The sequence below is a fragment of the Myotis myotis genome, unplaced genomic scaffold (assembly GCF_014108235.1).
Source record: "Myotis myotis isolate mMyoMyo1 unplaced genomic scaffold, mMyoMyo1.p scaffold_m19_p_15, whole genome shotgun sequence".
In the NCBI taxonomy this organism is placed as follows: domain Eukaryota; kingdom Metazoa; phylum Chordata; class Mammalia; order Chiroptera; family Vespertilionidae; genus Myotis; species Myotis myotis.
The window spans coordinates 17,392,231-17,639,634 of NW_023416319.1; the positions used below are offsets into that span (position 1 = coordinate 17,392,231).

General features: G+C 48.7%; 9 protein-coding genes and 1 long non-coding RNA gene across 26 annotated transcripts; 3 read left to right on the top strand and 7 right to left on the bottom strand.

The window, feature by feature from the left end:
* Positions 1 to 11,707: 11,707 nt before the first annotated feature.
* Positions 11,708 to 12,628, bottom strand: LOC118670239 (serine/arginine-rich splicing factor 7-like). The gene has a single exon (XM_036337329.1). It carries the CDS (start codon positions 12,503 to 12,505, stop codon positions 11,795 to 11,797), a length of 711 nt encoding a protein of 236 aa, XP_036193222.1. The 5' UTR covers positions 12,506 to 12,628; the 3' UTR covers positions 11,708 to 11,794.
* A 44,352-nt stretch (positions 12,629 to 56,980) lies between these two features.
* On the bottom strand, positions 56,981 to 61,675 carry KAZALD1 (Kazal type serine peptidase inhibitor domain 1). 2 transcript variants are annotated; one of them, XM_036336275.1, is made up of 5 exons: positions 61,585 to 61,675; positions 59,385 to 59,934; positions 58,214 to 58,374; positions 57,984 to 58,131; positions 56,981 to 57,793 (listed from the first exon to the last, which is right to left on the bottom strand). In XM_036336275.1, exons 2-5 carry the CDS (start codon positions 59,881 to 59,883, stop codon positions 57,699 to 57,701), a joined length of 903 nt encoding a protein of 300 aa, XP_036192168.1. In that variant the 5' UTR covers positions 59,884 to 59,934; positions 61,585 to 61,675; the 3' UTR covers positions 56,981 to 57,698. The 2 variants fall into 2 exon arrangements, with proteins under 2 accessions (XP_036192168.1, XP_036192167.1); XM_036336274.1 differs by lacking the exon at positions 61,585 to 61,675 and adding an exon at positions 60,352 to 61,578.
* An 18,934-nt stretch (positions 61,676 to 80,609) lies between these two features.
* Positions 80,610 to 88,840, bottom strand: SFXN3 (sideroflexin 3). Of its 2 annotated transcripts, none has more exons than XM_036336286.1 (11): positions 88,705 to 88,840; positions 86,233 to 86,396; positions 85,494 to 85,664; positions 85,050 to 85,148; positions 84,621 to 84,696; positions 84,376 to 84,461; positions 83,983 to 84,110; positions 83,753 to 83,802; positions 82,825 to 82,874; positions 82,315 to 82,362; positions 80,610 to 82,040 (listed from the first exon to the last, which is right to left on the bottom strand). In XM_036336286.1, exons 2-11 carry the CDS (start codon positions 86,391 to 86,393, stop codon positions 81,944 to 81,946), a joined length of 966 nt encoding a protein of 321 aa, XP_036192179.1. In that variant the 5' UTR covers positions 86,394 to 86,396; positions 88,705 to 88,840; the 3' UTR covers positions 80,610 to 81,943. The 2 variants fall into 2 exon arrangements, with proteins under 2 accessions (XP_036192179.1, XP_036192178.1); XM_036336285.1 differs by lacking the exon at positions 88,705 to 88,840 and adding an exon at positions 87,663 to 88,077.
* A 99-nt stretch (positions 88,841 to 88,939) lies between these two features.
* PDZD7 (PDZ domain containing 7) lies at positions 88,940 to 106,472 on the top strand. 2 transcript variants are annotated; one of them, XM_036336276.1, is made up of 17 exons: positions 88,940 to 89,074; positions 89,742 to 90,114; positions 92,762 to 92,902; positions 93,208 to 93,382; positions 93,869 to 94,045; positions 94,328 to 94,475; positions 95,685 to 95,745; positions 96,147 to 96,554; positions 97,030 to 97,224; positions 98,722 to 98,772; positions 99,360 to 99,535; positions 102,796 to 102,887; positions 103,026 to 103,117; positions 103,271 to 103,342; positions 104,056 to 104,679; positions 104,969 to 105,069; positions 105,461 to 106,472. In XM_036336276.1, the coding sequence occupies exons 2-17, from the start codon at positions 89,892 to 89,894 to the stop codon at positions 105,674 to 105,676; spliced, it is 2,952 nt and encodes a 983-aa protein (XP_036192169.1). In that variant the 5' UTR covers positions 88,940 to 89,074; positions 89,742 to 89,891; the 3' UTR covers positions 105,677 to 106,472. The 2 variants fall into 2 exon arrangements, 1 of the variants encoding a protein (XP_036192169.1); XR_004972149.1 differs by lacking the exons at positions 102,796 to 102,887; positions 103,026 to 103,117; positions 103,271 to 103,342; ... (1 more) ...; positions 104,969 to 105,069; positions 105,461 to 106,472 and adding an exon at positions 98,325 to 98,421 and having other exon boundaries at positions 99,360 to 99,445.
* On the bottom strand, positions 106,466 to 116,549 carry LZTS2 (leucine zipper tumor suppressor 2). 7 transcript variants are annotated; one of them, XM_036336279.1, is made up of 5 exons: positions 116,068 to 116,549; positions 110,343 to 110,792; positions 109,083 to 109,730; positions 108,314 to 108,571; positions 106,466 to 107,776 (listed from the first exon to the last, which is right to left on the bottom strand). In XM_036336279.1, exons 2-5 carry the CDS (start codon positions 110,748 to 110,750, stop codon positions 107,093 to 107,095), a joined length of 1,998 nt encoding a protein of 665 aa, XP_036192172.1. In that variant the 5' UTR covers positions 110,751 to 110,792; positions 116,068 to 116,549; the 3' UTR covers positions 106,466 to 107,092. The 7 variants fall into 7 exon arrangements, with proteins under 7 accessions (XP_036192172.1, XP_036192174.1, XP_036192173.1 ...); XM_036336281.1 differs by lacking the exon at positions 116,068 to 116,549 and adding an exon at positions 115,338 to 115,719; XM_036336280.1 differs by lacking the exon at positions 116,068 to 116,549 and adding an exon at positions 115,172 to 115,306.
* Positions 116,550 to 118,719: 2,170 nt separating this feature from the next.
* On the bottom strand, positions 118,720 to 123,852 carry TWNK (twinkle mtDNA helicase). Of its 3 annotated transcripts, XM_036336289.1 has the most exons (6): positions 121,988 to 123,852; positions 121,777 to 121,809; positions 121,569 to 121,656; positions 121,315 to 121,422; positions 120,867 to 121,008; positions 118,720 to 119,946 (listed from the first exon to the last, which is right to left on the bottom strand). In XM_036336289.1, the coding sequence occupies exons 1-6, from the start codon at positions 123,228 to 123,230 to the stop codon at positions 119,632 to 119,634; spliced, it is 1,929 nt and encodes a 642-aa protein (XP_036192182.1). In that variant the 5' UTR covers positions 123,231 to 123,852; the 3' UTR covers positions 118,720 to 119,631. The 3 variants fall into 3 exon arrangements, with proteins under 3 accessions (XP_036192182.1, XP_036192181.1, XP_036192184.1); XM_036336288.1 differs by having other exon boundaries at positions 121,569 to 121,809; positions 121,988 to 123,849; XM_036336291.1 differs by having other exon boundaries at positions 121,569 to 121,809; positions 123,376 to 123,836.
* Positions 123,853 to 123,894: 42 nt separating this feature from the next.
* MRPL43 (mitochondrial ribosomal protein L43) lies at positions 123,895 to 125,114 on the top strand. Its single transcript, XM_036336292.1, has 3 exons — positions 123,895 to 124,077; positions 124,166 to 124,272; positions 124,417 to 125,114. Exons 1-3 carry the CDS (start codon positions 123,947 to 123,949, stop codon positions 124,656 to 124,658), a joined length of 480 nt encoding a protein of 159 aa, XP_036192185.1. The 5' UTR covers positions 123,895 to 123,946; the 3' UTR covers positions 124,659 to 125,114.
* Positions 125,115 to 125,793: 679 nt separating this feature from the next.
* SEMA4G (semaphorin 4G) lies at positions 125,794 to 139,482 on the bottom strand. Of its 4 annotated transcripts, none has more exons than XR_004972150.1 (16): positions 139,380 to 139,482; positions 136,011 to 136,478; positions 135,756 to 135,904; positions 135,417 to 135,479; positions 132,447 to 132,545; positions 132,242 to 132,335; positions 131,984 to 132,097; positions 131,612 to 131,781; positions 131,359 to 131,528; positions 130,920 to 131,064; positions 130,535 to 130,757; positions 130,027 to 130,142; positions 129,740 to 129,900; positions 129,477 to 129,538; positions 127,033 to 128,089; positions 125,794 to 126,907 (listed from the first exon to the last, which is right to left on the bottom strand). XR_004972150.1 is itself a non-coding variant. In XM_036336287.1 (15 exons), exons 2-15 carry the CDS (start codon positions 136,132 to 136,134, stop codon positions 127,257 to 127,259), a joined length of 2,523 nt encoding a protein of 840 aa, XP_036192180.1. In that variant the 5' UTR covers positions 136,135 to 136,478; positions 139,380 to 139,482; the 3' UTR covers positions 125,794 to 127,256. The 4 variants fall into 4 exon arrangements, 1 of the variants encoding a protein (XP_036192180.1); XR_004972151.1 differs by having other exon boundaries at positions 136,011 to 136,275; positions 139,380 to 139,444; XM_036336287.1 differs by having other exon boundaries at positions 125,794 to 128,089.
* A 4,515-nt stretch (positions 139,483 to 143,997) lies between these two features.
* On the bottom strand, positions 143,998 to 185,563 carry SLF2 (SMC5-SMC6 complex localization factor 2). Of its 3 annotated transcripts, none has more exons than XM_036336295.1 (20): positions 185,393 to 185,563; positions 182,562 to 182,605; positions 181,353 to 181,795; positions 180,034 to 180,091; positions 174,307 to 175,262; positions 173,261 to 173,331; positions 170,234 to 170,356; positions 169,699 to 169,866; positions 166,501 to 166,603; positions 162,813 to 162,888; positions 161,905 to 162,046; positions 160,773 to 160,875; positions 159,558 to 159,734; positions 158,124 to 158,221; positions 157,455 to 157,542; positions 155,682 to 155,813; positions 155,196 to 155,273; positions 152,175 to 152,261; positions 149,476 to 149,544; positions 143,998 to 147,296 (listed from the first exon to the last, which is right to left on the bottom strand). In XM_036336295.1, the coding sequence occupies exons 1-20, from the start codon at positions 185,530 to 185,532 to the stop codon at positions 147,261 to 147,263; spliced, it is 3,192 nt and encodes a 1,063-aa protein (XP_036192188.1). In that variant the 5' UTR covers positions 185,533 to 185,563; the 3' UTR covers positions 143,998 to 147,260. The 3 variants fall into 3 exon arrangements, with proteins under 3 accessions (XP_036192188.1, XP_036192187.1, XP_036192186.1); XM_036336294.1 differs by having other exon boundaries at positions 174,307 to 175,259; positions 181,353 to 182,083; XM_036336293.1 differs by having other exon boundaries at positions 181,353 to 182,083.
* On the top strand, positions 185,501 to 187,297 carry LOC118669842. The gene is made up of 3 exons (XR_004972153.1): positions 185,501 to 185,632; positions 186,307 to 186,374; positions 186,922 to 187,297. It is a non-coding gene; the product is annotated as an uncharacterized LOC118669842 (long non-coding RNA).
* The last annotated feature ends 60,107 nt before the right edge of the window (positions 187,298 to 247,404 follow it).

Sequence of the window (247,404 nt, forward strand, 5' to 3'; positions counted from 1 at the left end):
CCTGCCTGATCCAACCCTTTGGGCATCTGCTTCACTCACCTCTTAAACGCCTCACTTCTGTCACCGGTTGTCCAGGGTAGCTGGGAGGAGACCTCATCCTTTCTGGCCTAGTCTAAGTTTGGCAGAAGTCCCCGCTGCCTAGGGGTCCACTAAGACTGTCAGGATGCTCTTCTCACCAAATTCAACAGCCCAGGGACATCCTGCCTTTCCCTGCCTCACCGCTACCTGGCTGACTGATTTCTTTGGAATTTCCCACCCACCTCTCCTGCTATTCAGAGTCAACTTTTCTCCCAACCTAGTTCTGAGCTGCTGGCCTCCCCCCAGCTGGGGTTCTTTGAGTCCAGCTTGACCTCGGCCTTTGTCTTCCAATGGGATAATGGCTGAGGGCAGGGTGACCCTCTCTGTCCCTTCTCTGCTAGGAAGATGAAACAAGAGTGCCAGGATTTGTTGGCTTCTGGCCCCTGCCATTCCCTGAAGCAGTTTCTTGAGCACAGTGGTGCAGGTTAGGAAGTTTTCTGAAATGGAGGAGGAGACTCAGCGCTTATCTTCTTCGGTGTGGCTTGCGGCTTGCAGTAGCCCTGCTAGGAAAGAGGAGGGAGGAAAAGGAGGCAGCACTGACAAAGAACCGGTGGTGTCCTCGGTTCCTTCTCATCCCATCCTCCAGATGTCCTGTGATGCGGCTTTTGTTGTCTCCATTTTACAGATGAAAAGACCAAGGCACTGAAAACTGAACAGGGACAGAATTGGGCTCAAATGCTGTTTTTCTGATTCCATTCATTACAAGCTGCTTCCTTAGCACCAAACCTGGCGGATGTGGGCCTTGCCTTGCAGGAGTATTGTTGCACACATCTAGGTGAGTTCCAGCCCTGAGGCCACCTGGTAACAACCCCCCTTCCAGCACCAACCCTCCCAGGCGCCCCCACCCCCTCGCCTGCAGAATAAAGAAGTGCTTCCAATTAAAAGAGGAGCAGCTGAGGCTGAGGCTGGAGAGTGGGGGTGGGGGGAGAAAAGGGAGGGCTCAGCCACAGGGGAAGCCCCTTTGGATCCCTCATTGCTTCCTTCCCCCTCTGGGAGAGACCCCTGAGCCAGGGGTTGTCCTATAGCTTAAGGGTGTGTATGGTAACTTAATTACTTTGTGTGTGGGGGACTGTGTGTCCATGAAGGGAAGCTGGATGTGCATGACAGTGAGGGTAGTGTGTTTGTCTTTAAGGAATAACTTTAAAAATTTACCCAAATATGTACCAAGTGTCCATTATGTAATTGTGTTAGGCTGTTGGGACACAACTGCAAACAAGAGGCATGTCTATTGGTAAGATTGGGAGTGGGGGGAATCTGTTTTACAACTGGATTTGCTTGTGTGAAGGATGTGTGTGTGTCAGCGAGAATGTGAGTGGATGTGTGTTTTCTGTAACGGGATGATTGTGTGTCTCTACAGCTATTCCTCTGTAATGGGCCCATACATGATGGTGTGAGGCTGTCCCTTGGCCTGTGTGTGAAAGTGTGAATGTAATAATAATGTGTGTTGCTGGTGGTATGTGTGTATCTGGGGGGAGGGGCGTCCTATTTTCTAGTGCAGTTGTCAGGGAAATGGCCATATGTGGACGTGTGGGTGTGGGAAGAGAGTGACAGGGTATGCCCAATAGGCATTTAGCAGGAAAGGCATAGAACAGGCTGAGAAATATGTAAGGGGATGTGTAAAATGAAGCAGTCCATGGTGGGACCATTGAGGTCTGGATTCTCAGTACCAAACATGCCCCTTCTGCCTTGCTCACCTGCCTCCATAAAGAGGTAGGAAATTTCTCCTTCCACGAAAGAGGCATGCACAGCTGTGACTTAGGGCCTTAGAGACCCAGTAAAGGGGACCCTACCTACCCAGAGCCCTGGGGTGGGAGTGCTTGCCTCTAGGAGCCTATGTTGGTGAAGGAGAAGTGAGCAGGCTGGTTCCAGGCACACAACTAAATGATTCTTCAGCCCCAGGTGCCCCCACTCAATTCATACAGTAACAGGAGCCAGGGACCCCTCCAACAGCAAGACAGGCACATAGGTCCCATCAGTGCAGCGACCCTGAGTGCGTAGAAGATGGAGAGACAGGGGACAGAGCCAATCTGATGTAGGATATACCTAAGTGTCACCTGGTGTAGGGGCCAGCACCTTTCTCCTCCTCCCACCCCCACCCCAAAGCCTGCTAGGGCAACGGGGTCCTTATGGCTGTTCCTCCCTCACTAAGGCTTCCCCTCTTAGCTTCTGTTGGCCCGCCACCCCTGGGCACCCAGCTAGGGCCACAGGCCTTTCTTTCTCTGACCAACTCCCTCCCATGGGAAGACCAGAGGCCCCCAGTTCCTCCATCCAGCATGGGTGCCCCTGACCCAGCATGTCTCCCATGCTGGTCTCTGCTCAGGTTTCCAAAACCAGGAAAGGGTAGGACATGGGGTGAGCGGAGAGAAGGTTCAGGCAGGACAGACCTCCAAGTCCTGCCATTCCTGACAGCTCCTGGAGGGCTCCCTGGGCACCACCCAGGAGACACTAAGTGAGCCTCCCACCAGTGGGCCCAGGGAGCCGCTCTGCTTAGGACCCAGAACATGGCAGGGCCCAGCCTCCCAGCCTCAGCCTCTACCCTTGGCCCTACTCAGCTGCTGGGCAGGTCTATGTCCAACCCAAGGAATTTCAGGTGTCAGGGGGCATCCAGGTAGCAGGGCCCTGAGCAGGGCACAGGGGAGGGAACAGAGAGCGCTAGCCAGGCCTCCGAGGGCCACCGCAGTCTTTTAGGAACCACCTTCGGCCAGGCTGACAATGGGACTCCCTTCCTGCTCAGAGGGCTGAACCTACCAAGCTGTGCGGATTCTCCCACTCCACCCATCCCCGCAGTAAAGACAGAATGAGCGAGATTTCTGGTCATGAGCCTGCAGTGCTCATATCTACCCAGACTTCCCACCTCAATTCCTCGCCCTCAGGGAGCACAGACTTGGCCTTAGGGGAGGCAGCTGAAGGCCTTCCGGCCCCCAAACCCAGACTCCCAGTGGGCTTCAGTCCGGCTGTGGCTGTGGCGGAGGCTGAGCTGGAGGTCCTGCGGGTGTCCCTAAGAGCTCGGGCCACCTTGGCACGGATAGGTCTGGTGATTTCAGGGGTGCAAGGCGAGCGTCAGAAGCAGCTGGCCTCCGCTGAGCCGCGGTGCCGGGCTGTTCTGGGAACAGATAACCTGGCTCGCCCTGACCCCGGACCCGACCGGACCCCCACGCCAGGGGAGAGGCCTGGCTGCCCCGCCAGCCTGGTGGATTGGGGAGTGCTGGGTTTGAAATACTCTCTCCAAGCTCCTCCTCCTTCAGAAAAGCCTGGGAGCTGCAGCTGCTGCTGGGCTGCTGGTGGGGTTGGGGGGGTGGGGGTGGGGGTGGAGGTGGGGTGGGGTAACGTGTTCCACACCGCAGCCGGATGGCACAGGGACCCGCTTGTATACAAAAGGTCGCGCACAGACACACGGAACACCACGGCTTTCCAGGGACAGCGTCGGAGCAGCCACTGCTCCTTCTCTCACCCTCCCAGGCCCACACTCATCCTCAGCACAAAACGCAGACACACCTGCGTGCAGCCCCGCGGATGCTCACACAGCCGTCGCGCACCCGCACCCGGGTGCCCACAGACACGCCCAGCCACACCCCTCTCCGCGCAGATGCAAAGCGAAACAAAACCCTCTCCCTTCACAACACAACCTGCAGGTCACACGTGCACAGGAACGCAAACCGCAGGTGCACCCCTTGCCACACGCCCTTCCTGCTCCCTCCGCCACACTGACTGGGCTCACCAGCAGCCACAGTTTCCTAACTTTTCCAGGGAGACCAGGGTCGCCTTCTCTCCTGAGGGGGTGGGGAGCAGAGCCGCAGGTGCCAGAAGTGGGGGGCGTGCCAAAGGGGAGGAACTGTATCCATATGCATGGGATCGTCGCACAAAGAGCAGCTGCCCAAGCTCAGCCCCGCGGGCGCGGAGTTGCGCCGAGGCTGCGGCCGCCCAGCTAATTGAATTAGGCCGGTCAGACCCTGCCACCCGCGCGCCACCCGCGGCCGCTTCGCCACCGGTCCCCGGGCGCCGCAGGCGCTTGTTGGGGGCCGAGGGAACGGATGGAGGGAAGGAGGCACTGCCGCCTGAGCCCCTGCCCGAGGCGGCCTCTCCCTCCAAAAACAATCGCATTGTCCCGAGGGCTGCGTGTGGCCCTGGGCGCCCGGTATCCCCAACTGGACTACGACGCTGTGATTAATGGGACAGCGGAGAGGGAGCTGGCATGCCCTCCTTCGCCCACCCTCTCCCTGGTTCTCAGCTGCCTCCGATTAGGGTGCCCCTTCCCCACCTGGGAAGTGAGGGCGGGAGGAATAGGGAGGCAACCGACAGGCCGCTGGAAATTAGAGGGGGTGGATGCCCTAGTGAGGGAGGTGTGGCCCGGGACGGGCAGGCACAGCGAGGCCTATGTGAGCGCGGAGGGAATGAGTGCGTCAGGGCATGCGGCTAACTTCATGACTGTGCGAGAGCATTGAGAGCGGTTAGCAGCTGCACAGTGAGTGAGGCGGGGTGTGTGTGTGTGTGTGTGTGTGTGTAAGGGGGTGTCCTAGAATGAATCATGTGATCTCAGAAGGGTGGAAGAGGGCCACCACCCTGGGAACCTAAGGCTACAGTGGGCTTTGGGGGATCTGAGACCTTGCTCCAGCCAAAGCCCCTGGTCCCAGGCCCACCTGCTGCTGCCCACTGAGCTTCGTCAAGCCACTGAAGTTGCACAGTGAAGATGAAGTCTCCTAGAAATCCAACTAGGGGTGGGAGTGATCCAAAGCAGGAAGCCTTGTGCCCTCCAGAGGGTTCAGTGCATCCGGCAGGGACCAAGACCTTCAGGAGTAGTAATGCCAAGGGGAGCAGTAGCTGTCACTTCTAAACCCCCTTGCCCCACAGCCCCAGGCTCCTAAGGGGGATGGGAGCGAGGGGTGGGTGGCAATGGCCTGGGGGCCCACTCCCTCAGGCCAGGGGCCCGGCCTCTGCAGCCTGCACTGTATTTCCCGGGATTCTTACTGCATCACCAAGATGAGCAGTGACATTCCCCTCTCCCCTTTCATAAATATTGCATCTTCCCAATGCAATTACAGGAGACGGAGCGGCATGAGCATTTACTAAATAAGATTATGGGGTAATGCTAATGCAGTTTATGTCTTCGCTCTGACACCAGACAAACTCCCTATTAATAACCTCTCAATGAGGCAGGCGGCTCGGAAGGCAGAGCCTGGGGCTGCCCACACTGCACACTCAGTGAGAATGGCCACAGCATGGCCACCCTGGGTCCTGGGGCTCCAGTCGCCTTGGTTCTCTCCCTGGGCTGCCAGGGCCACCCTCCCCTCTGCGCCTCTCAGCTTGGAGCTCCCTTTTTCCAGAGGCAGCCTCACTATCTGCCCCAAGCTGGGGAGCTTCACTGACACCCTCACTTTGCCACTTCTTTGGGGGCAACAGTTTGGTCCCAGCTGGTGCTCTGCTCCTCTCTTCAGAATCCACACTGCTGGAGGGCCCAAATCTCCCCCCTAAAGGGTGTACAGGACACACTCTTCCCTGGCTCAGAAAGTGCTCACCTTGTCGATGGGAAAATCAAACCCCTTTATCCCGCCATTCAAGGCCCTCAACTTACTTTGTGCTTCACCTGTAGTCCCCTCCCCCAACCACTGGCCATTCTGTATCAACTGAGATAAACACTCTTCTCACACCTTCCCACTTGCGCCCAACTTTTAAGTGCTGATGCTCTGGCAAAAAGAGAAAGAAGAAGAAAGAAAGAAAGAAAGAAAGAAAGAAAGAAAGAAAGAAAGAAAGAAAGAAGAAAGAAAGAAAGAAAGAAAGAAAGAAAGAAAGAAAGAAAGAAAGAAAGAAAGAAAGAAGAAAGAAAAGAAAGAAAGAAAGAAGGAAGAAAGAAAGAGGAAAGGAAGGGAAAGGAAAGGAAAGAAAAGAAAAGGAAAGGAAAGGAAAGGAAAGGGAAGAGGAAGGGAAGGGAAGGGAAGGGAAGGGAAGGGAAGGGAAGGGAAAGGAAAGGAAAGGAAAGGAAAGGAAAGGAAAGGAAAGGAAAGGAAAGGAAAGGAAAGGAAGGGAAAGAGAGAAAGATCCTACACTTCAAAACCCAGTTCAAATTTCTGCCTCCCCAACATTCTCCAGGCATAATTTATGAGTCCTTCAAGTGGCCAATAACACACTGTTTTAAAAATTGCATTTTTTTTGGTGGTGTTGTAGATTTGGAGTCACAGAGACATGGATTGGAGTCCAAGCCACACTACTTCACAGGTGTAAATCAGAGCAGATCAGTTAACTTCTCTGGCCCTTGCTTTTTTATTTTTTTAATAAAACAGGCATTGTGAATTCTGCCTTCTATTTCATCAAACCATTGTCAGAATCAACATAAAGATGAAACAACGTAAAAGTTTCCTAATTTGCCCTAACCGGTTTAGCTCAATGGATAGAGCATTGACCTTTGGACTCAGGGGTCCAGGGTTCGATTCCGGTCAAGGGCATGTACCTTGGTTGCGATGTGCGATCGATGTTTCTAACCCTCTATCCCTCTTCCTTCCTCTCTGTAAAAAAATCAATGAAATATATATAAAAAAAGTTTCCTAATTCATTGGGTGTATCTCTGCTTTAAGTTATATATATAATTGATTTCAGAGAGGAAGGAAGAGGGAGAGAGATATAAAAACACCAATGATGAGAGAGAATCATTCATCAACTGCCTCCTGCATGCCCCTTACTGGGGACTGAGCCAGGGCATGTGCCCTAAGCAGGAATCGAACTGTGACTTCCTGATTCATAGGTTGACACTCAACCACTGAACCACACCAGCTCAGCATACAGTCTTTTATTTATTATTATTATTATTATTATTATTATTATTCCATTAGCATTTATGTAAAATGTTTGTTATCCCTACTGGTCTGGGAGTCCTTGAAACTGAATGTTGTCCAGTCCTGCTCAGGTCCCAGATCCAGTTGATGAACTCTTCAGACATACTAGATGCCCGTGTCCGGGCTGCCCTCACTTGCCTCCTCTTGAGGGCCCATTGAGAGGACAGGGCTACGGCAGGAGAGACAAGTTCTAGAAAAATAGAATGTCAGCGCAACAGAAAAAGTTCAGACAGGATTTCAAGGTCAAGAGAGCCAGCCAGCCCCACCCCCCACCCCACTCCCACCTCAGGCCGCACTCTGTGCTAGGAGGTCATTAACACAGCCCTGGGTTCTTCTTGGCCTTCAAATAAAAAGACATTTCATGCCCAAGGACCACAGTAATGAGGAACCAGGGAGGGGCTGGGTAGCCTGCAGGCTCAGCAAAAGCTTCGCCACCTCAGAGGCCTCTCCTCCTTCCTCCCTCCGCCATCCCTCTGAAGTCAGCGAAACCTTTGAGCAGCTTCTAAGCTAGAAGGAGGTTCCTTTGCCTTTGGAGCAGGCTGAGAGGTAGGGGGCACAGGCTGTGGGGTAGGAGGCACAGGCTGAGAGGTAGGGGGCACAGGCTGTGGGGTAGGAGGCACAGGCTGAGAGGTAGGGGGCACAGGCTGTGGGGTAGGAGGCACAGGCTGAGAGGTAGGGGGCACAGGCTGTGGGGTAGGAGGCACAGGCTGAGGGGTAGGGGGCACAGGCTGTGGGGTAGGAGGCACAGGCTGAGAGGTAGGGGGCACAGGCTGTGGGGTAGGAGGCACAGGCTGAGAGGTAGGGGGCACAGGCTGTGGGGTAGGAGGCACAGGCTGAGGGGTAGGGGGCACAGGCTGTGGGGTAGGAGGCACAGGCTGAGGGGTAGGGGGTACAGGCTGAGGGGTAGGAGGCACAGGCTGAGGGGTAGGGGGCACAGGCTGAGGGGTAGGGGCCACTGGCTGAGGGGTAGGGGGCACTGGCAAGTCCTCTTTATAGGCCCCACAGAGCTTCTCTCCTCTGCCCCCAGATCTCTACAAAGGCTAAACCGTCTTTACCCCAGAGAGGCCATCAGGTCTGTGGGGACAGATCGGAGCCTAGGGCTTAGAAGATTGGGGGGGGGGGCGTGCAATGCTCTACCATATCCTCCAGTCCCTTGTTCCTCAAACCTGGGCTATGCCTGGTCAGGCCAGCACATACTACCAACTTCCAACCTGCCATTCCTGCCCTGGGCTACAAGTGACGCTGAATGCTGCAAACCTGTCTGAATCTGTCTGGGGCCTTTTGGACTTACCACAGCTTCCCTCCACTTATTTACGAAGACTTGACTCTCTTTTCCCTTTCTCTCCTGTCCAGTCTCCCTCCTGAGTGCTGTTGGAAACCCTCCTAACCAGCCCTTTTACCCAAATTGTACAGTGCATGCATGCAAACACACATACCAACTCCAGGTACATGCAGGCCCTTACACACACACACACACACACACACACACACACACACACACACACACGAAAAAAACACCCAACATGTATAAACTCCTGAGCACATCAGCCCATCCTTGAAGTCCCGGGCCCACGAGACATGCAGCTGTGTTCTCTCCCACTGAAAAGCATGCACACAGGGAAGTACACAAGCACAGTTTCTGAAGTTGATGCTGCCATCGAATCTTCCAGAGCCTGTCAGGGATCAGTGCCTTCTTTTATCCTCGGTAGGAGTGCATAACGTGTGCTCAGGGTGTTTGGGACCTGTACAAATTGTATGACAGGACTGGGGAAAACCACTCCCTGGAAGGTAGCTGAGCTCTGAGTCATCCCAGAGAACCTGGAGTAGGAGCACAAATCTGAGCTGGGGGTGTGGTCTGTTCACTGGCACCAGAACCTGCCCATCATCTGTACTCAGTAAATCAGCTGAAGATCCTAAAGCAGGAAGTGGGAATCAGTGGGCAGGCTCCAGAGGGGTGTGGACTTTGAAACAGGAAAGGAAGGAGCTACTTGGGCCTCTCTCAGGGAGTGACCCTCACTTCCAAAAAGCATAAGGTAATGATGGCACTTTCCTTGGGGCTGGCTACTTGGGCCCCGGTGAAGCCAGGCCCAACCGTGGCCAGGAAGAGCAGAGAACTGCACCCACAGGGTCTCTTTCCACCTAAGTAAACTTCAAGAAAACCATCAGAGAAAGAGAAATGAACGACGGTAAAGTGGAGTCTCAGGGGGGCAGAGAGGAGCCAAGTATAAGAGAAAGACCAAAGGCTCTAATGTTTGAACAGGATTCACATTCTCCCTCCGCCACCCAACGGCTGTGTGATCTTGGGCTACACACTTACTCTGTTCTTCAGTTGCCTCTTCTATAAAATGAAGATACACTACCTACTTTGTCTGATATTGGTAAAGATGAAGAGATGGAAAGATGTAAAAGCGCTTCGCCCAATGGCTGGCACATGGCAGGATCCAACAGATGGTGGCTGAATATGAGAAGGAGGTAACAAGAAGGCCTGAAACCCAGGACAGGAAGTTTTAGGGTCTTCCTTCCCTGGAGGGGATTGGGGCTGCTGGGGCCAAGGCAGGACCCAGAAAAAGAAGGGCAGCTATAAGCAGAAGTGACTGTTCCCAGTCAAGAGAGCAGTGTACAGTGGTTTAGTAAACTATTGCCAGGTTGCCTGAGTTCAAGTCCCACCAGCTATGTGACCTACAGCAATTTTCTCTGACTCAGTTTCTTCATCTGTCAAATGCTCACGGTAATAATAGGATCTATTTTTATGCACTAACTATGAGAAGTAAATGAGTTAATATTTGTAGTGTTTAGAATCGTACTTGACACATAATAATTGCTATACAAACATATGCTAAGTAAATAAAAATAAATGAGGCTCACATGCTGATGGGGAATATGGCTCTGAGGACTCAGGAGGCAGGGCAGCCGCAGGCCAGGGGCAGCCTACCTCTGCAGTAGCAGCAGCAGCGCTCTTCAGAGCCCCGCACTCTCTCACTTCCTCTTTTTCCCCCCAGTGGCTGGGGTTTGTTTCCCTGAGGAACAAGTTACCCCTTTAAGTCTTCAGGCTGCTCAAGAGTTTAAGGAAAACGTAGATTTTTTTTTTATCTGTTGCTGGTGGTGCTGTAAATTGGTCCCATTCTCCCTGGGTTATATAACAAAAACCATGATACTGTTCATATCCTTTGATCAGATAATCCCACTTTGGGGACCATATCCCAAGGAAATAAAAAAGCAATTTGTACACAGCTGTTTATAGTAGCATTATTCATAATAGCTCAACCTTGGAAGCAGCCCAAATACCCAGTACCGGGGAAATGGGTAAGCCAGCTAGGGAACAGCAGCACAAGGAGTAGTACGTAGCCATTCAAATAGCTAGATGTGACGCAGATGAAGTAGTGAACATACCAAGATGCCAAGCATTGTAAAAATGTCAATATTCTCTGGAAAATTTATAGACTTAATGTCCTAACAATCTAAATCACACTAGATGTTCTTTTTAGAACTCAGAGAAAAAAAAAGATTCTGAGTTTCACATGAAAAGTAAATAAGTGAACAATTATATCAAATAAATTTCTAAAGAAGAGCAAGTTTGATCAGATGTTAAAACATGTCGTTGCCTTATCCAGTTTGGCTCAATGGACAGAGTGTCAGCTTGCGGACTGAAGGGTCCTGGGTTCAATTTCGGTCAAGGACACATGCCTGGGTTGCAGGTTTGATCCCCAGTAGGGGGCATGCAGAAGGTAACCAATCAATGATTTTCTCTCCTCATTGATGTTTCAATCTCCCTCTCCCTTCCTTTCTCTGAAATTAATAAAAAAATATTTTTTAAAAAAACATTTTGTTACAGGGAAACAAAATGAAAGCAGTGTGGTGTAGGCACCAAAACAGACATTTAAATCAGTGGGACAGAAAGAGGCCAGAAATAGACCCAGTCACCTAAGAATTTCATATAGATATTAGAAAACAGGGAGAAGGAAACAACTCAATAAATAGTGCTGAGAAAAGCTTTGTCACTTGAAAAATGTTATTTCATATTATATAAAATTGAATGTAAGATGGATTAAATAATTAAAATGATGAAGAGAATATGTAGATGCAGGAAAATATAGGTACAATGCAATGTTAATTTTTTAAAATTCAAAGAAGATTGCACGTTCTTACTGACTACAACTCCAAAAAGGTACAGGTCTTAACCTTGATAAGGATCAAGGGATGAAACATTATGATTGATGTAAAGAGTTGGTGTTTCAAATTGATGGAATTTTTTGTTGTTGAGGAGGTAGGAGTTGAATGAAATGGGGAAAGGAGAGGGATGTAAATGCTTCCACCTTTCCATCAAGGCAGACAAGAAGTCAGTGCTGCTTGTGGGAGGGCTGGGACTGCATTGGCTCCAGGTCAGATGGGGGACTCAGCAATAGAGAGCCAGGACAGCTGCCTGGGAATACTCACTACCTTCTAATTTGACTTTTATTTTCTTTTAATAATATCATCTTTATTTTTCATATTGTGAAATAGAGCTGGTGCACATCTTAGAAATGTTTCCTTAATAAATTCTCCATCACTGAGGGCTTTTCCATGCTGAGCTATGGAGTGAGCAATACAGTAACTTGCTGATGTTAAATTTGTAGAGCATCTTACAAATTTAATGATGGAATTTGATTGACTTTTATAGAGGTGTAGCTGCCTAGAAATGTATTCCTTCCTTTCATCAATACTTTTTTTCAAGAGCTGACAATAATTAGTTTCAAAATGTCTCATTACATTCCACGTTCTGCTTACTACCGTTTCATTACACAGTATGCACAATGATCTGCTTTCTGTCTACAATCCCATACATCTCGGTCCTTATGTCTTGAAAGGGTCGCCTACTGCTACTTCCACTTCCTTTATCATTCAATCTTGCTTTTTTATTTTTTTGATTCTCCATCACAAGGCTTCTTTTTTGGAGATGGAGATCTGGACTTTGATTGGCTGCTTCTTGGTCGTGAAATAGACCTGGATCTTGATCTTGACCTTGACCGTGATTGGAAATACCTCGATCCTTTTATAGAACCAGATCCAGATCGCCGGAGTGAAGCAGAGCGTGATCTACGAAGGGATACAGATCTTGATCGTCGGGGAGATGCTGATCTCGACCTCCTTCCCCTGCTCCTGCTCCTGCTCCTGCTCCTGCTCCGTGAGCAAGAATATCGTCTACCTCTGGATCTCGAATGTGACCTAGACCGTGACCTATTTCTGCTTCTTCTTCGTGGGCTATAGCGATGACAATAAGCACAATATCCCTTTGCACCACACTCATAGCATCTATCATTTGGATCAAAGGGATGTCGGGCAGGTGGTCTATCCAAATAAGATCTCCGCGGCTTGCCTGTTGATAGTTCAACCCTCACTTGGGAATCACAAATCACCTTGCCATGCAGGCCTCGAACTGCATCTCCTGCATCTCTGGGGTCTTCAAATCCCACAAAGGCAAATCCCGGAGGATTTCTTGCAATCCACACAGTTGTTAAGGGGCCATAGTAACTGAAAGCCCTTTCTAACTCTCCTTTGCCAGCACCAGTTGCCAGGTTACCAACATGCACCTTGGTTTCTTCTCGGTACCGCCCGTAGCGCGACATGATGACTGGCCCGCGAGCGGGCTCGGCTCGTGCAGCTCGCGGAGCCCAGGATCCGAGTGACGCGAGCAGCTGCAAAGACCACGCGCACCAACGGCGCCAGCGGCATCTACCTCTAATTTGACTCTTGAACCTTACCCTGAGCCTGGGCTTTCCTGCCCCCAAACCAGACTCAGACACCTACCAGTTCCCTAGAGGCCAGACTGCCTAAATTCCAATTTCAGTCATCCACTTAAAAACTGGCTGGCCTTGGACCAGTAACTTAACCTCTCCGAATCTGTCTTCTCATCTATGAAATGAAGATCATGCCCTCGCAGGTTTGGCTCAGTGGATAGAGCATCATCTGGTGGACCAAAGGGTCTTGGGTTCAATTGCAGTCAAGGGCACGTACCTGTACCTCGGTTGCAGGCTCCTTCCCGGCCTGGGCCCTGCTGGAGGCTCGTGCAGGAAGTAACCAATCCATGTTTTTCTCTCAAATCAATATTTCTCTCTGTCTTTCCCTCTCTCTTCCACTCTCCCTAAAAATAAATGGAAAAATATCCTTGACTGAAGATTAAAAATCCTATATAATAAAAGCCTAATATGTAAGTGACCAACTTTTGACTGCTTGACCAGTTGCTATGATGCACACTGACCACCAGGGGGCAGATGCACTGACCAGTAGGTTAGCTTGCTGCTGGGGTCCAGCCAATCCGGACAGGGCTAGTCGGGCTGGACACACCCTGGAGCCCTCCCACGGTCCCTCCCTGGCGCCAGGCCTCTAGTAATAATAATTAAAAAATAAAATAAAATGGAGATCATAATAGCACCTATTCATAGAATTGTTGTGAGGATTAAATCAGTTAATTCACGTAAACCCACCGACCAGTGTGTGACCCAGAGTAATTTCCCAGTGAAAATTGGTAATGATTTGGGTTGGGGTTGAATGAAAACAGTGTTTGATTTCCATGATACCGAAGGCTTCTAGGTGTCCAGTTGGTTTTGAAGCTGAGCCCGTCTGGCTTTCTCCATCATCTCAGCTGACAAGAAAAGAGAGACTTGGCCAAGAGAGGGTCTTTGGTGCAGACCAAGAACCCAGAGCTGACACGCAGGGCTCAGCTGCCTCAGATGCCTCCTCCCTCATGGGGATTCAGCTTTCCCCTCCCCCCAGGGAAGAAGACCAAGGCAAGTATTCATCAAGGATTTGGTAAAAACAGGCTTTGTGCCTGAGGGATAAAGAGAAGAGTGGCCAGGTTCTGGGCACTTGACAGCAGGCCTTGTCTCACTGGGCAGAGGACTGGCCCCAGGCACACTCTGTCCTGCTTGGAGGTTCTTACACTCAGCCTCCTCCAGCAATCACTCCCTCCAATTTACTTCCTCCAATTCCCTCCCTCCAATTAGACTGCAGCTCCAGCAGCGAGGCTCCAGGCTTACAGGAAAATGGGGTTGTTTTTCTTGAATTGCATTTCTCTAGTCTTCTTGCTAAGTCGGGCACAGATAGGGCAACAGGAGTGGGAGGCGTAGTGAGTGGTCTGTTTCCTGTCATCTTCCCTATATGTCCCTCACACATAAAGCTGGGAGTGTCCTTATCTTTTGGTGAAAGCATTTGTGCTGATTGCTATATTTTATTGTTATTATCAGTCTCATTGTAATTAGCCAAGGTCAGACTTCCAAGAACCTACTTAATGGCCCCTTAGTGGCCCCCAGGAGGAGCAAAGGGAGTGACCACTGGGTGCATGCAGGATGGAGGGACATGCAGGGCATGGCTGTTTGGGAGCCAGATTGCAAAGTGATTTATTCTCCTGGGGATGGGACCAGGTAAGAGCCACGATGGGTACAGAACAAAGTGCCAGCCCTAGGGAGAGGGGGGCCCAGCAGGGCTGCAGAGAAAAGAGAAGGGGGGGCCTGGAAAGAGGTGAGAAGCCTTTCTGACTCCACAGTGAAGCCAACCCCACATTTGTGTGTTCAAAGAGTTTTAAACCCAAACAGTTGGGGAGATTGATTACCAAGAAACCTTTCATTCGCCCACCCATTTATTTATGTATTTATCTATGCAGCTAACTTTGTTGAGCTTTGCTCTGAGCCAGGGACTGTGCCTGCTGAATGCTGAGCTGGGCAGGCCCCCTGGGAAAGGGGTTCAGGAGGGGCCCACGGTGGAGGTAGGGGGAGGACAGGCAAGCCCAGCAACACTCATTTCTATCAAAGCCCGAACCAACCACTTTTCAATCTTTCTGGAATTCCTGTGACTTTGTACTTTGCCTGTGTTTGTTATTTTTGCTAACCCCTGTTTGCCTGTAGTTCCTGGTGATTAGAAAAACAAGCAAACCAAGCCTTAAACATGAGAAGGGGGCATATGCTTGTTTCAGAGACCAGGAGCAGAGGAGACCTGGAGAGGTGCCGAGAGAATGAGAGACAGAGAGACAGACACAAAGAGAGAAGTGCAGGGCGGGAGAGCCAGAAGTCAGAGTTCTTCTCCCTGTCCTCACTCCTCCCCCAGGACCCTCACCCTCTCCACAATGTCCCCAACCTCCTTCATTATTCGCTACTCCTTTCCCCTCCTCCTCCTCCTCCTCCTTTTACATGTCCCCTCGCATCATACAGGTTCTCGAATCCCTTTTCCCTTGGAGCCTGGCCTTGAGCCTGGGGTGCTGGAGAACTTGGGCTGGGCTGAACATCCCCCTCCCCAATGAGCATTCATTCAGCCCTGGCCTCCAAAGGTCAAAGGTGGCAGCTTTATTTACTCACAGACATGCTCTCCCTGCACCGCTCCTTTCATCATTTTTTATAATGGAAACAGCCCAATGGCCACAGGCGCCCTGGGAGACCACTCCACACCTCCCTTCTCCCCGGCCTTCAGACACAGACACTTGTATCCCTCCAATAAAGGCTCCGGTTTCTCAACAAAGTACAGCTTTACTCTCAGGACAGTTCTCAGCTGTCGATTTGATCACATTCCTCTGTCTGCTTAGAGCCTGAGCCTGAGAGACCGAGGGCTGACCAGTGTGTGAGAGTGGGCACGTGTGTGTGTGTGTGTGAGAGAGAGAGAGAGAGAGAGAGAGAGAGAGAGAGAGAGAGAGAGAGAGAGAGAAAGAGCGGGAAATGGGAACCATGTGAGGTTGAGGGTGCATAGGTATGAGAGTGTGCATTTGAGTGAAAACTGGGGTCCTGTCCTGACTGGTTTGGCTCAGTGGATAGAGCGTCGGCCTGCGGACTGAAGGGTCCCAGGTTCGATTCCAGTCAAGGGCATGTACCTTGGTTGCAGGCACATCCCCAATAGGGGGTGTGCAGGAGGCAGCAGATCGATGTTTCTCTCTCATTGATGTTTCTAACTCTCTATCCCTCTCCCTTCCTCTCTGTAAAAAATCAATAAAATATATATTTCAAAAAAAAGAAAACTGAGGTCCATTTAACGTGTTTGTCTTGAGAATGTGTGTGTGAGAGAACCTGCGTGTGTGTATAGCATGAGTTTTGGGATGTATTTATATATACATATATGTGTGCATAATAGTCACATGTGTCAGTGCAATGAGAATGTGCATATGTGCACAAGAACCTGGGTGTGTGTTGTGATTGTGTGAGCAGTGTAGGTGTGCAGACTTGACACACCACATACCCAGGACTCTGCCTGAGTGTGAGCGTTTATTTGTGTGCATCTCCAGGTGTGAACAGTGTTTAAAAAATGTGTCTGCACAACAGGGATAGATCTCAGAACTATAATGTTAAGAGCCAGACCCAGAAGTTAGCATACTCTATGATTCTGATTATAAAAAGTATAAAAATAGGCAAAATTAACCTATGGCATAAGAAGTCAGAATAGGGTATTGTGCCTGAAAAAGTGGGTACCAATAACGGTCTACTTTTTGATCAGGATGCTGCTTACTTGGTGTGTGTCTATTTTGCGGAAATTCACAGAGCAATACATTCATATAATAATAAACCATAAAATACATATATAATTTATGTACTGTCTGGATTTATGTTAGAATCCAATAAACATTTACCACCAAAAATTCAGCATGAAGACTGTCCCTATGCCTTCTCCCATGTTCCTCACATATGCCCACATGGCCCCCCTTCTTCAGTGGCCCTGGACTCCCTTCCTTTTCCCTCCTCATGCCCCTAAAGGTGAGTGTGTAAGCGGCATAGGGATCTGAGCAATCTGAGCCACTGAGTCTGGAGAAGTGCTTGCCTGAATCACAGCTCACCTCCAGGTTCCTCCCAGCCCCACAGCCCCCCTCCCCACCCTGTCTCGCCTTTCGTGGCCTCCTCTGGCCTCCTCTGGGAACTCAGTGACCCCTTCTGGGGCAGTGCCCCTGGGCTAGAGCTCAGATGGGAGAGGACTTGGTCCCCAGCTAAAGTTCTGAAGTGGGTCAGACCTCAGTGCGCACACAGTGTGGCAATACTGGAAGGCCGGCCAGTCTACAGTGAGACAAAATGCAGGAGGGAGAGGGTGGCTGGAGGGTATTGGTTGAGGATGGATTTTTAAGGGGCTAAAAGGTCTCTTTTTGGAGACCCCCTCCAAAGGTGGACTGTGGCCTCAGTATTTAAGCTCCCAGAATCCGGTTGCTTAATCCGTAAAGTGACAGAAAGCACTGTGGTTCCAGGACTGTCGCTGTGATTGTCGGCCTGTGTGTGTCTGTGTGGACTGGATTGTGTGCCCATGCCCGTGGGAGACGCATGTGCACACTGTGGGATGGGATATGCATGTGAACCCCAGGCTGTGACTTCATGGCTCTGCTCCATGGAGGAGGTAGAGCAAGTTTATCCCATTCCGAATTATTCCACCTGTGATTTCCACAAACACTTGCCTCCCACGTGTCCCAGTTTGGGGTTCAGAACCTCTGATTTCTTCAGGTCTCCAGGACATAGGGTCTACACTGGGAAGGTCAGCCTGGTTCAGCTCCCCTATCTTCCTACAGGGGGTGCTCATTCACTCACTCCTCTCCTCAGGCTGTCAGTCCATCCCAGGGCCAGGTTGCTCCCCCCAGATAAGGCCCCTCCCACCCCTTCCCAAACCTGCTCAACCCGCCTGGCAACCCAGCATCTCCCAGAGGTGGCTCCAGTGCCCCTCTTCAGGGTAGCAGCCATCCCCCCCAACCAGGAGAGGCGGCCAGAGCTGGGAGAGGGTAGGTGGGAGGGCAGGCTGACGTCTGCAGAAGGGGTTGGGGACATTAGCCTTGCCGCTGCCAGAGGCTGCCTTCACTCAGTGAGCTTGTCTCTGACCTCAGTTTGCAGAGCCCCCTTCTCCAGGGCCTGGTCTCTCTTTCCTGCCGGCCCACAGTGGAGAATGACCTCGTTCTCCCAGCCTCCGCCCTCAATGAGTCAGTCCCAGTTCAGCTGACATTTTATCTGAGTGACTCAGGGGGCAACTGGGGCATGCCACCCCCAAAGAGTGTTCCAGAAGCACGAAAGGGATGAGAGTTAGAGGTGAGTCACCACTCTTGTCCCCAGGTGTCCCTCTGAGGATGGGGCCCTGACTCTGGACTCTTGAAAAAGAGTGACTCCAGTCTCTCACGCACGCTAGGTCTTCACAGTAGGTGTCTATAAACAGACCAAAGGGGCAGCCAGGACGCCCCCTGACCCTGCCACCTCCCCTCCTAGATGGAAGATGGGCTGAGACAGCATTCCTTCTTCAACGGGGATGAGAAACACTAACGTGCATACACAGATACACAAATAAAAAACATTTATTAAACACTATGTGCCAGGGGCTGTTCCAAGAGTTTTAGATAACTTAGCTCATTTAATCTTCATAACAACCCTATGGAGAAGGTATATTTACCATGCCCCACTTTAAAGACAGGAAGACTGGACACAAAAAGGTTAACTAACTTGGTCAAGATCATATCTCCAGCAAAGAGTGGGTTCAGGATTCAAACCCAGGCAATATGGCTACTGAGTTTGTGCTCTTAACCACCACCTATAATATATGCATAATTACCCTTAAAGATATATATATTCGCACACCTACTCATGCTTAAGATAAACCACCTCACATAAGTAATTGTGCATAGAAATATATCATTACCCAGATGTTAATCATACCTAGCATTTATACAGCAGTTTATTTACAAATCACTTTCACGCCCAGGCACAGAGCCCACAGAAAGAGGGATTGCTACCCGTTAACAGACAGCAATTAAGGCTGCCGTTCACTGACTCAACCGAGGCTCAGCTACTTGGCTGGAAATGGCTTGTCTCTCTTACCTTTCTGTAACTTTAGTAGTAAAATTAAAACAGGCACTCGGGGATTAAGTGGGGAGGTTCAGTTGCCAATGCAAGTCTTCCTAACCTGCAGCCTGTGTCCTCCACCCGCTCTGCCCCAGGGCCCATTGCCTCCTCCATCCCCTGCTGGCGCCATGATGGCCCAACTGAGGCCAGAGGCTCCCCCACCGCCATGAGCAGTCCAGGACTCTACTGCTCTGTGCTTTTAGGCCAGGGCGAGGGGCCATGCTGGAAAAGGACACCCCTTCTGGCAACTCAATCTAGGGGAGAACTTGCTGGGCTGAGCCCTGCTGAGGAGGAGGCAGGGAGAGGCCTAGGAACTTGATGGAGACTATATCAGGGCCCACATCAGCCAGGGGATGGGTCCCAGTGTGCCCCTCTTGAGTCCATATCAGGTTTCACTGAGGCCTTGAGGTTATGGAGAGCTGCAGACAGACAGGCCTCAGTTTTCATGGTACCTACGGGCCAGGGACACAGATCAGGGAGGGGGGTCTGTGGCTCCCAGGGAGAAGAGGGACCTTTACCTAAGAACTCCCACTCTTCCATCCCTGCCTCTGGGAGAGGGGCTGAGCAGGGGCAAGGAGAGTACAATTGCCAGTTCCTGGATGTGAGGGGGGCTGTGGAAGCCCTTTGGGTGAGCTTCCTGTGACCGGCCCCCTTAAGCTTTCAGAAGGACCCCCGACTGTCTTTAACTCCTCTTTCATCAAAGCCTGCGGGGTTGGGACCTTAGGAGATGTGAATTGTCAAGGCTCAGCCATAATTCCAGCTGCCGAGGCTTTCCCAAGGTGCCCAGCACCGCAGTGCCAGGGCATTCTGACCCAGGCAGCTCAGCTATCCCTGTGGGACCCTGCATGCCTCAGGCCTGTGACCCACTTCCCCACAATCCTCATCCAATGATATGTTCATTGATTTCAGAGAGAGAGAGAGAGAGAGAGAGAGAGAGAGAGAGAGAGAGAGAGAGGCGTGGAGGGAGGGGGAAGAGAAGGAGGAGGGAGAAAGGGGGGCAGAGAGGGAGAGGGAGAGAGAGAGAGAGAGAGAGAGAGAGAGAGAGAGAGAGAGAGAGAGAGGCGAGAGGCGTGGAGGAGGGGGAAGAGAAGGAGGAGGGAGAAAGGGAGAGGAGAGAGAGAGATGAGAGAGGAGAGAGAGAGAGAGATGAGGCGAGAGGCGTGGTGCGAGGGAGGGGGAAGCGAAGGAGGAGGAAGAGGGGAAAAAAAGAGAAGGAGGGGGAGAACGGGGGGCAGAGAGGGGAGAGGAGAGAGAGAGAAAGAAGATGGAGATAGAAAGAGAGACGGCTGGAGGGAGGGGGAAAAAAAAAGAGGAAAGGCGGAGGAGGCGGAAGGAGGAAGGAGGTGAAGAAAGAGGACGGGGGGTGGGTGGAGAGAGGTGAGAGAGGAGGATGAGCGAGGAGAGGGTGGAGGGAGCGAGAGCGAGAGGAGGAGCGGCCCGTGGCGGAGATGAGAGAGACGAGAGAGAGGCGGAGAGGCGTTGTATGGGGGGGGGCAAAGGAGAAGAAGATACAGAAGAGAGAGAGAAGGAGGAGGGAGGAAAGAAGGGGGGCAGTCAGTGGCGTGGGAGGGAGAGGGGAAGAGACAGAGAGAGAGAGAGAGAGAGAGAGAGAGAGAGAGAGATGAGAGAGAAACATCGATCAGCTGCCTCCTGTGGGTGCCCCAACCTGGGATCAAACCTGCAACCTAGACATGTGCTCTGACCAGGAATCGAACCTGCAACCTTTTTGGTGTACAATATGACTCTCCAACCCATTAAGCCACCCAGCTGGGCAAAGGTGCCCCCTTCTTGTCTGATCAAGAAAGAGCTTGCATCAGGGACCCCTGAGGTCAGTGCTCTGTGGAGGAAGAGAAAGCCAAGATGAGGCTTGTGAGCGTCAGAGGAGGGACTGAGGTTGGACCCATCTGTCCACAATTTCTAGGCCAAGTGGACTCTGCGGGACAAGCAGGCCTCCCTGAGAGCTCACCCTCTCCCTCCTTTGCACACGGCAGAGCCTGCCCAGCTCCGCATCACCACCATGGTCCTGTCCCCTCGCTTTAATGTGAACTTACTCCTTTAGAACCCCACAGCTCTGCTGAGGACGGGGCAGGCCTTTGCTGGAACCCCATTTCTATCTGTTGATAGCAACAGTCTGAGGACATGAAACCATTCCCAGCTTGGCTTCTAATTGACTGAAGGACCTTGGACAAGTCACTTCCCACTCCGAGCCTCAGTTTACCCATCTGTAAAACATGAAAGCTGGACTCAATTTAGAATCATGGGTATCTGGGAATGAACTGGGGTGAGTAGGCTTGGCAGTGGGTGTTCTGCTTGTTGATTTAACAGGCTGTCTCTCTAGGCACCTGGGGAACACTGTGGAAAGTAGGGACCCCTAAGAGGATATTATTGGTCAAGAAGAAAGGATGCATGTGTTTGTTATGAGTGCATATGTGATGTGTACATGTGTATCCAGGGGCATGAATACACATGTAGGAGTGTGTATGTGTGGGTGTACAGAGGCTAATTGACCCCACCCTCCCAACTGGGTGGGGGGAGGGGCCAAGAAGGCAGTCACTCATTAGAAAGCAGCTAATGGGCCCAAATGGCCATGTCAGCAAAGGCTGAGCTCAGATGAGCTTCCTCCCGGAGGGAGGAGGGGAGAGATGTGAAATAGGAAGGGGCGGGGAGAAGAGAGCACAGAAGAGGGAGTAGGAGGGAGAAAGCAAGACGCTTTCCTGGGAGAAACTATAGGATTTGCCATGTCTTGACTTTGTCCCCATTAATAACACCTCCCACCTGCGAGGAGAAAAATCTCTGTGACCAGAGACGTAGAGGGTGGAGAAGCTGATGCGGGAGGGAAGGAAGCACACGTGTGTTTTCACACCCACAGACACAGCTATGCCAGCCTGCACTCAGGCCCACACGGTCGGAGACACAAGAACACACACTGCCCATTGTGCTTTCAACATGCACAGAGGATGAGTGTGTGCTCACCCAGGGACATGCCCCTTGCACATGCCTCTCACACGCAGATGTGTGGGCACATGCAAATGAGAATGTATATGTGCATCCACCCAAAGATGCCAGCTCTGTGTTAGGTGTGGGGGAGATGAAAATGAAGAGGACACAGTCCCTGCCCCCCAGGGGCTGACATTTTAGTGGGGGCCAGTGCTGGGAAAACAGACCATGCATGTGGTGTGACATGTGCTGTTCACCAAGTGCACACAGAGATGCACCTTTCAGGATCCTCTGGGAATCACCTGCTGTTCTCTTTGCCTGGAGCCATTTTTATACTGAGGGGTGGGAAAGGGTTGATCCAAGGCCAGTGTTCTATACTTATCTTCACTCAGCTGAGCCCTGTGAGGGGACCCCTCATGTCACACACACCTCCTCCCCAACCGTCCTTCACCACACCAGATACCTGCCATTGCTTCCAAAGTCTCTCACTTCCAAACTGTGAAACCACTAATGGCATTTGTTAATATTAGCAAATCAGATTCATAGTCCTGATACTCGGTGATGTGGGGGAGGTCTCCAAACTACTTTACAAAAGGATTATTTCTATTGTGCACAGAGGAAATAAACACCTGACTCTAAAAATGTTAGAAGACAATATAAGTTAAAATTAAATAATTTTGGATTAGAGAAGGTTGTTTAAAATAAGACACAAACTATAAAAGCCATCAAGGAAAATATTGATAAGTATACTACACCTAAATTTGAAACTGCTGATAATAGATTGAAAATGACAAAAAGACAAGCAACTAAAGCATAACATACATTAGCATCCAGAAAAAAGAATTCTAACACATCGATAAGAAAAAGAATGTTAAAATCCCATTAGAAAAATGGGCAAAGTATGTGAATAGACAATTTATACAAATAGAACTACAAAATGTCCAGTAAACATAAAGAAATAAAGAAATGCAATCATAATTAGTAAAATGCAAATTAAAACAAACATAAGATTTATTTTTGCTTGATCCATGAAAGTAGCAAAAATTTAAAAAGATTGCTAATACTAATATTGGAGAGAACGTACAAAAAGTGCGTTGTTCAAAGTCATAGACACAGAGGACAATCGGTGGCCGCCAGGTTGGGGTGTGGGCTGGGGAGATGAGTGAAAAAGGTGAAGGGATTAAGAAGTACAAATTGGCCCGAACCGGTTTGGCTCAGTGGATAGAGCGTCGGACTGCGGACTGAAGGGTCCCGGGTTCGATTCCTGTCAAGGGCATGTACCTGGGTTGCGGGCACATCCCCAGTAGGAGATGTGCAGGAGGCAGCTGATCGATGTTTCTCTCTCATCGATGTTTCTAACTCTCTATCTCTCTCCTTTCCTCTCTGTAAAAAATCAATAAAATATATTTAAAAAAAAAAAAAAAAAAAGAAGTACAAATTGGCCCGAACCGGTTTGGCTCAGTGGATAGAGCGTCGGACTGCGGACTGAAGGGTCCCGGGTTCGATTCCTGTCAAGGGCATGTACCTGGGTTGCGGGCACATCCCCAGTAGGGAGTGTGCAGGAGGAAGCTGAATCGATGTTTCTAACTCTCTCTCTCTCTCTCTTTCTCTCTCTCTCTTTCTCTCCCTTCCTCTCTGTAAAAAATCAATAAAAATTTTTTTATAAAAAAAGAAGTACAAATTGGCAGTTATAAAAATGTAAAGTACAGCATAGGGAATATAGTCAATATTATAACTGTATGGTGTCAGATGGGCACTAAACTTATTGGGGTGATAACCTCGTAAGTTATGTAAATGTTTAATCACTATGTTGTACACCTGAAGCTAATGTATTATTGTATGTCAACTGTAATTGAAAAATTAAAAAAATTTAAAGAAAAGTGGATTGTCTCATCAACAATTGGAGGTACATAAATTGACCCAGTCTTCTTGGAGGTACCTTGGCAGTTTCTATAAAAATTAATAATGCCCATATTTGTCTTAGCAACTCTGTTTCTAGCGATCCATGATGCTAACGAAAATATTCAAGTCTGCCCACAGAACCAATACCAGGGTGTTCACTGAGCATTATTATAAAACAGTGACAAGGTAGAAGCAACCTCACAGTCCACTGGTGGAGGGTGGCTAAATAAACAGTGGCACACTGTGCTACGGAGTACTTAATATGTAGCAGTTAAAAATAATGAGCTAGATCTGTATATATATTCATCCAGGAGAATCTCCACACCAGGTGTTTTTCCACACCATATTTTTTATTAGAAAAGCAAATTGCAGAAAACTAACACATGTGCAAAGATAGAAATATACCCCCCCAAACAGTATATTTGTTTATGTATGATATGTACATATATTTAAATGCAGAGGAAATTATCAAGAACTGATAAACTGACCATAGCAGTGACCTCTGGGGAGAATTCTGGTATTGGAAAGAGTGTGGTTCATCTATATTTTTTACCGCAAAAACGTATTCATAGCTAACTTTTGAAATTTAAAATAAATGTTAATAAAGGATGTTGAAAGAATTAATAAAGGCATCAGCAATGAGAGCACACATGAGACACCAAGAGTCTCATCCATGGAATGAAGAGAGGGGCCCCTCTTTGGCAATAATTCTGCTTTGGCAAATGTCACAAGGATTTGCCTTCCATTCCACCCCTGGAATGTTAACATTGGGGAGCTGTCCAGACTGAGTCGTTGGAGTCCTTCTTTTTACAGAGAGAAGGAAAGATGGCCATGGCCCAAGCCATAGCTGCCATAGAGAGATCACAAAGGGTTCATGGAAAGCAGAGAGTGGCAAGTTGACTGTATTCTTGCTCGAGTTGTAATTTGTGGTCTTAGAGACAAGTCCAGGCCCAGGAGGTCCTGCCTGTCCCTACAACCCCTGGGTTCGGTCTCAGCAACCATGACAAACACTAAGTGACGTTTGGTGCTAGTAGTCACTTCAGGCAGCCCGCTGCAGCTGATAGAGTCCTGCCTTGCACGTTGCCTCATCTGTTCCTCATTGTAACTCTGAAAGGTAGCTTCTGCTCTTATCCCCATGTCACATTGGACCTTCATGATGACCCTCTGAGGGCTTTGCTCCCCATTTCAGGCATGGAAACCTAGAGAAGGAACATGCCCAAAGCCACATAACTGGTTAAAAGCAGAGCAGAGATTGAACTCTGGATCTTCTGGAATGTTTCCTCTAAGACACACAGAGAGTAACTGCCTTTGCCACTCATGTTTGTGCCCTCACATCCATGGACAATCATGTATACTTGGGAGCACTCATACCCCACATGGTTACAGTAGCACACTTACCTAGTCACACTTGCTCTTTCAAAGACCCACACATTCACACCCACACTGGTGCATACCCTCAGCCTCGACCTCACTGAAAGTGTTTTTGGGGAATGAGTCTGGGCCTCTGAGGAGTGGCTGGGAAGCAGATTTCTGACCCCCACAGCCCACCTTCCATCCCTCCACCTGCCACATTGTGGCTCCAGCCCAGGGGCAGAGGCTGCCTCTGTTTGGGCAGCAGCCAGGGTTGAATGAGTAAGAGAGGCCAGAACCGAGATCAGAATAGAAACCCACTGTCACCCAGACTCTCCTCGTGCCGTCCTGAGCCTGGTGCAAAAACCTTGGGCCCAGAGGTCAGGCCTTTTGGGTTTGAATCCAATTCTACCACCTCCTAGTGGGGTGATTTGGACAATTTACTTCACGTCTCTAAAGCTGGGTTGCTGTATCTCAGCTTCCTCACCTATAAAACTGGGCCTGGCAGGACTAATAGGAAGATCCAATTGCAGAAGCATCTGGCGCAAGCATGGAAAGTGTTCAATAAATGGGGGCTGTTTTGGTTACCCTTGTTATTATCAATTATTAACAATGTTCCTGGGTGTGGCTCATTGCAGAGATTGGCCAGTGGACAGATGGGCTGAGCTGGCCTTTCCAGGGCACAGCAGAAGGGCAAGGGTAGGGGTAAAGCAGGCACTGGGGTGAGAAGCCAGAGAGGACAGCAGTGAGTGAGCGGGTTCCTCCCAGAGGGGGGCAGACCCAGCTGGAAGTGAATGCTGAGCATGGCTTCTGCTGGGTGCCCTGGTGCTGAGGGCAATTGTTGCCCTGCCACAGAGGCAGATGGGAGCTGGAGGCCTACACTTGGATGCCTGACATCCATCCTTCTGAAACCCTAGATAGAAACCAGGGCCCACCCATCAGCACTGCACCCCTTTTTCTTCCTTAACCCTGTCACTGGGGCCCCATGTCCTACTTGCTCCCTGAGAAGCCACCCCAGGGAGGTTTGGAATTTTTCTGCCTCCTGGGCAGTCAGACTGGGAAGTCAATTTTCTACTAATTGACCTTGAGATGGGAAACTGAGGCACAGGACCCCAATCCAAGTCACAGGGTGAGCCCAGCAGAGTTGGGGCTGTGATCCCTGACTTTTACTTCCAACACTAGACCACCAGGTCTCAGAGGCCATAAAAAAGTCTCCAGGGCCTGGGTTGAGGAGTCGAGATCTGCATCTTCTGGAGGTGAGGCCAGACTTAGCCAGTAGCAGAGGGGAGACAAGGCTTTTCCAAGGCAGCCCCAGGCCTCTGTTAGATGAGACCACAGGGAAGAGGGAGATGGAGCAGACACTGAGGCCAAGACTGCTCTCTCTGTGGCCTCAGTCTCGCTGAGGAGGCCAATTACCCAGAGCCCCTGATCCCCAGGGCCCCATCACTAGGAGCAGTTCTCATCACCCCCAGGCCCAAGCGGATCCCCCTTTATCAGCCCCCCTGGCACCAGCCTGTCTGAGCCTCCCCCACCTCTGACGCCCAGGACGTTTGTTTTGGTATCTGTGGTGACTGTGGTCAGAGCATAATTGGGGTTGAAACACCCATTCGGACCCCCTGAAGGATAAACAAGCTGGGCTGGGCAGCCCTGGGACTGACGTGAAGACAGACATGAAGACAGCGGGTCCAGGGAAGCCAGGCAAGCTGGGTGTGGAAGGGCTGGCGGGAAAGGAAGGGGAACCAGGTCGATGGAAAGGGAGGAGGCCAACAAGGTATGCCCGCTTCCAGCACAGCTGCCGCCAGGAAGTCAGCACTCTGATGCCAACTAGGAAGCCTTCCCATCCAGCCACCCTGCGGCTGCCCTCAGCAAGCTTACGTCTCACAGGACATTCCCCTGGCTCTGGGGAAGCCTCCTGCGCTCACTTTAAGAAGCTTATTAACAGTTCCATTCCCTGAACCCAATCTCCACCGCCTGCAATGCAGTAGGTCTCCAGGCCCAAGTGTCACACTTAGAGAAATACTGGTCTTCATTGAGCCTGAGAGAAGGAGATAGGGCCCTGCTTGGGATTGGGGGCTCCCAGCAGGTCACAAAGGTCCTGGAGCCAGGAGGGACACGCCAGGATTGCAGCTGATTAATACCTGCAGAAGGCTGGGGGGAGGGGATTACAGTAAGGACACCTAGGCAAGAACTGCCAAGGAGACGGATGTTCCCGTTGTTTTCCTAGGATTCCAGTCGAGGCAGCTGGGACTAAAGGAGGCTTGGCTGTCCTTCAGAGCCCGGTTCTGCCAACTCCACCCTTGGGACTCAGGACATTTAAAGGGCCAGAATCCTGCATCTATGGTGGAAGCTTAGATGCAGGTGGTAACACAATGGCATGCAGTGCTCTGCCCAGCCTTAGTAGATGGCATAAGACCATACCCTCAAGATGTATGTGGTGGCTGAGAGGCTCGGAGAAGGGTCCAGCTGGAGATCTCTGGCAAGCCCAGTGTTGAAGCCACAGGTCTCGTGAATCTTAGGACCCATTTGTGTCTCTGAGCAGCTCTAGGTGGAGGAGGGAAGGGATGGGTGTGCTGGGGAGACAGAGGTCTTTGAGTAAAATTGGTCCAAGCAACTCACAGGCCTGTAGGTCTGAATGATCAGATTCCAGGATCAGTGAGCGCTCCAGATGCTGACAGCTGGGCTTTGCTGGACCCCCCCTGACCACGTTACACCAGTAGCTCTTGTCTTTGCTGCTTCTGAGGGTCTCCCAGCCAAGAGACAGGGGTTGGGAAGCGATGGCCTTGTGCCTGGGAAGGAGAGCCTTGGCCAGCCAGAAAAGTTGGGACTGACTGCATCCTCCAGAGTCCCTCTGCCCACATACACTTCCGGGGCCCCAGCTCTTCTCCCGAGACCATCCCTTTTGAGGTTGGTACTATGTGTGATAGGTCCTGTCTTTTAGTTCCACTAAGGCTAAGGGCTCTTTCCCTCAGCAAGACTCCCCCATCTTCACCTAGTCCCCATCACTTTCCCCCTTTCCAAAGACACTTACCCAAGTGCGGTCTCCGCCTCTTGGAGCTGCTGTGCTGGGTTTTAGGTCTGCCATCTGGTGGACGTTGTCATAACTACTGCCACCACCTTCTCCCCAGGACCTGGCCATCTCAGAGGTGTGGCCAGAGAGAGCAGCACAGACCCCAGAGTAGGACAGAGCCCAGGGCAAGGCAGGTCTCCAAGCCCCATGGACACGCCCACATCCTGCTTCCTGGGATGAGGAACTCCCTAAAGCTGGGCTTGATTGGCTGGGGAAGCTCTCAGGTGTTGGTCAGGAACCTCCAGTTAAAGACTCCTTCTGCTCTACTCCCCTCCCCACCCCCCACTCCCCCACCCCCACCTTAGGAAGCCCAGGGACCACCCAATAGCCCCCATTCTGCTCTGTTTCTCCTGTCCACAATAGAGAGATCTCCATGGCCAAAGTCCTGTTTTCTTGAGCTGAAGAGTTCCTGCATGTGCTCCAGGGAGGCACAGATACTCGGGAATGGGGTCCCTCTCCCTACCATCCCTCAATCTCCCTGTCTGGGGCTCCATGCCTGGGCCAGACCAGTGAACACCCACAGGCCAGCAGGGACCCAGAGGTCCGAGGATCCACCTCAGAGGTGGAAGAACGGACGCCTCATTACAAGATTCCTCCACGCGCAGGCAATGGTGAATAATTTATGTACGAGGCGGAGAAGACAATAAATCAGCAGCAATGATTAACATGAGCTGTTTTACGTGTGAGAAAGATCTATGGCAGGAGGCTGCCAGGTTGCTGGTGATTAATGCTGCTGTTTGCACTGGCTTCTGCGCCTTTATATTCAATTACGGGCCTGGAGTATGTGTGGGGTCCTGGGGATGGCATGGGGAGACAGGGAGCCCAGGAAGGGAACAGTTGATGCCTATGAGGTTGAGGTGAAACAGGTGGCAGCCTCTCCCTGTGGGCACCTTTACTGATGAGAAGGTTAAGTTAGTGGGATGGAGCAGTGGCTATTTCTGTCATGGGAGTCACTTTGTGTCTGGAGTCATGTCTAAATACTAGCCAAGGGGGTGTGCTGGGAAGGGGGCACCGATGAAAGGAGGTGTCCTTGAGTCAAATGTTGGGTTTCTAACCCCCTGCCCCATGTGCCCCCAGCCCCATGTTGCCACCACGAGCGAAGTAACACCAACCAGCCAGCTAGGGTGTGGGCGGTGGTTAATGCTGTGAAAAGTTACTTGTCAGCAACAGAGCCAGGGAGCTAGGTCCTGCCTCCACATCCTCGTCAGGGATGATAGCAGCGGGGCAGGCTGGGAAGGCATGCTCTGGGTGCCCGCCTCCCCGCTGACCTAGGAAGCCCTGGAAGGCGCCCTCCCTGGATTCCCACACTTCGGCCTCTCGTCCTCAGCCAGCTCCAGCTGGCCCCCATCAGTGCCGGGGTTTCCAAAGACCAGTGGCGGCTTTGGGGTTAAGCGATTTCCCCTTGCCCAGCCCCTCCCAATCCTGGCTCCTATTAGCTCCTTCCTCCTCCTCCTCCTCCTCCTTCTCTTCTTCCTCCTCCTCCTCCTCCTCTTCTTCAGTGACCTCTGTACAATGTGGCCCTGCATCCCCTCAGGACCCAAGGGTTATTAGGTGGCTCAGGGCGGGTATGGGTTCTTCTGGGAGCTGGGCTGGCAGCACCCCCAACCCACCCCCCCATCCCCCCACCATCCCCCCCGCCTGCTGGGAGCCTGCTCTAAGTCCTTCTACCCACACAGGCCAAGGCTTCAGAATTCCAGTCCCAGGGTGGGAGGAGGTGCTGAGAGAAAAGGAGAAGGAGCATCACCCCCTTGGAGGGGTGGGTGGGATGGGGCACCAGAGGAGGCTGGCAGGGACAGGCCAGAGTTTCTGGCTGCAGAGTCTCTGGTTCATCTCCCCCAAGCCCCCACTGCGGGCACACCCACAGCTTTGTGGGAAGGAGCTCTGTGTGTCCCTGTATGTGAGCCTGTGTGGGTATGAGATTCTGCGTCTGCCGCTATGAGTCTCTGGTGAGTACCTGGGTCTGGGCTGTGTGTGGCTGTATGTGTCTGTGTGTCTGAGCACCTGCTGTGTCTCTGTATGAGCCTGTGTGGTGAGCATGTGAACACACACACGTGAAGCTGCCTCACTCAGAGCCTGTCTAACCATCACTCCCCGACAACAGTCTCCCTCAGCCCCTAATCCCCTGATGGCCTGGCTCATCCCCTGGACTCCTTAGGACTCCATTAATGAGCCCCAAATTAACCCCACTGCTGACCCTGACATGGGCACCTGTAATTAGGCCCAAAGTGGCTGAGGCAGAAAAGGCCCTGGGGCTCAGTGGGGCGAGGGCCAGGCTGGGCTGGGACAGGGCGCCTAATGCCCAGGAATGCTCTCAAATCTGTGCCTGGCTCCAGGGCCCCCCGCCTGGCTCACCTCTAATACCTCTCAAAGCCTCCCAGACGGGGCTCCAGGGAGATTACCCTGTGGAGGGGCCCTGGGGGCGGGCAGGGCTGCTCACAGGCCCACCCTGCTGGCTCTGGGCTGGGGAGGCTCAATGGAAGGGGAAAGCTGCCCCTGCGGCCTCAGAGCCCAGCAGCCAACCACAAGGCTCTTAGCCATCCAGAACCTATGCGCAGGACAGCAGCTGCCCAGGGGAGAGCCAGATCTGGGCTGGTGCACCCCCCTCCAAGCCAGCCCCTCTCCCCTCAACTTGTTTTGTTTGCTTTGTGCAGCGTGTCCGGTAGCTCCATCCGCATTAACCCCTGACCCTGACTGTAACTCTTCCTCCCTGCTGACAACTGTGTTTACCCAGTGGCTTTCTCAGTCACAGAGCAGAGGGCCTGGCCCTCGCCCCTCCTGCCTGGGCACTCCCAGGGAAAGCTGCAAAGTGCTTGGGACTCCCAGATCCCAGGAGCCTCCAGAAGAACCTGTGAGTGTGCTGGCACAACCCATGTGGCTGCGGCTAAGGGCCTGGGAGGCAGCAGCTGTCCCTCTTTGGGAATGGGGTTAGATTAGTGCCATCATCTCGAGGTGTAATCTGGCAAGAGCTAGCAAAACTTTTCAATGAAAATATATCATTTGACCCAGTGAATCCACTTCTAGGAATTAGTCTATGTATGCCCTGCAACTGTGCTCACGTGAATACATCCAGAGTATTTATTGTGGCACTGTAAGAGCTAAAGAATAGAAACATTCCAGGTGTCCACCTAGAGTCCTAGCTAAATAATAAGACCATGGCCATACATTGGAACCTTATGCACCCATTCAAAAGAACAGTCTGCATGTTCCCATCGAGAATGATCTTCAAGGTATAAGGATAGCAAAGTGCAGATAAAACGAAGGTACAGGACAGTCTAGAATATGCCACCATTTGGGGAGGAAGAAGGGAAATATGCAAACAAGCATTCACATATCTTTGAAAATATCTTTTTTAAATTTTCAAGAAGTAAAATGATGGCCTATGAAGAGGAACTGAGGGCAGGAGTGGAAGGGAGACAGTCTTACTGTCATACTCTTTATGACTTCTCTCTTTTTTTGGTTAATCCTCAACAAAGGATATTTTTCCATTGATTTTTAGAGGGAGTGGAAGGAAGGAAGAGAGACAGAGAGAGAGAAACATCGATGTGAGAGAAACACATCGACGGGTTGCTTCCCACACAGGCCCTGACCAGGGCTGGGGATCAAGCCTGCAACTAAAGTACATGTCCTTGACTGGAATCAAACCAGGGACCCTTCAGTCTGCAGGCCGACACTCTATCCACTGAGCCAAACTGGCTAGGGCTTTATGGCTTGTTTTGAACTTTGTACATACTTTACTTTTCAAAATAAACAAAATTATTATACATACAAACGTAAGTAAAATGCACATATCCTAGATTTCCAGAAATCTAGCCTATAGAAATACACAAGTAAACCAAGATTATACAAGGACTAGTGGCCCAGTGCACGGATTCATGCACATTGAAAGGAAGTTAATTAGAAGGAATATTTTAATATCGCTATTTGCCCTTTCTCTATAATAGAAGTGTCAACCAAATTCACGATCAACAATGACATATCGAAACACACGTGTGAAATTGGCAACAGCGCGAGCTTTATATGTATCATGCATGCGCGAGTCAACATTTATTTTTAAATTGCCAGTGCACATCATATGTACCGGCAGGTCAGTGGGCTGGATGGTCGGACAGACGTATGGTCAGTCACTTTTATATATATAAACTAGAGGCCTGATGCACGAAATTCATGCAAGAGTAGGCCTTCCTTCCTTGGCTACCGGCACCAGCTTCCCTCTGGCACCTGGGACCCTGGCTTCCCTCCCTCCAGCCACCAGCAGGCACACGGGACCTGGGCTTCCCTCACAGCCTGGGCTTCTTCAGGAAGGACAGAAGGACACCCAGAAGGATGTCTGGTCTAATTAGCATATTATGCTTTTATTATTATAGAGTAGAGCCCTGATGCACAAAATTCATGCAAGGGGCTCAGCCCTCACCGCCACCCTGGCCACCTCCTCTGCCTTGGCCCCCACCTGCCGTGGCAGCCACCTTGGCCCTCGCAGCCCCAGCTTCGTCCGGAAGAACATCCGGAAGGATGTCTGATCTAATTAGCATATTACACTTTTATTATTATAGATGGTCTATTGTTTAAATGTCATACATTGGAAACAAATGTTCATCAGTAGATAATTGTTTAAGTAAACGATGGTGTATTCAGGCTAAAGAATACCGAGTGGCCATACAAATATAGATCTACATGTACTGGCATAGAAACACTACAAAGGCAAATGTAAGAGAAAAAGCCAGCTGCAAAACAGTACAAAAATATCATTCCATTTGTAAAAAAAAGGAAGGAAGAAAGAAAACACTATGTTTCTTTGTGTACATACACAAGTATATTTCATAAATGTAACCCCCAGACTGGAAAAAAACACAAAACATTAAATTGATGACAGAGGGGAAAATGGGATGTGTGTCTATATGTGTCTAGATATAGAAGACTTCCAGCATTTTTTGTAAAATTACAAAATAAAATAAATTAAAGGTTGAAAAACAACAATGGCACCATAGTCACCCATCTACTTTCCTCCCAGCACATTAGCTTCTGGAACCGGCATGACCACACTGTTATTATCCTCATCTTACAGAAGGGGAAACTGAGGCTGAGAGAGGCTACTTTCCCAGGGTCACACAGCAAACCCATCCAGAGACAGAACCCAAAAACTCATAACTTGTTCATGCCATCTCTCCTTGGAAGTGCCATATCTTCTGGAGGTGTTCTGGGCCCCTTCAAGGGTGTGGACATCTGGACTGGGGTTAATAAATTCCCCCCTGGACTCCTACATACAGCACATAGTGCACCTCCTTCCATTTCTGTCCACCTCACCCCCTCCAGCCCCCAGAGGACCTGCTGGCGAGCCCAGCCAGGGGTGGGCTCTAGAAACTGGTGCAGCTCCCAGGCTTGGCATAGCTGCCAGCTTCCCTATCACCTGCTCCTGTTCTGGCTCCTTCTACCAGTGAGTGCTCAGTACCCATTCCCTGCCAACACCCACCCCCCCACACCACAGAGCACCCCCTTAATTACACTTAATGGCAAAGACCATAAGAGCTTTATTAACTTTATTATGGACCCAATTAGCAGCTAATGCCCCATGACTACTGTCCCCTCCCAATAATCCCATTAAACATAATTAAACAGCCTTTCCCCCTCCCCTGCTGGATAGGGGCCGAGGGGACAAGGAAATCCATCTTCCTGGGCCTTAGTCTGCCCCCTCAGGCCCATTGGACACCAGCTCAGGCCTGGAGGTTCCAGGGGACCAGGGCGGAGTGTGCAAAGACAGAGATTAATCAGCCAGTGTTTTGATGCCAGCTATTGAGCCTACACACACATTACATACAAGTGCACAGACACATGCCCTCAGATACATACACAGCTTGGTCTGTGTCCAAATACTCCTTTCTTGAAACAGATGTGGAAACACACAGCCTGGAGCACAACCTGGTCCTGCATGCAGACGCTCTCCCAGCCTGTTCAAGAGCTCCTCAGAGCCGGGATGTCCGAGTCCAGGGCCTCTGCCCTGGCTTCTCACAGAGTGAGGGATGGGGAGTTGGGGGGCAAGGAGACTGAAGGCAAGGAGGGAGTGTCTCCCCTGAATCCTGTACCTTCACCACACGCCAGGCTCCTCCCCTGCTTTGGCTGATATTTCAAATATTTATTCAGCACCCACAATGTACAGTGCCACGTACAGGCACAGTGCAAGGCCCTCTGCCATCTCACACAAGCATCATCGCGCCCCAAGAAAGCAGGCATTATTTTCCCAGATGAAGAAACTGAGGCACAGAAAGATGGCCAGTTTCTGAAACAGGTGTTCTACATGGTTTGCCTTTGGAAAATCTCTCCAAAGCACCTTCCCTCTCCTAAGGCAGAATCAGCAGGAATCATGGAGGTAGTTTTCTGTTGCCTACAGGTGGAAAACAATGGCATAGAGAAGATTTGAGGGACCGCTGTGGCGATCACAATAAGACAGTCCCTGGGGTCTGAGTCCATGTCGACCTTGATGGGGTAAAAGGACTAGAGACCAGAGAACACCCCCATCCCGACAGCCACAGGAAGGCCCTTGAGTTATTCAATACCAGTCCCCAGATCCAGGATCTGGCGTGAATGAGAAGACTGGTGGGAGGGGACGAAGAGTGTGTGAGAGCAGCCACAACAGCAAAGTCCTCAACTACCTCAGTGATTGCACCTTAAGATTCTGGTCCTTGAGGGTCTGCTAGGGGTCTCTGTCCATCCTCATTCCAAGCCAAGAACTGCTTCAAGATGGGGTGGGGGAGACACATGAATTCTTCAGGGACTTAGATCCCTCCGCTGGGCCCTGGCTCTGGATAAGGAGTAAGGAGTAAACTTGAGACTGACAGGATAGAATCAATGACTGCCCTGACCAAGAGGGCAGGGGCTCAGGAAGAGAGACCCTTGAACCTTTGCCTGGAAACAGGCTCCCTGTTCCTGCTCCCCCTCCCCTGGGCTGACCCAGCCTGGAAGCAGCCACTTGAAATGGGTCCCAGGGAGCCTGGGAGAGGGGCTGGCCTGGCTCCAGACTCCAACTCCTGACACCCCAGCCAGGCCCACTTCCCCAACCCACCCTGGGCCCAGCCCCAGCTGGGATCAGGAGGTGAGAGGGAGAGCTGTCTCTCTAGACTCATCCAGCCAGGATCCCTTCTTCCCCCGACACACACCCAGCAGGGCAGCCCTCCAATTGTTCCACAGGCGGGGCTGAGGCCGGGGAGGGGGGGGGGGGGCGGCGGGGATGTGTGTAAGTCAGCATCCTCTTCTTTCCCAAGAGGCCATGGGACTTGAGGAGGTGGCAAATCCTACTCCCTGGGGTTACTCCAGGGCAGGGCACTGGGGAACCTCCGGGGGGGCGGGGGGCAGCTATTCTTCCTTTTGCCCTGGATGAGAGTGCCCTGACACCAAGCCCCCCACCCCACCCTCTGAACAAACAGTACCACCCTCCCCACCCTCCTCACACCCAGCAGGATCTGGTGCCCAGGTACCCTCAGCTAGAGATTTCCAGAATGAGCCAATCAGGAACACAGGGAAAACTTGGTGGGAATGGCGTCAGGGTGGAGGGCAAGTAAAATTGGGGGACTGTGGGGGAAAGTTGCCTGTGCTGAGGCTCTGGGTAAGAGGCTGGTGTTGGCTTTACTGTTTCCTGGCTGTGTGAGCTTAAGCAAGTCCCCCAACCTCTCTGAACTTCCATTTTTCACCTGTAAAATGGGGCTAAAAAAAGAACCTATTACCTAGGGCTTTTTGTGAACATTAAAGTTGAAACATATGTAAAATGCTTAGCAAGTTTCTGAAGATACTTAGAACACAATAAATGAGAGCTGTTTCGTTGTCTGCAGGGATGGGGTTGTCCCTAGATTGGTAATAATAACTAATAATAGATAACATTCTTAGGGCGTTATAGGGACCAAGGCACCCTCAACTAACCTATGCCTGGTTCTTACTGAGAAAGAAGGAGTGGATTCAAGTCTCCTCACCTCGGCCCTCCAAGGCCTCCACTACCTACAGCTCACCCTGGCTTGACGAGTCACAGGGCTGATTCAGTCCTGGCTCACTACCACAGCCCCCATCACATCTTCTTACATTCCCTCCCACCCCCCAACACACACTGTTCCTTCTTCCCCCTTCCTTTCCCTGGAGCAAGGAGGAAAAAAGAGATATCAGAGTTTGAAGGATGTGAAAATTAGCTGGAGCCAGAGAGGTGTCAACTTCAAGGTACTGCCCCATCTCCATTCCTTCCCTGCCCAAGGGGTGATGTTTCCACAAGTCTCTGCAAGGAGACCCCCACCCCACCCCCAGGTGTGGACTGACACTGTCAGGCGAGGAGGAGAGTGAGCAGGAGAGGAGATGGTTTGCCAGGAAGAGCAGCTGCCCCAGCCCAGGGGCCTAGGCCAGGGGTGGGGCCCTCACCAATCCACCCAACAGTCAGATTCAAGGCCAGGGCAGGAAGAGGCCAGAAGAGGGGTCAGCTTAACCTTCCCAGCTTCCCCAGCCAGAGCTGAAGGTGTCAGGGGCTAAGCCAACTGGTTGGGGAACAACTCTTTTCCCAGGAGGCAAGAGGACATTGCTCTTTATCTCAAAAGACCTTCTCAGTTCTCTGGCCTGTCTGGAGTCTTGTTGGACTCCCTGCCTCAATGTCCCCGCCTCTCAAAGAGGCCAATCAAACACTGTCGGTTGCTCTGCTTTCTGGGAGTGGTCAAACTGAGCGCTGGGTGGGAATCAGGGGGAAGGCCCTGGCAGAGAAGCCAGTCCCCTCGTCCTGTCTCTGTCGTCGTTAACAGACACAATTATTATTATTTGGAGAGATGGGCCAGAGGTGGTCAGGGACATGGTTGGGGTGAATGAAATGAAAAACTCCTCGGTATGTGCCGTCTCGCCAGGTTAATACTCCTGCCTGTCGGACTGACAGCTGCAAGATTGATTACCCAGGCCTCCCGCTCTTTATAACTCGATCAGTCGAATTAATCTCTGGCTGTCGGCCCATCTGATGCCTGAATCACAAATTTAATTTGGAAGTGTACAGCTCCTCCCCCATCCTGTCTCCTCCTTTCTCCAGCCCACCTTCCTCCCAGTCCATCCCGTCTCCTCCTTCCTTGTCCTCCCCTTTCTCCCCACTTCTCTGGCTTCCTGGTTTCCTGTGCCTCCAGCTCCCGCTTCCCACTCCACCTCTCAAGCCCCTCAAGGGGGCAGCGTGTGGAGGAGGAGGGAGAGGGGAGTCAGCAGCCCCTCTGCCCAGGCCAGGAGAGGGTCATGTTTACCCCCGCTGGGCAGGGTGCCCACTCCGCCATGCTCCACCCCAAATGAAGAAGGAGGCTTAGTGACACTAAGTAAGACATATTAATGTACTAAAGACTTAATGAAGTTGGGGGGGGGGCGAGGGGTGGAAAGTGCTTGCTTTATTAGTTTATGGCCGATTAATGGGGACGCCATTACTGTGATGGAGATGGATTGCTGCTGTCAGCAGCCTGGGCCGAGGGCCGGCGGCTGCTCCTTTCCCCGGGAGGTGGGTGCCGGAACAGAGTCGGAGAGAACTTTATTAGAAGCGCCTATAGGATCCCGCCTGGGGAGCCCAGAGGCCAGGCTGGAGGGTTGGGGGCTGGGGCTCAAGTCTGTGCTTTGGGAGGGAATTCCAAGGGGTCAGGGTCTGGGTACACATATCAGTTGAGAACTCACCCAAAGGCACTGGGGCAGGGAGGTGGCCTGGCGCACAGCGGGGGCTCCGTAAGGTCCCTGGGGAAAGGGGAAGGAGGAAGTCAATAGGACCGAATGACCAGGATCCACTGGACCTGCCTGAGACCCGTCCCAGGAAAAGGAGTGAAAAGCAAGGGAAGTGAGCCCTACTCCTTCCACGCTTCCTCAGAGGGGGACGGTGCACAGAGATCCCAGGTCCACTAGCAGAGGACGGGAGCATCCATCACACGCAATAGTCTGCCCTAACGAGCCACACACTTCACCCCATACTCTCCTGATGGAATGGAGGGGAAAGCCACGTGCCTCAACTACCTACCAAGCAGCCAGTGGAAAGCAATGAAATGGAGAACTGGGTGGGTGACTTAGGGGTGGGCAATGGGGAGCGGGGGAAGATACTACCCAACCTCTAGGCTTTCTTAGGCCTGGGGAACAGGGCCAGTTATCAGACACGCTGACCCAGGCACACCCTCAGTGGCGACCCCTCACCTCAGCTCCTCAGCTCCACGACCCCAGACCTATCTTGCTTCCGATGAAGAGGGAGAACTAAGGTCTGGATCTAACACAGCTCTGCTCCAGGGGGGCCACTTTCTATTTGGAAGGTTCCAGATACCCAGGGTCTCCTATGAGCTCACATCGCTTATGAATATATGACATTTAATATGGCCGTTTGGGTGCAGGAACATTAAACTTTCAGAATTTTTAAATTATTTATCAAGTGGTGTTCAAAATAAGTACTTCCAGCCTCTCTCCAACCCCTCCCCAGCCCCTCTGTCCTGAGCCCCCCCGCCCCCTCCTCTGTCCCCCACAACCCCAACCAGTCCCTGAGAAGAATCAGGATCAGGGGTGAAAAGAGATTTTCAGGATGGGCTCAGAATCAGACTGTTGACCAAAGTACATGGTACTAAAAATACATTTTTGTATTTTGACACAAGTTAGGCCAAATAATTGGCAAAATGACTGAGTCAAAATGCCCTATTCAGTCCCCATGTCCTCCTTCCCACCGCATATGTGATTCCATGTTGGCGCATGTGCCCAGCTCCATAGGCCACACCCCATGTCCGAGCACCGGCCCTGGGGGAGGGCGCCGGGTGTCCGTGTGCTCCTCCGGGACCTGCGTCTGCGTGTGTTGGGCGTCGGTCTGCATCACAGTGCGGACACTCCTTCCTGGGGCACCGAGGCTGCCGCTGCGTGCCTGCTCAGGCCGAGGGCCAGCCATTAGTTCAGGGGTCACCAGCCAGGCTCACTCCCCCAGGTCGGAGCTACCTGCTCAGCCTAACTGGGAAATAAATACCCTGTTTCTTAGAGTAATTTAATTATTGGCTCCTGCGGACTGGTGGGTAATTAAATTCTGTAGCTCCCAAAGTAATTAATTGCTATGCAAATAGTAATGCCCTCTGCTTTAGAGAGGAGGATCCCGGCCTGGGTTTGCCCTGCAATTAGAAGCTAATAATTACCCTGTCAGTTCCCAGCTTCTGCCAGGTAATTACCTGCTGAAGCCCCACGGGTCACCGAGGGCCGTTCCCATCACCTGCTGCTGTGGCTCTGGGTCTGGTGGCCCCAACAGCCAGAGCAGGGCATCCCTGGAGCTGGTTGATCTTGAGATCTTCCCCATCCTGCACCACATCCACAAGCCTCAGTAGCCCCATAGAGACACCCTTACTTCCAACCAAGAACTAAGGATGGGCCCTCCCAGCCTCCCTTTGCTAAGGGAAACAGCCCCGGTGTGTAAATTCCTGTTAAGCAAGCTTAACTAACCTACACCGAGAGATTCCTAGCTGGTGGGAACTTTCCTAACGACTACCTAACAGCTAATCTTCATAAAAATCATTTTCACCATGTGATTTTTTTTGATGTGTCAACTAATGGAAGCAATGAGAACGAAAGAGAGGGCAGCAGCCACTTAGAAGCAAACACACACCTTCTCCCAGTTGTTCCAGCAAACGCTAGGTCCTGCTGTAAAGGGATTGTGAAGATGTAATTCAAGTCCCTAATCTGTTGAGTTTAAATGAGGGAGATTATCCTCGTGGGCCTGACCTAACCAGGGGAGCCCTTAACAGGGACTGAGTTCTTCCTGATGATGGAGCCTGCAAACAGCAGCTGGGTCTACAATTGCTCTTCCTTCCTTAGATCTTCGCTTCCCGGCTGCCTGTGGACTACAGCTTTGCCAGTGGCCAGGGGTCCAGCGTGGTCCTGATCTTCCCTCTGGGTGGCCTGACCTACAGAGTTTGGACTTGCTTAGCCAACCTCCACAACTGCATGAGCCAGTTCCTTAGAATAAACCTCTATCCTGGGTTCTCTGCCCGACTTATACGCCCCTTTTTAGAGACAAGGAAACTGGAATCAGATAGAAAACAGTAGCTGACCACTATAAGTGAGAAAACGAGGTTTGAATCGGGCCCCCGATGATGTTGCCACCTCCCATTCAGCAGCAGGATGTGGCTTCAGGTGCCAAGCCCCTGGTAGGTCAGACCTGTCTCTAAGTGGGAAGGTTAGTATGGATTCCCACACCTTAGGACTCCCAAATATCACTGTGGGTCAGCTGCTTTTTCATATCTTATCTGGATCTTGTCCCCTCCATCAGCTCCCAGCCCTCTGTCCCAGGATCTGGATGCTCTCTCTGATTCCTTCCTGAGGATGTGGGGCTGAGAATGGCAGCCCCTATGTGCTTCTGGGCACTGGTCTTTCCCCCACCACCACTGCCAGGATGGACGAGAGAAAGATGACATCAGGAAAACCAGAGGTAACAGACAAGTTTCCCAAACTTCACATGGGGATTTGGGCAGGAACTGCAGGGAAATGTTCAAGATTCTCAATACCAGGAGATAAAGGTCACTTGATATCAGTGAGGTCTTATCCACTTGGGAGAAGCCAACCTGGAGATGTCCCTTAACTCCTCTCCTTGGCTGTACCCAGCCCAGTACCCCCACTGTAGAAGGAAGCAACGGTGTCCCTTCGTCTAGAGTCTGAACCCTGCCCTCTGTTCCCAACTTCTGCTTCTCATTTGCTGCACGAAGTGATAGGAGGCATGCTCCTAGGCGCCTGCACCCTCATGAGGAGGCAATTTCCTACCTCTTGCTAGAGATCTAGAACAAAGCTGTCTGATTACTTACAAGTTAGCGCTCTTCAGAGAGCAGTCTAGCGGGTAGGAGCCATGTCTTCCCCATTAGACTGAGGGTTCCTAAAAGCAGGGGCCATGTATCTCCTCTCTAAACATGGACCCCCTCAGTGCCTGGCCCCAAGGTCTGTAAACATGATTCAGAAAGGAAGGAAGGAAGGAAGGAAGGAAGGAAGGAAGGAAGGAAGGAAGGAAGGGAGGAAGAAAGAAAGAAAGAAAGAAAGAAAGAAAGAAAGAAAGAAAGAAAGAAAGAAAGAAAGAAAGAAAGAAAGAAAGAAAGAAAAAGGTACCTATGAATAGCTTAGTAGGACCAGTGGTCTCAGAGCATGGCCAGGTGCTGCCAGGCACCCGCCACATAATCTGGCTTCCTGTCTCGGCTGGTACAGTTACTACTCCACTGACAGCTCTTTAGAATCCATTCAGAGTTTTGGCCCTGCTATAATCTCTGGGTGATGAATATTTCCCCTAATGAACTGATGGGAATTGGATTAGGCTGGAATGCCGTGTGCTTAGATTCTAGCTGATTAAACCCCCATCTGTGCAAGGCCTGCGTGTGAATGACTCATTACATGTAACATTTTGAAGGAGAGGGGAAATGAAGTTGGTATTCAAGTTGTGCAAAGGATCAGGAGGAAAAGTGGAAGCAAAATGTCTGTCCATACTTTTATCAGGGTCTATTTGCTTTAAATCTGACCAGGCCAGCACTCTCCACCGTAGGGCACCCTCACTTCCCCCTACTCAGGCCAAGTTTACCCCAGGGCTCAGGTGCCTGCACCTTTACTCAGCAGCCCTGCCCAGGTTCTCAGAGCCCACACCCACCTGTCCCCTCAAGGAGCATCGATTGGACAGGAATTTGCTTTGGGGAAAGGCAGGAGGGAGATGAGCTAATAGTGGGAGAAGTCAGGCCTGTGGATTCAGTTCTCACTATACGAGGCTCCAGTTCTTTGCTTTATTCTAAAATCATCCCATCTCCTTCAAAGGAAATTACAAGGAGTTTGGAGCCCCATCCAGGGCACAGACTCTGGGTTACTCCAGGGTCCTTTGTTGGTCAGGACCAAGGATAGCACCTTCCCCATTGCAAGGATCTCCAAATTCCAGGCCCCTCCATCCATTTGTTTTTCTTTCCTGCCAAACATGTTTCTCCATTCTTTAACACCCGTTTTCTTTTCTTTCTTATCCCCTTTCTCTTATTCCTCCCTCTCTTCTTATCTTCCTCCTTTTAACTCCTCCTTTTATTTTGTTTGTTTTTTTAATTGATTTTTTTAGAGAGAGGAAGGGAGAGAGAAACATCAATGTGAGAGAAACATCAAATGGTTGCCTCCTGTATATGACCTGACCAGAGATCAAACCTGCAACCTAGTACATGCCCTGATGGGGAATCAGACTTGAAACCGTTGGGTGTATGAGACAACACTCCAACCAACTGAGCCACCTGGCCAGGGCCCTTCTCCTTCTTAATCCTAGAAACTGGGTCTTCACTACCAAGTACTGAACCGCAGGAATCCCTCAAGAAGAGGCATTGCTGCACCTCAAGAAGCCTAGCTCACCTAACTTCTGCTAAAGACCTTATCGTCGCGATTGACTCTCACCCACGCCACCCAAGAACACACGCATGCTGAAACCTGGTGTCTAGCAAGAAGGAAGATCAGAGTAATTGCATTTGAAAGACTAGCCAAGTGTCCTCCTCTCCAGTGGGGCCAGGGGCCCGCCCACCTGATTTAAGTACTCCCAGCATGACTATAGCTCTAACTCCACAGCCCTCCCCTCATCTCTCTTCTCTTCCTACCCTCTCCCCCCTCCTCCCTACCCCTTTGCTCCTCTCCTCTCTGTCTCTATGAAAAGTGGCAGCAGCTGCTGGAGAAGGCATACCCTTCAATGAACATCAGCAATTGTAGTGACTGAGTGTCCCAGCCTTCTTTCCCAGTTAATCTAACTTGGGAAGAGTTGAGGTGTGCTCTGGCTCTGCTGCCCATGAAAGGCAGAGAATAAATAACAAGCCAGAGGCATAAACAGATGTGCAGATATATGCAGCTGGTGCTTTCCTGCCAAATTACCGTGGACAGAACGCTGGCAAGGGGCCAGGATGCCTCCCCTCTTTTTGGAGTTTGGCCACCAGGACCCATCCAAGCTCACCATTCATTTGGCAGCATGTGAGTGAGGGGAGGGGATGCTGGAGAAGGGAGTGGAGAGGCTGCAGGTGCCCTTAGGTTTGGTGAAGAGCTCCAGAGATTTATTCTAAAGATTCAGGTGTGTGTTGGGGTGACAGATAATATGGTGGGGAGGAACAGGGAATTCTGACCAGGGCCCCCTGAAGGTTCCCTAGAATAGTCCCCTGAGGGTATGACTTGAAATGGCTTGAGGGTCAACTCTAACAACACGCTCCGTTGCCACCCTCACTCAAAGGCTGGGTGTTCCTGTGATCTTTGATCATCTGTGACACTGTTCAGAGCTGGAATGGAGTGCGGTGAGCAGGCAGTAGCTGGATGAGAGCCAATCAGAAACCACCAAACATGAAAAGATGTCACTGAAGACTCCAGCCCTGGAACAAGAGAAGGGGGGAAACTGATTGGGGTTTGTGTGGCACCAGGAGACTAAGCAGGGGAGCATGGAGAGAAAGCATGAGCAGGAGGAGCGTTCCCCAAGGGTGCCTCTTTCTATGGACACAGATCTGAATTCAAAGAGACAGCAAATCGTCTTCCAGGCTTTGTTCAGATAATACAGTCTTTGTCTTCATAAGTTATTAATTTGCGTCTCTCACCCCAGGCTAATCCATGCAGAGTTGGGGGGCCTGGAACAGTTTTCCCAGCACTTGATTCCTGCCTCTTCTCCAGATAAGGTGATACAGATCCCTGACCCTTGGGGATGGGAGACATGTGCTCTGGGAACAATGGCATTATGGCGGATCTTGAGTGGACTCATTCTTGTAGCCAATGGGGAACAAGAGGGTTATATGATAAAAGTAGGGACTTCAAAAGATAAGACTGGCAGTAGAGTGGAAGGAATGAAGAAAGGAGAGATGCAGAGCAGGAAAACTAGTTAGGAACCTGTTGTCATTCAAGCCTGATGATGGGCTTCAGAGTCATGCAATGTAAAAGGAACAGAGGGAAGAATGAAGGGAGAGTTGGTGGGACTTGGTGATGGGCTGAACAGGAATCATAGGTGAAGAGGGACAGCATGGCCGTTTAACTTACTATCAATCCAGAGCAGTTTTGAGCATGAAAGGAATCCTGTCAGTTATTTTACCAGGACAATAGGCACATGCTGAGTAGTCCTGAGCAAATCTGGACACACAGACACCTTGGTAAAGGTGACCCAGGTGTGGTGCTTGGGTGACAGCATGTATAGGGTGATGCTGACCAAACCAAAGAGGCTGGGAGGCGGAGTGGCCAGATGAAAGACGAGGGGATAAGCTTCGCTTTGGACTTGTTGACTTTAAGGTGTTTGGAGATATTCACCTGGGGAAAAAAAAAGCAGGCCACCCTCTTCCAAACACCCAGGGGTACTTGCCTGGAATGTGGGTTTCAAGCTTGAAAGAGAAATCAGAGTCAGCTGTACAGTGCATATCTGTTGACCCAGTAACGCCAGTTTGGGAAATCTGAAATTCAGAAATACTTATTCTTGTGCAAAATGTGATATGTGACAGAACCTAGACACAGAACCTACACAGAACCTAGAGACAGAAGAACTTCGTTGGAGAGAACATGGCAAAAGATCCTGGACAGAAACTGGAGACAGAACCTAGAGAGAGAACATGGCAAAAGATCCTGGACAGAAACTGGCCACAGAACCTAGAGAGAGAACCTAGCGAGAGAACCTGGCTGAAGAACCTAGAGACAGAATCTGGCTACAGAACCTGGATAGAACATGGCAAGAGAACCTGACTAGAACCTGGTGACTGAACCTGGCTGGAGAACCTAGCGAGGGAACATGGCTACAGAACCTGGCTGGAGAACCTGGAAACCTGGCTGGAGAACCTAGCAAGAGAACATGGACACAGAACCTGGCTGGAGATCCTAACCAGAACTTCGCTGGAGATCCTGACCAGAACTTGGCTAGAGATCCTGGCTAGGCTGCTGATCAACTGAACGCTGTCTCCGTGTCATTCCTTCTTCACCGACTCCGTCCACACCTTTGGGGACCCCTGGACCTGCTGGGGTTGGACCCCAGCACTGTTGCATTAATGTCTTTTTTTTAAAAATAGGTTTTTATTGATTTTAGAGAGAGAAGAAGGGAGAGGAAGAGAGAGATAGAAACTATAGAAATCTATGAGAGAGAAACATTGATCAACTGCCTCCTGCATGTCCCCTACTGGGGATTGAGCCCGCAACACAAGCATGTGCCCTGACTGAGAATCAAACCAGAGACCTCCTGGTATATAGGTCGACACTCAACCACTGAGCCACACAGGCTTGGAAAGAGGTTTTCTGATAATCATTTGGTATATAATCTTTCAGGTATATATAGCTATAAACTGTTATATATATTTTTTAACAAAATGATATAATATTCTATAATTTGCTTTTTTATTTTAAATTTAGTCAGTTTCCTTTTGATGAATAATAGAATAATTCTAGGTTTCTTCTATTATAACAATTATATATCCATAGCCTCATAAACTGATCTCAGGCACTTATGCATATATTTATCAAAAAAATTATGGAATTTTAATTGACTTAAATTTAAAGAAGCCATGAAGGTATCTTGATTATGTAGTCATTTACATTGTCCACCCTAAAGTGTTCTAGCTTTAGGCTAATAGTTATAAGCTAAAATAGGAAGCATTCATATTTTCAACTTTTTAAAATGAAAACATTCTATTAAAAAGTTAAACATAAAAAAACATTTAACAATAAAATGAGTGGTTTCTTCTGAAAAAAAAAATGTGCCCTGACCGGTTTGGCTCAGTGGATAGAGCGTTGGCCTGTGGACTGAAGGGTCCCAGGTTCGATTCCGGTCAAGGGCATGTACCTTGGTTGCGGGCACATCCCCAGTAGGGGGTGTACAGGAGGCAGCTGATCGATGTTTCTCTCTCATTGATGTTTCTGACTCTCTATCCCTCTCCTTCTCACTTCCTCTCTGTAAAAAAATCAATAAAATATATTTAAAAAAAAAATGTGATATGTGTAAGGAAGCTCACTGTGGCATTGTTAGCACAAGCCAAAAATTTTAAAACAATATAAAGGCCCACCAATAAGGAATTGGTTAAATCTATTGGGGAGGGCCATGTGAAATATCTGTATGTATTGAGGTATATCCTTATGTACTGACCTGGAAAATATCTCTGATATTTTTTTAAGTGAAAAGAGCAAATAGTAAAATAGTAGTATGACATGATAAAGCTATACAATAATTGTTTTAAAACCTAATTTGTATGTATGTCTGTGTGTGCGGTGTGTCTGTCTCTGTGTGTCTGGTGAACACATAAAAGACCTAGAAGAATACACACCATATTATTAACAGCAGCAACATAGAGAAGAGAGTAGGATTCATGAAGAGGAAAGAGGGGCTTTTACTTCTGACTCCACACATTTCTGGATTGTTTGAAACTGAACTTTTTACAAGCATATATTCATGTACTATATTTTTATTTATTTTTTAAATATATTTTGTTGATTTTCTACAGAGAGGAAGGGAGAGGGATAGAGAGAAACATCGGATGAGAGAGAAACATCGATCAGCTGCCTCCTGCACACCCTCTACTGGGGATGTGCCTGCAACCAAGGTACATGCCCTTGACCGGAATAGAACCTGGGACCCTTCAGTCCACAGGCCGACGCTCTATCCACTGAGCCAAACGGGTTAGGGCCATGTACTATATTTTTAAGTAAAGAACAATAAGAAGGATTTTTTAAAGACAAAGAAGTTGCCTTGGGAAGGTGGTGGGTGAAGCTCTAGGAGGGAGTGAGAGCTGGGGTTGGGGCTGGCACTTGAGACCTCTTCCCACAGAAAGGGGGCAGGGATAAAGGAGGAAAGCCCCAAGAAGAAACCCCAGAGGGTGCCCAGTGAGAGCGGAACTCACTTTCAACCTCCAGGGCTAAGAGAGAAACTCTCCCCTTTACTAATGAGGCTGCCCAAACCGTTGTCTCTGAACTCCAAGCCCTCCTTCAGCAGAACTGCGCCTATACACAGCTCAGCCTTGTTCCAGGGCCCGTGATATGTCCCAGGCGACCCGCCGCTGTTCCAGGCTCCGTGCTGCTAAGGAAAGCCCACGTCTACAGCGTGGCTCGGTGGCTGAGTGTCGACCTATGAATCAGGAGGTCACGGTCCGATTCCTGGTCAGGGCACCTAGGGTTGCGGGCCAATCAACTATTCTCTCTCATCATGGATGTTTCTATCTCCCTCTCCCTCTCGCTTCCTCTCTGAAATCAATAAAAATATGTGTGTTTTTTAAAAAGAAAGCCCACTTCTTTCTTAAGTGCCACGCTGCCTGGAAGACCAGCTGGGTCCTCGGCAGCACATTGCTCGGGGTGACTCAGCACAACCCCAGGTGGCCCAGCCCAGGCAGGGCCAACTTCTTTTGGCTTCTCTCTCTCCCCTGATGCTGAGCCCTGATATGCCCAGCACTTCTCCAGGTGAAGAAAACCATCGCCAGAAATTAATTTCCTCTTCTGGAGCAGGGCTGTGTGTTGGGGTTTGGGGGGTGGAATCAAGAGGACAGACAGCAGCCGTGACTCACAGGGGCTCCTCCCCTGGGGAGATGGGACCTGACAGATGAGGGTGTGGGAGCCTTGCGGTGATTTCCTGAAAGGCTGTCAGCGCTTCACTCCTCACTCTCAGCGCGAGTCCCCTGCAGCTGAGCTGAGGCCTCTCTCTCTCTCTCTCCCCCCCCCCCCCCCCCCCCCCTCTCTAGGGCTGTCTTCCCCTCCCCAGCGCCCCACTCCCCATTTGGCAAGCCCTTTCTGGTGCTGACTCTCTGCCCGATGCTCCGCTCTCCGACTCTGCTAGGTATTTTTCTTTCTGGAGAAATACAGAGTCAGCTTTTCTGTTGGGGTGCCCTGGCCCCGGGCTCCTTCCCAACCACAGCAAATTTTACAGATGACTGGGAGCCCAGGGATGCACAGTACATGGGGCAAGGAGGCTGTGTGTGTGTGTGTGTGTGTGTGTGTGTGTGTGAGAGAGAGAGAGAGAGAGAGAGAGAGTCTTGTGGGCTGTGTATATGTTTCCAGGGGAGTGGGGGGCAGAGAATGTGTAAGGGGAGTTGGGGGGCACAGCTGGTTATGGTTCCTCTGGTCTTAAAAGATTATAGGACAAGGGGGGGTGGAGGTGGCCAATAGGGCAAAAATATGTAATATTTTCAACAATAAAGATGCATTTTTTAAAAGATTACAGGACATCAGTATCAGCAGTGTCTATGGTTTGTCTCCTCAGTCCCTCACCCCACCTTTTATAAATGAGGACGCTGAGGTCCAGAGAGGTGGAATGGCTTACCTTCCACCACACAGCCAGCTGGTGGCAGAGGCAGGGTGAGAACCAGGGACCCTGACTGTGGACAGAGCTTGTCCACAACTCTGTCAGAGGCCTCAGAGAAAGGTCCTGTTTCTGAGGCTGTAGGTGACCATTTTGAGTAACAGCTTCTCAAAGAGATGGAAAAAGCTGGAGTCCCTGGCCTTCAGGACGCCCTGGGGACAGGCAGGGCCCAGCTCTGCGCCCCCAGCAGCCCCAGCAGTGACAGCAACACCTCTCCTTACCCCCTTGGCTGCCTCCCTCCTCCTTCCTGGGCACACCCCAGCATGTGCCCGTCGGCAGGAACTGCCTACATCCAAGTTCACCTCCCTGGCTGCAGATCACTCTTGCCTGGCCCTGAGTCCCACCTGCCTCATCCAAAGATCTAACTCAAGACAAATTTATCTAAGCTCTGATTCCAGCCCACCCCCAAGGAATTCCTTTACTTTTTATTTTATTTTTTTAAATATATTTTATTGATTTTTTACAGAGAGGAAGGGAGAGGCATAGAGAGTTAGAAACATCGATGAGAGAGAAACATCGATCAGCTGCCTCCTGCACACCTCCTACTGGGGATGTGCCTGCAACCAAAGTACATGCCCTTGGCCGGAATCGAACCTGGGACCTTTCAGTCCGCAGGCCGATGCTCTATCCACTGAACCAAACTGGTGAGGGCTTTATTTTATTTTATTTTTTAATGTTTTTATTGATTTCAGAGAGAAAGGGAGAGGGAGAGGGAGAGAGAAACATCAATGATGAGAGAGAATCACTGATTGGCTGCCTCCTACACAGACACCCCCGCCCCTCAATGAAGATCAAGCCCACAACCCAGGCATATGCCCCTGACCGGAATCGAACCCGGAACCTTTCAGTCCATAGGCCAACGCTCTATCCACGAGCCAAACTGGCTAGGGCCCTTTACTTTTTAGACATGTCCTCCATCTCCCACCCCAATTCCGGAGTCCTTTTGATCCCACAATCCCTTGGCACTGGAGTCACTTGCCTTCTCCAGGAATAACACAAGGCACCACTCCCCCTTTATTGATCAGAAGAAAATCAATCCTTAACACAAGCTCTAGTCATTTGCCATAAATGTGAAACACCAGCATGGTGTCCCCCACATCTATGCCAGCCAACACACTCTTCTAGTCCAATGTGTCCCTGTGCAAAGCTCACCACACGGCTATTGCCCCAAATCCACCCCTTTCCCACCCCACCCCCCTCCACCCCCAGCCTTCAACAGGGGCCTGGACTCTGGGATGTGAGGGAAAAGATGAGCTTGTGACGGCACTAGGTTTTCTCTAACACCTCTCCCCTCTCCCTGCCCTTCCCCAGGAAGAGAGTGGAAAGAAGGTGCAGAAAAGAGGCTGGCAGGGCAATAAAAACGTCAGGGCCTTTCCTCTCTGCGCCCTCTCCCTGGATCCTCTCAGGCTTTCTCCGTTGCCCCTCTCCCCCTCTCCACTCCTCCTTCTCCCTCCCTCTGTCTTCTCTCCTGCAGACCCTGCTGCAATTGCAGCCAAGGCAGCGGCATTTGGGGGATGAAGCGGGAGAGGTTAATTATTGCTCCCCCGCCCCTCACCCCCCCACACAAGATGTATCTGACTGTCAGAAGGGGTGACAGATGAAGACAAAGTACAGGTATGGCTCCTGTAAACCCGGCCCTCAATGTACCAGCCAGGGGTGGGAGTAGCGAGGGGCGGGCTACCCAAGTTTTAACCCCTCCAAAGCCAGTCCACGCAGCAGGGGAGGGGCGGGAGCTGGGGAAGCCTGAGTTATAAGCCCTGCACTGGCAGGGCCAGGCTGAGCCCTGGAGACCTGTTGGCCTCCGCCCGTCCAGCTCCAGCAATCTGGGTTTTGGGGGAAGAGGGAGGCGGAAGCCACTCTGTCCCAGAGGCTGCAGAATCAAGGTCACAAGCAATCATTCCAAGAACATTATAGGCACAAAGAAAGGGGCTCTGGAATAGCCTAGGGGGGAGGTAAGTTTGGGGGCCAGAAACCCCCGTGAGAAGGAGAGCTCCACCACTCTCCTGCCTTCTCCGTGGCTATGTTTCCACCTCACCCCAGTCTGTCCGCAGGCATCCTTGTCAGGGTGCACTGTGTGTGAGAATGAGAATTGTGTGTCTGACCCTGTGTGTATTTGTGATGATGTAACTCAATGGGCTCGAGGAGGTGAATATGGTGTGAGTGGTGTGAGTGGTGTGTGTGTGTGTGTGTGTGTGTGTGTGTGTGTGTGTGCGCGCGCGCGCTTGAAAGGGGTGTCTATGGGTACCTATGAGAGAGCCTGTACTGTGAGCACAATGTGCCGTGTGTGTGCAGGCGACAGCGTTTGCCTGTAGGTACGGCTGTGGTGAAGGATTGTGTCTTCAGGGGAACGTGGGTGTGTGCGTGCAGGTAGGGAAGTGCCTACATGTGGGAGGGTGTGGACCCAGCATGTCTTTCTGTGGGTACGCAGTGTACGCCAGTGTGAGGGGACTGTGGACATTGATGCCGGCGTAGTGTGAGTGTGTGTGCACGTGCACACGCGAGTGTGCCAGCCGAAGCTGCCGGCCTCTTCCTCTCACTGGCCTCCCTCCCTCCTTTTCCTGACTCCCCTCTCTCCATGAGCAAACAAGGTGAAATAATTACTTTTCCATTTAAATGCCCCATGTTCAAGCCAGAATGAAAACAAAGTGATTTAATAAAATTGTCTTTAAAAGGGAAAAGAGGAAAATAAACGTCTGCTCTGCTCCTCTCCCAGGCGTTCAGGGAGGCCCCAAGCCCTTCAAAGTTAATTAAAACGGGAACTAAAACCGAAGAATCGCTTACCAACCTTTTTCCCATATCTGCCTTAAAGGTAAGGCAGTCCCCAGAAGCTCTGCCTCCAGCCTGGACCTTGAGGTCCCATCCTCAGGCTCAACCTCTCCCTGGGACCAACCTTTATCCCTGACAGCACCCTGGCCTGCGTGCAGCCACGCCTGGGGGATGGAGCGCTGCCCCTTCCCTCCTCCCAGAGTCATTAAAGGCCCGGTCTGGCCATTTGAAGTTCTTGATGGACACCGGTCCCCATCAGAAGCTTCCGGCCGGCCCTTACCTCCTCCCAGGACATAGTCCGCCCTCAGCCCCTGTTGCCCCTCCTCCCAGGTCCCTTGAGCCACCAGCTACTCTGAGCTTTATCTGTCTTCACTGACCCCCTGGCCCGGTCCTCAGCTCCAGCTCAGCACAGTTCCGGCTGCTTCCGCCTGGTCTGTCTCTGTTCCCCATCAGAGGCCCCATCGGAGCTCCAGCCCTTCAGCAGCCCAGATAAAGGAGATGGATGGAGGTGAGTTTAGGGGGCGCCCCTCCCAGCAAGCCCAGAGATAGAGCCCTGGATTCTGACAGGGGCTCCCTGCGGAGGGCTGAAATGCGGGTGAAGACTGCTATGCTCTCTGGAAACCCAGTCCCTTCCCATCCCCACCTTGCCTTGGACCTTACCCTCCTCCTAAGCCCAATTCCTAAGGCCTCCTCCAGGCAGACACCAAGACTATGATTTCCCATCCTTCAGCACACACACTTCAGCAGGAAACTCTGCATTAGGTACCCCACTTCCTTCTCCACACAGCTCTTCCACACAGAAATAGTAATAGCAAACCGACCATTTGTTGAACGCATATTGTGTTCCAGAGACATTATTTATAAGATCTCTAATCTCATCACAACCCCTAAAGAGTAAGTTTTATCACCATTTGCAGAGGAGGACACAGAAGAAGAGAAGCTAAGAAACTTGCCCAAGGTATGCACTTAAAAAGCAGAATGGAGCCCTGGCCGGTGTGGCTCAGTTGGTTGCGCAGCATCCTATGCGCGGAAAGGTCGCCAGTTCAATTCCTGGACAAGGCACATGCCCGGGTTTTGAGCTCAATCCCCAAAAGAGGGCATGCAGGAGGCAGCTGATCAACGCATCGCTTTCATATGTTTCTCTCCCTCTCCCTTCCTCTCTTTCAAAATGAATTAAAAATCTTTTAAAAAAAAAAACAAAAAAAAAAGCAGAACTGAGATTCAAACCCATACTGCAAAACCTCATGTCCCTTGCCTTGACCTGAACTCAGTTCTGCTCCCAAAGACCCATCCCTTCAGAGACCACTGTCCCCAGAGACCCCCAGAATGACTCCTTCTGATACCCATTCACACGGGGGAGCGGGGAGGCAAGGGGAGCAGGAATGGCAGAGTTAGAGCCTGCGTCCTTATGAGGGCCAGCTGAGTCCAGGAAACCTGTAGGGCTTTCCCAGCCCAGCTCCAGTGATCTTCGGTGGGTGGCAAGTGGAAGACAGAAATAATTGCCCCTATAGTCCTTAACTGTCATCCTGGGAGACCCCATCACTTCTCATAGACACCCTGTCTTTTCTCCCAAGGGACTCCAGACCTCACTTCCGTACCCACAAGTCCATCCTGACTTCCAAGGTGCTGCTCACCCAGAGGACAGGGTAAGACTTGATTGTGGGGTAACATTTGTCACCAATACTGACTTTTATAACTGTGTGTCCTGTTCAGAGAGCCTTTAGTTGTCCAGATGGCAGAGAAAATGTCAAAAATAAATCTAGGCCAGGGATCAATCTGTGTCTTCAGTCTCTCAGGCCAGGGATCTAAGATCTCAACCCTGGTGGCGGGAGGGGAGGTAAGAAGGGGAAAAGAAGGAGGGAGGAGAGGCAATAAAGGGACAAAAACCATGGTTTTAGGATGACGTGGTTCAGCATGGAAGGCTGAGAGGGAAGGGAACAGACCAAGAGTGAGGATGGCACCTGGAGACTTCTGGCCTTGACTGTGTCTGAAAGACATCTAGCAAAAGATGGGAAGGAAGGAAAGACAAAAGAAATGATTCGAAAGCACCTTTCCCAATTCAGTCCCAGGAATGGGTGTGTGTGGTGGGGAGGGGGGAGTGTGTTCTGGGACCTTTTCTAGGTCCAGGCCCCACCCTTGTCTGAAACCCCTGAACTGAGCCTATACTAAAAGCTGGAATAGCAGCACGGATGGCAATCACCCAGGTGACTGGGGCCAGGCTTCATGGGACAGTGGTGTTGGCAGTCTTGCCTCACCTTTTCCCTCTTCCCCCATGAGTCATCTAAGCTAGGACAAGCCCTGAAGCCTGAGCTCTTCTCCTCTATCCCCAGTATAACTGGGACCCAGCTGGAGTAGGGAGAGGATTAGAGAAGTTTGGGGGCCCTGGTATGGAGAAGGAAGGGGTGGGAGGAAGGGAGGGATAACTCCACCTGAGCTGGCCTCCAAATTCCACCCCAAAACGGGTATCTCTCTGCCACAGAGCCTCTCTCTGTCCCTCCAACTGCATCCCTGGTCCTGATCTCATTATTCCTCTCAAGCTCCATCTCTATCCACCAACCTATCTCTCCCCCAAGAGTTCGCAAACCACCCTCATTATCTGCAACTGAATCCCAGAGCTCCCTTCACTACCTCCCAGACCTGACCCCTCCCAGTCTCTAAGGTCCTCATCGCTGCCCTCTGAGAACCTATTCCTACCCCCAGCCTCCCAGATCCCTTTCTCACCCATCGCCAGCCCATCGCTCTTCCTCCTGGGGAGCTTTGCATTGAGCGGAGAGGTGAGACTTGATTCTCATTCACATTTCCTTACTCTAAATGGACTTACATAGCTGTTCCCCATTTTAGAAAGAATCTAGTCATTCAGGGAGCTGAGAAAATAACTAAAATATATCCTAGAAGGTAATCAGCCTATGTCCCCAGCCTATTTCCCTCTGTCCTTGTCTGCACACTTACAACAGTCCTAAGTGACAGGACGTGAGCTTTTGAGCAAAACAACAGGGAATCTCCTAGCCCATCAGAGTTTGTAAGCCTGTCTACTCCTAACACATACACCCAGAAACAGAGTTAGACATATACATGCACACAGACTCCTGTAAACATTTATGTACATAACTTATTTACATGCACATCTTAGAATAGAATGTAAGCTCCGTGAGAGCAGGGGCAATGTATTTCTCTGTGATGTATCTCCAGCCCTATACAACAGTGCTGGCACATAAGAAATATTTGCTGAAAGAATGGCACATAATGGAACATGTACTTGCAAATGTATACACACATACAATACATCCATACACATATATAATGCTTACGTACACACAGACATATGTGCACCTATATGGTTATCCACATACATATGCATGCCTTTAGATAATTCACACACATAACATATACTAGTATACGTACATTCATGTATATATCACCTCATATATAGTGCATATAGACACACATACACATCACTACTATGAACATGACATACTGGTATATTACATATATATATCACACAGATACCACATATATACTACACATACATGTACACCTTCACATACATAAATGAATACAAATCGAAACACCTTTTTACCCCAAATTTTCCAGCCGATTTAACTGTCTTAAGACATCGAGCCCAGATCTGGCTGCCATAACCCCAAGTATCCACCAGATAGCACTCTTTCGCCACTTCCTGTACTTCCAAGTGTTGCCAGAGGTGTCGCCAGAGATGTCGACTCTTCATCTGAGGCACAAAACTTTTGGAGCCTGTGTACCCCGCAAGCTTCCCCCTCCCTCCCCTGCCCAGCGTGCTGGGCGTGTCCTTGGTCCCCAAAGTCTGCAATCTCGGCCCTATCCGATATCCAGTTCATACTCTTGGGCCTCCAGGCTTCTGTAGAAGGGGCGGACTTCCCCCTTGGGGCTCCGAATTCTTCTCCACCTGAGCTCAAATCCACCCCTTCACCAGCGAGCCAGAGACTGGGCTGCACCAGGACTCGGCAGGTTCAGACCAGGCTCCGTGGCCCTTCCTCCCCGGCCGCCGAGCCTATCAATGAGCAGCCAGGCTCAGTGACCCAGCCCCACAACCCCGAGGAGGGAGACAGGGTCACTTGCACACACGTGACCCCTCTACACCTGTACACATAGCTCTCTGCGGCTCTCTACACCCTGAACGCCCAGCCTGGGTCAGCCAAAGGCTGGGAGGAGAATGGCCAGGCCCTGGGACTTGGACCCTGGGCTGGGAAGGAGCTGGTCCTGATGAACACTTCCTGCCCGGTCTTGACTCCGGATCTCTGGATCTCTGGTTCGGAGCCCGAAGGCAGCGCATTCGCTCATCTTATGCAAAACTACTTAAAACCCCGGAGGTGGGAGGAGAGGGGTGGGGCACAGGCTCTCCCGCCTGCCTCCGCCCGGACCTCTCGGAGCCAGCTTTCCTGAGCCTCACTCGTCGGTGTGAGCAACCCAGCACGACACAGGCGGGGAGGCTCGGAAACCCGTGGGGAGGCGCCGGGAGTTCTGGCAGCAGCTCAGCTCCCCCTCCTGCTCTCCGCTCGTCCCCCGGGAGCGGCGGGAAATTATTTATTAAAACGCCGCCCGCGCTCTCATTTATTTGCGGTGAATAATCCTCGGCATCGCAGCGCGTTTATTAAACCTTTCCCGTCCCCGCATTACTTTAATAATAAATCGCGTGTCACTTTCCAGCGACGTTATTAAAGCCCGGGCCGCTGAGCAGAGGCGGGGGAAGGAGAGGGGGGAGATGAAGAGGGCGCGGCAGGGGTTCCTCCTATTCCATATTCCAGGCTGCGCAGCCTCAGCCAGCTCGGTCGCGGAGGGAGAAACTGGGGCTGTAGGGGGGCTGCCCCCAAACTTGCTGCAAGAGCAATCGAGGGGGACACGCACCCTCTCGTGGGGGTTCGTGTGACCCTCTAGGGTCGCGGGGGGCGGGGGGGAAGCCTCTGCTCTGCAGGTGGGCGCGACGAGCCCTCCAGGGGGCGCCTTCGAGCCCGGCTAGGTCGGAGTCCCCACCACGAAGCACAAGCCAGGGGGGAATTCCCAGGCAGCGGCCCCTCTTTCAGCGCCCAGCCGACCCCCTTCTCCCCACCACACGGCTCACATCCCTGCTCCTGCTTCCGCGGTCGCCTCGGATCCGCCCCAAGTATGTTGCTGAGCGCAGCTCTGGAGCCGCGGGGCTCCCCGCCAGGCCACGAGAGCTGTCCCGCGGTTTAACTTCGGGAGGAGCCTTGCTGTTCTGAGAGGGGCTGCCAAGCCCTGGGGTTGGGGTTCCGGGCCACGCCCCTCTCGAGCGGCCGGGCTCCTGCGTGGGGCCCCAGAGGACAAGCTCAGACACCGAACTAACTGTGATCCCTCCCGCGGTGGCGCCAAGCTCCGGGCGTAGCCCAGGCGCGCAGGAGGCCGTCGCCATCCTATGTGGCTCCAGAACTTAAGCTTTCATCTTCTTCACTTAGTCCATAAACACCGCCTCGCCAGCGTCCCTCGCCCAGGTAAGGGGAGTGGAGAGAGAGACTTGGGGAGTGAGAAAGTCTGCTTTCAAGGGGGACCCTAGGCCAGAAAGGTCAGATTTGGAGCCGATGCGGAAGTCAGCTTACCATGATTTTGTGTTCAGTGAGGAAAGGGTGGGTTCCTAGGGGAACCCTAGCGTGTGGCCCCTGCATTTAGCCAAACTTCTCCACCCAGTTCTTGCTTTCATATTGGGTACTACTCACATAGACCTGCTTCCCCATTCTGCCTGGGGAGACCAGGGTGAGACAGAGGGGCAGGCAGTCTCTCTCTAGACCAGCCCCAACGGAGTTCAGCCTGGGGAATGCCCTCCTCCACCCAGATGGCTCCAGCCTCCGCCTCCCAGAGGCCAGGGTAGGCCCCAGCTCCAGCATCCTCCCTGTGCATCTGGCAGACATGTGCTTAGAGAGCAGGACCCACAGCTTCGGGAAGCCAGGGTCTTACTACCAGGAAATTCAGTCTTCGTGTGCACATCTGCATAAACCATCTGTGTGTCTCAGCTTGTTCATATGTCTTTATTGTATGCTTACTGTGCCCAGTCCTGTGCTAGGCATTGTCCAATATAAAGTGGTGTAAGACACGGAGTTTTCAGAATGACAGGAGAAATCAGACATGACCAAATGCCCCTCTTTCTGCGCTAAACTAAACCATGCTCCATTGTGCTCTCCTGGGCAGCAGATGGTGAACAGCAGAAGGGACCGCAGTTAGTGAGTGCAATGGGACTTAGGAGAGGGGCAAATTTCTAGGTTAGTTCTGAGAAAGAGCAACCTGAGGAAGGCAGAGATGAGGGACTAGGAAAATAACAGGAGGAGCTGTGCGGAAGGGCAGTTAGGAAGACTGGCTGAGCAGGGCTGCTGGAGAGCAAGGGAGGAACCTGTTGTCTACACCTTTTTGTGACTGCTCCTCTCCCCCCCACCCCCACGCCACCCTCCACCCGCCTAGGGACCAGCAGGCAGCTGTTGCCTTCTCCCTAGTTGGCCCATGTATCTCCTGCATGGGCTTCTTTGCATCCCATCACCCCTATTCCCTAGTCTCTGCCTCTCTCCTTACCCTTCTCCAGTTTTTGTCTACTCTCCACCACTACCATGTCTCCCCCAGTAAAGGCATTAAAGCAATAATGTGAAGGGGCCCTGCTCCCCCTTTCCAGATCTTTTCAAGAGCAGGGATGAACACTATCCCCACTCAACCCACCCCCAAGGGCCAGGGCTTCGGACCTAGTAGTACTCCTCGCCCTCTTCACTCTCAGCCTCTTCCTCGGGAACCAGGTGCTGGGATGGTAGCTGGGGGAGGCCTGTGGAGTTCAGCTGGTCTACAAACACATGTGGACAAAGGAGAGAGAACAGGAAAGAGGGGCTGTCAGTGTCCACATATCCCAGTCTGTGAGAAAGCCATGCTTACATGTGTACTTACATGCACATACACACATGGATACACACTCGAGGGCCCGAATCCACCACCATCCCCTCCTGCCTCCAGAACCCAGGGCTCCTCCCCCTTACCAGGTGTGAGTACAGTCAGGCTAGCTGGGGCCTCCACCTGGCCCAGGGCATTGCGGGCCAGGCAGCGGTAGGTGCCCTCATCACTGGGACGAACAGCCTGAATCTGCAGCCAGCTTGTCACCTCAAACCTCTGGGGTCCACCCCTAAACTGTAACCAGAGGAGGAGTCAGCAGGGTCCTTCTAGGTGGGCCCTGGGCTGCCCCTGGGGAAGCTCTGCTCCCTAGCCCTACCTGCACAGAGATGTGGGGGTCATCTCCTGGCAGCTGAATGTCCAAGCCGTCCTTTCTCCACTCGATGGAGGCCATGGGGTAGGCAAACACCTCACAGCCAAAGATCACATCCTTCCCCGTCACATTCCAAATGTCGTAGGGGTGCAACACGATCTGGGGCTCTGGGGATGGAGGTGGGAGGCCTGAGAACAGGGTGGCACACCCAGCCCAGCAAGGATCCCATTACAAACCATGGTGAACACGTTCGTGGGGGACACAATGTGTGCAGAGGTAAATACACCTCCATGAACACAACATGACACACACACTAATGTGGATGCAGGTCCACAAAGAGTGCAAACACAGAGATGGGGATGTACCTGCAAACAAGATGCACAAACAAGCACGCACACGCACACACACAAGCGCACACACACACACACACACACACATACAAACCTCAGCTTGGCAGCCACACTCTGTCCCTGATTGCTCCCCTGTCCTCATTCCACCCTCTAGGCCCCCATCCCAGTGTTTGTAACCAACACTTCCCTCTTCCACCCCCACCCCTTTTTCTATCCAGGTCTGGTTGCCAAAGGCCCCAAAAGCTACCCTTCCCCCACCTCACCCTGGCGGGGTGGGAGAGGCATCCTGACGGCTAAGCAGAGAACCTGAAACCATCCTGGCGGCAGGCAGAAAGCCTGGAGCTGGAGAAAGTGTTGGGACCCCCACAGGGTGTTTGTTTTCCTGGCAGCCTCAGCCAGTCAGACCCATCAAAGGGGCTCCGGAAGTGAAAGTTACTAAAGCCGCCAAATAAAACTTGATACTTGAATGGCCCTGAGCTCCCCAGGATGGGGGGCGGGTTAGAAGTGCCCCCTCCTCCACTAATCCCTCAGCACAGAGGGGGCTGGGATGGGGAGGTGAGGAGCTTGCTATACTAGCGCAAATGAAACCTGATTTCATCACAGGATCCTGTCTCCCCGCCCGGCTCCAGTGGTCTAGGGGGAATTCTAGGAGTCACTTCATTTTCTGTTTTGAGGCCAACAGTTGGCTATGTGTCTGCTCCCTCAGGCTTGGTCCCTGCAGGTGGGTCTGGAACCTTCAGGCGTGTCGTCCTCAGCGGACCCGCAGGCCAAGAACAAATGCCGTCGGGGGTCAGGGAGAACTGCCCCCAGTGAGTAGGAGACCCTACCCGATTCGCAGGGCCCTGGATGCACCACAGTGAGGTTGGCGTCGGGCCGAGCGAGGGCCGCCTCCTGCAGACGGCAGATCTGCGAGTAGGTGCGGCCATCGGAGCCGCAGAGCGGGTGCTGGGAGCGGCAGACGCACAGCGGCTCCGGCACCTCCCCGCGGCTCAGGTCACCGCCTGTGTCCAGCCGGCACTCGAGCTGCTCGCCGCAGCGCCCGTAGAAGTGGGCGCTGGGGTCCAGGTCGCAGAGCTGGCCCTCGAGGTTGGCGCATTCCCAGCAGCAGCCGCAAGCGTCGAGCACCCGGCCGGCCAGACAGCCCCGCGGCGCGGCACACTCCTCGGACCGGCAGGGAGCGCAGCCCTCGCCCTCCGCCAGCAGCCGCAGCCAGCCGCGGCGCAAGTAATCCGGGCCTGGCGACGGCCTCGCACCAGTCGGGAGCGGCGTCCGCGCCGCCAGCAGCAGCAGGGGCAGCGCCAAGGCAGCGGCGAGCGGCTGTGGCATGGTTAGCTGGAAGCCCTGCGAGCACTTGGGGCATCAGCGGGCTCGTGCACCCTGCCGGGGAGGGAAGCCAGGTCAGGAGGTCAGACGCAACCTCACTGTTCCTCGTACCAAAGTTTGACTCTAGCACTGCCCCCTCCACTGCTACCCTGGAGTCAAGTAGACCCTCAACGCCGGGGCACATGGGTCATCCAGTTACAGTGCGTGGTAAATGATTGGGCTGTTCTTGGGGTGGGGGGATTAGGGAGAGGTGAGAGGATGGGGTGATAAAGCTCAGGCGTGCACGTGCACGCATGTACACACCCACACACACACACCCCCCACACACACACCAGCACTACCAATACACACCATCCAACTCTGAAGCTTCCTGCCCTAGAACTGGATGGGAATGGATGGCCCCAACATGAAATGAGTTATTAATAAGGGGAGGGGAGGGGGAGGGGGTGTCCTGGGGCCCAGAGCGCTCACCTACTGTCCGGGACTAAGTCCTTCAGCGCGGCCAGTGCTTCCAAAGGAGCAGACAGTGGAAATAAAGCGGTGGAGACTCTGCTCCGGCTTAAGGATCTCTGAGAGCCCACGGACTTGGGCTCGGAGAGCAGCTCCTCCGCCTCTCTCCCCGCCCCTAGACGTCGCACCCCACCTCCCCACCCGCAAGCTACCCCCTCCTTCTGAAGCGGCCAAGTTTATGCGGCTGCACGGGATCCTCCTGGGCCACTTCCCTCGGCCTGGACCAAAGTCACAGTGAAAACAGAGGAGCCGTAACCAGACACCAAAGCTGGGCGACGGCCAGAGACCGGGGTGGGGGGCGGTATAGGGGTAGCTGCGAAGCTCGCAGAGTTGGCTGGCCGGCCAGGCCCTGTCCCATCTGACTTTACAGTCCTTGGGGCAGAGGTTCTGGTGCCTGTCGGGGCTCCTGTATAGAGCGGGGCCTCGCAAAGTCGTCTCCCCGCAGCCCAACACCGGCCTCCCGGGGGTGATTGAAGGCTTGTCCGTCCAGCTTCCTCACCCAGGCGCCGACCAGAGACGGGGCGCTTACATCAGCCTCCCCACATCTGGCCTCCTCCTCCCTCCCTACATCCGGCAGGTGTTTTGATCGCGGATGAGCATGGTGATTAGAGGTTCCAGCCGACTAGCGGCCGCAGGAAGAGGTGGGCGGGGCGCCTCCCCGTCGGGATTACAGGTTACGGAGGCGAAGCTAGCAGGGCCGGAGCATACGGTCTCTAGCCGCCACCGGCGCCGCCACCGTGGCACTTGGGGCGAGGGACAGGGAGGAGAGCATTTCTGGAGGCCCGCCCGCCTGACCGGGGGTCTGCCAGGCCCCGCCCCGCCCCGCCGGCCCCAGGCGGTTCACAGAAGCCAGGCTCAAGTTCTGTTTCCCGGGACCAACGCGGAGGTCTGCAGGGGAGGGGACTGCATTTAGTCAGGCTCCGCCCAGAAGGGCCTGGCCGGGGCGGAGCGACCGGAGCGGCGGCCTCCAGACCCACCCCGAAGTCCGAGCGGGTCCGCGGCCTCGAGACCGCCCGGGGGGTCGGCCCCGCATGCGCACTAGCGGCCCCGAGAGTCAAGTTCCGAGGGAGGCGGGGGTCTCCCGCCCGGCCCGCGCTGGTCCCAGCCCTTCCCCTTCGGGGCTCCCCAGCAGCGCACAGGCCAGTCCCGGCCGGAAGGGGCTGATCAGGTGCGCGAAGACAGGTGCCCTGTTACCTGGTCTCCAACTCAGAGGAGGGACGGGAAGCGAACTTCACGTGTTGTCTCGAAACTGTCGCGAGAACTAGAACAGGAAGTCTAGGAATTCAAAACAGGAAAAGCCCGCGGGTTTTAAACCGGAAAAAGAATGGGCGGGGCCAGCTTTGGTTGGTACTTGTGGGTAATTCCTTATTTTGGGCCTTCGGGCAGCTCAAGTGTGGAGCTGGGGCAGAAGTGAATTGTAGAACTGCGGGAGCCCCTCTGAGGGGGAGGGGGGTAGAGATTGAAATTGCGGCGGCGGCTAATGGAGCCATTCACCCAAGGAGACGCCTCTGGCTCTGACTTACACAAAATACCTTGAGACGGAGATCGTTGCCCGGAATATCGAGCGGAAGCAGTCCGGTCGCTTAAGGAATTGTGACCCGCTTCTAAGGCTTGGCGCCAATATTTAAACAACAAACTTTACAGACCTTGAACCTCTTCTCTTACCGCACTTTATGGTAGGCGGTTGTTTACGTTCCGTCTTTGCTATGCTCCAAGCGTCTGGTATTAGGAATCGTGTCTAACTCACCACTGTATCTTGAGAACCTAGCTCCGCGCCTGACAGCCCAGAAAGTTCTTGGTAAATATTTGTGGATTAAATGTGAACGACTTCCGGCGTGTGGAAGTCAAGGTTAACCTGGATTTTCTGTGTCGCGGATGAAGACTGGATAGACAGGGACCGAGCGCCCTCTGGTGGGCTTGCGGTTAGTGAGGAGAACATCGTGCATACAGTAGACACCAAAGATGTTGAGTAAATAGGAAATGTGTTTTTCTTAAGTAGAGATTTTGTTCCAGGAAAACACCACATGTTGTGGAAATACTTTTAGAAGGGAATTATTTGCCCAAGACACAATTCGAAAACGTTTAGATACGTTCTCAGATCCTCATTATCTGACACTATCCATTAAGGCTCCAAAACACATTCAGGAACATCTATTTGCATCATAAAGTTACTAAACATCTTGCATATTTATAGTTTGAGAATGTTGAATCAGTTTGACCGGGTCGTGAAAAATTGTTGGGCCACAGAGAAAGGATTCTCTAATCTAGACGATGTAAGTACTACAAGGAGGGAAGCCAGGTGGCAGTATTCTTTGAGTGTCTACATGAGGGAGACTAGATTCAGATTTAAACTAGAGGGTGAAGTTAGAATTTGTTGAAGAACAGATGGTCCTGCCTCTGTCCCCCACCCTTTCCTGTAGATGTTTGTACTGAAAAAGGAGTGTGGTATAGACTGTAGTTTGCTTTCCACTGTGAATCATAACCTGGAGTTTACAGGTTTTCATACCTGCACTTTCTTTCAGCAACAACCCATGAGATAACTGAAATATGACAGGTTGAAATGGGTCCTGTACAAATGAACAATCCTATATAATAAAGAAGTAATATGCAAATTGACCCTCACAAGATGGCTGCCTACAACCAGGCTGGCAGGGGGATTAGTGAGGGATGACCAAACGACTGAACAAGCAGTCTGCATGGGGTGACCAGGCCGGCAGGGAGGGTTAGTGAGGGACGACCAAATGACTGAACAGCAGGCTGCATGGAGCGACCAGGGCAGCAGGGGGGCCATGAGGGGCAGCCAGGCTGTCAGGGAGAGCAGTTGGGGGTGACCAGGCCAGTAGGGGGGCAGTTGGGGGCGACCAGGACAGCGGGGGGGGGGCAGTTAGGGACGACCAGGCTGGCAAGGGGGGCAGTTAGGGGTAACCAGGCCAGCAGGGGCAGGCAGTTGGGGGTGACCAGGCTGGGGGGGGGCAGTTAGCGGAGACCAGGCCGGCAGGGGGGGCCAGTTAGGGGCGATCAGGCTGGCACACAGAGGCAGTGAGGGGCGATCAGGCCAGTGGGGGGAGGGGTCAGTTAGGGGTGACCAGGCAGGCAGGCAGGCAAGTGATTAGGAGCCAGCAGTCCATGGTTATGAGAGCGATATCCGACTGCCCAGGATCAGGCCTAAACCAGCAGTTGGACATCCCCTGAGGGGTCCTGGATTGGAGAGGGTGCAGGCTGGGCTGAAGGAACACCCCTCTGCACGAATTTCATGCACCGGGCCTCTAGTATAAGATGAAACATAAAGAATCAGTGTGTAAGTTGATAAGAAATTACTTGGAAGGATCCACACATTCTAACCTGTCACTTCATGAGCCCTGTTTTGATACAGCTGGTGAAAATAGTGGGATTGCAACTTTGAGGAAGAAGCAGTGAAACAAATAGTCTACATTGGCCCATTAGAAATGGATACAGAGGAATTGGGCTTCCTCTGAACATAAGAATCAGTTAAGTAAAAAAACAAAAAGGCTCAACTAGGTAATTAAGACAGAATACCTTGTAGCTACCTACTATGACAAATAGTTGAACTCAGTCAAAGTGAAAAATATGTATAGGAAAAGAAGGTTAAGTGAAAAGGAGAAGTATATGGATACTGATCACAACCATGTAAATATTTATCATATATATCATCAATAAACACCCTAAGAGAATTTGGAATGAGGCATATGGTTGAGTATAATATTCACTATTATTTTGTAAAATTATTTTTCATAATAAAGTAGATGATGTTTTATAGGTAAATTAGGATGTTGAGATAAATGTAGAAAGTTGGAACAGCCAGGTAAGAAAATAAGCATTATAATTCAGCTATATGTTACTAAATGAAAGCTGGAATACCCAGGAGACTAACTCTCTGGAATACCTAGGCATTAAGGCAAGTTGAACAAGCTTTAAAACATGCAGAAAGAAATCAGGTGAAAATTTCTTCAGTTTACTTTTCTTATATCCCAGGAGGCAGCTTCCCCCTTCACCCCCAGTTTCCCATTCACCTTTGAGATGGAGACTTGTAGCTCCATCTGACCTAATTACTTGGCCACATTTTGTATTGATAAACTTAAAAAGGATGTTTACATCATTTAGACTCTTTCTACATTTATTTTTGTTTTGATCTATAACAGACAAGCAGAAAAGTACACAAAATTGCTTTATAGCTCAATTAATCATTACAAATGAACACTCATCTGATCATCACCCACGTCAAGAAACAGAACATGGCTAACACCTCCAAAAGTTCCCATCATGCCTCCTCCCAATTATTAATCCTTTCTCTTTATTAATTATTCACTTATAATTCTATAATTTTACTTTCTTTTAACTTTTATATAAATTGGGATACACCTAGGAGTAGAATTACCGCTTCATGTAATATGTGTACCTTCAACATTAGTAATTAGTATATCATAGATACAGAGAACATATAAACAAACGTAGGGGTACAGCCAAAATGCAGAGACAAAAAAACAGGTCCCAAATGACATAACAGAAGAAATCTCCAGAAAAGAACTAAATGAAATGGAGTCAAACAAACTGCCAGATACAGAGTTCAAAACAATGGTTATAAGGATGCTCAAGAACTTAGTAAGAACTTCAACAGCATGAAAAAAGACATAGAAACCAGTCAGAAATGAAGGATACATATAACTGAAACGATGAATAATTTACAGGGAATCAAGGGTAGAATAGAGGATGCTGAGAATCAAAGCAGTGATTTGGAATATAAGGAAGAAAAAACACCCAATCAGCACAGCAAAAAGAAAAAAAAATCCAAAAAATAAAGATAGTGTAAGGGGCCTTTGGGACAACTTCAAGTATACCAACATTTGCATCATGTGGGTACCAACTGGAGAAGAGAGCAAGAAATTGAAAACCTATTTGAAAAAATAATGACAGAAAACTTTCCTAACCTGGTGAAGGACATAAACATACAAGTCCAGGAAGCACAGAGAGTCCCAAACAAGATGAACCAAAAGAGGCCCACACAAAGACACATCATAATTAAAATGCAAAAAGTTAAAGGAAGAATCTTAAAAGCAGCAAGAGAAAAGCAGTTCATTATCCACAAGGAAGCCCCTATAAAACTGTTAGCTGATTTCTCAACAGAAACTTTGCAGGACAGATGGAAGTGGCAAGAAATATTCAAAGTGATGAAAAGTAAGGACTTACAACCAAGATTACTCTACCCAGCAAAGCTATTGTTTAGAATTGAAAGATGTATAAGGAGTTCCCCAGACAAGAAATAAAGTTCATCACCATCAAAGAAGAAATAATGAATAAAATGGCAATTAATACATATCTGTCAACAATTGAATATAAAATATAAAATAAACAAGCAGAACAGAAATAGACTCATAGATACAGAGAACATTTTGATGGTTGCTAGATGGAAGGGGGTTTAAGGGGATGGGTGCAAAAGGTGTGAAGGGATTAAGAACTACAAATTGGTTGTTACAGAATAGTCATGTGGATGTAAAGAACAGCATAGGGTCCTAGCTGGTTTGGCTCGGTGGGTAGAGTGTTGGCCTGCAGACTGGGTTCAATGCCAGTCAAGGGCACATGCAGAGGTTGCGGGCTTGATCCCCAGTGGGGGACATGCAGGAGGCAGCCAATCGATGATTCTCATCATTGATGTTCTATCTCTCCCTGTCCCTTCCTCTCTGAAATCAATAAATACATATATATAAAATATTGTTTTAAACTCGGAAATATTCTCTTTTAAAAAAAGAACAGCATAGGAAGTATATTCTAATAACTATGTATGGTGTCAGATAGGTATGAGATTTCTCAGGATGATCACTTAGTAAGTTATATAATGTCTAATCACTAGGGTGTACACCTAAAACTAATATAATATTGTATGTCAGCTGTAATTGTTTTTTTAAAATGATTTTTTTAAATGAAAGGAAGGAGAATTATATACTATGTAGTACAAAGGGGGAATAAAAAAAAGAAAATAGATCTTTAAATTAGGAGTTGAGATCTCCAGGGTCCTGGGACTTGATTGGCTATTACAGTGCCCTCTACAACATTTTACAAGAATTTGTATTTGCCCTGGCCAGTTTGGCTCAGTAGATAGAGCATCGGCCTCCGGACTGAAGGGTCCCAGGTTTGATTCCAGTCAAAGGCACGTACGTCCCTTAGTTGCAGGCTCCTTCCCAGCCTGGGCCCTGCTCAGGGCTCCTGCAGGAGGCAACCAATCGATGTGCTTTTCACAAACCAATATTTCTGTCTTTCCCTCTCTCTTCCACTATCTCTAAAAATCAGTGGGAAAATATCCTCGGGTGAGGATTTAAAAAAAATTTTTGGATCTATCAACAGAGAGAAGGCTGCCATCACCCAGGACCTGTGCTTCGGTAGCTGCCAAATACTAACACTGAGCACTGTGGGCAGAGCAAGCAGCATCTGCAGTGGGTGGCAGCTGGAAAAGCCCATGGTCTAGGAAGGGCCTCTTAGGAGAAGTTCTTATTTGAATTTAGAATCCAGGCTTCTAGTTAGTTTTGCCAACAGCCGTGACATACCAGCACCTCAGTTTTCTGAGAAACAAAGGGTGAACTCTGCCTTCAGACCTCTTGTATTTGGCAGTGTTTTAAATTTTTTGCTTAATTGCCAACATTTAAATTGTGTGAAATTTTGTAGAAAAATCCAGAATTTGGGGCCAGAGTTTTCAAGCCAGGATGTTCAGAGAGGCCTTGGAGAGAACCCCCAGCTGCTCCTGATGCTGAGATAGGGAGGTGAGAGGTAGGAAAAGTTAGAGCTAATATCTAAGCTGCCAAATTTTCTTAAGAAAAGTCAGGAATCTGATCTGCCTAGCAACAATTGAAGATGTACTGGCTGCTGTTTTAGGTGGGGCTGGCACTATCCAGCTTACCACAGTCCTGACCTGGCCTGGTTCCCTCATTTAGGATTCCTGCCTGCTCCTGTAGCCTTGGAGTTTATGATCCTTGAATTAGATGATTCCTTCAGCTCTAACATGCAATAACAACAATAATAGCCACTACTTATCAAATGGCTCTAGTGTGCCAAGACTGTGGCATGCAATTTATATACATTATCCTATTTTAGACTTACAAAGGTAAAATTATGAACTTTATTTTTTTAATATATTTATATTGATTTCAGAGAGGAAGGGAGGAGAGAGAGAAACACCAATGATGAGAATCACTGATCAGCTGTCTCCTGCACGCCCCCTACCGGGGATGGAGCCTGAAACCCAGGCATGTGCCCTGGACCAGAATCAATGCCGGGACCCTTCAGTCCGAAGGCCAACACTAAGCCAAATAGGGCGAACCTTATTTTCTTAAATGAGAAAACTGAGGTTCAGGCCTGTAGGTAAGTTTGCCCCCTGTCACACTGGTAAGAAACAGGCAAGATTTAAACCTGGGGCTGCCCAAGTCCAAAGTCTGATTCTAATCAATACACTATTCTAACACTATCACTATGTTTGTCAGCCTAACTTCAGTGCAACTGAAGCCAGAACTGCAGCTGGTATTTTATAAATTTAAATGCCCCAGATTCAGGAGCCAAGCAGGACAGTGGTTTCAATTCCGGTCAAGGGCACGTACCTCAGTTGCAGGCGGGATCCCTGGCCCTGGTCAGGGTGCGGACCGGTAGGGGAGGCAACCAATCGATATGTCTCTCTCACATCAATGTTTCTCTCTGTCTCTCCCCCTCCCACTCTCTAAAAATCAATGGAAAATTATATCCTCGGGTGAGAATTACCAATTTTTTAAAAAGAGAGAGAAGAGGAGAGATGCACTGGGGCCATGGGCGCTGGCAGGTTAGTCCCCTGTGAGGCGAGGACGTTCTGTTCGGGAGGCCTTGTGGGGAACCTCCAGCTGCTCCTAGTGCTGAGGCAGGCAGGGGGGAGGTGAGAGCAGCTGGGGCCAATATCAGCTGCTGGTGTTGGCAGGAACTCCCTGGCCACGGGGGCTTGGGGGACTGGTGAGCTGGAAATCAGGTGGCTGTCTGAGCTGGGGGGCCCAGGTGCCCCACCGCAGCCTTCCTTATCCTTGAGTCTCTCCCCTCCTTGCCTGAGGGTCTGCGGTGGCCAGCCGAGTTCCTTTGCCTTGGCAGCTCAGCTACGGCACAGGAAACCGTATGATCCCAGCTCTTCTTAGGTTCATAACCACAGCAGTTTACCTAAGACCTCGGGGCCGCGTGAGAAGGGAAAGCAGAAAGAGCTTGTGCAGAGGCCCTTCACCTCGGCTAGGAGGCCCGGACAGGTCCCCCTTGCCTGGCTGGCTCGGCTGGATGGAAAGGGGGCTGAGGCGCCATCAGGGGGCGAGGGCACCGCGCGGTTCTGAGGTTCAGTCGGATGGAGGACCCGGAGCCCAGAACCCGGAGCCTTGGCTGGGATCCGGCATCCAAGGCCCGGAGCGTCCCCTGCGGGGCCCGACAACACCTGGGGCACCTGGCAGCGGCCGGGCGAGGAGACGCGGAGGGAGCGCCAGCCGCCGGGCCCAGGAGTGTGGCGAGCCCCCAGCCCACCTGTGTGAGGGCACTCCGCCCAGAGGGGAGGGGCGGGAGTCCGAGGCAGGTCGGATTCCCAGCCAGCTCTCTCCTCACAGGAGGCGGCCCATTATCCGGCGTCGTTAAAGAGCAATTAGATGGAAATTAAGCCGAGAACAAGTATTGATTATCTCATTAAGGCCGGGGGAGCCCTCTCAGTCGGTGAGAGTTTACCAACGCTCACCCCATTATCTGCCAGGTGAAAGCCTGCGGTCATCAAAACCCAGTGAAGTATCGATCTTACCCTCATCCCCAAACCAAGTTCCCCCCCCCCCCCCAGAGTAAGTGGGTTCTAAAGAGGTAACACCAGGGGTGTGAGGAGGTGGAGGGAAGAGCTCGGGCCGCTGTCTCCGTCTCAGCAGTTCCTCTCTAGTTCCCCACATTTTCTGCTCTCAGATCATTATTTTTTTTCCTGATGCTACTGAAAGTGGGGAGGGGGGTTTGTGGAGAGAGATCAGAGACAGTTCACATCCCTCCGGGGCTGGAGAGCTGGGGCTCCCCTGGTTTTACATCCAAGGAAGAGAAACTAGAGTTGAGACTTAATGGAAAGAGTTTACCCCTATTGATACCAAGTATAGGGCACCCCTGGGCCCCAAGTTCCTGGGGGGGAGGAGGTTTAGTTCTGGGTGACCACCATTGATAGATCCTCCCTCCCCCCAACTGGTGGGCGGAGTATGATGTAACCTGCAGCCCGGAAATACCTGAGTGACTAACCATGTACCTTATATGGACTATACATTGGACCACCAATCCACACCTGCCAAATACCCTAAGCCCTTGTCCTATATGGACAATGCAGTAAGCCTTCAATCAGAGTGCACCGAGTACACTAAACCCCCCACCACTTCCCATTCCACCCCTCAAAAGGCGTGCCCACCCCTGCACGTGCTGCTGTGCCCCCTTGCGAGGCAGCCTGCAGGTCCTTCTCCCCTAATAAAGCCTGTAGTCCTGGTTTTCGGCCTCTGTCACCAAAGGAAAAGATACCTGGGACCACCACACACATTTCCCAAGGTTTAGAAACCTCAGAGTTCATCATCTGTTTCCTCGGGGTCTCAGATGATGTGACCTTTGGAGAAAAACCACAGTGTGCTGGAGAGAAAGGTTATTTTCATCCTGGCTTTGCTTCTAGCTGGCTGTGTGACCTCAGGCCAGTCATTTTGCCTCTCCAGGCCACGAAGTCCTCAAAAGAATGGTGCTGAAAGAGCTATACGGCTCCTGAGCCCTCACACACTATCATCTGCTGGACGAAGGGCTGAACTTCCTGATGGCAGTCTGAACGCCGCTGTGTGCCCAGCCCTGGCCTGCCTTCCTGGAGCTTCTGGCCTCAAGGGGGCGAAGACATCAAACTGACAATCAGAGATATAATGTTACCGTTACATTATGAATGCAGGTACTCTGAGGGGGTGGGAGAAGCTAGCACAGGAAGCAGTTGTTGCAATAAAAAACAAAACAGGGAACAAGCCTGTTGCCTACTCATCCATTCAGCTCACAATTGCTGTAGGTGCCGCAGAGCCGTGGTGAGCAAAACGGTGGTCCCTGCCCCTGGAGCCCACAGTCCAGTGGGGGAGACCACACAGATAAAGGTAAAAGCACGTGTATGGTACATATACTGAAAAGATGCAGAAGCGAGGAGCGAGAATAAGAGAAGTGACTTGGAGGAAAGGGGTTAAGGATGCTTCTCCATGGCTTCCATAGTCATTCCCTCAATTAAGATCTGAAGTTTTCAATGGAGCCCGTGGGAGAGCTGGGAGTGCACCTTGGAGAGGGCGTATCTTTCTCCCCCACTCGCCTCGCCTCAGCAGGAAATAGGGCTCCGGTCTCTGACACTCCGGACCCCACTGTGGGGCTCACCTGAGAGACTCGGGTGCGCGGGAGGCCGGAAAAGGAGGCGGAGGGAGGCGTGGCGGCTGCAAATGGTGCGTTCGACCCGCACCAGCTTGGCCTGGGCGGAGTGAGAGACGCTGCAGCGGTATCTGGGCTTCTCTCCCTGCCCCGGAGCCAGGCAACGATTAATCTTGGTTGACGGTTGCTCACGTCCTAATTGGGAGGTGGGGAGAGAGGCCCGGTCCGCCCTAAAGGTAGAAGCGGCTAATGGGCCTCTTCATCACCGCCAGGAGTCAGTCCCTGGCGGGGCGCGGGGGGCGCTGCAGCAGGTGAGCCGCGGAGCAGGCGGCGGCCCTTAATGAAGCTGCGGGGCTGGGGCTGGGGCTGGGGCTGGGGCTGGGGCTGGGGCTGGGGCTGGGGCTGCGGGGCTGGGGTGGGCGGGAGGCGAGCTCTGGGGGGAGACGGTTCCAGGGGCCAGAGGATGGTTCGCCCACCCCCGCGCTGACGGCCCAGTTCGGGGGCTCACCTGGGCGCCCTGTACCTGAGGTCTCCTGGGGTGTGGGGGTGGGGAGGGTGCTGGGTTAGACCTGCAGGGCATGCATTTTTTTCAGAGGTCACCAGAGATAGGGGGAGAGACGGAGTGTCTGAGAGTCCGACTTTATGTCGAGGGCATAAGGTGGGCGCTCCGATGTTTGCTGACCTACAAGGCCTGTGCCCGACGTGTGCAGGGTCGAGATGTGGGGAGCAAACGTGAATTCGTGGGCCCCCGAGACGCCAGTGAAGCCAGAGCGCCCGGTCATTTCAGAGCCGCGCCTCTTCCGCGCCTGGGACTCATTTTCCTCCCGGGGCCGGCCTGTCCAGCTCTGCAGCATCATCCCCTCCAGCAAATGCTAGGCGGGCCTTTCGCTAACCCCCTGGCTTTCAAAGCCTCCCCCCCCACTCCCCATCCTGGCCCTAACTGCCGGGGACGGGGGGAGGGGTGCTGGGCCACCGGGGCGGGGCGGCGCCGCTCCTCCGCCCTCCCCTGGGATCCGCTGCATCCCGGAGCCCCCACTTCCCTGCGGGCTTCGCTGTCTCTCTCTCCCGCCCCCTCCCCCTTGCAGCCGCCTCAGAAATATATTGTATTCTCACCTAATCCTGTTCAATTACAGCATAATAAAACACATAATAAAAACCTAATTCATTTTTCTCCCGCGCCCCCATCTCCCGGCATCTTCTGGCTCGGGATTAAAAATTTGTCTTCATGTTTGTGGCACCACAGTCCCGACGCCTCCGCATCTTTAATGTATGAGCCGGGGAGCTGGGGACCTGCCGCTTCTGCCGTCTTAGCGTCGCGAAGGCGCCCGCCAGTCACCTGAGGATGCGGGTGGGGAAGGAGGGAGAAGCGTGGACCTGCGTGGGGCTGCAGCGGTGGCCACCCCCTCCCTCCCACCCGATGGGATTTCAAAGGCCCCTGGATTTCCAGTGGCGGGGAGAAGGCACTTAGGTCCCGTGCAAAAGACCCCGTGTGGCCTCCAGGGGGCGCAGCGTGGGGCAGTTCTCTGGGGATGGAGTTTACTAAGGAAAGTGGACTACCTACTGCAGCCCAGGCTGAGAGGGAGAGCAGAGCCAGCAGGGAGGGGGCCCACTGTCCTCAGCCTCCATTCTCTCTTTTGCTTCTGATCTTCTGAACAAGGCCAGCCAATGCAGCTCTGGTTTCCAGGTTACCACCACCATTTCCAGTCCCTAGGGACTCTACCGCCCTCTGGTCACTGAAAAACCCGGATCACTGAAACAAAGTTAGAACTTCCCAGAGGGGAATGTTAAGAATTTCGCCCCGCCTCTGTGGTTCAGTGGTTGTGCATGGACCCAGGAACCAGGAGGTCACGGTTTGAATCAGGTCAGAGCACACGCCCAAGTTGTGGGCTCAGTCCCCAGTAGGGGGCACACAAGAGGCAGCTGATCAATGATTCTCTCTCATCATTGATGTTTCTATCTCTCTCTCCCTCTCCCTTCTTCTCTCTGATATCCATAAAAACATTTTTAAAAAAGAGTTTAATCAAAGAGAATTTCCTACAATGGCACAGAACCTGGTGAATTTACAGAGGGCTGGTCTGAGACCCAAATACAACCCAGTGGTATTCCCTCATTCCTTCATTTCTTTCTTCATTCATTTAGGGCAGGGAATCCCAAACTCTCTACATTCACGGAACCCTCAATTTTTCAGTAATTTTGTCACAGTACCCCAGGTCACACTCAAAAAAAATCTAACAGTCCCCTTTAAGTACTTAATAAGTATTTATGTCCTAACTCTGTTGTAGCTGTTTGGAAAACTAATACACATAAACTGGAAGAAAAAAAAGAATATTTTTATATCATTTTTTACCTCAATTATTTACTAACTAGAGGCCTGGTGCACGAATTTGTGCATGGGTGGGTTCCCTTGGCCTGGGCCACAATCAAGGCCTATCAGGGGGCCAGCCAGCAAGGGGGAGGGGCCACGGGAGGTTGGCTGTGGGAGCACACTGACCACCAGGAGGCAGCTCCTGCATGAGTGTCTGCCCCCTGATGGTCAGTGCACATCATAGCAACTGTTTGGTTGTGGTCATTCTGGTCATTTGGTCATAACAGCCACTTAGGCATATATATATGCACCTGTTGGGCTCTGCATAACTTCTCAAAACTAGGAATCAGCCTGGATACTGCCATCCTCATTTCCTGCCCCATATGACTTCTATGTAGCTCTTGCTTTTTTGTCACAGAAAACATAAAAAATAACAGGTTTGCAAAGACATTGAAAGTAATGCATCACAAACTAATTTTGAAACTGTGAGCTCAAGCTAGTAGCTTATGCAGTATCCAACAGATGTCAAGTATTGCTGAGTTGGAATTCCCTCAAAAACTTAAAATGACCTCTCAGTTCACTCTGGGGTGCCTGGGTACATAGTTTGGAAATTGCAGATTTGGAGCGTCTGCCTGTTTTCCTGTAGCAACAACCTTCCTTAGTGGTCTTGGAAAGTTTGGGACAGTTGAATAGAGGTCATCTGATTTGGCCTAAGGAAAATGACTTGAATCTTACCCACAACTCGGGGATCAGATATAAGCAAGGGAGTCTGAGAGCTGGGGTCAGGTGTTAGAGGCCAGCGAGCAGAAAGGAGGCCCTGAAAGAACATCACTAGCAGTGATTAGCAAGTCCAGCAGGATGAACCAGACTCAGCAGAAGTATCATAAAAAGCAAGGCTTCCAGGTATATTATAGGGTGATGCTTAATCTTACATCAGCACCACTTCCCACCTCACTGTGCCTTGGTGCTCTAGAAAGGAGGTCATGCAAATGAAACTATATCACTAGAGGTCCAGGCAACTCTGCTGTGGGACCACTTGATAGGAACTGGATGAGAATAAGGCGAAGGTGTCTCCTTTCTAGCATGCCTTAAATGATTATAGCTCCGGGCCAGCCCCAAGAAGCTGCAGAGAGGGAGGGTAGGTCAGCACCACGGGGAACTAACTGCCAAAGGGAAAAGGTATTGGCATGTGCAGGGAGGCAGACAGACATCAGAGTTAGAGACCGTAGCTCTGATTACATGTGACACTCACCCTCATCCGCCTGCATTTGGGACTCCTAGAGAGACACAGAGAGGAAGGACTGAGCTGCAGGAACATATCTAGGGCCAAGCTTCACTTTGCCTGAGGCACTTGTCAGGCCACACTACCCTAAGATTCTTCTTTTTTTTGTTTTTAATGTCACCGGAGGACACACTTAGAGAGAGTAAGGGAAAAGGAGAGAGAGAGAAGGAGGGAGGGAGAGGAGAGAGAGAGAGAGAAACATTGATTGCTTGCCTTCTGTAGTGCCCTGACTGGGGATGGAACCCACAGCCCAGGTATGTGTCCTGACTGGGAATTAAACCAACAACCTTTCAGTGCACAGGAAGACACTCCATTTACTGAGTTACTCTGGCGGGGCCTATCCCCAAGGTTCGGAAATGCCTTCCTAGGAGGATACGCTCCCCGTCCTCCAGGCTGATTATCACTAAAGCTGTCAGCCATTGTTTTGGTTGTGAATATGTCACAATTTTTTTTGTTTGCTGAGGAGTAAAACAGATTGAGAGCCATTGTGTTAGTGACCTTATATAGGACCAACAAATGAGGGGGGTTTAGGGCACTTGTGGATTCCACATCCATTTATTCAGCAAATATGTATAGAGTACCTACTGTGGATCAGCCACTATTATAGGTGCTGTGGGCATAAAAGTAAAGAGTTCTTGTTTAATGGGTATAGAGTTTCAGGTGTGCACGATGAAAGTTATGGAGATCTGTTTCTCAACAATGTGAATACACTTAATACCACTGAGCTGTGCACTTAACCATTGGTTGAGATGGTGAATTTTATGTTGGGCGGTATGTGTTTTTTATCACAATGAGGAAAAAAGTGAAGAAACGGTGGCTGCCCTCGGGGGTTTTCATTTAAACTGGAGAGAATTATCTGTATAGGACCAATAATAATACACGCAATAAACACCAATCAGGGCGATTCCCAGCTCACAATGATTGCCCTGCTTTGGGAACAGCCCCAACCACAGAGGTGTATCTGAAGTAATGATGTCCCATGTCCTTGTGACTTGACCCTGGCCTCTGGCCACCTCCGAGGGGCAGGCAACTAATCTAAGCTTTACCAATTTTTGAACCTTGAATGGAGAGATCAGGGACTGGAGTTGGTGAAAGCTGTACCTTAGTGGTAGTGCCCATAAACTCCAGTTACTGAGGCCCCCAGAACTGCCCAGTTTTCTGCCCTTCCAAAGGCCACATTGGTTAACTCCATCTTTGGTTCTTAGAGTTATGGACAAATCCTTCCAATACAGCCTCCTATTTACTGAAGCTAGCCACAATTATTGTCTGCTGTTTTCTACAAAATAACTTCAATTAAAACCAAACCAGAAGTACTCCTTCTGGGAAATAAAAGTTGTCAATTTCCACAAAGCAAGTTTAACAGAGTGTGGAGAGAAAGAATAAAGCTATTTTCATTTTTTGCCACCACCCCCATAAAGAAATAAATAAGATTGAGAACTTGCTGGTGTTAGAGGAGGGGAGGTCTTCAGTCACCTGGCTGGGGAGCTCAGTTGGTCATCATCCTGATATGCCAAGATTGCATGTTCGATCCCTGGTCAGGGCACATAATCAATCAATGATGACATAAATCAATGTTTCTCTCTCTCTCTTTTTTATACATTTCATTGATTTTTTACAGAGAGGAAGGGAGAGAGATAGAGAACTAGAAACATCAATGAGAGGGAAACATTGATCAGCTGCCTCCTGCACACCCCCCACTGGGGATGTGCCCAAAACCAAGGTACATGCCCTTGACCGGAACCAAACCTGGGACCTTCAGTCCGCAGGTCGACGCTCTATCCACTGAGCCAAACCGGCCATGGCTGTTTCTCTCTTTCTTTTTTACACACTCTCTCTCAAATCAATAAAAAAAAAAATTCCAACTTTAAAAGAAATAAAAATAAAATCTTTTTCCAGTAATCATTAAAAAAATAATAACATATGTGGTATTGGTTACTTAATAGATTAACATAGCAAACTCTTGCTCCATAAGCAAACATTTCACTCTGAAGCTTGTTGTTTGGGTTATTTTCCTACCGGATGTATGAAGTAGAGGGGAGGAAGGGGTTGTGTGTGTAGCCCAAGTTATGCAGGGTTCCTCCCACAACTCTCCTTGTCCTTAATTCAGTTGCAAAACCTCCCTTGTCTGAGAAGACTGAAAAAAGGAAGCTGAAAGAGGCTGTGGCCAGAGCTGAGGGTGCCATTATCCCTCTGGCAGCCCGTGCTGGGGCTGCCTGCGAGTAAAAAGACATTATGCACATAGGAAGAGAGAAGGAAGCTCCCTTTTGGGAAATGATCCAACTAGATAAAGATCCCGCCACTATTTCTAGCAAAAGGTTGCCCCCGCGTGAGGACCCGAGGTCACTGCAACGTGTGGGGAGATTGACATAGAGGGGAGAGGGAGAGGCGCCCTGAAGGACTAGTGGGTACAGGCTGTGTACCTGCAGACGGGAAGGGAATCCGTTCACCCAGCAGGTCGTTTCTACCCAGCGCCGGGCACGGAGGCCCTCTCTTAACAGAGTTCAGTGAACGTTTCCTGAGCATGGGACGCCAGGGCGAAGAGAAGGAGGCGGGATGGACGACGCAAAAGACGGGGCCAATAGTCCCGGAGGCCGCGGAACAAGTCGGGGCTTGGGACCCAGGAGAGGCCTCGCGAGGTTCCTTGAAAACCTCGAAGATTACGGGAGGGAAATCAAGGGGCGGGCGCTGAGGCGCTTCTGGCAAGAAGAAAGGGGACTTCCGGATTGTCGGTGCAGGACCGAGGTCACCTGGGAAGTTGACCTGAGACGTAGGTTCCAGGCTCAGGTAGAGAAGATGAATTGTATTTGAGGCCTGCGACGCTGAAGCCGTTGCCCGGGAAACGGGAAGAAGGTGGAGTCAAGTCTAACTTTGACTGACGGGCGCCACAGCAGGGGCGGGACTCTGCTCCTGATTGGCTATGTACTAGAGGTGTGGCTTTTACCGATGACTGACAGGCTCCAGGGGCGGGGCTGGCTTGAGATTGACAAGCTTGACTGGGAGGAAATGGGGCCTTGGCTTTAACCCGTTGGGCACCGAATCCCGCGGGTCTAGGCTAGTCTGACCCACATGAGCCCATAGGGCCCGAGCTGAAGCTGGCCCTAACCAGTAGGGACTAATCTTGGGGATTAAACTCCCCCTAAAATGCCGGTCTCATTAGTCCCAGTGACGGGGAAGATAGCAGGATACATGCCCATCCCCGCCTCCCCCCGCCCCCCCCCCCCCCCACACACACACTTCCTATGGCCAGGCTAAACCAGGGCTCCGGAACCACTCCAGTTTTCCCCGTAGACTTTGGGTTGGGAGAGAGAGAGGTTGGTGGACTTTTGTTGTTGTTGTTAATCCTCACCTGAGGATTTTTTTCCATTGATTTTTAGACAGTGGAAGGGAAGGGGGAGAGACACAGAGAGAGAGAGAAACATCAATGTGAGAGAGACATGGATTGGTTGCCTCTTGCACTTGCCCAGACCTGGGGCAGGGTTCGAGCCCGCAACCAAAGTATGAGCTCTTGACTGGAATCGAACCTGGGACCCTTCATTTGGCTCAATGGTTGGAGCAGGCCGACGCTCTAACCATTGAGCAAAACCAGCTAGGGCTGGACTTTCTTTTTTCTTTTTTTTTTCTTTCTTTTTTTTTTTTTGGACTTTCTTTTTTTTTTAAATATATTTTATTGACTTTCCACAGAGAGGAAGGGAGAGAGACAGAGAGCTAGAAACATCGATGAGAGAGAAACATCGATCAGCTGCCTCCTGCACATCTCCCACTGGGGATATGCCCGCAACCCAGGCACATGCCCTTGACCGGAATCGAACCCGGGACCCCTCAGTCCGCAGGCCGACGCTCCATCCACCAAGCCAAACCGGTCTCGGCTGGACTTTCTTAATAATGGGCAGGGTGGGGGCTCTGAAGCAGATGAGGCCAGGCCAGGGAAAGAAGGCAGGGGAGGGAGGCCAAGGACACAGATGTGGGCTCCCATAGAAGGTTCCTGGAGTCTGAGCAAGAGGAAGAGGGGAGGCCCAAGGACGGGGAGATTGCTTTCCGGTGAGAAAAGTGCCTCCTCTGCCCAAATGCTGACTCCCATGGAAAGCCTAAGTAAGCGGAACGGTTTGGAAAATGTACCTGGCTTGGATTTGCCCCTAGGGAGCATGTGAAGTCAGCCTAAAGCTAATTTTTTGCTTTGAGAAGCTGGTGTGGAATTAGGAACGATGCAGGAAAGCATTCCTTCCTAACTGGTCCACTGGTGCCCTGGTCAGTCTTCTCTCTGAGAGGGTTTGGTGTTAACTGCACCAAATAATTCTATCAGAAATGTTCTTAATGATTTTGTTTTACAGATTCCTGCACCTCACTCCCCAAGTGGGTTTATATTACGCAGACTTTCCAATAAAAGTACAAGGCCTCTTTTTTAGGTGATTACCAAAAGCCAACATTGAAACTGCAGAGATTTCAAGAACTGACCCAGGGCTCCAGTAGGCTTGGTGGGAGGTGCTGACAAAACAGGATGGAATGGAAACTGGTTTTCTATTTAATCAGGAATAGGAATCTTGCCCCGGCCAGTGTTCTCCAGTGGTTAGAGCGCCAGCCCGCACACTGAAGTGTCTCGAGTTCGACCCCAGTCAAGGGCACGTACCTGGTTTGCGGGCTCACTCCCTGCCCCAGTCAGGGCACCGGTGGGAGGCAACCAGTCAATATGTCTCTCATATAGATGTTTCTCTCTCCCTCCCTTCTACTCTCTCTGAAAAGCAATGGAAAAAATATCCTCAGATGAGGATTAACAACAAAAAAATTAAAGAATGGGAATCTTTGCTTATGCTACTTCGGGTATAAAACCCTCAAATTTGGAAACCCCTCAGTGGCTTTTCAGTAAAAAGGTCCATGTACACTTGTGGGCCTATCAGTTTTGCTGGCCTGGAATGTCAAAGGGAGGAGGAAAATGACGTCAGGTTTGGCTAGCAGCTGGCAGGTAACGAAGAAGCATAGCACTGTGGGTGCAGTCACACAGCTCGGCTTGCATTCTGCCTCCACCACCTCCTAGTTGTGTAGCTGTAGGCAACTTTCTTAACTTTGCTAAGAATGGGCACAGTATGTCTGGCCTCACAGGAGTGGGAGTGAAGATGGAAAGGGATAATGGACTTTGACTTCATTAAGCCTGTCACCACACAGGACTCAATGAACAGTAAGTAGCTGGTGTCACTCCCACTGCCCATGACAAGTAAACTTCCCAAGAGGAGTGAGAGAGCCCAGGCCAAGATAACAAGTTCACTTCAGGCTGCTATGGGACCATTCGGCCCTAAAGATGTCTCCCCATCACCTAGTTTGAGAGCTTTGGGCTGAAAAAAGGGAGATGAGAGGTATTTCGTAAAGAGAATAGGGAATGGATTTTAATATAGACTCATTCATGTTTATTCTTTTGACTCTACCAAAGCCAAGGCTTAGGGTAAAAGAGGCAACTATAAACTGTTTAATAGTAGCTCTCACCAGCTGCACATTGGCATGAACTTTTAGCCTCAGATATCCCAGGAAAAAAAGGGAGGGGGGTTACAGAAGCAGGGAGGGAGGGAGGGCCCCGGGGTAGGTGGAAGGGGTGTTAAGTGGCTAATGGTCCCTGTCAGATTTGTTTCCCTGTTGTATCCATGGGGCAAGGAGGGGTCTGGAGGGTGTGTCAGTGCACTATTTCTCTCTGATGATGCTGGGCAGTGCTTAGCTCTCTAGTCTTCCTCTAAACAGGGGCCTCCCTGGAGACCAGATGCTACCGCCCCATACCAAACGCCTGAAGGAACCCAGGTGTATCAGCACCCCTAGCAACGAAGAAAACGAAGCCAGGACTCCATCTGCTGAGGGAATAGGAGGGCATCTACTGCCTACTCTAGTATTCCCTCTCCTTCAGTACTCAGGTGCTGATGGAAGACTGATTTTCTAATCTCAGCGCGCCCTCTGCTGGGAGCTGAGGGTCCCTACAGAAGGGGCGGGAAGAGACCAAGACCTGGACTCTGTGGGGAGAGAAGGAAAGGCTCTTCCTAGGTCCTCAGGGCCTAGAATCAAGTGAAGATCAAGAAGCAGAGCCTGGCCAGCGCGCTCATTGGTTGGGCATCGACCTATGAACCAGGAGGTCACAGTTCTATTCCCGGGTTGCGGGCTCCATCCCCAGTGTGGGGCGTGCAGGAGGCAGCCAATCAATGATTCTCTCTCATTGACATTTCCATCTCTCTCTCTCCCTCCCCCTTCCTCTCTGAAATTAATAAAAATATATATTTTTAAAAAGAGGTAACAAATTTTCAATTTATTGCATAACAATGACATCATAGCTTTTGTTATTGGTGGCAGCTGGTTGGGGGAGCAGGAAAATGCTCTTAGGGGATCCTGCTGGGGCCTTTACCCTCCCACTTCAGCCAGAGGTCATGGGAGTGGGAGTCAAGGTCCATCGCTGTACTCTTAGTTTACTAGCACCTAGCACATACTCCACCCCCAAGCCTACCTCACCCTTGGACCAGCCATTGATGCTTGATGCTTGGGCCCCTCCTCCTCTTGGGGGTTAGGGGTGGGAGCAGGGCCAAGCCTCGAGAAAGAAAAGGAGCTTAAGGTGGGGAGTCCTACTGAATGTCTCACAAGGGTCAAAGGAACACAAAATTCCCTGTCTTAAGATCGTACACTTGTGGCCTCAGTTGCCCTTGAGAGTGTACTAGTTACACCCATTCAGATACCTGTGGGGTTTAAGCACTTCCCACAGCTGTGTCTCCCTGTAGGAAGGTGAAATGGGAGGTCTGGAATGCTTCTCTGCCTTGGTGACTTTTTGGTTGAGGGTTTGGGAGAGGGTTGCTGTTGCAGGTTTAGATTTGAGGTGATAATGTAGAGTGGACCAAGAACTCCCAGCATTATGCCCGAAGATGCCCACATTGCAGCGGAGGGGGGATTGGAAGCTGGCAAGAACAGTGCAGGATACTGGCATTCCTTTGTTCTGGTAGAGCAGCAGAGAGGAAATGATCTATTCCAGGATGTGGGGAGAGTATAAGCCCCCTGCCTCCCTGAGCCTGACAGGCCTTCCTCTGCCAGCCCCGTTGCTGAGTCAGCTTTGGGAGCCAGGAAGCAGAAATCTGGAGGATTCAACCCAGTTTGGTTTGCTAGTGTCCCTCAGTCTGTCCTGAGATCCTGGGGCTTCTCTTATGTCCAGAAGGAGTGAGGTGCTGTGAGAAATGGCTTGGCCAGTGGAACTGTCCAAGTCCCATAGCCTGGCTGGCTGGTAGGTGGCAGGAGGCCAAGAGGAGAAGCCAGGTCAGGACATCCCGGGACAGCATGTCTGCTTCTAGCTTCTAGGACAGTGTGTACACACACACATATCACATATGCATATACGAAGACACACTAGTGCAGCAGAAAGGGATTATGTGACCCTGCTCTTTGGAATCAGAGAGGAGAGAAAAAGACTTATTAGGTACCTTTCCCAGCCTAGTGGATTGCTGGTCTCAATGGCTGCTCCCCACCAAGCCCCTTGCTCAATATCAGGCAGAAGAGAAAGTGGCAGGATGACAGGGCTCCAGAAATGCAGCAGCCCAAGGAGATGAGGGAGGGCCAGGGCTGACTCTCCTTCAGAGCCCCTTGTTGTAGTAGACGACTTCGATGCTGGGGTTTTGCTGACGGATCTGAGCTCTCAGCTCTGGCTCCAGCCTGCTCACATGTATGGAGCTGCAACGGAACAGCACAGCCAGGCTGAGTGTCCCCTCAACCCCACCCCCCTCAGGCTAAGGGATCACCATCCCTCCTCTTTCCAAGCTGAAGAATCTCCATCAGAGGGCAGAAGGCCCAGATCACTGCCATTTCCCCTCCCCCAGAATAAGCTGAGTGCCTGCCAGGCCTCTTCCTGGAACACGATGAAGGACCCTAAGGTCAGCTGGTTCCAGAGATATGGAGACCATACAGAGCCCCCAGCCAAGCCCAGGGTGGGGGGGGGAGCACTTACCTCCTCTGGGGGAACAGGGCGCAGCACAGGGGGGTGGCAAATACCAGGCTGGGGAGAAGAGTGTTGGAAAGGTTTGTGAAGCTTTGACCTCAGGGTGTTCCCTCCCTGCACCCCACCCCGTTTCGGGACCCTGCCCCTAGGGGTGGTGACTGATTAAAGCCAACACTGACATTAGGTTCTGGCTGAGGAAAGAACCCTGAGTTCCACAGCCAGAGAGCGAGAATCAGAAATTCGATGGGCATGAAACTCCTGGATGCTACCAACATGTATATTCTCATGGTTTCCTCTCAGAGAGGAAGACTGGAACCCCTTCAACTGAACTCCTGACCTTCAAGGACAGGGATCAACCCCTCACACACACAGGATGCCCTATGGATGTCCAACACCCCTACCTTCTTACTGTATGAATGAATGATGTATATATAAACATCTTAAAAGCAATAAATACCCACCCACATCCACCATGGAAAGGGCACTCCCACACCCCTAGCTAACTCCCTGAGCACTTACCAGAAGCCCACCAGCCCCACCTGCAGGGGCGCCCCCAGCCAGGGGCGGCGCTGTGGGAGAGAGACAATGGAATGACATGAGTCCCCTGCCCGCGCTGCCCCCACCCATTTCACTCACCATGGCTCTACCCCTTCAGCCCTGCCTTTCAGCCACTGATACATGGTCTTTTTCTTTCTCCCAAACGCAACAGGGTTGGGACCTTTAGATCACCACCTTCCACTCCAGCCAGGCCTGTTTGCTGACACCCCTCCTAGTGTCCCCTCACCCACTCTGGCCTCAGAATTAGATCCCATGGTACTCCCAGCCCCTCTTTCTCTTCCCTCACTTCCTCCAGGAGATGCCATCTTTAGGTAGCCTCCTCTGACCCTCCACTCATTTCCTCCCATCTCAGTGGCACGAATTTGTCCCTTTTCAAACATCTCCTCTGCACACTCTTCTCCATTTGCTCCAGCCACATGGACCCCATCCTGTTACGCAAATGTGCATAGTTGGTGTTCAGTAAATATTTGTGAAAGAATGATCCACTGGATGAGCTGGAGCGTGTATTCCTGTGCCTTGCTTCCCTGTCCTGTTTGTGCGTGTGCATGTCCCACTGTTGTCATTATGCGACAGCGTGAGTGTGATAGCAAGTGTGACTATGATAGCCCATCCTTGGTGTGTCAGGCTCTGAGTGACACCAGTTTCCTCCCGGATAGAAACCATTTCCCTCCTTCCCTTATCTTCTCCTCCTGTTCACTCAATGTTCCTTCACTCCAGCCAATCCAATCTGTTCTTGCTGAATGAATGAGGGTGGAGGAGGCAGCACAAGAGTGGGGCAAACAGGTGGCAAGTCTTAGACTCAGGTCAGGCTGGAGAGGGGGTTAGGGATTGGTCACTTCTGCTCCCAGTCACCACTACTTCCAGGACAGGAGAGGTGAGAGTGACCTACCTTCAGGAAGTCTTTCTTCTCCAAAGTGTTCATGATCACAGGGGGAATGGCTGAGGGGAGAGCAGGGCAGGGAGGGAAAGAGTAAGTAAAGCGGCAGAAAGGACCCTAAGAAAGGGGGATCCCCCTTCACAGTTCTTCCCACTACCACCAGGAATCCTCAAAACCCGGGAAGAACTACACCCCCTTTCTCCCAGGGCCTCCCGTGCCCCACCCAGCCACCTCTGCCTCACCCATGGCAGGAATCGCCATGCCGATTCTCGATATCACCACCTGGAATATTCCCTGTTTGGCCGCAGTCGCTGACTGGCCAAGCTTCTGGCCTGCCTCATCAGTCACAGGGATGCCCACCTGCAGCTCCCTGAGAAGAGAAGGGGTGAGGGTCAGATCACAGGCCCCAAGTCCCTCCCACAATGTCCTCATGGGCAGCTATTCCCAGGGCCCCCTCAGACATCCTAGATTGAAAGGCTGGTTCTCTCCTCCCAGATCCTGGGGTCAGACTGAGACTAGGCCCAGCAGCTCATGCTCAGGGAGAGGACAGTCCCCACTCAGGCTGGCGTGCACCACTAGATGGTGTGCCCGTGCCCACGCTGGGCGTGCACAGGCCAGGCGTCGGCGCCACTCACCTCTGCCTCATCAGAGGGATGTTGATGCAATTTGCAGCTGCCACAGCTGCAAAGGGCACAAATCTGCCAATCAGGGGGGGCAGGTGCTGGGGGAGGAAAGATGCCAGTTAGTGGCCCCAAGGGCCATGGGGTGGTAAGGAACTCTGGGAAGAGATACATGAAGCCTGTCAGGTGGTGTAGAAGGGTGACGGGGAAGGAGGTGGATAAAGCATGATTGGGGACCAGTGGAATGGGGGGTCATTTACCTTGGTGAGGGATTTGAGTCCCAGGGCCGTGGCCACAGCCCCGGTGGTGGCACTCACGTAAGCTGTTCCCAGCTGCCTGTGGGTGGAAAAGCCAGGACATAAGAGGGGAGGCGAACAGTCCAGCATGTGGTTTTTCCTTCAGGGACATGCCAAATCCTCAAACCATGAGGCGTGGGAAGGTGGCCTCGTTGCAGAGAAATGCCTCTTGTGCTCCAGTGTCGCCCCAACCCCTCCCCTTGAAGAAGAGTGCCCCCCCCCAAAGCATACACAGGAGGACCTCATGTCCTCAGGCCAGGAAAGTGGGAAGGAGGGCAGGCGGAGAGGAGGCCACGGAGATGCTGGCTGCACAGGCCCTTGGTGAACAGGATCAAACAGGGAACAGCAACGGTGGGCGGGGAGAAGAGTCCCCAGGTACGGACGAGTTCTCACCCCACAGTGATGGGAGCGTCGCCACTGCGGTTGGAGTAGTTAACGATGGCATTGAAGGACTGATTCACCCACTGCCAGAACACCACGGTTGGGGTCTTCCTGAGGGAACAAAGACACTTACTTCTCGCCCCTCTATTGGGTCCCTCCTCCTTGGACCCTGATCATGAAACCCCAAAGGTTATTCCTAAACCTTCAGGAGGGAGCCAGTTGATGAGCCTAAATCCTGCTCTGGTGACCCCTCCCCACTTATACAAACACACCTACTGTCTCTGGGGTGGGAGGGCCCCGGGGCTGAGTTCTGAGGAGTGGAAGGGATTCTAACACAAGCTGTCACCCACCTCCTATTTTCTGCCCACACAGGCCCAGAGAGGAAGCACCTAGTCATGAAGCTACGCTCTAGCTGGGACAGAGTGCTCAGCGGGGAACCCACAGCACAGGACCTACCTATAGAAGGTGAGCATGCAGCCGGTGATGGTCATGTTCATGGGCACCTGGGCTGACATGCGGCCAATCAGGATCACCTTCTCCCCCGTGTCAGGATGGAAGGCAGAGTCGTACACATACTTGGCCCTCCACAGCTGGTCTTCGGTCAGCCCTGGAATCACCACGCCGGCCCTGCAAAGGTTATCAGGGGACATACAGACCACTCTAGGGGGCAGACATGCCCTCCCCAGCCTGCCTGGCTCAGGGGGAGACTTTGGTCCCCAACCTCGGAATAAAGGAGCTCCTGTGTGCAGAAGAGAATCTACTCTTCCTGAAATGGGGAGCTCCTATTCCTTTTTCCCTCCTAGCCACACAAAGAGGGCTGCCCTGTGTTTCTGCCCAAATACTGGTGGTTTCCAATGGGTCAAAAATGGCTAGGGGGATTGCAAGGGCTTTTCCTCCTGGAGACAAAGGGGATCCCTCCTACCTCCTTGGGACTCAACTTTGAGCCCCTCTGTTCTTGCAGAGGGTGGCCCAGCAGTGGGATGGGTCCCTGTAGAGGTTTATGAGACATAAATATCAAGGCCACTTCCTCAACCCAAACACCCTAAAATCTTTTGGGTTAAAGCTCTGTGCCACAGTTGTCCATGATTCCAGCAGATAGGGACAGGGAGTGAGGGCTGGGACAGGTGCAAAGGGTTCTGTATTAGCGGCAGGGAATGAGACCTGGGGTGTAGGATCAGATGGGGAAGGGGGTCACCTGTAGTTCTGCACGATGTTCCGGGAAGCTTCCAGCTGCGCCCCAGACAGCAGCAGATTTCGGGGGTCGGTAACAGTGAAGAAGTGCCGGGCTCTGCCCAGGAAAGTGCTTTGATCCCAGCGAGGTTCCTGGATGTTGATATCTAAGGGCAACTCACCCATTTTCTGCAGGGCAGAGAGCAGGGTCAGAGGACTCCAAGGAGAAGGTCCCAGGGCTCCACCTGGGGGAGCCTTTGGTGGCCCTGCCCTGGTCTCTGGGCCTATCGCCTACCCCTTCTGGAGCTCAAGGTGACTCCAGATCTGTAAGCAACAGTGGGGGGAGGAGCTGTTTTCTAGGCAATGTCCTGGCTCAGGGACCTACCACCACTGGAGGAGGCTGAGGGTGGAGGGAGGTGGGTGGGGACAGAACCAGGAAAACAGATTTTGTGCTCTGGCCTAGTGCAGATTTTCATGAGTGAGAATTTACATGTGTGTGGTTGATGCACGAGCAACAACTAATCCCATGCAGCTACTCTTGTGCTCTGTTTGCGCAAAAGTGCATATTTTATGCATCCCACATTTAAGTTCATGTCAGCTTCAGGCCCCAGCTGCCCTGAGACCTGGATACAAACTCCCAAGGCTACTTGGGAAGATAGCACAAGCCAGCCCACACCCCAGACCCAGATTGGACGAGAGTGGGAGCTCATTGGCCATCCTAGGGCTTATCTATCCTAGATCTCAAACAGGAACTCTGATGCCAGCTGGGTGTGTGTGTGTGTGTGTGTGTGTGTGTGTGTGTAACCCACATTGAATGGCCCAAGGCTCTCCTTCTTCCCCAGCTGGGCAGGGCTGGCACAGAAAGCCACCCCCTCTCTCCCAGAGCCACCTGCCTCCAGAAAGAGGTGAGATTCTGTAAGTGCCCCCTCCACCCAGCACTGAGAGGAAAGCCTGAACCAGCCATCTGGCTGCATTTGGGCAAAATCTTGCGGAATGACTAATCCTCATTAACCACACTTCCTCCCTCACAGGCAGACACACCCTCCCCTCTCACACACTCACACTCACATACCCACACACAAAGACACCATCATACTCGCCCTACGCTGACACACAAACAGGGTGGACACACCCTGCATGCACTGGCCCACAAAGACCGTTAATTGCACGACCTCCCCTTCCCTGACACCCCCCCCCCCGCCACACACACACACACACACACACACACACACACACACACACACCTACAGCCCATATCCATCAGTTGCAGACACTTGAATGTGTGGCCACACAGAGCCCCACCCTGACATTTTCCTCCCAATTAACCTCTCCTCGTGCCCCAGGGGCTTTCCTGCAGACTCATAACCTGAATCCGGAAAGCACAGGCCTTCATCTCCTGCTCCCAGCCTCCAACCCTCTACTCGCCAGACCCCAAAACCCTGCCCGAACACTCACAGTTTCCTGGGCTCCTGGCCTCTGCAGCTCTCCGCGCTTCACCCCCGCCTTCCCACCCATCACGTGTAACGTCACGCGTGACGCTAACCATCAGGAGGGGCGGGGGCTACCCCCAGCGCGTCCGCCCTGCGTGCCCAGGGATTGGCAGAACCTGAGAGCAGTGGGTGTCATTTGGGGCGACGCCCCCAGACTGGGCCACCGGGATCCGGCCCCACGCTACCTCCCAGAGCCAATCCGGGCTCCGGGATCGGTTCTGGCCCCGTCCGCCGCCAGAAAGAGGAGGGGAGGAGCCGTGGGCGCTTGCAATCCCCTGGCTGGCCTCGGGGGGCTCCTGGCCTCGGCCGCAAGGGGTCTAGGCGTCCAGGGCGAACCCTTGCCGGGCGCAGCGGGCGGTGTGGAGGGGCCGTCCTCTGATGGTGCGCCCGGAGGGGCTCGGGTTACCTCCCGGTCTGTTTACTGGTTGGCAGCCTTGGCAGTGGCTTCAGCCTCCTCGGCCTCCTGGGCTGCTCCTTCCTCGCAGCACCTCGGCATCCGCACCCCTCACAGTCCTGTTCCGTTCGTGCCCGTGCCCCTTCTTGGCACCCAGTCCATCCCCATCCCCATCCCCATCCTTGTTCTCCGCTGTGACACCCAGCCTCACTAGGTCCCCGGTTTCCTTATGCCCCCAATCCCTATCCCTTGGCCTTCGCCACAGACCTTAGCCCTGGGTGGGAAGGGACAGAGTCTCAAGGTTCTGATCCGCATCAAGCAAGCGGATCAGAAAGGTTCTTCCTCCCCCTAGAGTCCTGGAACCAGCTGCCGCTCCCTGCGACCTTGCCATAGTGGGTGGCCAGGGAGACACTTCTGGCATAGAAGGAGGATGCGTGTGAAGAAAGCAGCTCTCAGCCACACACACACACACACACACACACACACACACACACACACCTCACCCAGTCACAGTACAGAGCCCCACCCTCAGGCTCCAGTCCACTCCTGCCCACCGCGGCTCACGCCCCGCTCTGCCCAGGTGACGTTCCCTCCCTGAGGCCGCGGGGCTGACCGCAGAGGGCTGGCAATTCCTTGAGCCCTGGTAGCGGGCACGGCCTGGAGAGGTCAAGGTCCTGGGCTCCCCTGTGCTGAACCGTTAGTGGAGCCGACCCACGCCCTGAGTTCGCGGTCGAGGTGGGCATCCGAACTCCAACCCGAGTGGCTGGAGCCCAGCAGCCCAGCCCAGGAGAAAAACGGCTGTCCTGGGTGCCTGAGAGGTGGCGGGTGGAGTGACTGGCGGCCTCCCCAGCCAATGGGAGCGCGGGGCTGCTCAGGCCCGCCCCGCTCCTGCAGCCTCGGCGAGACGTGGGCGGGGTCCCCGGCTGCTGCAGTCGCTCGCGCCCGCGGGCGGGCGAGGCCGGCGGCCGCGCACACACTAGCAGGTGAGGGGCTCCGGGGGCTGAGACCGAGAGGTGGGGGCGCCAGGAGGACCGATCCGGGGGTGGTGCGCTGAGATCTGCTCTGGGGGACTTGGCCCCGGGTTTGCGGGGGATGTTGTGGGGCTCTCGCCAGCAGGTCCTCTACAAAGCCTGGGAGAGGGCCATGCAACTTCTTAAGACGGGAGAGGAGGGGGACAGAGGGGACAGCACTCTGGGCCTGGGGGTCTCTGGGCCGGGAGATCTCTGCCGTCTTTGGCTGCAGCTGTCCCAGGTCCTGAAGCCCAGCCCTTGAGACCTGAGCACCAAATACTGGCTGACCCCCTACTCCCATACACAAGAGAGGTGTGCAGTAAACTGCCCTGGCCCCAATTTCTCTCACACGCGTGAAGGCCCACGGCCTGCCACAACCCCATCTCCTCCACTCTCAACCTCCTATGAGGATAGAGACTGAGTAAGTAGATGACTCAGCTGAGAGCAGGAATGAGGGGTGAAGGAGAGGTTCCCACCCGCCTGGTGTGAATAGCTCCAAAAAGTCCATGGTGGTGCCTGGACTGAGCAGTTCTCTGGCCTAAGGCATGGGAGGGCAGGATGCTCAAACCAGGGGGAGGGGTGGAAATTCTGGGGGGCAGCACTCACACCCCTCCTCCAACCCCTCCCTCTCCCTGTGCAGGCCTAGTGCACACTCCAGAGCGGCAGCGGAGGTGAGGGCTCCGGTTCACTGGGAACCCAGTCCTGCCCAGAAGGCTCATGGAGCCCGGAGCACGCAGAGCCCTCCTCCCAAGGGCCAGCAGGTTCCTTCTGGACCTGTAGTCTAGCCGCCATGGCGCACGGTTTCTCGGTGGGTTTCGACCCACTGGGCCTTGGAGACCTAAGCTCTGGCTCTCTGAGCTCCCTCTCCTCCCGAGGCCACCTGGGCAGCGACACAGGCTCCGCAACGCGATACCTGCTGAGGAAGCAACAGCGGCTGCTGAATGGGCCCTCCCGCGGAATCCGAGCCTCATCTCCCATGGGCCGTGTCATCCTCATCAACTCCCCCATCGAAGGTGGGGGTGGGGCCCAGCAGAGGCCGGAGCAGAGGGTGGGGGGAGAGGACATATGGCGCTAAGTAGAAGGAGGCAGAGCCAATACAGGTGGGGGAACTCAAGAGATGGGAGCCCCAAGGATGGAGGGGGGCTTCTGGGAACCCATACCCTCTTCCTCGCCTACTTTCTTTGCTCCTTTAGGCCAGTCCTTTAGGACTCCAGGATTGCAGAGAGGGCAGAGGTGGGAAATAGGGCATAGCTACCGGGAAAGTGTGGGAATATGTGTGTGTGTGTGTGTGTGGTATGCTAGCCCCAGATGAGCTGGGCAGAGTCTGAAAAGTCCAGTCTCGGGTTCAGCCAGCGCGCTGGCCGAGGGACAGAGAGGAGCTGGAGATATCTAGTCCTGTCTACAGGAAGCCCAGGCCCAGGGAGCCCACTTCCCTGCTGTCATTCACGGCCCGCTTTGCTCATCTGCTGCTTTTGTTTTTGTTTCTATTTTTTCATAGATGCTACCTTTGTCCAAACCCATTTGCGTGTGCCTTGGGGGCACGTGCAGGACGGAGGACATCCTCCATCCACCAGCCTCTTGCGTGTCCAGTTCTGTGTTGAGCTGGGAGGAACCAGGGCCCAGCTGGGCAGACGGAATGAAAGGCTCCACATGCAAAAGGAAGGAAATGAAGATAGAGTAGCGAATGTTTAGGAGAGTGGGGAGAAAAGGAAGGTGGGGGTAAGGGAGGGAGCCCCAGGGCTGGGCCCTGAAGGAGGGGAGACCTAAGCTTATGTAGATGCTTAGTGCCACCTCATTGCACACCAGTTCTGTACCAGCCCTGGTCAGGTTCTGCAGGGAGCCTAGAGAGAAAGAAGGCTCAGTCTTCACTTTCAGAAACTTACAGTGTAGCGGGGCTTAGAGACGGCAACGGGAACAGCTGGTGAGGGGGCGGGGGTATCGCAGACAAAGGATGGACGTAGAAAGCACGAAGCATGATGGGGCGGGCACTGAGGAGACAGCCTGGCTGCAGGGACAGGTGTGAGACAACAAAGAGCAGATGAGCAAAGCAGGACCTTGAATGACAGCAGGGCAGTGGGGCTCTCTGGGCCTGGGCTTTCTGCAGAGAGGACCAGACAACTATCTCCAGCTCCCCTCCTGTCCCTCAGCCAGCAGAGCGCCCTGGCTGAATCCCAGACTGAACTTTTCAGACCCTGATCCTCCCCCTGACCCGTCTGGGCACCCCTGTTCCTCTACCCGGGCCTCTGGGGCAGGGGTGGAGCATGTAACTCAGGGATCAGGCTTTCCTCCACCAGTGGTCCAGCACACCCATCATCCACACCCTCAGCCTCACCCCAGAGTGAGCAGCAGGGCGCTGCTAAGGGCCAGCACTGTCATTCTTGTCATAGAGCAGAAGTCCCCAGAGGAGCTACAAGACATGGGGGCAGGGGACACTGCCCTGGAAGTCCCAGGATCCCCACGTGTCTGTACTGCACCATCCCTGCCCACAGGCTGCCCTTGGGGATTTCTCCCTGAGCTGCTCTGGTTTCTCTTAGATGAAACAGGTGTGTGTGTGTGTGTGTGTGTGTGTGTGTGTGTGTGTGTGTGAGAGAGAGAGAGAGAGAGAGAGAGAGAGAGAGAGAGAGAGAGGTTTAGAGTTCTGAAGTAAGCCCCAAGAAGAAATCTCACCTTCTCACAGCTTCAGTCTTCTCCCTTTTCTCCAACAAAAAGGCCTTCTCAAGGGCGCACCTCTGAGCCTTTGCTCACTCCATCCCTCATCAATGTCTTCCCTTAATTCCACCCATCTGAGTCCTCCAAGATTTCTTCCCTGACAGCTCCAGCCCCTCAGGACCCTCCTCCTCTGACTTCCCCAGCACTGATAGAGAGGCCCGCTCTGGGCTCTGGGCACATGCTGCGCATGGAGCTGTGGGGTTTCTCTCTTCAGAGGGTCAGGTAGCTCTTAGAGCCCTTACTTCCAGAATCACAGAGTGTAAGAGACAGGAGGCACCTCAGGGATCCTTCCACAGCATCCTAGACAGGGATTTACCAAGTGTTCGCATGTATGCCTCCAAAAATGAGGAACTCGCTCTCCCTCCTGGAAAACTCATTCCATGCTGACAGCTGGAAGTATTAGAAAGTTTTCCCTTGCTCAATGGGCCTCCATATAATTCCATTATGTGGGTTTTGTTCTGTCCTCTGGGTTGCACAGTCAAAAACATCTAATACCTTACACAGGATAGTTCTTCAACTATTTAAAGATGGAGCTGACATGCTCATTTCCACTGCAAGCTAAAGGGCCCAGACTCCCTCAGCTGTTCTCCATAGAATGGATTCTTAAACCTCTTTTCTATCTCTCCTACCCTCAGAATACTAATATTTTTAGGCATTTGGCTAAAATGCCTAAGCATCAGCTACACACAAACACACACACACACACACCCCTACATGATGAGAACAGTGTCTTCCCACATGGAGTCCTGTCCTGTCTACTCCCATCCCCTCCCTAGCCCACAGTCTCAAAGTCACCCAGAGGAAACTCAGAAATTGGCTGCCCCCCTCACGTAGGTCCCTGGATGCCTGTGACCAGCAACCCAGCTTTTGCAGGCCCCTAGTTGGGGAACCCAGGGGTCCACTGTGCTCAGAATGGGCATGGGAGTCATGCCTGTGTCCCCATCCCCACAGCCAACAGTGATGAGAGCGACATCATCCATGCAGTCCGGGTGGAGAAGAGTCCAGCAGGGAGGCTGGGTTTCAGCGTGCGCGGCGGCTCTGAGCATGGCCTGGGCATCTTCGTCAGCAAGGTGGAGGAGGGGAGCAGTGCAGGTGAGCAGGGTCCCCGGGGGTGAGGTCCTGGGGATGTATGTGACCCCACCTTATTGTCAGGGGTGGGAGGAAGAATCCTGGGCTTTGGAGGGCCTGATCTAATGGGGAGATGGAGCCCCTCTCAGGGCAGAGTGGACTACTGGACAGGTCCCTAGTCTAACATGGGACACACAGACCCCACCTAGGGATCCCACATCTCAGGGAAGAAGTTTCACCCCAGGGAGCCTGGTCTGATGGGGGCTCAGCCTCATGCTGGAGGCCTTCTCCCAAGTGGCCCACACCAGCCGCCCCTCTCCCCGGTGCAGAGAGGGCTGGCCTGTGTGTGGGGGACAAGATCACGGAGGTGAACGGGCTGAGCCTGGAGAGCACCACCATGGGCAGCGCCGTGAAGGTCCTGACGGGCAGCAGCCGCCTGCACATGATGGTGAGGCGCATGGGCCGTGTGCCCGGCATCAAATTCTCCAAGGAAAAGACCACGTGGTGAGAAGGCCTGCCCTGCCTGCCCCTGCACCCCTACCCAAAGCCAGGGCAGGAGAGGCTGAGGGCAAGGGCTCTGCACAGGCCTGGCTGGTGTGGCTCCTGCTTCTCCCATCCCGTGGGGATGGGTCACGGAAACCCTAAGGCCTGACCCTGAAATGAGAAAAGGCCCCGTCTCTCCCACTCCTCCACTTCCTCCCGCAGCTCTGCTATCCCAGACCCCAGCGGCCCTGCCCCCTGGCTGCTGCTGCTGCTGAGTTTAAGATAATAACAGCACCTCTTCCTCGTGGGCCTATGAGGATTAAAGAAAATTAGGATGATTTCTCAGATTTGATTAATCCTTGTCCCACTGAAGATCTTAAACCTGGGAAGTCCCCCAAAGGCAGCCCCACTTTTCCCCTGCAGTTATGGGGGCTGCTGGGAGGTGGGTGGGGGGGTGGATGGTGGCAGATGGGGGCCCAGGCTGAGGGCTCCTTGCTGCTGGCCCAGGGTGGACGTGGTGAACCGGCGGCTGGTGGTGGAGAAGTGCAGCTCCACGCGGTCAGAGAGCAGCTCAGAGGACGGGGTGCGGCGCATCGTCCACCTCTACACGACCTCCGATGACTTCTGCCTGGGCTTCAACATCCGAGGGGGCAAGGAGTTTGGCCTGGGCATCTACGTGTCCAAGTGAGGAGTGGGCAGGGAATGAAATGGGTAGGGTAGGGAATGGGGCTTGGGGTTTGACCTGGGCTGGGGCCTGGGGATGGGTTAGCAAGGGAGGCCTGGCCAACTACAAGTTCAAATGAGGGCTTAGGTCAGGGGTGGGATCGGCAGAGGGGGGCCAGGTCACCAGGAGGAGGGTCAAGGAGTTTGACTGGGGCATCCCTGTATCCAAGTGAAGAGGGTTTGGATTGCGGTGAGGGAGGGCAGGCCTGGGGGCTTACCGGACTGCTGCCTGTCTGACCCTAGAGTGGATCATGGAGGGCTGGCCGAGGAGAACGGTATCAAGGTGGGAGACCAGGTCCTGGCGGCCAACGGTGTCAGGTTCGATGACATCAGCCACAGCCAGGCCGTGGAGGTGCTGAAGGGCCAAACGCACATCATGTTGACCATCAAGGTGGGCAGAGCTGTGGGAGTCAGGGAGAGGCCAGACAGTAGGGAAGACTTCCTAGAGCACTCTCGTTCTAAATTATGCCCATTGCTCACAACTGGACTTTTTCACAGCCGCATGAGAGGTAGGGCAGGCATTGTCCTCATTTTGCAGAAGAAAGAAGGCTCAGAAAGGCAAAGTAACTGAGGAGCCCCAGGCAATTCCCCGGGGTGGTCAGTAGCATGGCCTGTTCCTGCTCCCCAGGTGTCTAGGGCAGTGCCCCTTTGTATGAGTGGGGGAGGCCTAGGAGTAAAAGGAAAGAAAATGTCCCGCTCAGAAAGGTGGCGGTGGCTGTGGCTTTGGGTAGGACTAGGTGGTGGGCTTCCTCAGGGTTCAGGGCAGGAAGGGCTGGGCTGTACAGAGGTTGGGTTTCAGGGGACGTGGCTGGATGCATTATTCATGTGGGTCTCACACTTGCCTGAGGATCAGGTCCTTCTCACTCTGGCTCCTGGAGGATGTGATGCCTCACTAAGCCGAGTGCCTCGTCCTGGCCCCTGCTCCACCCTTCTCCCTTCTCCAAGCCTCTCACCCATTTCACCATCCTGCGCCTCCTCCACCATTCCCCGCCCCCCCCACCCCACCCCCGCCTTCGTTCCCCACCCCTCCCACATTCCACTTCTCCTTTCCGTCCCAAACGCTCCTCCTTACTCCCACTCAGCCCCTCATTCATTCATTCATCCATCCATCCATCCGTCCATCCATTCAATATTTTTCAGTACCTACTATAGGGTGGCCAGTAGGCAAGGTCCTGAAGCTACAACAACCAACAAGACAAGGTCTTTGCTATTGGCAGAGACAGATAAATAAACTAGATACATGCAGCATGTAACAAGTGCTACAGGAAATTCACAGCGAGGGCGGAGGTGATTTAGGAAGACACTTTTAGTCGGGGGATGTCAGAGCGGGCCTCTCTGAGGAGGTGCCACCTGAAGAGGGGGAAGGAGCTGGCCACCTGATGAGCTGAAGGAAGAGAATCCAATCAGAAGGAGCAGCACGTGCAAAGGCCCTGGAGTATGGAGAAACTTGGCATGCGCAGAAATAAAGTGGCTTGTGTGGCTACAGCATGATGGAGAGCAAGAGGGTTGAGAAGTTTACTCCTGTGCCATCACGCCTCATTGTTTCTCTCCCTTCTGACCCCGTCCCGATGCCCTCCTCTGCCCACCCTGCCCGCCCCAGGAGACTGGCCGGTACCCTGCCTACAAGGAGATGGTTTCTGAGTACTGTTGGCTGGACCGACGTAAGTGGCTCAGGCCTGGAAGGTTGAAGGGAAAGGGCAGCGCCCGAGGTGGGGCCAGAATATCTGAGGACTAAATGGGCAGGGGGACCAGGATCTTACTGGGATTTCCACACTGCCCAGTGCCGTTTGGGGGCCCTCCTCCGAGAAGGTGCAGGTCCTGTTTCAGGCTCTCCTAGGATCTGGAGTCCCAAGGGTGTGGGTGGAGGAGAAGTGACTTCCTCAAGGTCTCATCCTACTGGCAGGATGCTGAGCAGCCGGGAGCCCAGACCCTGAGCTTCCAACCTTGGCTGCTACCGGGTCCTCCTCAAACCCCCCAAGCCCAGGGGAGTCTCCAAACCTGGCAGGGCCCTGAAGCAACCTGCCGGTCCCCCGAAATGCCCCTGCCTTCCCTATGCCCGCAGTGAGCAACGGGGTGCTGCAGCAGCTGTCCCAGGCCTCCGAGAGCAGCTCCAGCGTCTCCTCATACGCCTCCAGCGCCCCCTACAGCTCGGCTGAGGGCTCCAGCTCCCTGCCCTCTGACCGCATGGATGTCTGCCTGGGGCCGGAGGAGCCGAGCAGCCGAGGCCCAGGCTGGGGGCGAGCAGACACAGCCATGCAGACGGACCCCGATGTGGGGGGCCGCCTGGAGACCTGGTGCAGCGTGCGGCCCACAGTCATCCTCAGGGACACAGCCATCCGCTCCGACGGACCCTCAGCCGCCCGCCGCGTTGACTCTGCTCTCTCTGAGTCCCCCAAGACTGCTCTGCTGCTGGCCCTCAGCCGACCCCGGCCCCCCATTACACGCTCCCAGAGCCACCTGACCTTGTGGGGTACGTGGGGGATGGGTGGCTGCTGCTCTCTTTAAAGCCCCCGTTCCAAGACCTCCCTTAGACCCCATCCTGGGCCCCAAACCCCTCTTTGCCCCAAGTCTTGACCCAGCCTCAGCCCCAGAATACACTCAGACCCAGACCCAGACCCAGCTCCAGTCCCTCTGAGCCCCAATAGAGCCCTAACAAGCCCCTCCAGCCTGGAGTGCCCAGACCTGTACACACACACACACACACACACACACACACACACACACACTCCAGTCCTCATGGCTTCCTCACATAGCTGTAGCTGTGGGTAAAGGAGGGGTGAAAAATTCCGCCCCTGGCCCTCCCCCCATCCCCACCTCCCCACATGGCTGCAGACCCTGTCTGTCCCCCTACTCTCCCTTCTCTCTGCCCCTCCCCACACCCCGGCCCCTGGTCCTTCCCTTCTGCCCGCCCCTCCAGCCTCCCGGGTGCTCCCTCGTGTCTGCAGAAGAGAAGAAGCAGCGGAAGAAGGAGAAGTCGGGGTCCTCTGGGGAGAAGGGGGCCCTGCAACGCTCCAAGACACTGATGAACCTCTTCTTCAAGGGAGGGCGGCAGGGGCGGCTGGGGGACGGGCGCAGAGAGGCCTGGACACTGGAGAGAGGGAGCCCGGCCAAGCCCCGTCCTCGCCTGGACATGGAGAAAGGTAAGTGCCGGGCTGGTCAGACAGGGAGGAAAGGTCACCTTGGCATCCAGCCCCACTCTGCCTCTCACTTGCCGTGAGTCTCCACTGCACCCTGTGGGCCCCGGCTTCCTCAGGAGTAAAACTGAAGTAATAATACCTATATCTTCAGGAAGAGTGAGGAATACGTGAGTTAGTGTATGTTCGTCACTTAGGACATTATCTGCCACACAGGTGCCCAGAAAATGTAGTGGTCGTTCTTATACGACCTCGTCTGCCCATTTTACAGAAGGGAAAACTGATAGAGTCACGGCACAGGAGCAAGCGGAGGAGCCGGTTCTGAGGGGAGGGAAGGGCACTCTTTTCCTAGAATATTTGGCATCACCTCCCCTGGCCAGAGCTCCACAGGCCCTACCCGCTTCTAGAACCATCCCTGAGCACGGCCGTTTCTAGATCAGGGCCCCGTGGCAGGGCCGAGGCAGGCTGCACTCACGTCAGGGGCCTCCGAAGTGTCCTCACGGAGGGCCTCTCATCTCCCACGTGAGGCTCAGAGACTGGACCAAGAGTGGGATGGCTTGACTGTTGAGGTTGCCTGTGACAGAAACTCTACTCACAGTAGCTTTAAAAAGCACCTCTTGGCTCAACTACCGATTTAAGCTGGACCTAAAGATGGAACAGTCTCCTCGGACATCTGCCCCTCTCGTCTTTGGTTCCCTCCCCCTGGATTGGCTTATTGTCTGAGGGCTTTGGCCACTCGAGCTAAGATGGCTGCTTAGCAACACAAAGGAAAGAGAGCTTCTCAGAGTCTCCAGGAAAGCCTCAGGCTCTCACTGGTCCCGCTGGGACCACACGCCCTCACATCACTGTGATGTGGGAGAGAGACGCTTTCTCAACTCCCCTGGGGAACATGCACTGAGGATGGGGTCCCTGGGTGAAATCGAAGTGTGGTCCAGAGGGGAGAGTGGATGTTGGCCAGGCAAAAACCACTAGAGGATGAGGAGCTGGGCCCTGCGCCCCCCCCCCCCCCCCCCGGGGGTCTCAAGGTGACAGTCCCATGGGAGAGACAATCCCTTCAAATAAGGGCAGGCCAGCCCCCCTTCCTCAACTCATCTCTCTCTCCACAGCCCCCAGGGCCCTGCTCTCTCCTGGTTCTCCTCCCACCTCTCAGGCCACTCTTCTCTCTCCTTCCAAGGCTGTCCCTTTTCTCTTTGGCCCCTGAAGGTAAGTGCGCCCCCAAACTCTGTCCCTGGGGTTCTTGCCTCCATCCATTTGCTTCCAAATGAATCTCCATAGCAGAGCTCAGACTGTATCCTCTCCTGATCCAAAACCTTCACTGACTCACCACTGCCTGTAAACAAAGTTCTTGGCCTGAGCATGGCCTTCAAGACCCTCATGGCCTCCCCATCCCACCGCCTTCAGCCTGAACTCTCCATACCAACCAGTGATCCATCCAGTCCTGAACCCCCAACCCCCATTTTCAGATTGGGGACAGGGCCTGCTGCTGAGCCTTTTTCTTCTTAGCAGGGGGAGTGGGGCCTGTGCAGAAGTTTGTCACCTGGAGGCTGAGACGTGGTAAGTCATGCATCTCTTTACCAAAAGATTTACAGCAGAGCTGCTGATGGGGTGGGGTGCATGTTGGGGGCAGCTAAGGGTCTTTGGGATAAGCTCAGTTGAGATCAAGCATGAGGGACCAGGCGGATAGGGAGGTACATATTGGGGGCAGCTAAAAGAACTGGACTAGGAAAGATAGGGTTGCAGACAGATACTGCGGAACATTTTTAGGAACCTGGAGTTTGAGTTGGGATTCCCAAATACTGATTTGGGGGATATGAGGAAGCCTGTGAGAACTCCAATGGGAACCAGGCTAGTAGGACAGTGTATGTTCAGGGAATCCAAGGGCCGCTGGGCCAGGACTCCATTAAGGAACAGGCTGGTAGAGGGGTCTGTGTTGGGGGGCAGAGGGGCCTGGGGTAGAGCGCCATTGGCGGGCAGATCACCATGGGAGACTATGTTGGGAAGCATGGCTGGGACTCCATCAGGGGCACCTGGGCCTCTCAGCCAGAAGGTCCTGGGGTTTGACCCCCATTTAGGGAAGCCCCTACCTCCTCTCCTGATGGCTCCAGGCTCCTTCATCATATCCCTTTGCTCCTGCCCTGCAGACCGGGAGCGGGGCCGGGCCCTGCTCTCTGCCAGGTCCGGGAGCCCCTCCAGCCAGCTGCCCAATGTGGATGAGCAGGTGCAGGCCTGGGAGAGCCGTCGGCCCCTTATTCAGGACCTGGCCCGGCGGCTGCTGACAGACGATGAGGTGCTGGCCGTCACCCGCCACTGCTCCCGGGTGAGCCTCCAGCCGGCCCCCAGCCCCAGCACATGGCCACTCAGTCACCCAGGCCCTCATTCATTCAGGCTACTGCCTGCTGGCCAGTATCTGGGCTCAGCACTGTGAGGCCAGTGGTCATTAGAAGTGGCAGTCACCCCTGCCTGTCACATGCACACACCGGCACACATACTGAGCTCACAACCAGAAAGGGGAGCTGGACACTAAACACCCATAGTGACAACTCATGTGAAGTGCTGTGAAGGAAAATGACATGATAAAGGAAGCCAAGAGCACCAATTAGATGTGGCCTTGGAGGGCCTCTCTGAGGAGGTGACATTCAAGCTGGGGAGAGAAGGAGTCAGGCAGGTGATGAATCAGGGTACAGGAGTCCCCGCAGTCACCTGCCTCCGTTCTCTAAACCCCAGCCCATTCCCATGCCTCCTTCTGCTCCTGGGTCAGCCACCAGGCCCGGCACAGGTAAGTAATCCCGTGTCCCTTCCCCCACCTCACAGCCCAAACCTCTCAACACCTGCACTGCTGTTCTCTGTTCCCCTCCACCTCAAACAGACCAGAGGGTCCAGAGTGGTGTAGAGGTTAGAGGCGAGGGATCTTTGTAGCCTGAATGTTGGTGAGACTACAGAAGGGGCATGTCACCCCTCTGGGAGGATTGGAAGGCCCTCCCCAGGATTTAGGCTTCCCGCTGCCTCAAGATCCTTCAGGTTTCTGCGGTGGGTTCCTTGTGATGAATCTGGGAACTCGAGCCCGTGCCCAAGGGCTGCCTGAGGAGTTCCAGGAAATCGTTTGTGGATCCCCCCACACCATCACCTGGGCCAGGGTGGGGCTGTGTTGTATGTCTGGGTGATGTGTGCATTTGTCTGTCTGTGGAGTACCTGGCTGTGTGTTGACTTAGCTGTACGATTGTATCTGTGTGAGTGTGCATGTGTCTAGCTAAGGCATGTGTCACCTGGAGACTGAGGCGTGGTAATTCATGCGTCCCCTTACCAAGCCTGGTTTACAGCAGGGCCCCCTGTGGCTGGGTGCATGTTGGGGGCAGCTAATGGCCTTGGCAAAACTCAAATGTCATGCTAAGTGGGGCTGGCTGTTGAACCAGGATCTGTAAGCATGCAGTTCTGGGCTGTGGCCACTAGGTGGGCCTCTGTTCCTTTATTCCAGTGGTTCTCAACCTTCCTAATGCCGCGACCCTTGAATACAGTTCCTCATGTTGTGGTGACTCCCAACCATAAAATTATTTTCGTTGCTACTTCATAACTGTAATTTTGCTACTGTTATGAATCGTCATGTAAATATCTGATATGCAGGATGTATTTTCATTGTTACAAATTGAACATAATTAAAGCATAGTGATTAATCACAAAAACAATATGTAATTATATGTGTTTTCCGATGGTCTTAGGCGACCCCTGGGAAAGGGTCGTTCGACCCCCAAAGGGATCGCGACCCACAGGTTGAGAACCGCTGCTTTATTCGCTCCTTTTCCCTAATCCCTGGCTTCTCTGTCCCCACCCCAACTAGGATGCCTCTCACTGTGTCCCCACAGCACCTGCAGAGCTCCAAATACTACCCAAACCTGACCCAAGCCCTACCCACACCAAGAGATGGGACGCTATGGGGTGGCCTGAGAGATGAGTAAAGCTCCCCGAGTGATTTTGATGTGTGTCCCTGAACCCCTTCTCTCTCCCCCTCTTAGCCACCTCCTCACAGCCTCCAGGCCAGGCATTGTAAACCACCTTGCTGATCACTTACATTCCCCAAGCCCCTGGTAACCTCTTTGACAGAATGGAGTGCAAGTTCCTTGTTCTCACCTGATTTAACTCCCCAACCCACTAAGCCCAGCTTTCCCATAGCCACCGCATCATCCCTGGTTCCCACAGGGCTTGGTACAGGTAATGAATTGCACAGCTCCAGAGGCACTACTCACACTGTGGTCACAACCTGCGCGGCCTACGTGGAGGGCCTTTATGTAACTCGCGATCAGGTTAAACTTCTACCTACCCATTGGTCTACATCGCCTTTGGAGCACTTTTCTCCCAACACTCATGCTGATCCCTGAATTTATTCTTAAGAGTCGGTGTAAATGCCACCGCTTCCATGAAGCCCACTCTGACCTTCCCACCCTCCTCCGAGACTCCCTCTGTGAATGGTTTGTAGTTCACTGGGGCATGTGGTTCATTCTGCCCCTCAATCCGACTACACTGAGTTCCTGAAGATCTGGAGCAGGATTTTTATTATTGTGCCCCGACTGCCACCCTCCGGTACACAGCCTGGCACGTAGTGGGTGCTGAATGCAGGTGTGCGAACTTGAAGCTTGTGCACATCTGTGACTATCTGGGGTATATTATCCATATGTGTATGCGTAAGTCCCTATAACTTTGTGTGTGGTTTAGAGCCACACACATCGTTTATCTTTTATTTATTTCCGGATATGTATGAATGTCTCGCTCTGACCACCAGGGCATGCTGTTTCTCTGTGTCTATGCCCATACAGGATGCTCTGTGTTTGTGTCCCTGAATCAGTACGTGTCTCCCTTTCACCACCAGGGAGCGGTATGTGTTCGTTAGGGTGGCTGCCAGTGTTCAGTTTGCCAGTTTGTCTGCGTTGGTGGGTGTGGTCGGTGACATCCGGGCAGTGCCAGGCCGAAGGGCCTCCTCCATCCTGAGTACTGACTGGAGAGGCTTTCGGTAGGGCCACCCCGTCCCCAAGGTCCTTATTCCAGCCCTGGACAAAGGCTAATTTGTAGCTCTGTGTGCAGACAAATGATGGGCCAGCCAAGCCCACAGCCTAGTGTTTGGCTCCAATTCCTTCCTTCTGCTTGGAAGAAGGAGGTGGGGAGGAGAGTCTACTCACTGCACATCCTTTTCCCGCACAGTGTAGGCCGGAGCCAGACGTCTCGGGTTTCAGTCCCTCTTCGTACTTCCTCATCTGTGTGGCGCTGGCAAAGCCCTTTTCTCTGAGCCTCAGTTTCTTCACCTGCAAACCAGGAATCAATAATGTCATCTCTCAGGGTGGGCGGTGGCTAAATGAGAGACGTGTAAAAGGCTTGGAAGAGTGCCTGCGCCATAGCTGTCATCGCTGTTACAAGTCTGTTATTGTTGTTGCAGGCTTTCACCTAGTCACCAAGATAAGACATCCTGTGGACAGCCCAGGGATGGGGAGAGCCCTTCCTAACATGGAGGGCCCCCCGACATGCCCAGCCATCGCCCCTGGCCCAGCTGGGGCAGTCCCTGCTGCTCTCTGACCTGGGTGCCTGTCTCCGCAGTACGTGCACGAGGGCGGCGTGGAGGACCTGGTGAGGCCCCTGCTGGCCATCCTGGACAAGCCCGCAAAGCTGCTGCTGCTGCGGGACATCAGGTGGGGAGGGTTGTAGGAAGTAATTCGGGCAGGAGGGGGGCTCCTGATACCTCCCCCCAACCATCCCAGGGCCAAAGCCCCCACCCCCGGCACCTTCAGAACTGGACCCTTGCCCACCCCCGTCTCTTCCTCTCCCAGGAGTGTGGTGGCCCCCACGGACCTGGGCCGCTTCGACAGCATGGTGATGCCTGTGGAGCTGGAGGCGTTTGAGGCCCTCAAGAGCCGGGCAGGTCAGCAGCTGGGGGGCAGGACTTGTGGATCCTGAACCCCAGGTGGGGAGGGGGGTGGCATATCCCAACGGAAAGGGGGAAGAGCCCTTTCAGCTGTGTCCATCGGGGAGCCTGTCAGCCCATCCCTGCCGCTGACCTCTTCTCTCCAACCAGTACGGCCTCCTGCCCTGCGACCAGCCCGGCAAGACACACCACCCAAGCGTCACCTCATCACCCCTGTGCCTGGTCAGTCAGAGTCCCAGGGCCGGGGAGGGGGCACACCCAGGGGGACCGGGGAAGGAGGACAGGCCTTCTTTCGTCCCCGCCCCCAGGGACTGTGGGTGTTGTGGTTTCAGAGGTGTGTGGGGCTCCTGAAGGATAGCCCTCATCCACCAGAACCGTTTCTGCCACATCCGCTCACCACTATGATTTACCTAATAATTGGTTTTAAACCCACTCACTTTTTATTTTTTGAATATTTTTTTAATTGATTTTTTTACAGAGAGGAAGGGAGAGGGATAGAGAGTTAGAAACATCGATGAGAGAGAAACATCGATCAGCTGCCTCCTGCACACTCCCCACTGGGGATGTGCCCGCAACCAAGGTACATGCCCTTGACCGGAATCGAACCCGGGACCCTTGAGTCCACAGGCCAACGCTCTATCCACTGAGCCAAACCGGTCAGGGCACCCACTCACTTTTTAGATCATTCTGTGCAATAACCTCCCAGAAATGACTAGTTTGGTGTGTGTCATATTTTTTCTTAGACACATTAAAAAACCCTGTAACTATTATAATAGAAAGTATTAAAGTGCTCTTACAATGGAACACGGGCAGTGCCTGTAGGTCCTGAGCAAACCCAGGCCTCATCTTCTAGGCCTTAGAAAGGCACGGACTGGGGTCTGGCAAGGTGGTCTGGGCTGATGAGGGGGCAGCCTGACCTTGGCCATCTTCCCCAGACAGCCGTGGAGGCTTCTACCTGCTGCCTGCGAATGGCTTCTCTGAGGAGGAAGATGATGGGGAGCTGAGGGAGCGGCTGGGGGACCTCCGGGTCTCCCTGGGTACCTCTGCCTCCTGCCACCCTCATAAAGGGATCCCCCCTCTCCAAGACGTGCCAGTAGATGCCTTCGCCCCACGCCGAGGCACCTGCACACCCCCTCCCCAGCCACCCCCCGTTGCTCCCCGGCCCCCGAGACCTAACTGGCTGCTGACAGAGCCCCTGACCCAAGAAGGCCCTCGCCAGAGCCAGAGCCAGAGCCAGAGTCAGAGCCAGAGCCAGGGCCCGGCCCAGAGCCGCAGCCGCAGCCGCAGCCGCAGCCGGGGTCGAGGCAAGTCCCCTGGACGCAGGCGGTCCCCATCCCCAGCGCCTATCCTCACCCCCAGCATGGCCAACGGGCGCTACCACAAGCCTCGGAAGGCCAGGCCCCCGCTGCCACGACCTATAGATGGGCAGGTAGCCGGGGCGAGAGGCAGTCAAGGGTCCAGCGAGAATGGACCTGGCAGGACAGCTGAGCAGGCAGCCGCGAAGGCCCCCAGCGGGGAGCTGAGGACAGTCACGCTGTCCAAGATGAAACAGTCGTTGGGTGAGTCCGGGTGGGGATGGGCCTGGCAGGGGCTCTTGGGTTTGGGTAAGGTTGGTGGGTTTGGTTTGGGGATGTGACTAGGGGCCTGGGCCTAGGAAAAGAATCTGGGTATTGGGGCATAGTTGGGGGAATCTATAGATTTGGGGGCTTTGAGATCTAGAGGATTTGGGAGTTGAGGATTGAATAGTAACAGAATTGGAGTTTGGGGATGGGGTCCTGGGCCTATCCTGGGAGCTCTGGGTTGTAGGGGGATGGCACACTTTTATCCTGTGTTTGTCATTCTCTTTAGGCATCAGCATCTCAGGGGGTATCGAGTCCAAGGTGCAGCCCATGGTGAAGATAGAAAAGATCTTCCCTGGGGGGGCCGCCTTCCTCAGTGGGGCCCTGCAGGTGGGTGAAGCCAACCCGGCCCACTCCCTCAGCCCGGAGCTGATTCTGGCCTCTGGCCGGGGCAGGCTGGGTCATGCGCATCTGCCAGCCAGGCATGTTCAGACCAGGTCGTGGGAGGAGAGGGGTCAGTATGAGCTGGCCAAGGAAAAAATCTGTCCCCTCATGCCAGCCTGGGCCTGAGGGCGGCCCATCCTGTTCCACCCCTTGCCCCAAGGGACAAAGGGCCATTGTCTGCGCCCCACCCAGCCCCCAACAGCTCCAGGCACAAAAGTGCCATTGTCCACCCCCTCCACGCAGAAGGAGAGTGTCCTAGCTGGCGGAGGTGGAGGTTGGATGCTGGAGTAGGGGGTGACCTGATGAGCAGGGCGGTGGTCCCCCACTCCCATCCTAGGCTGGCTTCGAGCTGGTGGCAGTGGATGGAGAGAGCCTGGAGCAGGTGACCCACCAGCGCGCAGTGGATACCATCCGCCGGGCGTATCGAAACAAGGCTCGGGAGCCCATGGAGCTCGTGGTCAGGGTCCCCTGGCCCGACCTGCCACCCTTGCCCTCTGACTCATCAGCACCCAGCGATCAGCTCCTTCCTCCGGACCATTCCCCTGCCCGCTGACCCCTGGATGGTACGCCCGTTGGCTGCCAGAACTTCACAGGGCCCTTCCCAACAATATCCAGACCTCTGCCACTGACGCCACAACCCCAGCCCAGTCCCCTCTACAACCTTCCAGACTCTAGATTCTAACCCAGCTCTCCCCAGCGATCTCATGACTCTTCCCACTGACCTCAGACCCTCCCACTGACCCCGGAATCCTCCTGCTCTCCCAGACCTCGCCTACTGACCTTCTGACTCAGGAACCTCCCAGTCCTCTTGCCTTGCCTACTCCCAGAGCTCCACGCTGGCGGCTCAGATGTCCCTGCTTTCTTCCCTCCCCCAAGGCTCTGCCCTTTCCAGACAAACTTGGTGTCAAGGACAAGGTGCTACTGGGCAGCCTGTGTCACCTACTCGCTGCTCCTAACCTCCCAAGACAGGAAGGTCGAGAAGCCCAAGGTCTGGAACTTGGGATCAGAGGGTACTTTCTCATGATGCCCCTTTGATTCTCCCAAGCACTGGGGGACATGGACCCTCCGAGATAGCCCTCAAGCAGTCACTGCATCCACCTCCCAGCCCCAAGCAGTGTTCTATGCAAGGAACAGGATGAAGTCTTTTCTCATTTCTCAAACTCAGAGAGACCATTTCCTGTTGTGGTCCACGAGCTGTAGACTTTCTACTGGATTTGTCCTTTCCCCATCTCCCTTTCTCCCCCAAAGACCTCCATGAGGGGTAGGGGAATAGCCAGCAAATAAAAGAGGGGCTGGGGGAGGGTCAAACAAGTTCCCATAATCTTTATCCAACACACTCACCTTTTTTTAAAAATCAAAAAAATTTTTAATTTTTTTCTTTGGGTTTGTACAAGAAATTTACAGTGTGAAAAATATACAAGTGAAAACGAGGCCATACACCAGGGTGTAGGGAGGGGCAACTTGGTCACAAACACAAATAAACAAGACATTTCTGAGTTCTTCCTTTGGTCTGACTATAGCCCCCTCACCACAGTTGAGAGGCTGCAGAGCTGGAAGCTGGGGACCAGACCCCAGTCCCAGCCCTGTCCCCCAACATGGGCAGGGTAGGGCAGGCACATCTGGAGCAGCTGGCGCTGTCTGGCTCTCTCTGGCTTTGGAGTGTGGAGACGAGGGAGCTCCTTCCTCTCCCCAGCCCCCTGGCTGGTTGAGCTGGTGAGCGTTTGGGGTTGGCAGAGTGGCACTGGCAACAGGTGGGGAGTGAAACAGGCGGAGTGAGCAGGAGCCTCTGGGTGATAGTGAACACAGGGACCTCCAAGGGGTCCGATCCAAGTCATAGGGCAGCCTGGGGTCTTGGCAGAGGCCCAGCGGCCTGGATCCCAGGGGACGAGTGGCTCTGGGGCCCTCAGTGGACCTGAGGCAGCGGTTCCCTTTCAGCAGAGCTCCCTGCGGAGCTGGGACCCCAAGGGCCCTAGATTTCAGTGGCAGTGATCTCCTCCAGGCAGATGCAGGGGGCTGGCTCCGCCAGGCCCAGGTCGGCGAGCTCCCGGGCCTCCAGCTCCAGGCTGAGCTGCTGCAGCTCCTGCTCCAGCTGCCGGTTCCGCCGGTACATCTGGATGTAGTTGTGCTGCAGCTGCTTCTGATAGCGGATCACCTGCTCCTTCTCTGCCTGCCAGGCCAGCCGTTCCCCCTCGAAGCTGTCCCTCTGCTCCTCGCCTCGCCGCCGCTCCTGCTGTAGTTCGGCCCGCAGCCGCTCCACCTGGGCCCGCAGGCTGCCCCCAACCCCGGCTGCCACACGCTGTGCCTTGGCCTCATCACTCTCTGCCAGGAGGAATGGGTCAGCAGTGGCAGGTGGCACAGGGGGTTCCCGGAGCCCAGCCGCCTCGGTGTCCAACTGCCCAGCTTTCTCCCGAAGCCGCTCAGCCTCCTGGCGGTGCCGCTGCAGCTCCTGGGAACAGGCCTCCAGCTCCAGGTCTCGTGCTCGGGCTGCCTCCTGGAGACCCCGCACCCAGCCCTCACTGACCCGCAGGGCTGCCCGTGCCTCCCGCAGGGCCACCCGCAGGGCCACCAGCTCACTGCCCTTCTGCACCAGCTCTGCCTGAGACTCCTTCAGTTGTTGCTTCAGCAGGGAGATCTCGCCCGACTTCTGGCACACCTGGTGGTGGGAGGCAGGCAGGAAGGATGGTGAGAAGGGTCCTCCCGGGGGTCAGGCCCTGACAGCATGCTGGACATTCTGGAGAGGAGGTTTGATCCTTATACCCATTTTACAGATGAAGACACTGAGGCAAGCCTAGCGACATGGTCAAGGTCATACAGTTAGTCAGCGGCTAAATTGGATACAGACCCAGATTTTTTTCCTTCAAAGTATTTACAGGACCCACCTCATAGGCTGTTAATGAAGATTAGATGATAACTGTCTACGTAACATGCTTTGAATAGTGCCTGGTGCATAGCAAGCACTGCATTCTTATTATTGGCTGGAAGGCACTAGACCAGGCTAATGAGGAGGCCAAACATGGAGACACAAGGAGGCCCCCTCCCAGAAAGGGAGGTCGGAAGGGGATCCTCATCTCACAGAGGTGAGGAAGGGGAGGTCCTCTAGGGGTGGCAGGCTGCTGGGGTGTTCCTGGGCCCCTCTTTCTCCGGGTTGTTCCTGCAGGACCCTGCTCCTGTCCCTCCTGGTCTGACCCACCTCCCACTTGGTCTCCTCGAGCCGGGGCCCGAGCTCCCGCTGCTCCCGCTCGAAGGTAGCGCAGCGCCGCTCTAGCTGTTCCCGTTCCTGCAGCAGCTGCGCAAAGTCATCCTGCAGCTGCCGCTTCTCCTGCTGCAGCTGGAACACCTGCAGCTGCAGCAGCTGCTGAGCTCGCTGGGCCCGCTGCGCCTGGGCCGCCCCGTCCTCTCGCTGGGCCTCGCGCTCCCGCTGCCAGTGCCGCTGCCGATCCTCATACACCTGTGGGCGAGAAGGCACGCCTGGGTCCTGGCAGCTCCCCCAAACTTCGAGCCCTAGCTGCCCCCAATCACTGACTGCTCTGGTGGCCTACTGGGGCTTTAGGCGGCTAGATTACACTGAACAATGGTAATAATATGACCACAGTGACAAGTACTTTTATGGTAATAGAAACAGCAATAATAGCAGCAAGCACTTAAGTAGCACTTCCTAAGTGCCGGGCATTATTCTAAACACTTACACCCTTTGCCTTACTCATAACTCAGAGAATAAAAATACCCTCATTCATAGATGAGGAAACTGAGGCTTAGTACTCATAGGTAAATGGCAGTGCTGGGTTTGAATCCTCACCACTCTACAGTTCGGCCAGACAACTGGGTGGGAATGGGGTCACAACTGCCCACCACTTGCCCCCACCCTGAAACCAACGGAAATGCTCCCTGGATTCCCAGCACCTCTGCACGTCCTGCCACGCCACCCCCATGATCACCACGGACACCTGGCACATGGTCACCTCACTCTCCTCCAGACTGTCCCGCAGCTGCTGCAGCTCTGCTTCACGGTCACGGAGCTTCCCTTCCAGGGCACAGTGCAGCAGGGCCTCGTCCGAAGGGGGCGGAGGGGGTGGGGGCGGTGGTGGGGAGCGCTCCCCACAGGAGCTGCTGTCAGGGGAGGCCCGGGGACCGCTGCCCAAGAGGCCTCCAGCCACGCGGCCCCCCAGGGAGCCTGTGCTCTTGCTTGAGGAAGATCGGCCGCTGTCCGAGTGGGAGGGCCCAGTAGGGGCTCCTCGGGCTGGCCCTGGCAGTACGCCCCGCCCAGGGCCATGGGAGGGCAGGTGCCCGCCTGGGGAGTTGGTGGCCGGCTCGGCACCCCCAGTGCTGTAAGTGGGTAGGCTGGACAGTGAGTTTCGGCCGGAGTCGGACAGCGTCCCTGATGGGCAGCCGCTGGCCCAGCCACTCAGTGCCAAAGGTTTGTCAGCAGCTGAGGAGGAGGAGGAAGAGGAGGAGGAGGCAGCGCCCCCAAACAGCTGTGTTAGGCTGCCCTGGCTCCCAGACAGTCCGGTGGCCCGAGGACCCAGGAAGCTGGGGAGAGACGGCGCCCCTCGAGGTTTGGGCAGGACTGGCTTGAAGGCTGTTGGGCGGATCAGGATTTTCTCCATGTTCTGAAATGAGGTGCCATGAGACACTGGGGATGAGCTACTCAATCTTTCAAAGCCCTTGTCACACTTCCTGTCTTCCCATCTGGGGTCCCCCATCCCCATACATTAATAACTGCTACCACTGAGAGCCTCCCGCGTGTCAGCTTTATGTCAAGTAATTTAAAAGGTTCATCTCTAGTCATTACAGAAGCCACACGAGTAAAATATGATCACTATCCCCATATTACAGGTGAGAAAATGGAGGCTGAGCAGAGTTAAAGGTTTGCTCAAAGTCAAACACACTGCTGTTGAATAACAGCAATTTCAAATAGCTAACATTTATTGAGTCCATAGTATATGCCAGGCACTAGGCTAAGCACTTTACATATATTATTTCATTTTCACAACAAACTCATTACAGCTGACCTATCACCTCCATGTCACATATATGGAAACAGGCTCAGGACAGTTAAATGACTTCCTTGAGGTAATATAACCAGAATGAGGCAGAGCTGGGATTAGCACTCAGGTCTGGTGAATCAGGAGCCCACACTGTTACACAGACCTCCAAATTCCTCTAGCTTCTCCAGGGGGCTCCTGATTCCACCCAGGCCCTAAAGGAAGGCTGGTCCTCACCTTCTCCAGCTTTCCGGAGACAGGAATGAGCTTTGGTGGGGGGCCGCGGAGGTGGGCATTGCGTGCCCGCTGCTCCCGGGCATCCTCGATGTCACTGCTGGGGGTGGAGGGTGACTCTGTCCGGAAGTCCTCGTTAATGTAGGTGAAGGTGGTGCCAGGAACGGTCTTCCTGGGGGGCACAGCTGGGCACAGTGGCTCCTGTGCATCACAGCCACCCCGCAGCAGTCCATCCTGCTGGCGGAAGAAGGTGGGCCCAGGGGGGCCGTGGTGGCGGGAAGGAGCTGGCCCCCCAGGGCAGGGCCGGCCTGAGATGAGGCTGCTCACACTGCCCATGGCTGGAGCTTGTGGGGTCGTGGTGGCCTCAGGAGCGGGCTCCAGTGGCACCGGCAGAGTCTGCACAATGGCCATGGCGGCAGAACCTCTGGCCTGGCCGTGGGCCTCCAGGGGAACCTGCAAGCAGGGCAGTGGTGTCAGAGTCCCTCCACCTTGAGCCCCCTCCCTATGAAAGGTTCCAAGTGCCTCTCCTGACCCCCGATCTCAGGTCGAACAGCCCCCTGATATCAATAATGTTAGCTACTGCCCCCAAAGTTCCCCCTCCGAGCACTGGCATGAACCTTGGTTCTCCCTGCACCCCAGACCACGGCCCAGGGCAGAGGACTGAGTCTACTGAGCAGGGATGATGAGGGGAGGGGAGGCCTAGTGGCTCTGCAGGGCCCAGCCCCAAACTGCATCCCCCACAGAGGCCAGGACTCAAGTTAGGAAGGCGGTTGGGCGGATCAAGTCCCCTGGGACAGGTGGCCTCATTAGAGGGCAGTTTGGGCAGAAGTAACCTCAGGGACCAAGTCAGCAACTCAGATGGTAATTAGGGAACAAAGAGCCAAGGCCAGGCAGTGCCCAGCCTCCCCCAGCTGGGCCTCAGTTTCTCCCAGACACAGAGGCGGCAAGGGTGAAGCTGGCCAAACAAGAAACTCAGAGCTCTTAGGGAGCCCACAGGTGCCCTCTGGGGTCTCCTGATTCCATGCAGGTTCATGCTTGTTGCCATGACAACTTCTAGCCTCACCATACCCAATCAGCTGGGCCTACAGGAATCTACACAGGCCTGCTGCCAGCTTCTATGAAACCTTCCAGCTTTAGGTGGTCCCCAGAGTGATCCCAAAGGGATGAGGGTAGAAGCCCTACCATCACCTCTGGCAGCTGCTTCAAGATCTCACTTCCCCGGAGCCCAGGGAAGAGGGCTCCACCTCCCAGGCCCTCCTCCTTCCTGGAAGGGGACAGCGAGTCTCCACCCGGAACTCCCTCCATCCTGAGGCGAGGACGAAGACCAGGACTCAGGCATCTGCTGAAGTCATCATGCAGAGCGGGGGCCAAGAGGTGGACAGAACTGCGTAGGAGCAGGAGCGTGTGCTTTTATTGGTGTGTGTGTGGGGGGGGGGGCTGGATGCACAGCACGAAAACCAGCACTGTGTCTATGAAAAGGTGTGTGAGAGCGTCATGAATGAGTGTATGGGCATAGATACGGGCAGGTAGACACATTCATATATACATGAGTATGTGTGAATTCCTATGGGTGTATTTTATAAGAGTGAGTATGTGTATAAGGAGGGGGGCCACTCTTAGAAAGTACGTGAAAGTTACAAATGCATACATACTAAGTGAATGTGTGGCATATGCGTGTGACTACCTGAGAGAATATGTTTGGACAAATGTCCACTCATATAAACCTGAGTTTATATGTAAACTCACATTATTTTACACAAGTGTGTGCACAGGAAAGTGAATGTGTGTAAGTGTGTACAAAGGAGTGTGCGTGTGAATAGGAGCATGTGTGAGAGACGGTGGGGGCCTGGGTGGCACAGAGGCAGGGCCAACCGGGTGAGTGGGAGTTGATTTTTGCCCCTCACTGGAATGTGGGAGAGAGATTATCTGACTCCTCTGCCTGATCTGCTCCCCATCTTTCTTGTGTTCCATTAAGTCCACCCCCACCTCCCTACTCAAGTCAAAGACCCTGAGACCCTGGAAGATGTCCAGACTAAGGCAGGAGGAGCTGGGAGCTGGGGTGGGGGTGAGCACTGTCTACCACACAAGTGCCAGCCCTGAGCAAAGTGAGTGGACTACCCCCTCCTCTGCCCTGCCCCAGGCGGCTCCAGAGCAGCAGACAACAGCGGGGAAGGGGCTTCTTAGGGGGCTGGCACCTCTGCCTGCATTTCCCCACTTCAGTGAGCACCGAGAAAGTGGAAACAGAGGGGAGGAGACTCAGAGACAGGGACCCAAAAGACCAGAGACAAAGACTCAGAGGCCCCAGGGTGTCAGGTAGACAAGGAGACAGACAGACTCAGTGAGGCCAGGGCCCCTGAACCCCACGGAGCCAGGGGCCCCTAAATCCAGAAGAGACATAAAGTTAGGCCCTGCGAACCAGACACCCACGGAGCCAGAGCTGGAGCCGGAGCCAGAGCCAGAGCCAGAGCCAGAGCCAGGCGTCTGGAAAGCCAGGCCCAGCCAGCCAGGCTCCCGCTCTTGGAGCCTCCGAGAGAAGGAGGGGCAAGGAGAGGCTCCATTTTGAGAAACGCGTCTCCGGCTGTGGAATGGGAACCCCCACTCTCCCCAGCACTCCTGGGGTGACCCCTCTGGCACAGCAGCCCACCTGAGTGGGCTGGGGGGAGCCGAGGGCAGCGTTCGGCCACGGCCCTGGGGAGGTCTAGCCAGGGTCTGAAGGCCCCACGGACCCGCTCTGGGGTGGAGAGTTGGGGAAAGTCTCCCCGCACCGAATCCCCAGGAGCAGTCAAGTGGGAACGCGCCTGGGATCACCAGTTCCCATTCTGCAACAGGAAGCCGGGAGCCCCCATTCCACCCTCCAGAGCCCCCCCACCCCGCCTCCGCTTCCATAAAGTGGGGGCCGCTGTGGAATGCCCCCTTCCCACTGGCCCTCCGCCACGCAGAAGTTGGGGGCGCCCCCAGATCGCCACCCCGCCCCGGCCCCCCTCACCTCCACCGCTCTGCTCCATGCTCAGCCCCGGGCCGCCCCCCGCGCTCCTCCGGCGAGCCGCCCGGCTTCAGCCCGCGCGCGGCCACTCGCAGCCGCCGGGCCCAACCCGCCCCGCCTCCACGGCGCCCCCTGCGGGGCAGCCCCCGCCCGACCGGAGGGGGCGGTGCGGCGCGGGGGAGGGGTCCCAGGGGCGTCCCCGCCCCCGGGGCGCGGCCACGCGCTAGCACCGCGCGTCACGCGTGTCCGGACGCACGCGGGGGCTGCGAAGCCGAGCTCCCTCTCCCCCGGGCCGGGTGGCGGTGCATCTGAGGGCTCGATCGGCTTAAGACCCGGCGGCGGCGGCTCACCCTCTACCTCAACCCCGACCGCGGGGCCAGCGGCAGCTGGTCATTGTTCAAGCACAAAGGGCCCGGAGCCGCGGCGGCCGCCCTGCCCCCTCCGCTCCTCCAGTAGAAGCGTCCCCCTCGCACCCCCTTCCCCCCAGACACACTCTCCGACCTCAGAGGCCAGAGGGGGAGGCTGAGGGTCCGCTGCCGCCCACTCTCTACAGCGGCCGGGGCCCCGCGCCCCAGCGCGAGCCGGGGAGCGAGGCTCGGTGGGTGCCTGCCCCACCCCCAGCGGCCAGGAGGCGGCACACTTGGCTTTGCGGAGGCGGCGCCACCTGGTGGCAGGTTCGGAAAACACAGCCAGTAATCCCGCCCCTGGACCTCGGCGTGGCCCCTAGCCGACTCCACCGCACTGGACCCTCTCCAGCCTTCCCTCAGAGTCATCTGCTAGGTCCTAGCAGCTAGGAGAAAGGTCATTGCTCGCAGAGGTAGCCCCTGGCCCTTCAACAATCACTGGGGTAATCACGGGTCCAAACCCACACCAGCCTCACAACATTCCACGGTCTTGTCGGGGTCACCGATATTCTCAACTTCTGGCAAAGAACAAACACAACCTTCCCCACCTTCGGTTTCACACAGCCACAAATCAGAGCCCATTCATCTCCTGGTGCCAAGTTCCGACTTTCCATAATCTTTCAGGCCGACTCACACAGACTCGGTCGGAGTCACACGGCTACTTGTGCACGGGCTTGCACAACTCGCAGTCCTTGCACCCAGTCACAATCTTAAACGCACTTCCTCTCCTAAGCATCTTTCACACACTGACGGTCTTATTCACAGTCGCAACTTCTTACAGGCACACGTTTCTCAAACATTCTTACGCACATACTTTCCTGTAGGGGTCTCTGTGACCTAGGCAGGTCAGCTGATGCCAGCATCCCTGGGCAAGGACAGCCTCCTGCCCCCAAACCCCCATCCACCACCACCGCCAGGGCCAGGCCTGCCAGAGCTCCTCTGCCCCAGGAAGGAGCATCTTGCCCCCACCCTCCCCTTCCAGGCCACAGACCTGGCCGACGCTCAGCTCTATTTTTAGCTCTATGGAAAGGGTTGTTTTTCTTTCTTTTTCCCTGGAAAGGGAAACATAGCCCAGCCACCCTCGGGCTCACCCCAGATCCTCAGCCTCACAAGAACAGACGGGGGCCCCTCTCTCCAGTGGAGACCCCCTCCTCTGGTCTTGCCCAGATCCCTGCCTCCTGGGGCACCCGGAGCCGCCTCCCCTTTCTGGCAGCAGGCCCAGAAGTTCCAGCCGCAGCTGGGCTCAGCGTGTGCGTAGGGGTGGGGGGTGGGGCAAGGAGGGAGGCTGGTGGCCTCTGCCCCCTCCCTCATGTTCGCGGAGGACTCGTCCTCCCCCTCCCTGAGGGGCATAGGACCACTCCAGTACTGAGGGGAGGATTATGCTCCCGCATTCTCTGGGGGGGCGGGGACTCCCACTCTTGCGTGCGTGGGTTTTCTGCTCCTACCTTGGGGGGAGGAGCTCCCAGTTCTGCAAGGAGGGGTCTTAGTAGGAAGGGAACCGACGGGTGTTCAGCCAGCTGCTACCCAGGCTGGAGGTATGGGACGGGGAAAGGGGGGCAGGTTGCTGTCCTCTGCCGTCAAGAATAGTGCCCTCTCCCCGCCCCCCCCTACCTTCAGGGATGAGTGCACCACGAATGTGTTCGCGAGAAGGAGGGCAGGAGCCCAGGTAACCCCACCCCAGTCCGTCTCCCGTTCTCCTGCGCTACCCCGACTCCAGGGGGCGTTGTGCTCCCGTTTCTGGAGGAGGGTTTATCACCTCTCTAGGCGGAGAATGGAATAAAGTCCCCGCAAGGGACCCGAAAACTCGCCCTGGACTGGGGAGGGCCGTCCTCGCCCGGTTGCGGGGGTGGGGGGAAGCACAGCCCACTTGTCCGTAACGTGATCACGTGCTCGGTGCCTGTTTACGTCTTAGTCTTCACCTGCAGGCCCCGGGGCAGTAGGAGCCGTGTGAGGTGTCCCACCTGGCCCACCCCGTTCCGTGACCGGTCGGCCCTTTTCGCCCACCCCCGTCAATTGTCAATTACGCGACAGCAGAGGTCCCTGTCCGCTGGGGTCCGCGCGGGCCCGCGACGCTGCTCCAAGGACTGCAAGAGCAACCCACGGGGCGCGTCCTTTCCTGAGTGCACGTGTGTTCGTGCGTCCCAAGTGCGTGCATGGGTCTGAGTGCACGCGTGCGTGGGTTTCCGTGTCGGTTTCCTGTTCAGACACTTCGCCTGCGCCCTGGCGTGGGGAACCCCCCTCCTCATCCCAACCCCCAGCTTCGCCAGACGGGAAAGTTTCCTCTGGTGCCGGGATGTGTGGGAGGCGCGAGTTCCTACGCCCCTGCGGCCCCACCACTCACCCGATGCCACCTGCGTCGCCGCTCCAGCTCCTGCCCGGCTCCGGGTCCGGCTCCAGCGCGGGCACCTTCTCGCCGCAGATCCGCCGGCTCTCAAGCCCGCTCCGGGCTCCGGGCGCCCGCCAGGTCCGGCCTGGTGGAGCGGGGCGGGGCCGCTGAGGCCGCGCCCCCGACCCAAGGAAGGGAGTGGTCTGCCCCGCACCCCCTCAACAGCCGACCCAGAACCCAGCCCCGCAGTAGCTCGGAGGTGGCCCGAGGCTGCCCTCTGGCTTCACAACTTACTGGGTTGATTTGGCTTTAGACCTGGGGACGGGGCGAGTAGCACGTGATTGAGAGCTAAGCTACCTACTTGGCCGTCCTAACCAAGCTGGCTGTAGGGCTTTCCTGCCGCCAATCCCTGCTCTGTCAAACCTGGTCCGCTCTCGGCCCACTCCCCAGACACGGGAAAATCCCTGGGAAGCAGACAAAGAAGGCTCGGGTTACACCAAGACAGACCCGCCTCTCCTCCCCCTCACAGCTTGGGTTGGGGTTGCCTAAGCAGAACCAGCACCTAGCTCGCCCTTGGAGTAGGTGTCTGCCCAGGTGAGCAAGCTGCCAGTTCTGGTTCCTTACAGAGCATAGCCTGGCTTCCCTTAAACTCATAAAGTTCCACCCACGGGCACAAACAGGAAATTGGCCTGTATTTCAGGGAGGCACCTAGAGCTCCCTCCCTCTATGGCACCTAAGGCAGCCTGAGGTGTCTACAGCTATCTGGGCCATATTTATAGCCTTAGTACTTGGACTGCAAGAATCCAGGGCGTTTAGTCCTTCCTCAAACCCATCCACAGTAAAGAAGCTGCTAGAGGACCAAAACAGCCCCCCCACAGCCAAGTCTGACACTGAAGCTGAAGAAGGGGTGCAGGTCCCCCGGGCCCTGCTTGGCCAGGCCCTTCCTGAGCTCTCAGGGAGACGCTTAACATCCACGTGGACATAGGCAGGGCACTTTGCCTCAGTCCACTTTGGCTGGGTACAGGGACAGTGGCTCCCAGGGACCCCTCCCACTGCTTTCGAGGCTCCAAACACGCCTGAACACATGGTGGGCTCACCTTGATGTGAGTTTGACAGTTGTGAAATGCAATGGGTTTGTATAAGGTGTGGGGTTCGGGGAGCATTAGCTCCCCCTCCCCCGCCCCCATCATTCTGGTTTGTGCTATGTGGGGGTGTCTGTTAGGAGAGTGGGGCAAGGCAAACAGACAAGCCTTCTATCCCCAATTCACAGAGATCTCACAAAGATCCCTTAATGGAAATCCCTAATTTCCTGAGAACACGTCAGGCATTCTAGGGAGACCAGAATGTGGAACCCATGTCCTTATAGGTAGGACTGACCTGGTGGCGTACATCTGGAAGGCATGGCTGACACTCAGTGTTAGAGACCTTGGAAGAGGCCTAGACCAGCCAGCGGCTGGGAATGATTACCGCAGGATTAGGAGGCCTGGCTCCAGCCAGTCTGGGAGAGACCCCCAAGAAGGGAGGCCCTGGAGGAGCTCTCTCCTCCCTTCCCCCCCGGTTCTTCCCCCACAGAAAACAGCTTTGCTCTGTGTGTTTCAGGAGACAATTGTAGCTATAGTTCTCACACATAAAAGACCAGAGATCCCAGGCCCTTCTACAGGGTTCCAGAAGCCCTTCTTGGGTTGACAGGGAGACCTTGGTAAGGCAGCACTGCTTCAGAGAGGGAACCAATCTCCCAATCTTACAAAAGGATTCTTTCTCCCCAGGCCCCTCAGAACATCTTGCATTCTCACCACACTTGCTGGCAAATCTAAAGGGAAACTGGAACTTTAGGATATCAAAGGAAATGAGATGCAGGTGTCATCATTTAGGAATATTTCTGACAGGGTCTCTCATATTTTCCCATCTCCTTGTTAAAAATGAGGAGTCCCATACCTCTCCTCGAACTTCTAGAATTAGACATGTCTGTGTGTGTGTACGTGTGTGTGGACTGGGGTGAGAGAGGGCCAAGTTTCTGCTTTTTCAAACAAGAGCCCTATGTATTCCAACACACACACTAACATAAGAGAAACGCTAAGAAGATACAGGAGGCCCTAACCAGTTTGGCTCAGTGGACAGAGCATCGACCTGCCAACTTAAGGTCCCAGGTTCGATTCCGGTCGAGGGCATGTACCTTGGTTGTGGGCACATCCCCAGTAGGGGGTGTGCAGGAGGCAGCTGATCGATGTTTCTAACTCTCTATTCCTCTCCCTTCCTCTCTGTAAAAAATCAATAAAATATATTAAAAAAAGGAAGGTACAGGAGGGTGAAAATGGACGGGGGGCCAGATAAGAATACGTTGAGCCTGAGTCCACACTGAGAGCTCAGTGAGTGGCTCATATCACAGAGAGACAGCAGGTCAGGCAGAGCCTAGGCATGTGGTCTGGTGAGAGGGGTCATATGAAGATCCTCAGGGAAAACAGGATAAAGAGGCACCATCCTGTCTTCCCGAGGCCAGGAAGAGGTGTAAAGGAGTGTGTGTGTGAAGGCCCTTTAATGCTTTTGCTTCCTTGGGAGCACACAGCTCAGGCAGGAGAGGTCCCATCCACTCCCAATTCAAAGTGAGAAAATCCACTTTGACTGGGGAGACACCTAGTGGACAAATAAGAAGCAGCACAGAAACAAAGGCAATGAGAAAAAACATTTTTTTTTTTTTTTTTCAATAAAACTGGGAAAGGCTCTACAAAAAGTTATGCCTGCATCCACTCAAGTGGTCAGAGGCAGCATTCCATACAATCAGTGTCCAGGTGGCAGGCACTCTGTGCTCACAGCTTCCTTCCATGGCTCTCTGGCCAAGCTTCCACCTTCATCACAGGGCCCTGATGTTACAGGGCCAAGGACCTAGGATCCAATGATAGTGCCACCGCACAGCAGGCTCCAGAGTGGGGAGCGGAGGAGCTTGGTACCCACCATGTCACCCTGTGGCTCCGAAAGCCTAGGCTGGAATTTTGGCAAGAAGTCTCCTCTTCTCCAGGTTCAGGGGGCCTGACTTCACTGCTTCGAACTCGACTTGCTCATTCCCACCTCAGGGCCTATTTCCTTTTCCTTCTACCTGGATCCCTCTTTCTCCAGATGTCCACATGGCTCAATACTAGTTCTTAAGGCCCCAGCTCAAAGGTTTTCTGTTCAGAGACACCTTTTCAGACCTTAATCTAAACTAGCCTGTAAGCACTATCGCATTACTATTTTTTTTTTTCAGTTCGAATTTTTCACTACCTGAAATTACGTTTTGTGTTTATTTGTCCATTAACTTATTTTGTACTCTCACCAGACTGCATTTTCAATGGAAGCAGGGACTTCATCTGTCTTGTCAGTGCTGTATTCCCAGATCTAGAACAAAGCCTGGCACACGGTAGTTTCTCAAATATCTGCTAAACTGAATTCTCCCTAGGGGACCCTGCCCTAGGCTAGGCCCTTCACACTGAGAAGGGCCCATCGCTTAGGACCACAGGACAGAGGCAGTCCTAGCAGAGGGCCAAGGAAGAGCCTATGCCCCAACCTGTCCTGTCAGGCTCGTTCCAGTGTCCTCCGCTATCTCCTTCACCTTGAAAGTTGGGAGGGGTCTGGCTGGTTGGGGGCCTCACCCGAGAAAGTCTCAGAGTTCCGGGGCACAGCCCCCTTTTTACCAGAAGAGGACTTTTTGGCCACTAGGCCATTGTCATCCTTGATCTTCTTGAGCCGGGCCTTGCTCTTTGGTGGTATGGAGAAGGTGAGAGAACTCTTGTTGAACTCAAGTGGGAAGACACCTACATCTCCATCAAAACGGTTCTTGGACACCTGCAGGTATCGTTTTCCTGGCCCAGTTACCAGCTTCCTGTCCTGCAGGATCAGAACATTGTCCGCTTCCTGGCTTGCCTGAGGGACAGGGAGCAGAGGATGAAGGAGCAGTGAGAAGACATCTGAGAGAAGCAGGAAGGAAGGTCGAGCGTGTAGGGAGAAGTGGCAAGAATGGGGAAAGGAAAAAGTCCTTTCCCTTTTCATCAAAGCTTTTTGAACTATTGACCATGATGCTGGGGCCACTTGAGTTTTTCAGTTCCTTAGCAATCTTGCTACCATCCCCAGATTTTGTGCCTGCTGTTCCCTCTGCTTGTAACACTTCTCCTATACAGCCCATCAGCCCACTCAACCCCAGTTTCTTATCATTGAGGTCTTAGAGTAAATGTCTCACTTTATCAGAGAGACCATTCTTAATCCCCATAAATAGAGAAGGCACCACCATCTTTCTACTTCAGTGTTATTCTCTTCCCCAGCTCCATGTTTGTTTCATCGTAGCACATGGTCTGTGCTCCTCACCCTGTGTTCCCTGTGCCCAGCCCAGGCCTGGCATGAAATAGGCATTCAGTGTACCTCGGAAGCTCCAGGATTGGGCTGGTCCTGCTGCCCAGAAGGCCCTCCCATTTAGTTATTAAACACCCACTATTGGCCAAAAGTCAACCCAACCTTTACTGACACCTCCTCTAGGAAGTCTCCCCAGATACCCCAGGATGACTCAGATGTCTTTTCTCTTTGTCCCCCAAATACCTGTGCTACCTATCAGAGCTTTTATCACACTGAGTTGTAATCACTGTCTCACTGTTTTCCCCACTAGATGATGTGAGCTCCTGGAGGGGAAGGAGAGGAAAGGACCTACAATTATTCGCCTTTATATTCCTCATGTCATGGCCCCAGCTGCCTCTTCCAGATGAAATCAAGACGAGTTAAGGCTAACGAAGGACTGCCTGGTCACACCTGCCCCTCTACTTTCCAAAGTGTGGGCTCCTCTAAAGGTCACTTACTTTGGCTGAACCAAAAATGGATGCTGTCTGCAGTTCCTTATCATCATCCTCCTTCCGGGGATGAATGACCAGCGTCACATGGCAGTTACTGTCTGTCGCAAACTTCCGAAAAGCCCCAACAATGTAGTCTTGAGCTGCAATCCTACACCCACCCCAACAAAGCAAAGAGGTTATCAGATATCGACAGGACAAGAATATACACATACTCTTGATTCATTCACGTCTCCACAAAGCACCACAACCCACTCTATACTCTTTGCCCAAGGACTCACACTTAGGTCCCTGTCCATACTTCCTGCTGCTACACCCACGCCGCATAAAGACATGGAGTGGGGTATGTCTGGACACGTGTCAGAAAACAAGAGAGTACAGTGTGAGTGCCTAGGGGCCAGCTGCCTGAGAAGACATGTGTGTTCAAGGGGGTTCCAGAGAGACAAAAGGATGTCACCTGTCCGTGGACAGCTGCTCGTGACCCATCATGAACTGCAGATTGTCGATGACTACATGACAAATGTCATAGACATAGACCGCATGCTGCATTGTGTCTATTACAGTCCTGGGAAGAAGAAGAGGCAATGAATTCAAGAGTCAATTACAAGTAGTCTCCCATCCAACCCAGGCAGAAAGCCAGCGTTCTGAAAACCCCAGGGTCTGTTCTCCTGCCCTCCCATTCTTTAAAAACCCCAGGCCTGGGAATCTTACCTGATGTTCTGTTGCCCATGGAAAGTCATAAAATAGAGGGGAAGGTCCTCGAAGCGGTCGGCCCACTCATCGTATTTGTCCAGTTGCTCTTCCAGCCGCCCCAAAGCAAACTGTGTTAGCATGATCCGAGCTAATCTCACGTTGCTGATCTCAAAGCTACCCCATAGCGTGTTCACCCCCTGGGTACATAAATCTAGGGCATACTCACTGATGAATGTCGTCTTTCCACTGCCTGTTGGCCCTGCAGGGGGGTTGAACACAGACCTGGGTGAGGGAGGGAAGTCCTACCCTTGAAACCAAGACATGGAGCAGGGCCTCAAAGTTGGGAGGAAAAGCCCCCTCAACATTTACAGTAGTCCACACCCACATGTCACCTGGTCCTCTGCTACCACCCAAGCAGTGATTTCCCAAAGGGTAACCTGTAAAGACTGTCAGCTCGCCCTTCCGATGTCCCTTCAAGAGACGATTGAGGTCTGGGAAGCGGCTCCAGCGAACGCCAGCTACCTGCTCCACATTTGACAGTTCTCCTAGTACCTCCTCCCGAAGTTGCCGGAAAGACACAATAGACTTGTGCCAAGCGGGCAGGGCAGAGCGCAGAATTCGAGGAAGATTTAAGCCTCGGTTTAGGGCCTCCAGGGGGCGGGGATGCTGATCCCCAGGCCGCACCAAGGAGCATCGCTTGGGGTTCAGTTTGCGGGCAAACAACTTGGCAGCTTCCCAGGACCGAAGGTCATCCCCAAGCCAGAGCACGATACGTCGGAACTGTTCGAGGTAAGGAAGTAAGGCAGGGGGCAAGCAGGTTGTTCCTCGGGGAAGGGCAAGAGTGGGCAGCCCTGTGGATTGGTTTAAGGCCAGGCAGTCCAGCTCACGACTCGTCAGTACCACCTCAACATCTCGACGACCGATCAGCGGTAATCCAAACAGATTGTGGTAGGCTCCAGGCCGAGGAATGGTGGTCTCCACGTAGTGCACTCCATCCCCTTGGCCTTCAGCCCCTAGGAGCTTAAGGCCTCGTAATCCCGAACCTCCAGGGGAGAACCAAGGGAAGACAAGGCTCCGAGCAGGCCGCAGATACCGCACACTGAAAAGCTTGAGTGCGTCGTCTGTCACCTTGGTAAGGCCGAACATCACACGAGCCAGCTGCGCCTCCTCCTGCTCAGGCAGCTCCCAGAGAGGTACCGCGCGGTCCCAGATCCTCCGGACCTCCTCGCTGTCCTCAGCTCCTGGGGCTTCACTCAGCAGGATTCCCTCTCTAGCTCCATCCCCACGCCCTTCCACGCTGGCCTGGAAGTCTTCCCAGCTGCCCTCTGCTAGGCTGGTCATGCAGAGAAAGCGGCCTGTGGTCTTGTTAATGTAGAGGCTGAAGGAAGTGGTAGCACCAGTCTGGTCCTTGAGCTGCGAGGCTCCCAGAAAGGGGCTGGGTGCCCGCAGGCAGCTGTGGCCATCCTGGAAGGGGATCCCGTGTGCCCGCAAATATTGGCGGATTTCCGTTGCAGTTACAGGCAACACTGGCACCTCCAGGGCTGGGAGAGCCTCCTTCCTGTACCGTCTTCGAGGAGGGCCTGGGACCAAGCTTCGAGGCAGGCCCCTCCAGCCCATCCACTTCCCGCGCAGGGACAGCAGGATACGGAGGGGGTACACGCATCGGAGAAGGACCCACATTCCTAGTCAAATGGCGGAAGCCCCTGCTTCCGATCGATGCCTTAGGTGCCTGGTGCAGGTACCTTCCGTAATCAGACCCTAGGGATGCTCCACACGGCACCCGAGGTGGCTTCTCCCTTTCTTCAAACTTCTCCCTCATACACACCTGTCTGAATCCTCTTCGGCCCTTCTACATTGCTACTTGTACCCCAGGCCATCTGCACGATCCTTTCACGCCTCGGTCCCGGTCTGGCCCCTCACAGCTTCTCCCATCGCAGCCCTTCACCGATGACGGCTCCTCCAGATTCTCTCCACCGCTACTGCCCTCCGCGGCGTCTCTGCGTCGTCCTCATCCCTGCAGCCCTCGGCGTCCTCTCCGCGGCCCCCCTGCTCTAGCTCCCCAAGCAGGGGCTCTCTCCGCGGCTCCTGCCCCCAAAGGGCACGACACGACTAGGGCGCCACCGTGCGGCCCCCGCCCCTCTCCGCGCCCCTTCTCCACCCGCGCGCGTGTCTTCCCTCCGGGTCACCCGCGGGGTCTCCGCCGCTCCGAGCCTGGCCCGTGTCACCACTCGCGGCTCATGACTTTCGCTCGCAACGTGGGTCACTCACTCGCACGCGCCACACGCCAGGACCTCGGAATCAAAACTCCCCGGGGCGCGTGCCCCCGGAACCGGAAGCCCAGGTTAGCCCCGCCCCCTCCCCTCGAGCCGGGGCTCGGCAGCCTGGGCGCTGCAGCCATGACGGCGCGCGGGACTCCGAGCCGCTTCCTGACCAGCGTGCTCCACAACGGGCTGGGCCGCTACGTGCAGCAGCTGCAGCGCCTGAGCTTCCGCCTCAGCCGCGACGCGCCCTCGTCCCGCGGCGCCAGGTGAGCCTGCGAGGGGCGCGGGCGGCGACTCCCGGCAGAGGTCGCCCGGGTCAGGGGTCACCGTGCTCACCCTTTTGGGGTTTCCCAGGGAGTTCGTGGAACAGGAGGTGGCCGACTTCGCCCGACAGAACCCGGGGGTCGTCATATACGTGAACGCGCGGCCGTGCCATGTGCCCAGAGTCGTGGCCGAATACCGTGAGTGGGCCGGGAGGGGGCGGGAGCTGGGGGCGGCCTGCGGGGGCCGGGGCGGCGGGGGCCTGCGGGCGGGCGGGCCCGTTTCCATTCCCGCGTCTGAGGTCTGACCGGCCCGCCGCCTCTCACCCACCTCCCTCCTGCCAGTGAACGGGGCGGTGCGGGAGGAGAGCCTCAACAACAAGTCGGTCGAGGAGATCACGGCCCTGGTGAAGAAGCTCGCGACCCAGTCGGGCTTGGACATCATCCGCATCCGCAAGCCCTTCCACACGGACAGCCCGAGCGTCCAGGGCCAGTGGCACCCCTTCACCAACAAGCCGACGGCGCCGGGCGGGCTGCGCCCCCGAGAGGCTCAGGGTCCTGCCCCCGCCCAGGGGCAAGCGCAGTGAAGAGTTGCCCCGACTCCAGCCCCAGCCCCAGTGAAGGCGGTTCCTCCTCTTTTGGTTCCGGGGGTTACAAGCCCAGACGGACAGATGGAGCCCGCGAAAGAGAAAGTTGGTGCCAAAACTTTTGCTCGGGACAGAGAAGGGCTGCCTGTTGCTTTTGGTGCCCCCTGCGAGGGGCAGTGACCTTGTGTCTCAATTAGCCAGTTGGCATGACTGAAACCTGAGAGTCTTCTGGGCTCTTCCTGGGTCCTCCTCTTTGAAATCCAAATTGATGACAGTGGTCTCGGCACAGCGAGGGACTTCCACGCTGGCTTCTGAAGCGTCTCTGAGGTCCCGTTTCTGCAGCCACTGAGCTAGAGAGCGCCAGCACCTTCTCTGCTGTGAACCTGGCGCTGGGCGAGGCTATATGAATGCGTGTACATGACAAAACTGAGATGAATAAATGTGCCCACAGTCACACCTGAGGTCTTACTTCAAAATATTTTAAGCACAACCCCATTTTTCATGATCATAAAACCAGAAGTGGGGCATGTACTAAACCTTTCAAGATGCTTAGTATCAAAGGCTGTGACCCTTGGAGAGAGCGATTCTCAGGGTTACTGGTAAATGGGGAGCATCTTCTAGGGCAGCAGTTCTCAACCTGTGGGTCTTGACCCTTTGGGGGTCGCCTAAGACCATCGGAAAACACATATATAATTACATGTTGTTTTGTAATTAATCACTATGCTTTCATTATGTTCAATTTGTAACAATGAAATTTGGGGTCACCACAACATGAGGAACTGTATTAAAGGGTCGTGGCATTAGGAAGGTTGAGAACCACTGTTCTAGGGGTTTAGCTAAAAAAAAAGAAAAAAGGTGGGGAAGATGGTGAGGAAAAGAGGTAGGAGGTAAAAACCTAGAAACCTTTATATGAGTCCTGAACCACTCTACTTTTGTTGTGCCCTTCATGCCATGATCAGTTACTAGTGAGAGCCTTAACAAAGGGCAGCCAGGATGGAAGCTGAGGATCCCAATTTCCTCTGCAAATGGTTTTGTGGGGAGCAGACCTAACCCTGCAGCACTTTTCCAAAGACTCAGAAGCCTGTCCCCTGGTGAGCAGGGGAAGGCCAGTTTAGACCAAGCAGACTACTCACAGTCATGGGGAAAAGGGTATTTATTAACCAACGGCGTGGAGGAGCGGAGTCCAGGCTCCCCACTGTCACATGTCCGTTCCACCCACCTGGAGGGGGAGGGGGGATTGGAGGCATTCCTAAAGAGTATAACCATCTCACAATAAATACATTCATTGTGGGGGAGAGGTGGGTGAGGAAGGGTGAAGGGCAGTAAAAATCCGTGGGATCCCACGTTCTCAGCTACAAAAATAACAGTCATCCTCACCCAAGGGAATGGGGGAGCTCAGTCAGGATTTGATTGTCCCATTTGGGCCTGGAGACTTCAGAGGCCACTGGACCCTAAAAGTGCCCCGGTGAGGTAGGACAGGGGTGGAGCCAAGCATCCAAACTCCCAGCCTCTGCCCTTTGCATAGTTCCAAGGACGGGCTTCATGTGCCAGGTGAGTTACCAGATCTTCCTCCTGCTCTAATCTAGGGGTAGCAAATGCTTGGTCCCCAAAAGGGAGGCTGGCTCATTGAGTGCAGTGTGGGTTGCCCGTCCTAGGGAAGTGTCTGCAAGGACAGCTACACCAGAGAGGGCTCTCTCTGAAATGTCCATGGACCAAACCTGATAGGCAGGTCTGAGGCAGCAAGAGGAGGCTCATAAGGTGCATGTGAGTGGAAATGTGAGCACATGTATGTGAGGGACATGCCTAGAACTCTGCCTCTGTCACGAGAGTGACCAAGGGCATGGGGGGGTGAGGGTGGGGGGTTGATGCGTAAGGGCTACACATTAAGGGAGAAGAGGAGAATGATACAGTCTTACCTCCCACCGCCGGCCTGTTCCCAAGTTCTTGATAGAGGTCATCATAGGGGGCTGGGACTAGGGAAGAGGACTAGATAGCTAGATAGGATGGGATATGGCAATTGGGAGGGAACCAAAGCCCAGAAAAGGGGATGAAATAAGAATGCACCAGAAGGTGGGGGTGGGGGCCTGCAGCCCAGCTGGTAGACATTCTTCCATGTGTGCATGTGAATGTACGTAGGGCTCAAGTGGCTCTTTTGGCTACAGAGGTCTTGTCTGGTGTCAGGACCATCCAGCACATGGGGCCATGCAGAGGATGGTGACATTGAGGCCATCTGGACCTGCAAGCCCTGCCTGAGAGAAAGAGGGAGGATTTGAGCAGATGAATGGGCAGGAGGATGGGGTCCTCTCCTCCCACGTGCTCAGGTTAAAGGAATAGGAACTGGGGCTGGGGCGGAAGAACCTGAGGGAGCACCTACCTCTGAGGAGAACCAGTTGGCCTGGGCTGCTCACAGATGGGTCTGTGGAGACTGAGGGGACTTTGGCTGGGCCTGACTCTGGCCAGCCCTATAGGGACATCAAAAGTTAGAAGGGCCTGGAGTTGGGGGGGGGGGGGCGGTGAAGGTAGGGCTGTGTTGGGAGGCAGCAGCCCAGCCTGGGCAGACAGGCTGGTTGGAAGAGCATTTGTCCTGGGACGCTGGGCTCAGACAGAGCTCTCATCCAGGTGCTCTACGAGCTGTGTGTGCTTCCTCTTCTCCAGAATGCGGCTGAGCTCCTCAGCGAAGGAGCAGGGCCCTGTGGGCACTCCATTGTTGCTCTGCCTCAGGAGCATGTAGCTGTTGCCATTCATCCTGCGCAGCCGGCTGGGCAATGCCACCAGCCCATTGGTCAGCTCGGCTGGTGGTGGTGGTGGTGGTGGTGGAGGTGGGGCTGGAGCTCCTTCCCCCGGAATGATTTGGAGACAGCCACTCTCTAGGCCTCCAGCCCCCTCGCCATCGTCACCCTCATCTTCCTCTCCTGGACACTGGCCTGAGACTGTCTGCAGCTGCACAGCAGAGCCCCCTGCCCTGCCAGCCCGACCCAGTGAGTATTTCCGTCGGTGCCCTCGTCTGCCGCCCCGAAGACAGGCCACATAGAGGAGGGAGGAAGCCAGGATGAGGCAAAGGCCACCAAGTGCAGCGATGGCTAGCACATAGAGCAGCCGTACATCAGATGCCAATTGTGCCCCAGGCATGGCAGGGGCTTGTGGAGCTGGGGCAGGAGTGGCAGGCCGTACCACGAGGCTGTAGGAGGTCAGCAGGGTGCGGAGGCCATTCTCCTCAGCGTAGCACTCATAGTTGCCGCTGTGCTCAGGCTGTGTGTCTGTCACCAGCAACCCATCCACGCCTACACGGTAGCCGCCCTGCCCGTCACTCAGGCCCATGCTCCCGTTGAGCAGCCACAAGGCCCGGGCCAGATTGGATGGCTGGTCACAGGGCAGGAGGACATCATCACCCCGGAGCACAGTGCGTGTCTTCATTGGTGGTGGTGGCGGCCCTGGAGAAAGTAGGGGACAGGAGGATCAGTCAACGCCTGCCAATCCTAGGGAAGGCACTGGAGATGGCAAGCCAGATGGCTCACTGCTGTGTCCCCAGCATCAAGCATAGAATCTGGAATCAAGGTGACAGCTGGCCAAGCTCTGCATTTTTGCTCACACAGAAGGCTCACATTGGCCCTTCCCTGTGGTTTCAATTCCTGCCATCTGCTGGCGATGCCTAATCTCTACCTCCAGCACAGAGTTCTCTCCTGAGCGTCAGACTTGAATATCTCCCACATGCTGGGCATCAACATGAGTCTCTTGTACATGTCACAGGGACTAAGGCTAAAGCTTCTGTCTCAAACTACACCAAATCTTTTCCTCACATTACTATCACTGTGCATAGCATTACCAGCATTCAGGTGCTTAAGTCAGAAACCTGGGGGTCTCCCTTGCCTCTCACCTGCCCCCACGCCCTCACCTTTGTATGTAACTCTCACCCAAGATCCTGCTTCTGGAATCTACCTCAGACCTGTTCACTTCTCTTCTTCCCCAACTGCTGGCCCACGCTGGTCCCCATCCAACCCATTCATGCAGCAGTGGGGTGACCTTTTAAAAACACTCAGCTGATCATGCTACTCCCCTGTCTTAGCATGGTCCCTGCCCACTTCTCCAGCCTCTTCTCTTGTTGCTCAAACACGCTAAGCTCACTCTGCCCGCTGTTCCCTCTGCTTGGGTGACATCCCTCTCCCGATGGCCCCCACCTGCCTGGTTAACTTGAGGGGGAGAGCCTAGCGGTGATCAAAAGCACAAACTCCAGCCTGACTGCTGGGCACAGGTTCAAATTCTGACCCTGCCGCTTAATACCTGATTGACTTTGGTCAGTTTACTTATTCTCCCTGTGCCTCAGAGAGGTTGTCCCTTGTGGGGATGATAATGGCACCTCTCTCAGGGGAATGCTGAGAGAATGAATGGGGTTGTGTATGTGAATGCCCAGCACACAGTAAGTACTCAGTACATATTAGCTATAATTACTAATTTTTGCTCTTCACATATCACCTCAGTCATCTGATCTTCCTTGGGGAAGTACCCATTATCCTTCAAACCCTTGTCATTGCTGTAATTATTTCTTTTGTAACAAAAACCAGTGGAAATAATTATAATTAATTGTGTGATTGTGTGATTTCCAGCCCCTCCTCCCTCCACTTGGCTGTAAGCTCCGGAAGTAAGCATGTTTCCTCATTTATAATTTTTTTGGGCAACAAATGTTTGTTGAGCACTTACTCTGTGCCAGAATCTGAAAGCACACAGACACAGCCATTCAGATACATACATTTACATACATACAAATTATGTAAATGGTAAGGAGGACAGCCAGACCCACACACAGACATGGATATCACTTACCTGTGTCCCTGTTGCCCTCACAGCCTCGGTTTCCTCTCTCTATATCCTGTATCAGTGCTGTCCTGGAGACAGAAGACCAGGACTCATGAACAAGGGGAACTGGGCTTCAGGTCCCCCAGTGGCGGGGTCATTAGGACTGTTACCAACAACTGGTTCCCACTCCCCCTATAGCTGGCAGGCCTTCCTGTTCCGCTCAGGCTCTGAGTCCCTGGGTACATGGGACCCTCAAATCCCCTACCACTTCCCACCTGCTACCCTGAGACCTGTTTGCTACGATGTTGGTCTCCATGCAGGCACGAGTGCTGGGGTCCCAGCCACAGTAAGGGTCCCGGGCCAGGATGCAGTCGTAGCAGGAGCGATAGCGGGAACAGCTGGAGAGTGGTAGCTGGATGACTCCACTAGCGGCCCCCACATAGAGGCTATGCTGGGAGCCAGAGAGGACAGCTAGTCAGCAACAACCCCACTCCCACTTATAGACACATACACAGCCAATGCCCAGCCTCCCAATCCCCCTATTCTGGCATTTTGAGGGTCACGAGTCAGGGGTTACCTGCATTGGAGAGATGACCAGATTCTCCACAGATTGGGGCTCCTTGAACACTTGTGTCTCTTCAATAATGTGCATGCCAGAGCCCAGGACCACAGCCTTGTGGATCCAGCCATCAGCTGGTATGAAAAGGGCAGAAGGTCAGATCCCAGCAATGGAATCTGCTCTTGGCCCCCTGCAGTATGGGACCAGCTCAGGAGTCATGAGGTCAGGGACAGGATTCAGCCAGTAGCAGTGGGCCCTCAGGACAATGGGAACTCCGGGCATGTCATGGCAGGAATTGAGTTAAGCATTAGTGATCAGGGTCAAATGTCATTGTGGTTGGTGACAGGAGTCAGAAGTCACCAAAACCAAGTGTTCACTGGGGGCCAGTAGTGAGTGTTCATTGAAGAATCAACATCAATGGTTACCAGGGTTTTGTGACCAAGGGTCATCAAGGGACTAGAGGTCAACAGGGATCAAAGGACAGGTCAGCAGTCACCAGAGGGCTTAGGCCAGGGGTCAGAAGCACCTGTGCTCAGAAAGAGCAGGTCATAGGTGGGTCCAGCAGGCGTGGTGACAGGTGTCCCTGTGAGGTGTGTGTAACGCACGCTGCGCTTGAGCAGCAAGGGCCGTCCACGTGTGGGCACCACGGGCCGAGCCATCAGTGGGTGCAACTTCACAAAGTCCAGGACCAGCGATGGCAAGTCCTGGGATGAGTTGTAGCCTTGGCTGCGCAATGAATCTGTGATGCACTGGGGTAGGGGACAGGGGTAGTGAACCTCAGGACTCCCCACAAGGATCCTACTCTCCCACGGGTTTTGTCCTCCTACCTGTGCTCCCCACAGGGCCAGACCCTCCAGTCCCTCCCAGGGGTTCTGTCTACTGAGCACCCTACCCCAGGCCTGCTCCCTCACCGAGCCAGGCCGGGGCTCCGGCACCCCACCCTCATAACGGCCCCAGCGCCGGACACCATCCTGGTATTCCATGTAGGGGCCTGCAAAGACAGCTTGCACCTCCGTCAGGTCATAGCGGCAGATGGCTGAGGCCTCCAGGGTCTTCCTAGGGATAATACATAGGGGAGAGGGCTGAGTCACACTGAATGGAGCCTGCCTATCTGCCACCTGCCCAGCCTGTAGCCCACTTACCCTGGTTAACCCCAGCTCCAGGCCCATAGGGCCTCCTGAGGGTCAGTAGGCCACTGTGGCCTCCAGCCCCAGGCTAGCTAGACATGCTTAAAATTCTCTCTCTGCAGCCAGACCCCCCCACAATGCATCCTATCTTATCCTCAGTGACCTCTGCTCCAGCCCCTGTGCTGTCCCCAGTTTCTTGCCTCCCCATTGTCCCTGCACTGACCACTGTGTGGTCAGCGTGAAGGCCGCATAGAAGTGTGTGTGGGCTGAGGTGTCAGCGTCCAGGCTGCAGACACCACGTAGTGTCTCATACTGTGGAATGTGGCAGATGAGACGCGCCTTTAAGAAGGAGGTCCACTTCTTCTGTAGGATCTTCCTCCCTCCCAGATCTCCCTGGTGAGGCAGGGGCAGGGGGTCAGGGGCCAGGGTCAGTGGTTCAGCCTCTACACCCTTGCCCCGACCTCAGTCCTACTCACTTTGCACACACGGGCCACACGGGCCACACGATGGCTGCTGCGGCTCTGAGCAAAGCTGCCAGAACCCTCCTCAGCCGCACGCTCCGTGAAGAAGTAGTAAACTTTGTCATCGTCACCCACCGCACTGGCCTTGCTCTCCCGCACCAGGATGGAGAACACAAACTCAGCATCTGCGGGTCGGGCAGTTCAAGTGGCTTCAGAGACAGGCTGGGTGTCTCCCCCCTCCCCCCTGGCTCTAACGCCTCACTCAAGAATACCCAGGAATAGGCCGGCTCACCTGGGGATTTGGGGAAAGGGTGGTCAACAGCCCAAGGGAATAAAGATAAAGAAATAGTCCCTGCCCCCCATCATCCTGAGCCTCATTCTCCTAACCATTGAGCCAGTGCATGGGTGCCTCCTCAGTCCTCAGGGAGTGCGGGTGGCGGCTCCGGCGGATGTCAGGAATGCTCCGGAATTCATACCGTGTGGCTGTGTAGAGGCCTCCATCTGGGGTAGGGACATACCAGGCATGAGACATGTCACATACAACAAGGCACATAACGCACATGGTGGCAGTCCTGCCAATGACATCCATGTCCATCACACAGCGTGCTTGTGGGTGAGGGAGGAGTGGGGAGGAGAGGTGCTCACCGATGATGAGGCCTGTGAAGCCACGGGCGGGATCATAAGGACACTTCTCCTTCCCCTCCTCGAAGCTGGTTGGCAAGGTGAAGGCCTCAGCATCCTGGGGGAATGAGAGTTCAAAAGTCAGTGGTTCCAAGGAAAGGCAGGGGCCCAAGGTCAGACCAGTCTGGGGTCAAGGACCAATGATCATGACTGGGACAGGCATACTCACAATGGCTGCACAGAGGGGCTGGAAGGCATGAGTCCCACACGTGTAGAGGTGGGTGGCATTGAGACGCTGTAGAAATCGCACATGGTTGAAGCACTCGGTCTGTGGGATAGGTAGGGGAGGGCCGTGAGCCCTGGGCTTCCTTAGAAGCCTCTTCCATTAGTCCAGCTTGGTAGTCTGGCTCTTCTCCTCACTCACAGGACTCGCAGTTCTTTCCCAGATCCCAGTGCCCAGAACACAGACTAGTCCCTGGAACTCGCTCTCCTTTGGCCTCCCAGGGGAATGACTCCTCTTCTCCCCTCTATCTCTTTTTTTAATTATTTTAAAAAATATATATATAGCCGAAACCGGTTTGGCTCAGTGGATAGAGCGTCGGCCTGCGGACTGAAGGGTCCCAGGTTCGATTCCGGTCGGGGGCATGTACCTGGGTTGCGGGCACATCCCCAGTAGGAGATGTGCAGGAGGCGGCTGATCGATGTTTCTCTCCCATCGATGTTTCTAACTCTCTATCTCTCTCTCCCTTCCTCTCTGTAAAGAATCAATAAAATATATTAAAATATATATGTATATATATATATAGAGTTCAGAGAGGAAGGGAGAGATAGAGATAGAGATAGAAACATCATAGATGAGAGGGAATCATTGATGGGCTGCCTCCTGTATGCGCCCTACTGGGAATCAAGCCCGCAACCTGGCAAGCGCCCTTGACCAGAATCAAACCTGGGACCCTTCAGTCCACAGGCTGACACTCTATCTGCCAAGCCAACCAGCTAGGGCCCCTCTATCTTATATTACATGATATACTCTGCCAGCTTCTCCTGCACCATCAGTTCAGGTACTCTCAGGCTCTCCCCACCCTAACATGCTTCTCTCACATCTCAGCAATGTCTCCCAATCCTGGAGCTCCCATACCTTTTTGGAGTGACCCTATCATATCTATCCTCAGGCTCTGGCCCTCTCTCCACCTGATATTTCCAGACACATCAAACTCACCTTGTCAGAAAGCAAGCTCATCCCCTCCTCCCTAACCTGCATCTTCCCTCCTAAACCTGTTCATCCAGTCTTTCCCTCCTTTCTTCCTCCCTGCATCCTACTCAGTCCAGAGACCAGGAGTTATTGTTGCTGCTTCCCATTCCTTCACCCCCACATTCAGACCTGCTCCCTGATGAAATGTGCCTTTGTCCTAAATGTCTCTTGACTTGGTCCACTTCCCCTCCACTCCCCCTACCTGAGTCCAAATTACCACCATTAACTCTTCCCTGAATTACTGCAGCAACTACCTGACAGCACTCCCAACCATCCATCACTCTTTATAAGAAAATGACTTATTTATTCAATGAGTAGGGAATACATGCACACAGTGTACAATTCAAAAGGTACAAAGGAATATGTTGTAAACAGAGTCTCCTTTTTATCCCTGTTGCTTCAAAAGAGACTGCTGTTACCATTGTCTAGAGTTCCCTTCCAGAGATATTCTACCAATCAACATATTCTTGCAACCCACTTTTCCCAAGGCATTTAAAAAAATCTAAACCAGATCATGTCACTGCTATATTTAAAAAGCCTTCAGTGGCTCACCAGCGTCCTGAACATAGAGTCCGACATGCTCCTGTTTCTGGCCCTTACGCTGGCCTTTCCCTACTCCAGCCACACTGGCCTTCTCTGCCCGTCAAATGCCTTAAGCTACTACCCTCTCGACTTCTTTGCCTTGTTAATGGCTCCTCCTCCTGCCTGTTACCCAGGGTTTGAATCCGTGCAGGCGTCTTTGTCTCATCCGGCTCCCTCCCTGGGTGCAGTATTTTGGCATCCATCCCTCCTCTGACCCACACCATGCCCCCAACCTCCCTAATGCCTTTCCAGCCTTCAGACTCCATTTTAATCCATCTGATGCCTGGGGCTGGATAACTATTCCTATAGTAAGTAATGTTTCCTCAAGATGTTTGCATTAATAAAGGTGGGGCGGAGGAATTCTGTAGTCAAATAAGTTGGAAACCACAGGTTAAAACCTACCTTTACCGGGAACTTCTTAGAGCCTTAAGGGTGTTGCTATGCATTATGGGATTGAGCATGCAGCATTTCCCAAACTCATCTGACTGTTAAATCCCTCTTTTGAAAATTAATGTTCCCCAGCATATGTTTTGGGAAATGTTCTGTAGACTCAAAGTGTGCTCCAGGGACTAGCAGTGTCAGCTTCACCTGGGAGCGTGTTAGAATTGCAGAATCTTGAGCCTTTTGGGTGAGGGTGCCCATTGTCCCAGAATAAAATCCAGACCCCCAGCTGGGTGTTTGCAGCCCTTTGTGGCCTGGGCTCCACCTGCCTCCCAGCCCCATTTTCCATCCACGCTGCACCAGGAGGCAGCCTTTGATGAAAGCTCCAAGAGGCACCTCTTTAAACACAGCTGTCCCAGCATCACTCCTGACTCACTGAATCAGAATCCCTGGGTCAATGGGCCTTGGGAGTGCATATTTTTAAAAGCTCCCCAGATAGATCTGTTACATAGTCAGACAAGGGACCCCTGCAGATGCCCTGTGTCTTTAGTCAGAAAGAACTGACACTTCACCAACACCCCTCCATGGAATACTGGGTACTTGAGCTATTCCTTGACCAAAACATCATTTTTCGCATCTCTAAAATGGAGAACAATACTATTTCACAGGGTTATTTTAGAATTAGGTGAGATAATAGCTGTCAGCACTTACTAGAGATTAATTATTGTTATCATGATTGTTATTTGGGAGCCCAGAGGAAATTAAGATGCCATCACAGACCAAGCTAATAGGTCACCAGATGTTTGAATTAGAAGTGCTGTGCCCGGGGCTTGCCACTCCAGTAGCACTTACAGTGTTTATGGAGGTTGCTGCAACTGACTGGCTGATAGTTACCTCTCCATCTGTGTTCTCAACCCTGATATCCCCAGTTGAGGAGGAGGAGGAGGAGGAGGAAAGGAGCTGGGGACAGGGCAGACCACATACCTGATTGTTTTTCCCTTTTTGATGACATTTGCTCTGCATCTCTGGGGAGGCCTCCCAGTGGATCTGGAGAGGGGGAAAAGGGGAGAAAGGCTGATGCACTGACCCCAATACCCTTGCCTTTCCTATGACCTGTGAGACCAGGGATAGGACCCCAGGAAATGGGGAAATTGGGGTGGGGGTTTCAGGAGGAGCATTGGGCGTAAAAGAGACCTGGCCGGGAAGGGCAGAACTGTCTGACCAGGGAGCTATGTAAGGCTGCAGAGTTTTCAGGAAATTGAGACCCTGGGGAGCTAGATGAAGCTGGAGACCCTCTGGGTGGTCCAGGTTTCAGGGGCTGACCTCTTTGTGAGCCCCGTCTCCTATGTCGTGGGCATTGAGAGAGAACAGGGCGCCCCGGGCTCCCACCAGCAGCCTTGCTGAGGCCTCTTCCAGCAGCAGTGTTGAGTAGTTCTGGGCGGGGCCCTTGAAGTGCCGGGTCCCAGAGAGCTCTGGGGAGAGCAGGAGCTGTGAGCCCAGTTCTTGGCCTGCCCCCAGCCCCAGCCCCAGCCTCAGCCCCAGCCCCTGCTGCCTTTTGAGGTGGGGAGTTGGTCTAACCTTCATAGGGGATAGTCATCCGTGGGGTGGCATCTAGTTCTCTGGATGGTCTTCGTGGCGAGGGTCCGGGGACTGCAGTTGCTGTGAGGACACTCAGGAGAAGGGGCCAGAGCCTCCCCCACATCTTCCTGGGGAAGCCCAGACCAACAAGACCCCCAAGGGGAGCCAGGGCCAGAGTCAATGGGATGATGGGAAGAACAGTCACAGGGGTCAAGGTCCAGGGAGAGCACTTGAAAGGTCAGGGGTCATGGGGCCAGGGAGGGTCCTGGAATTGGGGGGACATGGAATCATAGGGTTGTATGGCCATGAAATCCAAGGTCAGAGCTCAGAGGATCACATGCTGCCTGTCTGCATCAAATACAAACTCCATGGTGAGAGGGAGTCGTTGGGTCAGAGGGGTTGTAGGTCACTGATGAGGTTTCCCTGCCTGGACAGCAGGGCTAGTCCTGGTTCTCTGAGATCTGGTTTCTGAAGGAAAAATAAAAAAACAACACAGGAAAAAAAGCCCTTTGATCTGTGTGTGGGTGGAGGGTAGACGACATTACCCCCAGACTACAGGGAGTACTGAAGGGAGGTGGCGAAGCATCCATAGAACTCCCACGCCAGGGTTGACTCAGTCATTTTGACACAGGAAGTCGGGTGGAACGTGCCCTCCTTACAAGACCCTTGACTCCCCCCAAACCAAACCCAAGGTAATAGTCCTTCTCTGACCAAGTCAGAAGCTTAGCTAGACCTCCATCTTGGTGGAGCTTGGGTTCTCAGGGAGAATGCCTTCTCCTCCCAACAATGAGACCCAGCTGGGCAGCAGCTGCCCTTGCTGCCTGCGGGGGTGCCTTATGCAGGAAGGCCTGGGCAGAGCCGGTTAATGGGTCTTTGTTTATTTTGTCCTGTTTTCTCTTTGTTTTTTCTTTTCCCGGGCCTGAAAGCTCCCTCTGGAATTTCTCTTTAATTAGACACTTCTCCTCAGCATTCCTCTTTGAGGGGGTGTACATCTCTGCCCTGCCCATTCGAGTCTGTACTGCACCCTCTGCCTAGGCATCTACACATGTCCCTACCTGCAAACAGGCACTCACAGGCATTGGGGGTATCTGCCCCTGCTGGCTGCATGAGTGTAATGTCTATGCAGGAGGCCCCATTGTAAAAGGCCAGTTAACAGACATGAGCAACATGGAAAAGGCAAACAATGGGATCCCTGAGCTCTTGGCCACCTCCCCTGGCATATCTTGCAGACTGTTCCCACACCTGGACCCTCCTTCAAGCCAACCAGCTGGGGATGGGATTGGGTAGGTGGCCTCCTCTGAGCCATGTAACAGGCCTGATCTCTGAGGTGGCTTCTGAAGACTTCCTGAGCTGGGCTGGGTGTGGGGGAAGCCTGACCCACCCAATCTCATCAGATGCTCCCAAACAGGGCCAGAGGGTCACTGGCCTCTCCTTTCCCTTCCAGGTCAAATATTAACTATGTGGCCTTGAAGAGAGGGGAGGGACCAGGAGCTGGCCAGAGGAAGAACAGGAGTTTGGAGCGTTTATTTAAGAGGTAAAGGTCAGCACTGTGGTGGGCAGAGCCCAGAGGGGGGAATGGCATATGAGAGAAGAGGGTCCCTGGACCCCAGAAAGAGCATCAATTACTGGTTTAGGGGCTGGGGCAGCAAGAGGCCCCAGGCAAACTGCCCATGCTCCACTCCTCACTGTGGAGGCACACCTATTTACCTTTGGGGCCTCTTATTTGCTTAGTGAGAAAGGAGGGGGGAGCCCTATGGCTAGGAGGAATCAGTCCTTAGGATTGGGCAGGAGGAACACAGCCCAGATCAGAGGAACCACTCAGAGTGTGATGCATGGCATAGTTACACAGGTTTACACAAGAGTCACATGTGTCCAGAGGAGGGTGAGGTGCATGCAAACAGGTACATACACATATACATATGCAGAGGAGGGCTGTGAACACATGTACTCAGGAGAATCATGCACACACACATTCACAGGAAGGTTTGTGCATACATATGTTCACATAAAAGGCCTACCACATGCATTCATATATATTCACATGTAAGGTTATAATTACAGGCCCATTCACTCAGCAGGTCACACAGCCTTAGAGGTTGACAAGGATGCTATAAACCCACATATGTGCATATGAAGAATTGTACACCATTCACAGTGGGTTCTGCACATATACACATATGTGGAGGGACATGCACACAAACTCATTGATATAGTGATTCAGGCACTGTCATGTACACAGAAAGTTCAAGTACATGTATGTTCACAGTCCTCAAACACACAATTACATCTATGCAAATGTACATACAGATGTACAAGCATATGTACATACAGGGGTTCGATGCTCACTGCAGGCTTGGAGGCTGCAAGTGGCACGGAGGGTGAGATTAAGAGCAGAACCCCACCTCGCTCTCCAATGTCCTAATTCTAAGGCCAGACTGTGTGTGTGTGTGTGTGTGTGTGTGTGTGTGTGTGTGATGGGGGGAGGCTTCTGACCTCAGAGGCTCAGATGGGATGGGTTCATGAGTCAAGGCTGCTCTGCAAGGGAGGAAGGAGGCCCCTTGTTTTAGTAAAGGAAAGATGGAATGAAACAGGTAACTTGGCACCCCTCTACTCCCAAGTATACTGCAGTTCTAGATATGGGAGTTGGGCCTACCCTAAACTGTTGGGAGAGAGGGCGGGGTTAAGGGGCAACAAGGCTTCAAGGTCTCCAGTCCACACCCCACACTCCACCCCTGGTTCCAGAGTTTGGGTTGCTCCCCAGGGCCAGCCCCCTGGACTCTGATCGCCTTCCCACTAAGGCAGATCCTAGGGCAGAGGGAACTGAGGAGGGGAGACCCCTCACCGCCCCCCACCCCCCTGCCGCCGCAAGATCGATGTAGGATCAGCAGGCTCTCAATCTTCAATCCAGAGGTCCACCTGCTTAGTGGGGGAGGTCTCTCCCTCTGCCCAATGGGATGGTGGTCTCTCCTGGCCTGAGAGCCCCTCCCCCGCTGCCTCCTTCCTCCACCATCTCCTCCCGGTTCTCTCCTTTCCTCGGGTCTAACCTCAGTCTCTACTGCTGCAGCTCGAGGACAAGCTCTCCTTCTATCCCGCCCGACATCAGGAGATGTGACCCAGATCCCAAACACTGTTCGCCAAGCGGCCCCCGCCCTGCACCGATCCCCGACTCCACGTTCCCAGGTCTGCACCCCGCGCGGCTGGAGGCCTGGCCCGCGCCCCTCTACAGCCTTTATGAGGGACTGGGGGACTTGGCGGTGGGAAAGGCCTCGCCCAGCGTGGAGGGTGGAATGGATGTGGGCAAGGCCTGGCCCGGTCCGCGCCCACCTCAGCCCAAGCACCTCCACCGCCCGCACTCCCTGCCTCTCTCACCTTTGCGCTCGGATCCCGGGCCATAGAGACAGCGACGCACAGCTCCGCGGCCCCAAAGCACCAGCTGCAGGATGAAGGGGCCGCGGTCAGACGCGGGGCGGGGTGGAGGCGGAGCCGGGGGTGGGGCGGGGACCTGGAAGGCGGGGCCGACCGGGTAGGGTGCCGAGTAGGTGCTGTTGTCTTCTTTCACTCCCCCCACCCTACAGTTTCAAGCCACGGCTCACAAACAGCTCTTCGACAACTGGCGCCCCCGCCCCAAGGCCGCAGCCCCAATACTGCCCCCTGGTGGTAGCCTCACCACCCCCAGTGCCGTCAACGGCTGATAGTCCCCCGCTCCCTTCTAGGATTTCCTCCTGCTGGAGACTACCAACCTGTCCTCTGGGGGCTTAAACTCTCCCAGAGCCTGAGAGCCGAGGCCTGTCCTCACTTCTTGCCGCCCCTGCGCTCCCTGCCTTGGGTGCGGAGGGCCACAGTGCGTGGAGACCAAGCATGGGTCAGAGCAGGGTCTTGATTCTTAGCTCCAGGTCCCGGTCGCCTGGCCTGTCAGTCGAACGTCTGGGTGGGTGGAGGTCGGGTCTGGAGGGATGAGTAACAGCTGGACCAGAAGTGCACACAGAAAATGCTGGTTTTGGGGATTATAAGCCACAAGCATTATTTGTACCCGTCCGCTCGACCAAATCTTAACTGGGGTGCAGCTCCTCAGGGACTGGGTCACACCGGCTTCCCTTTCAGCTCACCTTGGGCATCTTTCTCACTCCAGATCTTTCAGTGAAGCCCTCCTAGGCAATGAAATGTCCTGTCCTTCCTAAGCTCAGTCACCTTAATCAGTAGCCCCCCGCAGACTCAACTCCCCACCTCCTTTAATTCAATTAGAATGGCCCTCCCACACCATCTTGGGCCCTTCATTTTGCCCTCAACTGAGGCCATGCCTTCTTCCCACCGCCTATGAAAGACCTCTCTAGGGTTTGACTCAAACCTGAGCTCTAGCCATGACCTGGCCTGATCCTCTCTCTCATCCATGACAGTATTGATATGGGCCCAAGAGCAGGACCAACATGAGGAGGGCCCCAGGGACATAGGTCACTGACTCTTGCATGTGCCTAGGAGTCTGTGCTCTGGAGGGACAGAGGGTGGGGGGACAGGTGAATGAGCACTGGGTTGAGAACTGGTGCAGATTCAAGAGGCTCTGTCATTATTTAACTTAAGGTTGACACAGGGAGACACATCATCCTTCTTTTTCTGAATTCCTCAGAGCTCAATTTGGCACTTCCTCATGTGCAATCTCATAGTTTGGGCTGCTGTGTGTGACTAGACAGCAGGCGCACATCACACTTCCACCTCCCCCAGCACTCTGCCAACAGGATGTGTGTATATGTGGAGGGGGAGGTAGCTGGAGAGAAATGCTTAAAGTGTACATACACATTTACAAAGAGTGCCCAGCTTTTTTTTTTTTTTTTTTTTAAATTGTGCATTCATTCCATTCTGAGGGATTAATAGCTTATTTTAAAGATGGGAAAACAGGGTCTAAGAAGTTAAGTAACTTGCCTTGAAATTATTGTGCTTACAGAAGGAGCAATCAGGATTGGGAAAACCAGAGAAGGGAACAGGGTAGCCTGAATGGGGTATCACCAGAGCAAAGGCAGAAATGCGTAGGTTTGTATTGGGGGAGTAGGCAGAAGAGAAAGAGCATGAGAGAGGAAGATGAGTTTGATTTGACGAGATGTGAGGGCTCCTAGTAGGTAATAGAAGGGAAAAGTCAGCAAGTAGTTTGGAAAAGACCACAGAAGAAAATCCTGAAAGAGCAAAGTAAGGAAGTCCAAGTTGGGAAGACTGGGAAAGACATGGCTAAGAAAAATACATCTGCAGTCCTTGTGGGAAAGTGGGTTGGGGTGACAATGGAGTAGGGGCAGGAAAACTGTGAGCCCCATAGGAGAGAAATTAAACTGCAGGGGTGCCCAGTGGGCTAAGGGCACTCCCCTCGTGGTCTCACAGAACTCAGTGCCGACTTGACCTCAGGAAGTGGCAAGTAGGCCAAAGTGATTTGGTGGTAGGTTCAACATCCCACTCACCTAGGCTATGTGAGGCAAGCCTTTCTCCTCAAAGGTGCTCCGATGGCAGACTCAGCACCTCACCATTTTCATCTGAACAGAGCTATAAATCACAATGCTGAGTTCCAGCATGGCACTTGCTACACTGCAGTTGGGCAGATACTTCAGTACCTCTGATAATATTCAGACCACAATGTATTTCTCTCTGCTGTCCTCCCACTTCAATCTCTGAATCTAATGAAATGATCAGATGTGATGGCGATTAATGAAACTTTCTATAGTAAGCCCCTGTGATTGATAATACTCCTTTTTGCAAATCAAGCTGATGAAATATGAATAAAAAGAAGAGGGACAGCGGAAGAGACTCGAAAGCAAACCAAGAAATTAATCCTAACCTAGCTATGAATTTGTGTCACAGGCAGGGACACAGGAGGTAGGTCGTTCTTTGAGCAGGTTGTTACTCATCCTTAAAGTCACCACCTTGTCTGTTTCAGTGTGGCTGTGAGAGGATCCCATTTGAAAACCAGGTATACTTTCCAAACAGAACGCAAATGTAGGTTTTGTATTTGCATTTGCTAGGCTGTTCTCCCAGCTCTGCTGAAGGAAAGTGGCTGCGGGTAGTGCGGTTGTCCTCAGCCACCTACACCAGCATTTGGCTCCAGGCTTGGCAGAGCAGTTACTCACTGTAGCAGGGACCCTCGGTGTAGGGGGTAGGTATGAACTCCTGAAACTTGAGCAGAGGTTCCCTGAGGCAAAAAACCCCAAGTCTGGCCCGGTCAAGTTGTTCTGCTTGCTGTTCACTGTGGCAGCATTTCTGTTCCTGTTTTGCCGTCTCCACCTCTGGCTTGCCCAGTACTCTCCCTTTAGGTGGTGTGACCTTTACTTTGGCCACATTACAGCTGAGGTGCTGCTTCAGCAGGGACTGTCACCAGTGCAACAATGCTGTCGTCTTACTGATCCACAGTGCCTCAGAAGCCTGTTTTGCCTGTTAAGTTTTCCTCCCAGCCAGTCGTCTTGGAGTCAGACCCAAAGCTGGGCCTTCTGGTTTGACCTCTCTTAACTCCAGCCTGGGGAATGGTTAGCAAGGAAAAGGGAGTGTCAGGACATGTCCACAAAATGCTGGGAAATCACCACCCACCACCCCCCTTTCTCGGCTTTAGCATGCTGAGTTTTAAAAAGTCGCCACCTTCATTTTTTACCAGCAGAGGCAGACCTGGACAGAGAAGCCTCTGGGGCTCACTGGATCAGAAAAAATAGAGCATGCATAGTTTCAAGAGGTATTTGCTCAGATGTCAATGAAGCCCAAGTGCCTTAAGACCAGTTTTGTCATCTGAGAAGAGCCTCAACTTAGAGCTAACTAACAACAGTTAGCATTTATTCAGTTCTTGCTATATGCCAAGACTTTGCTAAATATTTTTCATGCATTTGCTCATTTAGCCCTCACAAACTCATTATTCGTTTTAGCAGATGAAGAAACTAAGACACAGAGAAGTTAAGTAACTTGCCAAGGATCAAACAATTGTCCTGGTGAATCTGGGATTTGAGGTCATGACTAAGTGCAAGGGCAAGGACCTTGTACAAGGCTGTGCTGCCTGTCTCCCAGTTCTTAGGCAATGTCTCTGCTTTTGCCTATGCTGTTACTCCTCCACTGTCAGAAAAATGCTTACAGGCTGTCTCCTTTTAACTAGCCTGTCAGAAGGGAGAAATATCAACATGATACCGAGACCCAAGGCCCCTGGCAATCATGTTTAGCCCTTCTATGACCTCATAACTCCTGTGAGGTGGTGCCAACCAATGTCCCCACAGCTGGTATATCCAGGGTTGTATCTGCCTGGCAGGTTGGAAGTGATCCGGCCCTGCCTCCACATTGTATAGCTTCTCCTGGACTCTAGAACAGGGGTGTCAGGCCAAGAGTATTATTTTCCAGTTCTCTTTGCCCAATAACAGAAAGTATTTTCACCTGGATACCAGAAGGTAAGATTCATGAGAGCTCTGTTTGTTGTTCACCACTGAATCCTAAGAGTGCCTAGCAGGTAGTAGGTAGGGACTCAACAGTTGTTGAACATAGTGAATGAGGTAATGTAAGAATGAGATTACTGAATTCCTAACTGCAAAGTATATAGCAAATTATTAATTGGTTATATAAAAGTGAACTATATACAACTATGGTTTTAAGTATTTATTCCAGAAACAGGAGACATCAAACTAAAGACTGCCTGGAGAATACAAATCAAGAGGAAGAAAGAAGCCCTAGCCAGTTTGGTTCAGTGGATAGAGGGTTGGCCTGAGGACTGAAGGGTCCTGGGTTCGATTCCAGGCAAGGGCACATGCCTGGTTGTGGGCTCAATCCCCAGGGGGGGCGTACAGGAGGCAGCCAATCAGTGATTCTCTCTCATCATTGATGTTTCTATCTCTCTCCCTCTCCCTGCCTCTCTGAAATCAATAATATATATATATTTTAAAAAGAGGAAGAAATCAGTTTAAAAAGCAGGGAGTGGGGCAGGTGAAGAAACAGGACATTCCAGATACTTAATCATCCCCACTCCCGAACAAATATTACTGAACACATGTTCAAACTGAGAAAAAGCCATTTTAATAACGCACACATACATTCATAGGACTTTAAACAAGATGTAGTATAAATCTTTAAAAAAAAAAAAGGAAAGAAAAAAAAGGAAAGAAAAAGAAAACCTGTATCTCCTTGTAAACTGCCTAGGAGCTGGTGGATTAACTGGCTGACAGGACTGCCCAGGGAAAAGAAACACACAGATTAGAGGTGCACCACTGTTAAGAAGTAATAAATAACCACAGATCATGCTCTACATGCCCACCCATCTGCACCCTAATCTTGCCTCCGTGGAGGCGAATCAGGACAGTCCTTCCCTAATTTCAAACTCAGTCACTTGTTAATGGATCAACTCTTAAGTTTTTATTTTAAAATGTAAAAATTATTCTTGGTTTAAAGACTTGACACATTATTACTGGCCAGTCCCCACCAACTATACTTGCTTGACAGAAATAAAAATGCAAATGTTCCAACTGAGCCTGGATGACAACACACCATTTTCTCTCTTTTACATCTGGGGAGATATTTGTGAAGTCAAAAGCAAGCTATTACTTGTATCTCAAAACAAAAACAAAATGCCAACCTTCCAAAAGGTGACAAAGGCACCATTGCCGTCAGGAGATAGACAGAAAATGTACAAATGCTGTTACTTTACTGCTACATAGATGCATTTTGTGCATGGAGAGCATCTTCACTTAACATGATATAACGAATAGAATTGTATTTTCAGATAACAAGAAAAGCAGTTTAGAAAAGGCAAACAGTTACACACAAAAGCATAAACACTTACAAATACCTTAAATTTTAGCTTGCAATAAGGGTAGGAAGTTTGACATACATATCCAGAAAATTAGACAAGGTGATTTTTTGGCACAGTAATAATACTGCCAAACACACCACCACTCAGTGCAAGCTTTGTTTGCCAAGTCCCAAAACTGGCCTGACATTCTCTGTGCAATGAACATTTTCTCCCCCACTACCATCCCATTCACTGGGTGGGCAACAACAGCAGGAGGGAGACAAAGCAAGGGGACTCAAGAGAGAGAAGGGTAGTACTTGATTTGGGAGAAAAACCATGGGCTACTTGTGCTAAAAGAGAATCACACCATTTTTATGAGAACCTGAATGCAAATACTGACTGAAATATGACCTGGAGACTGAAGACGTCTACCAGAGTCACAAGTACAAGAGTCCAAACCGATGTTTGGCCATTTATTTTAAAGGGACACATGAAGCATATTTCTCTAATGGAGAAAGATAATTAAAAATAGAGACTTTTCTTATTGGAACTGCTAAATAAAAATGTATCAAAGTGGTTTTAAATTTGATGGGCAGTTACCTGTTGAAACTGCAATATAAAAGGGTCACTTAAAAAAAAACACACCTGAATAACCCACTTGTCCCCCCCATCAATGTACACATTAGAAAATATTTACACACTGTAATTACAAGCAATATAAGCAGTATTTTATACTTTTGAGATTTTGTACACTTTACACAATGCAAAATGAGAAAAATATGAACACTTATAAAATTACACACAAATAATGTATCTACAAAGTATTAAATTACAGAGTGAAAGCCCCCACTGTTGGGCAGATAGATGCCAGAGTTTCAAGCTTCTGTCAAATATAACTCTTTGTATCTATCTCATTAACCATAAGTGGCATTTTCTAACAATACCCTTAAGAGGTAGTATCAAGTTAATATTCTTACCAGTAAACTCAATACAGAATAAAACTTTTGTTGGTCTGACAGGGTTCTTAGGAACTGAATTTACTTAGTCTTCCCTAGAAAATCTCTAACTGCTCAATGCTTGACATGGGCTCAAAAGTATTTTAAATGATAAATTAAAGATAAAATGTTTTTTACTCCTAAGCCTCAATTCAGAGGTAGAAAGCTAATTTTCCAAAATTTATTTTCTCCTCTATCAAACTACAAACATCAAGTCCAATTCCCTTTCCCATCATCTTTCCCCCCACAATTGGAGACCTCAGAGTGCTCAGGATAGCTAGCAATGTCATCCAAGTTAATACTGAAAGAAAAAAAGAAGTTGGCATTTTCTTTTATGAAAGAAACCCTTCTAAAAGGGACACTCAGTCAACAAAAGAATTTTTCAGAGCTAATAAGAGTCTATTACTACCAAGGGCTTCAAAGGGCCCTTGGGCTAAGACCAGCATATGTATTTCCACTAACCCTCCACCTTTAAACCAAAGGGTGGCTTTCCAGTGTTTAAGAATTTAGAGCAGCTGTGGTTTTTAAGTGCAACAACTTTAAAATACAAGCACAAACACACGTGTATGTGCAAACACATGTGGCAATGTTCTAAAGAATAAACACCATTCAGGTTTCTGCCAAGGTTATATACTCATGAAAATAAGGTTTTGGAAACTTGTCCAGATATTTAAGCTTTTACAATACAGACACTTCTGTAATATGGCTACTAAGGGGCCAGAATTCTAAGATTTAGCCAAGATTCTATGATTTAACTGGTATTTTAAAAAATGCACTGGAAATTAAAACAAACTGCATATGAATGTTTTGGCATGAAAACAGAGTCACTATTTTATAGCTTAACCTTTGCCCCTTAAGGGGATCTGACAATATACCTTCTATTTCTCAACCATTTAAATGTATTTTCAAAAGCCTAACAGATTCATAATCTTGAATAGTGAAGGAAAATGCATGGATTGGAACCTCCTATGGTTTGTAGGAGTTACAAGCGATTTATCCTTTTTGTTACTAAACTCATTTGAAGGTTTTCGATTAAGTTTTAAAATAACCAAAAGGGAAAATTAAACCCAACTAGAACTTGGTCTTGGTTTCCATGTACAACTTCTCACATTGGTCCAAATCTTTTCTTACATATTTCATGTGATTATCCAACTGCCACAAATACAATAAAAACAAAACAAACCCAAACAAACAAACAAAAAAAACAACACCACTGGCTTATCGTTTAACAGAGGAGTTAGTTAATAGGGGCAGATAAGACATGCAACTATAAGCTGCTTCTACTCTTCCAACCTGTTATAGGATTCTACTCTTTCAAAAGGCCAATTGCCTTAATTAAGCAGATTGTGTTTCATATCTGCTTCAGAAATGGCAATTTCTTTTATTACCAGCCTCAAACTAGATATTCCAGTGGCACACTTGCTGCCCATTTTCTTAGCATTCCGCTGGATTTTGTAGTAACCCTTTATACTCCTCTAGGAAAGGTTCTTATTGAATTTCTCTTGGTTCATATATTTGCTGTTGCAACTCCTGTTAAGAATCTGGAACCCAGAAGTCATGAAGTTGCCCCTAGAAAATAGAAGAGGGGAAAAAAACAGAATAAAGAAAAAACAAATTATGAATTAATCTTTATAACACATATTATCATCATCAAGTTTTAATAACAAAAGAAATAAAATCTTTATATTATATAATTCTCTAAAAATTTATGATAATCAGATTTAAGTTTCATATTTTGTGGTCTAACAATTAAAAAGTATAAAGTAAGTACAAGATGATTTCTCTTCACCAACACACACATTTAGAGGGTGATATTTAAAATTAAGTAAAATGTTGAGCAGATTAATACAGCTTAAGATTTCTCAAAGACTTCTCTAATAGGGCATGCATATCTTATGAAGGACACCAACAACAAGGGAGTCAAAATGTCATAAAATAGTGAGATTGCTTCCTAATTAATATTCAGTATTCCTGTTATTTTGATAAAAAATATAAGCAACGCGTAGGCCCTGGACCAGCAGCATTGGCAATACTTGAGAACCTGGTAGAAATGCAGAATATCTGAGGTCTAACTTCAGACAATGAATAAAAATCTGCATTTCAACAAATTCCTTGTTGATGCTTATGCACATTAAAATTTGAGAAGTTCGTTTGTAAACAAGCATGATGGAAAACTTAATAGCAGGTATTTAAACAATACCTCTCTTAAATAAAGTCTCCTTAGATATGACACCGAAAACATGACAAAAGGAAAAAAAAACAGATAAAAGGAAAAAAGAGATAAAACTGGACTTCGTCACAATTAAAAACTTTTGTTCTACAAACCGTACCATCAAGACAATAAAAAGACAACACACAGAATGGGAGAAAATTTTTGCAAATTATACCTACTAAGGGATTTGTATTTAAGAGTATAAAGAACATTCTTACAATTCAATAATAAAGATAAAAACTCAATTAAAAAATGGGCAAAGAAATTGAACAGACATTTCTCCGAAGAAGCTATATGAATGGCTAATAAACACATGAAAAATGCTTATTAGTCATTAGAGAAACACAAATTAAAACCACAGTGAGATTCTACTTCCCACCCCCCATTAAGCTTTTGTAAAAAACAGGTAACAAGTGTTGACAGAATGGGGAGAAATTAGAAACCTCAAATAGACCGGTGGGAATGTAAAATGGTGCAGCCACTTTGGAAAAGTCTGGCAGTTCCTCAAAACACTTAACAGAATTACCATATGACCCAGCAATTCTACTCCTGGGTTTATGCCCAAGATGTTTTCACTTGAGAAGATATGTTCACACAAAAACCTGTACACAAATATGCATGAAAGTATTCTTCTTTTTTTTTTTTTTTAATATATTTTACTGATTTTTTACAGAGAGGAAGGGAGAGGGATAGAGAGTTAGAAACATCGATGAGAGAGAAACATCAATCAGCTGCCTCCTGCACATCCCCCACTGGGGATGTGCCCGCAACCCAGGCACATGCCCCTGACCAGAATCGAACCCGGGACCCTTGAGTCCGCAGGCCGACGCTCTATCCACTGAGCCAAACCGGTTTTGGCAGCATTATTCTTGATAGCCAGAAAATAGAAACAACTCAAATGCCCACCTAATAAGTGGGTAAATAAAATGTGATATATCCGTGCAGTGGAATATTATTTGGCAATAGAAGAACATACATGCTACAACATGAATTCACTTAACATTACGTTATGTGAAAGAAGCCAGTCATAAAATACCATAGTGTATTATTTCATCTATATGAAATATAAAGAACAGGCAAATCTATACAGACAGAAAGTCTGTAGTTGTCTAGGGCTTGGTGCAATGGGAATAGTGGTTGGGGAATGGGAGTGACTGCTAGTGGATATGGGATTTATTTTTTTTAGTAACAGAAATGTTCTAAAGTTTGTTTGTGATGATGGCTGTACAACTCTACATATACTAAAAACCACTGTAAACTTTAAATGTCTGAAATGTATGATATGTGAATTTTACCTCAATTAAGCTGTTAAGAAAAATGCTTCTTGTGAAATATAACCTCCATTTGATGCACGTACACTTCTTGAAATAAATTAATGAATATAAAGCAAACAAAAAAACCCCCAAACTATTATATTGGAGTTTTCAGTTTATCTTAAGATACATAGAAGTGCTGTCATATTTTTTCAAACAATATGAAGAAATACCAGTTAACAAAACTATTAAGAATAAATAAAACTGTTTAATAAAATGACACCTGAGTAGGCCGACAGTTCTGGATAATTTCCTGCCATTTTCCATGTATCCTGGCAACCAAGTCTTTTACCTTAAAAATATCAAATAGGGGAAAAGGATCAGATTAAAACATCCTCACCTAAAATCAATTTAAGGCTTGATACAAAAGATCTGATAACTGTGACAGGCCTACACACAATTCAATTTGATTTTTGTCAAGAAATAAAAAAATAAACTACTCATCTTCTGAAGGTGCTTTAAAATCAGTGATTAATAAGACTCATCCCCATAATCTAAAATAGTGAACACTTAGGACTCCATTTTCCAATTAGATACAAAAGATCATCCACAAAAACATATTCCCTATCTTCAAGACACACATTTTCAACTTGCTGGCTTTTGAACACTCAGAGAAGCTGAAGGGGAGCTTTTGTTATTGGGGCCCTAGGCTTAGGCTGTTACCAGCTTCTATATGAAAGTCTGAAGGCCACAAAGAATGGCTGTCATTTGTTCCTTTCAACATGATGAAGCTTCTTTAAATACGTGGTACAGTCCTACATTTGGAGGTTTAACAAGTTTTTATGTAAAACTTAAATTTTCCTACCACTCTAGAGATTCTCAATTAGGTCTTGAACATAACAGCCTGAGAAAAATGTTTTAAACAAGTCAGGAATTTTATAGCTACTTTAAGTTTATAAAGTAAATTACAAGATCTTTTTTTTTTTAAATATACTTTTGATTTCAGAGAGGAAGGGAGAGGGAGAGAGAGAAACATCAATGAGGGGCAAGAATCACTGATTGGCTGCCTCCTGCACGCCTCCCACTAGAGCCAGCAACCTGGGCATGTGCCCTTGACCGGAATTGAACTCGGGACCCTTCAGTCTGCTGGCCAACGCTCTTATCCACTGAACCAAACCAGCCAGGGCGCAAGGTCTCCCCCCCTACCCCCCCCCTCCACTTAGAGTTCAGTAGATTCAGTTTCTCTAAAACAATTACCACCTAGAGGCTTGTTGAGAGAGGCTCTCAACTATTTCAACTCAACTATTTCAACAGGGCCATCCCCTAAACAATTTCCATAGACCGCTACGTTATTCTCCACTTTAAGAAAGAGGAGCCCTGGCACCAATCTATGTCCTGCCCTTGGCTTTAAAAAAGAAAAACCTTGGGTGGTCTCTTTTTACCATGTCTGTCAGCAGTAGCCACTACCACTGAGTTCTACGGGCCAGTAACTCTAGTTAGTATTCAAAAGAATGTGTGCTTCTGAAACTAGTTTCCACTCTAGGCCAAAGAGCTATCCCCTCCATGTATTTGAAAACCTGCAACCTGATACAGCTTTCTTAGTTGCTTATTATTGTATTTAACTTAAATCTACTAAAATAAATACAGATACTAAATCCAAATGGGCTAACGTTTACAGCCAATTAAAGTAAGATAGTTACAAAGCAGATAGTCAACATTCAATGACTATTCAAACACAGGGACAAAAGGAATCAGTTTTGCATTATAAAAGCTAAAAGATGATTTGGAATAAAAATATTCTTAGAAGAAAAAGTTTTTTTAAAAAGTGTTAAGTTAGTGTTTCAGGAAAAACTGCCAAATAATTTTATTAATACTAAAGTTGTTTTCCTAACTCTATACTCATATACTTAGCTTTTTTACTCTTTGAATATACTAAACCTTTAAGGAAAAAGCTTAGCAAGCTTACTGCTAAATCATTTCCATCCTAGAGCTCAGACTGGCTGATGGGTAGGACTGAGAGACTTGAAGAGTCCTTCTTCCTTTAACACATTCTCAGATGGAATATTCAAAGAATAACACCTACCTTATTTCTTCTCTATGAACAAAACAAACTTTTATAACCACCATTTTAAAACTTTTATATTTACTTAAACAATGCTTTAATCCTTCAAGTCTACTTAACACTAGAAAGACTGAAATTTAGTATATACCTATATTGCCCAGAAGCAGTCAAAATGACTGCATTGTGAAAGAATAATATCGGAGCACTCTTCACTTATGTTCCTTAGCTTTTCCAATAACTCACTTCTATTCGACATTTCTTTCATGAATTTAGGGCGCAAAAGAAATACAATAAACAACTTATTAGAACAAGTATCACTGCATAAAGATTCGAATAACAAGTACTAGTTTAGCTTATTGAGCAACTGCAACTTATCAAGTATCGACAATTTATCATGTACTTGTATGTTATCATGTGACGGTAATCGAAAAAAACTGAAAACTGTTATTTCAATACAGAGCCGAACTGGTCATATAAGAAATTTACTCAATTCAATAATAAGAGTCTAAAATTTCCCAAGCAGTCAAAATGACTGCTTTTGGGCAATATAGGTATAACACCTATATATATATATATATATATATACCGGAAATGAAGGAGGGGGAGGTAACTACAATTATTAATAAACGCATTTATATGTTGTACAAAAAGTCACAAAATTCTAAGACATTGTGTCCTTATATACATAATTGTTTTTCTAATTGAAATTAAAAAGCAGTCAAAATGACTTCCTTGGGCAATCTAGTGTTAAACATAAAGGTCTTAACTTGTACGTAAGTTTCATTAATAGTAGAAGAATTTTCCTCATCTGTCAGGAATTTTAGAATAGAAAGCATAGTAAAATTTCTCTTCCTCAAATATTAATGTAACCAATGTTTAACAAACAAAAAAACATGTGAAAAAATGAAATGTACACTTACCTTAGTTCTATAAAACAGTCTTGCATCTTCCCTAATATCACACTTAACATGCTTTTCCAAAGCCCCACAGAGGTGCACAAAGTGTTTCTGTGCAAAACAAATGCAAGGAATGAAAACAACTCTGAAGCATTACAAATTACTAAAACTCAAAAGCGTTTAAAAATTTATCATTCTCCAGTTAGCAATCTCTGATTTAACCACCCAACACAATAGCAGTCGTATCAGTGAAGTAATAACTGCCACAATGGTTTACTGCTAGTTAATGTAAAAAGATATACACAATAATAGCCTGGCCAGTGTGGCTCAGTAGTTCAGCATTGACCTATGAACCTGGAGGTCATGGTTCAATTCCTGGTCAGGGCACATGCCTGGGTTGCAGGCTCCATCCCTAGTGTGGAGTGTGCAAATGGCAGCTGATCAATGATTCTCTTTCATCATTGATGTTTCTCTCCCTCTCCCTCTCCCTTCTTTTCTGAAATCAATAAAAATATATTAAAAAAAAGATATACACAAAAATAAAAGTTGTTTTTTTGCTACGAATTGAAGCACATTAATGGAAATTAATCCCAGAGCCCAGATTGTGACGTAATGTGTTAAAAGTCCTTCCTTTAACACATTTTTTTTCATAAAATATTCAAGTAACAGCTAACATATTTTTCTCTATAAACTATTTTAATAGTAGTTTCTTGAAAAATTAAATGTCTTACCACAATTAGATATCACCTCACACCTGTCAGAATGGCTTTCATGATTAAAGCAATAAACAAGTGTTGGTGAGGATGTGGAAAAGGGAACCCTTGTGCACTGTTGGTGGGAATAAAGATTGGTGCAGCCACTGTGGAAAGCAGTATGGAATTACCTCAAAAATTAAAAGTGAATCTGCCTATCACCCAGTGATTCAACTTCTGGGAATTTATGTGAAAAAACCAGAAACACTAATTCAAAAAAATATATGCACCCCTATGATCATTGCAACATTTTTTTTTTTTTAAAAAAAATATTTTTATTGATTTTAGAGAGGGAGAGGGAGAGAGAGATAGAAACATCAATGATTAGAGGGAATCATTGGCTGGCTGTCTCCTACATGCCCCCTACTGGGGACCGAGCCCATAATCTGGGCATGTGCCCTTGACCGGAATCGAACCCAGGACCCTTCAGTCCGCAGGCCGACGCTCTATCCACTGAGCCGAACCAGCTAGGGCTCATTGCAGCATTCTTTACAATAGCCAAGATTTGGAAGCAGCCCAAGTGTCCATCAGTAGGTGAGTGGGATAAAACAGCTATGGTACATTTATACAAGGTACCATACTACTGGACCATAAAAAGGAAGAAAATTTTTACCCTTCAGGACAGCCTGGATGGACCTAGAGAACATTATGTTAAGTGAAATAAGCCGGTCAGAGAAAGACAAATACTGTATGATTTCTCTCATATGTGGAAATTAATAAACAAACTAAACTACCAAGCAAAATAAAGACAGAGTCATAGAGAGCAGGCAGGGGTGCTCTGGTGGGCAAGGGTATTGCGGCGGTTGGGGGGGAGAGAGGGAGAAGGATTGAGCAAAAAAGAAAAATTAAATGTCTTTCAAGTTTTAGAAGTATATAGTCCAAAACAGTCACTCTCATACATATACTTAAGTTGAATATACTAAGGTAAGAATGTAAATAGATACTTTAAAAAATATTTTTTTTTTGACTGGCTGGCATGGCTCAGTGGTTGAGAGTCGACCTGTGAACCAGGAGGTTGAGGTTCAATTCCTGGTCGGGGAACATGCAGGGGTTGCAGGCTCGATCCCCAGTGGGGGCATGCAGGAGGCAGCCAATTGATGACTCTCTCTCATCACTGATATTTCTTTCTTTTTTTTTTTTTTAAATATAGTTTATTGATTTTTTACAGAGAGGAAGGGAGAGAGATAGAGAGCTAGAAACATCGATGAGAGAGAAACATCGATCAGCTGCCTCCTGCACATCTCCTACTGGGGATGTGCCCGCAACCCAGGTACATGCCCCTGACCGGAATCGAACCTGGGACCCCTCAGTCCGCAAGCCAACGCTCTATCCACTGAGCCAAACCGGTTTCGGCTCATCACTGATATTTCTATCTCCCTCTCTTTCTCCTTTCTTCTCTGAAATCAATTTGGGACAACATGGATGGATCTTGAGAGAATCATGCCAAGCAAAATAAGTCACACAGAAAAATATAAGAACCACATAATTTCACTCATGGAGATATAAAACAGAAAGCAACAAATGGACAAACAAAACAAACAAAAAACTCATAGACACAGATAACAGTATGGTGGTTACCAGAGGAGAATGGAGGTGGAGTGAGGTAGAAGAAGGTTAAAGGGGTTCAAATATGTGGTGACAGAAGATCTGACTTTGGGTGGTGAACACACAATGCAATATATAGATGATGTATTATAGAACTGTACACTTAAAACTTATATAATCTTTTTAAAAAATGTTTTTATTGATTTGTAGAGGGAGAGGGAGAGATAGGAACACCAATGAGAGAGAAACATCTACCGGCTGCCTCTTTCACGCTCCCTACTAGGGATCGAGCCCAAAACCTGGGCATGTGCCCTGACTGGGGATCGAAACTGTGACCTCTTGGTTCATTGGTTGATGCTCAACCTCTGAGCCACACCAGCTGGGAAAAACTTATCTCATTAACCAATGTCACCCCAATTAGTTTAATATAATTAAAAAGGAATGTTCATTCATTCATTCCATCAATAGTGACATTTATTAAAAACAAAAACCAGCCGAAACCGGTTTGGCTCAGTGGATAGAGCGTCGGCTTGCGGACTGAAAGGTCCCAGGTTCGATTCCGGTCAAGGGCATGTACCTGGGTTGCGGGCACATCCCCAGTAGGAGATGTGCAGGAGGCAGCTGATCGATGTTTCTCTCTCATCGATGTTTCTGACTCTCTATCTCTCTCTCCCTTCCTCTCTTTAAAAAATCAATAAAATATATTTAAAAAAAAAACAAAACCCAAAAACTATTTAAAACTACTTACCCGTTGTCCAGAAGAAAAAGAATGGGAACAACTAACTTCACCAACTAAATGAAGAAGAATGTAGGTCAGGTAATATGCCTATTAGAGAAATGAATAAAATGAACACCCATGAAATTAGCTAGCATAGATATCACTCCAGTTTACACATTGGGAAAGATTAAGGATTTGCTAAAGTAAACTGAGTCAGTAAGTACGAAAAAGCCATGCATTTAACCCAGGCTTTCTGATTTCTAACACAAGTGCATTCATTTTACCTCACAACTGCCCAAGTAAAGGGCTACAAAAAAATATTCCCAGTATTAAATTACCAATAACCATCCTTTTTTAACCTCAAGCTCAACTCTCAAGTTTACTGAAGAATTTTGTGATAGTAACATTCACTTTATAGTACTCTCTAAATGCCTATGCTATATCAGTCTATGGTTAGGAAGGTGGCATCAGTCATACTCATATGTACTCTTTTTGAGATGATCTATTTTCAGATACCTGCTTTTCAAGTTCCAAATGAAGACTGTCATCAATGATGCCATTTGGTTGTTCAGCTCTTTTCTTCAAGACCATTTTCTTCAATAAATCAGAAGGCTTCATTTGTACAAGATATCGATGTAGGACTGATATCTATCAAAAGAAAGACATTGAGTAAATATTGAGCAATACAGTTGTTCTTTCTCAGGCTTTTTATTTTATTTATTTATTTTTTTAGTGTGTCCTCTGTTCATTTTGGCTTCTCTAATTTTGGCCCTTTAACTGATAACAATTTCTCTTCTATTTTAAAGTCCTCAATTGCTTAAAAGGGATTTTAAATTAAAGATTAGTGCTTGTAATTGACGATAAAAGCGTTAAGGAGGAGACCAAATGGCATTATAATAGAGATCAAAGAGTGTATTTTCTGTGAAATTATTTGAAAGTCAGCATAATTGAATCTGTGAGTAGAAGTCACTGAATTTTTAAAAGAATTCCCTTTTGAAGGCAGTAGATATCACTGAAAGGACTGAGAGATATTTGATAATGACCCTGGTGACTCAGAAGTGGTCCCCAAGTATCTGGAATCAAATCTACCGCAACTCCACCAATGCAGCTGTTTCTTTTAATCTCTCTGTCCCATAGCACCTTGTGCACACTTCTATCACTGCTCTTACTACACTGTACCACAATGGTTGTTTTTTGTTTGTTTGTTTCAACGACTTAGGTTGTTTTCAAGGGCAGAGTCTCTAATTCATCCCCCTTCTCCCCCCAGATTATCTTGTACCAAACTGCAATTCAAACAAGAACACTACATCTAAATCCGGTTCTATGTTGAGTTTTCAAATATAACTATGAGTAGTCCCATTAGTACTATTAATGTTTGAAAAAAGCCTTCAGGACTTCTCAGAGTGGAACTTGCCTAGGACATGTTTATACACACTCGTGTATCTATGTGAATATTTACTACTGAATAAGTACTGAAGGGCAACAACACTTAAGCTCTACAATTTAAAGACTAATATTAAAACAGGTATAAGATGCAATTAATGTACAACTAGTGGTTCAGTGCACTAAATTCGTGCACTGAAGGGGAGGGGAGGGTGTTCCCCAGCCTGGCCTGTGCCCTCTCACAGTGCAGGAGCCTCACGATCGATTGCCCAAAAGAGGTAGGCTGGAGCTGGGGGTCCTGCCCCCGCGGCCCCGTGCAGTGCAAGCAGCGTCAAGCACCGCCCACCCTAGTGATGGATCGTGAGGGCATGAGGGCATGATGACCACCTAGGCTTTTATTAGTATAGATAGTTTTGCAATTTCTAATTTTGTGATAAAATTGCTAACCTTGATGCATTAATTTAATAAATGACATCATATATAGCACATTATGATTTTCTCAGCAGATTTTATATACTATTTCATCTAAATTAGTGGTTGCCAACCGGTGGTCCGTGAGTTCCGAAAGGTTAGCAACTGCTGATTTAAGGAAACCTTTGGAGCAGTGGTCGCCAACCAGTGGTCTACAGACCACTGGTGGTCCATGAGGTCCAAAAGGTTGGCGATCGCTGATCTAAATGTCCACAACAGTCCTATGGAGATGGTAGCGGATGTGATACCATCTCCATTTCACAGATGAAGAAACAAAATCTCATTAATTAAGTATCATCCTAAAGATTACATGAATAGTATTATGTCTGAGAGTTGAGATCTAATCCCAGGATTTTTGACTCAGGATCCATCAATTTTCCCTACACTTTACTACTTCTTCCGTTTATTAAAGGAATACAAAAATGTTACCTATACCTGCAGATTATTGGTGTTAGGGATATCTTCACGTTTCTCATCCAAAAGCTTTGAAATAATCACTAGGCTGAGGCACTGTCTCAGTTGCCTGGAATTACAATTTTAGAATGTATTTTAATCAATACTGTTTGAGAAGCAGATGAATGAGCCAAAAGTTCTTCTAGTCCTGCTAATTGAAAATATAGCTAATCAAGGGAAGGCTATATAAGAACATATAAGCTTTAATAGAATAGTAAAAGTTTCATGTAAAATATTTGTACATAAAGTTAGAGTTGCCTTATCAGAATCAGGCTGTGAATACATTTTCCCAGAGCTGAAAATGAAATAAAAGACTCAGATCTAACACTTAAGGTATGATAAAAGGAAATAAAGGTCCCAAAAGCATTATGCTATTAATGTAAACATTATACATTTTAAAATATATTTTTATTGATTTCAGAGAGGAAGGGAGAGGGAGAGAGAGACACACATACACATCAATGATGAGAATCATTGATCGGCTGCCTCCTACACACCCTCAACTGGGGGGCAAGCCCGCAACCAAGGCAATTGCCCTGACTGGGAACGGAACCGTGATCTCTTGGTTCATAGATCGATGCTCAACTGCTGAGCCACATCGGCTAGATAACACTATACATTTTTAAATGTTTAATTCTCACTTTTCAATACCTTCCACGGGATGTCCAGTTAGGGACCAGCTGTACCAACCACAGAAGGTTGTGGGGATGACTGGAGAGTTCATTTATGGCCACACAGAGTTCAGGCACCTGAAAACAAAGAATGAGTAAGATTTTTCAAACAGGACAGTAGAATCAAATATCCAACAGATCATCTACAATGATCTTGCCATAATGGAAGCATTATAATGAAAAGAGCACTCATTTTTAGAAACAGCATGGAGTCTAGTACCTGCTAAAATGTACATAGTACACAGATTCAATTTTATCTTAAACTCTAGAACAGACTGAACAGATACCTATCTATATGTACTTAAATTTCCTTCTTGGAAGAATAAAGTGATTTGAATACAAATATCAGTTCCCAAAGATGGATAATGAGAGTTGTACAAGACTGTACATCTTCCTGGACCTGGGATTTCTTGCATTTTAAGGATCTTTCGCTATTCCAGTATTTAAAGTCTAACAGAATTGCTTCAAAATAATCCCTGAGGAGGGTAAAGAAATATGGGGGGGAAGTATAACAGATGAGACAAGATAATGTCTTGATAATAATGAAGCTGGGTGATAGGTAGTTAGGGGTTCATTACACTTTCTTCTATTTTTACACTTCTTTGAAGTTTTCCACCAAAAAGCTTGAAAAACATAATTTTTAAAAGTCTAACAAAAATTATGCACGTTTAGCCTCAATATGGCTGCAGAAGTTCAACTTATATTTTTGTATGTATAACTTACTCCAGCATTTCTTTTTGGTCTCTGCTCAAAGGTCACTCTAGAAAGGCATTCCTTGACTGCCTTGCTACTCTCTATACTCATGTTTTGCTTTATTTGTAGCCCTATTATAACTTGACATAATATTATAATCTACATTTACTTTTTATTTATTTATTTTTTTTAAAAAAATATATATATATTTTGATTTCAGAGAGGAAGGGAGAGGGATAGATAGAAACATCAATGATGAGAGAGAATCATTGATCGGCTGCTTCCTGCATGTGCCCTTGATTGGAATCCAGCCCACAACCCTTCAGTCTGCAGACTGACGCTCTACCCACTGAGCCAAACCAGTTAGGGCAACTTTATTATATAACCCTCTGACTAGTGTAAAACTGCCATGAGGTCAAGGGCTTTGTCTTTTTTCACAGATGTATCTCTAGCATCTACATTAATGCTTGGCCCACAGTAATTCCCCAATAAAGACATTGGGGTGAGGGGAGGGGGAGATATGTGGAAAAAATAGTTTTAGAGATGATTCAGTTATAATGAATTTAAATAATACAGTCCCAGCAAAGACAGTCCCTTCCTCAGTTTATTTTTCATCTGCCCAAGATCTTAACTGAGCTTAGAAACTATTCTGCATGCACTGTGAAAGTCAAGTTGTGATGTTAACACCAGAAAACCAATACTAAACTTTTAATAATATTACCTTTGTGTTCCAATCTCTGATGTTTTTCATCAGGTTTATCAGGAGACTTTGAAAGTCCACTAGAGGAATCTGCTTCAGCTGTTTTTCCAAACTCATTTTAAATAACATTAAAATCAGCAACATTATTTCGTGATCCTGGTAACCTTCTGGATGTATTGAAGTACATAAGCCTAGAAACTTTGACACAAATGCAGAGACAAAGCTACTTGAGATAAATTTTACTTAAATAGTTTAAAATAAGAACTTTTAAATAAAAAATGCAAGAGAGAATTATGTAGAAAACAAAACATCAGTTGCCTAGGGAAAAAAAATAATCATGCTAGTAGTTGAATTAGGTGATAGGATTAAGTATTTTCTTCCTTGTTTTCTCATTTTCAAGATTTTCCTTTTTCTTTCTTAAAAAAAAATATATTTTTATTGATTTCAGAGAGGAAGGAGAGGAAGCAAGAGATAACAATGACAGAGAATCATTGATCGGCTGCCTCCTGCACGCTCCCTACTGGAGATCAAGCCCGCAACCTGGGCGTGTGCTCTTGACCAGGATTGAACCTGGGACCCTTCAGTCTGCTGAGCCAAACCAGCTAGGGCTCAAGATTTTCTTAATGGCGTAATATCATTGATTTGATCCAGGGGTGGACAAACTTTTTGACTCGAGGGCCACAATGGGTTCTTAAACTAGACCGGAGGGCCGGAACAAAAGCATGGATGGAGTGTTTGTGTGAACTAATATAAATTCAAAGTAAACATCATTACATAAAAGGGTATGGTCTTTTTTTTTTTTTTTAGTTTTATTCATTTCAAACAGGCCGGATCCGGCCCGCGGGCCGTAGTTTGCCCACGGCTGATTTGATCCAGCCACTAAAAATGTTTTAACACTTTCTTAGTCACTGAGTTACATTGTAATATTTTTTCTTCATACATCTGAATTCTAAAAAATTATTGGTTTTAAAGATATTAGTTTCAAAAAGCTTCTTAGTAAAGTATTCCTAGAACTATGTTAAATATATACTCTGATCTAAAGATCCCTTTCACTCCTAATATTAAAAATCAAAATAAAAACAGCAAAAATAATCTTTAAAACAAAGATTATTGCTAAGGAATTTCAGAGACTAGAAATCACCTGGTAAAACACTACTGATTTTGTTTTAAAACTATTAACCACCAAAGTAAATGGTTCCAGCTTTGCGTTAAGACACACATAAGTGTTTTACTTACCTTAACCACATTTAAAATGTTGGTTTCAGGAAGAGTTGAAAAAATCGGCTTACAAGATGAATCTTCACTTCCTTTTCCCCCCAGTGTCATTTGTGTTTCAGAACTATCGAAAGTGAATAAAGCAAAACGAAATTAGGTACAATATAATTATAAGAAATATAACATCAAAAATGTATATTTTATTGAGGCATAATTTACATACAATAAAAGGAATATGCTCATTTTAAATTTTTTAAAAAATATATATTTTATTGATTTTTTACAGAGAGGAAGGGAGAGGGATAGAGAGTTAGAAACATCGATGAGAGAGAAACATCTATCAGCTGCCTCCTGCACACTCCCCACTAGGAATGTGGCTGCAACCAAGGTCCATGCCCTTGACCGGAATCAAACCCGGGACCCCTGAGTCCGCAGGCTGACGCTCTATCCGCTGAGCCAAACTGGTCAGGGCACTTTTTATTTTTTAAATATCTGCTTGGTAGTCCTGTGTCCCTTCCTAATAATACACCTTGGGCAAGTTACTTAATATGTTTCTATGCCTTACTTACCAGCAAAATGGGAATGAAAATACTAGTAGTTGTAGTGATTATTAAATGAAATGCTACATATTAAGACCTTAGAACCATGCTTTGCACATACTAAGCAATATGTTTTAGTAGTTGTGATGATTATTAATAAACCATAATCTGTCCCCAATAAATGGACTGTCTTTTGGTCTTTTAAATAGTGTTTCAACAAATAAGACAGGTAATATTTTGACAGAGAAACACTAAGGATGGAACTGAGGGGTCAGCATGAGGAAGAGCCAATGCAACAATGGCTAATTTAGAGAAAGAACAAGCAGATATTTTGGTTAGAACAAAGGGAGAGCAAAACAGAAAACAGGTAAAATATTATTACTGTGTTTCTGAATTTTAAAAAAAGTTTCTATTTTCCCTTGTTAAACATGATGATGGCTTTAGCTGAAGACAGAGGTTCATGTATTTAATTCAAGATCCATTTCAACTTCGAGAGATTTTTTAAAAAATCAAGAATGGATATTAAAGTTATTAAAAGAATGACTATTAACTATTCTTATATAAAAATTGTTTAAAAGAATGCTTTTGGCATTAATTATGAAAAGAAAACTTACACTAGATTATCTTCATTAAAGTCTGGCTGAAGATTCTCCAGAGGAAACAAAAATCTAAAATCAATTCCCATATTGAAAAACACAGCTGCTATATCAGACAGTGACGGGATCCAAGGCCAAACTGGTGAGTCACTGAAGGTATCTAGTAGAAGAAAATATTTTATCTCAAATCCTGAGTTCACAAACTCACAGTTGCAAGGTGACAGTCTGCATGTGAAATATGGATTATTATAGTGATTCTATATAATGACAACTGGTAATGATATGTTAACAATATAGTTGTTTAGAATGATCATATAAAAACTACAAATTTTCAAATAAATATGAAAGAAATGATATTTATGAACAAAGTATCTGAGAGTGATGGATAAAAGCAACACATCTGAAAAGATGGAAATAACAATGGTAAAATACCACTACTATTAGCACAGGGTGATTTTACCATCACCAATGCCTATGTGTCACAATCCTCAAAACAAGTAAGACAGCTAGATCACAATGCTTGTTTCATTATAAGAGATCTCAAAGGTTTTGAAAAAGCAACTGTCACACTTTTGCAATAGACACTATCAACTGCCTCAGTGCACAATCAGTATAATACTGTTGCTCACCAAGAGCCAATTAAAGTTAATTGACTAAATAAATAAACTTGCAACTATTTCTACTTACCTAGCACAGTAAGCCATGACTTGGTAAATATTAGGTAAGGGCTGCCACTTGCAACATCTTATACAACTAGAAAAATGCAGACACTCATTTTTGATTGGAGTTTCATTTCATTTTTAGATTACAAAAATAATTTTTATTCTATATTCCCAAATATCCTACTAGTAATTTTCAGCAATACGAAAAAGACCAGGTACATATCAACCAATAATTCATACTGCTAATTACCATTATATACTCACCATTTCTAATTGTTATTTCCATCAATGTACTTAAAATCTGCACGGACACAATACAGTCTGTATGAACTGACATCATCTAAGTAGATGAATGATAAGAGTATTAAGGAGAAGAAAGAAAACATAAGCATTTACTATTTGCCAGCCACATATACAACAGGTATTTTATGTGCATTTCATTTAATACTTATAAAAACCTTATGAAGTGGTCATACATCACACATAGGAGCAAACAGGCTCGGAGAGATTAAAATACTCCACCCAACATAATACATGAGCAGCTGGAATTTAAATCCAGGTCTCATTCTGAAGTCAGGGCCTTTTCAATTCCCACATGTTATTTTTAAAAACTTCATTTATAGTAAGACAAATACAACATTTGAAATTATAAAATAATTTTCAAGTTCATATCATGCCACAAAACCCAAAAACCATAAAGGAAAAGGCTGACAGCTTGATCACTTCCCAAGCAAAATAATCAAACCAAGAACTAGTAAAAATACTTGAAAAGATACAAATATGCAAATTAACATACCAACGTACTTTTAAAAAGATGTTCAGTATCACCAATAATCAATGAAATACAAAGAAAAATAACAAGATGTCATTAGTTGACTTCAAGATCGGTGAAGACTGAAAATATTGATAATATTCAGTGTTCAGAAGTATACTAGGAAACAGGTAGTATGGCCAGTGTGAGTATACTTTGGGAAAATTTAAAAAATAATTTAGTAATTTATGCAAAGTTATTGTCTTTGTACTTTTTTTTTCCAATCCTCACCAGAGGTTATGTTTATATTGATATCTTAGAGGGAAAGAGAGAAACATTGATGTGAGGAACATCAATTGGTTGCCTCCTATATGCACCTCGACCAGGGATTGAACCCATAACCTAGGTATGTGCTCTGACAAGGTATAGAACCTATACGGGACCATACTCCAACTAACTGAGCTACCCAGCCACGGCTGTCCTTGCACTTTGACCTAGTTGGTCTTTTTACACAGGAATTTATATGCAGTCATGTAATTAATAAAATTTTACAAGATAATTCTTTGGGAATAAAAGCACAAGTTTAAAACTCCTCCTTCCTCTCTGTCTCTAAAATTAATAAAAACATATTTAAAAAACAAAACAAAAACCCACGTGAATTTCCTCTGAAAACAGTAAAAAAATAAATAAATAGTAAACTGTCTTTCTGGTCTACTACATTTAGATCACAAAGATGTAAAACATTTTCACAATTAAATTTACAAAATATTAATTAGGACTATAGCATTAAAATGAATTCTGAGCCCTGACAGTATGGCTCAGTGGTTGGGTGTCCACCTATGAACCTGGAGGTTACAGTTCGATTCCCAGTCAGGGCACATGCCTGGATTGTGGGCTTGATCCCCCTGGGGGCTTGTGGGAGGCAGCTGATTGACAATTCTAATAATTGATGTTTCTATCTCTCTCTCCCTCTTAAATAACAATAATAATTTTAAAAAAGACATTTAAAATGAATTCTGACATTTATTTTTAAAAACTTGTAAATTGGTCTCTACATCATGAAAAATGAATTTGGAATTGGAAAGGAGAAGTGAGACCAGAAAAAGTGCTTAAAAAATAATTATTAGTTTGGTTTTCAAAGAATAAATACAAAGAATATAAAAAACTGCTTACACACAAAAAAACTGCTTACACAAAGATATGCTTGTATGCTATCATTAGGGTTTTAAAAAGGTCATAATGATGGGCACATATCAAGAAGATTAAAATTAACATAAGCTAAATGCAAATTCTTACTTGTAAGTTTAAGAAAATATGTATTACATAATTAGAGAATAGAGGCCTGGCATGAGAGCAAATAAAATTCTGAATTGTAATAAATAGAAATATGTGGGTAGAGTAGATAGGTAAAAAGCTTGCTAGAAACTGCTGGTAAGAAAGACCTTATCTGAAGCATAGGTCCATTTATATAGGGAGGGGAAAATACTTTATGAGTGACATTGACAAGCTAAAGGTCTATCAGAAAGATGATCAGTAAAGAGACTGGAAATTTAGTGACTGCAGAATGTTTAGTGTGGAGAGAGAGGACAGTCCTGATAGTTATTTAAAAATAACTCAAGGGCCCTGGCTGGGTAGCTCAGCTGGTTGGAGTGTCGTCCCTATACACCAAGGTTGCCAGTTGGACTCGCAGTCAGGGAACATGCAAGAATCAAGCAATGATTGCATAAATAAGTGGAACAACTCATCGATGTTTCTCTCTCTCTCTCTCTCTCTCTCTCTCTCTCTCTCTCTCTCTCTCTCTCTCTCTCTCAAAATCAATAAATAAAAATAACCGAAGTACTGTAAAGATAGTTGAAGCAAATTCTGGGAAGCTGTAGAAAAGATACTTAGTACCACTAGATAAAAACCATAGGAAGACATTTTTTCATTTAATTATGACTGTTAAAAAATTACTGGGGTCTAAGTAGTCAGTTACTGGAAGCAAATGCTTCTGCCCCAAAGTCTGCCCCACCTGTTATTCTCTTTGTCTAGAATGCTCTTCTCTCACATAGTGACAAGGCTCAGTTCACCACCTTCTTCAAGTCTTTACTCAGACCTCACCTTATCAGTAAGGCCTTACTGATACCATATATATAACATACATAGAAAAATCAAACTTTCTTTAGCCTATTTTTTCTTCATAGCACTTACCATTTGATATACCTACAAATGTGCACACACTCATTTATTGCCTGTCTCCTCTATACTAGAATGTGGATTTCATGAGATCAGAAACACCTTTTTCATTGTTATTCTCTCTTCACTACCTATCAGAGCTGGCACTCAAAACTGCCAGCTTTATGAAAAAATGAATAAAAGCCTATACTGGAATATCTAGTTCTTGCCAAATATAAGGTTCTTTCAAATACTATCTTAAAGCCCAGGCTAGAAACTCCATGTTTATCCCACTTCTCACTTCACATATCATAGTTCTCTGATACCACTAAATATTTATAAAGTTACCATATAGATAATCCAAAAATTAAGATAATTGAGGTAGATTTAAGAGTTAGATATGAGCCGAAACCGGTTTGGCTCAGTGGATAGAGCTTCAGCCTACGGACTGAAAGGTTCCAGGTTAGGTTCCGGTCAAGGGCATGTACCTGAGTTGCAGGCACACCCCCAGTAGGAGACGTGCAGGAGGCAGCTGATCGATGTTTCTCTCTCATCAATGTTTCTAACTCTCTATCTCTCTCCCTTCCTCTCTGTAAAAAATCAATAAAATATATATATTAAAAAAAAGAGTTAGATATGAATGAGGAGAAACATTCCATTTGATTTACATTAAAAAGAAATGAATGGGGAAAGATTAGTCAAGTCAAATCCTAAAAATGTATGCAGTCACCTCCATAAAAATGGGGGCAAAAGGGTACCCCCAGGATGTAAGCATTAGAAGATCTTTCTGAAACTAACTATAACAGTGATTTACCAATGTATGTCCCAGGTACATTACTGACTATCCTACACACTAGCTGCATTAGTATTTTCTTTATAATCTTTTTACATTTATTCTTTTGCCTCATTCTAATCCACTGAAATCATGGGTTTGATAAGCTGTATTAGTTTTTTCTCTAGTAATGTTCAAATAAGATTGTATTTTAAAAGCTTACTTTTGACTGGGAAATACAATTGGAAGCAATACCCCTCACACATTTCTCTTACCCGAAACAGCCACTTTAACACAGGTACGGGACACTGGACATAGTGATAAGCAGAGGTAAGGAAGCCTTGCGTCGTCAAAAAAATCTGATCGGTTTTTCCTGATCTGAAAAAATAAAGCAAACTCAATATGACTGTTGACAAGAAACTTCTATCACCATACCTGACATAATCAGGAAAATGAGCAAGGACAACATCCTTAAGTCATTCTTGGGTGGGTTCCACTCCAATGGATGGATTACTTATAAAAGTAATTGAAGTAATTGAAGACCTAAAACTGATCCAATCTGTTGGCTTGGTTCTAGATTTATCTAATGGACAAATCTACATTAGCTGGCAGTTTATCAACAGGAAGAGCCTATCAGGTCTCAGGACATCGTCTGCTTTGCCAGCTTGGGTTAGTACTTCCATAAAACTCAGCACCAGAATTAATGTGATCTCTCTGGATCTGAGATATCACGCACTGAGAGAAATTAGCTCTGTGGTAATTCGAGAGAAAAGCATTGTGATAGAGAATGCTAATTGTTTATCCCAATATCTATCCTTGCCTTTCCTCTTTTCCAAACCCTGATTTTTAGCTGGGCACACTGGCTCCCTGAAATAAAAATTATTCCCAGCCTTCCCTGTAGGTAGGTATGGCCACGTTGACTAAGTTCTACCCAATTAACCATAAATAAAAATGTTGTGGGATTTCTGGAAATGTGAATGCAAAGGTTGGAGCTCCAAGAACACCTAAAGCAACCAATTACAAAGGATGGTGAAGAAGAAAGATTATACGGTGAAACACCAGCTCTGGACTTCCTATCTATGAATTCTTTCACATAAAAAAAAAAAATTTCTTATTTAAGCTCCTGTTAATGTTTTAAAAAATAATTCTTTATTGTTGAAAATATTACTTATGAACTCTTTTTCTCCCCGTTGACTCCCTCCAGTCCTAACCCTGCCTCCAGCCCCAGGTCCTCACTGACCCCCTTGTCGGTGTCCATGAAGCCCCTGTTATTTTATTTTATAATATATTTTTATTGATTTCAGAGAGGAAAGGAGAGGGAGAGCGGGATAGAAACATTAATGATGAGAGAGAATTATTGATCAGCTGCCTCCTGCATGTCCCCCACTGGGGATCAAGCCCACAACCCAGGCATGTGCCCCTGACAGAAATTGAACTCGGGACCTTTCAGTCTGCAGGCTGACACTCTATCCACTGAGCAAAACTAGCTAGGGCAAAGCCCCTGTTATTTTAATAGTCACTGTTATTATATACTGACTACAGGCCTGATGCACAAAATTTGTGCAAGGGTAGGCCTTTGCAGCCCCAGCAGCCTTGGCTGTCTCTCGGCCCTCACAGCCCCGTCCCCGCCCACTGGTCATTCTGGAAGGTTGTTCCAGAAGGTAATTCTGACGTCTGGTCTAATTAGCATATTAGTCCATTATTACCAGGTATACCGGTTAATAATGCAGATTTTTAAAAAATTTAAAAAAATATTTTATTAATTTTTTACAGAGAGGAAGAGAGAGGGAGAGGGACAGAGAGTTAGAAACATCGATGAGAGAGAAACATCGATTCAGCTGCCTCCTGCACCCTACCCACTGGAGATGCGCCCGCAACCAAGGTACATGCCCCTGACCAGAATCGAACCCGGACCCTTCAGTCTGCAGACTGATGCTCTATCCACTGAGCCAAACCGGTCGGGCTAATGCAGATTTTTTTCAATAGATGGAGTTACACATATGTTGATATATATGCGATTTGATATGTATGCTATTTTGTTGTATTGACAGCAAGCTTCAAAACTTCGTATGCCAAATTTGCTGAAGGTGTTAACATCATAGATATTTTTATGCTTAAAAATGTCGAATTTCGTGCCAAAAAAAGAGCATTTGCGTGAAGTTTTAATTCATTGCTTTATTTTAAAGAAAAGTGCTGCTGAAAGTTATCATATACTTCAGGAAGCTTATGGTGAACATGCTCCACCTCAAGATACTTGTGAACTCTGGTTTAAACGCTTTAAAAGTGATGATTTCAATGTGAAAGACAAAGAACGTCCGTCCAGGTCAACCAAAAAAGTTTGAAGACCAACAATTACAAGCATTATTGGTGAAGATGCGTGTCAAACTCAAAAACAACTTGCAGAAAGATTAAACGTTGCTCAGCAAACAATTTCCGATCGTTTACAAGCAATGGGAAAGATTTTAAAGGAAGGAAAATGGGTGCCACATCAACTAAACAAAAGACAAATGGAAAACCGAAAAGTCATGAGTAAAATGTTGCTTCAATGGCAAGAAAGAAAGTCTTTTTTGCATCGAATTGTGACTGGTGATGAAAAGTGGATTTATTCTGAGAATCCCAGACACACAAAATCATGGGTTGATCCAGGTCCACCATCAACATCGACCACAAGGCCAAATCGCTTCGGAAAGAAGATCACGCTCTGCTTTTGGCGGGATCAGGAAGGTGTGGTGTATTATGAGCTTCTAAAACCAGGTGAAACCGTTAATACTGATCGCTACCGACAATAAATAATCAATTTGAAGCATACTGATCGCTACTGACAATAAATAATCAATTTGAAGCACGCTTTGATCGTAAAACGACCAGATGGGACAGAAGACAAGGCAAAGTAATTTTGCTTCATGATAACGCACCATCACACACTTTAAAACCAGTTAAAGACACATTAAAAGATCTTGCCTGGGAAGTATTAACCCACCAGCCATATTCACCAGACCTTGCTCCTTCAGATTACCACTTGTTCCGATCGATGGCACACGCACTTTCTGAGCAGCACTTCAAAACATACGAAGAGGTGGAAAATTGGGTCTCTGAATGGTTTGCCTCAAAACAAGGAAAGTTCTATTGGGACGGTATCCACAAATTACCTGAAAGATGGGGGAAGTGTGTAGCTAGCACTTTTGATGTTTCTCTTGAAATTATCATGTTTTCTTTGATTACAAAATCTGCATTATTAACCGGTACACCTGGTAAGATCTCATCATAATAAAGGCATGTGATGTGCCAGACGACTATATTACACTGCTTCCTATAATTAAATAATAAAACACAAAGGGCAATAGTAATAAAGAGGAGAAGTAAGAAAACTGGATAGGTCATAATAGAAATTAACCTTTTAGAAGATTATATCAGTCAGAATCTTAGAGTAACTTTTATATGTGAAAAAGTAAAATGTATGTTTTTCTACTTACTTAAGAATAAGCTTTTCTACAGCACTTTGTCCAATAAAACCAGAGTCTCTTAAATCCAAGGTATACTGATTGAAAATTTTTCCGGAATTGAGTAAATTAAATATTTCTTCACCTGGATGATGATCAGGAATAGCATCAATTGTAATTGAAAATTTCTTTAGAAATTCCCTGAAATTAAAAAAAGTTATTGAATAACAAAGTTATATTGCATTTAAATTTATATTTAAAAGTTGAGTGTAAAGCAAACTTTTCTTAGGATCAATGTAATCCTAGATTAGAAGACTGGCATGAAAACATGTGTTTTGCTCCTCATACTTTTTGCTAGTTATTAGTCCAAAGCCACTAACTGTGTGTGAAAAGAAACAACAAACAGGAGAAAAGACAAATGATATAACTTGGCCTTAACATTTGCCTTTCAAATCCATCACAGATTAGCCACCAAGTGAATAACCATCAATTGTCCATTTATTTTATAAAGATAAAACTTAAAAATGTATAAACTTAACAGGGTATATATTATGAAAAACCAGTATACCTGTGCTCTTCTAAGAGGCCATCCTCATCATCTGTACTGTCTTGATCTCCAATTCTGATTGGGGATTTAATGCCTCGGCCCTGCCTAATATCTTCCTGTAGTTGCTTCTGTAGTTCATCTAGCCTGAGAATTGAAAGAATGTTATAATAAATGGTTTGCCCTAAAAATAAAAACAAACTTTAGTAAAACTCTTATTAAGTACTAGAGGTCCGGTGCATGGATTCGTGCACGGGTGGGGTCCCTTGGCCTGGCCTGTGGGGATTGGGCGAAACTGGCTCTCCTACATACCCTGAAAGGTCCTGGAATGCGAGAGGGTGGTTCTCGGTGACGCAACCCGGAATCGGGCTCCCTTCTCTCTGGTTCTGGGTGCGTCACCCAAGAACCGCAGCTGCTAAGTCACCGCAGCTCAGCAGCTCCTGCGTTGAGCATCTGCACCCTGGTGGTCATTGCATGTCACAGCTACTGGCCAGTTGGTCAGTCGCTTAGGCTTTTATATAGATAGATAGATAGATATAGATACTGTTATAAGACAAACTTTGTTTACACTATGGATTAAATCATGTCTCCCAAATAATTCATGATAATACAATATAGTATATATTATTTTCATTAAATACACAAAAAAAATCTATTTTAGGTCTCGGACTTTTATCCAGTTACAGTATAGTACTAGAATAGTACTCCATCACATAAAAGACTTGAATGTTACTTTATAGCTAGGACTTCAAGAATGATGTCCAAATCATTTAGAGAAAGGGGAAGGAAAAAATGGCAAAGAATAATTCAATGTTTAATCTCTAATGCTCATTTGACTTTCAGTAGACCAACAACCTAATATTGTTAACTAGGTTTTCTAGCAGCAGTAGTCATTATTGCATCATCATCATTACCATCATCAACATCATCATATCACCTAACTCTTACCAAGCACTTGCTATGTGACAGGCACTATACTAACTTTATGTATTGACTTTTTTTAACCCTCACAACAACCCCATGTGGTAATTCATGATTACCCATTTTATACATGAGGAAACGGCCTTACAAAAGCTAACTTACTCAAGCTGACAATGTGAGGAGCTGGAATTCAAAGTCAGAGTCTAGCATTTAAGTCCTTCCTTGCTTATATTACTCACCAAGATTATTTTAACGAGGTCCTTATTCCCAGCTCCAGCCCCATAATAGATGAGTGTAATTTAACAATAAATGACCAGTAAATGTACTACTCTATTACTGCAGGAAACAGTCAATCATCAGATCAAACTAGCATCTCTGCCTTTGGTATGAGCAATGTTCAATTTATATAAGCAACATCAGATTTGACATTGCAAGTAACATGAATTCATGAAACATTTAAATAAGTTTATAATAAAAACAATTCCTCTAATTATATTCAGAAAGGGGAACACTTCTGACGTAGTATCTGCAATTCCTATATCTAGATACTTAGTTATCAGGTTTGAGACACATATATAACATCTTAAAGCCAGTTGAGCTTTTAGTGAAGTTCTCTGAGCTCATTTCAAGGATATACTTTGAACTAATAAGGAATATATTTACCTCCTCTCATTAGCAAAAGTAGTTTGCAATTAGTCACATAAATTTCACTGGGGTTATTATGACTCTCAAACTTTTTTATTTCTTTGTGTGTGCATGTAGAAGGTATCAGTCAAAACTAAACTTCTTCCTCACAAGAGTAGCTTGGTGTATAAATAACAGGTCTGGTGTCAAAACCTGGACTAGGCAGGCATAAACATTAAAAATTTTTTTACCTATGCAAACAAAAAAAACAAACAATCCGATTAAAAAATAAGTAAAGGATCTTAACAGACATTTCTCCAAAGAAGCTACAAAAATGCCAATAAAGACATGAAAAGATGCTCAACCTCATTAGCAAAATGCAAATCAAAACCATGAGATAACCACTTCATACTCCTTTGGTTGGCTATTATAAAAAGAAAACCACAAACAGAAAATACCAAGGCTTGGTAAGGATACACAGAAACTGGAACCCTTGTGCATTGCTGGTGGAAATATAAAATGGTATAGCCACTATGTAAAACAGTATGGCAATTCCTCAAAAAATTATGCATAGAATTACCATATGATCCAGCAATTGCACTTCTAGGTATATACCCCAAACTGAAAGTGGGTACTTGAAGAGACATTTGTATATCCATGTTCACAGCAGTAATATTTACAAGTCAAAAAACAAGAAGCGACCCCAATGCCCACTGATGAACAAAATATGGTATCTATATACAATAGATTCAGCCTTACAAAGGAAGGACATTTTGACACATGCTACATGGATAAACCCTGAAGATATGCTAATGGAAATAAGCCAGTCATGAAAGGACGAATGCTTATAATCCTATTTATATGAGGTATATAGAATAGTCAATTTCATAGAGACAGAAAGTAGAACAATAGTTACACCAGGGAATGGGAGTTATTGGTTAATGGATATGGGATTTCAATTAGGGATATGAAAAAAAAAAAGTTCTAGGGCTAGATGGTGGTGATGGTTACACAACAATATAAATGTACTTGATGAACTGTACATTTTAAAGTGATTGAAACAGTAAATTTTATGTTATATATATATATAATCATAATAAAAAACCCACAAAAATTCTAATACTTTAAAAAAAAGTTTTTATTTATTTCAGAGAGAGGAAGGAGGGAGAGATAGAAACACCGATTGGCTGTCTCCTGCACACCCCCTCCTGGGGATCGAATGCAAAACCTGGGCAAGTGCCCTGACCGGGAATAAAACGGGCAATCTCCTGGTGCATGGGCTGACACTCAACCAATTGAGCTACACCAGCTGGGCTCTACTAATGCTTTTCATCAAGAATTTCAGCTATCAGTTAGGTACTAGTTGTGGTAAGCAGAAAGAAATTTATGTTAATGGAGTATACCATAAAAAGCTGGAGCCTCTGATCCACACTATAAACAAGAATACCTTATTTCTGAAACAGTCAGCATGTTAAATTTAGCAAGGTAGTCATGATGCTAACTAACCTTTGTGTGTCTTCCATTTCCTTCACTAGACGCTCTAGAGTATTTGTATAAGTTCCACTATGAACATGTTCCTAAAACAAGAAGAAATTTTAGGAATACTTTATAACATATCTTAGTAGAAGAACTGGGATGTTTTAAGTTATTCAGAGTACTAAAGAATATTCTCTCTTTCAATAACCTGGGCCAGGAGAATACCTTTCTTAAAAGAGAATTTTCATCATCATGCTTTAAATCTAGTATTTTGTACTATAGGCAATTTGATTTTGCCATCTACTAGGAAAGGCACTACTTATAAAAAACTCTGCTAGCCTTAGGAACTGACTGCAAACACCCAAAGGCTCCATGGCTACCCTATCTTTATTTTTAAATCCTATTTTAGTGGAATCAAACTGTTAATTTTTAGGTGTTACCATGAACATTAACACCTTCCCCACCAAATTTTACAGACATATTAGAATTTACTTCAGCTTATTCCCAAGATAGAATGAAGCACTTTATAAATAAAATTGCACACCACAATTAACAACATTCTACACTCTACCTTCATTTACAGCAGTGGTCTCCAAAGCAGGGGGTGTGCAAGGTGATCCATTGGGGTGCAGGAAGAAAATAATAGAACTTCTATTTACATGGAACTTCTATAGAAACTCCAGTAGAACTTAGTCTATAGTAACTTCTACATAAAGTCTATAGGAAAATACCTTTTTCTTCTTCCTTTAAATTTTTTTGCATATTTGTTAGAAAATACATAGTATAGTGATACATGTATTAACCTATAAGTATACATATACATTGGGGTGCATGCTCAAAAATTGTTTTACTAATAGAAGTGTGTGTGATCAAATAAGTTTGGAGACCACTGATTTACAGTAATAAAACTAAAGATATGGGAAACCCATTAACCAAACAAAAACTATCAGTTTCAGACCAATTATGACTCATAACAAATACTGGCTTTTAAAATAAGTTCTACCATTCTATCCCTCTTTCATAATCAATCCATCTTTCCCTCTTCAAGTAAAGATAAATGTTATAGAACTACTTACTGTATAGTCTGATGACTGAGATCCAAGCCCCTTGGAAAGAGCAGGAGGCTTTCCTGTCGATGTAGGAGTCTGATTGAAGTTCAAAGCCATTATTTCTTCCAGGGATTTTAATGTTTCCTCTTCCTCATCACTGTCTAGGTTGTAACCTAAACTTTCTTCATCACTATCAAAACCACCCCTTAGTTTTCTTTTCAGTGCATTGCTACCTGCATTAGAATTTCCTGAACTCTCTTTATCTGAAGGGGCTTTATCTGAAGGTGCTGGGATACATGGCACAACTTCCAAAGCAGCCGGGGGAGACTTTGTAGGAGTGCCATATTCTGAATGCAAAGATCCCCCTGAAATTTTCCCTGAAGATACATTAGAATCAGCCTTATTAGTCTTTGCTTTGTGTTCCTTGTGTTTGGAGGGCTCTGTAGAATGCCCAGAACATTCTTTAGATGAAGAACGTTCTTTATCTTTTTTAGAATTTAATGGTACCCGAGAGGAACCAGCACTCGGATCATGGGAAAGTAAAGGTAAAAGTTTTGTCTCCTTTGATGCCATGGAGCTGGCAGTTTTATTTTTCTGAAGGTTGCTAGCTTTCTTAACTGTAGACTTTTCCTGAGGTAAAGATAAGTGGGGTTTCTGCATCTTAGTCTCTTTGGTACTTGCCACACGGACTTGGTCACTATTCCTGGAAGAATGGTGGCCAGAATTTGAAGGTGCCAAGCCTGCAGTGGAGCGGTCAGCTTCTTCATTCGGTTCCTTGGCTATATCTTCCAAGCGCAATACATCACCAGGTGTCTTCAGTGCAATGTGTTTTATAAATTTCTCTTTTTTATGTGGCCCATCAGGACGTTTCTCAAGGAAGGACTCTTTTGCTTTTGGCATTATAGATTCTCTTGTGCTTTTCAGATCTGAGTCCACAGAGTTCCTTTTTCTTTTGTCAGGGAATTTATTCTGCTTAGAGCCTGCTAAAATTTAATTTTTGCCAGATTAGTGAAAACATATTTTTCTATCTTAGTAAAGTTTACTCAATGTTTAGAACAACCTGCCAAATGTTTACATTCTACAAGTTTAGGCTGAGATTATTTACCACATATGGAATGAAGAAAAAGAGTTAATACTATCATTTACTTTTTAACTGATAAACACTGGTGAGTTCAAGAAAAATAAAGCTAATGACAAATGCTTATTTTCATTCCAAAACTATTAAAAGTTTACTACCTAAATAGGATTAAAGGTGTGACTCTCCAAAATATAAAAAACTGTATATTTGTATCAAGGAAAGGGTTACAAAGGCACTTTCTCTCAAAGTGCATACACCCTTTTATTAGACCAAGGACTACCTGGTTCCAGAAATGTAACACTTCTATATCTAAATTTATATGACCTTAAAAACACACATATGGTAACTAGTTGAAGGCAGACATATTTTAAGTTCTCAATTTAAAAAATTAATTTGTCTTTCTCCCTAGTACTTGTTTATCCTTTCCCATGTGTCGCTCTAGTCTTTAGCTACGTTATGGGTTGAACCATGGCTCCCAAAATGATATGTGGAAGTCCTAACTCCCACAACCTCAGAATGTGACCTTTTACAGGGGGTAATCAAATTACAATGTCATTAGGGTGGGTCCTAATCCAATATGACTGGTGTCCATATAAAAGGGGATTTTGGACATGAAGACATACATGCAGAGGAAAGATGACATAAAGATAGACAGGGAGAAGATGCTGTGATTGGAGTGATGCATCTATAAGTCAAGGAATGCCAGAGATTGTAGGCAAACACCAGAAGCTAGAAGAGGCAAGAAAGTATCCTCCCTTAGAGCTGTTAGAGAGACCATGGCCTACTGATATCCTTAACTTTATATTTCTAGCTTCTAGAACCATAACATAATAAATTTCTGTTTTAAGCCACCTATGCTTTGGTATTTATGGCAGCCCTAGACAACTAATATAAGCTGTGTTAGCAGTTCCATCCAGAAGCAATTTAATAACCACATATATTAGAGTTAACCAGTTTTTAAAAATTTCTTATTGCTTAAAAATGTGGTTTCATTAATTAACTCTTAAAATTCATCATTCATAGCCTAGCCACTATGGCTCAGTGAAGAGAGTGTTGGCCCAGAGACTGAAGTGTCCCCGGTTCAATTCTTGTCAAGGGCACATACCTAGGTTGCAGGCTCAATCCTCGGCCTGGTTGGGGAGCATGTGGGAGACAACCAATCAATGTTTCTCTCTGTCTCTCCTCCCCTCTATAAAAATAAATGGACAAATATTCTCCAGTGAAGATTAACAACAAAAAATTATCATTCATTAATAATTCACTACTTATATAATCAGTATTCTCAAAAATCAAATTTCCCTAAATCAAGTTTCTTTCTGCACATGGACAGATCCTCCATGTCCCCAAATCCTCAACAAATTAAAAAGAAAAAAAAAAATAAATAAAAACCTCGAGTTAAGCAATTATTTGTATATCTTGATCAATATGTAATCTGGAAAATTCATCTTATAAAAATAAAAAAATCAATTAAATACATGCTTCATTTTTCTACAGATATCTCCTATTACCTGAAGAAATCATTCATGTCCACTCAGTTTTCTGGGGTTAAATGTCCTATAAAACAGGATAGGGGTCCCTTATAGTGCAGGATAAGAAATCAAATAACTAAGAAAAAGGGAACACTTAGGACAGAAGTATATTGATTATCTTAAGTTTGAAGGTTATAAGAAAGATAGCTACAGATCTGTCAGCTTGAGTTTTGTTCCATTTTCCTAGAGAAGTCAAATATTTATTATAGTTAGTAATGAGAAGAAATTCCTGCTTTGTTCAGGAACTGAAAATTTATCCAGAAGAGAAAAAGTATTTGTGGACAAAGTTTAGGAAAAATTAGCTTACTTAGAGTTTTAACATCTAGAATTAGAGGAGGGTGAATTGGTACTATGGGTAGGCACCCTTTTTGCAAGCTCGCTAGGGCAATGGATTAACTGCAAAATGTTCATGGTTCTTTTGTTTGAAATAAAAATAACTATTTTTATTGATTTCAGAGAGGAAGGGAGAGAGAGAGAGATGGAAACATCCATGATGAGAGGTAATCACTGATTGGTTGCTTCCTACACGCCCTGAGGATTGAGCCCACAACCAGGGCATGTGCCCTGAGAATCGAACCGTGACCTCCGGGTTCATAGGTCGACACTCTACCACTGAGCCACGCCAGTTGGGTTCATGATTCTTTATGCACCCCTTGTGTAATCTTCAGATTGAATGTTTTACAATATTTCAAATATGTATCTATAATAATAAAAGCGTAATATGCTAATTAGACTGGACAGCCAAACGACCTTCCAGATGTCCTTCCGGACAAAGCCGGGGCTGTGAGGGCCAAGGCAAGCTGCTGCGGCTGCAAAGGCTGAGCCTCTTGCACGAATTTCATGCATTGGGCCTCTAGTTAGTATATAAAATACTCAGATAAGACAGTGATTGAGTCTGTAAAGAAAAAAATCCAAATGCTCAATAAGGAATTAGATATTAATAAACTATGGAATAAACTATCGATGGATTAAGCTGGACCTTAGAACTTTCAGCCAAAGGATGGGGCTCTGGAAGACCAAAGAGCCAAATGCCTACGCTGCCAATATTTCTGAAACCCTCAACTTGTGTGTGATTATGCATAGCATCATCACAACTGTGTAATAGTAGTAATATGAACAAGACATAAATTTAAATTATTAATCTCTATTCAGATAAAGATAAGCACTCTTCATGCTATTTAGAGTCCTAATATCCTTTATATCCAGTTGACAGTCAACTGAAGTATAAATGTATATTTATTAAGAGTACAATACCACAATTGTGAGGATTATGAAAAACATTCAAACATATTAGAAATAAAAATATAAGTGAAGGCAACATCTTAAGTCTGCCTCTGAAAATAGGCAGTGTTAAAAAACTTCAGTATGTGGTATTATATAAATAAAACTACAGTCACCACTGAGGAAATCTGTAAGTCTGTGAAGATAATTCTTATCTTAGTCATTATCAGAGGGGGGAAAAAAGCTGAATAGCTTGGTGGCATAAACATCACTAGCAACCTCTTACACTGGAAGAGCTAGCCTAAAAATATTTTGTTCTTCCATTTACCTCAGTGCAAAGAGATCATTTATTTATTATTACAAACACTGAGTGCAGGAGCAATCCCATACCTGAGAAATTATTGTTCTTGTACTATTTTTTTTTTTAAATATATTTTATTGATTTTTTACAGAGAGGAAGGGAGAGAGATAGAGAGTTAGAAACATCAATCAGCTGCCTCCCGCACATCCCCTGCTGGGGAAGTGCCCGCAACCCAGGTACATGCCCTTGACCGGAATCGAACCTGGGACCCTTCAGTCCGCAGGCCGACGCTCTATCCACTGAGCCAAACCGGTTATGGCTGTTCTTGTACTATTAATGTCAAAATTGACTAAAATTAAATCACCAAAATCAACATTATAAAATTTAAATAAATTTTAAAAATTCTATGAAACTTCAATCTTATTCCTGATGCTAGAACCTCTTTAATAATGGTAAAGTATGATTTTAGCCTTGGCTAAAGATTAATTTTAACACTTGAGATCACCTGGTCAAAATGCAATGCACCTCTAGAATATATAAAAAAGTTTTACACAAAACTGAAGAATGATAAGTCAGAACTGTCTCTATACCTCCATTTTTTAAGTTTCTAAAAGTAACCATCTTATACAGATATGAGGCTCAAACAAATTAAAAGGATATAGAACAGAGTATGGCACATAGTAAGTGTTCAATAAATGTTTGCTAGTCTCATGAGTGTGGAACTTTGTAAAGTCTATTTTTCAAAGTTTACAGTCATATCAAATTATTAACAGTTGTTATTTCTGGGGGCCTTTCATTTTTTGTGCTATAAATTTCTGCAGTTTAAATTTTATACTGTTCTATTTTCTAGTTTAAAAAAGAGGAAGATATTTTAAGAATGACTGAATTAATAGCAGCTGTTTGCTATTATGTATTTCCTCAACCAATAGATATTAAAAGTACAAACTAGTATCATGTAGGCGCCCTTGAAATTTGATACTGAAAAGGGATCTTTGTATTTGAAATACAGGAAACACTATTGTGGTTCATGATAACAGTTTCAACCTTATACAAAGCATCTTTAATACACCAAGACTTCAGATAGTCCACAATTCCAGAAATATAAGATTATGCTTCTTAATTGTAGCCAAGGATTCAGAACAATGAATACCAATGTGAGAAACACACTGTTAGGAACTATTGAAGAATGTGAAGAGTCAAGACAAATCACTGGTTACTTATACTAAATTCTAGGACTATTCTTTTTTTTAAAAATATTTTTTATTGATTTTTTACAGAGAGGAAGAGAGAGGGATAGAGAGCTAGAAACACCAATGAGAGAGAAACATCGCTCAGCTGCCCCCTGCACACTCCCCACTGGGGATGTGCCCGCAACCAAGGCACACGCCCTTGACCGGAATCGAACCTGGGACCCCTGAGTCCGCAGGCCAACGCTCTACCACTGAGCCAAACCGGTTAGGGCAAGGACTATTCCTTTTGAATATAATATTACTAAGCCCTAAACTAATGCGACACTCAATTCACCTCTAGGAGGAAACTGCATACTTAAACAAATTTGCTTTAAGAAACAGTGCCATTAAAATGCAAATTTATTTTAAAATTCATAAATTTAATTTTGATTCTACCTGAAGCAGAGTCCCATGAATCAGAAGACGATCTTTTTCTTGAGAGATGTCCATTTTCCTGTTAGCAAAATGAGATAAAATTCATTAAGAGTTGGGGGAAGAATGTGAATTTTTCTTCATACATTTGAACAAAGATTTCTAGACTGAATAAAGCAAAAACGTGTATTTGAAGTTTAAATTCAAGCTTCTATAATAAAATGTTTTAAATTCTTAAGTTTTATCACAAAAATAAAGGGCATTTGTATCATAAAAATATAAAAAATGCCATAAAATAAAGTCAGTTTTTATAACACAAATTTAGAAACTTACATTCATAGCTCAGGATTAAAATTTTATTAGAGCAGTGTACTATTATTCTGATAAACAGTAGGCTTAATATTTGCCAATCAAATGGATACAATTCACTTTTTAATACTTCTGTTTAAGAACTGATACACCAAACAATGAAATCTTATAAAAATGGACCAAATGTTACTAATCTCTATTGATAATTAGCAAATCTCACTGGTAAAGGCACCAAACTCCTTGCAAACCCTAGAGTTTATAAATATATTTTCTTGCAGCAATCTCCATTCACTCCCAGAACTTCATAGTTTGGTTTATTTTTGGTCTATCTGGTGTACAAATTTCATAGCAACTTTTCATCATAGCACTTACTGTTACCTAATCTTCCTGTATTTGCTCTGTATGTAGAGAAGCTCTCTGAAAAAATGTTATTTAACAACTTGACTTTCCAGGGACGAGGCTCATCTTTTGTGCTGATCTAAGTTTGGTCTAGTCTCAAAAGATAAATCTGATGAGGTTAAGATGTGAAGGGGGATGGATGGAGGTGGAAGAGGTCATAGAGGGGATAAATGGTGATGGGAAAAAACTAAATTAAATGAAAATTTAAAAAAAAAATGTATTTGGATAATTTTCTAAGCTTTCTAAGACTCCTACTCAATTATTTAAGATTTATATATAGTCTAAACCAGTGGTTCTCAAACTTTAAAGTGCATCAAAATCATCTAGAAGGCTTGTTAATGGCAGATTGCTGAATTTCTACCTCCACAGTTTCTGGTTCAGTGGGTCTGAAGTGGGTCCTGAGATTTGTATTTCTAACAACTTAAAAAATTAAGGGCAGGAAACATTATTTTACTGAGTTTGATCAATTGTTGGACAAAACCTAATGAAATCAGCTTCTACTACACAATCTGTGTTATCAGTATTTCTTTAATAAGAGATACCAATATGATGTTAACAATTTTAAAATATTTTAGATTTAGTATCTAAATATGATAAAGCAGTAGCTAAGCTAATTCAGTAATTATTTCACATACCAGGTTTGAGAGATTACTCTTTCCAGGTCTGACATCATTCTGTTTACTTTGTTCCTGCCTTGGTTGGTAATTTCTTTCTATACTTGAGGATTTTAAGGAAAGACTGTTTGCTTCTGAGAAAGAATTTTCTGAGTTGATTCTCTGTTCCATTTGCTCCCTTCTTAACTTCTTTAGTTCTCTTTCTTTGCAGTAAGAAGCTAGTGACAACTGGAACTTAGCTCCGAGTGGGCTCTCTCCCGGGTGATGCCTGGATAGGCTGCTTCTGCTGCTAAGACTTCTGGAGGTGTTCTTGAAGATGTCAGTTTCTGTCACCGTGGCCTGCTTTTTGGAATCTGCATTGTTCTTGGCTCGATCTCTATCATTCTTCTCCCTGCTATTTTCACGAGTGTACAGTGACTTCCTTCTCTCTGGAGATCGATGTTTTTTCTTTAGTGTCTTCATCTCTTTAGACAAGTGACATGCAGGAGGAATATAGACAGTCTTTGTAAGTGTCTTTGGACATTTGGTGGTTAGTGACACACAAGGCCGACAGGACTCATGATCTTTAGGGTGCTCTTTAACACCTTTCATTAAAGCCTCTAAAATAGAGCTCTTTTCTGATGACAGCTTTTTGGGTTTAGATATTTTTGGCGAGGATAGTTTCCTTTCAAACTGCTCTGTCCCAGTGATGGATAAACCACTTTCTCCATATCTGATGTTTGATTTTTGTGGAGAATCCAACATATGTCTGTCTAAATAGCCAATTAAAACACACAAATCGCATGTTATTAAAAATATACAAACTATTTTGTATAAATATTTAAAGTATGAATAATACTAATCACACAAAAAATTCCAATTATTTATTCAGATAACAATACACATTTTATGGGGGGTAGGATTAAGACACAATTTAATTGTTAACAGCCTTACTTTCATAAGCCTTCCTATTGCTACATCATGTAAGCTCCTTATGGCTCTATGAAATAAGTTACTGTATTAGAGAGTCAAAACAGTATGCATTATGAAAATTGACTAGAAGTTTTAAAACACAGAAGCAAAAAGTTTATTCATGATGCTTAGAATTGTTTATCTTTGTAAAAAACTGCATTTTCATTTTCAATTTTTAAAACTGCTTAATCAAATTAATGAGTTTAGAGCAGATTTAAGAACTGAATCCATTTCCCTCTCCAAAAAAATCCCACAAAAATGCATTAGTAGTACACATACCTGGTTTTGAAGTTGGTTTGAAGAAATCTATAATTGACTGCTTCCTGAAAATAAAAGCATAACTAATATGGAATCACATAAGCAAATACTGAAACCTCAATAATTCAGAATAAGTAAAGAACACTAGATTTATAGAATATAGGCTGGATTTCACTATCTAGTTTAATCAAAATCTGACAATGGCAATAATGCTTTGCTAAGCTGATTATAAACAATTGGAAATTAATTGACCACTTCCTGTAGGATAAATTTGTAAGTACAACTGAGGTTTATATAATCTATAGTACTAAAATGAGAAGATTGGAGTGCAGATCCAGAGAACTGGTAGAGTGCTTCCTAGGGCTCAAAAAGCTCACTACTACATAGAGTAAAAGATCTTGAGGGGATCTGATCCTATTCTTTGATTAACTTCAGTAATTTGATACAAAATAATGCTTAATCAGTGTTTGCTAAATGAATAATGGAGATTGTAAAAACTGACTAAAACCTGAAGAGACTCATCACAAGAGTAGATGGTAGAATGGGTTGATTTGGCTGGTCTGAGGATGCAGCTGAAGTGTGCTGACAAAAGACAAAGGATCAAGTATTAACCTTATACTACTCTCTTGTACACTACAGTAAGATGCTAATCTAAGTAACAGCAGAAATTGGAATGAGTTCACAACTACATAGTGTCTCAAAAACCTTAATTTATCTAAGAGTTCTTTTTAAAAAAAATGTATTTTTATTGATTTCAGAGAGGAAGGGAGAGATAGAAACATCAATGATGAGATAGAATCATTGACTGGCTGCCTCCTACACGGCCCCTATTGGGGATTGAGCCTGCAACCCTGGGCATGTGCCCTTGACTGGAATTGAACCCAGGACCCTTCAGTCCGCAGGCCAATACTCCATCCACTGAGCCAAACCAGCCAGGGCTATCTAAGAGTTCTTAAGTTATTTACAAAAATAACACATTACCCGGGGGGAAATAAAACAAAGAGAAAAGTTAACAAGAATAACAAAACCCAAATTGTTTTCATTTTTTTAAAAAAATTTCTGCACCCTACAGTGGACACAGAGTGGAACAGGACCATTTTATCAGAATTCGTATTCTGATTTGTTCATGTCTTTAGAGTTATTTGTCAGCTGCATAAAGAGGGATGTTATATCTAGAACAAAAAAATCAATCTTCTGGCAAATATGGCTAAAATGTAATTATTTTATTGAAAGAGAATAAGCAACAGTCTATGAGTTTCCCTAAACATTTATCCACTAAGAGGTTGGAATGCTCAGAGAAAACGAACAATCCAAGTCCCTTGACGGTTAAGCTTCTTCTTCATCTTATATACTTTACTGATCACATTAAAAGAGCAATGTCCACCTTTAATGGTTTATTGAGAGCCTACAATGTTTGTTTGAGATGCTGGTAGAAAAGTTAAGAAGTTATGAAATGAATGAGTAATGGAGGGAAGAATCTATGCATTTGTTTTCATACAATAAATTAGACATGTCACTACATGAGAGTCAAGAAACAAATGCTAGAGGTTCTGTAAAGGGAAGAAGGATGATACCTTCAGTTATTGGTTGAGAAGAGAGAGATGGGACAGAATTAAGAAGCAGTTAATTCAAAACAAGACAATACTAAATGTTTTTACATTAATTACTAAAAGTAACACTATATCTCTTTCCTAAAATATTAGATCCCTGGCTCTTTTTTGGTTATTATACTAGAGAGAAAAATGGTTTTGTTAAACATGCAAGGTATTTGCAAAATAACTATGAACGTAACTTTCAAGGAATGTTTCCTTAAGTTCACATGCACAGAAATGTCTATTATTTATAACTAGTTAAAAATTTTATAACAGCTCACAAACCCTTATCTGAAACTTTTGGGGCCAAATGTATTTTAGAATTCTGGATTTTAGAAAGGCAGGTAACTTCGATGCAGTATGTAAAGCCCCCAGTAGCAGCAACCACATTAATATTTTTCCAGCAAAACTCATGAATACTTACACTTCATGGGATAAAGGCCATACAGCCTTCCATTAGTTCTAATCAGGTTTGGCTTCCGAGTAAGATGTGGTGCCAAACTCACTGAAAACTTTTGGTTTTCCTAGCTTCCTGACCTTCAGAATTAAGATAAGGGATTGTGGACCTGTTCTACAATAGCAGAAGATACATTTACTGTTAAACTTACGTTACAAGCTCTTAAAATAAAAAAGACAGTACCAAGTGTGTAGAGAATTTAAACATGTTTTATTGTCAGAGGATGTCATTTGAAGAAATTCCCCATCTTTTTACATAGCTCCCACAAAATCTTTACATAAAAAAAAACTGGCCTCTTGGATTGGAGAAAACATCACATTCCAAATGTGCATGTTCTTTTAAGTATGAATTATCGTTTCTACTGAACTCAAAAGTGATCTGTGGGCTTCCCTCATCACACCTTACGTAATTGCTCACCTACAATACAGAAAAAACGGCTTATACTATTAAACCACTAGGATCAGTACAACTGGCAAAGTACAGAAAACCACCTCGATGTGCATTAACCGGTCAGGGCCCCGGGTCCAGCTATCATACAGGACGAAAATCACGTTCTGAGGCGGGATCTCCGTAGCCATCCCGGCTGCGGTCACTAGACCGAGGACAGCGTCCCAACTACAGAAAAGGAAACTCGAACTCCCAGAAGCCGCCGCGCGAAGGCGGGGCGGAGGTTTGCCAGGCCCCAAAACGCTGAGGCCTGAGCTCGCGGGGGATGGCGGGAACTGGAAGAGCGGCCGTCCGCAGTCCTCCCTCATACCCTTGCCCCCGCGACCCGGCCCCTTCTCAAGCCCTCTGCACTGTACCTGTCCCCAGGACTCTCTGTTCTCTTTCCCGCTGCAGCAGGAGCGGTACTACCGGGTCTCAGATGGCAGCGCGGGGGCGACGACCCCGGGGCTGGGGATGAGGGGAAACCTGGCCTAGCGAGCATGCAGCGCCTTGTCATGTCGGCGCCGCTGGCGACGGCGGCATGAGCTGTGGCTGGAGAAGTTGGGTGCGTGGTTGCCGTCTTGCTGCTGGGACTCGGGGAGGCTGTCGGAACAGAGGTGGGCGGCACCCCCTTCTCTCTTCATGGCGGTTCTCTCTCTTCGGAAGTGACTCTTGTGTGAGCGGGAAGGAACCCGAGGACTATTAGGGGGCGGGTCTTACTTGAAGAATCGGGCTCTGATTGGCTGATACGGAGGTCATTCCCATAGTGGCGCAATAGAAAGCCGCAGCCTCTCAGGAGAAGGCGGGGTTTCGGGAAGGGGAGGGGAGAAGGAAAACTGCCCCGCGGTCACGTGCGCGGGGCGGGGGCGGGGCGGGGGCGGGGCGTGCTGCCCAGTCCTGCTCGCGTCACCCTGGGCGGGCGCGCGGGGGCGGAAAGACGCGGGCTGCCGTAGGCGCTGCGGCAGCAGGCGACACCCGGCTGGTCGAGAGAGCGAGGGGCGAGGTTTGCAAAAGCAAAGCCGAGCAGCAGCTGCCCCCCTGTGTCACACAATCGCGTCTAAGAAATCCCCAGCTGTTCATTACATCGTCTGCAACATCTTAGGCCGGAGTGCCCTAATGCTGTCACCACTTCCTCGGTATTCTGCACAGCCAGACCTGAGGACTTGCCCATTCTGTGAGCGTTCTTGTTAAGTGCTGTGGTGGATTATTATTATTTTTTTTTTTTAAAGAAGGAAAAAACCCCATTCAAATAAAGACTGATTTTATTCCACAAAAACATTTTGCTTTTCAGCTGCTGAAAGAAGTTGTCCACGAAGGCTCTGCAGCCAGACTCCTTGGAGATTTGGAAAGGAACGTAAGGTCAGGTTTCAGTTACCCAATGTTAAGCGTGGACAGCATAGATTCGTGAAAGCCCCCAGCCATCTCCAGTCCTTTGTAAATGGCCTGTGCTCTGGAGTCTGCGAGCCAGGGTTTTCCTTACAAACTGCGAGACTGGTCAAAGTAGCTGAGCCTCAGTTTCCACATCTATGGAGTGGGTATTCTGCTTCTCTTGGTAATTGTGCACTATAAAATGGATAAGCAATGCAAACTGCACAGGTGAGAGTCTCTCGTGTAATAAGCACCGGATAAATTAGAGTTCGTTCATTAGACGGACTCTTAGACTTTAATTTACAAAATCTCCCAGAGACAGGCCACATACCGTTATCACTATTAACCAAAACAGCAATCTCAAGGTTGTCTAAGCTTGAATTGGCAGGACTGTTCAATCAGTTGGATGGAATGAAATCTTAAACGACACAAAAGGATTTAGACAGGTCTTTAAAGTTTATTGCTCTGAGATTTAACTGCTTCAGTAGCTAAGGATGCCTGACTGACCTGAAATTCACCTCCTTTCCTTCCCAATTAGCCCTCAAGAGGAAGAATTAATGAGGAATAAAGTGGCAAACGAGGTGACAAAGTGGAGGGTGGAAGACCAGCAGTGAATGTACAGGTCTCGCATTCATCCAAAAAGCACATATACACAGCTGTCTGTGTACTGGGTCGTGGTGATGCAAGAAAGGAAATACTGCCCAGCCAGGTGTGGCTCAGTGACTGAGGGTCGTCGCAGGAACCAAGAGACCACCAGTTCGATTCCCAGTCAGGGCATCTGCTCCAGTTGCGGGCTCTATCTCCAGTCGGGGGTGTGGAGGCGGCAGCCGACTGATGGCTCTCTCTCATCATTGATGTTTCTATCTCTCTCTCCCTCTGCCTTCCTCTCTGAAATCAATAAAAAATTTTTTTTTAAAAAAGGAAGGAAATACTGAAATGAGGGTCATTTCTAATAACTGAGAAGTTACTATATCTTGCATTGTTCCTTATATAAAAAAAGAACATAATAGATGCTCAAAAGGTGTTGAATGAATAATGGCATACGTCGTTTATTAAGGGTTTCTACATGTATTATTTCCCACCTCTTGTGTTAGTGCTTTCTGTTGGATGTTTCTACACTAGTAAATCCCTGCTTCTAGAGCAGCACATCTATAAAACATTTAATCTGATTCATTTCATTGCATGGTCAGTCCATAAAAAAATAGAGTAATGCATAAAAACACGTTCTGCATGATCAAGTAGTTGCTTTTCTTGGATTATAATATTTGAATCATCCAGCTTGCAAGGTATCACTTTAAAGTCTATACTCATGCTACCAAACAATAGTTTTCACATTTTCTTAATCTGAGCAACAGATTATGGAGTTAAGTGAGGCAAGAAATCCCTTGATCAATAAATGGAATGGAATCATAATGAAAACACAATTTAAAAAATCTCTTCTTAACAGGGAAGCAGTTACCTAAATCCGCAATAGGCATCAAGGATCTTCTTTGTTTAAACTGTGTTTGAAAATGATACAAATTTGGGTTGCAGAGTGAAATATGCTCAACATACTAACCAGAACTGCTAGGAATCTCTAAGGCTCTTATTTTCCCCCAAATAGTGTTGGACGATCTATTTTGTGCTTATACATCTCCCATTTTGAATATATATATATACTGTGTGTGTGTGTGTGTGTGTGTTGATATAAGGGCTTTTCACACATTCATTTGTAGAGGGCCAGTAATAGATGGCCAGGAAGCTGTACACTAGGGGAAAGAACTTAAAGAACTCAGGTATTGGCACTTAAGGGGAGAGAAAACTTCATGTGGGGCTAAGGGGAGAGGATGACAAATAAAGTAGATAAGACTGAATTAGAGACTTAAGACACAACTTCAGGCAGGGTTGGAAACATAATTTGAAGATATTAAGCCAGACGAGATTTGAGGGCATGGGGATAAGGACGCAAAGACCACAGGAATGGAGTGGCTTCAATGCATGAAGCTTCTATGGGGTACAGTTTAGCTCAGTTTAGCACCCCGAGTTATTAAAGACAATAGAAGGAGCTCTGACTTTGGCCTTGATGGGCTGGGATGGGGCCGCAGCAGGAACAATGTTTCATGAACAACAGATCAAGTTTGCTGGGAACGGCAAGCCCAGCGTGGGAGTGTGAGGAGTAGCCATAGAGCTGATGCCAGAGATCCCAAGCAGTCACAAAGAAAGAAAGCAGCTTGGGCAGATTGTCTCACACAATAAGTACCTTATTCAGCGGGGAGTGAGAGAACAAAAGGTTAGTTAAGATTACAAAGAACGTCACTAAAAAGGAGGGAACTCTAAAAGTAACTTCTAATGACATATTTTCATTTTCGCTCCGAGATAGGTGTACTCTGGAATAAACTCTAAGGCTCTTGGAGGGCGGGCGAGGGCAGCTGAGAGACAAAGGTGGGCTTGCCACAGAGCTGCCTGCGGGTGGTCAAGAGAGTGTGCGGAGGAGGGGGTAGAGGTCACCTGGGAAGGGGGATAAGGAATAGGCTCAGAGAAACAGGAAATAATTAACTTGAGAGCTTGACAGAGAAAGGAAGACCATGTGATGATCCGAAGAGGGGAAGGCAGTTCCAGCATCTCGGGATCTACACAAATCATTTTTCAAATAGATGCTGGACTCAAAGCTGCCCAACAGGTGCTTGGAAAAAGCCTTGGCTTCGTCTTAAGGGGCTGCTGGGGAAAAGTCAAATGTAATATAATGTCATGTCAAGTAACTGAACTTCCTGGGAGTAATTAGTAAAACTCTGAAAAACCAGATCTAATGTTTAGGAAAGTGGGTTTCTTCTTATTTCATTATGAAGTGGTGCAAGATAGTGCTTCCCACACTTAAGAACATGAGCAACATGTCTGAGATTTTTGACATGCCTGTTTCCTACACTATAATTTTATGTAATATTTTTCTTTAACTCACTTTTTAAACTTAAATACATTTATTTGAAAAGAAAACTTAAAATCATTTCCATAAGTGGAAAATCAGTATCACTTGGGAAGTGATAACTTTCCAAATGGAAGCCAACTATAAAAGCTAATAACTAAATAACATATAAATAATATCCCATGTTTTTTTCTAGGTTCATCTTGCTTACTAATGATGGTAGGCATATGTATTACTCATACATCTGAAATAAGAAACTCCTTGGGAAGTATTAGTTGTAGGGACTCTAACCTGTAATCGGGTGTTTTTCAGACTTGGTTAGCAACCCATTAGAGCAGTGGTTCTCAACCTTCCTAATGCCACGACCCTTTAATACAGTTCCTCATGTTGTGGTGACCCCCAACCATAAAATTATTTCGTTGCTACTTCATAACTGTAATTTTGCTACTGTTATGAATCGTAATGTAAATATCTGATATGCAGATGTATTTTCATTGTTACAAATTGAACATAATTAAAGCATAGTGATTAATCACAAAAACAATATGTAATTATATATGTGTTTTCCGATGGTCTTAGGCGACCCCTGGGAAAGGGTCGTCCGACCCCCAAAGGGGTTGCGACCCACAGGTTGAGAACCGCTGCCTTAGAGGGTTTTGAAATTGATATAATGAGTCACAGATCACACTGAAACAAACAAAACAAAACAGAGAATGAGCAGAAAATAATCGGTGCGCTGCACATCATATTTGGTTATGTGTTGCTTTGCAAAACGCTTACTTCTTCTGTTGTATATATATTTTATATGGCAGTGAAATAAAAAAGCATTTCTGTGGTTCCAACTGTGGGCAGCGGTGGAAACGTTTGAACGCTGTTGCTATAATCGGTATTCATATTTCATGCTTCTGTGTATTGGTGGCACTGAACAGCAGAAGCTGCTTGGAGGAAACAAGATGGGCTTCCTTTGGTGACTCTGCTGAAGGGAGGGGCAGGGGGTAGTGGCGGCAGGAAACATAACCAGGGCTCTCCTTGTACCCTTTTAAGGCCATGCCCTCCAGGAGTGGGAGGGGTCTTGTAGAAGGAGACAGATGTCTCTCCAAGAAGCTTGCTTTTACCTTTCCTGTGCTGTAAATAGCTTCAAGATGGGGAGAAGTGGCTAAGGTGGCCCTATCAGGTCCTGCTTTGTCCTCCGTAATCTAGGGACTTCAGATGAGAAATGGGAGAGAAGGGGGAATAGTGCAAAAGATGCAGAAAGATCTCTATCCCTTATTCAATCTGCCCCTCACATGAAACCCCACCATCCTGGAATGGAAGGCAATCTATACAGCACTGGTTCTCAACCTTGGCTGCACATTAGAATCACCTGGGAATCTTTTTAAAATCCTGACTTCTGGGCCTCATCCTCCGGAAATTCTGTTTCTTTGTTATGGGGTGGGGCCACCACATTAGTAACAAACAGAATTTCCGGAGGAGGAGGCCCAGAAGTCAGGATTTTAAAAAGATTCCCAGGTGATTCTAATGTGCAGCCAAGGTTGAGAACCACTGCTATAGAGGCTAATAAATTTGATCTCATACCTTCACAATGCTCTTCTCAGAATTCAACACACCTGTCATGACCCATAGGGCCTTTCTTTATCAGGCCCTGACCTGCCTCTTCAGAGTCATTCCTATCAGCACCATCCTTAAACTGTAATCTCCACAACACTAAAATATTGAACTCTTAATGCCATGCATGATAATATGGCCTCCTGAAGATGTTCTTTTAGTTCCCAAAGAGTTTTTTTTTTTTTTAAATATATTTTTATTTTTTCAGAGAGGAAAGAAGAGGGAGAGAGAGATAGAAACATCCATGATGAGAGAGAATCATGGATCGGCTGCCTCCTGCAAGTCCCCCACCGGGGAATCGAGCCCACCACCCAGGCATGTGCCCTTGACCGGAACCGAACCTAGGACCTTTCAGTTCGAAGGTGAAGCTCTATCCACTGAGCCAAACCGGTTAGGGCTCCAAAGAGTTTTTTAAAGGTGATGCTCAACATTTAAAAACCAAGAGATTTCCCAGGAAATTCTAAATTTCTGGCTTCAAGAAGTACAAAGAGGGAGGTCTCACACTTATGCCGAGAGGGGCTAGCTAGGTAATACAAGGGCATGAATCAGGTCCATTTCCCCAACTTTTATAGAGTTGGGATCAGAAAAGTAATTTTTGACATCAGTGAAGACAATGATGGCAAACATTTATTGGTCCTTCCTGGGTCAGTCACTATTCTAAGCACTTTATGATTACTGACCTTTTAAATCTTTACCGCATCCCTACAATTTAGGAAATGGTGGTGTTTGACCAGTCTTTGCACAAGCCTGATGATAAATGGCACCTGGGACTCAGCCTTAGTGAGTAACGAGGTGGAACTGTGGGAGAACCAGAGGGTGTATGTATTCCTCACTAAGTGGGGACCGCCTCTCCAGGTCACAGCTTCCATGTGGGGATGTAGGCGCCATGTTTTCTCCTCTTCTCTCAGCATCAGACCCTGGGAGTGGTGGGGTGAGACATGACGTGGACCTGTGGTAGAGGCCTGCGGCTGCCTATTTCAGCTGCCCTCGATGTCTTGATATATACCCTAACATTTGTCTCTCTAGTTCGGTGAGACCGTGCTCTCTTAAAGCCAATGTCGCAGGGCTTGAGTGGCTCAGTGGTTGAGCCTTGACCTATGATTCAGGAGGCCATGGTTTGATTCCAGGTCAGGGCATCTGCCCGAATTGTGGGCTCAGTCCTCAGTAGGGGGCGTGCAGGAGGCAGCCGATTAATGATTCTCTGTCATCATCGATGTTTCTATCTCTCTCCCTCTCCCTTCCTCTCGGAAATCATAAAAACAAAACAAAACAAATAAGCAAATGTCTCTTGGAGCTGAAAGGGCAGGAGATAGTGAGTACTTTTGGTGCCCAGAGGCGTGTTAAAGGGTGTTGGCAGGATTCTCACTCAGGGATTCTTACTTGAAGAAATTGCCATACTTTACCTATAATCAATACCTAGGAGCATAAAGAAATTGCCACACTTTACCTATGACTATACCTAGGAGCATTTGTTTTATGTTTTCATTTTCAATAAAATGGCTGATATCTATAAAAAATAAAACCCATATGTTTTGATCCAACAATTCCCCTTCTAATGTATCTTTAAAATATACTTCTATATTCAAAGGTGGCTCTATAAAAAGTATTTATTACAGCACTGCCAGTAGCAATAGACTGAAAGAGAACTTACTAGTCTAGCAATAGGAATAGTTAAACAAATTATGGTACACAGTAGAATACTATGCTGTGTTAGGAAGTCTGAGTTACATGTACAGGATGTGTTATGGTTAAATGTGTAGGCCCTAGGGTTCAAGTGCCTGGATTCAAATCCCAGCTCTGCCACTTAGCAGAGCTGTGACCTTGGGCAAGTTTAACCCCTCTGTGCTACTGTCCTCATCTATAAAATGGAATGATGCTACTACCAGCCTCATACATTTTTGTGAGTTCTAGAAAAGTTAATACAAGTAAAGCACTTAGAATAGTGCTTGGAATATAATAAGAACGATAAGGTTTAGCTATTGTTACTTGTTGTTGTGACTCAGGGGAGTGTTATCTAGGCATGTGTGCGGGAGAGCTAGTCTCAGTTCAAGGCCCCTGCAGGCTCCTTGGTCACACAATATGGATACAGCAACATTGTGGAGTAGTTATGCTGAATTCTCAACACTTGTAAATATTATAAACTGGTATGAAAGAATCTCTAAGATATAGTAAGTGAAAAATTAAGTTGCAGGACAGTGTATGCTACAGCGTATACATACACTATGTTATGTCTTGTATAAATAAAAGGGGTTATTTGTGTGTACAGGCCAAAACTATCTCTGGAAGGATGCAAGTGACTTCCCAGCTATAGTGTAGTACTTTCTGTATGGATGCGCCATAATTTACTTAACGGGTCCTTCACTGCAGGACTTGTTAGTTCCCTTTCAGCCTTATACTATTGATAATGCCGGAACGAATACCTCTATACATTCCCCTTTGTGAATATAGAAGTAGATCTCTCAGATAAATTGGGAGGGAAATTGTTGGGTCAGAGGACATGCACATTTTATATTTTTTAAAATATATTTTATTGATTTTTTACAGAGAGGAAGGGAGAGAGATAGAGAGTTAGAAACATCGATCAGCTGCCTCCTGCACATCTCCTACTGGGGATATGCCCGCAACCCAGGTACATGCCCCTGACCGGAATCGAACCCGGGACCCTTCAGTCCGCAGGTCGACGCTCTATCCACTGAGCCAAACCGGTTTCGGCACATTTTATATTTTTTATAGCCATTGGCATTGGTCCTTTTAAGTGTCCAACTTGGTCATAAGTAAAAAAGCTTATAACAGTGATTGCCATGAGAGAGGTTTTCCCCTATTTGTGAAATTTATATTTTGCACATATTATTTTTCCAAAGAAACATCTATCTATCTAATCTATCAAAAAATAAAATGACCAATGATTTTAGATGAAAAGTTATGCTAAGTGTTATATTAATTGCTTACAATGAAGACCTTGCCAGATATCCACCATTATTTCTGTTAGCGGCTACTCATTTACTCACCTCCCTTCTATAGGACCTCAACACTGACACTCCTGTTTCTACTTTTTTTTTTTTTTTAACCAGGGACATATAGGGGGACCTAAACTGTTTGGCATCAGAGCAACTCCTGCTTCTACTTTGTGGGCAGTGTGGATGCCACTAAATTATATTATCTGACAGAGATTTGGCAGCACATTTGTTGCTGAATTCTCAAACTCTGCGTGTCTTAAAAAGAACTTACTATCCTTCCTCCCTAACCTCCAAACTGATGCTCTCTTCTCCTGTATTTCTTTTAAAAATATACTCTGAGTGGCCAGATTATGATGACCACCTGACATTTGTAGGCAAATTAGCTATAATTTCGCGCTGAAGTTGCTAGAGGGCCAGGCCATTATAAATAGGGAAGCAGGTTGTTTACTATGACAGTAGAAGTGATTTTTTTCCTGAAGATATGGGTGAACAACGCGATTTAACAGCCTTTGAACGTGGGAGGTATATTTTTTTATTGATCCCAGAGAGAGGAAGGAAGAGGGCGAGAGAGATAGAAACATCAATGATGAGAGAGAATCACTGATCAGTTGCCTCCTGCACGCCCCGCACTGGGGGTTGAGCCCGATATGCCCTGACCGGGAATTGAACCGTGACTTCCTGGTTTATAGATCAACACTCAACCACTGAGCCAAGATAGCTATGTCTCTCCTGTATTTCTTATCTCAGTGAATCTCTCCTCAAGCCAGAAATCTGGGAGTCCTACTGACCCCTCCCCTCTGTTACCCTTAGCCTCCACCTGTTATCAGTCACTAAGTTGTAGAGATTTTGCCCCTTAAATATCATTTGTATCCTCTCTTCTCTCTAAAGAATGCACATATACACTTATATTTGATTCTTTTACAAAATGTAAAAGATACAGACAAAGACAAGGAATACAATTATAAACATATATTCACCACTCTGAACTCACAAGTGTTAACATTTTGACCAGTTACTTCTCCTCTTTCTTGGTCTTTTTGTTCTTATAATAAAGCATTACAGAAATAGCTGAATGCTTTTTAACTGACACCTCTAGTTTAATTCCCCTCCCCCTACTATTGTGGTTCTCCATGCCTCAGATTTATTTTTTAACATACATATATATTTAGTTATAAAGAATATGTAGGATTATTTTGTATAAGTTTTTAAAGATATGCACATATGGACATTTTACTTATGTATGCAGTTCATATGCCACATTTTATCTGTCCATTACAAACAATGCTGTCATAAACATCTCTGTGCATGTTTATTTGTGCCCATGTGCAAGAATTTCTATGGGTTATATAATCAGAAGGGAAATTGCTGGGTCATAGGGTATTTGCATTATCAAGTTTATTGTACACTGCCAAATTGTTTTCCATAAATGGCTGAATTAATCTACAGTTCCACTAGCAATATATGAGAGCACTGTTTTTCTCGTGTTCACTCCATTATTTGATATTGTCATCTTTTTTTTATTTTTGCTAATCTGAAGTGTGAAAATGGTTTCTCATTTATTTTTATTTTGTATTCCTTTCATTATTAGGTTGAATATCTCTTTATACATTTTTTGGAGGAGCATTTGTTTTTTTCTTTTGTTAATTGCCTATTTGTATATTTCACCCAATTTCTAAGCTGTTTGTATTTTTCTTATAGGTTTGTGGAATTTAAAAAAATATATATTTTGCATACTCAAATTTCCTTTCCATCCCTTCTACTGCACCCCAGTCCAGGCCCTAATCATCCGTTGTAAAGTCTCTTGCAACAGCTTCCAAACTAGTTTCTCTTTCTTCACTTTGCCTTTCTTCAATTCATCTTTCACACTGCAGCATGAGCTGTCTACCTAGCAAGCAAATCTGAACATGATATTCCCAAATTCATTACTATCAGGGAAGCAAAATGACAAAAACATCATAATCGACAACAACAAAATCCCTAAACAAATGTTAAATTCCTAAGTCTACAACTAAATCCTTGGTATACTATATCAGGTCCTCCATGATCTGATCCCTTTTTACTTGAGTGAGGCTATCTCACTGTGTTCCTCCTGTGCATCTTCCATCCAGCCATTCGGAACAGAGAATGGCCTGGCCATTCTTTGAACACATAAGCCTCACTCGTGCTTCTGGTTTTTTTGTGCACCCACTTGTACTGCTATCTTGTCCTCCTACTAAAAATTTCCCTAACATCCCTGAAGAGATCTGGTTGCTCCTTGCTCAACCCATGTGTACACTATGATGCCACTATAGTATTTATGACCTTGAACGGAAATGATTTCTTGTATATATGTCCTCTCTGTGGATTAAAAGCTTCAATTGGCAAGGGCTCTGTCTGTCTCAAGAGGCAGTCTAGTGGAATGGTTAGGAGTGTGGGCTCTGAAGCCAGACTGTCTGGTTTAAATGAGCTCTGTTACTGTTTAAGAAGTTGCTTAGCTTCTCGATGCCTCAGATTCCTCATTTGAAAAATAGGAGATAATAATAGTACCTATCTCATTGGCTTGTATTAAGTCAGTTAACATATATAGTAAAGTGCATAGAATAGTATTCATTATAAAATAGGTGCTCAATAAAGATTAATTTTGATTATTCCTGTTTATTAATCATTATTCATAACTATTATTTATTCATGGTAGGCACTTGGTATATATGCATAAATGAATGCATATATATATATATATATATTTATTTATTTATTTATTTATTACTCAGCAATAAAAAAGAATGAAACCTTGCCATTTGCGACGTGGATGAACCTAGAGGGTATTATGCTAAAAGGAAAAGTCAGAGAAAGAAATACCATATGATTTTACTTATATGTGGAATCTATAAAAAACAAAACAAATGAAGAAACAAAAAAGAAACAGATCCATAGATATAGAGAACAAACTGATGGTTGCCAAAGGGGAGGGGAAATAAATAACAAAAACTAAAAATAAATAGATAAAATAAAGCCAAACTCCTTAAAAAACACAGGAGTGAGTTAAGAGAAGATTGTGGTTAAGATTGTAGGCTTTGGTGTCAAGAAGTTTAAAAAATATATATCAGAAGATACTATGAAAGAAAAATAAGTGAAAGTGTGATTATTGAAATCAGTGTACACCAGCTTCTTTTTATTTGTTCGTTTCACCTCAGAATCTCAGAACTTGTGGAAGCAGAAGCAAACAAAGCTTAATGATCTTATAAACAGAGGCACGCAATCCTGCTATACTCAACATTCTGTGCTTACAACAAAAATTTAACACCACTTTAATTCTCCTGGAATTAAATTCATAGACAATGTAAACTACACAAATAATTTCAAGAAAATTACAATAATAATATAAAGGTGAAAAAGGAAAACTGGATTACTCTGAAGTACTATACTAATATCAATAAAAATACTGATATAATAGGTTTCTCACAATGTAAAACACTCCGACACTAATGTGAGAACTACAGGACAAAAACTGTCCCCACAGAATGTCAGTGCGCCCCCTAGGGGACAGTACTGTGTCCACTGAGAACAAAAACAAAAAGAATTAGTAATGAGAATAAAAGAATAATTATTCAACTAATGCTTATTGTGGTTAGCGTATTCCTTTTTAATTTGTAAATCTCGATAGGTCAGTTCAAATTTGCAGGGTTTGTTTTATGTTTTCATTTTCAATAAAGCAAAAGTCCTGTTATATTAACATGTAAAGTAAAAAGCATTTGTACTGAGAATGTTGAAACATCTGTCCACTGTCCTTAGAGTGTTACATCCTCCACAGGGGCTAGCTAGCCTCTGCAGCTCAGTTTACCTCCTGCCTAGTCCTGACTTCCTCTGATTTCCAGACATAAGGCCCATCCTTCAAAAAGAGATTCTAGGGCAAGAGTATGTCCTTGGAGCAGTGCTAGCCTATATGACACTTAAACATCCCCCAAACTAAAAATTTCAGGGGCAATCCCCACTGTACACTTAGTCCTGGCCTGGGTCTTGGTCAGGTGTGCCCCCTCCTTATCCCATGCACTTAGCTACCATACCAAAAATAGCCAGAGGCATTAGAAAGATGCATTGCAGTAAATAAACCTGAGAATATTCTTTGCATTTGAAAAACCTCAGTTAGCCACTCTGTGCTACCCCCAGTCCTCTCAAGCCACTCACCAAATCAGCCTTTCCCCTCTTCTCTTCACCCTTGAAGTAGCCTTCAGTTTGAGGTCTCAACATGTGATAAACCCAAACCATCTGCCCTAGGACTCCCCCAGAAACGGCAATTTCCCATGTTGGCACCTCAGATGGTCTTTACCATAATGTTCTTTCTGAACTCTCCCAAGCACAAAGTTCTCATTTTATGTTCTTATGACCAGAGAAGAAACAAACCTTTCTTGGGTAGTTGGCAGCAAGAAAGTGTGCTTTGTTTTTGTTCTGCAGAGCAGAGCCTAGAAATGCCATGCCTGATTTTCCAGAGGCCCTTAGAGTGCTGCTGGCTTAGATCACAAATGAAAAATTCAGATGTGGACAGGTGTGAAAGTCAAGGGATCAGCCTGGGGGATTCTGGGTGTCTCCAATTCAGCAGAACAAATGGCAAAACAACAGGTGGCCACAGATGTACCGACCCATGAGGCACTCAGACCCAAAGCTCACTTTGGCATTGAATTCTCTCATGAAATCTGCCCCTTCTATGTGCGGCCATATCACCCAATCTCTCCAGGGCTTGGGAAATTATGCATTTTGCTGGCCTTATGTTATAGGTACCAGAAGGTTATGTGTGACTCATCCAAGATTAGCTGGCTTTAGGACTCAAAGTTCTGACATTTTCGGGCTGTTTGTTAGTCATAGAACATTGCAGCCTACCTACAGATGTTGCATAATAATTAAAAACTATGGTTGAAGCAGATGCTCAGGGGCAGCCACAATTGACAGGACAGAGACTTGTTGAATTGAGAAGCCAGTCTAGGGTCCTCAGAGCCATGAAGTGCTCTTTTGAAATGAGAAGACATTTTCAGGCAGGGAAAGGAGTAGTACTACGGAAAAAAGAATCAATAAGACTTTCCTTCATTTGGGAATCAGAAATGGAGCTGGTGAATTTTGGAAATTCAGCATTCCATAGAAACCAAAGCCAGGGACTATGAATGCATGCACCTTGTAAGTTTTGTACCACCCCACATACTACCTGCTGCTCCCTAGCCAGTGTGAATAGCGGTGTCACAGCCTTCAAGGAGAGGAAGTGGGTTAAGTACCTGGGTCTGCAGCAAAGAAGGATGAGGAGAGTTTTGGGTGAAATACACAGTAGGAAGAAGCAGTTGGTCCTGAGAAAGAGGGAATCAGGCAGCAGCAATCTCTTGTGTGAACAAGGTGGCTTATAACAGCATTATCTGTAATAGAAAATTGGAAACCACCTAAGTGGCCATCCATAAGGAATTGCTAAATAAATCATGAAACAGCTTTGCTATGGAATACCATACAGCCATTAAAAAGAATGGAGAGGATATAAATGTGTTGATATGAAAAGATATCTTAGCTATGCGTAGTGAAAAAAGCCAAGCACATAACAGTATGTGGATAGTAAAATCCCATTTTTATATAATGTTTCCTTTTAAGGTTAGGCATATAATATGTATTTACATATTCTTGTATATACATAGACAATGTCTGGAAGGAAATACATAAAACTGTTAACAGTGTCCCACTTCCTCCATCTGGGGATTGGGAGTTAGGGGAAATATGAGGGAATTATTGTTTTCAACTTTATAATCCTTATTCTGTTTGAAAGTCTTAAAAATCACTTATAATTTTAAAAATTCTTTGTTTATAAAGCTTTGGAGAGTTTTAGTCAGGCAAATTTCAGGATTTACAATATTTGGAAGCCTGTCCCTCTGCTAATTTCAAATAGGAATATGGACTTCAGTTTTCTGATTTCTTCCTTTACCCAGGATGGTGGACAAAATCACTGTATTACTATATGTTTCTTTTTTAAAAAATATTTTATTGATTTGAGAGGGGAAGGGAGGGATGGAGGGAGGGAGGGAGAGAGAGAGAGAGAGAAACATCAGTGATGAGAATCATTGATTGGATGCCTCCTGCATGCACTCTACCAGGGATTGAGCCTGCAACCCAGGCATGTGCCCTTGGCCAGAATTGAACCTGGGACCCTTCAGTCTGCAGGCCAATACTCTATCCATTGAGCCAAACCAGCCAGGACTATATGTTTCTTTATGCACATGAAAAATATTAACAATGGCCATGTTTGAGCCACACCAGGATTCAAAAAGATGACAAAGAGCTGATAGCATATGAATAATATTCTCTGTGCACAATGTAATAAAATTAGAAATCAGTAAAAAAAAAGTACTGTATTTAAGCAGTAATTAAATAACCAATTTAATACATAGTCCGATTCTAAATTCTCTAATAGTGATAACATAAAGGGAAATTTTATATTAATGAATTTTCTCTGATTTTTATCTCCACCCTTAATTATGATGAGGATATTCACTGCTCCTAAGTTGAACTAGCTGTGAATAAATGAACAAGCCAGTTTACTTATTTATATCTCATCTCTTTCCATAAAAGTTTGAAAGTAGTTCAGTTGCTTGTGAACTCAATTCTGAATTCAGGAGGAACCTTCCTTGTCAGTGGTTGTAAAGTTAATCTATTAAAGCCATGAAATTCCTAGATCCTAACCCTGCAAATAGGCACGAGCATTTGAAGGGTACTGTTTGTTTTTTTTTGGAGAGGAATCCACACCTGCTAGTCACAATAATGTTTAGACACTGGTCTGTACAGATGCCCAAGAGATCTCATGCGCAAGAAAAAAGTTGCAAGACACTGTGTATTGTATATAGTGTTAGGTGACTTAATTTACAAACCAGGCATGTATGTGGGGTGCCAAGAAAAAAAAAGTTTTGAAAGAATGTATATATTTTTGAAGTTCTGAAATAATAATTAAAGGAAAAATCAAAACTTTGACTCCCATGTGCTTGTTTTACTGTTAAGTATTTTTATTTTGAATGAGACATGGGCGGGGTAGAGGGACACCATAACCATTCTCAGACTTAGGGTTGCTTAAGTTCTAATTCTGGCCATGAATTTATGGTACTAATTTTATGAAACTTCACTGCATACAGGATATCCCAAAAATGTATACACACTTTAGCAGTTGATAGCTCAATTTTGAAAATAAAATGTATTTTAATAAACACTGCCTTTATAATTATTCAAAGTGTGTATATACATTTTTGGGATACCCTATATAGTAAATGTTTATGGAGAAAGCAATATGGATACATACACTTCAACTTAAAAGTGGTTATCTCTGAAGGATAGAATTTAAATTCCTTCCTTATATATTTCTGTAACTTTTGACATTTTTAGAATGGGTGTGAGTAACTTTTATATCAGAAAACAATGAAAATTAAAAACAAATTAAAATAAATTTATTGTAGGCAGTGGGCAGTTGGGAATATCCCTCATTATTTGTGTGGCTATGGGGTCTTAACACCTGTTTTCATCTGCAGAGATATTGCTGCCAAACTCAGGGACAAAATCTTCCCCACCAGCCCAGCCTGAAGGCAGTTTCTGATGATTTCTTTGTATCATCTGCTTCCACCTCTGACCTCTGACCACACTCTACCTTGTGCAACTGGACTTGATGGACATTCATCTGACTATTAAGATTTCCAGTTTTGTTTTTGTCTTTTCCAGCTTGGCTTGAGCCCCTGGAATTCACATTACTGCAGACCTTCTAATAAAACCCAGCCTCTTTTTTTCTATATATATATAAACAGGCCTTCTGGCCCTTTTCTTGCATGATTCAGAACTCTATGTAAATGCTCTGGATGGATGTAAAATATGAGCACGATCAATTAAAGGTATTGAGCACAGGAAGTTCTTAGAGCTGTGTTTGAATGGGAAGTGGCAATGATGCCAGGTGAAGGATGTTCCCCAGTTTCCTGACAGGCTAGGGGTGTAGGCTAAACCACTGGAGCAAGACAAAAGGTAGCTAGTTGGCAGTGAGGAGATTGCAGAGTTTGGGAGGTGGGGTATTGGATAGTGATGAGGGGCTTTGACAAACAGATTTTTCTGGGTGGAGAATTCATCAGGGTCTGGAGCTTCCTGAAGACAAAGGCTGTTGAGGCCAACTGGGATTAACTGGGCTTTAACTAATCCTTGTCTTGGAGACACACAGATTACCTGTCTGGCCTGTTTGTTGGTGTGTTACTCAGAGAACAAAACCCAGTGAAAGAAAGGCCTGGGAGAGCAGAACTCCTCTGAGGTGGAAGGACCTGGCCCCAAGGTAAAGCTGATGGCAATTGAGAATAGGTTTTCCTTGATGAATAGTTGGCCCCCAAAGAGAGAGAGGCTCTGAGAGAGACAACAAAAAGGGAGGTGGCAGCCAGTTAGCACTTCCAGTTACCATAGTAGAAAGGAACCAAGAGCCAGGACTGGAAACCCAACCTTGTGGCCCCTGTATGCTTCTTAACTGTGTGTGGCTTCCCTGTTTGTGTTGTTTCTGTTTTTCCATGTTTGTTTCCATGGTGATTAGCAGTAAAGCAGCAAAAGCTTTAAAAGAAAATGTGTTTAAACATCTTTAGGGGTAGCAAGGAAGGAGGAGAAAAGAGGTGGTTAAGGCACACTCCAAGGGCACAGAAACAGGCTGGTCTCCAGGGCCTATTTTGAAAAGGTGAAGATCCAGACCTGACAGCTAACTTGGGCCGAGGAGGGTATTGGGGGCTTAGTTAAAAAGTATAAAAATAAAAAAGCTCTCCACTGTGGTGGGATTTTCTCAATCCTACCTCATTTACTTTTTCCTCTACTGTGGCACTTATTTCACCCCTAATAGGAGATAATAAATTTCCCTGTGACTCTTTGCTTTTATAGTTCCAGCTAGATGTTAGAATGAACCATGTCTCACATGCTCCTATATTCCCAAGAGCCTGATACAGAACTGGGCATGTATCAGAGGCCCAATATAGTTTTATTTCTTTTAATTAAAAAGAATTTTACTTTTATACACACATAGGTAATGCATAAATGTGCCCTTTTTGTTTACTCTTTTTCCTTTGCTCTCTCCCCTCCTCTCGTCTCATCCTAAATAATAAAAGGATAATATGCAAATTGACCCTAACAGCAGAACGACCAGTCGCTATGATGCGGACTGACCACCAGAGAGCAGATGCTCAACGCAGGAGCTGCCCCCTGGTGGTCAGTGTGCTCTGACAGGGGGAGCTCCGCTCAGCCACAAGCCGGGCTGATGGCTGTGAGCACAGCAGTGGTGGCAAGAGCCTCTGCTGTCTCCTTGGCAGTGCTAAGGATGTCTGACTGCGGCTTAGGCCCGCTCCCCTAGGGTGGACATCCCCCAAGGGGTCCTGGACTGTGACCCCTTTTATATACATATAAAAGCCTAAGAGACCTAATGACCAAACGACCAGTTGACCAGTTGCTATGATGCGCACTGACCACCAGGGGCAGATGCTCAACACAGGAGCTGCACCCTGGTGGTCAGTGCGCTCCCACAGCCAACCTCCCGCAGTCCTTCCTCCTGGCTGGCCAACCTCCCCACCCCTCCCCCACATCAGCCCCAATCGCTGGCCAGGCCAAGGGACCCCACCGGGCAAATTTGTGCACCGGGCCTCTAGTATATAAATAGAATACACACACGTATAGTTTTTTGTCAGTTTTATGCTTTACAAAAATATAATTATGTCATCTTAACCACTTTTCTACCTCTTGCTTTTCTTCCTCCACAATACCTCATGGACATCTACCAAGTAAACTCTATAGGACACTCAGATTCTTTCTAATGGCTGCATAGTAGTCCACGGTTATACTGTAACTTATTCAAGATGTGGTTGTGCCAGAACCCCTGGCTTTCTAGTGCTGATTGTTTACATCTCTTGCCAGCCTGGCACCCAGTGACACCTGGCTGGTAGCTTGAAAATGGGCATGCTGGGGTGGTGGATGCAGGGTCACTTGGGAAAGAAAGGAGACATCTGTAATACTTTCAACAATAAAGATAAATTAAAAAAAAAGAAATTGGGCATGGTGAGACTATATACACCATAGGAATCTGCAAAAGCTACAGACTGGTGCTTTTTCCTTTTAACTAGCATACCACTGACCCCGATTAATGGGTTTTAGTTTGTTTCTAGTTTGTTTGTTTTTCCTAGGGTGGGATAGAGGTGGGGGGAGAATGGCCAGTATGAATAAACAATGCTTACACACATTCTCTCTCTCTCTCTCTCTCTCTCTCTCTCTCTCTCTCTCTCACTCACATGTATAGATATCCATATCTGTCTCCCCATGTGCTGGTGCTTTCATTCCTGTGGAATATAAGAGTGGGATTGATCCGGTCAAAGAAATACATATTTTCAATTTCAAAAGATGTTGCCAGATTATAAAGGGTTGTAGAAATTTACATTTCTATCAGCAATATAAAAAATGGCTTTCCGTGCATCCCTGCCAGCAATGGAAATTACCTTCATTTAAATTTTTACTAGTTTGAAAGGTATAAAATAATATCTTATTGTATTTAATTTGCATCTCTTTTGAGCTTCTTTTCCTATGCATGTTGACCATTTAGCTCTTTTGTGAGATGACTTCTAATAGCTTTTGCCCATTTTTCTATTGTGTTGTCTCCCTCTTATCCATTTATAAAACCTGTTTGTTTATTGTTGTTTTTAATTATCTGTCTGTCCTGCACATTTATGAATATTTCTCAGAAATCTAGTGTTTGTTGACTTTGTTAATTTTATTGATTGCCGTACAAAAGTTTTTTTATTGTCACAAAGTAAAATATGTCTCTCTCTATATATATATATTTTAATAGCTTCTGGATTCCAGTCTTGGTTTACAAAGCCCCTGCTCTCCCTTATATTGAACATGTATCCTCCTAAATTTTAAAGATTGTTATTATCTTAAGTTTTACATTTGTATTTAATCTAGATAGAGTTTATATTTGTATGTGGTATAAAATAGGAGTCTAGTTTTATATTCTTTCAGATGGAAGTTGTCTTGACACCATATATTAAATAATCCATCCTGCCGAAACCGGTTTGGCTCAGTGGATAGAGCGTCGGCCTGCGGACTGAGAGGTCCCAGGTTCGATTCCGGTCAAGGGCATGTACCTGGGTTGCGGGCATATCCCCAATAGGAGATGTGCAGGAGGCAGCTGATCGATGATTCTCTCTCATCGATGTTTCTAACTCTCTATCTCTCTCCCTTCCTCTCTGTAAAAAATCAATAAAATATATATTAAAAAAAAATCCATCCTTTTTCATGAAATTGAAATACCAACTATGCCATATAGTGAATTCATATATATATATATATATATATATATATATATATATATATTTGGTCTAGTTCTCTTTTGAGCTTCTTTTCCTATGCATGTTGCCCATGTAGCTCTTTTCTGGGTTCTCTATTTTATTCCACTGATACATTTATCCATTCCCATGCCAGTATCAAATTGATTTAATTACAATGGTTTATAGTGCATTCTGATATCTGATAAGGCAAGTCTCATCCCTTATTTTTCTTGTCCACATTTTTGTTTGTCATTCAAAAGCATTTATTCTTCTATATAACTTCATTTTATTTTTCTTCCAAGTCAAAACTTTCTTGTTATCTAATTAGAATTGTATGAAGTGTACATTAATGTTGGAAAAATTGACATTTTTAGAAATATTCTTTCCAAAGATATTTACAGAGTACCTACTTTGGGACAAGCTCTGGAAATATAACAGTGAAGAAGACAAACATGGTTTCTTCCCTCTTTGAATACAGGTTATTTTTAAAATAAATAAATGGCCCAGCAATTCCACTCTTGGGTACATATTCATCAGAAGAGTGCGCTAACATCCACCAAAAGACATGTACAAGAATACTCATAGCAACTTAATGCATGATAGACAAAAACTGGAAGTAACACAAATGTCCCTACAGTAGAATGGATAAATAAACTGTGGTATATTTACATAATGGTATACCTCTCAACAATGAAAAAGAATGAACTGTTGATACCCACAACAACATAGATGAGGCTCACAGATATTATGTTGAGCATAAGAAGTTTGACACAAAAGAGCACATTTATATGAAGTTCCAAAATAGGTAAAACTCATCTAGCGATAGGGTATAATGGTGGCTACTTTTGGGGGAGGGGTGGATGCATATTGACTGTGAGGGGACACATGGGAAACTTCTCAGGTGATGGCATATTCTACATTTGATCTTGCCAATGATTACATGAATACGTATACGTATACGTATACGTATACGTATACGTATACGAATATGTATATGTATATGTATATGTATATATAGATATTCATCAAGCCATACATTATGAACCACCCACTGTACTGTTTGTGATTCTTCAATTAAAACATAAAAAAGAATAAGAGGGAAATTCATTCCCACAGAACTGCCCTCCTTCCCTTCAGGGTGCCTAGGATGAGCAGCCATCTGCCCACCTCGGTCTTCTGCCTCCTCCATCGCTGGAAAACTGAATTTGCTGTTGCTTTCTAGGTTGGGCTATTGCAATCTTGAAGTGCCTGCAGCTGCCGTTCATGTCCTGATTTTCCAGCTCCCTGCTTTCTTTTTAAAAAATATATTTTTAGCCGAAACCGGTTTGGCTCAGTGGATAGAGCGTCAGCCTGCGGACTGAAAGGTCCCAGGTTCGATTCCGGTCAAGGGCATGTGCCTGGGTTGCGGGCACATCCCCAGTGGGAGATGTGCAGGAGGCAGCTGATCGATGTTTCTCTCTCATCGATGTTTCTAACTTTCTATCTCTCTCCCTTCCTCTCTGTGAAAAATCAATAAAATATATTAAAAAAAAAAAAATATATATATATTTTTAAAAATCTCTTGATGGAATACAGTACAGTATTGTGGAAAAGCAGCAGACATGGGCCAGCCAGCTCAAACTCCCTCTCCCCCACTGGTCAATAAGAAACCCTGGGTTTCTGTGCCTTACCCCCAGAAGAGTTATAAAGTTCAGTAAGTGCCTGGAAAGCAAGCAAGACTCTGCGATGCAATCTGGATCGCCCATTACCAATTCGCTTTGCTCACCCACCGTAGTGGCTGGGCCTTATGCTTCCTAGGGGAAAATGAGCAGTTTGAATGCCTGCCCCCTCCTTCTCCCCTCTCCCATCTCACCCACTCTCCTCCCTTTGTTCTCCATAAATGGTTCCTTCATGTGGGGGTGCCTGTATTTGTGGCTCTTTGGGGAGAGAGCTCTGAGTTAAACTTGGGGTTTCACGTGTCACCCCAAGACTGTAAGCACGGGATGCAGCCTGCAGCAGTCACAAAGGCAGATTACCATGCAGCGCTGCTGAGTTGCAGTTATTTCATACCATTTCGTATTTCCGCCCTCTAGGGCAGTGACACTGCTTTCCAGTTCAATGTGAGGACATGTCCCACGGTGTTGACTGCCTGATGTTCCTGGAGGACATTCCTAACCCACCACTCACCAAGTTATTAGAAATCTAACTCCGAAATCACTAATCCCCAAATAGCCTCTATTCTCTCAACTGCTGGCTTCCTTGCTTTGATTTTATGCACAGTAGTTCTAAACTCAAGGCCAAAAATTCTACCCCATGCCGAGCCACTTTCAAAGGAGAACCAATATGCTAAGACTAGAGGGGGATTTGAATAGCGGCTAATTGTCAGTTTGTCTAGTGAAAAGAGCTTCCTTTCTCCCCTGAGCGGGCTGGGTATTTGTTAAAGTTTGCTGGGGTTTTGGGGCACCTCGCTGTTAGGGGCAGCTCAGACTCAGCAGTTTTAATTATTAATCAGGTCAAAGGCTGATGACAATTTTTCTTCTCTTCAGGGGAGGGTCTTGAAAGTTCACAGGAGGGGATGTCCAAGCCCTTGTCCTGGGGTTGGGGGGGGGGGGGGGGGGTGGTGTGGGGGGGAGGGGGAGAGAAGCGATTCAAGCCAGACCAGTCCGAGTTCTTAATGCTTTCTTGTCCTAGACCTAGACAGACTGGGTTGGGAAGTTGCTTGATCTGCCTTGCCTCTGGACTGATTTTAAATGAATGCAGGTCTTGATCCTTTCGGGGGAGGGGGCTGTGGCTCTCCAAGTCAAGCAAACCCCGGACTGGACAGCACGTGAGGAGTGCATCCAGTGGGACCCTTGCAGATCAGAGTGCGGGCAAGGCGGTGTACTCTTCCAATGTGTCCGCGTTGGGACCTCAGCCACTCGTGGCTGGTGGTGGGGTGGGAGGGAGGGAGCTCCTCTTGGGAAAGACACAAGGCTTTTTCCAGTTTGGGTGTGTCATGTTTCCAAATAAGCTGACTCTATTCCTGCCCCACCTCTCATGTGTCTCTCTGGGTCTCTGCGGGTCTGCTTTCTCTTTTTGGCCTGAACCTCAGCTTGACAAGATCCAGAAAGGCCTCCTTTCCGAATGCATTTCCCTCAGCCATTCTACAGATTCCAGCAGGCCCCGCCTCCCACCCCGGTTGCTAGGCAGATTCCCCTGTTGCTAGGCCACCACTGCTTCTCCCCTCTCTCAAAACGAGGCACAAATTCCCCGTGACCCACTCAACCATCCACCTACCACCCACTGACACAACAAAATGGGTCCCTAATGCCTATCATATGGGAACCCCTGTGCCGGCATAGAACATTCCAGACAGGAGAAGAGGCAGTCATGCTGGGGTGTCAGATATGGAGGTGACCAGTTGTGGGAAGGAGGGGTGGGAGTGAGCAAGCCTGGGAGGGTTCTCAGGAGACAGCCATTAACTTGGAGACTTTTCTCTGGTTCAAGATCTGACCCTCAGCCTGCAGGCTCAGAAAACGTACTTTGTGTGTAACCAGAAACAGATCCTTGTCCTGGTTGCAAACGCATTATTAATCAGGTGATGCCTAACGCCAGGATGTGAGTTTATTAATTTGCAACGGGAAGTCTGTCACATGGATTTAGGATAGTCCTGCAGCCATCACCATTGCTCTGAGGAGGCAGACTTTTCTGGAATTGATGGTAACACTGGAGGATCTTGGAAAATTGATACAAAGCACCAGTTTGTATTGGAAAAGTAGTATATCCATGTACGTATATCTATATATCTATTTAAACATGCTTACTATCTGCTAGGCAAATTGCTAGATGCTTTACAGATGTAACTTGATTAATTCCTCATATCAGCCATGAGATGGAACTACAAACACTCATTCCCATTTTACAGAAAGAAAGCAGTTCGGTTGAATAACTGAGTTCTTCCACCTCCAACTAACAAAGGCCATGGTTGGACTAGTACATCCCAGCTACCTGGCAATAGGAAGATGACAAATTTGGGTGGGATGAGTTGGATGATGGATACTGAGGTGCTAATGAGTCAGGCAGATGGAACTTCCCTATATGCAATGGGACGTGAGGAAGGGCCACTCTGCTGAGCCTAGAACTGAAGATGGAAATTAGAGGCATCATCCTGCATATGCCTCCCCTCTTCTGGAAGAGCTCCAAGGGGACAGCTTCTAAACTCCTATTGATAGTGGATAAGAAATTGTGCTTCCTCCACTGCAGTGATGGAAGGCAGGAAGGTCACGTGGGCAGGGTAGGCACCTGAATGGGGTAGAACAGGGCACTCAGGGAATTGCCAGGGTTAGGAGCTCAGAGGAGAAGGGATCCTGGGACGGAGGCTTTGCCGCTGTCTTCCAGTCAACTGTCAAGCTGAGGCCGAACACCTAACCAGACCAAGAGACCAAGATTTTAACTTAAAGGAAAGGGAGAAGCAGTCACGGGGAGACGGTGGCATTCACTGAGCTCCCCTGGCAGGGGTAGGCTGTGTTAGAAGAAGGTGACAGAGGAGGAGTGCCTTCCTTATCCCAGGAAAGGACAGAGTATTCATGCCACGTAGTCCAGATCTGGGGGGTCACATCAAGACAGGGGCCTGGATGGCAGATTCTAAAAGCAATGGAGGGCTTGATCAGGGATGGCGATGGTGTTAATCTCTACCTGTAGCTAAAGTGTGAGCATCTTGGCTCTGTATCCAAGCCTTAAAGAATTGAGGGAGAGTGAGGAGCAAGAAGTGGTTGTCTAACAAGCTGTAGCTTTTCTTCCTTCCCTCCCTTCTTCTCTCTCTTCCTCCTTCCCCCTCTCCCTTCCTTCTCATTCAATTATTCTTGCAACACACTGTCCTGGGACTAGACCTGAGTCACTCTGGGAGAGGGAATGTATGCTCTGTAAGCTGTCTGTTACTCTGCTTTTGTAATTTCCTTTTCTGGCTTTCCCCCAGTTTCCTAGTGAAGTGCTTTTTGAACAATCTTAGCCTTGTCTGGATGCCTGAGATTTGCCCACATTTGGGCCAAGAGAATCGAGGGGTTCCAGGGCCCCTGGAAAATTAGCATGGTGGGCCAGCAGCTGTCTCAGCTGGATTTGCAGGAAACAGCTGGTGGAGCCAGGGCAGAGAGAGGTGAAACCTTGAGAGAGGAAGAGATTGAGAAAGGGTGAGAGATGGGAGCAGCTGCAGTCGCTAAGCTCTTTCTGCCTGAGCTCCTCAAACTCAGGGCCTGCTCTGGCTGCAACACTCCCCACCCTGGCTTTGCTCAGAAAGAAACAAACAAGTGAAAGTGATGTTCTGGAGACCATAAACAGGGCCATGGCAGCTTAAGACAGTAATCGGACCTGGGGCTCTTACCTTAGAGCAGTGGTTCTCAACCGTGGCTGCACCTGCGAATCACCTGGGAATCTTTTTAAAATCCTGATTTCTGGGCCTCATCCTCCGGAAATTCTGTTTCTCTGTTACTAATGTTGTGGCCCCACCCCATGACAAAGAAACAGAATTTCCGGAGGATGAGGCCCAGAAATCAGGATTTTAAAAAGATTCCCAGGTGATTCGCATGTGCAGCCACGGTTGAGAACCACTGCCTTAGAGCATCAAGTGTGTTCACCTACAAAGCTTAACAGCACCTGGGGTGTGATTCAGCTAGAGGGGGATTATACCCCCAGACACCAGACCAGCGGTTCTCAACCTGTGGGTCGCGACCCCTTTGAGGGTCGAACGACCCTTTCACAGGAGTCACCTAAGAAAACACATATATAATTACATATTGTTTTTGTGATTAATCACCATGCTTTAATTATGTTCAATTTGTAACAATGAAAATACATCCTGCATATCAGATATTTACATGACGATTCATAACAGTAGCAAAATTACAGTTATGAAGTAGCAACGAAAATAATTTTATGGTTGGGGGTCACCACAACATGAGGAACTGTATTAAAGGATCGCGGCATTAGGAAGGTTGAGAACCACTGCTCTAGACCATGACTGTTTGGGGATGAGATCCATTCAGGGTACATGGCATTCAACTGAAATAGCAGAGAATGGGAGGAATTTGGGTCTCTTCTGTTAGTTCAGAAAATTGAGAATCTCTCAGAGATTTGTGCAAAGTTCTAGCCTCTGCCTGACAGGAGGCCCTCCCCACCCATCTTTCTTACTCAAATGAGCCATGATTGTTTTTACTTAAAGACTCAGAATTATGTCACAACCAGGGAAAGGCAATCATTTCCTCAACTTATTGCTAGCTGGCCTTCTGGAAGAAGTTGGGAAGATGTCAGAGTCACATGGACAGTTTTTTGGGGGTGACTTCTCTTAACACACTAATATTTTTCACATTCAGGCTTGGTTCCTGGGCAGCTGCGGTTAAATTGAAATCTTGATTCTCTTGGTAACTTGATGGCTTAGTTAGGCTTCAGGTTGCTGTTCCATGAACTGCCTTGAAATTTAATCACCCAAATTTATTTCCTAGAGTGTTTTTTACCATCTCCTCCTCTAGGCCCATTAGTCACCATCCCGTGACCTGACAGAGTGATTATTAAAGACCCCATGGTTCCCTTTCACTAGATTTAGGGGTGTTGGTAACTCTGGAGGCAAAGTTCTAACTTGAGTCACAGTTGGATGGATTTCCCCTCTGGGTTGTGAATCTTCCCTGAGGGCACCATCTCAAGCCTGGGAGAATAACACTGTGGACCCTGAGCCTTGGAGAATAACACTGTGGACATTCTGTTCTTTCTTCAAAACTAAAGAGATGGTTACTTGTTCTTCTAGGGCAGGTGTTCTGGGGCTGGGGGTTATATTATCCTTTGCCCTAGGCATATCACTGACATCTCCCAGCTTCCGTTTCTCTTTTGGAGAAATGGGGATAGTGCACCAAAAAAGGAGTGCTGGGCTTGCAACCAATGTTAGCTCCCTTCCTGTCCAGCTGGGACAAGACCCCGGCCTTCCTTCTGGGATCTTGGAAGAGAAATTTTTCAGTCCGAGTTGGAAGCATTCTCACACAATTTTATTTCAAGAGTAGTTCTATATACGAAATGCTTAGCTGTCTCCTTTTCCAACCTAGGCCACCCCTAAAGCAGGGATTGCAAAATTACACAATGATGGGCACCAGGCAAACAAATATATAGTGAGCTGGCTGAGCACTGTCCGGGGACAAGCCTGTGAAGACACTGGCTGTTGTCTGGAAACAGTTGTTTCCAGGTGAGAATGAGGCCCGGAATGATCTTCCCATTTGAAAAGAGAAGCCAGATATCAGCATATTTTGGTGAAAAGTCTCAAATTTTAAATGCTTTTAACGAATTAAAAACATTTAAATGCTGGGCGAACGAAACACAGTATGGCTCCCCACTGGTTAGGGTCAGAACGTTTGCTCTTGGCCGGTTTTGGAGAGGATGTTCTTGTTTTTGTGGCTGCTCCCCTCCCCCCCAGAACTGGGCGCCCCTACCCTCTGCTTGGTTGACCTCTGGAGACATTCACCTGGGCCTGCTCCTCTCCTGCAGACGTGTTGGACCAGTTAAAGGTTATTCTGTAGAAACCTCAACCAACAAGTCAAAAGATGAGTTTCCTGCTCTTAATAGATAATTTTTATTGGTTTTGCAATAAACGTATGAAATAGAAACAATAGCAATAAACTAGCTCAACAAGAAATCGAAAGACACAGGCCCCCAAAGCCCTTCCTGCCTCTTCTTAATGAGTCTCTAATTTATAGACCGACCAGCAGGCCCACTTTTCTTTTTCTAAGCTTTGCAAACTTTTCCATCTCAGAGGCGCCTGTGCGCCGGGAGGCTTGTGTGCTCGTTTCTGCATAGTTGCTGTAGTGGAAGCCAGACAGGAGGCACTGCCTTGGGGCTTGGGGGTCTGGACTCAGCCCTGTTTCCTCTGTCTTGAAGGTCTGCCTCCCTTTAATTTCACATTTATCGAGGGAGGGCAGAAAGGAAGAGTGACCAGGATGAAATAAATGGCCAAAGAGTGCAGATCACCTTTTGGAGAGCAAAGCGACCCGGGGGTGGGCATGCAAAGCCTCCAGAGGCTGGGGGAAGGCGCTTTTCGCCTTTTAAATCTCTGCCATTTATCCTTCGGAATGCGCAGAAGATTTTTAGTCCGTGGTGCTAAGCCTTTTCCCAGGACCCCAATCTGCATGTCCTGTGTCGGCTAAGCAGCACCAAGGGGGGTGACCTTGGTGGCTTTAGGGCACTGATGAGACCTCCTTGCTGTTGTTCTCCGTGGCAACTTGAGCAAGCTGGAGGGCCTGGGGCCCTGCCAGCGGGCCCAGAGGGCGTTCACTTGTGGAGGTTCCTGGCAGCGTCAGATGAGTGATAGCTGGAGTCAGAAGGGCTCAGCGCTCCATCCGAACATTTCCCCTGAGGCCTGCAGCCCAAAGAACAGGTTATCTGTGTTCCCGATCACGCCTCAGAGAAAGCGCAGGCCTTCTCAGGGCTCATGCCTCAACAGTGAGAGTGAGAAAACAAGACCCAGTGGGTTTTCCATGCCCACCCCTCAGGGGTTGGATGACCTCAGGATCTGCATGGTGGCAAAGGCCTTTCACTTGGGATGGTTACACTCTCATCCCTACAGCCAGCTTGGCACTCCCACACTGCCTCCCCTCTGCCCTCTCCCCCCTCCATGCCAGGCCCCGTGAGGAAAGGGCTTGGGTGCATTGCTCCTAGGAATTCGCAGTGAGGGCAAGGGCAGCCTGCTTCCCACGTGCCTCATCTCTGCTGCTCTCCTGCTCACCCCATTCCCCCTCCTCAGGGGGCTGGGGAAAGACCGCTGACTTTGCAACCCACAGCCCCTGAAAGTCCCCATCTATGGCTGCTGTTATGCTTCGAGGACACAGGACTGTGAACTTGAAATTGTCTCGCCTTTGTCACCTCCTGGCAGGTCTTTAGAGCTCGGGGAAACAGCCGAGCGGTACAAATCGCAGCGGCGTGGTGAAGCCCCCCTCACTCCTGATGGGCTGCCTGACTCATATCCGTTTCCCTGGCAAAAAATAAGTTTTTGTTATTGCTGGCTTGGCAGAAGCACGGAAGAGTGCGCGAGGATCTACTGCCCCATGCATCACTGGCCAAATTGCCTGAGAAATCCCAGCTCTAGAACTTTTCATCGTTGGCTGTGATGTACGGAGCAGAACGGCAGCTCCATTTCCCCCGCGTGGGGCTCAGCGACGCTGGCACTTAGCAGACCTGCTCTGCTTGCAACTCGCAGCAAATGTGGTCTCCTCTGTCCCTTCCCCTCCTCTTGGCCCCTCATCCCTCCACTCTTTATCTTTCCCATCCCCTGGTCTGCTCATCAACCCCCTCCCTGCCTCTACCCAACAGAGCCATAGCTGGAGAATCAGGAGGAGGCCCACAATGTCATTTCTCCATCACTCTGCAGACGATTCCACACTAATGTTCTTTTAATGCTGTGATGCTGCACTAATTAATAAGCATCCTGCACAGAGGCCTCGCCTCGCCTCCCCTCTCCTCCCCTCCCCTTCACACCCCTCCCACACGGAAGGCCTCACATCCTAGCATCTGGCAGCAGAGAAAGGATTTCACTCTTCTACCTGGGCTCCCTGATATTGCTATGAGAGATAACTGTATACGAACCAATAATCTAGCCTGACAATCCAATTTACTGACCAATAGCGCACAATCCACCATGTCATCGGCTGTAGGGAGGCCCATAAATTAGTTCCTAGTAATTTATTCTGATCAATAGAATGGGCAAAGTCACTTGTCTCTTTAATCAAAGGCCCTCTCAGAGATGTCAGGACAGGCGGCTGTGTGGGAGGGAGCAAGGCTCCGGGAGCAACTGGGCAGTGGGTGCTCAGCGTTCCACTCAGAGCCCTGGCTTCCAAAATCCAGCAGAAGCTGCGTCCATTCAGAGCTGGCCGGGAGGACCAGACTACCTGTGGTCCAGACTACCTATGCTTCCTTTGGTCACCTCAACCGTAAAACATTGGCCTTCAAATAAGCTAAGGCAGAGGTGGTCAGAATGGTGATTAACAAGAGATAGACTTTGACCCCAAGGATGTCTTATCTTTTCTAGATATTCAGAGTCTCCCTTTCTTCCCAGGTTACAGGGGCCCTGCCAGTCTTTGTGTTGTGGCTTCTGAAAAGAGAAGGTAAAACTTGGTGGACAAGAGCCAGTTTGCCTGGCTTCGCATGGTGACTGCCACTTCCTAGGCTTTGGGCAAGCTGCTCACCTCTGTGACTTAAGTTTCCTCTTCTGTAAAGTGGGACTAATAATAATAATACCTGCCTTAGAGGCTTCAAGAAATTAATATATGGTAGGTATTAAATTAACATAAAATTAAATCAATAAATTCATATATAAAGCTCTTAGAACAGCGCCTGACACATAGTAAGTGCTATATTGAGTGTTTGTTAAACAAACACGAAGAGGTCAAGGAAAACTAACCGTTGATGTGATTTCCTCTGAAGATGTGCCAAGTCCTTGAGACGCTTTTCTTCCTGAAAACTTTTGCTCTTCCCTGCCCCCCACCTCCCCCTCTTTTCCTCTTTGTCTAAAATAAACAAAGGAAGAGTCAACCGATGTTCTCTCTTTGAAATGACAGAGAAGCTCCAGAGGCCTCCTCTGGGCCCTTGGGAAGAGCCAGTGCATCGCCTGAGGCAAGACATGGAGTTTGCTTTGGAGAAAAGAGCCTGTCATTAGAGAGCTGGGAGGGAAGGGAAGACCTGCTACCCGTGCTGGCTATGGGGATTGACACATGCATGAGGCAGAGCGCTTTGACATGAATAGGACAATCAAAGGGAGATGCCGAGCAATGGTACAAGGGTCTGTCACTTTGGATTCCAGTCCCAGCTCTGCTACTCTCTAGCTGTGGGACTTTGGCCAAGTCTTTGACCCTTATTTTGTGTTTGAGACTTGAAGGGATTGGACAGAGTGGTCTCAGAAGTCACCCCCCCTGACTCTGACTGGAATTCTGTATGGTCAATGAAGAATTGGCTTCTCTGACTCCTCTAAACTCTGCACCCCCACAATAATCATCTGAAAGGCTCTGAAACCAAGCACCAGAAACATAAGGAAATCCATGATATCTCTGAAATATTATAGTCGCTAAATGGAACTGATGTCATTGGTGAAACAGGGATAAGGATGAGAGCTAACTTACTGGGAGGGGGGTTCCTGAGCCCCTGACTTCAATTGTGACTAGGTTCCTAGATGTGCAAGAGACTGAGGTTTCTGTCCTATCATCAAGGTCAAAGCCAGGAGTTCTGATTCTCTGGGGCCTCTTCTGCTCCATCCACCAGCCCTTAGCGCTACCTCAGATTAGGGAGCCTCATGCTACAGGCATGGCCTCACTGAGGCACAGAGAGGAAACTATGACAAAGTCCCAGGTGAAATACCAGGCTCTAGTGACTATCCCTGAATCCTCATCCAGGCCGCCTGTCTCCCATCACAGAGCCCTGATATGTACCTCGTTTAGATTTGCTGTGCCCATCGGGGGTGAGCGGGGGGCTGGGGTACAGCGGTCATTGGGGTGATGGGGCCAGGTTGGAGGCCCGAGGCCAGCGCAGGGTGGCTGCATGGCAGGTGGACACAGTTTCTGGTGAACAGGAATCTGGCACCCTCTGCTGACCCCGCGGCGGGAGACAGCTGGTCAACCAGGCTGGGGCTGCAGCCATGGGGAGGGGGATGGGTGGGGTCCAGGACCAAGCGGCAGCTTACCAGTCAAAAGAGCAGCTCCCCTCTCTGAATAGATCATTTTTATTGGTTTTGCAATAAGCTTATGAGACAGGAACAATCGCAATAAACAAACCGAACAAGAAATCGAAAAGATAGGCCCTGAAAGCTGTTACTGAGCCCTTCTCACCTTCTCTTAATGAGTCTTTAATTTATAACAAACTTATCAGCCTAGCACCTCTAGGGTTCCCTTGCTCCAGGCTGGCTAACCCATGGCCTCTGCCTTGTGTGTGTAGAGTCCGTCATTTCCAGGTCCATGATGCCTGGCTCCAGAAGAGGCAGGAGGCTCAGGCAGGAGGAACTGGTCCAGGGACAGGCCTGGGACTTTAGTCATGGCTAGCTCTGGGAGGACCTGGGAGGTGTGGTCCTCCCCCCCACCCTCCCCCAACCTCTTCAGAATGGATGCTGGTGGCTCCGGAGGGCCCACCTCCAAAGCCCTCTTCCCAACGCTAGGCTGCTGATGCAGATACAGAAATCATGTTCCTTTTAGACTTTCAGATCTGGGCTTAGCATGGGAGGCTGAGATAGATGGAGACTTCCAACTCCACCAAATTGCGTTTCTCAGATAGGATTGGGGTCCCTGATAGGGGCTGGGATTCTCTCTCCTCAAGATTAGAGTCTCCCTCAGGGGAGAGTCATGTCATACCGGTCCCTCCCAAAGCCCAGTCTCCCTGTGAAGGAGCCAAACACTCCCCAACAGACTGCTTCAGTGGAGTCAGGGCTGAGTCTCTTCCTCGGTGAGGGACCCCTAGAGAAAGGTTGCATCTCCTTCAGACTGCAGGCCCCAGGGTCAGGGTCATGATGTTTCCTTATCTCAGACTGGGGCTGCAGGGAGGCGGGGCTATACCTCTACCACAGACTGTAACTCCCTTAAGCAATTATTTTTTCTCCAGTCCCTTTTGTCACTAAGTGGCCCTGAAGCCGTTTCCAAAAGCACACGTCTGTTTTTCTACCTGTCCTTGCTCGAGGTACCGGCCATCCCGTCCCCCTGTGTCTTCTCTGGCTGCTGAGCATGGGATAGTACACCCTCAGACCCACTTCCCTCTCCAGGATGGTCGGTGCCTCCATGCAATGCCTGAAATTCTAGAGATGGCCACAAGATGTCAGTGCGAGGCCGTGGAAATGACTCCTATCCGGTGCTGAGCTATAAAGGAAGGAATCAGATAGCTGGCCAAAGGGTGAGTGTGGTGGTGGGCTTGGCAGTCAGCCCTGCGCTTCTTTCCCTGTCCCCTCTGCAAGCCCCAACCCCATCCCTCCACTCCACTTCCTCCCTCACCCTCACAGCAATGCTCCATCCCTCTGCTCTGGCCCTCATTCTTTGCTCCCAGAAAAGCGGGTTCTGCAGCTCCCTGACACCCCGCTCTGGGCAGGATGAGGAGCTGCTCTTCCTGCCGCACACACCCTGGCTGGGAAGAGTCCTGTGTGCATGTGTGGTCCTACATGTCAGTGTGGGTGTAGCTTTGACCACCAGGTGCTCAAAAGCTGGGGCATGCTTGTTTGGGGTTGCCTCTGTGTGTGTTTGTGTGTTTGTGTGTGTGTACAAGGATTTGTATCTGCCACAGGATAAATTCAGATCTTGAAGAGGACCTTAGAAACACTTCCAGTCCGACCTCTTGTTTATAGATGAAGAAACAGAGGACCAGAGAGAGAGAAAGTGGCTTGTCTGGAACCCATTCTCCTGCTGTCCAGCCCAGCATGTGTGTGGGCTCCTGTCTGGGTGTGTCTCCAGGCTGTGTGTCTGGTGTACATCTGTCTTAGTGATTTACTTCCAATAGGTCCTGGGAAGCACCCTAACAAGGTTTGGAACCGAATTAGAAGGTACGCGATAGGAGGGCTGGGATGGAAAGGCAGGAAGGAAAGGCAGGGAGGAAAGGCAGGGACATGTGGGTGTGTGCACCGTTATTCCTCACTGTGGCAATGTGTGGATGCCAGTGGGTGGGTGTGTCTGCATCTCAATCTGTCAACATGAGTGTCTGTCAGAGGCCCTGATTCTGGTGTGTAGGTTTGAGCTCCTGTGCCCGTGTGTGCATGTGCCTGCTAGGACCTGTGTGAGTGGCTGCTCAGAGCCAAGGCCTCTTGGGGAAGTGTTGCTGCTGCGAGCTGGGTAGTGTGTGAGTGATGGTGTGTGCCAGCCAATGGCATGCGTGTCAGTGACTCTGGAGTGTGCATCAGTCAGTGGCTGCGTGAGCGACTTTGGGTGTCAGGGAGGACGTGCGTGTGTGTGTGAGAGCAAGGCTACTCCTTCTTCCCGACCTCCGTGCCCCCACCAGACTGTCTCCCGTGGCCCCTAGCGTTTCCGTGTCCCCACCCCAGTAGCAGTGAAATCCTTTATTGGTTGAGGCAGCAGCCCCCGTGTCGGGATTTCAAGGTTCCTGTCGGTTCCATCCATCTTCCGGGGCCTCCTGGTATTAGCATTGATCTACAGGGGAAATGGAGAGCGCGGCTGGGTTATTACGCACCCGCCCGCCTTCCCTGCGCCGTGATTGAGTGCACACAGAGAATTTTTGAAACATGGCCACCCTAACTTATTCTGTCTTCCTGCCAATAGCGTGGCGTGGGTCCAAATTACGGGTCGATACCAGCTGATCTTTTTATGTTAAACTGTGATGAAGTCGCTTCTAGGTGGAGAGGGGATTAGGCCCTGGGCCTGCTTTTAACCCAGAACTTTTGGGGTGTGGGGATAATGGAAGTGGGGCTTAATGGAGGTGGGGAGCAGAGGGCAGGCAGTACACGCAGGGTGTGCTTGCAGGACAGTCAGAACTGGCTGCACTGGCTTCCCTGTTCCTGCCTAGTTTCTCCCTTGTGACCCTCCCTGCACTGGGGACATCAGACTTTCCATGGTCAGCCAATCTGGCCCTGGTGGGGCCCCTCCCTGCTCCCCTCCAAGGATAGAATTCCATTTCCCTCCAGCCCCTTCCACCCCTTTTCCCCACCCCACCCCCACACACACCTGCACCATCAAACGGGTTTGTCTTTAACCTCCAAACAGGGAACTTTAATTAAAGAGACAGTGACCCCTTTTATGAGTTTGGTCGAGTTGGGTTTCAGGGCCCTTGTCACTAGCGGCTCACATGACACTGACAAAAGCTTGCAGGCCCCAAGAGGAGTCGGTCTCCCTCGTAGACATTGCAGCAAGGGCACAGGGTGGGGATGAGGGGGCACGGAGAAGGGGAGGAGCCTTTGGCCAAGAAGCCCAGTGACAATGTTGGTGAGGTGGTCAACTGGGTTGAAGATTGGGGGAGGGGGCAGGTCTGGGGTCTGGGGTGGGAACACTGACTCTCTGCAGTATCTTTGAGGCATGACCCCCCCTTAACCGCCCCCCCAAACCATCTGGACCCAGCAGTGCAGTGTCTGTTCCCTATGGGAAATGGTGAGACTTCCAACAGGGGCTCATGCACATGTCCAGGGCTCCCATCCTGTTCGCCTGTTGGTTTGCATTAAACACTGGAAGTAAATTCCAAGAGGAATAGATCGGATAGAGCTTACTCTAAGAACAGCTGATTTTTTTTTTTTTACTCACATATTTAAAGGAAAAGTGATTTTGTGATAAAACATAATTGCTAATAACTGTAATAACACCACTCAACATATGGCATGAAACGCAAATTCTGTCCTGAAGCTGAAGGTGCAATCACTGCATGGCACACACTGCTTGGGAGGGAGCTGTCCCTCCATAGGCAACAGCTAAATGCAGGCCTCCTGGTGTCTCCTGCTCTCCCCTCCCCATTTCCATCTCCCTTAGAGACTCCAGATACAGACAACATTGGGTTAGCATTAGGAGTTTGAAGGGCCCTTATCTTACATCCAATCACCTCTTAACTGTTGATTTTTAAGTAAGGGCTTCTCTAGGTCCTGAAAGAGATGTTTGCTTGCCCTTTGATCTAATTCTTTGATATCCTTTGTGAATTCTTTAAGCTGGAGAGGGCTGTCCAATCTGCCACACTTATTCATTCAACAAACATCAGGGGCTATTAAAAGGAACCTGTGCATAATTGATTATTTCCAAAAGGGTGGGTTTTCCCTAAGTGGGGTACACTCCCACTAACCAGAGGCTGATAAATTGTCAATTATCTGCACGGGGAATTAGCCACCTAAAAGGTAATCCAGGGTTGCCTTTTGACCGGAAATTAGGATTAAGCTCCAACTAGCAAATTTGTGGAGGTGGGACTCAGGACCAAAATTGAACGAAAAGGATCCTCAGCATCCCCTTCACTTCTGCTGTCACCCATGGGCCCCTGACTTCTGGTGACATATGTGCTGGCCACGTGGGACAAGTAGGTGGGGTGTGGGAAGTCCAATGACCCACAGACAAGGGGGAGAGCACAGACAGACATGATAAATGTCGTCACATCCGAGGTCTACTTGCTCCCATGAGGAGGCTTCCTCTGTGCATGCACATGCCAACCCATGTGAGCAGCCTGTGTGTGCAGGAGTGCATGCACCCAACAAGAGAGGTCACAGCCCCTCTCCTCCTCCCTCGGGGAGGGCTCTGGAGGCCGGAGGGGTCGGGGAGTAATTGGTTTTGGCGTTTCCTACCTCCGCTGCCCTGGAAGCTTTCTCTGTTTCATCTTCAGCCTGATCAATCCCCAGTCATGTGCCTTTCCACATGGGTGCCCCCGACCCCCCAACTCACCACATTCTTGGAAACTTCGTTAGTGCCATTAATCTGCTGACCCAGGCAAATCACCACTTTTTCCTGTGACTCAGCCTCTCAACCCGTCCCTCTAAACCACCCCCAGGATCTGCTAAGCACTCCCCCAGCCCTGACACAAGCACCCCAAAAGCAAAAGGGTCAGATTCTCCTGCAAACTAGTAATGGAAGGTGTGGGGTCAGGCTCTTGCTGCGAGAGCCTAACAAGGAACAGTACTGAGGACGCCCTGTGTGCCAGGCACTGTGCTAGACATGTTCACACAGTTAAGTCATTGAATCCTCACAACCCAAGAGGCAGGCGTGACTTTCCTCATTTTAAAGATGGGAACATGGGGTTTGAGAGAGTAATTATTAGCTAATGAGTATCAGAGCCAAGATTGGGACCCGGATTTGTCTGACTCTAAACCCATGTTCTGTTGGCTGGAGAGAAGGGGGAAACCCATCCTTGAGCCAGCTTCCAGATGATCCCCCCAGAAACAGCCTACGGGAAGGAAACCCTGACCTGAGGTTTGTCTCTTAGTCTTCCTTTGTTAGAGTTAGATCTTGAGGTAGTGTGTGTGTGTGTGTGTGTGTGTGTGTGTGTGTGTGTGTGTGAGTGTGTGTGTTCTCAGTCCAGAAAGGGACCCTGGTGCCCAGGTCCTCCTTGGGGGTCCCAGGCTGCACCCGGTGCCAGGATGTGCCCCTCTCGGCCAGCTCCAGGCTTACAGAAGAAGGCCCTGCTCCTTCTGTGGCTGATGCGCTGGCCCATTGTCCAGGCGGGAACAAAGACTGCGGATTTAAGCTGAGTGACCAGGCGGCTCTGCCAAGCAGAAAAGACCGCCCCCCTCGAAGCTGGGCCCAGCCGGGGGCAGGAGGGGGACCCGAGAGAAAGGGGACAGGGAACCTTTGAAAGTAACTAATTAAAGGGCCTTTGCCTGCCCCCTCCTCCCGGGCGCCTAATCTCTCTGGGGCAGCAGCCAGACAATGTGCCCCTCCACCCCACCCCCCTCACCCGAGTTTTAAAACAAGAGACAACTTGAAGTTAATGAGCGCCACCTGACGGGGTCCCCTAATGAGAGGGGGCCGCTGGGCGGCTCACACATTCTCTGGTTCCATGAATAGCTCCCCCCACCCCCGGAGTTTTATTCATCTCGGGCCAGGGGCAGGGGGCAAAAAGGAAGGGGCCCTGCTCAGCTTGGAGCATGTGGACTGTGGTGCAGTGTGGGAGGGGACCCCACCCCCTCCCCCACCGCTGTGCCCAGCTCTGAGGCTGAGCCCCACGGGGCTTGGCTTCGGTCTGAGACCTGGGAGGCCCAGGCCTGGGAGATGACTCAGGCCAAACTGCTTTGCCGGCCCTTGATTGCTACTTGCTTTCCCCAACAGGGCACCGAGGCAGAGGAGGGCTGCTGTGGGGCTGCTGTACATGGTGGCAGGGGCCGGGGTCAGGAGTCTTTTGGAAGTGGGATCGAAAGTCTCTTGCATTACTGGGCAGCCTTCGCCATCACTGCCTCCTCCTTGTAACTCCCAGTCTGACCTGATCTCTGATTCCTCTGCCCCACCTCTGTTCCTCTTTGGCTGCCACCCCTGAAGCTCTTCTCTGATGCCCCCTCTCCTGCTTCCCCAGATCTGCCCCCATCTCTGACCTTTCCTTGTCACCAACAGTGGCTCTTCTCTCAGACTTGGCATCTTTGCTCCCAGACTGGGTGGGCATCTTGTCAGCCTCAGTAGACAGGCCCAGCTCCCTCGAGTGTGCATGTGGGCCGTGCCCCTGTGAGTGTGTAACAGCACATGGATGTGGACTCGCCTAGGGAGTCGGCAAGTGTGGAGACACTTTTGAAAGACTGGGAGGAACGGCGAATGACCCCATTCTGTCCCCCACCACCATCCTGCCCCAAATAACTCTCCCTAAACCCACTGCCCATCCTGGAAGCCTACCCCTGCACTGGAGCCGCGGTGGGACTTTCTGAGCTCAGATGAGGAGTCTGGAGAACAGAGACCCACGGTCGCCTGGTCTGTGCTCTCAGACCTGGAGATGAGCAGCACAGGCTGCTCAGAGCAGTGCCATGGAGTTCCCTGCTACCCCAAACCAGATGGGAGCGGACGAGGAACATTCAAAGGACCCAGGACAGTCTGAGTGGAGGGGAGGGAGGGACTAGACAGGATGGGGTCTCCAGCCAGCAGAGAGCCACAGACAGAGGTGACTAATTCCCCAACTACTCATGGTGAAAATATCACATTTCATGCTTTGTTGCCGATTCACAGAAAAATCCTATTAAAACCGGGTGGATTATTTATACAGTTTAAACAAATGATGATCAAAGATTTTACATGTTTTGAAAAGAACCCAGAGTTATGCAGCATGGCTGGGGGCTTATCCAGAATGTGACGGACAAGTGAAATGTATATGATATCTTGGTGGGGTTAGATGGGGGGATACTTAGGGGCAGACTTGGTGGTCCAGCCTGGGGGTGGGTAGTTATAGCTGTTCTGTCCAGCAGGGGGCGCCCTCCATCCAATGTTGATACCCCTCCCTTCACCTAATGGGAGCCTAACTGATAAGTGATGATTTCATGTACCATTTTGTAAGTCCATGGACCTATCTCGCTGAAAGTGTAGTTGTGAGGCATTTGCATTGTGGGACTGTGACTGTGTGGGACTGGGCTTTGCACCTGGATGTGCATATAACACAGCAGTGACTGGGCAAGCCAGTCCAGCATCTGCGTGTGGTCAGTGTGGGCATTCGTGAGTGGGATAGAGTATGTGGTGTCTCTCCATTGGTTTCCTCTGTTATTTACCTTTCTCCCAGGCCCATGCTGAAGGTCTTGCTAGCAACAAGCCGGGCTCTTCCCTCTTCACACACATTGGCATGTGTGCACCCATACACACCTGTGCAGAGGGCCACTTTTTGAGGGGCAGTTCTCAATGACTTAGCTTGGGGTTGTGGGCAGTGGTAAGTGGCTGAAAGAGGCACAGGCCCCCTTTCTGGCAGAACCGGGGACCCCAACCTGGGACGCATTACCTCAGGTCATGGCTCTACCACCCCAACTCTAAAGGGCCCACAAGAACCCCTGAATCCCCCCAATCCCAGCTCCCTCTGGCCCTGAGGAAGGGCTCACTAAGTGCTTGAGATCCCTGGTTGGAGGTTAGCCTAGAGCCCCGTGGTGAGAACTGGGAGCCCAGTTCAGCCCCAGGAGTTGGGGGAGGGGGTCAGTGGGAAGGATGGGCAGTGCCTGCGGCAGGGACAGAGCAGGGACAGAGCGGCCCTGCATCCCGTGCCCATGATGCCTGTCCCTGCCCACCAGGCCGTCCTGCCTCAGCAGTTTTATTACCCAGGGGGAGATAACGCCCTGAGGGGAGGCAGCCTGTTCTGAAGGGGAATGTACCCCCCCCCCAACCCCAATTCAGCCTCAGGGGCCAGGCCAGGGCCTAGCTGCACTTCTGGCCTGATGCATCCTGAGGGCGCTAATCTAAGGTTCCCCTGGAGAGGTCATGGGCAACCCTGGGGGTCCCTGCATAGGAAGGGGCAGAGGAGAAAGGGGGGGGCTTCCCTTGACTGAAGGAGGGAGGACATTTAGGTGGGACAGGATTGGAAACAGCAGGAGATGGGGGGTATCTGCCCCCATGGAGATCCCCCAACTGGGGTAGGGAAGCGTGGGGAATGACTGAAGGTGTCTAGTCTGGATGAGTCAGCACTGCTGATGGGGTCTGGGGGACATGAAATTTCTTCTCCACTTCGTTTGCTTATGGATTTGTTTCTCCTTCCTTGAAGCTGGTTCCAGCAGTGACGTGTGTGCCCAGGGCCTGGGCTGCTAGCTAAGGAGCAAGACCCGGCCTTGGGGTATTTAATCATCTCATCTGGAGAACCCTGACCTATTTGTTTTCCTTCTCAACTCTTTTTTTTTTTTTTTAAGAAGGGAGCAGGCCACATTGGGGAGCCTGCAACAGCAGTGAGTCGAACAATTGCTTGTGACTGGAGCATCCATCACGGGCCGAGGTCCTGCAGCAGCCCGGCCCGGAGGAGCCTCCACCATCGCCGCTGCCTTCACCCCAGCCCGCGCTTTATTAGAATTTATACGTTGCCCAGATTGAGGGGGAAAATAATTAACACCCCTACAAATATATCATAAACAAAATATTTATTAGAAATAAATAACTCATTTATTTTACATATTTCATTTCAACAATAACATTACCCAATTTATCATTTAACATTTTTGCAAGACAACTTAACGACTACTTATTAGCATTTCCATTTTTCACCCGCGCACCATAAAGCACGGGAGCTCCCCAAATGGCCTGGCACAGGCCGAGGCAGAAGCTCGGAAGACCCCTGGGAGGGCTGTGGGCCCCCTGGATCTCCCTCTCTCTTCTACACTTGAACATACGCAGGGCAAACATCCCATAGAAGTTCATGGAGTTGCTTTCAAACACAGACCCCTTTTTTTCACATAAATCTGCTGAGCTGCTCCCCCAGAGCAGAGATGCCCCAGAAAACACACACACACACACACACACACACACACACACACACACACACACACACATTGATACCTGGCCTGATTCCAAAAATGCTGATATGGACTCCAACATCCACGCACACACAGACTCCCCCTGGTCCACCACACCCAATAGCACACGGACACAGTTACTGGCCTTGTGCTTATGCCAAACTCAGATCTCAGATCTGTATGCAATGGAAAGGACTCACCACCTCTTCCCTGTTCTTCTACGAGGCATGGGCCTGGGACAGAAGCTCACGTGTGGGACCGAGGCCCTCTGGCCTCCCTCTGTATCCCTCTTCTATTTCCCTCTGCTCAGCAAGGATTTCCTGGGGTCAAATACCCATTTTCATTTCAAACTTCTGCCTTGGGGGTGGGGAGGGTTCATCCTGAAGGGACCTGCTTGGGTCTCTTCATGCCGCAACCCCAAATGTGTCCTCTGGGCAGGAAGTGTGTGAGGATCAGGGTTCTAGGCTGTGAGATAAGGTCTGGGGCTCTGGGTGACAAAGGAAGAGTTTGGATCTGAGTGTGGATCTGGGTGACGTTACTCTCCATGCTGATGTCCAGGGCAGTTGAGAGTCTCCTTCCCACCCAGGATGAAGGCCCAGCCTTCCTCCCTCTGCCCCCTTCCTTCCACTGGCCAACACTCGGCTCTGCCCACAGGAGGAGAGAAGGGATCAGAGAGCCAATACCCTAGAGCAGCGGTCGCCAACCGGTGGTCCGCAGGCCACTGGTGGCCTGTGAGGTCTGAAAGGTTGGCGACCGCTGCCCTCGATGACAGTCTGAGCTGGAGATATTTCCTCCTCCTCCCGCTCCCTAGCAGTGACCAGGTACCTGGTGCAGGCAGGTGGGGGATGTCTCTAACTTCTGTGGAATCAAAATGTAGCTCTTACTCCATCTCAACCCCTGAACAGGACACATTCCTAGAGCGTCTGCCTGGGTCTATGTGCAGAGAGGAACAGATGGGTGCACACCCCTTCAGGACACGCCTGGGTGCACATACATGCACACACGTGTGTGCCACTCTGCCCGCAATTCTGTGCAGGCTGACTCACGGCCCCACCCCCTGGCAACATCACAACATCTGGGAGATTAGGGTCTGTTTGGGTGCTGAGGGCCAAGGCCGAGACATTCCCCCTTGAGTGTGTAGCCTCTCTGCCCTCTCACTGGGAGGTGGAGGTGGGAGGCTGGTGGCTGGGGGGCCTGGGGCCCAGGAGACAGGTGAGGGGGCCCTTCAGAGACAGCTAGCCAGGCGCGGGGGGCAGGGCCCTGGGGGAGCACACACAATGGCTGGAGGTTGGAGGGTCTGAAACTAGAGACTTTAATAAAAGCCACTGACAGCAAATAAAGCTGCCAGGGGAGTCCCATTACTCACAACAAGGACCCTTTGTGAGCTAAGCAGGGCTGAACTGACCCTTCTCCACCAGCCTGGCCTCATACCCACCCACCCGGGCCCCTTCTCCCTGCTTCAGGCTCCATAGCCCCCCTCGCCAGCCCACCAGGAGCTAGCTCACAGTCTCTCCAATGCTGGGGGAACTCAGCTTGATGTCCCGCAGACTGCAAGTCCTTCTCTATGTCTATCTGCAGTTTTCTAGTTTGTGATGCCGCTAGCCTTTGGTTGTTTTGTCCTCTTAAGGGGGCTGAGTAACTCCGCTGCAGAAGCACCTCCTGTTAAATGATCAGGGAAACTGGGCCACGGTGTGGGCGCCATTCGCCTGGCCCAGTGGGGGGCAGGGTGGATATCCATGGCTGTCCTAATCCTGATACAGAGCCTGGTCTGGCCCTTACACCCTGAGACTGCCTGGTCCCTCTCTTGCGCCCAGTGCTGGCCCCAGCAGTGTGGTTTATCAGAAAAGGCTGCTGCATGGCGGGGGAGGGGGATGGGGGGCAGGAGGGGGGGAGGAGTCAGGAAGGCCCAAGTTCTGGAGCTGACACTTAGCAGCTATGTGACCTTGGGCAAGTCATTTCTCTTCTGTGGGCCTCAGCTTCCTCATCTGTAAAGTGAGGCCGATTTAAAAGGGTTTCTGTGAGGATTAGTGACCCAATAGGTATAACACTTAAAAATTCAAAGCACCCCACTAATGCAGGTCCTTATAACCACTCACCCCAGCCTCCGTCTGAAACCAAATTGGGACTTTCACATCGACCTTCACACAGATTCCGAGTCCTGCTCTGCGTCCCATCCTGGTCACGATGTTGTTAAGGACGTAGGAAGCTCGATGAATAGCTGTAACATGGCAAACTGAAGAAAGGGATGGAACATGTTCTAATGCCTGCCCTCAGCGAAGAAGCCCCCTCATGGCGGGAGGTTTTGGAAATCCCCGTGGGCAAGAGAAAGTAGGAGTCAGAGCACTGGCCTGGGGTTTGGGGAGATTTTGAGGAAATGGGAAAAAGTGGGGTCAGGGCAGTTGGGGGCTCTAAAGCAAAGTTGGTGTGTGCAGAGGGAGTTTCTGAGGTTGCGTGCGGAGGCAAGGGGTGAGAAGGGGGCAGCCCATGGGATTTGGGGTCGCTGCTTTAAGGGTGAGGTGGGACTTGAGATGGGGGTTGGGAGCAGGCGGTCCGGCCATGGGAGTCCCTCCCAGTCCAGCAGGAGGGGATTCTGGTGCAGGGCGGGGAGGGAGATTAGGAGGCGCTCTCAATTGCCTTAATGGGCTCTAAGAGGCGGGATCCTATTACAGCTCGGGGTGCCCCGGGGTGCCTTGCTGGGAAGACAAGCTAATCTGCCATGCAAATTAAATCCTGCCTCAAGACGCAAGGCCTGCTTAATGTGATCCATTACACAGTTTACTTGTTTATATCTAATATTGGAACAGGCAGCCCGGGCGGGCGGCAGCGGCAGGCGGAGCGGCCCAAAAGCAGGAGAGTAAATTACCAGCAAAATGAGCTTTTCCATCCTCAGCCGCCGCCGCCCGCGCCTGCCGGGCCTTCGCGACCCGGCGCCCCTCCGCCCGCCCGCCTGCAGCGTCCCCTCACTCTTCTGGCTGTCCCGCTCTCCCCGATGCGTCTGCAAGTCTTTCTTCTCTTTGTCTTTTTCCCCCTTAATCCTCACCCGAGGATATGTTTATTGATTTTAGAGAGAGGGCAAGTGGGGAGAGAGAAATGGAGAAAACCGAAGTGCAGGAGAAACATTAGGGGTGGGGGATTGCCCCGTTACAGCCCAACTGGGGATCAAACTGCAAGCTAGGCGTGTGCCCCGACGGGAATCCAACCCACAACCTTTCCGGGTGCCGGTTGGTCCAAGCTCCACCCCATGAGACTCCAACCAACTGAGCCATACTGGCCAGGGCCGTCTTTTTGTCTTTCTCTTTCTATGTCCTTTGACCGAGGTCTCTGTCCTCATCTTCTATCTTAGTTTCTGTCTGTTTCAGACTCAGTCTCCTCTTCAGTCTTTCTGGCTGTTTCTCCTCCCCCGCCATTGGCTTTCTATCGCCCACCTTCGCCCTTTTCTGCATCCCTCGGTCTCCTGCAGGGACAGAGACCTGGAGGAGACAGGTGGCTGCGGGTGCTGTGTGCGGCAGTGGAGGTGAACCTAAGCTTGGAGGACCCCATGCTGCACAATCTGAAAGAGGCTGGGCATTGGGACCCCTGGCCTGGGGCTCAGTGAGCTATGGAGAGCGGCTTTGCTAGCAACGCTGTCCCTGATTGGAGAGTATGTGTGAGGGTGACCTTGAGGTGTTTACATGGGGAGCGGCACTGTAGTCCTGTGTGTGAGTGGCCATGTGTGCCTGTGTGAGCAGGTGTGGATGTGACCTGTCTCTATGAGTGTGCGAGTGTGTGTTTGGGATAGTGTTTTAATAAATCCCGGGAAAGGTTCCCTGCCTCTGCCCTGTGCACCCTTCGCGGGGCTATCTCCTTGTGCCTCTGGGTGAGCCTCGCAGGGGGCATGCATGAGGCTTCCCTCGCCTCCATCACACTTGGTCACTCTCTTTCCAGCTCCCTGAATGGCCCTAAAGTTTCAATGCCCCAGGATCAACTAATGGTCCCTGAGGTCTCATGTTTTCCCCTGCTCTGTCCCTGTCTAGCTCCTTACCCCCACTCTGGCTACACCCCTTTTGTGGACCCACGACCCCTCTCGTTGGATATCCCTGAGGTCCTAGCCTGTACCTTCTGGAAAGTCGGAGCCAGAGTTGCAGATACTGAGAGATGAGAGACAAAAACTAATAAGAGGGGAGAGAGGCGCCATGGCAGAGGTGAGATTCAGACAGAGGTGGCGGACAAGAGAGGGACAGGCAGGAAGACACAGGCATAGACAGACAAGGTCAGGGCCAGGCAGCAGTGGGTAGGACAGGGTAGGAAGTTGAGCTGGGAGCTCATATTTAAGCTCAGAGGCCACAGGCCTAGTATTGAGAGGCTGTTCCAGACTCTGAAGCTGTGTAGGTCTGGACAGGTATGAGGAGGGGCGGGTCCCCAGCCTCTGGGCTTGATGGGGCACCTGCCTTGGGGCCTATGCTGAGGAGGAGACATGAATAACTCCACCCTAAGCCTCTGGACCCCTGGCTGTACCTGTGGTCCCAAAAGGAGCCAGCCTTCCCTACAACGGCAGCCTCAGGCCCCCAGGGCAGACAGGGGGCAGAGGGAGAGAAAGCTCCCACAGCCACTGATGTGCACAGCTGCCGCTCTCATGCCTGCCCCTGAACACACACTCGCTCACATGTGCCACGTGCCAGGTTGGAGGCTTGCCAAAGAGGCTCCCCTGGCCCTGGTCCATGGCTCCTGTATTGGGCCCTAGCCACACTCCTCATGCACAGAACTCCTGACTCCCTAACTTCCTGCTTTCCAAGGGCCTTGCCCCCTCCCAAGCCACTGAGCGATCCTGACCCCCATCTCTCACCCCCTCAGCTCTCTGGGCTCCTTGGCCCCCAATTCCTTCTGATGCCCAAGAACCCTGGAACCTTCCGTTCTCCAACTTCGAGGCACATGTCTTCTTGTCCCTGACCTTTGGCTCTGATTGGGGGTGGGGAGATCCTGATGGTTGGAGAGGGGGGGCAAGAGGGAAGGTATGAATCTGTATGTCTGTGTGGAATGGGGGCTGTTTAGATAAACAGATGGCAACAAATGGCATAAAATTATATACCCATAATGTCAGTTCATAACATTTTGTTCGACATACTTGATTTAATCGCTTAGCTGACGATTTGGCTTTTGGGCCCATATGGTGGGGAATGAAGCTGCGTGGCACCCGCTCCAATCTGGCTCTTTTATCACCGAGTCTGGGGGGGTGGGGATGGGGGGCTTTAAAGGGGGGAGGAGAAGGGATGCAGATGGAGAGAGAATGAGCTGACAGGAGGGGGGCAGGGAGGAGCTGACTGTAGGGACTGCAGGGGACTGGACCCTGGTAGGGTGCAGGAGGATGTCTGGAGACAGTGTGGGCAGGACCTGAGTCAATGGAATGGTCAGGACTGTCCCCAAGAGACTTGGACCCTGTGGCTGACCTAACTGGACTCTCTAGGGCCACAGATCTGCCTCCATGAGCCCAGTAGCCTGAGATTGTCTTCTTCTCTCTTCAAAACCAAGACCCAGAGAGCCCGTTTTTAATCTCTGGGGTTTTCCCTGTGGCTTTTGCAAAACCGAGTAATCGGTGTGTGAGCCTGTAGGCGCGTGCGTGTGCCTGCCTGTCTCTGTGTATGTGAGGGGGTGTCTGGGCGACTGTGCCATCTAAAGAGTGGTGAACTATGTGTGGATTGCCTGACTGTCACTCTGAGGAACAGGGAGAGGGTGAATGGGTGTTGGTGGCCGTTTGTGACTGTGTGTGGGGTGCATTACGTTTTATGTCTGGATGGGACTTGTCACTTGTAGAAGTGTGACTGAAAACAAGTTTGTGGGGCGATGAGGGTGCGATGGCATGCGAGTGGGGGAGATGACTGTGTGTGGGATTGATCTGTGGGGCTGTGGTGTTGAGTTGTATGGGATGTGACTGAGTGTGAATGGTTCAGACAGGCTGTGGCTCATGGTAGCTCAAACAGTGCTGCTGAGTGTGTCTGTCCAGCCACTTCACAGTGGTTTGTTCTGGGTGTGAATGCTGGGCTGTGGAATGGTGTGTGTGTGTGTGTGTGTGTGTGTGTGTGTGTGTGTAGGCCCTGGGCAGTTCCACGGAGCTACCAACATGCACACCGACTCCCTGCTCAGCTGTGACTACCCCTTCAGGGGACCTGACCTGCACTCTCTGCAAATAAGCCAAGCCCTGCACAAAGTGCCCCTCTCAAGTCTCCTGGCGGTTGCTCTGAGTCACTTGGAGTTCGCTGGGTGCTCAGGGAGGAGAGCCAGAGACAGTTCTCCCCTTCCAATAGCCAGTCTGGCCACGCATACCCAGTCCACCCCTCCTCCCAGTCTCGGAGCTGCGCCAGTCCCCCAAGCACCGAGAATCTGGGCCCATATTGGAGCCCATTACTCATGTTGCAGCCTCATCTGCCCCCTGCTGGGTGCCGCCCACAGGCTCAAGAATGGAGCTGGGAGCTGGCCCAGAATGGGGACAGTATGGGGGGGGGGCACTCTCCATTCCGGAGACACTGTTCCCCAACCCCAGCCTTGGAAGAGGTTCCTGGTCTGTGCTTGGGGTCTTGCTGCTTATCTGCCCTTCCAGTGTCTCTGCCACTGTCTCTCTCTATCCCTCCCCACCCTGTGCCTTCACAAGGACCACCTTACCTCTGCCACTCTCCCCGCCTCTGCCTTTCTTCAACATTCCTGCTCCTCTCTACCCACTGCTTTTCTCTCCTTGTGCCTCTGGCCATACCTCTGAGAGTCTCTGAAGGTGGAGATTAGATCTGGGCTGGGGCTGGGGCTTAGGCCCATTTGGGAAAGTTCCATTCCCACCCTTCCCCTTCATGGCAAGGAGACAGGGTTCTGGATGGTGGTAGGATGGGTGCTTGGGTCTGTAACAGGGCCCTAAGGCAGGGGAGGGCATGCTGGCTGCTCTTCACATCTCCCTGATCAAGTGCTCCTAACAACCTTGCTCCCCACAGATTGCTGTGGCTGGATCAAACCTTCAGCTCCTCCTCAAGCCATTTGGTTGGTCATTCATTCACTCAACATTCATGGGGCACATTTTATCTGTCAAGCATTGTGCTAACCCAGTGGTTCTCAACCTTCCTGATGCTGCGGCCCTTTAATACAGTTCCTCATGTTGTGACCCAACCATAAAATTATTTTCATTGCTACTTCATAACTGTAATTTTGCTACTGTTATGAATCGTAATGTAAATATCTGATATGCAGGATGTATTTAGGCGACCCCTGTGAAAGGGTCGTTCGACCCCCAAAGGGGTCATGACCCACAGGTTGAGAACCGCTGTTAGCTAACCAATATGAGCAAGATACTTATAGACCCTACCCTCAAGGGAGACAGGTGTGCAAGCAGATAAGGATGCGGGTGTTCCAGGGGGTGGGAGAGAGGGCCCAGTAAGGCCCAAAGGAAGCTGAATTCCCTGGGTAGAGGCTCAGAAGCTTTATAGAGAAGAGTGTCTCAGCTGCATTCCAAACATTTTCTTTTTTACTTACACAGTAATACTTGCTCAATGCAAAATGCTGAGATGGCATCAGAAAAGCTCAAAGGAAAACCAAAACAAAATAGTCCCTAAAGAAAATTGCAGGGAATCTTGAGAGATGGGAGGAGTTTTACCAAGTGAGTGGTGTGGTGGTGGTGGTGGTAGTGGTGGTGGTGGTGGGGAAGCTAGGGTGGTGGAAGGAGTTGGAGAAGGGCATTCCAGGCAGGGGTGGAGACATGAGGATGTTTGGTAGTGGTAAGAAGTGTGCTGTGGCTGAAGCCTGGAGGTCCTTAGGTTTGGCCCTGGTTCTATAGGCAATGAGGAACCACCCTGGAGGGCAATAAGCAGGTGAATGGTGTGATCCTATTTTCTACTTGAGTAATTATTCTGGAGGATGGACTAGAGGTGGTTGAGAATCTAAGCAGGGAGATCAGTTAGGGAATCAGTGCAGTAGTCTGAGAGAAACAATGAGAATTGATGACTGAGGTGTTACAATGGGAAAGGAAAGAGGAGAAACCATAAGGAGAGCAGAATGAATAGGTTTGGAGACTGAATTGGTGTCAGGATAGGGGTGGCAGAGAGGGAAGAGCCAAGAATGAAACCCAGGACTTTGACTTGGTCACTAGTGTGGCTGGTGGTATCATTCACCAGATGAGACACTCAGAAGAGGAGCAGGATTGGGGAGGGTGTGGGGAAAGGGCTGAGTTTGGGTTTGGACATGTTGAGTGTGAGATAAAAATATCCAAGCAGAAATGTTCAGTTGACAGTGGAATGTAAGTGGAATATAAGTGTGGGGCTGTAAATTTGGAAGTAATTGTTCATCTCTATGTATTAATCAACAAATATTTATTGAGTGTGTGTGATAGATTGGGCTAAGACAGTGGTTCTCAACCTTCTGGCCCTTAAAATACAGTTCCTCATGTTGTGACCCAACCATAATATTATTTTCGTTGCTACTTCATAACTGTAATGTTGCTACTGTTATGAATCATAATGTAAATATCTGATACGCAGGATGGTCTTAGGTGACCCCTGTGAAAAGGTCGTTGCCGGGAGCCGGTCCATCCTTGCTGTTTCAAGGGACCTGGCATATATGGCATACTGTTCTTAATATGTTTGCTCACCTTCTTGGCAGTAGGGAGGGAATAAAACCCCTTAACTAAGTGCCAGGCGGGTAATTAATCACTTTAACTACGAACAATCATGCTTAAGCTACATAATCTTTACTCCCTGAAATGGAGATAAGAAATGCCCTAACCTTTGGAATAGAGATTGATAGGATTGGAATCAACTGGTATAAATACAGATGTAACACAACAGGACACAGAACCTACACACAGAACCTAGACTCAGAACCTAGACACAGAACCTAGACACAGAACCTACACAGAACCTAGAGATAGAAGAACTTCACTGGAGAGAACATGGCAAAAGATCCTGGACAGAAACTGGCCACAGAACCTAGAGACAGAACCTGGCTACAGAACCTGAATAGAACATGGCAAGAGAACCTGACTAGAACCTGGTGACTGAACCTGGCTGGAGAACCTAGCAAGATAACATGGACACAGAACCTGGCTGGAGATCTTTTTTTTTAATATATTTTATTGATTTTTTACAGAGAGGAAGGGAGAGAGACAGAGAGTTAGAAACATCGATGAGAGAGAAACATCGATCAGCTGCCTCCTGCACATTTCCCACTGGGGATGTGCCCGCAACCCAGGCACATGCCCTTGACCGGAATCGAACCCGGGACCCCTGAGTCCGCAGGCCGATGCTCTATCCACTGAGCCAAACCGGTTTCAGCCTGGCTGGAGATCTTAACCAGAACTTCGCTGGAGATCCTGACCAGAACTTGGCTAGAGATCCTGGCTAGGCTGCTGATCAACTGAACGCTGTCCCCGTGTCATTCCTTCTTTGCCGACTCCGTCCACACCTTTGAGGACCCCTGGACCTGCTGGGGTTGCAGCAGGTCGTTCGACTGCCAAAGGGGTCGCGACCCACAGGTTGAGAACCGCTTGGCTAAGATGTAGCGGTGAATGAGATAGCCTGTGCCCTTCCCTGTGGGCTCACAGCCATCAATGGAGAGGTGGACCTGAAGCCCTGAAAGTGGATTAACTTCCCAGACGGAGAAGCGAGGAAGGTGCTAGAGTGTCAGCCACACGACTGGAAAAGGGCCAGCCACACAACTGGGGCTTCTTGTCTTTCGAAAACCATGGAAGGCCATCCAGTACATTTGCTCCATTACCTTCTTAGATATGCTTTGACTGGATGTCTCTTGTAGTCCTCATTTTCCAGGTCTGCTCCCTGCCAGTCTGACCGCAGACACTCACATGTGGGAGGCAGTCAGGTTCAACTGTGTCTGCCCATACGAGGTACTGGAAGACAAGTCCAACAGATTTTGGTTCTATCTGACATGTAACTTCTTCAGCTTCTGACATTATTTGGAAGAAATGGAGACTCCTTGCTATGGTCTTCAAAGCCCCTCTTGATCTGGCCCCTGTCCAGTTACCCAGCCTCATCTCCAGATGCCCAGTGTCTATCTTTCCAAACTCCTAATCCCTGATCAGTCCATGTTCTCCCCCACCTGCAAGCCTTGCACATTCTCTTTCTTCTGTCACCATCTCCCTCTCCCATCTAGTCGGTCTAGCTCAAGTGTGTCCCTCTGTCATGGGCTTCTCTTTGGGAAGGCCTTAGCTCATATGATGACTGTCTTTTTGCTTGTCTGCCTGTACCTCTGGATAAGGAGATACTTTAGGGTAGAGCATGTTGTTGTTTTTTGGTTCACCTCGATAGCCCCATTGCTAAGCATAGTTCTAGGCACATATTTGGTACTCAAAATAATAGGCTGTGCATTGGAGGTAGGCTGGTGTTGAGATAGGACTGGAGCTGGAGGTGGGACTGGGTGTTGGAGTAGGGCTGATAGGGAGGTAGTGTATGGTTGGGTGTAGGGGTAGAACTGGTTTTGGGGTAGGACTGAATATTGGAAGTGAGGCTGTTGTTGGCGTAGATCTGATTTGTAGGTAAGTCTAGGTGTTGAGGTAGAGCTGGGTGCAAAATGTGAAATGGGTGAGTTCTGGGGAAGTGGTTGTTCAAGTAGGTTGGGTATTTGTGGTAGGGCTGGTATTAGAGGTGGGGTTGGGTGTTGGAGGTTGGGATGGTGCTGAGTGCTTGGGGAAGGGTGGATGTTAGAAATGCAATGTTGAGAGGTAAGCAGGTAACTGGGTATTACAGTGGTTCTCAACCGTCTGGCCCTTTAAATACAGTTCCTCATGTTGTGACCCAACCATAAAACTATTTTCGTTGCTACTTCATAACTGTAATGTTGCTACTGTTATGAATCATAATGTAAATATCTGATATGCAGGATGGTCTTAGGCGACCCCTGTGAAAGGGTCGTTCGACTGCCAAAGGGGTCGCGACCCACAGGTTGAGAACCGCTGGTATAGGAGAAAGGGGTCTAGGTGTTGAGGGTGGACAGGTGAATGGGGAAGGGATAAGGAAGGGAGCGGTATTTGGGAGCATAGGAAGGAGCCCCCTGGGACATCGCCAGAGTTCTGACTTTTAATGCTGCTGATCCAGCTCTTCTTCAGTCACCAGCTTCTCCCCAGAAGGAGAGAAGGAGAGGAGACCCGGGGAGAAGAGCCTAAAAGGGTGAAGAAGGATTTTCATTATGAAGTTAATTAGCTTCAGAGCCGCTGCACCTTTCAGGACGAGGAATTAGAGGGATTTAATTGCTTTATCAGCCTTCCCTTTGATTTTCAGCAATCAGGCCGATTCCATTTAATTTAACTGCCACAGACGAGGAGAAAATTGATGCGCTCACCTGCCTCCGAGCAGAAAGAGAGAGAGTGGGGAAGAGGGAGAGGGAAGCCAGAGAGATTGGCAAACACAGAGTCTGCAGATTAATGAAAACCAACAGCATTTTCTCACAATTGGAGATGAAGTGTGCCCTCGAGGTGTTTGGAGCTGTGTGTGTGTCTGTGTGAATCTGCTCGCACGACTGTGTGGGAGTGTTTGTGACTATGCATGTCTGTGTGGGTGTGACTGTGAGTGACTTGGTTGATGGAGAGGTGGGTATGGGGGAATGTTGGTATTTGGCTGTAGGTAAGTGATAGCAGAGGTGTGTGATTGACTTTTGAAGACTCCTGTACATGGAAACAACAGGGTGAATGGGGATGACTGTGTCTGCCTGTGTAACCACGCATACATTGGCTGTGTGTGTCATTATGTAGGTAAGAATTTGGCTATATGAGGAACTGAGCATCTATTAGTTCATTAGTTCAGCAAATACCGAATGAACTCCTGCTAAGATCCAGACATGGTGCTTTGGGGCAAAAGTGACTAAGATGAAGTCCCTGCCCTCAAGGATTCATAGTTTAACAGAGGAAACAGATTGGTAAATAAATGTAATAGAATGGTGTTGCATGGATTGCTCTGGGAGCACTGTTCTGGAAGGCCTCCCAGAAGAGGTAGCTTAAAAGATAAGAAGTTCCCAAGTAGAAAAGGGATTGATGGAGTTGTGACATAGAAAGGGCACTACAGCCAGAGGGAACAGTATATGGAGCATAAGGGAAGCTGGGCTGCCCAGAAGGGCAGACCCAGAGCAGGAAGGACTTTAGGTCATGCTAAGAAATAGAACTTTTCCTCTTGGGTACTGAGTAGAAAGTAACCCTGCCAGATTTGTGTGTTAGGCCTCTCTGACTTCTATGTAGAGGATGGATTGGCGAAGGCAAGACCACAGGCAAGGAAACCAGTTAAAATCATTGCAAAATCCAGGGAAGAGATTGTGAAGGTCTGAGGGAAGAGGAAAGAGAGAACAGAGTAGGTAGAATGGGCAGACTTTGGGGAGGAGAATAAGGAGGAAAGTATTGCAGGTTTATGAACATCTAGGTAGTAAGCAAAAATAAAGGGAGGTATTGGAGAAAAAGCAAGTTGGGGAATAAGGGCCTTGAACATGTAGTTTAAGTTGTGATAGGACCTCCAGATTGAGGTATCCAGCAGGCAGCTGGGTGAGTCTGGAGCTCGACAGAGAGGTCTGGACTGGAGACTAAAAGAAAAGAATTATCAGCATATGCCACAGTAATGAATGACATTATCCAGGGAAAGTGTTGAGATCAAGAAAAGAAGAGGTCAAGGGGAAAAGCCTGGAGATCACTCATGTATATGAGACAGGAAGGAGAAAAAGAATCCAAGAAAGATGATGAAGAATCAGAGGAAAACTGAGAGAAAGTTAGGAAGGAGAAGAGAACATTGATAAGAAGTTGAGTTCAATGTTGGACATGTTAAATTTCAGGTTGCCTATGGGACATTTATACAGTGGTGTCCAAGGGCCAGGATTTAGACCTCAGAGCTCTCAGCACGAGAGTGAAGGCTTGCTGGTGATGTGAAAGTTTGTGGTGGAATCTGGTATGGTTGGTGAATAGGATGAATGGGTGGATGCAGAAGACAATGAGGAAGTCGGGGCATATAGGGCTTTAAATACTAACCTACTAGTTAGTACTTTCATTTGAAGGCAGGGGTTATTGACTATCTTTAATGAGGAAGATGACTTGATCAGATCTTCATTTTAGAGATATCACTTCATGTCTTAGTTTGATTTCCTCCAAATCAGAGCTTGGAGGAGTGGTGAGGGAGTGAGAAAAGTGAAACAGAAGAGAGCTATTGCCAATGTGGGCGACTAGTGCTCAATCCTTGGGTACACTCTCAGGAATAATGCAGAATGTACTTCAGAATTGTCCCTCTAAAGGATAAGAAGCTGGGCACATACCTACTGACTGAGATCCCCCATTGGTTGAAGTTTACCCTCAGGGCCATTGCATCCTCTTTCTTGGGCTAGCTGCCCTGAAATCAGAAGTGAGTTATGGACAATAAAGGCATCTGCTACATTCTGGCAGCCACTTGGGAGATGGATTAGAGAGGGAGAGAGGTTGGAGGTAGAGTTAGAAGATGATTGCAACATCCAGACAATCCAAGATGAAGGATGCAGGAACTGGCAGAAGGAAGGGTCATTCTGAAGGCATAGAATTAATAGGACTTGAAGATCAATAGGGCCTGTGGGATTTATAGTAGGCAGAATAATGTCTCTTCAATCCATGTCCTAATCTCAAGAACCTGTGGCTATGTTATGTTACATGACAAGAGGGAATGAAGGTTGCAGATGAAGTTAAGGTGACTAAACAGGTCCAGGAGATTATCCTGGATTATCTGGATGGGCCCAATGTACCCACAAGGGCCTTTATAGTGAAAGGGGAGGCAGGAGGATCTCTAGGCCCTTGGTTTCTCAGGAGGCAGGCTTCACGGCCACTCTCTACTGTTGTTCATGCTGTACATTGCACAGCTCTAAGGGCATCATTCACAGAGACAACAAAATGAATACGGTGCTCTCCTAGAGTTGTCAGGGTCCAAGCTTGCCAACAGACCACGATGGCCTGTTTAGAGAGACAAGAAAAGACTCTCCCTTGGCCCCAACTACATATCCAGAGCCTCAGCCCTGGGTTAAATCCAGGATAAAAAAAAGAGGTCTCAGGAGCAAGGCCCAGACCCAGCGTGGTGGCTGCACTAGGAAGGGACGGGGCTGTCAGGCGTCCAGGCCTGGACCCTGCTGTCAACCCCCATTCCTTGGGGGGAAAACTCTTCCCACTCCCCCTGACACCCCAACCCTGTTGACTGCCTTTTGATTAGAATGTGGACTCTAACTTGGAATTAACCTGATTAATGTAATGAAGGCAGGGCCGGCTCAGCACCGCCCGGTGATGAGGGGAGATGGATTGGGAGCGAAGGCGCTTGGATGGAGGCGCGGCCGTAATTGCTGTGTTTACTGCTACCAGCCTCGCTGACCCTGCTGTTTAGCCCATTAATGATGATGCACAAGCCTCACTTTCTGAGATAATGACAGAGAATCTCGGGGGAGGGCACAGGAGGAGAGAAAGGGAACTGGGGTTCTGGGGTCCAAGGGACATGGGACTGAGGATGGGAACCCTGGTGAGGGTGAAAGGATTAGGGGCCAAGGGCACAGATGCATATGGAAAGACAGAAGGTGCAAAGGTACAAGGTATTTCTCTAGGCCAGTGGTCGGCAAACTCATTAGTCAACAGAGCCAAATATCAACAGTGCAACCATTGAAATTTCTTTTGAGAGCCAAATTTTTTAAACTTAAACTATATAGGTAGGTACATTGTTATTAACTTAATTAGGGTACTCCTAAGGCTTAGGAAGAGCCACACTCAAGGGGCCAAAGAGCCGCATGTGGCTCACGAGCCGCAGTTTGCCGACCACGGCCTAGGCTAACGCCCCCTTAGGATAATTTAGGATAATCGCCTGAGTAGGGGCTGTTGCAGCTGTCAGGGCTCTTCGATTGGGTGGGAGGCCAGCACCACGGCCTTCCCAATTCAGGAGGTCTTCCTGGTGGAGAGGCCTTGGAAAGAACAAAGAAAACTCAGGGAGTTGGGTAAGGGAAAACCAGGGGAATTGGACAAGCACTAGCCTGGGGTGGGGGTGGTTGCAGCAAATCCTTTGGGGACATGGTGTGGCGTGGGCATCCACATATGTACTCATGTACTCAGCACAAAGAATCAGGCATAAACCAATGGGAAAACATCACTTTGATTAATTCCTCTTTGAAGGCTCACAGAAGATAAAATGGATGCTCTTAATCTCACCTGCTGCCCCTCCATGTATTTTATCCTCATCCATGTACATCATTCATTCACAATAGCCAAGAGTTGTCCTAGGTCTGCTGCAAGCATGCCGACCCTACTGGGCAGAAACCTCTTCTCTGGGCCTGAGTGGGCTAGTCTGTGAGTGAGGGGGATGGAGCGGGTGGTCAGCCCTGTGTGATGGATGGCGCAACAATGCAGGTGTTCTTATTGAGCCCTGCTGTCTGCTCCAGAGACTGGGTGGGTGGAGGACCCTCTCAGAACAGCCATGAGGACAGCTGGAGTGTCTTCACAGCCTCAGCTGGACTTCATCAGGGTTGCCCACACCAATGTCCTGGCTTCTTAGTAGTTGGTTGGTTTTATGGACCTACATTAAACTCATGGGCAACAAAAACTCCCTGCTTTTTTTTCACACGAGTCACTGATGAACATGGCCCATTTTCTAGTGCACTGGGACAATTGATTTGCAATTGTAGCATGAATTCAAGACTTTCCAGTTATTCCTTAAATTACATTATGTTAATTTTGACCCATTATTCTAAGCTGTCTAATTTTGTCCTCTTCCATTTAATAAGTGTTATATCTTCTGATAATCTGATGAGCTTGAAAGTCATTAACAAAACGAGTGAATTCGAAGGGCCAAGGATGGAGTCATGGGACCAAGCTCTAGAAATTTCCTTTTAGGTTTACACCCGTCTACTTTTTCCTTTAATTTCTCCATTTTGACTATGGTTCTTGGTGGAGCTATATTGGTTATTACTTTGCAAAAATATTCTCTATTTAGCACCTGTGCACTTTAATAACCTATTTTTTAGCTAGAATATACACTCCATGAGAGCAAGAACCACATATCCTGTTCATCACTGAATTTCCAGTGCCCAGCTCTCTAAGTATAGAGTGCTCAACATAGAGTCCTTGAGAGAATGAATGCGTCCTCTGACAGCAAGGAGGATGGTAGTTGCGTTAGAGTGGGGTGATTAGTACATCTAGAGAGAATGTGGGTGTGAGGGTGTGACCTTTGGAGTCATGCAAACTTGGCTTTAAATTTTGATTTAGTAATTTATTAGCTGCACGATGGAAGGTGATTGCTTGTCATTTCAGAGCTTCAGTTTTTCATCAGTAAAATGGGCTTGATATCTTCCCCACTCAGTTTTTGTGAGGATTAAATGCAATGATGGTGACAAAGCTTCCTAGCCAAGGCTTGCCACTGTGCCTACGAATAGTACCTCCCCTCCCCCCCTCCCTTCCTTATAGTGGAGACAGAACTCACAGGGAGAAAGAGAGAAGCATGTGAGGAATGCTATTTGTGCTGTAAGATAGTTCTGCACAATTACCGGAGTCAGGGATGTCAACCCAGACTTTTTTTAAAAAACCTTTTTCTTTTTCTCATTACATAAGCTATGAATGTTAATTGAAGAAAAACAGGCAAATTCAGATCTGCAAAATAAAACATCACCTGTCACCCTATCACCCAGATTACCACTGTTCACGTTTGGGTGTATATCCTTCCAGATTTATTTTTATGTGCATAATCAATGTTCTTTTTACAAAAACTGTATTATACTGTATAATGCATGTTGTTTTGAAAACTTTTTTTCACTTAACAATTGTGGGGAATTTTTCATGTCAATAAATACAGCTCTATAATCTATACCAACATTGTTAATGGTTGCATAGTAGTCTACTGTAAGGATAACTTTATTGAATAATCTCTTACTGATGGACACTTGGAATGCTTTCTGCTTTTAAAAACAATAATGCAAGGAATATCTCTGAACATGTATCTCTATATCCAAAAGAGGCAGGAGAGAACACCAGTGCGACCTGGGAAAGTCTCTAATGAGGCCAGATTGACAAGGCCTTGCACAGACCATGGAGGGACGAAGAGTGGCCAGGGAGAGGGGCACCAGATTGGCAACACACTGTGAAAAGCATCTGAAAGGTTAGAGCTTGAAAAGCGTGAAGGCCGTGAAAACTGCCTGGCAGGGCAATGGCCCAACAACCCCGTGTACTTCTATCCTATAGAGCAGCAATTTTCAACCAGTGTGCTTCAAGAATGTTTAAAACATGCAATACCTGACTATTTAGTCAGGGGCACTGACCTCTTTTCTCTTAGACTGTCAAATTAAAAAAGACAACAGCCAACACAACAATAGCCATCGGTGTGAATGAATAAAAATTATACCTATTTTTTTTTCAGATCGTCAAAAGATACAATATATTTTTTGGTGTGCTGCAGAATTGTAGTAATTAGTTTATGTGTGCCATGAGATGAAAAAGGTTGAAAATCGCTGCTCTAGAGGACTCATCAACAATCACAGAGTGGGGCACTGCCAGGTACCCACACAGGAGGCTCTCAATGTATATTGTTGAATGAGAAAAGCAAGTTACAGAAGAAAACCTTTGTCACTTGTGTATATGTGTGTGTGTTTTTTTTAAATTGGTTTCAGAGAGAGAAAAGGAGAGGGAGGGAGGGATAGAAACATCAATGATGAGAGATCATCATTGATCAGCTGCCTCCTGCATGCCCTCTATTGGGGACTGAGCCTGCAACCTGGGCATGTGACCTGACCTGGAATTGAACCATGACCTCCTAGTTCATGGGTCAACACAACCACTGAACCACACCGCTCAGGCAAAACCTTTTATTTTTATTGTGATAATATATATATATATATATATATATAATAAATTTAGCCATTTTAGCCATGTTAATGTGGATAATTCAGTGGCATTAATTATATTCACAATGTTGTGCAGCTATCACCACTATTTCTAAAATGTTCTCATCATCCAAAACAGGCATTCTATATCCATCAAGCAATAACTTTCCATTCCCTGTTACCATAAGCTCCCAGTAAGCAATAATCTATTTTGTATCTCTATGAATTTGCCTATATTTCATGCATGGAATCATAAAATATTTGTCTTTTTGTGTCTGGCTTCTTTCACTTAGCATGCTTTCAAAATTCATCCATGTTGTAGCATGTATCAGAACTTTATTCCTTATTATGGCTGAATAATATTCCATCATATGTGCATGCTACATTTTTTAATCCCTTCATCTGACAGGCATTCTATCTCTTAAAGTCAGAAATCTGTTCCTTCAAATCAAACATTCTGTGTGAAAACACTAACTGGGAGCCCGTCTTTCATTATTTTTTTTTCTTTTCTTTTCTTTCTTTTTTTTTAATTTTTATTTTTTATTGTCTAAAGTTTTACATATGTCTTTTTCCCCCCGATTGACACCCCCCCCCCACCCAGCCATTCTCACCCCAGGCAAGCCCCCACTGCCTCAGTGTCTGTGTCCATTGGTTATGCTAACATGCATGCATACAAGTCCTTTGGTTGCTTTCTAACAGCCCTCCCCCCCCCCACCGCCCGCCACCATTTGTTTCTGGATCTATTCTTGTTCATCAGATTATGTTGTTCATTATATCCCACAATGAATGAGATCATGTGATATTTATCTTTCTCTGACTGGCTTATTTCACTTAGCATAATGCTCTCCAGGTCCATCCATGCTGTTGCAAATGGTAAGAATTCCTTCTTTTTTATAGCAGCGTAGTATTCCATTGTGTAGCTGTACCACAGTTTTTTAACCCACTCATCTGCTGATGGGCACTTAGGCTATTTCTAGATCTTAGCTATGGTGAATTGTGCTGCTATGAACATAGAGGTGCATATATCCTTTCTGGTTGGTGTTTTTGGTTTCTTGGGATATATTCCTAGAAGTGGGATCACTGGGTCAAATGGGAGTTCCATTTTTAACGTTTTGAGGAAATTCCATACTGTTCTCCACAGTGGCTGCACCAGTCTGTATTCCCACCAGCAGTGCAGGAGGGTTCCTTTTTCTCCACATCCTCTCCAGCACTTGTCTTTTATTGATTTGTTGATGATAGCTATTCTGGCAGGTGTGAGATGGTACTTCATTGTTGTTTTGATTTGCATCTCTTGGATGATTAGTGACTTTGAGCATGTTTTCATGTCTCTTGGCCTTCTGTATGCCCTCTTTAGAAAAGTATCTATTTAGGTCCTTTGCCTATTTTTTGATTGGGTTGTTTATCTTCCTTTTGTTAAGTTGTATGAGTTCTCTGTAAATTTTTGAGATTAAACCCTTATATGAAATAGCATTGGCAAATCTGTTCTCCCATGCAGTGGGCTCTCTTGTTGTTTTGTTGATGGTCACTTATAATCAAGGGCTCATTTCAATGCCAGAGTCTCCTAAGACCGTGACCCCCGCCTGACAGTGTCTTCAAGTACCAATCCCTTCAGACACCAGAAAGCTTCTTCCTTTCTGTAGTGAAATGAATTTTGAAGGTGTTCTCAACTGCAGGGGTCCGGCCCCAGCAGGTCCAGGGGTCCCCAAAGGTGTGGACGGAGTCGGCGAAGAAGGAATGACATGGAGACAGTGTTCAGTTGATCAGCAGCCTAACCAGGATCTCTAGCTAGGATCTCCAGCCAAGTTCTGTGTCCATGTTCTCTCACTAGGTTCTCCAGCCAGGTTCCAAATCTCCAGTCAGGTTCTGTCACCAGGTTCTAGTCAGGTTCTCTTGCCAGGTTCTGTGGCCAGGTTCTGTCCAGGATCTTTTGCCATGTTCTCTCGCTAGGTTCTGTCTCTAGGTTCTGTGTCTTTCATTATTTTTTAATTTCAAAAATGGTAACAGATTGTGTCAACTCAAATCCCTCCACAAATTTCCTAAAATGTAACTAAATCCCAGTAAAATGCCAATATATGTCACAAATTATGTTAGGATGTAAAATGCTCAAAAATTGCTTCCCGGTTACCAAATAAGGAATATGGTTGTGACAAAAGGTTGCTTTGTTAGCAATAAGACCTCTGAGCATCAGCCATACTCCAGACTCATCCCCTTCGGTGACATGTTTCCAAATATCTACACATGATTCTAACACCCTACTACTTCTATCTGAACTATAAATTGGGATTTTTCCTGTACATCATTAAGTTTAGAATGCCACATTGACTTTGGGGGGTGCAAATATGTATATATTTCCTTATATAAACAACAACTGAAAAACATTATTGTGAGATACATGTGTCCCATCAAGTTCAAGTACTAAACACCTAGAGATGTTCTGCCAGGAAAATGTTAATGGGGAAAATGTTCTAAAGGATATGCCAACATAGTTAAACAAAAAGCCAACGCATATGATTTTTAATGTATATAGGTATTTAAATGCACAGAAGAATATACACCAAGCAAAGCACAATAGAGAATGGACTAGAATTAGAAGGACTGGTCAATGAGAGCTTTAGCTTTATCCATAATATCTGCATTTTAATGAGTATGTATTGCTTGTGTGATTAAAAATAAATGAATGAAGATGCAAATAAATAAAATGTGTTTAATATCCAGGACAAACTATGGGATAGAAGGTCATGTCGTGTTATTAACCAAAGATAGAGAGAAGATCTGCTACCTTCCTTTTCTTTCCATTCCAGAGTGTTGAGGAGAATGACTTCAAATCAGAAACAGGAAGAAAATATGATAAAACGGTCCAGGTCCAGATAGGTGTCAAGATCATATACGATGAGAAATCTGCTTTCAGTGACGTCTGGGGACTTGTGGATTGGAGGAGTGCTATGAGATGGAAATGGGCAAGTACTGCATATACTTAGCAAGGAGTAGACAATGGATTTGAAAATTAAAGATTGTCAAGATTGATGTTGATTTCTGGCAAAATTCTAGAAATGATTATTACATATGGGGTCTGGTGATGCTTAGCAAGGAGAATGTGTCTGCCTTCGGTGGAAGCCATCATAAGCTCTCTAAGAATACATACCAAAAGGTAGAATATCATACTTCTTTTGTTGATAAGGCAAGGGGAATGCTGAAGATACTATTTTTGCTTTCAACCGGGCATTAAGCAGTTTGTCAGATTATGCTTGTGGATACAATGAAGAAATATGGGCTGTATGATGGCCCTGCTTGGAGGATTCATAACTGGTGAATCACTGTACCCAAAGGGGTGTGAGATGATAGGGTTTATGTCTTGCCAGTGGGAGGTCTTTGAGCCTGTGACTCAGCCCTGGTCATGCGATGTTTTTATAAGTGGCTCAGATGAAGATGTAGGTGTCCACCTCATCGCACTTCCAAATGATGCAAAGAACAGGATCACTAATAGGTTAGATGACAATTAAGATTTGAAATGCTCTTGACAGGCTGGGACGATGATCATACCTGAACAAATGACATTTGGAGGGAGGTGGGTGCGGAGTCCTTCAGGCAAGTTACAAAAGATCAGAGGTGCAAATAGGGGCTGGAGCCCTGGTTTAAGAATGAGTCATCT

Bases quoted from the DNA above. Each gene is read 5' to 3' on its own strand.
- LOC118670239 (XM_036337329.1), bottom strand. From the start codon at position 12,505: ATGTCGCGCTACGGGCGGTACCGAGAAGAAACCAAGGTGCATGTTGGT.
- KAZALD1 (XM_036336275.1), bottom strand. From the start codon at position 59,883: ATGCCACAGCCGCTCGCCGCTGCCTTGGCGCTGCCCCTGCTGCTGCTG. The intron at 58,375-59,384 runs GTAGGGTCTCCT...CTCCATCCCCAG, and splicing joins TCCAGGGCCCTGCGAATCGG to AGCCCCAGATCGTGTTGCAC. The intron at 57,794-57,983 runs GTAAGGGGGAGG...ATGTGTTTGTAG, and splicing joins CCTGACTGTACTCACACCTG to ACCAGCTGAACTCCACAGGC.
- SFXN3 (XM_036336285.1), bottom strand. From the start codon at position 87,722: ATGGGTGGGAAGGCGGGGGTGAAGCGCGGAGAGCTGCAGAGGCCAGGA. The intron at 85,665-86,232 runs GTGACCCCCTTC...TAACCTTTGCAG, and splicing joins AACATCGTGCAGAACTACAG to GGCCGGCGTGGTGATTCCAG. The intron at 82,363-82,824 runs GTAAGTGCTCAG...TCTTCTCCCCAG, and splicing joins GTGGGGCTGGTGGGCTTCTG to CCTGGTATTTGCCACCCCCC.
- PDZD7 (XM_036336276.1), top strand. From the start codon at position 89,892: ATGGCGCACGGTTTCTCGGTGGGTTTCGACCCACTGGGCCTTGGAGAC. The intron at 96,555-97,029 runs GTACGTGGGGGA...TCGTGTCTGCAG, and splicing joins GAGCCACCTGACCTTGTGGG to AAGAGAAGAAGCAGCGGAAG. The intron at 102,888-103,025 runs GTGGGGAGGGTT...TTCCTCTCCCAG, and splicing joins CTGCTGCTGCGGGACATCAG to GAGTGTGGTGGCCCCCACGG.
- LZTS2 (XM_036336277.1), bottom strand. From the start codon at position 114,627: ATGGGGGTTTGGGGGCAGGAGGCTGTCCTTGCCCAGGGATGCTGGCAT. The intron at 108,572-109,082 runs GTGACCATGTGC...TCTCGCCCACAG, and splicing joins ACAGTCTGGAGGAGAGTGAG to GTGTATGAGGATCGGCAGCG. The intron at 107,777-108,313 runs GTGGGTCAGACC...TCCCACCACCAG, and splicing joins TCGAGGAGACCAAGTGGGAG to GTGTGCCAGAAGTCGGGCGA.
- TWNK (XM_036336288.1), bottom strand. From the start codon at position 123,230: ATGTGGGTCCTTCTCCGATGCGTGTACCCCCTCCGTATCCTGCTGTCC. The intron at 121,810-121,987 runs GTTACCCTTTGG...ACCCCCCTGCAG, and splicing joins CGAGCTGACAGTCTTTACAG to GGCCAACAGGCAGTGGAAAG. The intron at 119,947-120,866 runs GTAAGTGACCTT...CCTGTCCCTCAG, and splicing joins CCATTTTTGGTTCAGCCAAA to GCAAGCCAGGAAGCGGACAA.
- MRPL43 (XM_036336292.1), top strand. From the start codon at position 123,947: ATGACGGCGCGCGGGACTCCGAGCCGCTTCCTGACCAGCGTGCTCCAC. The intron at 124,078-124,165 runs GTGAGCCTGCGA...GGGGTTTCCCAG, and splicing joins CCCTCGTCCCGCGGCGCCAG to GGAGTTCGTGGAACAGGAGG. The intron at 124,273-124,416 runs GTGAGTGGGCCG...CCCTCCTGCCAG, and splicing joins CAGAGTCGTGGCCGAATACC to TGAACGGGGCGGTGCGGGAG.
- SEMA4G (XM_036336287.1), bottom strand. From the start codon at position 136,134: ATGTGGGGGAGGCTCTGGCCCCTTCTCCTGAGTGTCCTCACAGCAACT. The intron at 131,065-131,358 runs GTCAGTGCAGGG...TATTATCCCTAG, and splicing joins TTCACGCTGACCACACAGTG to GAAGACCCTGGAGGCCTCAG. The intron at 128,090-129,476 runs GTAAGTGATATC...TACTTTCTCCAG, and splicing joins TGAGGGCAACAGGGACACAG to GGCCGCCACCACCACCAATG.
- SLF2 (XM_036336293.1), bottom strand. From the start codon at position 185,532: ATGACAAGGCGCTGCATGCTCGCTAGGCCAGGTTTCCCCTCATCCCCA. The intron at 175,263-180,033 runs GTAGAATCAAAA...ATTAAATTTTAG, and splicing joins TTCATGGGACTCTGCTTCAG to CAGGCTCTAAGCAGAATAAA. The intron at 147,297-149,475 runs GTGTCATTTTAT...TCTATTTTCTAG, and splicing joins AGAACTGTCGGCCTACTCAG to GGGCAACTTCATGACTTCTG.